The sequence below is a fragment of the Gasterosteus aculeatus genome, chromosome 7 (genome assembly GCF_964276395.1).
Source record: "Gasterosteus aculeatus chromosome 7, fGasAcu3.hap1.1, whole genome shotgun sequence".
NCBI classification, from domain to species: Eukaryota; Metazoa; Chordata; class Actinopteri; order Perciformes; family Gasterosteidae; genus Gasterosteus; species Gasterosteus aculeatus.
In genome coordinates this window covers 20594141-20819470 of record NC_135694.1, presented here as the reverse complement: position 1 = coordinate 20819470, position 225330 = coordinate 20594141, and the positions used below count along the sequence as shown (strand labels likewise).

At 43.7% G+C, this 225330-nt stretch overlaps 16 protein-coding genes and 4 long non-coding RNA genes across 34 annotated transcripts; 12 read left to right on the top strand and 8 right to left on the bottom strand.

The window, feature by feature from the left end:
• Positions 1–3085: 3085 nt before the first annotated feature.
• On the top strand, positions 3086–6796 carry LOC120821652 (cyclic nucleotide-gated cation channel). Its single transcript, XM_040180493.2, has 6 exons — positions 3086–3272; positions 3364–3474; positions 3862–4038; positions 4498–4605; positions 4696–4802; positions 5087–6796. The coding sequence occupies exons 1-6, from the start codon at positions 3175–3177 to the stop codon at positions 6559–6561; spliced, it is 2076 nt and encodes a 691-aa protein (XP_040036427.2). The 5' UTR covers positions 3086–3174; the 3' UTR covers positions 6562–6796.
• A 2216-nt stretch (positions 6797–9012) lies between these two features.
• rraga (Ras-related GTP binding A) lies at positions 9013–13120 on the bottom strand. The gene is made up of 10 exons (XM_040180494.2): positions 12923–13120; positions 12459–12581; positions 11075–11174; positions 10916–10982; positions 10596–10818; positions 10257–10352; positions 10064–10186; positions 9866–9957; positions 9657–9772; positions 9013–9566 (listed from the first exon to the last, which is right to left on the bottom strand). The coding sequence occupies exons 2-10, from the start codon at positions 12483–12485 to the stop codon at positions 9463–9465; spliced, it is 948 nt and encodes a 315-aa protein (XP_040036428.1). The 5' UTR covers positions 12486–12581; positions 12923–13120; the 3' UTR covers positions 9013–9462.
• A 1581-nt stretch (positions 13121–14701) lies between these two features.
• Positions 14702–18184, bottom strand: chmp1b (charged multivesicular body protein 1B). Its single transcript, XM_040180496.2, has 9 exons — positions 17780–18184; positions 17325–17588; positions 16722–16819; positions 16479–16625; positions 16300–16368; positions 16085–16192; positions 15959–16002; positions 15693–15765; positions 14702–15393 (listed from the first exon to the last, which is right to left on the bottom strand). The coding sequence occupies exons 2-9, from the start codon at positions 17338–17340 to the stop codon at positions 15349–15351; spliced, it is 600 nt and encodes a 199-aa protein (XP_040036430.1). The 5' UTR covers positions 17341–17588; positions 17780–18184; the 3' UTR covers positions 14702–15348.
• On the top strand, positions 17881–23498 carry LOC120821651 (terminal nucleotidyltransferase 5C-like). The gene is made up of 2 exons (XM_040180492.2): positions 17881–18002; positions 19852–23498. Exon 2 carries the CDS (start codon positions 19855–19857, stop codon positions 22054–22056), a length of 2202 nt encoding a protein of 733 aa, XP_040036426.2. The 5' UTR covers positions 17881–18002; positions 19852–19854; the 3' UTR covers positions 22057–23498.
• A 616-nt stretch (positions 23499–24114) lies between these two features.
• brwd3 (bromodomain and WD repeat domain containing 3) lies at positions 24115–39219 on the bottom strand. Of its 2 annotated transcripts, none has more exons than XM_040180276.2 (40): positions 38983–39219; positions 38750–38808; positions 38615–38644; positions 38373–38432; positions 36847–36997; positions 36511–36609; positions 36212–36372; positions 35612–35833; positions 35159–35259; positions 34987–35057; positions 34644–34744; positions 34500–34540; positions 34311–34415; positions 34082–34232; positions 33851–33985; positions 33640–33768; positions 33210–33435; positions 32946–33086; positions 32568–32748; positions 32354–32447; positions 32074–32244; positions 31904–31977; positions 31630–31822; positions 31421–31531; positions 31231–31338; positions 30688–30812; positions 30514–30596; positions 30044–30155; positions 29778–29839; positions 28928–29083; positions 28718–28838; positions 28482–28607; positions 28309–28384; positions 28173–28223; positions 27924–28067; positions 27672–27824; positions 27413–27582; positions 27179–27267; positions 26863–26997; positions 24115–26778 (listed from the first exon to the last, which is right to left on the bottom strand). In XM_040180276.2, the coding sequence occupies exons 1-40, from the start codon at positions 39014–39016 to the stop codon at positions 25898–25900; spliced, it is 5433 nt and encodes a 1810-aa protein (XP_040036210.2). In that variant the 5' UTR covers positions 39017–39219; the 3' UTR covers positions 24115–25897. The 2 variants fall into 2 exon arrangements, with proteins under 2 accessions (XP_040036210.2, XP_040036211.2); XM_040180277.2 differs by having other exon boundaries at positions 24115–26775.
• A 13154-nt stretch (positions 39220–52373) lies between these two features.
• Positions 52374–70605, top strand: npas2 (neuronal PAS domain protein 2). Of its 6 annotated transcripts, none has more exons than XM_078105099.1 (22): positions 52374–52685; positions 57023–57218; positions 58420–58476; positions 59210–59364; positions 59524–59615; positions 60462–60551; positions 60685–60805; positions 61666–61779; positions 62194–62312; positions 63200–63282; positions 63390–63496; positions 63584–63731; positions 63873–63957; positions 64071–64197; positions 65173–65255; positions 65366–65452; positions 65745–65933; positions 66414–66584; positions 66909–67081; positions 67274–67366; positions 67472–67682; positions 69023–70605. In XM_078105099.1, exons 2-22 carry the CDS (start codon positions 57166–57168, stop codon positions 69221–69223), a joined length of 2559 nt encoding a protein of 852 aa, XP_077961225.1. In that variant the 5' UTR covers positions 52374–52685; positions 57023–57165; the 3' UTR covers positions 69224–70605. The 6 variants fall into 6 exon arrangements, with proteins under 6 accessions (XP_077961225.1, XP_040036216.2, XP_040036215.2 ...); XM_040180282.2 differs by having other exon boundaries at positions 66906–67081; XM_040180281.2 differs by having other exon boundaries at positions 66375–66584.
• A 1488-nt stretch (positions 70606–72093) lies between these two features.
• Positions 72094–78398, bottom strand: radx (RPA1 related single stranded DNA binding protein). Its single transcript, XM_040180272.2, has 15 exons — positions 77387–78398; positions 76881–77023; positions 76578–76770; positions 76376–76484; positions 76125–76225; positions 75909–76028; positions 75718–75813; positions 74468–74635; positions 73898–74055; positions 73660–73814; positions 73500–73547; positions 73297–73424; positions 72988–73224; positions 72667–72849; positions 72094–72579 (listed from the first exon to the last, which is right to left on the bottom strand). Exons 1-15 carry the CDS (start codon positions 77982–77984, stop codon positions 72443–72445), a joined length of 2574 nt encoding a protein of 857 aa, XP_040036206.2. The 5' UTR covers positions 77985–78398; the 3' UTR covers positions 72094–72442.
• An 838-nt stretch (positions 78399–79236) lies between these two features.
• On the top strand, positions 79237–89346 carry gab3 (GRB2 associated binding protein 3). Of its 4 annotated transcripts, none has more exons than XM_078105100.1 (11): positions 81020–81217; positions 83368–83668; positions 85276–85432; positions 85535–85995; positions 86107–86156; positions 86686–86932; positions 87262–87352; positions 87587–87671; positions 87960–88061; positions 88527–88657; positions 88977–89346. In XM_078105100.1, exons 1-10 carry the CDS (start codon positions 81077–81079, stop codon positions 88641–88643), a joined length of 1752 nt encoding a protein of 583 aa, XP_077961226.1. In that variant the 5' UTR covers positions 81020–81076; the 3' UTR covers positions 88644–88657; positions 88977–89346. The 4 variants fall into 4 exon arrangements, with proteins under 4 accessions (XP_040036209.2, XP_077961226.1, XP_040036208.2 ...); XM_040180274.2 differs by having other exon boundaries at positions 88524–88657; XM_040180275.2 differs by having other exon boundaries at positions 79237–81217; positions 88527–89346.
• Positions 89079–91929, bottom strand: LOC144410188 (uncharacterized). The gene is made up of 2 exons (XR_013468070.1): positions 91393–91929; positions 89079–90371 (listed from the first exon to the last, which is right to left on the bottom strand). It is a non-coding gene; the product is annotated as an uncharacterized LOC144410188 (long non-coding RNA).
• Positions 91456–97417, top strand: LOC120822533 (APC membrane recruitment protein 1). 2 transcript variants are annotated; one of them, XM_040182305.2, is made up of 2 exons: positions 91456–91784; positions 92902–97417. In XM_040182305.2, exon 2 carries the CDS (start codon positions 93004–93006, stop codon positions 95983–95985), a length of 2982 nt encoding a protein of 993 aa, XP_040038239.2. In that variant the 5' UTR covers positions 91456–91784; positions 92902–93003; the 3' UTR covers positions 95986–97417. The 2 variants fall into 2 exon arrangements, with proteins under 2 accessions (XP_040038239.2, XP_040038238.2); XM_040182304.2 differs by having other exon boundaries at positions 91456–91872.
• A 320-nt stretch (positions 97418–97737) lies between these two features.
• Positions 97738–107727, top strand: zc3h12b (zinc finger CCCH-type containing 12B). 2 transcript variants are annotated; one of them, XM_040182144.2, is made up of 6 exons: positions 97738–97963; positions 101561–102350; positions 102470–102609; positions 103054–103288; positions 103484–103590; positions 103707–107727. In XM_040182144.2, exons 2-6 carry the CDS (start codon positions 101716–101718, stop codon positions 105140–105142), a joined length of 2553 nt encoding a protein of 850 aa, XP_040038078.2. In that variant the 5' UTR covers positions 97738–97963; positions 101561–101715; the 3' UTR covers positions 105143–107727. The 2 variants fall into 2 exon arrangements, with proteins under 2 accessions (XP_040038078.2, XP_040038079.2); XM_040182145.2 differs by lacking the exon at positions 97738–97963 and adding an exon at positions 97995–98357.
• A 5303-nt stretch (positions 107728–113030) lies between these two features.
• msna (moesin a) lies at positions 113031–125708 on the top strand. Of its 2 annotated transcripts, XM_040180896.2 has the most exons (13): positions 113031–113459; positions 119735–119818; positions 120271–120366; positions 120464–120738; positions 120829–120912; positions 121134–121280; positions 121391–121487; positions 121586–121749; positions 121894–122024; positions 122126–122286; positions 122368–122460; positions 122953–123174; positions 123570–125708. In XM_040180896.2, the coding sequence occupies exons 1-13, from the start codon at positions 113448–113450 to the stop codon at positions 123732–123734; spliced, it is 1731 nt and encodes a 576-aa protein (XP_040036830.1). In that variant the 5' UTR covers positions 113031–113447; the 3' UTR covers positions 123735–125708. The 2 variants fall into 2 exon arrangements, with proteins under 2 accessions (XP_040036830.1, XP_077961222.1); XM_078105096.1 differs by having other exon boundaries at positions 113106–113459; positions 122126–122460.
• A 3569-nt stretch (positions 125709–129277) lies between these two features.
• LOC120821551 (uncharacterized) lies at positions 129278–130330 on the top strand. Its single transcript, XR_005712559.2, has 2 exons — positions 129278–129362; positions 129477–130330. It is a non-coding gene; the product is annotated as an uncharacterized LOC120821551 (long non-coding RNA).
• A 3582-nt stretch (positions 130331–133912) lies between these two features.
• LOC120821552 (uncharacterized) lies at positions 133913–134842 on the top strand. Its single transcript, XR_013468069.1, has 3 exons — positions 133913–134031; positions 134561–134621; positions 134755–134842. It is a non-coding gene; the product is annotated as an uncharacterized LOC120821552 (long non-coding RNA).
• Positions 133985–142078, bottom strand: LOC120821550 (uncharacterized). The gene is made up of 4 exons (XR_013468068.1): positions 141852–142078; positions 135071–135148; positions 134551–134612; positions 133985–134126 (listed from the first exon to the last, which is right to left on the bottom strand). It is a non-coding gene; the product is annotated as an uncharacterized LOC120821550 (long non-coding RNA).
• Positions 142079–145871: 3793 nt separating this feature from the next.
• On the top strand, positions 145872–163629 carry ar (androgen receptor). The gene is given in 8 exon segments (NM_001267639.1): positions 145872–146923; positions 152481–152632; positions 152835–152951; positions 157003–157281; positions 159116–159260; positions 162716–162846; positions 162976–163127; positions 163471–163629. Coding segments are annotated over 8 exon segments (2187 nt in total).
• A 5863-nt stretch (positions 163630–169492) lies between these two features.
• Positions 169493–191394, bottom strand: ophn1 (oligophrenin 1). Its single transcript, XM_040180177.2, has 24 exons — positions 190640–191394; positions 189530–189625; positions 189084–189145; positions 188287–188358; positions 186948–187049; positions 186717–186827; positions 184409–184513; positions 184194–184323; positions 183973–184073; positions 183770–183861; positions 182524–182602; positions 180223–180256; positions 179987–180049; positions 179293–179367; positions 178292–178376; positions 177815–177873; positions 176776–176881; positions 176523–176682; positions 176268–176415; positions 175148–175465; positions 174060–174207; positions 172647–172697; positions 170563–170611; positions 169493–170435 (listed from the first exon to the last, which is right to left on the bottom strand). The coding sequence occupies exons 1-24, from the start codon at positions 190791–190793 to the stop codon at positions 170430–170432; spliced, it is 2406 nt and encodes an 801-aa protein (XP_040036111.2). The 5' UTR covers positions 190794–191394; the 3' UTR covers positions 169493–170429.
• Positions 191395–193185: 1791 nt separating this feature from the next.
• gjb1a (gap junction protein beta 1a) lies at positions 193186–196952 on the top strand. 2 transcript variants are annotated; one of them, XM_040180182.2, is made up of 2 exons: positions 193186–193364; positions 194953–196952. In XM_040180182.2, the coding sequence occupies exon 2, from the start codon at positions 194967–194969 to the stop codon at positions 195687–195689; it is 723 nt and encodes a 240-aa protein (XP_040036116.1). In that variant the 5' UTR covers positions 193186–193364; positions 194953–194966; the 3' UTR covers positions 195690–196952. The 2 variants fall into 2 exon arrangements, with proteins under 2 accessions (XP_040036116.1, XP_040036113.2); XM_040180179.2 differs by lacking the exon at positions 193186–193364 and adding an exon at positions 193757–193900.
• Positions 196953–197872: 920 nt separating this feature from the next.
• gja2 (gap junction protein, alpha 2) lies at positions 197873–200789 on the top strand. Its single transcript, XM_040180176.2, has 2 exons — positions 197873–198191; positions 199108–200789. The coding sequence occupies exon 2, from the start codon at positions 199159–199161 to the stop codon at positions 200227–200229; it is 1071 nt and encodes a 356-aa protein (XP_040036110.2). The 5' UTR covers positions 197873–198191; positions 199108–199158; the 3' UTR covers positions 200230–200789.
• A 9561-nt stretch (positions 200790–210350) lies between these two features.
• Positions 210351–223185, bottom strand: tbc1d8b (TBC1 domain family member 8B). 2 transcript variants are annotated; one of them, XM_040181882.2, is made up of 21 exons: positions 222911–223185; positions 220747–220857; positions 220507–220625; positions 219989–220214; positions 219243–219483; positions 218724–218931; positions 218458–218625; positions 218196–218357; positions 217820–217970; positions 217418–217632; positions 216736–216853; positions 216354–216639; positions 216127–216256; positions 215949–216047; positions 215796–215864; positions 215463–215703; positions 215309–215374; positions 213332–213415; positions 213112–213159; positions 212899–212996; positions 210351–212793 (listed from the first exon to the last, which is right to left on the bottom strand). In XM_040181882.2, exons 1-21 carry the CDS (start codon positions 223035–223037, stop codon positions 212362–212364), a joined length of 3399 nt encoding a protein of 1132 aa, XP_040037816.2. In that variant the 5' UTR covers positions 223038–223185; the 3' UTR covers positions 210351–212361. The 2 variants fall into 2 exon arrangements, with proteins under 2 accessions (XP_040037816.2, XP_040037817.2); XM_040181883.2 differs by lacking the exon at positions 213332–213415.
• Between the last annotated feature and the right edge of the window lie 2145 nt (positions 223186–225330).

Sequence of the window (225330 nt, the reverse complement as noted above, 5' to 3'; positions counted from 1 at the left end):
CCCAACTCCTTTAAGCGGGAATGTAAATGCCAATTATCCTCCTCATTCTCTCCTAGTGTGTACTAATGAAACACAAACTGGTACACACGAGTAGACCAACTTACTCGATGATGATCCATCGAAGGCAAAAAGCTTCCCTGCACATCAGCAATAATCGGATAAAACCTAAATAGTGTTCAGAAGTAAAGACACCCGTTACACCCGTAAACAACGTAAGTTAACTTTGAGATTGGAGAAGAAACATGGCCTCCACGTGAAGCCAATGTTAGCTGAACTGGAGAAACTGCTGTTTCATTACATTTAATGTCAACATGAATAAAAAGCGCTTTAGCTTCAGAGAAAATAACTTTCCATGGCAAACTCCATCAGTGACTTTTTGTGATCTAAGAAGAATACCGATCTGAAGCCGTCCAACATAACGTCACTTTTATGAGCTCAGCTTTGATCTAAATCTCCTTTTATTGCCGCCTGCTTCTCCTTTCTATTAATACCCTGACGCTTTTATACATTCTTCCCTCTTTTTTCCTCATAAAACGCAGCCGCCGTTTTAAATGGCACCTCATAAAAGACAATACACTGCCATTTTATTGTTGTTTGAGTTTCCTCTCCCTCCCGTGTCCCCAGACGAAACGCTATATTGCATTACAATAATCTGTTACACTTTGTTGTCTCTCTGTCTTCACGGCCCATCAACAGTCTTGCAACACAACAGAGGACAGCGTTGGCAGATTGTAGTTTATTGTTCACCGCACTGCATCTGAGTCAGAGGAGCCCTCTGGGCTGCGCTCCCTGATGGGTTGCTCCGAGAGTCTCTGGTTTTCTAAGGATCTGATTAAAGCTGAGACTGTCAGCCTCCGTCAGAGTGGTGAGGAGGCGGTTCCCCCGTGGCCTCCGTCATCTGGATCAGGCGGTGTGTCATGTGTGATGTTGGAAACAGTTTGTATTCATAAATAAAGCATGAATTTTATTTCATCATCATCATTAGTAAATAGAAGCGAGACGGAGATGCAACCAGTCTTGTACAAAGCTGAGACACAATGTGATGTAAACAGTTCAAATATCAAGCTCATCTGAACAGTGGTGGAAGGAGCATTGTCACATCTGGTTTAACCTTTAACACTGCAATGTGATTTATTTAAGGAGTGAATGCAACTGTCAAATGAAGTTCAGTAAAAAAGTATGCTGTTAGTGTAACATCAATTTATGTACAAGTACCTCACAATTGTACCTAAGTACACCATTTCTGTTTTGTACTTTCCACCACTGCATTTCAATATTAAAGACCAAATATATCACACGTAATTATTCTGTTATATTAAAACACTACTAAACGCTGTAGTGGAAACTCAGAATGCAAAGTTAATAGTTTAGTTTAAAAAAGTCAAATCAATATATTATGCAATGTTATCGATACATGTTGTATGAAGAGAGCGGATTACCTGAACACACAATATTAAACCGTTGCAGGTGCAGCTTCGGGACGCTTCTCGCTGGCAGGCAGGGGAAGAGGTTTTTCCCCGAAGACCCCTCGGCCTGAAGCTGACATCTGGGCAGTGAAAGACTTCCCCGCCCTGCGGCTCTCATCCTGCCGGCCCTTTTTGCAGGTGCTCCGTCCTGCTGAGGATCTGAGGATCAGATGAACCACGTGTCTGTGCTTCGGGGAAGGGACGGGAGGGGAGGACGGGAGGGGACGGGAGGGGAGGACGTGAGGGGACGGGAGGGGAGGGGAGGGGAGGGGAGGGGAGGACGGGAGGGGATGGGAGGGGAGGGGGGGGGGCGCATTTCAAGAGGAGAAGAGAGACAGGAGAGAAGCAGAAAGTGATGCAAGAACAGGACTTGAGATTGTTTTTTAAGATGTTTGATGAAGTTTTATTTCATTTCTGTTTAAGAATGGGCAAGCTGCTCTCTGTGTGCCTGTGTGGTGTCACCATAAGGACTTTATCGGAATAACTGGAGCAAACTAAAGGTATGAAGATGTGCGTGAACTGAATTTGTTCATGCACAACTTTTGTTTTCTTCTGGCAAACAATAATATACAGTTGCTAATCTGCTAAAATGTTAATTTAATAGTGTTTTAATGTTTAAAAGGTTTTGCTTTGGGTTGTAAGTAAAATAAATAGAAGCTATATTTCATAACGTATTGAATTAAAACACATATACATATATTATATATATATATAGTATATACTATGTACTATACTATGTATATGCAATGGTTAGTGAATATATTATTTCCACATTCAAGATAATAAGATAAAGCTTTATTTGACAGGTCTGTTAAGATTCTGTTAATTTCCTAAAAATATCTCTATGTAATTCAATATTCATGGTACATAGGAATACAAATAATAATCAGTAATAACCTAAAATTGTAGGACAAATCCTCTGAAAGAAAAGCTCCATTAAAACCCAAGTAAATACCACTTTATCATTTATTCTTGGTGACTATAAAACTATATTCTCCAAATACGTGGTCTGCTCGTTCTTTCATTAGTAATCGATCCTATTAGTAGGCACCAAAATTCCAATGACCTCAGAAAACTAAACAATTGGTAATTGGTAATAAGGTGTAGTTAGTCTCTAAGCATTGTTCAATGAACCCAGTTGACATTACGACGCCACAGTCAGCTGCACCCTGGTTTCCTAAGTGATGCTGCTCTCCCTCAGGAGCAGCTGATTGGCTCGCTGAGCCTCGGAGCTTCAGGCGCGACTGCCTGTATGTGTTTGTGTGCGCGTGTTTTTGTTAATGACCCATCAATTAGTCACACAATGGTAACTAGTCGCCTAATCACCTCGCCCCGTGTCTGCTCTGCACGGGTTGAAAGGCCATCCCGGCCCTGAGTGTTTCTTCGGGGGGGAGTGGGGGGGGGGGCCCTTCACAGGTCCATCACATCACGTCACATCAACCATGCAGCATCAGTATCACCCAGCCTCTCTTTGCTGCTGCTTCAATCACCACGGCAACTGGCTGCCGTGTGACAGCCCAGGCGAGGGAGCGTGGCGGACAGCGCTTATCCCCCCCCCCCTCGTCCCCTGAAGATAATCTGCCACACGTACCATTAACACTCCCACACAGCAACTCTCTTTCGCTGCACCCGCGCTCAGACACCGGCAGTCCCAGAGAGCCGATGACAAGAGTAACACAAGTGCTCCTCCTCACCTGCAGGTCTGGAGATGACGGGCCAGGTGGCTGAAAGAGATCGGTCGCCACACAGTCTGTCAGTGAAGACCTTGGAGGATGAGATGGATAAAGCCGAGAGCATTCGCAGCAGGTGAGGGCAGCTGTTAGTTTTGTGTGAGACAAGTAAAAAAAAAGAGAAGACAAAAGCTCACATGTGTGTTTGTATGCGTTTTCACTCCCAGGGTGCCGTCCGTGTGTGACGACACGTCATCAGAGCTACAAAGAGTTGCTGCTCTCGACCCTGATGGACGCAATTCCAGAAATTCACTTCAAAGGAACGGAGCCATTTCAAGGTAAAGTCACTGGAAAGAAAAGTGAACGATCAGAAAAGATGATTCATTCTTGTGCAGGTTGTCTGGCATTTTAAAAAGTATTTTTTAAGGTCACACGCTGGATAAAAGTAAACATATTGGACATACTGAATTCAAGCTCACAGGGACCTTGATGAACAAAATGTCATGTAAAAAGTTAAAACATTCTCCCAAACCATGTGTTCTACAGCTGACCTCCTACATTTTATGTAGAATTGCAAATCACCTTGGATAAAAGCATCACCTCAAAAAGATTTAATGTAATCCAAAACATAAATGCTGCTTTTATTTTCATGTAAAATTCTTTCAAATGTTAAGAGAGCGTGTGAACATGTGTGTTGTGTGCTTATACGTGTGTGTGTGTCTCAGACTGGTGTGCCTGGTGGTGAGACTGAGGGAATGGGCACACAGGAGCCTGCTGGAGGAGGAGGAGCGGCCAGACTCTTTCCTGGAGCGCTTCCGGGGCCCCGAGCTGCGAATGGCCCCCAGCCGCATCAGCAACACACAACCAGATGCCAATGGCAACGAGGCCAAAGGGATCTTTAGGTACGTCCGCCTGCCTGTCACCCTGAAACATTATTGTGCGCTTTTCACATGCACTTTAAGCGCTGACAGAACAAAAGAAAAGAAACATCGGATAAATCAGAGGGTAAAAATTAAGCCTCAATGTCCTTTCGCTCAAATGAATGAGATGTCGATTCAAATCTGTGATATTTTATGTTGCTTTGCATGTGATTGCAATAAACTGTAGTCTTTCAAATAGTTATACTAAGGACAATAAGATGGAAAGAATATTAGAAACACATTAGTAGCACAGTACTGAAACAACACCTGTTAAAAACAATATCCTGCAGAGGCGTTGTATTGCAGTGCTTTACATCTGCTTCCGTTTTTCAGTCTATCCTTGTTGTAATAAGTAAGTTACTAAGTAACTAAGTTGTAATGAAGCTGCCAATGACTCTATAAGAAGTCTGACTGTATTTGCAAATGTCTTCATGCTTTCAGGAAAAAGTGGGACTTGTTTGTGGTGTCCCCAGCCGACGACGCGTACTACCGCTGGTTATCTGTAATCGCCATAGCGGTGCTCTACAACTGGTTCCTTGTTGTAGCGAGGTGATGACACCACGACCGGTACCTGCTGCTGGTGGACGTGCTCGATGAATGTTCTGCGGTGAAACGATTTTTATGTTTTTCTATTGACAGGGCGTGCTTTGAAAAATTGCAGGTGAGCAATTACATCTGTTGGCTGGTGTTGGACTACCTCTCTGACTGTGTGTACATCATTGACACGTGCGTCCGGCTTCGCACAGGTAACCTGTTAGAAAGTGCAAAACAACAGCATTGGTTTGGAGTTGGCTACCTCTGTTTGCTTTCCTCCAACTCCCCCAGGACATATTCTGGCTCTTTAATTGCTAAATGCTCCACCCGGTAGTCCTTATTAACTGTGTCTGTCCTGTCCGCTCCAAATATTATGAGAACTTTCACAGAAATCAGCAGCCCCATAGCTGAAAACTTAAAAACAATGAGCTGCAAGGTGCTAAGTGGGGTGGGATTGCATCCCGGCTGAGTTTGAGTTATGTTCTTTTTGTCTCAGGGTTCTTGGAACAAGGTTTGCTGGTGAAGGACCATGCCAAGCTCAGAGACAGCTACGTCCGTACGCTCCAGTTCAAGCTGGACGTGGTGTCCATCCTGCCCACGGACCTGGCGTACATCTCCACCGGCATCCACACGCCGCAGCTCAGGTTCAACCGTCTGCTTCGATTCCCGCGCATGTTTGAGTTCTTCGACCGCACCGAGACGCGCACCAACTACCCCAACATCTTCCGCATCGGCAACTTGGTGCTTTACATCCTGGTCATCATTCACTGGAACGCCTGCATCTACTACGCCATTTCCGGTTCTTTGGGATTCGGCTCGGACACCTGGGTGTTCCCCAACACCTCCAACATCTCCTTGACTCGGAGTTACGTGTACTGCCTGTACTGGTCGACTCTCACGCTCACCACCATTGGAGAGATGCCTGCGCCTGTGCGGGACGAGGAGTACCTCTTCGTGGTCTTTGACTTTCTCGTTGGGGTGCTTATCTTTGCCACAATCGTGGGAAACGTTGGATCCATGATTGCCAACATGAATGCCACCCGCGCCGAGTTCCAAGCCCGGATTGACGCCATCAAGCACTACATGCACTTCCGCAAGGTCAACAAGGAGCTGGAGACACGCGTGATCAAATGGTTCGACTACCTCTGGACCAACAAGAAAGCAGTCGACGAGAAGGAGGTGCTGAAGAATTTGCCAAACAAACTGCGGGCTGAGATTGCAATCAATGTCCACCTGGAGACCCTGAAGAAAGTACGCATTTTTCAAGACTGTGAGGCAGGCCTGCTGGTGGAACTCGTGCTCAAGCTTCGCCCCCAGGTCTTCAGTCCGGGGGACTACATCTGCAGAAAGGGGGACATAGGGAAGGAGATGTACATCATCAAAGAGGGGAAGCTGGCCGTGGTGGCTGATGACGGGCTCACTCAGTACGCTCTCCTCACCGCCGGCAGCTGCTTCGGGGAAATCAGCATCCTGAACATAAAGGGCAGCAAAATGGGAAACCGTCGGACAGCCAACATCCGCAGCTTGGGTTACTCCGATCTCTTCTGCCTCTCTAAGGACGACTTGATGGAAGCAGTGACCGAGTATCCCAACGCCAAGACCGTGCTGGAGAAGAGGGGCCGCGAGATCCTGATGAAGGAGGGCCTGCTCGATGAGCACACGGAGACGGGCGGGCTGCAGAAGGAGGACACGGAGGAGAAGGTGGAGAGGCTGGAGTCCTCTCTGGACACCCTCCAGACCCGCTTCGCCCGCCTCCTCAGCGAGTACAAACACACACAGCAACGGCTGAAGCAGCGCATCACGCTGCTCGAGCGGCAACAAAACCCAACGGACTGCGGCGTGGACGCAAGCGACGGCGCGGCGTCAGACGCAGAGACCTCTAATGGTCCCCTTGCCTGCGCAGATGGATCACCACGACGGAGTAATGGGCAAATGGAAGACAAGGGGAGCCCGGCAAAAATGTCCCGCTGAGGAGAGTTGATTGTTTCCCTCATGGTGAAAGTGTTTAGCTGAGTGTAAAGAGATGTCTGCATAGCAGTAAGACAAAAATTGGGAAACACTGCTACGCCAAAGCAGTCTTTGAGTTCTTGTCTGTAACAGAATGAGTGAATTGAATCTGTTGAAATGGTGTCTTTAAAGGTGCATCCAAGATGCCCAGATCGAGGTAATTCTGGGAATTGAGAACACAGTACATTAAAAACCTGCAAATGGAGCTCAAATGTTACTTTTTCAAGATTCCTCCTCTAAAAATCTCTAGAAATTGTGGGCTAATCTAGTTTTTAGGTCACTTGTAAACATCTTGTGTTCGGTTGCATCAGCAGAGGGATTCAGTTCTCCCTGCATGTTGTATGTTATGCTCCGGCCCCGAACACCTCGGCGTCTGTTGCTGCTCCTCCTGGGGAGAGAGTCCAAGGAGAGATGGTGGAAGGTGATTTGCTGAGTTCACACACACAAACACAATTATTTTCCAGTGTCCTTATGTTCTGTATGTTCCAGGTTAGATCTGAATCCTTCTGCTCTGCTCATTGTCATAGCAACCTCTTGAAATTGTATTTCTCGCTTTGGCTGTTTGGCTGAAAAGCATTTGCAGAGTGAAGGGGTCTTTGTTTTGCACGCCTTATATTACAATGAGTGAGCTGCTTTGTCCGCGTTTGGATTTGGTTTCTTCCCATTTCTGTCGTGTAGACTCTGTCAGCAGCAAGCAACTGGGGACTTTCCAGTCATTCAGCCCTGTGCATTCCAGGATGCAACTCAACCAAACGAGTGGTGCCGATAAGCACAGCTGGAACAAAGCTTGTCCCACAGAGCGGGCTGTAACGAAGGGGCCGAAGGTAATGAGTGCATATCGCATGCAGCCCCTGAAGGAGCGGGTTGGATCGAGTGCTACGGACTAATTTAATCCAGTTACTTGCCGTTGGCTTGTTCAAACAGAGATGAATGTGGGCGGAGTCTCTACATCACACAATAAACTAATGACAGGTAAGTACAGCTCTCAGCAGGCTCAAATGTCAAACCTGTTTTGTGAGCAGTTGTTGAAGATCTTGGCCTAAATATGACCCTAATATGCGTTAATGTAGTTTTGGAGAATTAAAAATATGTTTATATATGAGCCACATTTTTGTTGATTTAAGATTATAAATATTAGCAGTATTTCAGTTAATATATTTCAATGAATTAGTTTCATGGTTGAAATGTTGTCATTTCATTTGTCTAAAGTAAATCAGTTTCATTTTGCCAACCGTTGTCCCATAACGCAATGGAAGGTGCCTTTGTGACATTTTGACCCTTTAAGCACAAAAGGACATTAAATATGGTTATGGATTATAAGTGTATGTTACCAAGAATCTGTCTGCCTAAAATAATATCCTCATATAAATGAAAAGCAAAAATGAGGTGAAATAGTTTTGCTATAAAAGCTGCATTGATTAGTTTACAAAATACCTCATCATTGTTTCATCATTGTTTAATATATATTACCAGCTGGCTGTACAAATAGCAAACGATGCGGATTTAAAAGTAAAGCAACGGGCCGAGTTAATCCACAAAAACATGTTATCAGAATTCTAAAAAAGATGGAATCCGATGCTTTATTTTATGAAGGTAGGTTTGTCAGCAGCTGATCAGTTCAAGGGGAGTCGGTCAGCAGTGCTAAATATGTCCAGTAATGACTTTTTTTCTTTTTAAACTGTTTATATTATTAGGTGGTAATGGAGTCAGTCAGTCATTTAAATTGAAAGCACCACTAAAAGTCAAAGTTGGAACAATGTTGGTTATATTCCGTTAAATATTTCTTAATTTGTCTTTCACTTAACATTGCTTAAAAGGAGGAGCCGCATAGTTAGAAATAAGTCATTTATATTCAAATCAGACTGACTGCCAGCTTTTATAGCCATTCGATCTCTCTCAAATGAATCTGAACAAACCCTGTCAACACAGACCTGATGAAGCAGATTAGCATAAATCTAAAGAGGTTTTCCACCTTGAGCACTTAAATTGTATGTAGGGTTTATGTCCTAATGAGCAAAATGAGAAAAGAAAATCAAAACAATTTCAGCACAAAAATATCAACTCAGCTGTTGGTCATGTTGAGGAATTCACTGAAATAATCTGATTGACATTGTGTTCCATCAGCACATTCACTGCGGTCGACTCCATGAAGGTTGTTTGACAGGTGCAATGAACCCGTTGCTCCTTCTGTCTCCTGACACGCACACACGCCATGTGTAAAGGACAACTGCTGCAGTGTCAAAAGGCCTGAGACACTCCAGTGACTTAAAGCAAGACTGGAACAATATCTAAGCCGGAACTCATTTTACAAGAAAAAGTGAAAACGTGATCTACAAATATATATTTTTTTGAAAATGTTGATCAAGTGGTGAGAATTGTCAAAATGTAAAAGCAGAAAAGAAGACACGCCACATGTTTTTCTGAATAGAACAATATTGTTTACTAAAGTTTAACAGCTTACAAACTGCATTTGAAAATCAAAACAATATGTGCTGCTTATCATTTGGCGAGAACTTCTCCCGATCACTGGGATTCACTGGGCACGGAGTGAATAACTCTACTTTATCAGACAAAGTGTGACAGCAGAAGTAGGCCCCCCCTCAGAGTAAACACATCGAAGCATTTTACTTTACCGTTTCGAGCTATGGGGCAATTATACAAACAGTGTGCGTCGAAGATATTTATAATCACTGTAGAAATTAGACCAAAGAAAACCGGATTTCTCCGGTAATCGCCGTGATTGAAAAAGAAGATAAAGAGGAGACAGTGCAGGGCTGCTCGTATGTGTCGTAGCTGGAAGACCGCAACATGCCGGCCTGTGGTCTGTGGACTGATTGGCTGATGGTTTCCACGGGGACAGCGGCGCTAGCGCATCCGCATGTGCAAGCTGTGCTTGGGTCCGTCCACTCGCTCCAACTTCTCAAAGTGTTTCCTAGCATTACGGATATTGATGAGAGTGGCTGCAGATGCTGAAAGACACGGACATGGATTTGTAGCATAGCTGTGCCCTTTCTTAACTGCGCACTCACAGGTGAGAAACGTGCAGCGCCACCACTTACGAATGGAGGGGTCCGACATGATGACCATCACATATGTGTTCGAGGTGAAGACGTCGATGAAGGCCGCAAAGTTGGAGTTCCTCACTTCCATGCTTTGGAATGAGGCTGCGAGTTTACTGGAATGCAATGAATAAATAAATAAATAAATCAGAAACATTGTGAAAAGTGAGTCGGTGACGTGTCGGCCTGTTTCTGCAGAGTGAACTTACCTACAGCTGAGTTTGAACTGTTTGATAATGTTACTGATCTTCTCAAACCGGTGAGCATCGCGCTGCTCTTTGCACTGATAGTGGGAGATCACCTGGATTTACAAAAAGAAAAAAAAAAAAAAAGAAAAAAAACCACTTAGCTTGCTGGACCCAGATTTGCTGTCGGACACCAGAGGAAAAGGAAGTGGTTGCTCTCACCAGGAAGGTGGCTCTCTCAAACAGGAGAACTTCATCTGCTTCTATGATCTGCGCAAAATTTCTCAGGTTCGTTTCCAGCTGCTGGACGTTGGGGATGAGCTGGTACACAATGCTGGACCAGGCCTGCAAAGACAGTTACTGTGTCAACTCTTTTACCCGACATCCAGACCTACAAGCAGTCAAGTGTCCCAACCTTATACAGGGTCTCGTCCCAGATGGAGGTCCTGAAGCAGGTGCAAGCCAGAGGTCTAGACAGTCTCTTCAGATCTTCTTCACGCTCCTTAAAGATCTGTTGAAACATTTATGACAGTCACATGATCAAATGAATAAAAAATAAGAAAAGAATAAATATGCCATCTGGGGTGGGGAAATTAGAGCACAATGTCAGGCAGTTGAGGAGTGTAATTAAAAATGTTCTGTTGTACTCAATTACCTCAACTATTCAAAAATGTATCCTCACACACACACACACACACACACAAGCCCCAAACGTGCAAAAGTTGAAGACAACTATCCTAATTGTTAAGCTTACCAAATCTCTCTGGTCTTCTTGCACCAGATCCATTTTGTGAACGAGGCAGAAGACTTTGGCGTCGGGGGAGTTCTGCAGAATGGCCTCCAGACACGACTGGTAGTAGTGCATGTCTTTCTCCAGCTCGCGGCTCTCCACATCGAATATATAAATAAGCACCTCCACATTTCTAAAAATGTTGTCCCTCTGGCTGGTAAAGTAGTTCTCCATGAACGTGTCCTGTCTGTTGTGTAATGGAAGCACAGAGCAACATTACACAGAGGATTTCAGATTGCGGAAGACGGTCCAAAACGGGCATATAACAAAAAGGTGTACTTTACCCTCCACAGTCCCACAGGTTTAGAACCAGATTGCCAAGAAAGCGAACATGGGAGTGCTCCACGTCAACTACATTCAACAAAGGATGTCAATATTGTTTTATCAATGCTTACAAGAAATGGGGAACGCTGCAGCAATCGTCATTTTAAAATTGCTCTTACTTGTAGCTCCGAGGCGGCGTGTGTCTCGAGCTATGTAATTAGCAAAGATGATCGATCTCATACTGGTCTTCCCAGACCCACTTTTTCCCATCAGTAACACCTGGAAGCACAAAGGAAACATATTCACTCATCACTGAAGATAAAGACTCAATCCTCCCCAATCCCTCCCCCCTTTACGGACTCACAGACTTTGAGACTCACTCCCGCTGACTCCATGAAGGTTTATTTCTGTCCCATCATCAAATCATTAAGTGTTTGAGGCTCTCTGGCAGACATTTTAAGCCCTTTCCGTAAGTCAGCTTTAGATGCTGAGTTAGCCCAAGGGAATTACCCACAAGTCATTGCAATGCGACGTTAGAAACGGAAAACAAGTGAAAGGTGGCGTAAAAAAAAAAAAAAAGGCACAGCTGTGTGCAGACTGTCATATAAAAGTGTATACATTTAAAATGTTGAGAATTAAAGATGGAGAAAAAATAAACACATTAAATCAGACAATGTTTATTAATTTAGTCATAAAATAATGTTTGATCATCGCAGCCATTCTGACAAAAACATTCAAATTAATTGAAATTACCTCTCATGAAAAATGAGCCTGAGAGACGTTCAAATCAGAGGGTAAAAAAATGATATATACACACACAATACCCTGAAATAAATACCCTCAATTGTAAATCATATTTTTTGGCGTGGTCATAGTGGTGTGACATGTTGCAGCAATGTGCTGTCTCATTCATATTTACAGAAGTCCTCATAGACTCTCACACAGGTTTCAGAGTTTAGGCCAAAGTCTTGTTTTCCTCCACTCCTACGGCCACTTGTGGAAGAATTAAGCGGAGTCTGCTCAAATAAAATAAGCAATGTTGGAACTTAATAGGATGTAACGATCATACATTTATCCTTTTACTTTAGTAGAAGATATCCGAGCATACCTCATATTTTAATAACTGAATTTGTTAATTTTGAGAGAGAAATACTGAATCTCATTACATTAATGGAATTAAACTTCAAGCAGAGATTAAAATTCAGCCTTGCTTAAGTGTGTGATCATTTTAAAAATAAAAAGATGATGAAGGATGAAAGGATATTTTTGTGCAGAATAAAAGCGGGGACTTTCCTGTAATGTTGAAACAAGTCCAAAAGTAGATTTAACTTCTTAATTAAGTGTATTTTGGCACAAATTAATAGCAAAAACTTCAAATGAAGATGTGATCATACCTGATCAGAGCTATGGACATATTAAGCATTGGAAAACAGATACAGCTCAATAATGAATACAGGTATCATGAAGGTACTCGAATAAAGTACAAACGCGTCGATGTTGTACCCAAGTATGGCACATAAGTAAATGTACTTTTGAGGAGTCGATAATTATCCCATATTTCACCTTTTTCTTCATGGCTGTGCTGGACATCCCCCTCGGCAGACACGAAGTGGAGTATTTCTCTGAGCTGCAAGTCGGATGACTTAATTCGGAGTCTTCGGCAGCTCTACTTCTGCTCTCCTTCGGCTGCAGAACAGAGACACAAATAGTTTCACCTCGCTGTCACTTAACGTTTAGCTCTAATGCAGCAGATCACACATTTACTATAGAGGACGTGTTTGAGCGATTAAAATCACGAACAAGTCAAACACGTGTATCCGGATATGCGCGTATTAGACGTGGACTAATAGATACAACAGTTAAATAACTTTATTTAAACTCCTTTCTCTGTTCCGAATGAACATCTATGCTAATGCTAAGTTAGCCAGCACGACAGAACAGTCCATATATATATATGCAGGTGACGTTAGCTTAGCCGTGCTAAACGGCTTAGCTAGGTAAGGAAAAACTCAGTGTCGTTTACTTACCCAAACGGGGAAGAGCGGTTACTCAAATGCAAGCAATTTCCTACTACCAGTTTTTATTTGTCTTTAAGAGATACAGTTGTCCACATGATTTAATGGAAGCAGGTAGTAGTGAAGTCAAGATCAGCTGCTTCCTGTTTACGCCAAAGTCACATGATGCCCCGTTGGGTTTTGCCCGGAGTTTTGTCTCACAGACAGATGTTGCCCCATTAAAAGAGATCATGACAACCACTGATGCCAAGCACAAATGAGATAGTGACTTTTGAAGTTAAAGGCGGTTTAAATTCGGGTTATGAAATTAGATACAGCTGCATTGTTTTGAAAGCATCAAAGGTCAGATGGCCTCACACGAATAACACAGGGCCAATAATCTAAAGGGGGATATTCAATATCCTTGTAAAGCTGACCTATTTTCATTTAACAATATTAATATGTGTACTACCATGTTCACAATCCAACAAAACAGATCAATAGTTTTGTAAAACCTCTATGTAGATTCATATTTTGTGTTTGACAATAATGATTTAAAAATGATTTTAATGTAACTCATCGACAAGTAAATAATAAACTACACATAGCACTCTAAATAGCAATTAAAATTGTTTCTCTAAACAAGACAACTACTATATGTTTGTATGTCTAATTGTTGAAAAGCCTTTGGTAAAAGCTCCTGTATGAATTGGCAGAACTCGGTTTATGATCTGCATGAAGTTGAAATATGAACCGGTGGGTCAACTTTTGCAGAGGAAAGGCACATAGACACCGTATTTAGATCATGTAAGGTGCTCCTTCTGCTGGCCCCTCAAGATTTATAATAATTATTATTATTATTTCATTTTCACCCTATGCTTAAGTTGTTGTCCTAATGGACAGTCACAGTGACAAACCGACAACAAAAAGTGAAGGAAGAAGAAAAGTTACTGCTGCAGCTCCTGACAATAGCCACTAGATGGCAGAAAACAGACACGGCGTCATGACGTCACATCCGGGCTGGCCTCTTAGCTCATGTGTAAATGAGTGCAATTTGCTCCTAGTCTGCATTTAGATCTATAGACTGAGCACTCTCAGTGTGGTGGTGCTATACTGCATAGCTTGGTTACATATAAGGAGCGCAGTGTTGTTTGACCAATGGTCTGACAAAGGAAATAGACTAAATATTGTTGTGACATTGTTCAAATGAAGAGAAGCAAAATTCTGTCACAGCAATGGCTGTTTTAAAGCCCAATTGATGGAATGTTTGACTGATTCATCTGCATAAAGTGGTGAAGAACATATTGGAAAAATGATTTGAAACAAGGACCTCCTCATGAAGCAAACTATGATTACCAAGAGGGACACAGCAGCAACAGACAAAGGGCAAAGACAGACAGACAGACAGCAGCTGATTTAGACCACTTGTCTTCTTTGAGTTGATGACATGGCTAAAAATAAAACATTTAAGCAAGAAGTGCCACTCGACACAAACCTGAATAACTTATTTATATATTTTATGATTATATCACACATTTCTATCAAGGTCCTTATATTTCTTTTTGTTGCACTGAATTTCCCCCACACGCTTAGCACTAGGTGTACTTTCAGTCCGAGCCATTATGTCTGGTTCTTTCTAATTTGATGGCATATATTTTCTTAAAATATTGATATCTACATCATGTTGATGAATTAGCCCCATTGTCTCCTGTAGCCTTTCTGCCATGTATATAAAATGTTTCATTTTATCTTCAGAATGGACATTCCATAAAAGATCAAAAAAAAGTATACAGAAGTAATAAAAATAAGAGATAAAAGTATTATAAAATTTTATTGTTTAATTACTGTATGTACTCTGCATACTGTAACCCCTTCCCAAATGATCTGTTAATATGCTTATGACCACCAGACAAATCCGGTATCGCCTTGAAATATTCCACAGAAATAAAATACAACAAATCTAAACAAGGAGTCAACGGTAAGCGGGAAAGTCTTTCACACTCTGAAATCAAGAAGAGAAAATGCATATACGTTTTCTGCAATCATGCATGTATGGAGATGAGATAAATTGTAATTCTATACTCCAAAACCGTCAACCTACTCCCCATAACGATATGAAATTGGCTTGTCAATACAGAATAATAACTGCCAATGCTCAACATTTTTTTGCGAAATGCATGAAATTCTCAAGTATACATATCAAACAAAGTTACATTACACCTTCCTTATATGTAAATTTAAGAAAGATATACATTTTCAATATCCGGCACCTCACTTAGTTTACAGAGTTGAAAAGGTTATTAACACAACCAACCAGGGCCAAAACAATAACAACAGTAGCTCCGCTATAAAGACACACGAGATGTAAAGAGGGGAAAAGATATGATGTGAATAAAAGTTGTTTGCGAGTAATATTCGAGTAGCTGGGAAGGTTCGTCCCAGTGCACTGTAGTCCTCCTTCACATTTGATCTCGGAGTTTGGCGAGCCTTTGAGAAAGTTCATCCTTTGGACAAGTGAGAGCAAAGAGCGGCATTAGTGAGTAAGATGAAGATGAGAGAAGAATCGCAGTTATTTGTCAAAGAGAGTTGTTTACGGAGAACCAATTCTTTTAAAAGTTGTTGGCAAATCCAGGATTTTTAATGTCATCGTTTGACTTTGTTTACTTCTACTGTAGTCACATTTCCTACGCCTGTTCAGTTTACACAGGTGCCAACCATCCAGTTTATATTTTTTTAATGTATATTTACAATTCATCTTTGTTGAATGTTGAAAAGTGTTAACACTAAATGCGTGCATGTGTACCTGCTCTGCAGAGGCCACGCTGGTACCCACGGATCCGGTCTGTCCCTGAGGGAGCTCCATGTTCAGGTCCAATCTAGACATTACGCACACATCACAACATGCAAACCTTATTTTTAGATTTCAAACACAATGTCTTGTATCTGAAATAACAACCACTATTTACACTTCAATGTAAGAGTGTATATCTTACATATGTGTATGTGATTGAACCTCATTTCATGAAAAATGGTGAGAGAATAAAAAAAGAAAAAAAATGAAAAGGTTACCCTGCTTCATCTGCCAGTTCATGCATCAATGAGTCCACTTGATTCTGAAAAGACCGATGAGATTTACAGTGAAGGCGTTTGTCTTGAGCAAACAACAAGAAAGAATGTGAGAGTAGAGAAATGTACCTGTGGCGTAGTGAGTGTTGTTGTGCTGCTCATGGTGTCCTCCATATGGGCTGTCTGAACATCCAGAGTTTCAAATTGGCGCTCAAATTTGTCCATGAGGCCTGAGATCTGAAAACGGGGATTGAGACACTTGTTTTAGTGCAGGTTTGTTTCCAACAAATAGCTAAAGGGAAATATGGAAGTAAATATTTTTTCATTTTTAAATTACTCCCTACCTTTTCCAGATTCATAGATTTCAAAGTGGCATCCATGCCTTTCACCACTCCAGCCATAGATTTTGTGACCTGAAAAATAAATCAGCATCACTAAAATGACGAGCCTGAAATGCAAATCTTTAACGCGTAGCTGATTTCAAACTCAACAGCAGTTCGGAGTGACCCAGATTAAAATGTACCTGGTTCATTGTGACTGCAGTTTGGACCCTTGCTGCCACTGCATCTATCCGGGCACTCATCCTCAAGAAGTTCACCGACTGGTTCTTCTGTCGGATGGCGTTCTCCGCGTGGATTCTTGCCACTTCCATATTCCCCTTCTGGATGGCCTGGGGACGGGCAAGAAAATAGGGCGGTAAAGTGAAAACACATAACCAAAGGCCGTGGAAGTTATCGTGGTGACCTGCTTCACGGCGCCCACTTACCTTCTTAATTTTAGCCTTCTCAGTTTTTTCCTCTTTGTCACATTTCTTGGAGTTTCTTTGGAGTTCTTTGGCAGCGAACTTTAAATTAAAGAGCTGTTCTGTGACACAAGGTTAAGGAAGCACCAAGTCCAAACAAACACAACAAGCGACCTCTAAAAAAACTTGGTTTGAATAATTGCAAAAGAAAGTAATGGAAGGTCGTGGCATTCATGTATTACGATTTTATATGTAATAAACGAGTATGTATTTTGTGTTTATTTTAGTTTCCTGTGACTTTATTAGATTAGATTGGTTAACTTTATCTTTAACTTTTATCAAATGTCGGCTGTTGGATGTCCAGCCATTTGTAGTGAAGCATTCGAGGCCTTCAAGTCCACTTTCGTCCTATTTTACGAAGTCTGGAAATAAATAACGTTATGAAATGTTCAGGTTAGGCAATAACTAAGTAAGTCGTGTGTTTTTAGTCGATATCTCACGTATTTGGCGATGTTTCGGAGGACTGTCAGACATTCGGCTCACCGTCATGTTGTTATGTTCGCTCTTGTATCCCCACAATACACCGCGCTCTAACGTCCCGTTCGAGTCGCCGTTTTAAAAGGATACTTTCCATTGCCGACATCTTGAGGCGATTTTGACCGATTCCAACAAGTACACGATGAAATAACAACCGTCAGTTGGGTAAGAAAAGCCAAACGTCAGTGAAACTTCAGGCTTTCGCGTTTCGGTCTTCGGTCTCGTCGCGTCGCGTCGCGTCGCTTCGCGTTCTTCCGCACTTCCTGGTGTCTCACCAAAATATGAACGACGTCATCGTCACGTGGTGTTGGTATTCCAGTTGACGTCACGGGAGGTGACTACCTACCCCTCCTCCTGGCAAAATGTGAATGAAAAATAATATGAACAACTTTAATGTTAAAAGGTGACACGTTTAACATTCACTCGCAGCTTACGCGTTGGGGGATATTTCGCGAGGGAAGACCGGGTGATTTGCGGGGCTTAGATTGGCGATTTGGTGATTAGATGAACGGCGAGGATCGCGGCGGGGAGAGACGATGACTCACCCCCGTTTGATGTGACGTTCACCCCCGCAACCGCTCGGCAGTGCGGCGACACGCCGGTAGCTCAGCTCAGACACGGCGGCGTGTGCTCCCTCGGTACAGGACAAACTTCATGTATTAGTTACGATCAGTTCGGTTCTCCCCCACACGGCCTGCGTAGCTCGTATAAAACTTGTGGCGGCCACCTGCTGGCGTCAGACGCAAAGACCCCGGGTCGTGATTTACCGTAAGTGTCGTGACGCCTGATTGCCATGGAAACAGTGCCCCTGCGCTGAGAGGAAGCTGTCACTGTTAACTTCGGCATCAGCCTTTCTAAAGGGTCGGGTAAAACCTGTTGGATATCTCAGTAGTTTCATTGTCTTGCGTGTCTGCTCTGCTTCTACTTTCCATTTCAATTTGATCACAATCAGGTGAGTTTTTAAACCCGTGCGTCTGTATTATTGTGCCTTGGTATTAAAAAACGCAGCAGATGTTACTGTTATCTTACTCCAGTGCATCACCCCAAATGTAAGCCGGTTTGACTTGTGCATCTATGTCTTTAAAACGAGTAAGAAGGCACCTCGAAATACAAATGCTGGGCTCATTTTAATATGTGATATGAGGATTTAGTTAGTTATCTAACTAGTGGGCAATATTTGAGTTTAAACATCAAATTAACAAAAGTAGGTGTTGCAAAATACCACCAGACCACAATAATTTATAGGTTGAATAATATAGCCTGTAAAGGGATATGATCCATTCACGGGCTTGCTAATAGAATACTTTATGACTTTCCCAACCCTTAACGCCTCCCTAAGTGGTGCATTTTGTGTCGTTTATTGTGCGCAGGGAGATAATCCAGCAGTGATGTTTCATTCAGGGGCTGCATGACTCATATAGTCTTATCTATAAAGAAGCCAAGTGGTAGAGGAGCAGTGCTGCTGCAGGACCGAGCTGATGTAACCCGTGAGATTCACTAGAGGATGCTGTGGGCCAGCGTTCCCTGTGTTCCCACAGGCCCCTGACTTTATTCACACTGCTGACCGCTTAATGCACTAAAAACATCACAAGACCACAGCGTGAGTGAAAACAGGAGAGGTTGGTTGTGTTTTCACTGGAAAACACATTGTATTAAATATCCATATTAAACTTTGGGTGCATTGACCTTAATTTATTAAATTCAACAGTTTTGCTGTCCTACATCTGGATTCAAAACAACAATACATTAGAAATGTACAATGTATGCAATAAATGGTCAATAATCTCTAATCACTACACAGTTATGGAACTAGTATGAATTTCTGATTAGGTAAAGATATTTAGAGATGAAAAATTATTATAAAATAGTCTTAAGTACCATTGGAAGTTTGTGCATCTTCACATCTTCTGTCTTGAACTCAAAGATAAAATGTTCTGTTCTATATCTTTTTTTGTGAATAGGAGTGGCAGAGTAGATCAGTAAAATGTCCAAACATCTCGTGAAAAATGTCCAAATCTCTTTTGAACATTTAAAAATGTAGTACTTAAAAGAAGTACTTTATAAAGAGTACGGTATTCATTTCATGAGTTAAAGGTGATGATGACATTGTCGATATTTCAAACCACTGTGAGAATCCTTATAACTGTAATGCTGTCATAAAGGCAGATGAAATTGAAATACCTTTAAAGCCGTCTAGCAATGGGATCAACATTAGCCTCAGTAGGGAGTGAGTCAGTGTACATTAATGATGACGTGCCCCATTGTCACATTCTGACAGCAGCAATAAGCACAACCCTGTTTAATGACATCATTAAGTGGCCTATTGTGCAACCACAGGGTCACATACCTTTAAGGTATGACACACTTAGATACAGCGCTCTTACTTCAGGAGGAGAGCTCCTACATACAGGCACAATATAAAAAGACTGTCCAGACTCTCCATTATACATTCATTTTTTTATAGAGATGATGAATTTGGATGGATGGATGTAAAGAAGATGCTGGGATGATATACAGACAACGTTATAAGGTTTTCCGCGTCATTTCCGTGCATTGTCTTTTTAAAAAGGCTTGTTGCACAATGTGTGATGTGATATGTCCGACCTCTGTTTCCTAGGTGATGGTGATGGAACTTCAAGCGGAGAAGAGGTTCCACAACTTGACCCTTGAGCAAATTCAAGCTCTGGACGAGGTCTTGACTGAGGTCATCCCCATCCACGGACGAGGAAACTTTCCCACCCTGCAGGTGAGAGCGAAAGATATCATTCGTGTGGTGAGGGATCGGCTGATTGAAAGGAGCATCCAGGTTAAAGATATACGGCTAAATGGCGCGACTGCCAGCCACGTTCTGGTGAGAGACAACTGCATGGGCTATAGAGACCTAGACATCATTTTTGGAGTGGAGCTGCCCAGGCAGGAAGACCTTCAGGTGATAAAGGAGGTGGTTCTGAGCAGCCTACGAGACCTCCTCCCTTGTGGGGTTAACCGGCGGAAGATCACCTCCATGACCATGAAGGAGGCCTACGTGCAAAAGATGGTGAAAGTCTTCAATGAGCATGACAGATGGAGCCTCATCTCGCTTTCTAACAACAGAGCTAAAACCGTGGGGCTCCGATTCATCAGCTCCCTTCGAAGGCAGTTTGAGTTCAGCGTGGACTCCTTCCAGATAATACTGGACCGTATGCTGGAGTCTTACTGGGAGACCGAACGGAGGCAGGGAGGAAAGCCGTCATTGAATGCTGGGGATTTGTCTAAAAGAGACAATGAGCAGGAAAAAAAAGCCAAGCCAAGCATTCCTCAGGGTGCTGAAGCCGCTGTGGAAAAAGACTCTGGCGGCGAAGGTCCACTGTCGATTGAAGGAGCTTCTGTGCTTGAGAAAAATCGTCCACGTGCCATGGTTGAGCACGTGGATGGAAAGCAAAAGGCACAAGCGCCGTTAGAACACGAGGGCATCGACGTGCAGCAGGAGGAAGTGGACGTCACAGAGGGCCTTCATGCAGAGAACGCCATTGTGTTTGAGCTATGTGAAGGCAACGGAGAAGAGAAAGGACTGTTCCACAGTGATTATCCTGCACTCTCATCTCCTGAAGCTTTACTAACAGATGTCACGGGTCCGCTGATGCCACATGCATGTTTGAAGCCACAGAGCAATGAACAGCTGTCTGGAAAAGGACCGGAAAAGGCCGCTCCACCGGAAAACCTGCATTGTGCAGAGACGGCTCAGTTCAAAGTCGACTCCGTGAACTGCAGCGCTGAAACTACGGCAAGCTCTCAAGATTTACTACATGAATATTCCTTTCCTCCGCCAGCTAAGAAAACTTGCAGCACATCACAGGGCGTCCTACCGGACTTTTGCCCTTCACCAAAACTACAAAGGAAAATGTCGAGGAAGCTGATCGTTAAGCCTGAGAAATGGTCTTTACTGACTGATTTGTCAGATCTCACAACACAGCTGTTTCCGCCCATAGATATACCCAAACCCCTTCAGCCTCCCTCAATGGACAACGCTCAAGTTCAGGCCTCACATGTCCCGGCCTCCAAGCCACAGACCTTTGACGCCCTTTCAGCCGGCACACTTTGTGGCTCCAAGGAAACCGCAGAACAAACCGTGAGGCCGAAACACTCGAAGAAGCCCCCCGACTCCCAAGCGCAAAGCTGCGCACGTGCAGTGGACGCTCCGATCAACGATCAACCGCCGCAGCAGGTCGCCGCGGCGAGCTCCTGGGCCGGGGCCGCGGGGGAGCCCGCCATCACCGTCGAAGCCGAGTGCATGCACGGGGACTTCGAACAGGCGATGGACCACCTCCGCCGCCGCCTCATCGCCACGCGCAGCCCGGAGGAGATCCGGGGCGGCGGCCTGCTGAAGTACAGCGACCTGCTGGTGAGGAACTTCAGACCGGCCAGCGAGACCGAGATCAAGTCCTTGGAGCGGTACATGTGCTCCCGCTTCTTCATCGACTTCCCCGACGTGAGCGAGCAGCAGCGCAAGGTCGAGGCCTACCTGAGGTGCCACTTCGTCGGCAACGAGGAGACCAGCAAGTACGACTACCTGATGACCCTGCGGCGCGTGATAGACGAGAGCACGGTGTGCTTGATGGGACACGAGAGGAGGCAGACGCTCAACATGATCACGGTCCTGGCTCTGAGGGTGCTGGGCGAGCAGAATGCCATCCCCAACACGGCCAACGTCACCTGCTTCTATCAGCCGGCGGCGTACGTGACGGAGCCCATCTACAGCAGCTACTTCGTCGCCCAGGCCCAGCCCCCGCTGGTCTACCACCCGTACCCGCTCCACGTCCACGTGCACACCGGCCTGGTGTAGCCGCGGTGACGTGGCCACGGATGGTAGGTTTTAAAAGAAACAACACGGCGCGTTGTTGTTGTTGTTGTTGTTGGTTGCTTGGCCCCCCACAACCCCCCCGCCTGCTTGCCTGACAGGAGAGATCATAAAAAAAGGCCTGAACTGGAAAGGGAAGGCAATTAACTCATGTAACCCTTTCAAAATGAACACTTTTCGGGGAGGAAAGAAGTGAGCCCTGCTTGTCCCGACAGCGTTTGAGTGGATGGCGGTTTCAGCTCGGCTTCGGCTCGACACTGCCAACATGCCATGTTGAGGAGGATGTTGTCATGGGACGATTCTCCAAAGGCTTCAAGATGCACGTCTCCAACGTGATAACGTCCCGTTGGCAGAGTAAGTGATTTAGGTGGGTTAAATACATGATGACTTGTCGATGTTTCTGAGGCTTTAGAAACCTCATATAGCTGTTTGGTGAACCATCAGTCTCTGTGGAGTAAATTCTAGCACTTGAGCATATCTTTGCATTCACTGTATAGATGGAAGCTTCAGAGAGGACATTTTCTGTGGTGTGTCCGTGTTGACGTGAGTTTTATATTTGTGAAAGTAAACCACCTAATTCAAAGGTAGAAGGAAGAGATCCGAGTAGGTTCCATTAGGGACTGTATCAAAAGGAGCGTGGTGGTGACGTGAGGCTTACCCTCTTTATTTATTGGAGACTGCCATCTTCACCTGGACGGTGGCCGGGCATCGTGTGCAAACAACACACCAACTGTCTACAGTTTGACAGAGTTTAATTTAAATGTTCAAGTGTTTAGTTGTGCTTTTGCATTGTAACATTTAGGAATAGTGTGAGAGGTTACAAATGTGCTGTGATCTCACCCCTTAATTCACTTGTCTTTGATTCTCATCTGAAATGCATCACAAGGATTTACTGATGGTATTATGAGGGGTGTCGTGGCTTTTTTTTTTCACCTGCAAACAAAGAGTTGAATTCAGTTTTACCCAAAGTGCAACAGGCCGAGTCGTCTTTCTGCGTGTAGCACATGTTAGTTTGTTTGTTGTAGTGGATCTAGAGAATGCAAAAATGTTGCTGCACATTTCAATTATTCACTGCATCCAGCAGGTTTTGCCCTCGGCCCCTGTGTGCTTGTTCACTGTCTGTGCACAGCTACAGTACATGTACTCATATATATATTCATGAGAAGAGACGTAAGCACCGGGCAGGATATGTGAGCTGTTCTGAATCACAATGTAAATGCAATTAACTGTTGTTAAGTAATGATGATGTTTCTGACATTGTGAATCTGTACACATCCAGTATGATAAAACTCATGTGTGCCGTTGCCCTCTGTAGCTTTGAGGAGATGCATCTATCTCGAGAGCAGTCAAGGAAATAAAATAGTCCTGTTGTATGTATTTGCTCAGATGGTTGTGTTGCAGTGCTAATAAATATAACACAAACTGCTCTTTGTCGTAGAAGCAGTTTTTTTCCCCTACAATTCCACATCTCCCACTAACGTGCTGATCCTCCTCAACACTAACATACTATAAAGATCTTCAAATGCACTTATTGTATGTCGCTTTGGATGAAAGCGTCAGCTAGATGACATGTAATGTCATTTAATATCCTGTTATATACAAGGAACATCAGCTTTCTCAAAAATAGAGAAAGCTTCAGCTTGTTGTTAGGCCGACAGAAAATTCCACTCACTTCATTTATACACACACACACACACACACACATTTCATGCATTGATTCATTTTAAGTCCCATGACCCTCCAGCACCTCTGCGGTTAGTAGGTGTGGCAGAGCAAGCTGTGTCACACCTCAACCCTGATAGTTCCTAGCGTGACTCACCCCAGCTCTCCAAAGCAGTAATGCAGAAGTCTACGACGGTCTGTCCGAGTGGCAGAATGCTGTATTGTTCTGAGAACTTCGGTGAATGCTTGTGACTATAAGAAGACTATAAAGAAGCTGCAGATGGCTCAGTTGAAGTGCTGGTGAACAGTTGTTGAAGCTTCAGGAATTAGGAAAGAGACCTCAATTAGCTACACGGAAGGAAAAAAAAAAACAAGAATTCATTTTAAGATCTTTTTTTGTTTTTTATTAAAAAAGAAAACATATACAACCAAATTATTGCGTATAAAAGACAGTCACGTAATCTCAATCCACCTAGAGTGGAATGTTATCGTATCAGTCATCAACTAATCTGACGCATCGAGGCGAGACTAAAAGCCATCTACTATATGAAAATAAGATTCCAAAATATGAATCGTAGTCTTCTCACACTCAACCAGAACCATTTCAAGACTTCAGTTAATGTTGATGCTCACAGCACCCCAGATGCTGATTTGATTATTTTATATCTCCGAGCACCAGATGCTTCAGCACCCACCCACACACACACACACACACTTTAAAAAAAGAAAAGAATAAGCAGAACCTCCTAGAGCTTTCTCTGATGTCGGCGACCTTGCAGAGTGATGACGAGGTGTGTTCGGATTAGAGCACCCAGTGTTGACTATTTGAGAGTCCACTTTCCCGGCTTCTCCCGACCGGACGCCGGCTCATTTGAAGCGACCACCTTCGAGCTTCGAAGTAAACCCCGTTGCTGCGACAACAAAGGATCCAATTTGATGCAATTCCACAAGAAACACTCAACAATGAGGAATGACTCCTTATTAAACGAAACAACGTGATTTTGATAGAAACAGCCATCAGTCCATGAGATAAAAAGAAACCATGCATAAGATTTCCAATCAGATCCCTTCAGTGTCATCATACAGACATTGGTATAGATTTAGATATATTTCTGTCTTACTTACTCAAAATAAAATAAAAAACTGAATGTCTGCTGGCACAGTTTAAACATTCCTAGACCCGAAAAAAAAAAAAAATTTTCTCGACTATCTTTATTACTCAGCTGCCACGTGGAGAAGATAAATGTGCAAATATTTCCTCTTTCTGAGAAAATCACTTCTACTCTTAAGAAAAAAAGGAGGAAAATCCCCCCACCAAAACAACTGAATTAAGGAGCCTAAAAACAGTCAACACCACAGAGAGGGAAGCGGGGGAGAGACATCCAATGTTCCCTAGGCCATGGACATCACGACGTGGGACACGGGCTGTAGGGCTATCAGGCTACTGACTGTTGTACTCACTGCAGTCACTTGGATCCCTACTATTGCAAGTTGCTTGTGCCCAAACTGCACCGGAGCCGCACATATTGACTAAATCTGAGGGATTTAGCTCTGCAACAAACTAATAAGGCTTGTGGTTGTGAGGAAAGTACCAAAGAAGTGGACATCAGTGACCTTAACCGGCACTGCACGTGTCTCGTGGATGTTGTGACTCAACTAGTGGCCGCGAGCATGAAGAGTTTCGTTAAATTAATTAAAAAAAAACAAAGAACTAAAACACGAGCACCGTTTTTTGGCATCTCCGTATCTTTCTTTGGTGACCGGGGAGGGGAGGGGGGGATATGAAAAGTCTCGGGAGAGACCAGAAGAGGAGGCGGAGGGGTTATAGTGTTTAGCACTAGACTTGACACTCACAGGAGGAGGGAGGAGGAGCGGCGCCGCTTCTCCAAGGCTCCTCCAGCGAGCAGTAAGGCCGAGGTGAGTTACTCCAGTGGGAGATTATCCGCGTTGAACAGCGGCTCCATCGACCGAGGAGGGGAAACCCCTCGGCAACACATTGTGAGCACCATCAGTTCTAGTCATAAGCAGTGTCAGATAAAAAAAAAAAAACATATATATATTTTATATACACTTGTACAAAAAGAAAGAAAAAAATCCCTGAAGTGTTACGCATGTTAAACGGTTTGTTTTTAAATTGAGGTTTTTAAAAAAGAGGGCCGTGGTGTCAGTGACCCCAGCCCATGAGGTGGCTGACACGGGCTTTCTCGGTCATGCGGCGTACCCGTCCTGAGCGGGACATGCCCAGGTTGAGGGGGTCCTCCTTCGACCCATGGCCATCGTCCTCCGACTCGTCCCTGTACAGAACTGTCCTGCGGCCCTGGTTGCGCGTGCTGACCCGCCGAGACTTGCACTGGCTTCCTCTCAGGCTGCCGGCGGCTGCTGATGCCGCTGCAGCTTCCGTCTGCATCCCGTCGACGTCGTCCTCTTCCTCGGGCTCCTCCTCTTCGGGTTCTTCCTCCTCTGGCTCCTCCTCCTCCTCCGGCTCTTCGTCTTCATCCCCGTCCTCCTTTTCCACCTCTCCCTCATCCTCGTCATGTCCTTCAACTACCGGTTGTTGTTGCTGCTGCTGATCCTCTTCATCCTCATCTTCATCTTCACCTTCCTCGACCTCTTCCTCCTCCTCCTCCTCTTCCTCCTCCTCCTCCTCCTCCTCCTGGTCCTCCTCTACCAGCGGCTGCATTCGTGCTCTTTTAGGTCTCTGAGTCTCATCGTCTTCTTCTTTGTGTCTCCTCTTCACCGAGGCTGCCACCTTACTTTTAGCCGAGTGATGTACCGACAGGCAGGGGGCTTTGCTGTAGTCGTGATCTCCCCCTTCCACGTACTTCTCCATCTCAGAATCAGAGCTGTTGTCGCTGTCCGACGAGGACGAGGAGGAGGAGGAGGACGATGAGGTGGAGGAAGAGGAGGAGGAGGAGCTGTTGGATCCGGATCCCGCCTCCTCGTCATCCTCCTCGTCGTCAGACTGCGGCGCCTCTGGTGGCACGAGTCGCTGTCTGGAGCCGTTGTTCACTGGAGCCGTTCGATGCATGTTTCGCTTGGTCCCTGCTGTGACAGGACAATGGTTCATTTCGGCAACTGAGCTGTAAAACGTGACGGCATTTAAATGTCAGAATGTATCATTGGTCGTACCGGACTTCTTCACTGGAGTTACTTGGCTGCGTGTCCCGTGATGCGGCCCTCGGCTTCCACTCTCGCCGCTTGTCCCTGAACTTGGGGAAGAAGGCTGGAGGTCTTCCTCCTCTGCTACACTGCTGCTTGGATGAGCTACGGAAACAAAAGACAGATAATTACCGATCCATTCCTCAAACAATGAGTTACGCCTGATCTTCGGTTTTAACAGAATTATACAAAGCTCGCTACAATATGCTAAATTGGAAGTATCATCAAGATTCTGCACAACATTGGCACCTAAAATAACCATGAAGCCACGAAAGCGCAGTCTCACCTTTCTGTGTTCTCTGGGAACGATTCTTCGTTGAGGTCTGGGATTTTTTTGGCTTCAACACCTTCCCCGGCTTGTGCTTCCCTTTTGGGCTGAACGTATGAAAACAGAGGGAAGCAATATACTTAACTTCATTAAATGACAGCAGGGTGTCACATCCATCAGCTTATATGTAATAAAGTGACGGTTTTCTAATAAGGAGTGTTGAGTGACCGGTTAGTGAATGAAGCGCAGCACCTGGGGGATGTACTGGCAGGCGGGGAGTTGCCACCGTTGTGCATTCGGTTTCGGTAACTGAGTCTCTGAAGAGCCCGCCGTTCGTTCTGAATGACTGACTTGTGGTCAGAGATGATGGAGATGATGTTTTTTTCAAAGAAGGCCGACAAGCTGAGGGTCATCGTGTAGATCTAGACGTTAAAACAAGGAGGTCAGAGGGAATCTACCGGATTGCCACACGGGTGTAGTTGCTTTTTCAATCGCAGTGATGCTGCTTCACCTGGGATTTCTTGTTCGGCGTGTATGCTTTGGAGTTGCTGAAAATGAGGCGCACGTCTTTGGCAAACTCCATGGGGCTTTCATAATTGCCTGCTCCCAGCGTCTCTGACACTGTAGCCAGATCCATGGGAGTGTCAATGATGTTTCTATAGTCCTGTACAAAACAAGGTGGCGGACGAACATTAATAAGGGCGATTTTAATTTGACTGACGCTGATGTCCACATTGTTGACGTTATTAAGAAGCCGCTTTACCGGGTACTCAAAGAGGTCAACTGCCTGTCTGAACGGCTCGGAATCTGGCGAGACGATCATTCGACGCAGCAGCTCTTTGCATTGACCTCCCCAGAGATTCACATCCAAAACCCCACCGCGCTTCTTGGAGTTTGGGTCAGCTCCCTGGCAGACAGAAGATGAAATGAGACTGGAGCTACTGCAGGGGACTGATGTCTGCGGTGTTCCATGATGGATTGTTGTGAGACACTGGACTCAGGTCCCTCTTACCCAATGTCCTGAAGATGTCCCCGGAGTGTCAGAGTCCACATCCAACTCAACCTACAGAGGAACACATACAAATTCAAACAACTATTTACAGCACGTACAGTAACCTAATGAAAAATAATAATAATGGAATCCTCACCTCAGCTTCTCCTCCACTGCTAATCTCAGACCTCAGTTTACGATGCAGATCCAAGATGTCTGTGCAGCTCTGGTCGCTAAAGGAGATAGAGAGCTAAGGCATCAGACACGTGCGGAGGAGTATTAAATATTGTTACCCCAGAATCCTGGAGGTGGATGAACGGTTCGTCTTACCTGATGTAGTGTAGGAGAACATCAGTCACCACCTTAGCCGATGCTACAATGGGGCTCTGGGGTTCGTTGAAAGTGCGGGCATTGTGTTCAATGTAGCGCACTTCCCACATTAATGCAGAGATACGCCTGCAGCAGAAGAGAGAATATGCACTTCAGCCTAAAATGCATGCACATTGGCATCCGGACTTTGGATTTATGGAAGGATGGAACGTGTGTGTTCATGTGGCCGACCTCACCTGTAAAAGCGGTTCTCCAGTCGCTTGCGGACAGTGCTGAGGTCGGTGGCGTAAGACACCGCAGTGCAGTACAGCGGGTAGTCCTGCAGATTCACTGGTGATGAGAATGCCTTGGCCACATCTGCGCACAAACGTGAACGAGATCAAACGTGGCCGACGCGTACGAGACCAGACAAGAAACTAACAGCCGTCGACCATTTGGTGGCCTACCCAGTGTAAGGAGCTGATCGATGCCGTGGATCACTCGCTCACAGTCTTCATCCCGTGTGTGAGCACCCCACTCTCCCTCCTGAGGCTTATAAAGCAGAGCCTGTAGCTCGTCCTCGGCCACCTCCACACCGTCACCAACCTGCTCCGGCAACGCAGCTGGTGGAGCCACAAAAACGCTCAGAAATACTATGCATTGCAAATATTTATCAGCCACACAATTCAATAAAACACTTACATTTCTTTAGAGTTCTTCTAAAGCTCTGGTTCACCAAAATAATTTTACTTCAAAAATGGATTACTTTTTTTTGTCGTTCTTGCCGAGCACTTAATGAGATTAAAGAGCGAGAGACGGTGCCCTATTCTTTACAGTAGCAGAACCATCTTAACGGGGAAAATAAGTTATTCTAAAAGGGGCTCTTGGCAGGCGGCGTGGCTGGAGAGCAGCCGAAGATTTAAGGCATGGATGGCGAGGGGGGCGGCGGGAGCAGACGCACCTTGCAGCATCGATCGGACCCTGAAAGCACCGTCTCCACCTCCCCACATCCACCCCATCCACCCGCCCCCACGTCAAACGCTTGACTGCAGGATCTTATGCGCCTTATAATCCGGTGCGCCCTATATATGAAAAATGTTCTAAAGTAGGTCATTCATTGAAGGCGTGCCTTATAGCCGGTGTGCTGTATAGTGCGGAAAATACGGTAATTAAAAGAACTCATCGAATAAGGTTTCTTTTGGGACTTATGACATATATATATATATATATTTATGTCTATTCATTTTCAGTTTTCATGGTGTAAAACCTGGGGAGCGTTGACACTGGAGAGCTTTTTGTATTATTAATACCACTGACCTTCCTCAGGAATTGGCTCCATGTCCCAGGGACTCAATTTCTCCTGCTCTCCATTATCCCACCTGATGAGAAAAATCAAATTAAAAAAACAGTTAAACATAAATCCCACTGTATGCAAGATTACCATTGTTTATTTGATTAAACTGTAATGAAACGTGACATTGTGTCAGCAAAGAGGAACATTAACTGAGCGCACGGCTGACACACTGCGTTGGAGTAGAATACCCTACCAGCACAAACAATATAACAGCACAATACACACTCACTTCACTGCGTAGCATTGAAACAGGCTGTCTGGATACTCTGGCTGCAGCGGCTCTTGGTCCTCCACGGAGCCGAACCACCAGGCGTCATCAATGATGCTGCGGAACCTCATACCTGAAGAGAGCAAAGTGAAGACGGGCTCAAACAAAAGACACGGACACCACACTGAATCGGCAAAAAAAATAGAAATGATGTATTATGTAGATCCATTTTTAAACCATGTGTACTGAAAGAGCGTTGTCTCTGGCTGGTATTTGTACATCAGACCCCAAATTGTGTTTGAAGAATCCAGCTTTTGCCACTATACAACTGTTTTGTTCCTCCACCCATTCAACTGATAAATGTGAGTTTGGGTCCTAAGGACGCCTCAGTGTACGCCTCTTTAGTTCAACACTAAAAAGGAAGAGCTACTGAATTGATTTCCCGCCATTAACTTTCTGTGACGTCTGATGTGTGAAATCAAAATACTCACCTGGCTGCCAGTTGTGCTCTTTAGCCTCGTTGTAAAACTGCTGCAGTACCAGAAAATCTATCACGTCAGGCATGTCATGGTACCTTTAAAATGTGGGAATGAAAAAAGAAATGAAATGCACCCACTTTAACAATTATCAGCATGATCTGTTTATGCGGCTTGTAAAAGGCTTACTTTAATGAGAAAGACTCGTTGGTCATCTTCCCCGAGACGGGGTCCAAGAAAGCCAGTTTTAGGCAGCACAAGGTGGGAGGTCCCACTTCGTATTTAATTCCAACCACCTTCACAGATTCCTGGTCCTGAAGGGAGCAGCAAAAAAATACATCAACGGTAACAACCCCAGCAAAATGTTCTTTTTCGAACATTCTATAAATATGACCCATGAATGCACCAACACAACTTGTGTCCGACGTAATTTAGATCAGAAGTTGGTCGAGCTGCTGGTATTGCCTCTGGTGGCAACACTAACAGCCTAACACGCTAACAAGCGGTTCCAAAATACCGTGATATGAATGTTTGGCCACACCGCTCAGCCTTACTGGACGTACTGAAACTACAGATTCCTCCTGAGGTACACATGAATGTCTGCACAACATTTCATGGCAATAAACCAAAAGGTTGATGCTGCAGTTAACAAACTGTCCTAAATGGCCTCCAATGGAGCCCTTGAGGGCCTCCACACATCACTACAGTGTAAAATAATAGCATGTGCCTCACCCTGAGGTCGAGTCTGTTCCACGGCTGTTTCTGAGGGTTGATGCTGTAAGCTTTGGCCCTGCGCACAGCTCGGACGTAGGCCTGATGGCCCTGTTTGAAGTAGATGAGCTGGAGGACAGGTGAATCATGATCAAAACGCAGGTAATTGCATGTATTTTTCTTTTTTGGATATGAGAGTTACACTTCTTACCTCATCTCCCATTTGTGGAACAAAGGGAGAGCGGTGTGGGACGGTCTCCATTATCCATGCAGGTGGAAGCCACTCTTCCGCGTCGAGTCCAGCCAGAGATGCTGGCGCTTTCTAGGTATGTGCAATTAGGAGAAAATGTTGAAGTCAACAATTTCTCCCCAGTCGTGTGGTGAAGACATTCACTGTGGGTAAAGGAGCCTCTGACATACCTGCTTGGTCTCCTTAGGCTTCTTCCTCTTCTCACTGTCCCTCTTCTTGGCCTCCTTTTCCTTGCCATCGGCTTCTTCCTCCTCGGAGCTGCTGTAACCTTTGGGCTGCACAGGCCTCCTCGTCAGTCTCTTTGGTGGCTGGAGGTTGATCCCAGCGTCGGCTGTCCAATCAGAATATTCACTGGAGGAGCCGCTGGGAACCAAAAGAGGGGTGATGTTAGTTGGGTGAATGTAACAACAAGTCGACAACGTTGCTACGGCAAAAGAGCTTTACCCGGAGCTGCTCTCACTCTGCCACAGAGCTTCCCCATCAGAGGAGGCCGCGCTTTGCTCCGCCTGGGCTGCTGCCTGTCAACAAAAAGAGAGAGAAACCACCGTCACTGTTATGGATGGTAGTTGAAAGGTGTCATGTATGGAAATGTAGAGTAGAAAGGCGGAGCGTACATGTCCATCACTGTCAGATTCCAACTGGCTGTCAGAGTTACGTCTGTTGCTGGAATTTCGCCTCCTCGTCCGTGCAGGCCGGACTTGAGCTGAGCGGGTCTGGTAGGCGTGACGCTGCTCCTTTTTCTTGGTCGGGCGCCGGGACCGCAGGCGCGAAAGAAGCAGATCGCTCTACGAAGTGTGCGTAGGGAGGTGGGAAAATGAGAGGAGCGGGAACCGATTGGCATATGTAGTATTTTTTTCCCTTGTGAAAACAACTATGAAAATAAGCTTTGCATACTGAGGGTGTGCAGGCGACTGGTTTCTTCCTCCTCTCCGCATTGTATAGAGAACATTCCATTTCGCCTTTAGCTCGTCTGCACTCCTCCACAACTCTAATAAATAAAAAATAATAATTTCCATTGCAAAATGAAGACAAGAACACTAATATATATATATATAAATAAAAATATGACTTTCTGCAATGTCCTTGTATGTAATTCTGTCTGCCTCACCTGGATATGCCGTGTGGGACTTCATTGACCATCACTCTGTGGCTCCAGGCCAGCAGGTCCCTCTCAGTGGCCACTTGACTACGCAGGGCATTATGCTGCATCTGCCACAGCCCGCCCACCTGCACACTTCTCTGTATTTCAGCAGCCGGAGATGAGGCCTCCCCCTCTGCTTCATCGCCCGCTAAATAACAACAAGAGATTGGTCCAGAAATATATGCAGTCAACTCACACTAAAAATATAGTATCCACACATTGCTCATGCTCAGTTTTAACACATTTCAGACTACTAAATGGCATCATTTACTAACAAAGAATACAACACGTTACCGAACATCCCTGTAAACAACTTCCCTTTGCACCATGTAAAGTTAAAAATACCCTCTGCATCTGGAGCCGGCTCCTCCCCGTTCTGACGCTCGTCCTGCTCATTCTGCAACTGTCTGATGAGGTCGTCCAACAGGCTCTCTCTGTTTTCTGCCGTTTGCTGGCCAAGTACCTGCTCAACCAACTCGCCATCACCTAAGCAGCAGCAAAAAAACAAAAGAAAACACTTATTGTGTGAAACGGTCAGTTTTACTTACATACTATACAATAACTATACTGTACAGGCATTCTGAGTGGTAACAAACAAGCAGGTTTTACTGTTAGCCATGTATCCTAGCTGGGGTACTAGCTGATCCTCCTTGCACTTCTCTCTTCCTGGCACCAGGCGCTGGTAGTGGGGAGGATGAGGGTTTCCATCGACATCCACCAGGAAGGGTGGAGGCATGAGGTGGGGGGCTTGCTGCGTCTGCTCGTCCAGCACGTAGTTATTAGAGTCACGAATGAGAGGCCGGTAGTCCGTGTGGAAGAACATCTGGTCGGGAATCTGGAGGGAATAAAGAGTACGTTGGTTTAATAACAAGGAGAAAAATATTATCTTTGGCTCTCCCTTCCTCGGAAGACCTGGACACACAGGACGTTAGGAAAGAGGTCGTCATTTCAAAACCTTCTTGACACCCGGCTTGAGGTTTAACTCTACTCCTGCTGTACCTTACCTGTACCTAGTTTGTTGACGGTTAGAAGTCATTACCTTCTCGTATGGTCTGCTGCAGCCAAAGCCAAAGATGAGCAGGTGGCCGTGCGAGTCGGTGCAGGAGAAATGTTGCCCATCAGCGGAGAACTTGCAGTCAAAAATTGCGCCGTGGCCTTGCCCTTCGATCTGGAAGCAAAAATGTTAGTAAGAACTCAATGAGAGAGCAGAGAGAGAAAACTACTAATGGCGATCATTGTAGATAAATCACCATGTTGAAGAAGTTGCGGATCTTGGCTCCTTTGGTCAGGTCCCACATGTAAATGTTGCCATCGTGGCCGGCAGATAGCATGATGCGGGAGTCAAATGGGTGAGCCTCCAGCACAAACACCTCATCATCGTGACCCTTCAACAGAGGGAGAATTGCGCAATTGGTTGGTAAGAAACAAAAAACAGTCTTGTCCATTTTTGCGCAGAAGAAATACCAGCTTCACTCGCTCACAGATAAAACATGCAGCAGCTGTCCGGTGGTTGTGCTCCACACTTTGAGGAGGTAGTTGGACACGGCTGTAATGATGGTCCTATCTGCACGGTCCCAGGCCACCATTGTCACCACCAGCTTGGTTTTATCATCCCCATTGGTGACAGCGGTTCTGGAGAAAAGCATCCCGTCAGGCACGAAACACTATGGACACCATCAATCGCCAGGATAGAATTGTTCACTCTCTTACCCGGGCAGCCTGGCAGCAATGTCTAAAGTGACGCTCTTCCACTCTTGTTGCTGGTAATGCCAGATCCTGGCCGTGCCGTCACGACTGCCACTCACGAACCTTAAGCTACGCACACACATCAACAGTGAGGGTCTTGAACACCGTACAGAACTACTGGTTGAAGTCGATGATCTCGGCAAGCACACTCACCTGTCACTGTTATTGCTAAATTGGACGACTATGACCTTATCCTGAGACACAAAGAGAGGTATGTATTTTTTTCAGAGCTTCTTTCAATGAAGGTAAACAGAAAAAGAAACGAGAATGATGCAGCTGCTGCATTTTGTTTCTTACCGTGTGCGCATCCATCTCAGAGACCTTCACAGGAGAGTCAGCACCAAGGTAGTAGACTCTGATCAAGTGATCAGTGCCACCGGTGGCCATGAACATACCACCTGATAACAGTGAGGAAAATCCCTGTGACAAGAATAGCCTACAGCAATCTCTTTATATCAATAAGTATTATTACTATGTTAAAACAATCAAAACATTTGTGATTTTGCTAACAGGGAATTATTCAACAACAACCCTCCCACCCCCGCACACACACACAATCCTTAAAATACACACTACTTCCTCACGGTCTGTGTTACATAAGAATTGCTGCAAAGGATTAATAGCAGACAGGGAAACTTACCACTGCTGAAGGAGGAAGTGGAGACCTGAACTCCCGGACGTGACCGCTCAACAAACTTGACGGGTTGATCGCTGAGAGCAGAGGAGAAGCACAACAGCTGTAGTTATTTCCATGGAAACAGACAAATGCTGGAGCTACGAAAAAATGCTTCCAATGATGCAGCAACACTTACTGGAATTTCATGCTGAGCGAGTGCCACTTCCAGAAACACACCATGCCGTCTGCACCGGTGGAGGCCAGGTACCGCGTCGTACCTTTAACAGCAGGACAAAACTAACAGGGACAGAGAGTTTGTGTTGGTTAGTTGAAGGCTTTACCAAGATTTTACTTGCTTTACAGTAGAGATTACAGTGTTCCCCAACTAGGCACGAAAGAATAAATAACATTTCCGATTTTTGTCTGAAAAATATACCGGATCCGCAACAACTACCCTCGGTCGGTTATTTTGTCATGTTTATCTGCCACACCTTCAAGACTAGTCTGCAAAATATTGTCTAACATGAATCTGGTAAAAAGAAAAGTTGGGGACCACTGATCTAGGCATTAAGATAAATAAGAGGATTTGGGGTCTAAAGTGTTTTCCGAGCTTTGTTTGCGTTATTGCTTTAAGATGCTCCAGCCTCACCTGTATGGATGTGATGGAGGCCCCGTGGGCCTGCAGAACGGTCATCGGTGCACAGGTACGCAGGCACCACACCCTGATGGTTTTGTCGCAGCTTGCTGAAGCAATGAGGGTGTTCTCGTGGTTGACAGCCATGTCACAGATCTCGGCCGAGTGGCCGCGGAGTGTTGCCAGGAGCCGCCCGTCGTCTGTTGCCCAGATTTTCACCAGGCAGTCATCAGAACCCTAAATCACATAGGTAACAAAAGAAAATACAGAATCAGACCATTTCAATGTATTCTTTATATTTATTTATTATCCGTCTTGCTTTAAATGGTAAATTGATGAGAAAAGAGAGCATCATGGGACGACAGACATCCAATAGTTGGCTAATCTTGTCACTTGTCTTACAAATCTGGAGAACCCCCTCAAATGGAATTTTAAAAAGAGATTTGTCCTAAAAATGTGCTTTCTGATTGATTTTCTCTTATGATCTGGAATTTTCTTTTTGTACACTTAAACCCCGGCAATAACTTGCTTACGCGTGACTCAGCAGATGGAAACACAACTAGTGAAAACTCACATATACAGCAATAATCATCTCAATCCAAAATCCTCACTCACAGTAAATATCCTGCGGCCGGTGCGGTCAAAGGCTACACAGTAGACAGAAGAGAGGTGGCCAAGGATACGTTTGTGTATCTTCATATGTTGGTAGGAGGAAGACGGCAGCACCTGGTTGAAACGAGCGGCACCTGTGGCCTGGCGAGCACCCAAGATGGACACTTGATAAGAAGACAGATAACAATGATTAGTAAGAACAACAGACTTATATTCACCTGTATTAGTCTGGGGGCCCTGGGACCTCTTAGCTGGTAGAAATATGTACAAAAGAAATAAAATAAATAAAGGGTATTACACACCAACACTTGGCAGATCTCCATGGCTGACCGGAGGTTCTGGTGGACGTCCACGGTGGAGTGCAGCAACAGCTGAGCCACTATATACTTTGTGGCTACAACCTAAGTAACCAGGTAATGCGTTAAAAAGAATATTAGGGAAAGTGAATAATTACTGATTTAGATAGTTAAATAATAAATAATGACATATCAAAGAAATAGAAAGCCTGTTAAGCTTATTTAAAGCCAAATCCCCCTCTTAAATTATATTACCATTTTATAAAGACATGCAATAGAGATTTATTGCAAACAAAACAAAACCGCAAACAGGACTATGGTGGATAGGAGGGAAATGCTCACTTTTGGTAGTACGAAGCAGGGACTGTCTTCCGAGCCCCAGAAGGGTTTGGACTCCCGGAACACTAGGTGGGATCTCCTTCTCTATCAGCGGGCCTATACGCTGACACACACGCAGCAGATAGTCGGCAGGAATGTGCTGGTTCAAAATCACCTGTGAGAGTCACAGACTATGGTTAATAATAATAACACCACTACTACAAAGTAATAAAACAATACCTACAATATGCAAGTAGCATTTATTACCAAAACACAAAATAACATCTTCGGTTACATAAAAAAAGGTTTAAAGACATCAAATGAACTCCAACAGGCCATGATTTTTACAGGCACCACAATTAGTTAAAACTGACCAATTTGAAGATTTCCCCCAGACATTTAGATCTAAACCAATATATCACCAATGAGCTTGTTCTATATGGCAGACTGAACAAATCATCTATTCAGCTAGTTTCAAAACTCCCATGAACATAACTACAAAGAAACACAAATCACATTTATAATTAGCGTTTAAACACAAAGTATCAGCTAGCATCTAAACTATATTCTTGTTGTTTTGTGGCGGGAGAGAGGAGGATGATGGCTAAACTATCATCTCTGATGGAACACACCTCCCACCCCATTCAGGACTCCCTGGCTGCTCTGTACTCCCTTCAGCCACTGGCTGCTTCACCCCTGGTGTGTGAAGGAGGGGGTCCTCCTTCCCCATTGCTGTCAGGCTGCACTGACATTATGCCGTAACAGTTAAAACAATTCTGTCTGTATATATAATATCTGTCTGTATTCATAGAATTTTCTTTCAGTTATTGTCGATTCTTTCTTTTTTTGTTACTGCTTATTTATAATAATTGATTTTGTACTGTCTGTTTTCACTTTGACCTTTGCTCCTGTTATCTTGTGAATTATTTCAGGATTTTCAAGGATGGAACACAGCATTCTCAAAGGGCCTGATTCAAACTACAATAAATAAAACAGTGTTAAGACTTAAGAGGTAAGTATAGTAGTAACACATACACATCCATCAAGTTAATCTATAAATACTAAAGTGACTTATTGTATCGTCCTATTTATACTTGCTCACAATTGTAATATGGTTTTATAATGCAGCTCGTTGAAAAACACGGAAGGTGGGGAGAGGGGGAGGGGGAAGAAAAGCGCTCAGCGAATCACAAGAGCCTCTGACGAATGTTCCGGTTCGCTCGCAAATAAAACCGTGATTTCATTGGCTCCAACGGAAGAGTGGCAGCTCACCGGATCTGGCTCAGCCTATCACGACCCACCCTGGTCTCTATTCTCCTCCTACTAGCCCACACAATACCAAAGCCTATATTTAGTTATTTACCGACGGGCCTGCACTAATATAAATGTCAAAATATGTTCAAATTAAACATAAACGGGTTACCGCCGCGTCTCTTCTCGTGGGTTGATTTAATTACAAATATTTAAATCACGAAGAGATAATCGTCAATTAACATAAACGTTGTACGCTTCATTTGATTAAAATGTTAATAATGACAATTCCCACTCACCAAATCTTGGAAGGTCCGTTTGTATTTCTTCCCGTCCCAACTCCATCGTTGAGGGACCAACTAAAGTTTAAAGAAAAGCGGTTAGAGACGCCACAAAACCAGCCCGTATGTTCGCGGCTCGACAACGCGCTTCTTTATCAGATACCAGACAAAATTAGGGAAAATTTGCCCAAAAAGCGGCGACATGTGCAACCACACGGAAACAGATGTAAATAAACACAGAAGGATCCAGCTGAACCTACCTCATACTCCTCCAGCTCTTCAACCAGAATCTAACAACAGACAGACACCGTTAGCGTTAGCTGCTAGCACAAGCTACTTATCCAACGTTTTGCGTATAACCGTTTGTCAATATCTTGCTTATTGTATGTTGTTACCTGTGATGCTTTCTTACAGGGTCCCGACTGTAGAAATCTGGCAATGAGGTAATACAATTCTGAAAAGAAACAAGTGTGTTAGCTTGGTACTAACTAGCGCTGCTATTGAGCCGAGCTAACCTTAGCTAGCTCCGGGCTGCACTCGGTTACTTAGCGCGTTAGCAGGCTCACAACTGCAAACTGTGACAATACAAAATGTCTCGTTGTGGGTGAAAGGGGCTCTCAGCACTCACCAGCTTCGGTCTGTAAACACCGTTCTCCTGCCATCACTTGATGAAGCGGGAGACATTAAGACCAACTGAGGTTTTAGCTTGCTCGTTAGCCGCCGGCTAGCTAACAGTAGCTAGTTGTGTGTAGCTAAAACAGGCTAGTGAATGGCCTCCTCCGTTCTCAAGTTGTTCCCTGACCACCTGGTGCTCTGTGTTAGCGCCCTCCAGTGGAACAATGTCATATTGTTTTTAATTTAAAATAAATAAACGCTAACATGCTCAAATCCCTTACAACTTCAGAAAGATATATGTCTCTGTGTCTCTTGGATTTGTTTACACATGTGGTAACACAAGTGGTTAATTACAATTTCCCAAACTTACCAACATGAACCAAATCATCTCTGCAACATTTCCTGTAGTTGAAATTCAAAGAGTGGGAACTTTTCTTATTCATGGGGAATCATCCATTGTCAATTTTGAGATTATTTTAAATTGCCATATGATTCTCATGAAGAGCTCCATTCATGATTGTTCATTGTCAAAGTAGGAGTTTCAGACTTTAGACAAAACTAATTTATAACACAAACAATGCTTATTGTGTTGTTGTTGTTGTATCTGTTGTTTCTATATGTGAAATGTATTGAACACACTAGACAAAGATCAAATACAAACTTAAGGAGTGACTGTTTTTTTCCGAGGCAATCAAATGCTGAAATAAAAAACCCAGAGAGCATGTCTGATTCACGACTAAAAAAAAGATGTCACCATAGTTATTTAGAAAACCGAACGTAAATGTCCTATGAATTTGAATGAAGCATAATCTTCTTTTCGACTTCTCACATATTGTTTACATTGTGACACACAAGAAGTGCAAGACAAACAGCGGATGGCAATACAACTGCAAAGAGTATTTAAGTCGCGTTTGTAGTTGTAGACACATTCACCATGTTCTGTTTGTCACTACATCATCTTTCTGTGTGTGTGCGTGTGTGGGCGTGTTTGGTTTAACGGTTATAGAGCTATGATATTCAGGCATGGGCGTTTTTTCCCCTCAGAAGTAAATACCAAGTGTCTGTTTGCACTGCAGTGAAAGCACAGTTACAAGTTACAGGAGAGTTTTAAAGGAAGGAGAAAGGTCAATAAAATATCCAAATTATGTACATCATTCAAAAGCTGTGAACTTGAAGACAAAGTAGAGCAATTCATTAATGTGGACAAGTGTTGTATCAAAAAGTTAGTCATATAAAATTGCAGCAAATCTTTGGCTTGATAACATTTCAAAACCCTCCAAAATACCACTTTACACTGTGATTTGGTATCAAAACTGCATGGGATAGTTAGAACGTGTGCATGTGGCCATATAACTCCTTTTCATTAAAGTCGAGTGACCTTTTGGAGAGGCCTGAGACTCTTCAGCCCTTGGTACCGATGAATGCCTGGCGTCGTTCAGCTTTGCCGCAGTTTATAAAAGCGAATCCGCAAAGGCCCGTTAAAGACAGAATTCCCTCGGGTGTCAGAGGTGCTTTGAACACTTCCAGCACTCATTTGCACTGATTGAACGTCAGGCTGTCGCCACAGTGTGTGAAATCCAGAGGGCCGATTCATCACATAACTGCTTTTTTCTTGGATTTTCAGTATTGGCCATGTAGACTTACATGCAAGGATTGACTATATAATAGCTTTCTGAAAGCCTGACTCAGAGAGCAGAAGGCATGACTCACACCAAGCACACAGACTGCACAGATACGGAATACCAGTATTCAGAGCTTTCAATAACCAGCGGATGATTTGCAGGCATTCAAATATATTTAACAGATCTTTTAGGGTGCAGTCACATTCATCTGATTCTGAATGAACATTAACTGTTCATTTAAATCGTTAAAAGCCACCAACCACTCTTCGCACAAACGGCTGCATCTCTATAATGTACATTTACAGTGTACAGTCAGGGGGGGGCGGGACTCCTGTGGGCGAACTCTGGCTGCAGAAAGACCTCTTCACGCAGCTTTAATCGGTGGACCCGCTTGGACTACAAAGTGTGAGGTGTGTGTGGCTTCAGGAGTCTCGAGGGCCCCGAACACACACACACACATACACACAACTTTTGGGGGAATGTAGGACATCGTTGTTTTATTTTGTTTTTTTTATGGTCGCTCTCCCGCGGGTTTCCATTTGGGGGTTTCCGTCTGACCCCCCCGCTCTCATCCCGCAGATTAAAGGTGAGTCTCCCGCTGCGTGTGGTTACGCGCGAGCGTAACGACACGTTACGTCACGGATCACGGATCCGCCGCTGACGTTACCGGTGGTTAGAAAGTCGTTGAACGTGTACGAGATGAAACACGCTCGTGGTTTTTCTGCGTCTGTATTAAGCATTTTTATACTTTAAACTTGTTTTTCCCTAAATGAAGGCATTGAGTGCTTTCCCACGTTTTAGCAGACTTTACGTGCCAGTTTCACTCGTGCAACATTACATGTACAGAACATTTTGGGTTTTATATTGACATTTGATCTCGTATTAATGTTGCGTGAAGCGGTGGGACAAACCCTAATATGAAGCTATGCATAAGATTATAATTTTAATTTAATCTAAAAAGGTGATGGAGTGGGTTTGTTCGTGAAGACTTGGATAAGTGAGGCTGCACGGTGTGATTGGAAAATAAATGAAAAATAGTTTGGGAAGGCAAAGTGCATGTCTCACTCATCTCGATGGCCACTTTGTTGAGAGGGCCAGACCCCCCCCCCTCCCCCCCAAAAAAACAAAAAAACAGCCAATGTTATAGTTGAAAGAAACCATTGTGCAAATCACGGCAGTATCCAAATAACTGTTCCTCATCTTCATCCAAGTATACTCCCAGTGTGGCTTGAACCATTTTGCCAGCTTGCTGCGTCAGTGCTGAGCTTGGCCCAGCAGACATGAATAGTGATGAGGATGTGTGCTGACAGCTGAGTGGGAAGGGAAAGGCTGTTCCATGACTGACTGAACCGGGGTGTTCACTGCATCATATGCTCCTTTTTTATAGCGTTCTGTAACATTTGGGCCCGACTCATGGCTCCTGATACCGTCCTCTCGCTTCAGTTGCTTTCTGGTCACTAAATCCAACAACCCTAATTTAGTGGGTGCCTTCGGGGAAACAGGCTGCCCGAACAGAAAACAGAGAACAGGAGTCAACTATTGTCCTTCGTGGCGGCTGATCTCGCAGCAATCACTGTATTTATCACATAATAATACATACATACATACATACATATACAGGTTGGGTAATACAGCAAAATCATGTACATCAATAGTGCCTTAGTTTTTAGAGTTGCTGAGCTGAGGGCAAATATTCCAACTGGGTCAGTGGCTCGCTGTCAGTGAGGTATGTTACTATTTGCCACTTTGGGTTTGAACATTTGGAACTATAGTTTGAGGGTGTCAGGTTGTAGTGTTAGTCTACAGTGATGTTCAGCTTATACGCGGACCCTAAAGTGATGGGATGTACACAGAGGAAGGGGGGAACCCCCCAGGGCATTGTACTGGTGCCACTCTGCATCATTATTAGAATGCAGGGAATATCAAAATCTATCTATCAAGGGACGGCTTGTCATCATTTTAAGAAACGTTTTTATAACTAGGACGTATTAACGTGTAATCATAACTAATAATCCCGTTACTGTGGCTTAGCGTGTCACAATTTTGCAATTAGCTTGCCCCATAGTATTAAAATCTTTTTTACAGTTCATCCATTCAGCCTCTATTTCTTCTAGTCACTGTTTCTGTGCCCACTGTATCTTTAAAAACAAACAAAAATAATGTCAGTTCACAACGTTGCGTGTCACCAGAGCAGTAAACGGAGCAAGAGACCGGTGGACAGAGAACTCATTGTGATCATTGTTGTTTTGGCATTTTGCGTCAGCAGCGCTATTTATTCTTTTTTTGTGTCTTCGCCTTAAAAAGTCCTGCGTTAAAGGTTTGTTAACTGATGACACACGACCTGGTCTCTGATGTTACAGAGCATTTTGCAGGGGAAGTAGGTTACTGGGCCATGTTCTGCAAGCTTAAACTGCAGGCTAGTCTGAATATTGCTAGATCTGCCTAGTGTGACTAGGCATGCACAAATGATGTTGGTCTGTGCAAGAGCGAGGAGATTATTTCCATCCTGTGTCTCTTTAAGAAAGCAGAGGCGCTCCACATGAATGTTGAATGTTCAACCCACGTTGATTCAACTCAAACACACATGAGATTCTGAGTGCAACAGGTTGACTAACGTCACAGGTTGCAAATGGCCAAGCCCTATTTAAACATCAGCGATCTTATACCTTTGTGTTTGAGCAGCCTATTTTTATTATTTACATTCTGTTTATATATACATTTTCCTTACTTACCTGGATATCAGTGTTTGGTTGTCTTTAAGAAATAAAGATCAAATGCTAGTGCTGAAGCTGAAGGGAATCGCTGTCTACAAGGAGGTATGTTAAATTAATTTCTGATTTTGTTCCTCTCAAGATACTTTAAACCTTTGGAGTCATTGTCCAAAAGTGCATTCAATACTTTATGGAAACCCTCATGTTACATGTCACTCACTGGCACCATGCTCGGTACATTGCTCTCTTCCGACCTAATGTTACTCTCTATCTTTTCCTTTGACATCTCCTGGATGTTTGTCAGAATGTTTTACAGTACATTTTGGAATTGGAGCATTTTATTGTAAGCCAATGCAAGGTTTTTTTTAAGTGGTGCTGATATGTTGAGTGCCTACACACTCCTCTCAATAAGCACTTATTTATTTTTGTGCTGGGCAAAGATGAAAAAAAGTAACTTCGCACGATTTTCTGTGATTAACAGTGACTAATCAAAAACTAGTGCATTGCACTAAAAACTTTCAACTTTCAATGATGCAAGTTGAGCAATTACCCAATTTTTTTTTATCCATTTCCATTTTCTTACTCCTCTGCACCAAGCCAGTTGCTAAGACACACAAGGTAATTTACGTTTTCAGATGATGAGCAAAAGAAAACCACCTTTCACAGGGTGCAGATGTTGCACTTCAGGCCGCCGTGTGAGTCGGCATGTCGTCAGTGAGATCAACAGTTGGTGCTCGTTTTAACGCCTTCACTCCCTTTCATACAGCTCGTGTGTTCTCCTCGCGGTGGTGCGTGATGGGGGAGGCTTGAACACGCCTCAGTCTAAGGACGCTTCATTCTTCTAGCGATGGTTTGTCGACGGTTCTCCTGCACACCACGTCCAAAGTAGTCTGCCGGAATCTCGCTGCGCTGGTTGTTTTTGGGGAGCCGGTGGGCTGCCTCAATGCTGTGTAAGGCTCAAAGTGGTACTTCAGGCTCATAGTACTTCAGGCTCCTGGTACTTCAAGCTTGTAGTATTTCGGTGATACATTTCCGGATTGCAGTGGTTACAAATAGCTTTGCTTTTATCAGCTACGCCGTCTGGTAGTGATTCTTTGCATAATAATTGATCCGGTATGGATCTTTCGTCAAAGTTTCTGATAATGTATTTCTAGTATCCGTATGGTTATAAAACCGGGAGTCACGGCATTTCATAACATAACATTTGTGTCACACTCGATGTAGTCCAGCCATCCATCCATCTTCACACCGCTGGTTCACAGGCTCGCGGGGGGGCTGGAGTCTATCCCAGCCAACTTCAGGCGAGAGCACTCGATGTAGCTCGAACTCTAAAATAAATAGATTGGATGAGATTCACACGAGTTGACATTTTTTGAATAAATCAACGGTGAGGAGCACTGAAGCCCTGAGAGAAGCCATGAGTCTAAAGAGGCAGACATGCTGATTAATAACATCAAACATGCACATTTCTTCTGACCCGTACTGCCCGATGTCAGACTCGGTGAACTCGGCCGGTGGAGCTGCGTTGCACATGACTTTTGGGACTAAGGTATTCATGTCTCCCTCTTTAACCTTGTAACTATGACAGACAAAATGTTCAGCTCCAGTTATATAACCGCCTCTACAGACGTCATCGTCCTTGCTGCTGCCGCTGATCTCTTGCTCCAAAGCACACAGTCATTGTCCTCAGTAGCTTCAGGCTCAGGTCCATCAGGGCATGATTAAGACATTTAGCTGCTTTTTTTTATGCGCCTTCACGAGGGCTCGATGCTAATCACATTATTTTGATTTTTTTCCTCTCTTCATATTAGTTGGGTGAAACGTGTGACTTTATCCAAGATAAGCATAATGGGTGAAAGCTTTGCAGAGTAGCCGCAGTGGTTCACTAAGATCTCTGTTCAGGCAAAGGTGACAGGAAATGTTTTATTTTGGCTTCTGAGGTAGTTATCCACATTTTAAGGATCATACACAATGCATCAGGTAAAATTATTTCGGCCACTATTTGAGTTCTCCGTTGACTACTGCACGGTCTGTTTTTACTTTTATTAAGCTGTTCACATGTGTTTGTATCCGTCTTTCCCAACAAAAGATCACTTTCAAGATTTGGGAGTGGCCACACTTTGTATTTAAGATGGAGAAAAAAAAAAGGGTTTCACAATATGTGTGTGTGTGACCTAGATTTGATTGAGATCTCTGGGTGTTGGCTGCATGGGCATTACAATGGCGTTTTATGTTTGTGGAGAGGACGCAGCAGAAGGCCGTGCAGAATGAGCATGTCAGGTCCGAAGCTGAAATGGAAGGAGCGCTCCTCGTTCCTCTGATGTTCATTATCGGCAGTCTGTGTGGCGATGAGCAAAACCTGATTGTTCGGGACACTGAAGCGGAAACTCAGAGATTCTTATCATGTGATTACATCTAGTCTTCTAGTCTTGTCAAATTTTTGTAATAACCGACATAGTTCTTCTCCTTAACTGTAACTCATTACAGTTGCATCGCTTTCTCTTATTTCGTCACAAAACTCTGTTACACGCTAGTTTCTGATGCCACAACGTGGATTCTATCGTCTCATTTTGTGATGATCTCTACAATTACTACAGCAATCCGCCTCCCAGGTAGCATGAGCTGAATAATGTGCGCACTCAACAAGATTGAGGTCTTCTCAATCATGCAAATTACCTGTATTTTGCTACTGTAATTAGCGATTAACTGAGTGTTTTAACAATCAGCGGATTTGAAAACTAGTCAATGTGATTATTTTTCTTTTTAGACAACTAATGAGCAAACCTTTTATCATTAAAAATGTAGACGTTATAAACCCGCTGTCTTAGTCAGGCATTGTGATTAAATATCAACTCCGAACAGAAAGAGGCCATCAGCAGATGATATTGTTCTATAGCTCAATTAAAATCTTAATTAACTCCCAAAACATCTGAAAAGTTAATGTGTGGCTGTTAGAATCTGAGAATTTACAGTTGTGCGCTTTTGCTTTCAGTGGATTAAAATTAGACAGAATGGATATTTGGTCCAGGTGCAATTTTATATTCAGCAATTTCTTTTTACCTTTTCAAGCCGTCTTCCTCTATAAAAAGAAACCTGCATTTCTTGAGATGTGTGTGCTTTCAAAAGGGAGCTTTGAAAATACGGACTGCACCCTTTCATAAGAGGGAAAATAAAATAGCAATAGATAGGAATGGAGGCATAAGATCATTTTTTCCATGGACTGCTCGCAGAAGGCTGGTTGAGATCATTTCAGAGTTTGTTTTGTGCACTGACTCTGAGTGGCTGCTTGTGGTTTGGGTTTCAACGAATACTTACCCACTGACGGATTCAATGAAAAATAATATTATTCTGGTTATCAGATCAAAATGTTTCTCTGAGGCGTCGTAAAAGGAATCAGCACTCTTCCAAAGCTAGGAATTTAATAAAAGAAGTAACCCCCGATCTGATTCGGAGACAGCTGTACAAAGACAGAGCGGCTTTGGCCTTTCCACCCGTGCCCTAGAATTGTGACCCACATATTTTCTCACACACTGCCTTAGGTAATTGCATCTTTTTCCTAAGCAGCAGCATACAATAACAGTCCAGGAATAATTTGGTGATTCATTTAGAAATTGCTGAAAGAATATAATTATGACAATATTTCAGAGCAGACCTACTTTCTTTATTATAAAGGTTTGCTCTCTGAATGAAAGCATGTGGACACCAACGACGAGTCCGTGCCGTGTGGTGAATGTGTAATCACGAGGCACTGCGGTTAAAGCTTCAGAAAAATCCCAGACAAACACTGTAGGGTAAAAGGATGTAAAGTAAACTCAGAATAAGTGAAAAAAAAACACATTAAAAAGTTCACAGCCCAGTAAAAAGATTGGATGCATAAATGTAACTCAAATCAAGCTTTTATTTCTTCTCCTTTCTCTTAAATGTATTCAATAATTCCCCTCATATTTTATGTTTTCAGAAGATGACTGACTATTTGGATCGCAGTTTAAGCAACAAAAAAAAAATACAAAAGCATGGTTCAAGTTGTGTACTTAAGTGCAGTTATGAAGAGCATCCGTTTCTTCCCCTCACTAGGTACACAGCAGGTCGTCCAGCGGGCAGAGCTCATTGAGTGAGTGATCGGTTCAGCTGTTGCCCCGGGGGGGGGGCATTAGTATGAGCTGCTTTGCGGTCGAGATGGACAGCGCTCGCTTGAAAAGCAGTGCAGAGGAGGAGTTTGATGACGTTTTGTTTTTCTTTACCGACCGGTACCATGCATTTTCCCATTGGCTACTCAAAGGAACCCTGTTGTAGTGGAGGATATATCAGCCCCACCCCTTTTCTCTCCGAAGTTGTTTGTTGGTGTTGCTCCGTGTGTGAATTACGGGGTGGAAAATGCCATTGACCTGAACACTGTGTTACGTCCCAGCTCCCACAGTGAGAACACACTGAAGAACGGGTGCGTCGGAAATGTGGGACACCATCCCATTACTGTCTTGAGTTGCTGCAGGAATAACGTCTACTGTTGGTGTGATACTTGTTGGGGAAAAATGTTTTTTTCTATGCATACTGTTAGTTGTCTTGGTTCTTCTGTGACCTCTTCAACGTACGATGCCTCAGTGTTATCATAACAGGAAACCCAGTTATCCCCATTTATGGGATTTGCATCTTTTTGTTTTTAACACTTACTCCACAAATTTCCACCTCAATACTCTTACCTCTCTGGGAGAAGACAGAGCTCAGGAGTGGGAAGCATTCGTCATCAGAAATACCAGTCTACCCAGTTCAATATTTTATTGTGTGCTGATTTTTTTCAGTTAGGGCTTTCATCCTCCTAATTGTACACTGTGAATTATTTTACGACACGTGTGTAGAAACCCGAGATACGACATTGCTGGCTGGTAGAAACGTAAGATGCCAACATCTCGCAACTGTGTCGCCGTAAATGGTGTAAACTGGCGTATGCAACGTGTTAAGAAGGTTTAGGTTGTTATAATGACGAATCAAAGCCAACAACGAGAAAGGACGCTTACTGCGTTATAAATATTATGCAGACAAAAAAGGTGTGCATGAAAAATCTCCTGGAGCTGAAGAAAATGGAAACCATTGGCTTGATGGACAAAGCTGCCTCGGTAGGGGGAAAGTAGACACCACACATTGTTACCATGGGAACACAGAGCGAACTGCAGTGCCACAGTCTAATTAATGACAGTCAGTGCTTCAGCAAAAGGGCCACAATGACATCATCAATACCAGTATCATAGATGTAGCTAGAGGCAATATGGCTTTGTGTACGAGTGAATGTCCCACAGTTTTTCACTGACGTGAAGGCAACAACACAGTGTGGACAAAGGCACAGGATGTAAAGCAACCAGCCTGCTTAAGTTATGAGCACTAAATGTCATCTCATCATCCAATAACATGACCTACATAAAGGAGCAGAACTAATCTCCATGTAGGCGGATGGTGAATAATGCAGTAAAATGTGGGAGATCTTTCTGAATCTTAGATGTCTCACACGTGTTGGTCGCTGGCATATTTTGCTCTGACTGATTTCACATCTTCACTGTTTCTTATCATCGGCTTGTATATGCAGTGTGTAAGCTACCATATGACTGAGGAGATGACACAGATTTGCAGCTGTTGCTGCATTGTTATTCAAAGGGATCATTTTAGAGCTCAGAGCACTTTAGATCATTTCTTCACTTACAAATAAGTTTGACATGTGTTAAAAAGATGTGCACCATCTAAACACAGGATACCCACAGGACAACGCAACTGATACCATCAATTAGCTGCAAGCAACACTGTGACTTCCAGGCCGAGTTCCACGTGCCCCGATTTGAGAATCACTGCTTCAGTGTATCACCTTAGATGTACTGTAATGCATATTTATTACTGAAATATCGATGTGACAAGTGCGTATGAGGACACATAGAAGTTCTTTGAGATAAATGCTAACAAGCTCAACAATGCTAACATGCCTATTTTTTTTTACCAGTTTACCAGAATTATTGACAAACATTAATGTCCTCTTTGAAAGGCCTTATGCATGTATTATCTAAGCTAATGCAAGACAATGCAAACATGAGGAATTATTATTACTATTACTATATAAGTGTAACATGTTACACCCCCATTTGGTCACAGACTACACTGGTTGGTGAATACAAGTGTTTATTGAGCAGTTTATTGACATCAGTTGCATGATTTCTGGCAGTTAAAGGTAAGAATAAACCCAATAGAGCCGCCATGTCTCTCTACCTGCTTCTAGAGTTTAAGACTGTTTCAGTCCTGCATATTGCTTTTATTAGATAAAACTATATAGAGTCAAAGTTCAAATCTGGTCTCCAGCAGATCTGATTTTATCTAAATATCGTTACAGGTAGAATAACCCATAAAATAACTCAGCTACACAAAAACCCTGGAAAGTAATGACACTTGGACTGACATATTAATATTGACTATTATTATTCACTTATGATAATCGTTTAACTCAGCAAGCATGTCTTTAGACCGAGGACTTTAACCAGGAGACAACTCTTGGTCGTTTATCCAGAACCCCCTTGGTAGAGCAAGTGTTGATAGTGACACATTTGACACTAGTTGCAGGCTTGCTGACACATGGGGAGTCAGCTCAAACTCTTTGTGCCTTCACAAAGACATTGCAGATGACTGGATGTAATACACATATATATTTCCCCCCGGTATTTTCTCTGGATGACAGAGTATTTTCTATCTTTGTCTGGTATGATCCACAACATATAATTAAGTTTGACTCCCCCATTTGGGAGAAAATTGCCATACACCAGACTATCGTGGCTTCCAGACAGGAGTGTTTTTTGTGACTATATCCGTGTGCTCACACAGTGGGAGCTCCAGTCACGCTGGGAATTGAATGTGTGGCCGTGTGTGTGTGTGTGTGGGGGGGGGGGTGATTGGGGGGGCTGTTAGCTCCTGCTAATCTGTAGCATGCTTGAAAGTTTCAACACGTACGCAGCAGTGGAATAAGGACTTTCTAACTATGTGGTTTACTAGTATTGAATCAATTCATTAACTTTGACGCTACTTTTCCTCGAACACAAGAAGCCTTGTTTCGGTTGCTTGGCGGGGAGCTGGAGAGCCTCCCCTCCTTGATCAGCCTCCAAGTGCAGGACTGCACTAGTTATCATCGCCGTTTGCAGGAAAGCCCTCAAGCTCCAGATATCTGCATGTGGAGCAGCTACGGGAAAGAGAGGCCAGAAAGTGGGAACTCTCTACTGTGAAGTTAGTTGGCACAGACAGTCAAGGCCTCTCACCTCAAGGAGAAGATGTCATGTCAATAATTGGCAGACTAGTGCGACTCCTTGGCTCACAAGCCGGTAGAAATGGCTTCAGAAGCCCGATCAGTTGTCGCAGCCTGGACTGCTACAACAGCCACGGCGAGAATCAACCGCGTGAAAGTGTGACTCATTTCAAAAGGATGGCCGCTGAGGCAAACGGCGTGAAAATGTGGCATTGCTATTGCTCATGTCTCCAGCAAAAGGACGTCTGGAGAGAGTGTCCAAATCCCAAAATGTCAAACAGTGAGGACTGGCGGAGACTATTTCTGGGTTTGAATAAATATGAAATATTGAGCACACACACAAGATATCCGTGCACACATTCATTTAATATGTATGTTTATTACATTGCATAGCTTGCTTTTGATATTGTATTTGATGCGCTCAAAGGGAATACATTCTTTTTTTATCCTTTAAAATGAAAATGTTCAAAAGTGCGGCTCACACTCAGAGGACTAAAACGCGCCGTCTCCATTATGAGAAGCTCCATTCTTCGCATTGAGAACATGCACTTAAGGGTTTCTGATTTTCATGTGTCCCATTATCTCTTCACTCTTCATTAGCTCAATCTATCAATAGTAAAACTTTTATATGCAACACAAACATCCAGAATAAAGAGTACGGGACACTGAGATGAATTTGTCCTGTAACACACAGTACCAAGACTGAATAATCAAAGGTCCTGATGGAACAACACATTTATTATCAAACATAAGTCAGACATAAGTCAATACAGTGTGATTATCATTATGTACCGACAGCTTAGTAGCTGGTGTTCTGGTCGATCAGTGTCACGTTTGGGTCTTTTTAGTGAAATGTTTGAATAACAACCTAATTATGGGCTAATTTGTGTTTAGCGCTAATTTTAGTTTACAGATCAGCTAGAAGACAAAAGTGAGCATGCTGGCATTAGGATTCATAAGAGAAGAAGGAAATTGTATTAGCTTCTGTTCAGGTTGTTTTTCTTTTATCAGTAAGAACACAGAATCACATTTAGGTCGGTCACATCAATAACAATAACAACATCATAACTAACATCTACCATCTCTCAACCAGTTGTTGGCTCCTGTTTTGCAAATTTTTACAATTGTTGACATGGAGGGAAATTGCACAGACTGTGGAATGATTAACATACTGATTTATTATGATAAATAAATACAGTAGTGTTATTTAGTTTCTAAATGTATACATCCTTCTTAGCATAAAACATGCTCCTATAAAGCATGTGGATGGTCTTGTGCTTGTTTTAAAAGTTGTCCATATATGCAGATGTAGCAATGGCCGGTATCACCTTAGAAAGGAACAAATATTGTGAGCCGGTTCATTATGAGCCCATAAGATGAGTCACGCCGACTGTTGACCCACATTGCAGACTTCAGCGGAGTGGAAAAGGCAAACATGAATTTCTTCTCTTTTTCTTTCAACATCTCGTTCTGCTGATGGACTTGCGTGTTTCCTCCCAGATGAAGATGCGCGGATCGTGCATGTACATGTTCAGGGTGACACAGGTCGGAGGGGACCGCGTGCAGCAGCTCCGCGAGGAGGAACCCGGAACGCACCCGGCTTCTCGCTTACGCGCTCCGGCCATGTGCCATAAGAGGCGACGCTTACGCGCTATTATGCATTTAGCCCGTGTTAAACATTACACCACCCCCCCACCCCTCCTCACCCTCTCACCCCCTCCCTCCTGCTCCTGGTCACTACAGGTTTCTTTCGCTTATGCTGCTGCCGAGTATTGAGCCACCAGCTGACCTACTTTCTCCCTCCCTCCCTCCCTCTCTCTCCCTCCCTCCCTCTCTCTCTCTTCTCGGTCCTGTTTACAAGTCGCTGCCAGCGAAGCCCGCAGCTACAGCGACTTATTCCGCACGGCAGACAGCTCACCGGGCGCGTTAATAACCCGGCGTTATTAACTTGGGCGCTGTTATACAAGTTAACGCGTTCGGGGCTCCCGGCTGCTGCGCCGCGCGCTGCCGGCGTTAATAGTTTGCGGCTCGTCGCTGCGCTGCGGTTTTTCAAATAAGATGAACGGATCGGTGAAAGTTTGCTGCGAATGTTCACGCCAGCTGGAGACTCCCTTTGAAGGTGCGTGCGATTTCATTATTTTATTATTATTATTTTTTCAGTTTCGGGTCCGGGGGTCGTCACGCGGCTGTCAGCCGTCTGTCTGTGACATCAAAGTTCGATTAAAGGAGATTATAAAAAAGATTGTTCTCAACGTGTTCCGCGAGAGCCAGACTGCGTAGGCTGAGGATGCTTTTAGTCCCACACGGGGGTCCGCGCCTCTTGAGCGCCGCTCGCACGGTTGTTGTTGTTGTTGTTTTTCTTTTTTTAGCCGTCAGTCATCACAGTGACCTGGTTACGAGGTGAAATGAGCCATTTTCTGCCCGCTGTGCCACCGCCGATGACATTTGTGGCAAACCCCGGAGGGGTGTTTCGTCAATGTGGGACGTCAGATTGAAAATGTTGAATGGCACAAGAGGAGAAATCCTTGAATAATGTCTCAGCAGGCTTAGGTCAGGCTAATGTTACCCAACCCTGCAGCTCTAAGTCTACTGGAGTTCCCATTTCTGGCTGTAAACCTCTCTTTTCACATGCACAAAGCGTTCTGGGCTTCTTGTTTGCGCCTGACATGGTTTATTTTTATTTTTTATAAAGACAGAGATCTCCTCTGACCTTCGTATGAAGTGTGGCATAATTACTTATTTGCTATGAGATAAGGAGTTATTGAGTGCACTCATTGGCCTCCCCACTGCTTTTCCTTTGAAGTGCAACCAATTTAAGTATTTCCTGTTTCCTTATCACTTAACACCATAAATTGCAACAGCAAAAAGGATTTAGAAACTGATCAATACGTTATCACAGGTTATTACAGCTTGAATATGTTCACACCGTTTTAAACGCAAATATGTACATATTGTACTCATGTGGACTGATATGTTGACAGAACATCTATGATCACATATATGTTGGAAGTCAAGCGGTTTTGGATAACCTTTTCTACATGCAATGTTAAATAAAACGGACCTAGATACAGTGTCAAACTGCACATTTCCAGTTGGACTACATAAGATTGTCCAGGCCCAGTTAATGTTTACCTCACAGCTTGAGCTGTCGGCTCTAAACCAGGTGCAGGTGGTCCGGCAATGTGAACTTTTCCCCAACCAGACGGTAGCAGTCTCTCGGCGTCACGGATTAACACGCAACCCAAAGGAATCTACCGGCACGAGAGCAGCAGAAACACCGTGAGCCGCCCGGCTGGAATCGCTGTCGGCTGTCAGAAAGCCAGCTGACGACGAGCTGATCCTCACTGACGTGATAAACCCTGAGCAGAAGTTTAAAACATGCTCGCGTTTGGTGTAGCATTCCGTTCGTGCTTTTCCAGAATGTGTATTAATTTGTAGTTTTTTCTTTCTTGATATTGATTCGCTAAATAATGGATAATCTGTTGATGCAGACATTATTTGTAACTTACAGTTTGGCTCTGCTGAAAGCACTACAGGTCATTCTTGTGGAGTTTACTCGATCTGAAGTGTGATTATTTGCATTGTTTATGGTTTTGATAATGTGGCATTTAAAGTTTCTGTTTTGAAACATCAGCCACTGTCTGAGCCGCTGAGATCGGCTGGGTTTCAACTTTTTTTCGTCTGATAAGCAGTCTACTGACCATTTCTTTTATGTAGGTGAGGGTGAGATTTATACGGTTTCCATATTAATATATTGTGACAGGGTTTCTGGAATGGGGAGACTGGACATTCCAGTTTTCTTTCTTCTAATCTTTAGCGTCATCTCGGTGTTTAAAAAAAAAATCTGTTTGGCTTGAACTAGTCCTGCTGCTTTCATTTGCAAGATTGGGCTTAAATTACATGTTTAAGACAAATGTCACTCATCAGAAGACAAACTGAAGCAATATGAGGATTTTAAATAGTCCTGCGAGAGTTTTGGCACCTGGCTGCTTCATCATTTTGAAACTGCAGGAATCGGATGTCAATGTGTTAAGATGTCAGCGAGGCGCTTCTACGTGTCAGTTGCTCCAATATTGCTCACATATTGCTTCATTTCTTTTGTGCTGAAGACGATCGGCTCGCCCGCCACTCCCCAATCACTGATGTCAAACAGGTATTTTGTCAGTGACTTAATGAAGTCATTCATTGTCAGGGTAATATTCCCCATCCATTATACGGCCTGAGTCATAATCTTAAACTTCAGCGTGCAGACTTGTGTGGTGAGTCGCGGTCGTTGCTGGTTAAAAGCTTTAAATACCCTCGGGCACGAGTGTAACTAGACTCTGGTGTTTCTGAGCTGTTAGCCGCACAAGGTGTGGTTTGCCCTGATATGTTAAAAGAATGCAGGCTGATGTGTGCGGATTCATTTGACAGCTCTGGAGTGTGAAGAGCTGTAAGTCGGATTCACCCAAAGGGGCACAATTCAACTCTATTTTTTAGATGGACGTTATCAAAATAGATTAGATTGAATTATCCTCATTAATTCATTTGGTTTACGAGGCATTTTTTTCAGTCAGTCAAATGTTTGACATTTTGTTCCCATTTGAATTCTACGGGAGCTTTATTGCTGTGAGGAGGTTTTAATTCTCAAGCTGTGACACTTTAATCTGTGCACACAGTAGTTTGGTCGTAAGTCAGTGAGAACAGCTCTGCAGGACGGTCGTCACTGTTAGAAAAGAAATAGCAAATGTTCTTCCTTGCTGATCCTGAATCCAAAGCCCAGTCAGATGATAGTTTGACTTGTTGGCAGCATATTAGATTTGGGTTCAATGGGTTTGTGTGCATGTGTGTGGAAGGAGGGAAGCAGTTAGTTAGGACTCTAATGGAAAGTTGTGTCTCAGTATAGTTGCTAAAGGGGGGGGTGTGCATCCTGGAATTTGTTTTAAGATCTAACAAATTGGCATAAATCTGCCACACAGAAACCAAACGTCACCAATTAAATTTTGATAAAACAATATGTTCAGGGAAATTGGGGACATGGAAGCTGTAGAATCATAACGCTGTGGTTCGGTTCAGTCAATGTTTTATAATTACGTAAAGGCTGCGTAGACGGTTTGAGATGGACTTGAAGTAGAAGATGGGATGTGAAACTGGGCCACACGCCACTTCCTGCCCTGGAACAAAATAATGTTGGTCAACAGTAAATCGATAATGCAAATGAAGTGAGTGTAGCATAATTCATTTAAGGAACTCGCAGTAAAATCCTGCCTTCTGTTTGGTCCTCTAGGATCCTTACCTGTATCCGACCCATCTGACTTTGATTTATAGGGATTTCTACATGAAAGTATCAATCAGCGGACGTGCTTGAACGCAGTGTAATGAAGCGACCGATAATAAATCAAAGCTAAATAATGCAACGCGTCTGCTGAACAGGAATCTGGACCCTGGAAGGGTTTTACTATGAAGCCGTTCCGTGAAGAAGGGGAACAGATCAGAGAAAAGTGATGCTACTATCCTAATGAAGAGGAACTCATGAGCACAACCAAACTGTAAACTGGTTTTAGATTTGAGGCGATCACGCGACAGATCATAACTGATATGCTTTTAGCCGGATGTCACTGGCACTGCTTGAGAATAGCTCTGCTACGTCACACGGAACATACATTAAAAAAAAGAGAATCTGGACATCTTTTCATCCACGAGTTGCTTTTCTTTCACAGAATTGGGCGATAGGCGAGTAGCGTGCATCGCTTTGAGAGGTGGAAAGACTAGAAAGGAGCTACATGAATGCAAGTAGATTAACTGTCTACTTCAAAATAAATGAAAGGCCTTGATGTCAGTCCCATAATATAACTCTTAACTTAAGACTCTGTTGAGGTGAGATTAGTTTATGGACTGCGACTTTTAATGGGTGATAATTTAAGGCAACGGGGCTCATCTTGATTTGAAAAGATAGCGGATGCAATAATGGAAGTTTACCTTGAGGTTCCTTGTCAGTAAGCGAATATAGCCGGATGTTATTTGGTTGCAGCTGACCAAGGCTTTATAATCGAGGTCTGTGCTCCATGTTGTTTGAGCTTGCGTCGCACAGAGGATGTGAACAAGCTGTTCTACACTCTCTTTCTTTATGCTGTCTTATCCAAAGAGGTTTCTTCCTCAGACAGTTTTCTAGGTCAGGGGAGTTCCTCCTGTGCAAAAGCGCTTCTTTAGCGATGAAGCCCTGCAGCCAGGTAGTGGCTGAAGACGCTGGTACACTTTATATTCTATTGTTAACACGGTTTGTACTGTAGAACGTATTGATTTAAGTCCTTATAGTAAAGGGACAGGGTTTCTTTCCCTGTTGATTTCTTTTACAGAGGAAGAGAGGATTTTTCTGTATATTCATCCCTGCAGGTTCCAAAGAAAATACCCGGCTTACATTAAGAATCGTTGAAACACAGTTCTCCTCTTCAACAGAATGGCTTCATGTTTTCACAGGATTTGCCGTTTCTTTGGTGGACTGCAGACGGTGGCGGGCAACTGGTCCGCGCTAGGTTTTTCCACAAGGTTGTTCCGACGAGGTCAGCGCCGATGGTACTTATGAGAATTCAGAAAGGGCCTGGTTGGGAAAAGGAGTGAGTATGGACAACCTTTCCGACTTCGGGGGCTGTCCATCCAGCCACAGGGAATGGGAGTAAGTATCAAAACTACTTGACTTGGTGACCTGTATTGTGTTTCTGCTCATTTATTTTGAACATATTCCATATTGTTCAGATAGTACAACCGCTCAATTGTTTAAAAATAACATGCTGCATGAGTAGGCAACACACACAGGTTTAAAGAAACCTACACAGTTATATTTATGGATTGTAGACTTTAATGAGCATATGCTTCATTATCGGTTAATAATAGAGTTTTAAAACACAAAATGCATTTACTTTGTTGGTTACTTTTTCCCTTATTTAAACAGCACCTTATATCTCAGATGAAATTAGACAATCACCAAAGCCAACCCAAGCCTGGAGCTTCACTGAACCACACACTCTGAACCCGACTTGAACCCGGCAAAGAGTCAGGCCTCGTTGCAGAAGACTGGCGGCACACCTTGAAATGGCTTATCTGTGGCAACCTACATACTGGCCGGTTAAAGTCTTTTTTCGGATGAGGCTGTTCACACATACCTCGACTTGTCCGTTGCCGCAGATGAACTCGTTACAGTATATTAAAGTCCGCTCGTGCCGTTCTGGCCTCAGATCGTAAATATTCACGGGCTGGAGCTCGTAACGAGGACAGCGCCGGCTGCTGGTTGAGCTCCGCCTCGGCTCTTTCACAGAACAGGTGTCCTCTGAAACATCACATGTGATCCCGCATGTTAAACCTGCTGCCATATTTCATGTCGTTATCGCCCCGTGTGAGAGTGTGCACGGATCAGATGCAGAGCTGGAGGCTTACGTGACACATTGACCTGTTAAACATGTGGGGAAAAGCAAGGCCCTCCAACTGTGTCACCTGGTTATTTGAACATGGTCACGGTGTCGCCAGTGGAAAGTCCTTCTAGATTTGCTGATCACAGTTTGTCTGCGTCAGTCTTTTTGCGAAAGACGTTTTGACCCTTTTTGTCACAAAAATGCGGTATTAAGTGACAATAATTCCACGTAGCTGCTTTGATTTCAGGGCTTCGTCGTGTGTGTGCTGGTTCATGGTTTACCGACACGCTTGAACAGAACAGAGTCATTGTAAATATTTTCAGTAGGATGTCAATTTCCTGCTGTGAAAAAGGCCCATTGCGAAAGGTTCAACAACATAACCATGAGCACCTTTGGATATGCCAAACTACTATCTGATGACAAATGACCAAACAAAACCACATTTACCTGTGCGCCTGTGTTTTCCAGCACCAACAGCTGCGTGGACGATTTGATGGACGAGGATGAGAAAGACAAGGCTAAAAGGTACTTTTAGTTTATGTTTGTTAGTTAGTTTATGTTGTTATGTTGTTTATGTCGAGCATGGACATTTTATCTCCTATATGCTGACTCAATTTGTAGTTTCTCTCCTTGCTACTTTCGTAACGGGGATGATGGTACTTAATCATTTTAAAAGAACCTTGAAGCTTTGAAGTTACATGACGGATGAGAGTGAAGTCAATGAAAGTTAAATAAACATAATTCAGGTAAAAATAAATTCCCAATCAATGATTACTTTTGTCACCTCTTTAAACCTTTTTTGTTTTTATGTTCAAATAAAAAAAAAATTGATTTATATTAAACGAGTCATCTCATTTCCCGAAATGAATCATTTCTCTTATTAAAGCGGCATAAATGTACTCATTAATTTACGCTTATGTTGGTCCATTACAGACAATGAAAAACATTTGAGATATATCCAAATCTCCACCAACTCCTGAGGAACGTATGCTCTAGCTTACTGACTCGTTTCATCTGTGTAGAAGTTAATGCACAGTGGGTTTGTTTGATGCGAGCTGAAACAAACAAGGGAGGTACTCCAGATGACGTTTCCATGTCCGTCTGCAACCAAGTGCGTCTCTGCGCCCTCGGCCTGCTTTAGTTTGGAAAAGCAATGCTCATTTCAAGCAGCATGAATAAAAAATGAATTACAGGTGTATTGAGCTTCAACCTTCGATTCCACAGATTTCTAATGCCTCTCTTGTGTCGTCTGCCGTAGGGCATCTCGCAACAAATCGGAAAAGAAAAGAAGAGACCAATTCAATGTGCTCATCAAGGAGCTTTGCACCATGCTGCAGGGTCAAGGCCATCCACGCAAGATGGACAAGTCCACCATACTGCAGAGAACTATTGACTTCCTGCAGAAACAGAAAGGTAGGGGAATACACAGCTAGTATTTGCAGTTTGAGAAAAATGTAGAAGGACTGCAGACACCCCTTTGTTGTTGTTCCCCCTTTACGTCCATTATTAGCCAAAGCTCCTCTTCAGTCAGTTAATTACATTATCCTCGGGTCTGTCTTTTTTTTTTTTCAGAGATCACTGCGCAGCACGAAACGTGTGATGTGAAACAGGACTGGAAGCCTTCGTTCCTCAGTAATGAGGAGTTCACTCAGCTAATGCTGGAGGTAAAGCTCCGCAGGACGTGCTTGTGGAAGTCGATTTAGCTCTGGAATTGATTGATATTGTTAGTTAAAGAAAATGAGAGATGGGTGAGATGACATGGTGAGAATTAAATCACTCCTTAACTTCCTGGCGTGTGGAAACCAAAAATATGCTCATTGGACAAGAAATTGTCATTGTGGGTGGTGGAACAAAGGGGAAAATGTACAAGAGCTATAATAATATAATAATAATGATAATAATAATAATAATAATAACAATAAAAGGATATCAAACAAGATAAAAATAAAGTGCACAGGCAAACAAATACCAATACAATACGCAATGTAAAAGTGCGCAAAAGTGTTTTTATAATAGAGTCAGTCAGACTGCCGACAGGAAGAAACTGTTCGTGTGGCGGGATGTCTTGGTCCTGATGGACCTCAGCCTCTGCCAGATGGAAGGGACACAAACAGATTTTGACCTGGGTGAGAGGGGTCGGCTACAATCTTTTTAGCTCGCTCCAGGGCCCTTGAAGCGTGCAGGTCCTCGCCGGACGGCAGATTGCAGCCGATCACCCTCCCTGCAGAGCGGATGACACGCTGCAGCCTGCCCTTGTCCTTGGCTGTGGCTGCAGCGTACCAGACGGTGATGGAGGAGGAAGGAGGAAGTACATCCTCTGCTGAGCCTTCTTGGTGATGGAGCTGATGTTCAGCTTCATCACTTCATTCTTCCTGAAATCCACCACCGTCTCCGCGTGAAGCTCCAAATTGTTTTGACCTCACCAGGTCGCTAGATGGTCAGACTTGCACCTGTAGGCGGACTCATCCAAGATTTCATTCAAAGCGCTCAATTTGTCCCTCTTCCTGCAGGCCCTAGATGGTTTCTTGATAGCATTAACTACAGATGGCAACATCATATACGTATCTGACAGTGTGTCTTCACTCATTGGCCATTTACCGGTAAGCAAAGAGGCTGAAATAAGTCACTTCTGTTCTCTTCCTAACAAAGCAGTGTTTTTGTTGTTGTTATGTTTATCATTGTAGGATTTTTAAATTACAATTTGTTTGTCTCTATCCCTGCACCTTGCACCAGTCAGATATGGTGGACCAAAATATCTTGAATTTCCTGCCGGAGCGGGAACACGGGGAGGTGTACGAGCTGCTATCATCCCACATGCTGATGACTGACCCCATTGCGGCTGACTTCCTTGACAGTGAGTGTCCCAAATCAGGAGGTGAAAAGTTCACTATGTGAGACAATTACATCGTCAGCCGGGTCATTTGTGTAAGGCAGCTTTTGTCTGTCACACCGACTATATCTGGCTGCTGTTCTTTTCCCAGGGTGAAACCCCACATATTTAGAGCAGGTTGCTGAATTGGGCTCCAAAGTTTATTGGATTGATGATTAGTGTGGATCTATGGTTAGCCCTTTTGCTAATAATAGGAGCTAGCTTAGTATCATAGCTAAGACTTTAAATCACTGTTATGTTAGCACAGTAATCCAAAGTAGTGTAGTATGAGGGACTCAAGACATTGACCTTAATCCTGTGATACTATTGGGTTTTTCTGAGAAAGAGAGTTGGTGAGGAGCGAGTGGGCCTACACTTAGAAGCCTAAATTGCCATAAAAGCCTAAAAGCATCTTCAAGTGTTGCCTAATGTCGGCCTTCCACTGAAAACTGTTTTGGTCTTTGAGCCTCTGTGGAATAATCGCCTGCATGTAGCTGCTCGTCGACGCTTTGACCTCTCGATAGAGAGTTCACATTGGAGAGCGACTGAAGCCAGACAAGTTACTTTTGTCATGTTTTCATAACCATAAATCGGCTTCTTTGATGGATGTAAGGAATGTATTCATGCATATTACATAAGCGTTATGCCACAACCCTTTTTAACACTTGATATAGGACATTTATCACACGGACATCCATTGAGGTATTGTGAATACAAGGTTTCACACGAGTGTCCCTCGTCGGATCGGGAACCTCTGTGTGCCGTTAGTGTTACACAAAAAATGTTAAGAGGCTGCATTATGAATAGGTTCGTTAACCTTGAAAATCAAATCTGCTGTTTTTCAGGCGAGGCGCATATTGAATTTTGCTGTCATCTCGCCAGAGGTAACATTGACCCGAAGGAGCCGCCCGTGTACGAGTACGTCAAGTTTGTCGGAGATTTCAAGTTTCATAGCAATGGTGAGGATTTCTATTTTCCACTTGAGATTCGGTAAAATGTGGAACTTGAGTGCAGTTGATGTCCTTGATTCATCTACTTTTGCTTAAAGGTATTGTGAGGAACTTTTAAATTGTTATATCTCAATTTAATACTGATGACTTTTTAAATCCTTCATAAGAAAATGAAACCATCAGCGAGAACATTGATTTCCACGAGTCATTATTAAGGCTTTTAATTGGTGCAAACCGAGTCAGATTCCACACAAAACCACGCAAGCTGTCAGACAAGGTTTTCTTTTTGTCCACGTCCATTTAAAGTTCCTCGTTGTTCACTTCAACAAACTAAATGTATAAAATACATCAGAGAAACTTGATTTTCAGGGGATGAAATTAAGATGTATGTTTTCCCCGCGCACCTTATCATCCGTTACGCAGTGCCTACATCTTCTTCTAACGGGCTCGATTTGACGTTGCCAAGAAGCCTTCAGTCCTCGCTGGAGGAGCAGGTCTGCCTCATTGCTACAGTACGATCCGTCACGCCACAGTTTCTAAAGGTAAGACAAGCCGGGATGATGGTGATGATGAAGCGTGTGTCTTTGGTTCTTAGTTTGTAGTGCACTGCTTTTAAAGAAATAACAACAACAGGCGGTGGGATTTTGTGTGAGGGATCAGTCATTTTAGTCCACGCGAACTCTCTCTATCTGGAGATGTGTTGCTGCACAATGTCAACCTTCCTAACTGATTACGTCATTTTGATGCATCTGATCCCAGAGGGGCTTTCTGAGGACAAATTATTGTAAAATAAACAAGAAGTCTTGCAACCTCTCTTAGTGCTCGGTAATGGTAGGATCATTAGCATCACAGTAACATTTGAATACTTAGCTCAACTCCTTCTAAACTTCCAAAACCCCAAAATGCCAAAACGCCTGGCAGGCATTTTCACTGTTATTTACTTTATTTATTTTTCCTCACGAGAAGAACGTGCCAGTAGAATCAGATCTATTGGACAGACTTCAACTCTCCCCCTCTACTTATTCCCAAAAGCAAAAAACATTGATTTCACTGATTTGCCAGATGGAGTGACTGTGACAGTGTGGTCTGCGCCATATGACACATGGATTATGTCTTCCGTCAAACAAATCTACTAACAAATCTACTACAAATGCTGGTTTTAGTATTCAACTCTATTTTTCCGCCCACGGACTACTTTCAAACAACTATGATTAAATATAAACTAAATACAAGTACTGAAACTAAACATTTTGTGCATTTTGTGGTATGTTTTATAGTACAAATAGTATACCAACATAGCAATAACAATTCAATTTCTCCTTCAGAGCTGGTTGAGTCCCCGGGCCAAAAGAATATCATAAGACTGCTAATTCGTTGCATTGCTGTGAAACCGCAATCGTGTTTTTCTCACTCTGTTATTTGTGTTTAGGATTCCTGTAACATGGAAGATCCCTGTGATGAATTCACATCCAGACACAGCCTTGAATGGAAGTTCCTGTTTTTAGATCACAGGTAAAATATTTGTTTGAGTCCATCTCCTTTTAATTGGTCTTTTTAGTATTTTGTTAGCAAGAATTTGTCTTTTATCCACGTTTTATCATCTCATTCTTATGTTTCAGGGCTTCACCAATCATAGGCTATTTACCCTTTGAGGTTCTAGGAACGTCAGGCTACGATTACTATCATGTGGATGACTTGGAGCTTATAGCTCAGTGTCATAATCAGCGTGAGTAAGGGTCACGTCTCAGAATTAAATCACATCCACGATCTCCACCGCAGAAGAAATGGGTACATGTGTTTCTCCTCTCCTCAGTGATGCAGTTTGGAAAGGGTAAATCCTGCTACTATCGCTTCCTGACCAAAGGTCAACAGTGGATTTGGTTGCAGACTCGCTACTACATCACTTACCACCAGTGGAACTCCAAACCCGAGTTCATTGTCTGCACTCACACTGTTGTCAGGTGAGCCTGGTCCTTGCCCCCTCTAACGCCTGCAGACAGAGAGACGTGTGCCAGCCTTTGGTTGCGTTAAAATAAAGACTGGATTCATATTCGCAATATTGGCTGCACACTCACACGCTCTCTGCACGCGATGCTTTTCAGCTACGCTGAAGTGCGAGCTGAAAGGAGGAGAGAGTTCGGCTTCGAGGAGCTGTCTCCACCTGAGGTCGCTCCCTCTTCAGTGAAGGTAAAAAAGAATTATGGTCCCTTTCCCCATTCAGCGCGTGGCGCTTACATGGTCACCGTTCCTTTTGGCTTTCGGACCCGAACCCGGGTGTCTAACGTCCCTCTGTGTCCCAGGCTCAGGAGCTGTATTTGGACATCTGCTCCACACTGCACCCGCCGCGGGACAGAAACAGCGGCGCGCGGTCGGTGTCCTCCCACAGCTCCCGGAAGTCCTCCCACACGGCGATGTCGGACTCTGCATGTGAGTCCTCCTCGGGCTAACTCACCCAATGGACGGTCAATCTGTAGGGAAGTCCTGCTCCTATAAATTACCGGGGGGGGGACTTCTGTGTTATTCAAATTAAGCGGGAAGAACCGGAGCCTCTCCTGCAGAGAAACGGCCGACCAATGCCAGTCCAACAGATTTAAACCTGACAAAGATTACAACTGATCTGTGGAGACTTTGTTGTCGGCCGTAAAAATCTTCTGTAACCAAGCAGACCAGGAGGTCTAATAAACACCGATCTGTATGTATGAGGGGGACGATGCATCTGTGATAAGTTGTTACCATGGCTTCCTTTAGCGTGCTGTTTGTTTGAGCCTCCGTTCTCTCCGACTTCAGCTGCTCTTCCACCCACCAGCTAAAACTTTTCACTTCCATCTGCATGTTTATGAACAATCCACAGTGGCAGTCTAATTGCAGTTGCAGTGCAAAAACATAGCTGATGCTGCTTTCCTCCCACACACAAAAATAAGGTGTTATGTTATGAGACATATTCATAGAACTATATTGGTCATAAATGCATTTGGGACGTTGTTCTGCCTTCAGCTCATGGCAGCTTTAGTTACTCTGCCGCAGCGTAAATACACTGAGGTCAGTTATGATCACAGCATTATTTCTCAATAGTGACCTAACGCTTTATGATACATTATATACATGTTCACATCAAAAAGCCCAATCTCTGCCTTATATTTGAATGTAGAAAATGACGAGTTACAAGCAAAGACTTAATGAAGCTGTTCTTTATCCTGATGAGCACCAACCGGGGAATCATTCAAATAGTTACAATAAACTATAACCCACTCCTGAAATGAGACTTTCATAGTGTAACATGCCTTTGTTGCACTTATTTGCTCAGCTGTTGTTAGATAAAGAAAAGCAGGCATAATGACCAAAACTGAACACACCGTCGGTTGTCTCAGCATATTCAGAGGTCACCTGTCTTTCTTTCACCAGCGAACTCCTACACGCCGTCATGGCAGTCGGCTTCCATTGGGACAGAGAAGACATCCGCCAGACACCGACCGAGCAGCTCAAAGGTCAGTTCAAAGCGTTGACGTGCCTCTGTCGGTGTTTGCTGATAAGTTGACCCAATGTAATGTCTCAGAGTATAAAGATGGATCTATATATATTTCTATTTTCCCCATAGAATTTGGCACAGAGACAGAATTCCTTTGACCTCAATCCCCAACTGAGCCTCCCCCTTTCTCCTGCCTGCAGTGAGCACTCCGCATTGGTCAGTGCTCCCGCCTGTTGCCTTCCTCTCCTCTGATTGTGCACAATTGAGGTTATGACTGTTGCTCCTATGGGTTCATTTCGTTTACTGCTTGAGTCCCCGTGACCTCAAGGTGTTATAAAATGAAGCGAGAAAGACGCGTGAAACCAATCTCAGGTGTCAAGTCCCTAGAATAATTCATTGTGACTTGTGCTAACTCTCACATCCTCTGATCACTTAAGGAAAGAAATGGAAATTGCTGAAGAAATGTGTTTTCTCACGTCTGTTGCTTTTTTGAATCATGTCTTTGCAGCAACAGCAAACGCAGCAGCAGCAGCAGCAGCCGTCGCCGGTGTTTCAGCAGCAGCAGCCTCAGCTCTGTGTAATGAACCAGCTGAAGGAGCAGCTGGAGGAGAGGACGCGCATTCTGCAGGCTGACATTAAGACGCAGCAGCAGGAGCTGCACGACATCAAGGAGAAGCTTCACCTCGCTAATCTCCAGGTAACTTACGTAAAGAAAAAGAAGAAGAAGAAAAAAAATACCCCATGGCGTGCAGAGCGAAAATATGCTAAATAAAAAGAGATTTAAATCCAGACATGAAAAATGTGCGGCGTTTAAGTAAGAGCGGTTAATGACATTCAACATCACATTGTGAGCTTACATTACCTAACCTTCAGAGTGATGGCAGAAGGGCCCCACCAAGAGGCCGGCACAAACCAGTTCAGCCTGATACCTCTTAACAGCCTCATGACCCCGATAACGAGCACAGAGAAGAGACTCGGCAGTGGCGCAGTGTTTGTCTCCTAAAGACCAGTTGTCCAATAACAGATTATTGGAGAAAATCCCTGTAGCAAACTTCCAAAGCAAAATTAAGTTAAAAACATTCTATTTTTTTTAGGTAAATGAAGGATAGATAAATATTTTTGTTCATGTGTGTGTAAGGTGTTGTTACAGCAGCCTATCCAAAATGACTCTGGCCAGGCCCAGCAGCAGCAGCAGCAGCAGCAGCAGCAGGGATCCGGCAGGGCGGCCCAGCGCAGCCACTCGGGCTTGACCAGGCGGCACTCGAGCCACTCCAAAGCGTCGTCCTGCGGGGGCCACAACTCATCCTCTCGATCACTCCTGAGAGAGAACAGCTCGCCCTCACTACAGGTACAAAGAGCCAAATCCGTGGCAAACTGTCCGAACGCAGTTGTTTGTAAATCTTTCCTCAAATGTTAAGTGGATGAATATTGAATGAAATCCCCATCAGTCATTAGCAGCTGACGACCGGTAGATTACGTCAGTTCTCACGACTCCACAGGAAACAGCTCATGGATTCAGCCGTTAATGTCAGTCTGTTATTTATGGATATAGACATCCCAACAGGTGGTATTTGGTGATATAAGTAAAATAAATATTCACGCACAGTATGTTTTCTCTGCCTACAAGGAAGTTTTTACATTATCTGTGCGTTTTCTCTCGTTTCCGCAGCAGATTGTACGGAGCGGGCAGCTGCAGTCGGTGAGCGTGCCCGTGCAGACGAACGCCAGCGTGACGATGCCCTTCTGCGGCAACCCCATGATGTTCTCTCAGACCAACACGAGGTCCCTGCAGGACGCCAACCAAAGACACATGGACGCCGAGTTCCACCAAGACGGACAACTACGGTAAGAGCGGTAAAAAAAACGTCATGGAAACCAGCCACTTACATCCACAGGGGACACAGGCGGTATGGCACACACTTTTGGAAATTCCTAATTCCATAAATAGTGGAAGCAGTTTGCCTGGAAAACATCTTCCTTTTTCTCTTCTCGCGGATACGGAGGAGTTCTTTCTGTGACCGATTGTGTCTCCCGCAGCATGCTGCTCAACCAGCCGATGCAGACGCTGGTTCCCACAAGCAGCGTCACCGCGCAGCCTTCCCAGTGCAACATGGGCATCTCCCAAACCATGTGAGAACTGTTTAATTACACTGTACACACACACACGTGCGCCCTTCAGGTTGTACGGTGCCATTTCCCATTGTGCCTAAGTTGGTCGTTGTGCCCTCCGAACAGATACACCTTGGAGCAGCAGATCATTGCCCCGTCGTTCTCCATGCAACAGGTCAACTGCAACGCCGTCCTCGTCCCCTCCCCGGTCTTCACGTCCCCGATAGTGATCCCGCAGAACAGTTTCATCGCAAACCAGTCCCAGTCAGCCTACCAAGCTCAGCCCCAGGCCCCTCAGCACTCCCTGCAGCTCCAGCAGCCCCAGCAGTTCTTTCAGGTACCAACGTCCCACGGCTGTGTGGTTGAAGACGCAGAGTTGGTCACTTTTTGCAAACTGTTGTCCTTCCGCTTCTAGACTTTAACTACAGGTCGTATGCGACGGCTTGTTGCATAACGCAGCTCAGCTTGATTACAAATGGCTCTATTTTATCTGATTTATGATCATTTTAGGCACTGCACTGCATCCAAAATCCTTGGTTACCACAGCAACAAGCTGCTGTTTACTTCTGAGATATGTTTTTTTTTTCACCCTTAAACCTTGGCTTTACACCAGAGCTCTGACGCGATCTTAAATTCATGAGGCCAGATACACTATTTTCGCCAAACGTGTTTACAGTGCCATTTCCATACCCAATATATTATTAATACATGTTCTTGCGATAATTAATACAAAATAAATTACTAAACTAAATTATAATCATTCCTTTTGCATGGTTCCGAGATGAACATTCTGCAATGGGCCAAGGACAACACAGTCATTCTCTCTCAAGAGTCTGCTGTCTTTCCACCAGCAGCTGCCTTCACTTTATTCTGCATTATTACAAAGCTACAGGAAGTTGAACCTCAGCCCAAACTGTTCTACTAATGTTTGAAAGGAAAATAATTATTTGGAGACAGAAGCACTGGTTGTTCATTCAGTATTTCCTGGAGGACACACTGTTGTAGTCATGGTCCTGGGTTTGTATTCAGTCAGTTTCTTGTTTTATTTTAAAGGTTCCCTCACGTGTCGTGTCTGTTTTCACTGTGCGGCCTTACTGTCACTGACTGCCTGACCCGGTGCATGATGGGAAAGGCCTGTCGATCGCTGTTCGAAGGCAGCTGAAAAGTATCCGACTTGACAGCAGGTTCAATGCCGCCTGATCTCGTCCACTTTCCAGGAGAGAAGCGACTCATCGGCGGCGGGCCTGATGTGCGATACAGTCGGACAAACCCTCCCTGATTTGTTCCGCCTGCGTCTAATCACCAAGCTGTCCTTGTGTTAGGAGCCTGCGTGAGCTCTTCCATTCAATGTCAGGTTGTCTGTGTTTGTTACCAGTGTCCCTCTTTCCACTTGTCCTTCATATTTCTCCTCCCCCGGTTGGCCTTGAGTCATCACTGACCTGCTCTGTCAGTTTTGTCACTTCACTTTTGATAAATTCAACGTGTCTTCCTGATTTTCCGACATTCGGGTGCTCTCCCTTTTGGGCTATTGCTCATCACACTCTCGTGGGGGAGACGAAGGGGTCTCACGTGTTTAAGCCCATAACTTGGCATTCATGCGTTAACACTACTTGTTGTCCATCTCAGTGAGAGACTAAATCGGCCGCAGTCCAATAAAGACTCCCTTTGTGTCTACAGATGGCTCAAGGACTCGTACACAGCGGATCTGCTCCAGCATTCTTACACACCACTAACGTCCCGCAGCAAAGCACTGTGGGATACATCCAGCAGCAGCTACCTCAGCAGCTGCCGCCGGCGCATCTGCAACAAAGGCAATACCAACATTCCCAAAACCAGACGGGCAGTGTTTCCGACTTCCGAAATATGCTGACTCGGTAGCGCCGCGGACCGGTGGGGTGGGTCGCCGAGACATCACCGCGGTGCTGTCGGCAGCACGTCGTGGCATTTGTCGGTGGAACGGGAGGGAATTTGCTTTTTAGTGACCTCACTACTGCCGGGAGGCCGCCTCGAGTACATCGCTAGGAGTGAAAACCACCAGCACAGGCGGCACACTGACCGAACGTCATCCGCAGGACCCGAGGAGAGCCTGAGGGGGCCGGGCCTCGGACCGCCGGCCCGCACCGCGCTCAGTCGCCGATAGCGGACTATCAAAGCTCTCAACAAGACACCACATGTTTTACGTGCGTCCTTCTCAGTATGTGTTTGCACTTTGGTCCCGCCCCCTAACAAAATGTAGAATATTTATTTACTTTAGTTCCCCGCTTGTCAACCTGCTCTGTTTGGATCTTCGGCTCCTCAATGGCTCGTCTCATGAGAAAGGGGGTTTGTGTTCACTGTGGACGCCCCGCTGGGATGCAGGGATGCTGGGATGCTGGGATGCTGGGAGGGGGGGTTCGAAAGGGCTATCTAGATTTTTAAAGCCTCAATCTGGGAATGCCACAAACGACACTTTTTTTCACAGAGAAATGACAGTGGAGCTCGCGATGAGCTGCCAGAGGGGGAAACAATTTGTGCCTTCCGCCGCGGTTCGTCCTCAGCGCGGTTTGATGGTGGCGTCTGATTACGGCTTTAAAAATCCAGCTCGGGTCCACTTGGAATACAAAGTTCTATTTTCATAGGTCATAATTTACTGTTTTTCCTCATCAAACTCAAACAAACGGCACCCTATATTTGTAATGGATGTATTACAAATATTTATATATTGGATGCTTTTTGCAACCTTCTGATCAGTGAGTCTGCACACTTATTGAACACATGTAATGATGGTAGCTAAAAATATTCATTCAACCATATACTGAAAAAACACAAATGACTTAGTGTTTATTTATCACATACAATATATATTTGAAACAATATATGGGAATAAGAAAGTAGTTTTGTATTGAACGGTTTTAATTGATTTGATGTGAAAGGTCACGTCTTGGTTAAGTACTACCTGGATATAAAACACTGCATTTCGACATGGTTTTAGAAGTAAGTCACGGCAGTTCTGTCAGTGTGTCAAGATGTTACAAACTGTCGGTAGGACTTTATCATTTGAACTTCAAACTCCATCTTTAAATTGGCGGATAACACACAAGCGCTGCTTGTGGTCGACGATGAGGACGTTTCATACACACTTTGCGCAACGTCAATAAAAAATAAATTAAAAAAAGAATGTTAATTTATACTGCTTAAATGTTTCACCATGGATGTACTGTATATATAGAGATATATTATAAGCCATTGTGTCATGTCAATTATATGGAAAAAATGTTCAATGTCCTCACATTCCTCCAACCGTTATTCCACAGTATTTTCTTTTATTTTTTAAAGGTATCAGATGTGTCCAGTGGACGCAGAGACATGATAGTTGAAAGGTCATATGTTGACCTGGATCACAGAAAAAAGAAGTATGACATGAAGCTGAAAGGTCATTTTATTTTTTATATTTTTAAGTCGAATGGGTTTCACTTATTGTTCATTATCCAGATCTGTTTTTGATGTGTAAGGGACCCCTTAGTCTGTGTGTATTTCTAGTTGTGCTCAGCCAGCAGCTCAAAGGTGCCATAAATACATTTTATTTTTTACTTTTACCCACATTTTTAATTTAAATCACTGAGAGAAATATATTAGTATAATTATATATAAAATATGTTATTTTTTACCATTTACAACCGTTCAGTAAAAATCCCCTCTGAGGTGGTTTTCCATTAAAAAGCATAAGTCATGTTTGTCCACAAAATAACGGTTATAATACGGTGATTTGCCTTGAAAAGTTGGTCCAGAAAAAAGGAGAATAATTTAAACCAGCTGTGCGTGAATCATGCTGAGATTCATGCTTTGCTCCAGATTAAGTGGATTAGGCGCTACATTATTTTGTGTAGTGACTGGTCATCCGGTGTGTCTATTGGTCCACAGACCTTATTGTAAATAATAATCCCTCCACTTATTTTGTAGTTCTTAATATATTTTTTTTCATCGAACTTTCAGAGTGCTTTTCTTCTTCAAGGGGTTTTCATTGAGTGTCATTGTTTCTACGTGACATGTGATTCACATTTAACTTTTACTTTTCTGCTTTTGTAAAATAGCAACCGATCAAAAGCTTTTGTGTGTGAGGTTTGCAGGATGTGAACTGAACAAACGGCCATTTCTGCAGAAACAGACATTGAATATATTGTAAAATAGAAAACGTTTGGACTATATATAGTTGTTTATTTTATGTCTAATAGATATCTATATATGTTTGTTAAAATTAAAGTAATTTTGTAACATAATGAAGTGTCTTATTAGAGAAGGGGAGGGTTTGCGTTTCACGGTGGTGTTGCAGTCACTTGTTTGGCTTGTTTAGTTTATGTATTCACCATCAACATAAGCTTTAAAAAATATCGTTAATATTGTTTTAAAAGAAATTAACAAATCAAGTTTACATTCTAAAATATCTTGACATTAACTATGGTATATATAGAACTATTTATAAATCAATTGGAATATTGTGAAATATTTTGAAAATAAATATTTTTAAACATATGTATGTTATTCTGAGCAACCTCTTTACATCATAGAATGATTTATGTCCAGGAATGTTTCTCTACTGTGTTCTTATTGCAAAAAGATGTATTATCTTCCTACTGGTAATCTGTGAAAGGATACAGATGAGAGCTGAGCTTTGGTTGCAGAACAGTACGAACAATATTGTGCAACAAGGTTTCAACGCTTTCCTCACAGAGCAGAGGGCCCATATGAGCCACTGTCACACCTCCCTGTGATTTCATCTTCAGAGATTTTATTCATCATTCAATGTCAACCATCCAGGAAAAAAACAAAACACCATTCGCTTTTCAAAATAACAATTTCATGGAGAAGATTTGGCAGTCGCATTTTACACAGTAAAATTAAAATGGTTAGAAAATCTGCAGTATTATGTCTTTCAGCATTTTAATTGACTGCAGATTAACATCCCACTCGAAGAACATTATTAAAGAATGCCGTCCTATTTACTGTACATATGGAATGGGTAATAATATAATTTACGGAAATTTAAGAAGAAAAGAAGAGATTTGGTCCAAAACCTTTTCTATTTCAATCAAAAGACAAGATGAATGTCCCATGCTGGTATTAATTGAGAGAAGCCTCGGCCACTTGGTACACCTTATTGATCACCACCTCCACCTCGTCACCACCCAAATGGCAAAGGTCCAAGACGCACACCAAATGCGTGTCCTCCAGCTCCGCGGCAGTCGCCAGGACCTCCTCTACAAGACATCGGTCACATCAATTTCTAAACCCACTGCTATTGTATTAGATATTCAGCATGCACTTTCTGCTAGTGTGTTTGCTACCTGGCTCGGGAAGCGCTGACTCGCTGCGGCTGTCGGTGTCGGCGAGCGGACAGAGGAAGCCCGACGAAAGGCAGGACAGCATGCTGTTTCCGTGGGGATCCTGAGGAAGGCCGACCGCCCTGGGCTCGTCGGAGCTCACCACGGGCAGAAACGCAGCATCCACGGCTATCTGCTTGTTTATGCCTGTCAGAAAAAGAAAAAAGAAAATTGGGAAAAAGGAGTTACACATCTCTCTGGCAATCTAACAACAAAAAAGAAACGTCTGTCTCTCTAAGAAGGTTTTGGTAAAAGATCAGAGTAATCCTCCCGATGAAACGTTACCTAGTACTGTTACTCGGTAGTACCCAGGATGCACTGCAGGAGCAATGGCCTCCGCGTCCTGATTTGCCGTCCACCGCGTCGCTTGAAGGTTGCTCTGCTGCAGGAGGACATCCTTTTCGTCGGCCGAGAACCTCCGAGACACGCTGTCCCGGTACAGGCCGCCTCCAAGCAGATGTTCAGACACTTCCAGTCGTCGCTCCGGCCAACTGCTGCTCTCCCAGGAGATCACTTCAGAGTCTGATGGAAACAGTAGTCAGTATCGGGACACGTCAGGGACACCGCGGTGCCGCCGGGGCTCCTGGAACACACCTGGATTTTGATGTTGCAGTTGTTGGCGTTCAACATCCTGAGTCTCCTCAGACCCAGAGTCACTCTCTTCTTCTTCTTCTTCTTCCTCCTCCTCCTCCTCCTCCTCCTCCTCTGTATCTCGATGTCTCCTGGAGCAGAAACAAGTGAGCTCAAAATGCTTCAACTGGATTACTGATGAATACTACCAGCTTGATCTCCAGTACCTCTTTGCCAACGCGCTGACACGATTCAATAGGGACTGTTTGGCTTTTCTGAAGAAAAAAAAAAAAACATTTCATTAATGGATTAAAACTCTCCTTTTAGCGACAAAATTAGATTTTAATGATACACTCTCAGATCTGTTGGTCGGAAGTCAAACCGTACCTCGTTCGAATTCTTCTTTTCCTTTCGCTTGTTGAGATTTTCTCAGCGGAGGCCGACGTTGAACCCGCCGCCAGAGTCTGTTCAGCTGTTGAGGGATGTCTGTGTGCGTCTGGTACCGGGGCGCGTTCACACGCTTCAGTAGAAACATCCTCCGCCTGCATAAAACCAGTTGATTTATGGTCAGTTTAAAAAAAGGCAACTGCTCTTGGAGAGATTGCCATGAAATAATGGGTGTTACCTCTTTCTCTTCTGTTCCTCCAGACTCTGTGATCTGCAGATTTTTCATGTAGCGCAACGCTGTGATCTGTCCTTGAATTGCAACCGTTTTATGTTCCCTATATTGCAGCGTCTCTAACACCTTCTTTAAGTCAGCTGCAGCAACCAGAGGAGGTTGACCTGAAGACGGAGCAGAGAAGATTTACAGTGACAAAAGGTGGGAGGATATGCTGAACGCAAACTTACAGGCCAAACCAGTCCATCTATAAATAGGTAATTTAATAATAGTCTTGTTATGGGAAGCTTGAAATAATATATTTTAGAATTTCAAATAAAGATGTAGAAAGAATTATTCATCTGTACAGATCGCTGGCAGAACTGCAGGAAAATGCTGACACAGATTCTATATTTTTCCTGCCTCCTACAAGACAACTGAATGAATCACATTATGGTTCAGTAACAAAGAGGAGTTTGTGTTTTTGTGCACTGAAATTATAAAAATGAAAGAAATCTGTGACTAATCAGTGTCAATTTTATAATAACGCACACATTGTGATTTAAAAAAAAAAAAATCTATTTTTATTTTCCTTACTTGAGGACTCTGCCACTGACTGTGTGAATTTCTGAGGGGGCCGAGGGAAGCAGTAGTGACCTCCAACAGCAGTCTTCTGGAGGACAACGCTGTCCTTCAGAGTTTTGGTCCACTGGATGAAGCTTTTCACTCTGGGGTCGCCCACATACGGCTGACCTTTGTGATAGCCTGGTGGGGAGACGGGTGATACAGTGACTAATACACTATCCACATAGGGTATGTGTACATTGTCGGTTTCATTGAACAACATAAACGTGGAATAAAATAGTGCATTCCCTATGACCCGCCCCCCAAACAAAAAAGATTTACTTCTCCCAACTGAATAATCAAAGCGAGGGTTTAGTGTGAAAAAACATACATCCTACTCTGACGCTGTGATACGTTAGCATAACGTATACAAATAAACTAGGTCTGAAATGAACGGCTTCAGTTTACCAAGTAACAGAACGCTAGGTAATGACAAAGACGTTGAAAACTGTTTCGTTTGTGTGACGCGCACAAAATATATGGTCAAATTTCTGTTCATTTTTATTAATATTGGATATTATTGATATTGCGTGTGTTACTATCTGTGCCCAGTAGGTGGCAGTGCAGCGCTGTGGTTTCGCCTCGCGGTCCTAAACTAGCCACACGTTTGCCGGTCAAATTTATTTACTAAATTTTAAATTTAATTATTTTTCTGAGGTTAATAACTAATAAAGTGGACAAAATGAAAATCGATAAACAATGTTTTAGAGATTACATTTAACATTTTTAGAGTTTACTTTGTGTTGTGTGGTAGCTGCGCTGTTTGAAAAGACTTGAGTTAGCGTTAGCTAGGCCGATGGTAGCCCTGTGTAACCTCCCTTGTTTTATCTGGCTCCTATATTCTTTATAATTATACTTGTTATGTTCTAGTAGGTCGATTTAGACTTAATATGTGAATTAAGGTGACAAATTTGTTCTCGCCCTTCTCGCTGTGGGCACATTACTAACGTTACTAAACGTGTGGAGATGATCGCTTTTATTTGAATTGTGAAATAAATTGTTGTTCCCAACGAGCTGCATCCAGGGTCCAGCTGAGCTAGGCTTGCAAACCTTGTCCTCAACTACATTTAAGTTCACTGTTATATTCTTTTGCAAAAAGAAATTAAAAAAATGGTCAAAATGTCCTAAATTCCCAAGCTTACTTTCCCATGGAAGGTTTCCTGAGATCTACAGGACAATTTCAGCCCCTTTGCAACCCTACTCACTGTCCCAGCTGTGCTAACCTGTGATGAACGTCTCTGTCTCGCAGCTGCTGGTGAGGTAGGGCGACGAGCCTTCCACGTGACAAACTCTCATCTGAGTGCACACCAGGTAGGTCACTGCGACAGAGAAGAAGTCGTATCGAACAGGTGTTTAAAAAGAAACGAGTGTGGCAGCAAAGCAGTTTGGATAGGAGCCGACGCTGTCTACCTACTCGGGGATATACGATTGAAGACTTCTGGTTGGGAAGAGGAAAAAACCTCCAGGATAAAAGGGCGGTCAGACGTTCCGTCCACCGCGTGGATCCAGCGGTAGGTCCAGTGCTTTTCCCGGCCTAAGAAGGGGAACATGGTCAATCACCAAAAACTGATATGAAAATCAGCAGCTTTACTTAAGTTTTCAAGTCACAGATAACGTGAACATATTTTACCTTTGGTCCCTTTACTCTTGACTCTTTCCACCCGGCCAACAAACGTCACTAGACCGATGACATCGCATGCAGAGTTGCCAGGCATGTGTTCCAACTCCAGCCTGCAAAATACGTACATACCATTAAGCACTTAAGTTTAAGTCGGTTTGCCTTTTGTGCCTGAATCAAAACACAAAGGAATAGCCATAGCATGTTTCGTGTTAGATGCTGACGGACAAATATTAAGCTTTAGGTTGAAGCCAGTTCATCACCTGGTCGTGAATTGGTAGGAAACCTCGGGCAACGCCCACTGAGGCAGTACACTCTTTGGTGAGACCACAGTGATGACGGAAGTAGGGTTGTGAGGGTTCAGGCAGATTTCTTAGAAAAACACATACAGAGAGATTACATTTACGCCCTGGCGTACGCTGCGGTTCAGCAGTTTTTAAAAAACAGAAACATATGCATACATACCTACAGAGTCAAAAGTCTTCATTCTGTGGTGGTCCATTTGGGGGTGGGATCGTTTGGTATAACTCTGCTTCAGGGAGTAATTCTGGATGTACAACACGGTGCCTACGGTGAGTCTCTGGTAAAACTCAAGGCAAAGTTCGTTCCAAAGCACAAGGGACATTGTCCCACTCTGGTCGGCAACTTCGAAGTACGCCTGGAATGTAACGAAGGACGAGGTGAAAAACAAATACGACAAAAACCCACAAAACATGCGGGCGTGAGATCTTCAACCTTGCTCCAAATTCTTGGGAAGTGCAAACTCACCAGATACGGATAATCAATCTTGAGCCCAAACTTCCCATAATACCGTAACCTAGATTTGTGTATTATCTTCACTAGGAGAGGGAGAGGATTCCATGTCTTTTTAAAGCAGGACTCGAGACTACACAGCAGAGTGATCTTGGACACTGTTGAGAGGACGACATTTGGAAAACACATCTCTCCAATTTGACATGCAAAGTCTATCTAAAAACATCTTGTAACGAGAAGCCATAGAGTGACTAATTATGCCGGTGTGATGCAAATATTCTAGACAAATAGATTTCTACAATGTAAGGCGATCATATTGTGCAGATCAAACTGATGACAAGTATTGATATTTATGCATAACATCCAACCTAAACCTAACCTAAAACTCCATCCTCAAAAGTGATGCTAAATGGGTGGAACATGTTCGGTTTCGTCCAGCTCTGCAGGCTGACATGAGAAGTAGCACAGTGCATCGTGTACGCCGTGTTAAATAAGAGAGAGGGCTCGTCGGAGGGTCTCACCGTCCAGCACGGTGTTAGATGGCGCGGCGGACCCGGAGGTCCAGCCATCCCCCTCCGGGTCCTCGTTGTTCCACAGAGACAGGTAATGCCTGCGGCTCACCTGAAGGGGAACGTCACTCTGCAGCACAGCACTCCTCTCCATGCCGCGCTTCACCAACATGGGAAGCGACGCGACGTCCTTTACGCGCGCCAGGAGCGCGGACCTCCGCGCGCCGCACCGCAGCTTCTCGATGCAAATGTAACCGTGTCCCAGCCTCCTCTCGCTGTACACGAACGAGCACTGCGTGATGCCGATCTCCCTCCCCGTCCGCAGCCTGTTCGCGTGTGCCAGGTGATTCAAACTAGGGTGAAGGAAGCATTTGACTCGCCAGACTCCGTCAGTGACCGTCACGTCGTAGCTGTAGCTGTCGGGCTGCGGCCCCTCGGTTTGCTCGGATAAGTACCGCTGAAGTGCGATGACGGCGACGGGAGACGCCGCTGCCGCCTCGGGGTTTGTTTTCAGGCACTGCCAGGAGCACAGCTGCTCCAACGTCCGCTGGAGGAACGACGCACAGGGAAGCTCAGCGAGCGACGAAGCACAAGGAGAGGGATCCTCCATTGTGGACAGCTAATGCTAAATGCTAAGCTGGCTGTCCCCCATGTTACCTTAAGTTAGATCATTGGCTGAGGTCGGCTAGCTTCTGTCCAACGTTGAATAATCGGTGGTAGTCGACGTGTCTGCTTGACGTTTCTTTACCACAAAACAAGCTAACGTTATAGCTGGATAGCAGTTAGCCACTAGGCTAACGAAGACAGGTTACCGTTAGCAAACGTTGCAAACACACAAGTGCTGTTTTAATGCGTCACTATTTGCCCTGAACAGCTTAAACAAGTTTCAAATGATTTTTTACTTGTTTAAAGTCACCGTGACAATGTTTCAGTCTGAGCTAGAAACTATCTGCCGGATGTAAACAGGAATTGGCTAACGGTATTTTTAAAATCCGCGCTGAGCCGGATCTGACGTCATCAGAGCGACTAGTGAGTTGTTGGCCAAATGGTTTGTTGATTTAATTAAAACGTTATACACTTTTAGATATATACGTTTTAACTATATACTTGCACGAGGGTACACAAATCAGACTATTCATTCTCACACTCACATTATTGAGATAATGTGGTATATCATGCAATGTATTTTTTATAGTATTAATATATTATTATTTATATAATATATATTATATATTAGTATTAACACTTTCCTCTTTTGTTGTTTTGACAAACAACTCATATACTATCAGTCTTCAGTGTAGCTGAGTGCTAAGTATGATGGCGTTATGTGTGAAATTAAGTGGAGGAATAAGTATTCAGATCATTTATTTAAGTTAAAGCAGGAAATACTTTATCAGTAAAAAACTAATGAATTCAAAAGTATTATCAGCTAAATTTACTTAAAGTATCTAAGTAAAAGTACTTGTTCGTTAATTTGTACTTAGTTACATTCCTCCACTGGTGGAATGGGATATGACAGATAGTAGCCTAATATTCAGATACGTTGTAATCTGAGACATCACGAAACCCTCTGTGACATCTACTCCTGCCTACTGCCCCCTATTGGCCTGGGACAGAACCCAACTCTGATCAAGTAAAAGCAGAATCCATATTTTGTAGTTGGCAACTATGTCTGAGGACTACGACTGTCTTTAATTTTGTATGTCATTTATACAGTTGCATTTAGGTTGTTGCATCTGGTTACATTTAATTGCAAAAGGTCAATACTTCATCTGCTGTAAATAGTTACTTCTACACTCTTCAAATGTTTCAAATGCAAATTCAATTGATTGAATATGAAATATGTAACAGATTTACACCTTTTGTAGATACTTATGTATTATATATATAGTATGGCTTCCTTTGTTCATATTTTACATGTTTTTATATGTTATTCTACTACATTACATCATCTTTACTTTGGTAACTGTATATCTGCACGGTGGCAGAGAAGCATACATGCGGGGTGATTCAGAGAAACACATGGATCTCCCGTCGGATATTAAGTAACCATCTCCGTTCAAACATCGCTTATACGGAAAATGCAGTCAGTTGCTGAGTTAGTTCATACTTCGGTTAACATTTTTTTTCAGTGAATTTAAAACCTCAAAAGAATTCATTCTTGGGCCACTGGGGGGCAGCAGAAATGAGACTAGCCAAACTGCATTTGATTATCAGCTGACACTGACCTAATTGTTAGTTATACTGATTGGTCATTTACAAAGATACAAAAGTTGAATCAATTGTTAATGTTACCTAAATCTTTTATATAATAAATCAGCAGCTGAAAGAGTGACCCAGGCCAGTGTAGAAAGGACTACATTGTATTACTTTTAACCAAACAGCCCTATTACAACTTTTTATTGACTTTGTGTAGTTTTAGTATCACTTTTCTTGAACTGTTGTCTACTGATTCATACAGTTTACAGCCTTCAGTATATTTAAATGCTGAGTAATATGAAACAACTACATGAACTATAATGATATGGAAGAGACCGCAAAATAAACACCCAAATAAGATTCTGTGTTTGCATTACATGCAAATTCGAACTTTTTTTCAATGTTTTACATTAGTGACGGATGAACAGATGGTGGAAAGTAAGCCACAGTGATTTTTCAAGTGTAAACTGACATTTTATGCTGAGTAAATTGATATACCGACTTTTTATTTTAAAGTTACCCTTCAGTGCAGCATTTTCCAGCAACGTACTGAGATACTAATTTAATTGCATAACTCACCTGGAAGTCGCAATTGCCCTTTTTTCATAATTAACTTAAAATTTCCCAGCAGTATTCTAACAGGATAATAATGCAATAGTAGCCAGTCATTTCCTGTAAACTTAAACTAAACTAAATTTACCAGCTTATACAATTACCATGGCATTTAATGATGAGTATCGTGAGCCTCCACTACATGAACAAAACCTTGTTCAAAACTGATCCAACATGAAGAGCTCTGATCCATAATGGATTCCAGCCAAAGATCAGAGGGAGAAGGGACATTTCCTCATATACAGGACTAGCCCACCGCCATGTCAGCACCACAGGGAAATATTATTTATATGCAAAATTAGAATTACATGATTGTTTATCATCTTAAGAGGCTTGATTGAAGATGCTTGTGACTACGGAGTTACTAAATTTTAAAAGTTCATCTAATGTATAAAACTATTTGCAGAATGTGGTAAAGAGTATATGTAGGTCACCTCTCTTACCATGTTTCTCCCAAAAATAAAGTGTAAATCCAACATGAAGTTACTTTCTTAATCTGTCCAATACGTATTCCATTCATCCTCGAATGTACCCTAATAACTGTCTGCACTGAGACCTCCTTGAAAGCTCGTATTGAAATGAACCCCCGTGAGTTCATAACAGTGCATCAAGAGGTGCAGCAGGTTGATGTTAAAACCTGCTGTTAAAACCAGCTTGTGGTTTGGGTCTAGAGCTTAGAAACCTCAACAGATAAACAAAAAAAACAACAACACAATAACAGCAATCGGTAACACATAAAAAAGGTATTTTTGGCGTAGTATTATAAGCCAACAGCTCCATCCACTTGCACATAATGCGCACGCTCTCTCTCTCTCTCTTTCTCTGTCAGTGCATACATTTTCTCTACTTCCTCCTTTTGGAGTGGCTGGGCTGAATACCAGAACACAGGATATGCTTGACAGTGCTCTCAGTTCCACAGCAGCAGCAGCGGCCGTGAGGACGACACGCTCTGCAGTCGAGATGAGTGCTGGCGATGTGGTCTGCACCGGCTGGCTCATCAAATCTCCTCCTGAGAAGAAATTAAAGAGATTTGTGAGTAGGAATAAACACCAGGCACTTGTTTATGTCCTCTGCTCGCAGTAGGAATGCCAGGTTGTGCTGCCGAGCCTTGTCTTGCATGTGTGTGTGTGTGTGTGTGTGTTTGTGTTTGTGTGTGTGAGATACGGGGTGGAATGATGATTTAGGAAAAGACTGTGGGTTGGTATGCGTTTCTTGAAATGATCTGTAATCCTCTCTCCTTTTATTTCGTCTTCCTCGTTTCCACAGTGACGCCTCGCTCTGCCGTTCTCTGTTGTGGAGGCACTTCATACTTATTACAACAATATCAATATGACAGACTGCAGATGCACTTCAGGCAACATGGAAATGACTCCTACAATAAGTACATGTATTTGCGGACACGGACAGCAGTGTTTTTGTGGTGGTTGGTGAGGGAAGGGGGGGGGGGGGGGGTCATGTGATAATGCTGGGCTGGCCACTCGGCCCCGTGTGTATGTGGTGTTTGTGTGATGAGCGTGCGTATTGTGAAACATGGGAAGTATTGTCAGTCAGACAGACTTAGATGGCGAGCAGAAATAGTCCGGCTTTGTGACGCCTCTATGCACTTCCCCTGTACCAGTGGAGGAGGAAGACGAGGAGGAGGACGAGGACGAGGAGGGGGAGGAGGGTAATTTGTCAACACCAGTGTAGGGCTGGGTGGGTGGAAAGTGTGCATTGATAGGGTGAGAAATACACTTATTTTAGCACAGTATGCAAATCCTGTAGATAGCAGAGAACAAAGTGGACGCATGTGTTTCAGACTCTGGGGCAAACACACCGTCTGACTCAGTATTCAAATGTCGAGCTCGTGCTGCCACATTATCACGGACAAATGAACGCTGCCGCTCGGTGGCATCCTCGAGGGAAATGCAAATCTTCATACAGCATCAACTTACAAGAAAACAGCGTTGAAGGTTTTGTCTATTCCTTAAGGACCCATAGGAAATAGAAAATATCCAAAGAAATATTGCAAATTGTTTAATAATACATTGTTTATAAGCATCTAATTTCTCTTGCTAAGTACTGATGTTACCAGTATCTCAAGACGGATATAGTTTTTATCCATTTCCAAATTCAAATTCAAAATCCAAATACATTACCTTCTCAAAAGCACAGTTTAAAATAATGAAATAAATCATTTGACTTTGGGGAAAAGTACATCTGGATATTAGAGTTTACACCATCCTCCTGTGGATTACACCTATCAAACTTTATCCTCCGACGAAGTAAACTGGTCCTTATCTTTTAATCCTTAGCTTGCTGTTTTGGATCTTCATTGCATTAAACATGCATGGTATCAACAGTGGGGAACTTAATGGGCTTTGGCCTTCCTTAGTGTTGCAGGCAACAGAAAGAAAAGATCACCATGTGACTTTAATGACAATAGTGAAACCTGCTTAAGAGCTCTGTCTTCCCCTGAGAAATGAAAACAAACCAAAAATGTGGGTCTGCTCCTACTTTTTCTTTTTCTTTACACATTTCAAAGCAAAAACTTTCCGTGTTCAAACCACCCATAGGATAAGATGGCCATCTGTCTAGTTACGGTTTCCTCCTAAACTCAGCAGTGCTCTTCGCGGTAAGTCTGGCGTGTCTAACCATTTCCTGGTGTAGACACGTTTTACCAACTGACTTGTGCAGAAGCGCATTACCCGCACGCAGAACAAAGAAAACGTTTGGTTTTAAGTTCACACCACAAAATGAGTAGCTGCACCTCGACAATGCACAGAGCGCCCCAAAACCGAGAGGTTAAAAATGCTGCATCCAACATGACTGCCCATGAATTGATGGGCCCTTGAACGCATTGCACAGAGGTCTCAGGAACAATGTATACCTGCTAAGTTTCAGTTTTCAGCAATTCCTCAGTACAAAGAACTGACAGATTATAAATACATCTCGTTCGGTGTGTTTCTGCTAAACACAACTTCCTCTTCTCTGCACTGCTGGGAAAATTGAGTAGAGTTTCCGCTTGCTGACCAAAAAAACAGGTTGAAGATCACTGTTGTGAGGAGGAGATGTGATTCCCATGACTAGCGGTGGCGGAGGGGGGCAGGGGCTAGTGTTGTACTGTGAATAATACTATGCAGAAAATATCAAGTAAAAACTCCATTATGAACCTTTTTCTTCCTTCCCTTTTTCTCCTGCAGGCGTGGAGAAAACGCTGGTTTGTGCTTCGAAGAGGTCGCATGAGCGGCAATCCCGATGTGCTGGAGTACTACCAAAGTAACAACTCCAAAAAGCCGATCCGCACCATCGACCTGAGGGAGTGTGAGGTGGAAATGCTGAACGGGCAGCTCCGGATAAAGCGAGACTTCCACGGGAAGCACCTCTTTGTGGTCAAGACCTCATTTCGGGTTTTTTACCTGGTGGCCAAAACTGAGGAGGAGATGAACAGCTGGATCAGCAGCATCAGTCAAATTTGCCAGTTTGCAAGCCTGGAGGATGCAGGTAAACACACGCTGCTGCTGCTGCTGCTGCTATACACAAAGTACTGGTGCAAAACAGAAGGTCATCGCATCCGCCGGTTGCTATTCAGCAGATTCGCCGCGCTGTTCCAGAAGAAATCGGTTTCTTTTGACCCCACGCAGGAAGAACTGAGCTGAAAATAACACTTTAGAAAGAGGTCAGAATAAGAGCCTTTATTTGGTGGCGTGTGGTTCACACAATAGTCCAGGTTCAAATATGAGGTTGCTTTCTTTTGTCTTGCGGCAAAAAGGTTCAAATTTGAGTTTTGGATGAGAATTTGTACGTCTGCTGTACTCGGTTTTTGTGCTTTGTTTCAACAAAATCCATAGATATGAATTTACAGGAACATTTATAGAATGATGCAAAAACAATCTGCAATATATCCATGGGTTCTTGTTCTTTTGTTAAAGTGTGTGTTGTCTTCATTTTTTTAGCTGAAGGGAGATTTCAGGGGAACTTTGAGATTTGAATAAGTCATTTTCCATCTATCTGCATGTGGTTGGAGTGGCGAACTTCTAACTATTTTTCTTAACTGAGGAGTAATTCTAAGCACTGCATGCTTGAAAAAGAGCTGTGGTCTTTTGTAGATACATTTCTGTGAAAGTGAGTGTGAGCGATTCCACATAATCACTTTGTGGTTAAAACCATTTGATGCAAATCATTCTCTCTCTTCTTTTGACAGCATCAGCAACACCAACAGCAAATAGATGCTGCATTGTCCTAAAATGTTAACAACTTCCCCATTCAAACTCATTGCTTTTAAAGTCTTTGATTGACAGCCGTGGGTCAATTAAAGACTATTCTGACAGTATTCCTGTGGTGTTGACAATTATTACTTTGTCTGCCAACGTGTATCAATGAATTGTCAGACTCATGCTGCTGTGACCTTTGCTCCACTGCAATGTTTTGTGAGGAAATGCAGAAACATGTCTGTTAGAACACGGTCCTCTGTGTGAGGGAGATAGAGCAATGTGGTTGATATGCTGTCCTGCACGTTACCGAAAATCCTGTGTGCTTTCGGAGAAAAACACACACCCAAGCAGTCGATTATGATGCAAAATGAGATTTTGCACACGAAACACTTTGATACAGATTGCCTAACATAACTTTCACAATAGTGTATAAAAGGGTTGTTCTGAGAACACAAACCTCTATTAAGAGTAGCAAGTGTTAAGAACATGCAAGACTTTGGTTTCCCCCCCACACACACCCCCAGCAGCCACAACCCCAACATGGCTTTGCAGGGAGAGCCTTGACTCGGTGACCTTGAGGGAAATGGAATGAAAGAAATTTCTAAATAAAAGCCAATCAGACTAAAACATTTGATGATATATAAACAAAACAGGGCACTACTTCCGAGGTGCATGGAAAAAAAAAGAATTACCATCATCTTCATCTTTTAACATTCACCTGCTTCGTTACTGCGGCACTGTAGGTTTCATGTGTTCAGGCTGGGGGAATCCTGCATGCGCGTTTGCTTTTAGTTTGCAACTTTTAGCAAGTCATTTGTGTCGACACCATGACAGTTTGCTTATAACTCTCAAGTAACATTTTCAGAAAATGTTCTCTGCTTTGCTTGGTCTCAACAGAGAGTTCAGAAGAAGGCTCTCCTCACACCCCCACATCAACTCATCCGTCTCCCGACAGCTCCGACCGAGTGTCCCTATCCAGCCACTCCGATTCCAGTCACCCGCTGGACTACCTCTTCCTCTCACAGTGCGAGACGGGGAGTGTAAGCACTTGTAGGTGTGTACGATCTGTAAAAAGCTTTGGCACAAGACAAAAGGACTGCAGCTTCACGTAGACCAAATGCAAAGTTTTCACCCCCACCCCCGTCTGTCTTTGTAGACATGACAGCTTTTCAAACTCGGAGATTTCTCTGGAGCAGAAGTCATCGGAAGACGCCTTCAAGGACGTCGTCCCCTCGCCTCTTTACAACGGGTCCTTGGGATCCTCCAGCTTTCATGCCAGCCCCAGCCCCTCTCTTCTCCTCCACGGAAGGTGCGCCAACCCTCCCTTCAGCGCCCCGTGCACGTCCGTGGCTCTGCCGTCCTCCTCGTCCTCCCCGGTGGGTCACTGTGCCCAAAGTGTGTTCCGGTTCGACAAACCTTATTCTCCGGCGTCTTGCGAGGCCACGAGTGACAGACAGACGCCTCCTGCGCTGCCTCCCAAGTCTAATCACCTGTCAGAGCAGCTAAGTGATGACGCAGCTCACAGGCCGAGGGCAACGGGCGCACAGCATTTCTCAAACCACGCTGCGGGATTTCTCCGGAGGACCTCTCTGACAAGCCTGGATCATTTCAGAATTGGTATGTCCGCAGTTGGTAGTATGCAAAAAACTGAATTAAGCATAATGCTGGTGCTTTCATGTTGATAATTGCTGATTGTAAGATTTCAGTCAAACATCTTTTTTTTTGTAGCAAATGCTGATAGCAGAGCAATGACGAACAGGAGGCAGAGTCTTAATCTGGTAAGAGAATCAGTAACTGCGGAAAAATTAAAAAAGTTGCAGAAAACCTCTTTTGGATTAGCTTAATCATTTTGGAGATATGCTTATCTGTTTTCTTGCCGAAAGTTAGATGGGAGCATTGAAACCCCTCTCACCACGGTCTGGTGTGCGGCCAGGAGACAGTTAGCTTAGCTTAGCACAAAAGCTACTAATAGTATCTCAGTTGTTTAATCTGTAAAACGGGTACAGTACATTCCTGGAGTTTTCTGCTGGTTTAATATTCACTACAGCCAGGATAGCTAGCTTAGCTTAGCATACCATACCCAGAGTCATAGGATGTGGCTTTCTTTACTGGGGGGGGTAAATAAAGTTTCTATTGGAGGGAATCAAGCTTGTTGTTTTCAATGTAGCTTCAAAGATACTGTACAGATAAAGCGAGGCAAAAATATGCTCATCTAGCTTAAAACTTTTCTTCTAAAATTCTTCTAAAAAGGAAACGTGTACCATAAATGACAAGATCGTGAACTCGTGATTCTTTGTCTTTCATCAGCCTCGTGTAAATATCGCCCAAGTTCAAAGCTTCCAGGACGAGTCGTATGTGCCCATGACTTCCCCGACTCCCTCCGTCAGCGGCATTGATGGTGATGGCTACATCCCCATGAGCCCCAGGACATTCGCTTTTTCTAGTACAAACTGCAACGGCGAGTCCCCCGCGACGCTGGGACCCCTGACGTGTCTACCTGGGGATCTTGCGCCGCCTCCGGTTCACAGGCATCTCAAGCCTCGCCTGAGGAGAAGTGAGAGTCACAAAAGCCCTGATTGGTTCATGATAAATTCCTTAACATTGTGTGCAAATCTCTGCCTGTATTTCTACTCATTTAATCCCCTCTGAGGCTGCCCTTCAAACAACGGATACAATTGTGTAAAATGATTGGAAATACTGACAATTGAATAGTGTTTTGCATACACATGCTAATGAAATGTCACTCAATGTTTCATGCACGTATCAGATACACAGCTTTTTCCACATAATGATTCTTACTACCCATTACCGTTCGAAAGCTCTCAGCGGCATGTTGGGGATTTACAACCAGTCCAGTAACTCTGCCCTTCTCGGGGTCCACAGCTCGACCTCCACCTCTTGACTTGAGAGGCCTCTCTACAATCACTGAGTGTCCAACTCATCTTCTTTTGAGCACAGCAATGAATGAATCCTGGTGAGAGAAAAGAAGTGTCTTTATCCTCAAAGTGTTCCAGCAGGTTCCATCGCCTTGTGTCGGTTCTGCCATTACATTTCTATAAAAATCAGATTTTACCTTCAGATTATCTTGTTCATAAATACGCTGACCCAGCACAACAGTAATGTCCTGCTTCTCCGTTGCTTATTCTCAAATTTCACAGCTAGTTGCTAATCTGACATTCTTCCTAATGTTTGTGTTATGTTGTTGCAGCTTTTCAATAAATTGTGTACCCCCTGAAAGAAGAATGGAGAATGAGGACAATCCAAAAGATGAAGGCACAAACTGCACTGCAATGGTAACTATTTACAGTCGTAGCAGCACATTTTAAACAATGCATATGTCACGGACTTGTGTCCAAACACGGTGATAGACAAGTTCTTTGATATCCACTTAAATTGTGAATAATTCTAAACGTCACTCTACCAGTTTTCATTGTGCTAAAAAAAGGACAAAATCTTACAGACTTTTAATTATAGGACCATTTATGAGTGGACAATGGGTATATCTTATAAATATATATGATCCATTTACGCAGGAACAATGACCATTCAGTAAGTTCTTTATTTAATCCCTTCTCTGACAGGAGTCCAGGCATGATGCAATGGCTCAGCCATCGACGAGAAGATCCAACCTGGACTATTTGTCACTGGATTTCAATTCTGCGTCCCCGTCTCCTGTACAGAAGGTATGTTCTGATCAGATAAATTACGGAAAAGAACTGGCTTGCTATCATTGAGACAACATCTTCCTTCTGCCTTTTCTGCATCGTTGTGCAACCGTAGCCTCCGTAGCGAGACTTCCTGACTCTTTTTAACTGGACGAAGACAATCTGAGACTGTGACATTGTTGATGTTACTTACCTACACCACCTAAATGCTTATATTAAAACCGTGTTCTTGTGAAATCTTTATACAGCTTACTGCTGCTATTATGATAATAAACAATTGCGTGTTGCAAAACATCCCTTGCAATGAGGAATCAAATATGTGATCCCAAAGGGCTGCACGTCAAGATTTCTACAGCACACTTCAGTGGTTTGAAATACATGTGGGGTAACATGGTTGTTTACTTGTACGAGTGGAGCAGAACCGTGTTCATTTTGGATAGCTGTCGCTCACCGTCTCCTCGTCTCTCCCCCTGTGTCCAGCAGAAGCCCTATCTGTCGGATGAGTACAGAGTCGATTACGTGCAGGTGGATGAGAAGAAGACTCAGGCGCTGCAAAGCACAAAAATGGAGTGGTCCGATGTCCGGCAGTCAAAAACATAAATGGAGCTAATATGGTGAGGAAAAAAATCAGGATCACTTGGTTTGAGGAAGACCGCAATAACACCAGCGAGGAGGACCAGAAAACAAAATTAAAAGCACTTTGAAAAACAGTCTTGAAATAAAAGTACAAGAGTACATTGTACACATGAAATACACATGATTGTATGTGGGGTGAGACACAATTTCACTGAACAAAATGTTTTCTCCCAGTTAATCAGTAAATCAGATTTTGCACTGTAACTATTTCTACTGTAGCATTATGTTTTACCAAAGAGTTTGTTTTTTTATGTGAATATGATTGTAAATAAGAAATACTTATGCCTATTTTTACAGCTTTCCCCTTCTGCTCATTCTGTGACCCATGCTGAAGATGTTTTTCACTGGTTTTGGTGCTGTCATTACTCCCAAGAGATGTCATAGACATACCAAAAAAGCTTGAAAATGTTAACTTTAATTATACTGATTTTGAGAGATAACTTTTTTTTGCGACAAAACAACATCAATAGCACCACAATTCAAAATGCAATGGAGGCAAACCATCATCATATGTTGTCATGAACACTGTCAACGTTTTTTAGAAATTTTTTATTTATTGTGTTTTGGTTATTTATTTAATTCTATAATGTCTTTTCTCTATGTCTCCCCCCACTGGCGTTTTCTATGTCTGTGCGCTGTTAACTAATAATACACTTTATATTTTTGATAACGTATTAAGAGTTTTTCTTTTTCTTTTTCAACTATGCCTAAGGAAACAGGAAAAATGTCCCATCTCATCGAGGTTCCCTCTTGCATACATATATGTGAAACATATAGATATAACCATGGACCAAACAATTGATCAAGATCGATGGAATGACACATGCAGACAGCAACATATTTTTTACAACTAGAAAATGCATTTCCTGCTGAAAATGCGTTGGAATACTAAAAGCTGAAAGCTGAAATGAACTTCATAAATTTCTCAAAATACAGAAAGTTGAGGGGAATTTTAATACATTTGCTGAAATTACACATATGCGAAAAGCTAGAATTAATTTGAAATTGCTGAAAATACAGAAATGGGAGGAGCTGAAAGGAATTTCAATAGATTTGCTGAAAAAGCAGAAATGAAAACAGCTGAAAGGAATTTGAAAAATGGCAAAAAAATACAGAAATGAATATTAAAACATTGCTGTTAATACATGCATAAGAAAAGCTGAAATTATTGCTGTGATTATCATCACATTCATGAGGAAAAAAACACTTAATTCTCTATGCTTTTGACCTCAGGTGATGATGAGACTATATGTAACTGACAATGATGAGTCTGATGTCAAGGATTCTCTCATTTCCTGCTCAACCATTGAATGAAAGATTTTTAGTGGACAATAGTAGACAGTATGTGATTGGCTGAGAAACCCAACCAACGCGACTGCGTAGGGGTCTGACACAGACATTGTTTGTAGTTATATTAGGTGAGGAAGTGAGGGGTGTTGAGGAATTGAGAGCGAGAGGGGGGGGGAAGAGAGAGACAGACAGACAGACTGAGTGAGTGATTAACAGTGAGAAAAGGTCAGGGGAGAGGGGAGCGAGTGTCTTCATCATATTGGTCTGTTGACAGAAAGCATAGCTGCGTCGTGTGACTCCACTAATCAGGTCATAGGAGCAGCTTTGAGTCACAGACAGATACTGCAGCGTGTGTGTGAGAGTATCCACGGCAACGGCGCACCTGTGTTCATTAACGAGCTGCTGAAAAGGGCAGAGACAGGACAGCGAGTTACACAGAATCCACAACTCAAACAAGTGTCCTCTAGCGCAAAACTATAACATATCTAAATTTTAATTAAATTAATTTTTTTTGAGAGACCCACGACTCTACCGAACGCAACGATGTGGTTTTCATATCTGTCTGGTAATAAATACGGCTCCTGTGGCAGTTTACAAAACGTGTACCTTCTGGATTTTTTGAGAAATATGTCGGCAGATTTTTATTGGAGTCTATGGGGCTTTTGGCAGAGGTTGCGTCACTCTCACTCTCCTGAGGCCAAAACTAAAGAACTGGGGGATTCCATAGCCACATAACAGACACCAGCAAAACCATGCCATCATTAAACCAAAAAAAAATGAAGCCTCAAACGTGTATACTTTGGCTGTGAGGACAGAAGTTCCATATTTTTTTAACCAGATTCTGACGCTGCTCTACACTCTAGTTCTCCAGCTCTCACTCTAGCAGACGCAATACACACTCATGTAAAACTCAGAAACGGACCGAAGAACTAGTGAAACATAATCAGTGATTATGAAAAAAGTAGAATAGATATCAACAAGCAGTTTTTTTCATAAAAAGTTTAAATGGTGTGTGTAGCTGAAAAGTTTAAGGAGGATTTGAAAACAAACTCCATTTGAAAATCATGTTAAAATATTAATTACTGAATTATATAAATTCAAGCATAAGAGGTAGAAAGCTGAAAAGTCATAGCTGGAAAGCCAGAAAGAAGCAGAACATTTTAATATTTAAACGGTTTTACGCATTCCAACAATTATTTCCGAATGGATAGACCGGCATATATAATATATATACACATACATATATATATATCTATATATATATATCTATATATATATATATATATATATATATATATTATATATATATATATATATATATATATATATATATATTATATATATATATAAAATATAATATATAAAAATTTATACAGTTTTCGAATTAAATATTGATCACAAGAAGTATAACAAATGGGCTTACGGTGTTATAAAAACACTCGCTACACACGGAGGTTACCCACGCGGTGCGTCACTAGCATGCGCCGACAGTTGAAGGGTGGCGAAAGGAGGTTTGGGTAAATTCCCCGAGAAGTCTGGAGAGGAAGTCCGCGTCCGGTTTTCCTACTGGAACCATTAGCGCAGTCCCGGTGTAGTTCGATAGTCCTCGCCACGGTGCGCTTTAACGTGTCGCACCCACGGCCACGCTCACGCCTGTGAGTGCGGAGTGGGGGGCGACGTTGTTAGCGGGCTCCTCGGCTAGCTAACAAATGAATCCGTACGTGGTGGAAGCTTTCCCCGGGGGCCCCGAGTCCACCCCCACGGCCGAGAACACCGAGTCAAAGTTAGCGTTAGCAGAAGCCATGCAGTGAAGAGGTAACTCCGTCTTCTGCTCGGGGAGGAGGTGGTGGTGGAGGTGGGGACAAAAAATACCCCCGCCAGCTCCGCGCTGCGACGCTGCGCGGTAAGTTTGTTTACCTCGCGACCCGCGTGGACGCGGTCAACGCGGCGGTCGGTTTGTCGTCTATGACGCTATCGAGCGACCGTCACCGCGTGTCGTCTCTGCGGAGACGACACGCCGTAGTCGAACCAGCATCCAGCGCTGATTTATACGTTTTTTCCTGCACATCTGTGGCTCACTTACACGCCTGTTGCTTTGTCCCTTTACATGGGTGCGATTTGATCTGTCGTTAATGTTCACCTGTATATGCAATTGTAATTGTGTTACTAAACTAGCATAACGGCAGTTATGCACGTAACGTTTATGTATACATTACAATTACATTACAAGGGGACTTATTGGTTTGATTTAGTTTTATTGTCCCACAAAACTGCATACAAGCCTCCATAAAATATACACGAAACACTCACATATCCGAGGCTAAGACGGTAGATCCCGCACAAGCAAATATCTAAAGTGAAATAGAAAAACAAATGTTACTAAAGCAGTCAATTTCTCAGGCGTTTGGGGTTTATATTGATGATTTAGTTTTTAAAACAATTGTTTTAAAATGTAAACACAGAGGATGGATATATTATATTTCTTTAATAGAAATGTATCAAGTCACTTAATAGAAAGTGAAGCTACTGAAATAAAAATCAGCAGCAAAGTGTACAAAAAAATAGTGTTCCAATGTTCCAAGTCACATGATATTTTCCTCTTTTTTTTTTACAAATTGTTATGTAATTACAGTGCCATTGGAGGCACATGAAGGGAAAACAAATTTAATTTCAAAGAAGTATATGTAGCGTTGCTCGATCTCGCAGGAGATTGTACTTCTGTGAAACACTATTCTATAGAGAAGGTCAATTAGGCAGATGGCCACGGAGATATACAAATGACTTCACAAATTCACACGTTTTAATGGGCATAATTAATCTCTATAAGCTAATATAAATAGCCTAAATAAAGACTGTGATATGAATCCTGCATATGAATGTGACAAATGCCAAATGAATCCTTGATTTTGGTCTCAACTTTCTCAACTTCCAGGTTTCGTACCCGATGGAGGACACCGTGGTAGGGCTTCCCGCCAATTTGGAGAATTCGGCTCTAATTCCTTCCGTTGGACTGCCCTTGTAGAACGCTTTCGCCATGGCTTCCTGGAAGGTGGAGGAGCAACCAAGTGACACCATGGATTTGGCCTCAGCGCAGCTTTCCCGATGCGGCCCCGATGACATCACGGAAGAGCCTCAGCCTCAGCTCAACACCGCGGTGAAATCCCAGAAATCTGGGAAATTTAGGAGGACCGCCCTGACATTTTTTGGAGTTCGTAAAAGCATGTGTATTCTACCTAGTTTCTTTGGAGGAAGGAGTAGAAATCCCAGCAAGTGGACGTCTAAGAAAGGAATCGGCAAAAGCAGTACACACGATGGGCTGAGTAAGGTCAGCCATGACGATAATCTGAGCCGTCGGTGCACCTCAACTAGAGATTGTGAGTACCTCGGTCAGAAGGACTCGGCTTCAGGGCTCCACGCTAGCTGTCCCAATGAATGTAGTCACTCCAATGCGGACCAGAAGTCACTGACTCTTCCCCGGCAGAGGAGGGGTTTGAGGAGCCTTTTTCAAAGTTTCAAGTCTCACAGACAATCCCACAGAAACGTGGGATTGGATAAAACTGAGATGATTGCAATGTCCTCTCCTCGCTGCGAGAAAGAGGTGCCTGTTGTCCAGGACAACGATAACCAGTATGTCACAGAGTGCCTGGATTCTGAACCGGATGTGCCTGATTCTGCAGATGTTGCGTGCAATGTTTCCATCGGCGGCGAATGTACCGACGCTGACGAGGCGCCGTCGGAGAAGAGTGCGGAGCGAGGCAGCACAAAGCCTGAGCTCGACGGGGAGACGTGTGACGAGGAAACGGAAGAGATGGATTCGGTGGTCGTGGATCCGAGCGACCTGAAGGAGAGTATGAGAGGACACAGCGAGCCCTGTCTGACGCTTCAGACGGCGTCCGAGCCCACGGCGGAAAAGTCGGAAACGCCCGCCGGCTCGTCAGAGCAGCTGAACCTGATTTATGGAGACGTTGCTTCGTTGAAGAGCTTCGACTCCCTCACCGGCTGCGGGGACATCATTGCGGATCAAGAAGACGACAGCGTCACGGAGAGCTCCGTGTCCGGAGAAAGGAGCAGAAGTGGAGGAAAGAGGGCCTCTTGTTATCTCACATACCAGGGTGGCGGCGAGGAAATGGCTTCACCCGAGGACTTGGACGAGGAGTGTCTCCACGACTTCTGGGCAACTAACGCGTCGGAGGACATTTGCTGCACTTACAGCCAAGAGCACACAGACATGACTGCCGACCTGACGAGTTCTCACAATATGGACCTGCTGAACAGCAACAGCGCGCAGCAAGGCAGCGGCATGGACGCGTCTTCCATCGCCGACGTGCTAACGCCTCAAAGTGAGCATCAAGAGTCCGTCCCGACTAGCGACGAGGGCTACTACGACTCAACGACGCCAGGTCCGGAGGACGGACAGGACAAAGCGGACGGGCTGAGGGCGGAGAAGCTCCCCAGGGACAGTTACAGCGGCGACGCCCTCTACGAACTTTTTGCACCCGACGAGAGTCTCATCAGCCCCCATTACGAGAGCAAATCCAAACTGGCCGGTTCCAAACCAGGCGAGTATTTGAGCCAACCCGTCGACGCGACCGACTCCGCCTTTGTCCCGGACATGAATCGGTTACAGATAAGCAGGGAACTGTACGAGGTGCGAGACTTTCTGGAGATCGGTCGGCAAGAAATGGGCACGATGAAGAACCGCAACGTGGCCGCTTCTTTCAACAGGAACGACGTGGACCGTGATGTGTTTGATGAAAAGGGAAATAAGCTCGCTGCTACTGAGAAAAGAAGAAAATCCATAACTGCCGATTGTGAGAAGAGACACAGCAGCGTGTCGTTTGGGAGCACATCCGATCCGGATTTTGAAACCTTTTGCGAACCCAAAGAGCAACACCTCGAGGAGAACAAGCCCGTGGCTCTGCCCTACAAGAACATCAACTCTCGGTCCCCCGCCGAGAGCCTCGCCGTGGACGACCGGCAAATGGTGTGTTTCTCTCAGGCGCTGGTGGACTACACAAAGCGCTCCCAGATGCTGCGCGACTCGGGCCGCGGGGCGGACGACACGGAGACTAACCCCGCCTTCACGCCGAACATGCAGGCCTTGCCCACCATCGTCACGTTCGACGTGGTGGACATGCACAACGAGGGCGAATACGGCGAGCAGATTCACATGGACCTGGAGGAGGACATTTCGTCGCCCTATCGGGGGTTCGAGGAGAGCTACACGCAGAAAGACGCATTCGCTGAATGCGACTATCAAATGTTCGACCTGTACGAGCAGAACCTGGTCGGCGGCACGTGGGCCATCGCGAGCCTCCCGCGGCACGCCGGCCTCAAAAGAGTCAGCCAGACCGCGTCCAATCCGCTGTCTCTAGACAGGAGGAGCAGGTCTCTGGACACGGACAGCCTCCAGCTGAAGATGCCCGACCGATACCGAGAGAACGCCGCTGCTTTTCCCCCGACCGAGAGGGACCCCGAAAGGGATTCCTCGCCGCATTGCAAAAAGAATGTACTCGCGTCAGAGGTCAGAGTCGGTAGCAACATTGTGGCCTTTTCGTGGCAAACCAGGTCAGAAATGGCTTTGAGCCTTCCCCTAACGGACAGAGAATTCAGCGGGAAAGTCCGGAGTCTCAGTCGGACCCCAGTTCAACGGCAAATGTTTTACGGCTCACCCGGCAGCAACCGCGCCAACATTAAATCGCAACTCTGCTGCGCGAAGCCGTCGGGCCGAGCGTCCTGTGGTCCAAGTTTGCAGAGCAGAGAGCCGTGCAACAGGCCGTGTCCACTTCCGGCGCGGTCAGAATCTGGTTTACCTCGTGCATATCCTGGAGCAACGGACGTCGAGTTGGAGGATGTCAATGACAAGGATGTTTTTTGTAACGCCGTGGGTAGTTTGCAGTCCTACAATCGGTGTGGTAAAAGGGGAGGGACGTCCCATGCGGCGGGTCCCCCGGACGCGGGCGCGTCTCTAGGTGAACCGGCCGCAGCCAGAGATGTGGCCGGAAGCAACCTTTGATCAACAGGGTCCTGGAGTTTTAAATCCAATTTATTTGTGCTTACGAGTTGTTTTGTTATGTCACTTCCGTGGCAGTAACTGTTCTTTTCTACTTGTATCACAGGCTCATTGAACACGTCAACGTACCTGGCTAGAGATGTGGGGGGCAGTCTCATTGGGAAGGTCAAAAGGATTGTCTGCATTTCCACAGTAGTTTATTTCACAAAGGCCGCACATGCAACACGCACACACACATCTATTGAACACAGAAAGTGTTTAAGCAAGTAATCATTGTATTTGCTCTGAAAGTGCTCTCAGATTCATCTCATTAAGCTGTTGAATATTACAAGAATGTTTCATGCCCACGCCTAGCCTCAGTGTCCAGGTCTCATTATTGAGGTCGCACTTTGTTTATTGGATAGTCATCAGTCCGGTTTCCATAGCAAAGCCAAACCAGGGCGAGATGAATCTTGCTTTCTTTGCCAGTTGCCTCAAAACGCGCACGCTTATGCTTTAAGTGATGGCTTATATTTACAACTTATTTCACAGCCTTTTGTTACTCAAATGTTCTATTCCTAGCTGGTTTCTTGATGTTTTCATGTCAGAACAGATTGGGTTTAGGGATCAACGGGAGGACATATCAATTCCCAGGGAGGAACAGTCTAGTCCGTAATGCAAAACGTGTGTTGAAATGCATTAAGCTGTTGCACTTGTCTGCAAAATGTCTGACGGCGAGTTCTCCCTCTGGAGGCAGAACAGCATCAGCATACGTTGGACCTGTACGGACCGAATGGTAGTTCCTGCATCTCGACTGCAGCTGCATAGTCCATTTACATACTGTAGCCGGCTTCAGGGCATCTCGTAAACCACAGCACATTTCACACAAAGTTATCCTGTGTGAGGGTGTAAGTGCTTTAGAAATGGTCAAAAAGTAAAATAAATGTAAAAGGGTAGAGTAAAAATGACAACTTTCAGAACATATTTCAAATGTGCTGTTTTAATCGCCGGTCAACCAACTGAATCAGTCTCACTATGCTTGTTCTTTCTCCCATTTCCCAACAGCTGTCAAGTTAAAATTCTTGCTGAAATGATGGTCTACATTACTGTACGCTTGTGGAAACGTAGTTGGACTTTGTTTAGATTTTGAAATTACACGTCAAAAGTTAAACTGGTGTTTTTTCCTTGTATCATTTTCTTGTGCATTTAATTTTTGATCGGTCAGAGGTTTCAGATGTAGTGTAATACTGAAGAAATGTCAAAGAATTTGTATTTATATCCTCAGCTATTTGTACACTGTTAACATTGTATCAGAATGATGATTGCAGATGGTCAATATTGTTTCTGTTTTTATTAAGTTGCATCCATGTTACTTTAAGGGGTTCCTTTTGAAAACCTGTTACTATTTGGTCACAGTAGAATACTGCCTTATACAAAAATAAAATGTTTTTTTCCATTTTCCCCTCACTTGTTCATATTTGGGGTCATGGGGCAGACAAAGCAGGGGCACCCTGACAGATCAGTGGGCAGCTTTTATTCACACTAATACCGAATAGCAGTTCAGACCTTAGTTTAACTGAACACGTTGACCCGCTTCTGCAGATTGATTGAGGAAATCACAAATGTGTGAGGATGCGTGGTGACGTGATCAAGCTTCTTTATTGGATTCGGGGTTCATTTTTGGAGAAAAACTACGGGGACAGCGAAATAAAAACAGCCAAGACCATATTTTATTAGAATTTACATTACGATAACATCCCATTCAATCATTCAATCACACCAGTTGGAATCTCTTTAACAAATCTGACCCTGCTCGTTTGCGCTTGTGACCCGGGGGGGGGGTCTTTTCCACCGATGACATTCTTGCTGCTGCTGCCCCCCCCTCCCCTCCCTCCTCCCCCGCCCCCCTTTGCTGTATCTGGCAATCCGGACCAAACTGCGACAGCGCCAATGGCAGCGAAACAGAAGACGGGTACCGGACGAGCAGGATGGCAGCAACAAGGTGAGATGAGCGCCGTCCGAAGTCTACCACAATCTGGGAGTATGTGCAGATGATGGAGAGGGTGTTGTTGCGGGGTGGTGGTTTTCCCACATCCGTCCGGGAAAAAAAAATCCCCAAAGGTCAACTTTATCTCAAGTTACAGTAGTATTCTGACCAAAAAAAATGTTAGCACACGCTCAAAGGCTATGAAGCTAACTGGTGTTAGCAGCCCGGCGTTGGAAGTTAGCCTGTGGAGCCGCGCAACGGGCTAACTTCACCGCAGCGTCAGGTTAGCCGGGTGCTTAGCATCGCTGCCGTTAACCGAACAGAGACCGGGTTTGCGTGACAGGCTCGGCCGTTGGCGGCAGCCTCCGATAACGGCTTTCTGATTGCTCTCCAGCCGTTCACCGACAAGGTAAACCGAAGTGGGCCGGTTAATTAACGATGGTAAAGTGTTGACTGTACAGCCGGTGAAGTAACGGTAAACTAGCATGCTAGCGGGAGCTAACTGGGACTCGGGGCCCTTAGAACGTCAAACCGGTCGTTCTCATCAATTTCTATCGCAAAGGTGACGTCGTGAGCAGCGGTGATAGAATGATGCTATTCTAAAACGTGCATTGTGAGTATGCGACCTCTTTAACTGTCATCTTGTTTAACCTTATTTTTTTTACCCGTCTCAAATCAGGATGCTCTTGCTAATGATTTCAAGCACTTGAGTTTTTTTTTCTCCTTCTATTGACGTGTCAACTAGCTGATGGATGCTGTAACTTGGTCCATCTAGGTTCGTTTCACGGTTCAGGAGCTTTCATGTGTGGTCACTGCCATCGGGATCAATGCAGGGTTTGGGTTTGGTTGCACATTTATGCAGCTTTTTGATGTTACAGTGAGTCAAGGGTGAAAAAACTGGCTGAACATGAGAATTCAGTTCAATCCTCTCTTTTTATTTTCCAACTTTTAATATCCCCTCGCTGAAGGGATCATTTCCTTGGTTTTCCTCTCAAAGCGATGAGAGGAGGAAAATCTTTTAAAAATAGCTTAAATCAACAAAGCATTGTTGTAAGTAATTGCATGATATACAATCCAAAGTCATTTTCAGGAAAGTTGTTTCCTCGTTGCTTTACAGTTTTCTAGTGAATGGCGGGTGTTTTTTGATATTCGACTCACGATAGGATTCAAATAAACCAAATACTTAGTAACCGCAATTTAATCATGATCATTCAGCATTCAGTCCTCTCATTGGAGGAGGAGAGGTATAATAGAGCATAATTAAAATTACAGCTTTTTTCATGAATGTACAATCTTTAGTACAGTTTAGGTTATTTCTAGGCACAAATAACCCCCACCGCTTGAGTGTTGCGGTAGCCGCTGTTTTGTGGTGAAAGGTCTTCTAAAGCCTGCTGAAGGTGCATGTCAGAACTATATCACACACCCTTGCATGTCATTTGTCTGTCTCATATGAAATAACTGCTGGATCTTTACTTTCTACCGCGGTGTCCACTGATGCCCACTGGCACATGTAACCAAAGCTCACCACGCTGCAGCATACCTGTGCTTTCACACTGGACAGGGGATCCGCTATCGGGTCTGCCCCAGCTATGTTGGTCACGGGGACCCGTTTCACTTGTTGCTATGAAACGGAACCACACGAGCATGTGCATGTGCAGAGAAAGTCTGGAGGCCTTGCTGAGTCCATGCCTGTGAATCTGGAGGTGGATGGAAAGGGACCAGAGAAGCTCTGCTGTTTTTAAACATCTTGTCAAATGTCTTTAGACAGGGGTTTTCTTAAAAGTGCCCCAGCAGCCCCCCTTTTGCTGCTGGTTTGTTTTAAATGTTGTAAACTAAGTTGGGCACACGGCCGATGTTGGGAGGTTACTAGTTTGTATTTGAAGCTGTAGATTAAATCCCAGAAAATGTATCAACCTTCAAGATCTCTCCATGAATTCCAGTTTCTTTGTATTACCTGATGACGTTGTCGATGTCACAGTATTTTCTAAATAATTTGATTTTTTTTTTTCCCCTTTCATTCTTTTTCTGAATATATGCTGCCTCAAAAGTCTTCTAGTCTTCGTATAGATTTGGAGTGCAGCTGTAAGCGTTGTGCATTTACCGACTGCTTGAAGAGCGATGAGCTGTGTTTGTGTTAGTCGTGACTGGTAAAAAGGAGTTAGCTGATGACAAGGCTGTGTTGCTAAGCAACCCACATCATGGGCTGTGCCTCTTGCAGCTCTGAGCTGGCTGCACTTTTCTTTTTTTCTCTCTCTGCAAGATAGGAGAAAAGCGTAGTCTCAGGCTTCCGTTCATGAACGCACTTGTTATCAAGATTCTTCTATTACCAGCATCCATTTGTGAAAATCGACACCTTTTATACAGCACAAAGTCGAACTCTGCTTCACCTTTTTTTTAAACCGCTGCGTTCCCTTCTGGAATTCTGTTTCCAATTCAGGGTGTCTGTCAGAGGGCTGGAGAAGCTGCCCACACTGTCTCCGGTTATGTTAACTCATGCACTCCATCCACGTGTGTCTGGCCCAAATGGGGCTTGCAAGATATACGCACATATAGAGGCAAGGGTTGTGCTGCAGCGCATTAATACCTTCTGTGCCGGAATAGCGGGGGGGGGGTTTGGTTCAACACGGCCAGAGAGACCGCAGGGAGGGGTGGGGGACCTTTGCTCTCTGTTATAGCTATATTTTTACATATTGCACACGCAAGCATATTGAACATCACAAGAAAAGAGCGTGGATATTTTCTTTTTTGTGTGTGTATTTGTTTATCGGGAAAAAAGACTCCAGCTCAATTCTCTACATGATGCTTCACTGTTCACTGGTTATAAATGTGTGAGAATCCGATTTTGTAGCTGTGACATTTCGCTCAGAGTGACTATTTAACCGTCCAGTTTCACCAACAAACAAAAGTCACCATTTGTCTAGCTACGAACAGTCAGACAGGGATAACCTGCATATGTGTATATACATTCTTATTTTTGTTTCTTTGTGCTTGTGACTAATATGTGTCCTTTAGCTGACTAAGTTCCTTACTTGCCCCAGATAGCGGTGTTTGCCGCTGGTGGAAAAAGAAATGGTCTGCCACATGTAGGGTGAGAAGCTGAAGACTTTGAACCGCCTCAGCGTTTTTGTATGAACATTTTCATACGTCAAATTATTTTATATATTTGTCTGTTTCTTTTTGTAGCGCGACTGTTTTGTTTAATCTTTGCCATCAAGCTGTTGCTCCGCGGTGATAAAATCCTGACGAAATGATCACAGATACAAATGAGTGAAGGCTCTGCTTTTAGAGGCAACTATAACTTGATTGGCAGTAAAGTAAAGTGGGTGTTTTATTCCGGAAAGAGCGCTGTAACAGTGAGCAATGGATATGTTCACAAATTGAATCAGGTTTTATGTGCACCTTTTTAAAAAGATGACAGCTTGTGAATTAACAAACTAAAAGGTTTCATCCCAGTGCACTTTAGCGTCTTGAAACTGCTCTTGATACAGAAATACATAAGTCTTTCCTGGTAGGTCTTCAGAAGAATCAAATGATTCCTTATGGTTCGTTTTGAATTCACCATATTTCTGATTGAAACTTATTATTGTGTTGTTGTTTTTTCCACTCTTTCAGGGATTCAGTAGTTTGATTCAGCCTGCCCACACGTGTTACTTTGGCTCCGAACAAAGAGCCTGTAGCGCTGACGTCCAGCATTCCAGTATGATTCCCTGGCTTTGGTGGAGGTGAGGAAGCATGGCGTGGAAATCTGAGGCGACGAGACGAACGTGATGACAGTATGGTTGATGGTGGAGAAGCTCAAAATGGAAAAACGCCCGTGCAGGGAGGAGAACATTGACTCAAGCGAGGCCCGGCATGCCAGTGACGACTCCGAGGACGCAAGCAGCTCCGAAAGCGAACCAGAGGAGCAGCAGCAGCAGCAGCACCAGAGGGTTCGGCTGAGCAGCAGGTGTAAGAAGAGGGAGCCTCTGGCCGTCGCCAAGCCCCACCGACAGCTCTGTCGCTCGCCGTGCCTCGACCGGCCCAGCTTTTCGCAGGGCAGCACCGCTCAAGACCTCCGCGATGACGACGGCAGCGCGGCCGCCACCAGGCTGGCCAGCGACCGCGAGTACCAGACCAAGATGGACTTTGCGTTGAAGCTGGGCTACTCGGGGGAGCAGGTGGAGACGGTGCTCCACAAGCTGGGGGCCGCTGCGCTCATCAACGACATCCTCGCCGAGCTGGTGAGGCTCGGGAACAAAGTGGAGCCGGAGGTCCAGCCCTGCAGCGGCGCCGCGGCGTCCATGTCGCGGCCCCCCTGTGTGAAAGAGACCGTCAGCCCCGAGGTGTCGGTGGAGGATGACTCCCCGGATACGTTTGACAACCTGCGGCCCATCGTCATCGACGGCTCGAACGTGGCAATGAGGTAAGACGCGTAAGACACACGCATCTAATCAGTCATTAGTTCATGCAGATTTCCTCTAATGTCCATTTTGTGAGGTAAAAGACGGCCTTCTGCCTCCACTGTGTTTTGTTTTTTTCTAGCCATGGAAACAAAGAGGTGTTCTCGTGTCGTGGGATCCAGCTGGCTGTGGAATGGTTCTTGGAGAAAGGACACAAGGACATCACCGTGTTTGTCCCCGCATGGAGAAAGGAGCAGTCGAGGCCCGACGCCCTCATCACAGGTAGTCGGCGGTTTGCGAGGCAGCCGCTGTTTGAAGTTGCCCTCTGTAGTAGAGGTTGGCGGGGCAGAAGTCACACTAGGTTATATCAGTTTGTTGTGGACGTGTTACATGCTTGACCTTTTGTTGGGGAAGTAAGTGCTTGAGATTTATTCGAGTGGGCGGCGCGGTGTTGCGGTTGGTAGCACTGTCGCCTCAGCAAGAAGGTCCTGGGTTCAAAACCCTGGACGCCTCCTCCCACAGTCCATAGACATGCAGGTGACTTGGTCAATTGGTGACTGGTGTATGAAATAGAGGAGTTAGTGGTTGACTGTCTGTCGTTCCAATGCCCGCCTCCAGCGACCCTCCAAGGATGAGTTGCATAGAAGATGCCTGACTGACTGACCCTAATACGACGTTGATGCATACGATCACCATCCAAAATACTCTGTTCTCCTTCTCCTTCAGATCAGGAAATATTACGCAAGCTAGAAAAAGAGAAGATCCTGGTTTTTACCCCATCTCGGAGAGTTCAAGGCCGGAGGGTGGTGTGCTACGACGATCGCTTCATAGTGAAGCTGTCTTATGATTCTGATGGAATTATTGTGTCAAATGACAACTACAGGGACTTGCAAAATGAGAAACCGGAGTGGAAGAAGTTCATAGAAGAGCGCCTCCTAATGTACTCGTTTGTCAACGACAAGTAAGAAACAACGATTCCTTATTATGGCTTCCAAAGTATTTAGAATTGTACCATCAAAGCAGGTTTCTAGTAAACATTGTTATTTATTCAGAAACTATTTGTGTGTATTTGGTGGTTACATTTTGGCCTTTGCAAATCAAAGAACATGCTGGCAACAATAGAGCTGACATTCTCTGAATGACTCTTGTGAAATAGGTTCATGCCGCCCGATGATCCCTTGGGACGACACGGTCCGAGCTTAGAAAACTTCCTCCGCAAGCGTCCTGTGGTTCCAGAGCACAAAAAACAACCCTGCCCCTATGGTAAGTTCTCCAATGTTCTTTTCCCCGCTCACGGTCTGAGCGACGTTGCCGTTCTGGTTTTGCGTAATTTGAGGGCGTCCTCGTGTTGACGACACCTACTCTTTCTTTCAAACAAGGGAAAAAATGCACGTACGGACACAAGTGCAAGTACTACCACCCAGAGCGCGTCAACCAGCCGCTGCGGTCGGTGGCCGACGAGCTGCGGGCGTTCGCCAAACTGTCGGCGGTGAAGACGATGAGCGAGGGGGCTCTGGTGAAATGCGGCGCCGGCCTGGCGGTGGCGGCCGCCGTCAAGGGCGACGGCCCCTCCGAGGTGAGGCGCGTGGCGCCCAAGCGCCAATCCGACCCCAGCATCCGCCCGGTGGCCTGCGAGCCTCCCGCGGCGCTGTCTGTCGCCAGGAAGTCCGAGGCCAATTCAGTGCCTTCCCTCGTGTCTGCTCTCAGCGTGCCCACCATGCAGCCCGCCAAGAGTCACGCAGCCGGGGCCTTGAACACGCGATCGGCCAGCAGCCCGGTGCCCGGCTCTATGCAGTTCGGCCACAGCTCCCTCGAGCACATGTCCAGTGTACAGTACCCCCCAATTTTAGTGACCAACAGTCACGGCGCCTCCATCACATACGGGGAGCAGTTCCCAAAGTACGACTCGGTGAGCGACCACGGGTACTACTCGCTGCACAGTGATTTCTCCAACATGAGCATGAGCAGCATGCACAATGTGGACAGTTTCTGTAGCATGGAGCACGAGCACGGCGTGTATCAGAGGAATCCCAGCCACTGCCTGGAGTCCTGCCTCAGCCACTCAAACAGCGACTCCTTCTCCTCCTACGGGGACATGTACCCGAGCTCCGTGGACAGCAGCTTGGAGGAGAGCATGAAGGGCCAGCAGCAGCCCACCGCGCAGGGCAGGATGCAGGCTTTCACCCACGGCTTCCGACACGAAGCGCTGACTAGGGTGCAGAGCTACGGGCCCGAGGAGCCCAAGCAGGGCCACCGCAAGCAGCCCGGCTCTCGTCTGGCCCCACACATCCAGCACGTGGCGGTGGGGGCCCGGTCCAGCTGTCCCGGGGACTATCCCCTCACTCAGAACGTCCTCCCGCCTTTGTCCTCGCAGCCCACGCGCTCCCTCGGCATGACTCGCATGGACAGCATATCGGATTCACGGCTGTACGACAGCAACCCGATGAGACAGAGGCGACCTCCGCTGTGCCGCGAGCAGCATGCAAGCTGGGACCCTCTTCCCTGCGGGAACGAGTCCTATGGATATCACTCGTACCCGCTGAGCAACAACCTGATGCCGTGCTGCGAGCGAGTGATGGTCCGTAGCATGCCGGACAAAATGGAACAAATCTGGAACTCGCCGTGGGAGATGCCGTCCGCGGCCGAGCACCAAGAGCGGTACGTCATCCCAGACCACCAGTATCAAACATATCGGAACCTTTGTAACATCTTCCCCGCTTACGTAGTCCACTCGGTAATGGAGAAGAACCCTCATTTGACAGATCCGCAACAACTCGCCGCCATCATTGTTACAAAACTGAGGTCATGCCATTGAGCAGTTATTATTAAACATTCTATAATAATGTGATACGGGGAAATTCAGATTTTGATAGGCCCTTGCTGCATGTGCAACATCCGCCCTCAGGAGTTTTTTTTCCTTTTTTTTTTTTTTTTATATGTGGGGAAATTTTACATCTCTAAGATGAAAGAAGAAATCCGCATAGAGGAGGTTTGTCCAAACAGTTTATCTGAAATTGTAAAATGTTTCATAGCTACGTTTTTATATAAAGTGTGTTAGAGTAAAGCTTATTAGAAGTTTGCTTCATAACACATTTATACCACCTGAGCAGGAGCTGCATACCCGCTCTGTACCATATGCAGAATTAGTTTTTGTTCGAATTCTGCAAAATATATACTGTATAAAGAACACCAACATTTAGCATGGCGGTTAAATGTCCACCGGATCACAGAGCGGTTGGACAGCGGGTGTCTTTTGATTTGATTTATTACAGTATGAAAAGGATGTGTGGATATCCAGACTCTTCAGTATTATTGCAATTCCTAGGTTATTTATGAAATAAGTAACCACAGGAATATATCTTGTAAAGTGCAGCAATGAAACAATCTATGAATTTATTCAAGAAACAATTGGTTTTGATTTTTTTTCTATTTCTAAATTCCCTTCAAGAATAGGTTTTACGGTTTTCATTTTTTATCACAATAGTGCATAATTTCCTGTAACATTCACAATTCTTAATGTCAATTCTAATGACGATGGTGATGTCACTGGCCTGTTACTCAATCAGGAGCCTCCTGACCTGCCTCTAGCTATGAACTTTAACAACCGTGCCATTCTGACCAGCCGGCGTTATAGCAACAACCATGATAAAGTTATTATGAACTAACTCATTTGGGCCTGCCCTGAAATATACACAGAAACTATGTTCTCCTTTTTATTTATTTAACTTAGTGTGGCGGGCCTGCTATACAGGGATTCTTTATTACTCCTCATCAAAGTGTGTTTACGGCAGCAAGTCGGCTGTGTTTTGAGTCACGTCGATGCCGAGTAGTAATCCAGCATGTGTGTAGATGGGTAGTATCATCCTTAATCACTAAAAAGACCTTTAGTTACTGTCATCACTTCGTTAGTCGACTTGGCATTTTGTTGATTTAGGTGCAACAACAACGACAACTTTGTGTTGACTGGTCAAATCTAGAAGCATAAATAAGAATAAACCTATTTATGATACAACTCAATATTCCTAAAAGTATTTGTACAATAGAAATAATGTGTTAATACTTAATTAACCAACAATTTGTTTGTTAATTTAATAAATGTTTAACAGCGTTTAACCCATTTAAACCCCATTTACATTTAATTAACTAATACTGACTGTAACAGTAGTGACTGGCTGGTTCACCAATACAATTTAATAACTTTCATCATAGTCTTAATAATATAGTAATCTAGTTTAAATCTGAGCACAATCTCTCTTTTATGAAGCTCTTGTTCAGGCTGTGAACGTGTTATGAAAGGAATCTAGTGTGTTTCTGGTGCAGTTGAACTATAAATAACCTCGCTTAGGTCTGCCTCTGCTGTAAATAATTTGTGACTTTTATTTTAAAGATAAGAGAGCGAGGTAGTGACATACCTCACAGCATGAACTATGACATTTAATGGCCTTATATCTGAATGACCTCACGCTTTAGTCATTGTCTGTTTCAATGAAAGTCTTTGTCGTTGAAGCCTCCTATTTTCAAATGTAAAGCACTATCTCCGTATCTAAAGAGATATATTTTCTCAGCTTCACTTAACAAAGCTACTATTTTGGTAGAATTTAACAGTGCACAAAGCAAGCCAAAAAAGAGATTTGACTTATATACACGTGCACATACTGATGTACATATAATCACACGGAAGCCATTGTTTCAAAGTCATTTATAAGCTGCTAAATAATGCCAAAAAAAGATAGAGACTTTATATAGTGTCAGTATTCTACATACCTTGGAAGCGATTGGATTACAGCATTAACTAACTGGGTTAATTTCCTACAGTGTTCTGTATAGTTATCTTTCTGATTTTATTGGATGCTACTACCAAGATTTTCATATATATATATATATATATATATATATATATATATATATATATCTTATTTGTCATCTGTTGTGCTGATTCTTTTTCAATGTGAAAATATTCAAAGTATCTTTGTTTCAAACAGTAGCTCTAATGGACTTCTCCGCGTTGTCAGACGAGCAGTGTGTTTTCGGGAGTGGGTTCATGTCGTTTACGTGCAGATCAGCAGTCTGATAATTCCTCATACATAGCGGGAGAAATTAGACTCTTTTATCAGTGTAAAGCACGAAGAGAAACTGGGTTAAACATCCCAGATTTCATTTATACACTTTGTAAAGGATCGGGTTTGTTTCTTTACGTGTGCTAACGTGCACAACAAAGACCTGGGAATTGGAAGGTGGCGGTGGCAGTAATCTAGCAGGATTAAAGAATATTAAGTAAAGTAAATGCTTTAGTCGATTAAATGATCTTTGCCCGTTTCCACAGATGAATGGTGCACTTTAAACACGCACGCAGGAAAAGACGTCTGCCATCAGTACAGATGCTATAACAAAAAAAGAAAACACAATACAGATGTGACAGTGTCCTATGGTTTATTGCATAATATATCAGATACACGTAGCTTTAAATCTAATTCCAATTTAGAATTTGACCGTGATGTGATAGAAATGTGCTGTCGGAGATGGAAACCATGTTTTCCATCGCTGTTAAAATGCAGAGAACTGAACACTCACCCGCCGTTCTCTTTGGCGGATACAATGATGAGAGTCAGATAGTGTATCTTGGCGAGAGTGTACATTGGACTCATTTTTATGGGGGGGGCTGCTGGCCCGTCTGCAGATGTTGAGCAGGCAAATGTGTGTAAGGGTTTGGCTGAGCCTCGCAGCACATCGCTCTCAGGGCGCTTTCCTTTTTCTAGTTTTCAGTCTCCCGGCTAAAATCCAGTGGTTCACTGGCAAGAGTGTATTCTGATCTAGTGGTGATATATTTTGTGAAAATCCTACATGCAACATGTGATACTTAAAAGTAACGTATGTACAGTTGAAAAGTGGCGATGGCGTTGCAGAACTTTGTACTTTTTGTCTATATCCTTGTTACGCACCATGAGATCTAGAAATTTGAGTTAATCGGATGGCTTCATGTGATGCAGCTGCCGTCACAGGGCATCATGTTGGGGTCCATGAGGGTGCCCACGCAGCTAAAATACAACAAAATGGGTGTTTGATTTACCCATATTTGTCATAATTTGCTAATTGTCTGGCAGTTATAGAGCCTGTGTTCTCGTTTAGACATTTACATTTTATCCAAGACTTTGGTCCTTAGGATGATAATATTAGACGGTACGGGTGATGTTTGGTACGGCCCCCAGGTCATCAGGCAACTGCTTCTTTTCAAGAACTATGACCTAATGCAAAGCACATTCATGCACCCCGGAGGATAAACCCCTGTGATCTTAATGCTCCATTGCCTTTATTCCCACTCTCAGGACAAAGTGCCACACACAACTTTCAGGCTATAAATTGTAAAGAGGTTGTAACATGTGAATCATTTTAATCTCGAGATTCAGGTGTGGTTCTCTTACGCCTACTATTGGATGGCCTGAGCGTTACACATTTACTATATAGTCTGTGAGGCGTGTGAAATAGAGAACACGCCCACTAATGTCACATCCAACTCCATTGTGATCAAATGACAAAAGTCCATCGGTGACCATGTATTTAGTCGAGTGTTTTATTATCTTTAATAAAGCAAATGGAAGTGATGTTGAGCTCAAAGCGTCTAGAAAGATGCATCCCATCTGTAGAATATGGAGCCCACTCGTATATTTGTCCTTTTTGAATTGGAAAAATGTTCATGTTTTCTAACTGAGTGGTTTTACTCTTTAACAGGGTTGATTGTGTGAGACTGACCTTTTCTCATTGGTGGTGTTTGAAAATAAGAAGAAAAATCTATATTTCTTTATAATGTCTACGTACAGCCGGGGTATATAAACAGACATAAAGGAAAAAAAAAAAAATTGAATGTGTTTTTGCCCAAATGATTATTGGGCTTTGCCGACTTTGTTTTTTTCATGAAACAAAGACAAGGCCACCTAAGGCCGTCTGTCTGCTCATGAGAAGGTGAAACAAACTGCCTAAATGTTTCTTCATGTGAAACAATCCGATTGCAAGGCGCTGTCAAGGTTGTTTCTGGCATTTGGCTTGAAGTTTGCGTGCCGTCCCTTTCCCTTTATAGATAGTTGAAGTGTTATTGATTAAAAACAAGTTCTCCGTGCGGATCGGCTGAAATGTCTCTAAAACATCAACACGGATTTAGAGGCCAATGATTATTGAATTGACACTAATTTGGTTCAAATGTAATCGGACTCCATCTCTTGGTGATAGTGAGATCCTCTAACCTGAACTCTAGGATGGTCGATTGCCCCGATGAACGCAGAGTGCTTTTACCGAGATGTGCTGGGGAACCACTACGCGTAGTTTAAACCCCAACACCACCCATTTCACAAAGACAATTTTGTGGATTTATAATAATCATAATAATCATTCTCGAAGTAAATCATCGAGTGATCTCAACGGACATCTATGGTGGCGGAAGCGGTTGATCACAAGGTCCACTTCGTAAGCTGCAGCACATACAGGACGCACCTGTGACATTGATGTCACATCGATTTACAGCTGTGTTTAACTCGTGTTGCTATTCCTGGCACGGGGACACAATGCCTGCACTTCTGTCTCGTGGACAGCGTGGCCTCGACAAGTGTTAAAGATTCAAAGCCCATGTTGAAATAGTCCAATCCCAAAGACGGCACTGTCTGCGCGTCAGTTCTTTTAATTAAAAATAAAAAATCTCTTTAGGGTTTACTCCGTTCTGTCCATGTTCCTGACGCTACTTCCAGAAAGAGTCTGCTGGACAATCGACTGCCATCGGGCTAAAAATAATACTCACTATCACGTCAAAAGGTCCGTCAGTGTTTAGCTGCTTTTGTTAACCGGTTACAATAATGGCCGTAACAGTGTGCCCCCCCCCCCCTTCACCCACTTTCAAAAGCGCCGCAAAAAACTAAGCCACAAATGTCTAGAATTGACTTTTGCTTGTTGATACAAATTGTATCTGTACCTTGAATGTAACAAAATATTAAATGTATGATATGAAAATAGTTTTATTTAAATAAAAGGGAAAAAAACTAAATGAATGCCATAATGTTGGTGACACTGTGTGTCACTGGGAGTAGCCCATTGGTATGTACTGATTCTTACTGGGTACAGTCGTTACTCTACAGGGACATTTAAGTGCTGCACAACAGTGCACATATAACCTGTGTACAGTAGTGAGCATCATGTCCTCTCTGTACATAGTCACACACGTGTGTGTGTGTGTGTGTATATATCTATATCTATATATGTATATAGATATAGAATGTGATCTGTAACAGTAACTTCAGTTGTTCGAATACTTAAATGATTTCTGTGTTGTAACCTGTGCACCCTGGTTAAGTGCATCTAATTCCTCTGAGGTCTCAGCGTTGCGCTATTTTAATGGGAATATTTTGAATATATTTTGCCTAATAAAACATGCCAAAGTTTGAGGTGGCTTTCTCGTACATCCACTCTCGTACTCGTTCTTTGTGACTCCACACACACACACACACACACACACACACACACACACACACACACACACACACACACACACACACACACACACACACACAGGTCGTCATGTGGTGCATGAAGAGAAGACCGGTGTCAATGTCGCATCAGATAAAGTACAAACGAGAACGGGTGGATACATAACACAAACATGGTGTAATACTCAGGTCACACAAACATTTAAAATCACAAACTCTGGTGTTTTCTAATGTTGAAAGGTGGTGGTCTGTAGTATTTTTAAAAAAGCACTTTTCTGCCGTTTTCACATCCCGTCTGACTGGATATCATTGCTTTTATAAACCTAAATATACAAGAATAGACTATTTGGGTCCGTGGGCTCAAACCAAATGTAAGTCTTATTGACAAAATGTGTTTTTCTTCATGAATAAAGCAAAATTATGTTCAAACTGTTTTAATTGTGTTTAATGAGACAGGAGTGTACGTTATTCAAGTGAATTTGATGTTACATTTTGATGTGTGAAGTAAAGGAATATAAGGAGATTGTATTGTAATAAGTATGTCACTTTTTACTCTGCTTTTGAGCCTTTTTTGAATAACTTTTTACACCTCATGAACAAGTTAGCCGAGATTAAGCTGGAAGGATCCGGTTCAGACCCTCTGAAAAAATAACATCATGCTTCATCTATGACAGCTGAATAGATGGACAGAAACGGTTGTTCAATTGGAAACAGTTTCCATTGTGTTTCAGAGGAAGGTACGCACGTATCACAGGAAAAATGAGCCCAAAATATGTGTGGATGATGTGCAGCGGGTTACACAGCACATGCACACTATCTGGTGGTTGAAGGTTGCAACGGCTTCAGATTAGATGGCAATGATTTTACTTTAATTCATTTTACAAACGGACACTAAACTCAACCTGTTGAAGCAATGAAATAAAATGACTTTTTTTGCCCCTAGTTGACTTGTATAATAGAGGGCAGGCTGCATAGACTAAGACTACTGAAGAGGATTTCTGAGGCCTTATGAGACACACACAGGTCTGGTCAGCATCAGGGTTTGGGGGGATTTGAATGGGCAGCAGTTAGCAGCTCACTGAGTTCAGGCTGTGGGAGGTCATGCTGCCCCCGGAGTGTAAGATGAGTCAACATGTCGACGCAGTGACGTCTCCAGGGGATTTATCGAAGCACCGGCCGCTCCCCCAGGTTTTGCGATTTTGATTTGATATAGTCCTTCTGAATAACACACGGAGGCTACTTGTACCAAAAGAGAGCAGATGTTGAGACAGCATCGGCGAGGACACGGCGCGATTAGGGGAGCATTTGAGCCGCCAAGAAGAAGCGCAGCCGAGTCAACCACACGGTCTCAGTTTCACCGAGGCGAGAGGGAGTTTCACATGCACACGTGCATACTTGGGTTTACTGTAGGCCAATGGTGTGTTACCATGAGTCATTGTGCTTCATTCGGTGGGTTCTGATAAAACCGTCAGGCGAGAGAACATTTAGTGAGAAAGTTGAACCCCCCCCGACAATGCAGATAAACAATTTGAAGCGACCCGGCTCTGCGGCGGGGCTCCTAAAATGATATTCATCCCTCAGCGGGACATCGGTGGCCATGGAAACAGTTTCATAACCATGAAAAAAACCACTGTAACAACACACCGTACACTGTCTATTATGTCAGGAACAGATATAGGCCACATGTCTTTTATGTCCGTGCAATTGTGAAGTAACCTCAAAGTGTCCACTGGATTGTAACATTAAATGAAATGCTGCAGTGCGTGTTGTTATTGATTCACAGTGCCTTTAGGTCTGCATGCTCACTAGAGAAGCTCCACCTGGACCAGAAGCGCTCTTTACATGCTACAAACACGTGGCCTGCCAGATGTGAGCGGCCTAATAAAAAATAAGAAGAAATAATACGCTGCCATTTTGAAGAAAATAAAATGGTTAATTAAATTAAAACCACTACAAAGTAGGCTGCTCTTCGTTTTTCATCTGTCCCCTAAACCACAGAGTGAAACTATATTTATTATCCATCACATTGTTTGTGTTGGTTGCAACAACTAAAGAAACCCGTAATCACGTATCAGGAGCTCCATTGTGGTTTAATGTTTAAAATGTAAAGGCGCCTCCTTAAACATTCACAGGGTCACAGAGACAGAGAGACAGACAGACGGACAGACAGACAGACCGAGAGAGAGACACAAGGAGAGAGACAGAGAGAGAGAGACAGGCACCGAGAGAGAGAGAGACAGAGGAAGAAAGAGAGAGAGAGAGCGAGAGAGACAGAGACAGAGGAAGAGAAAGAGAGAGCGAGAGCGAGAGCGAGAGAGAGAGAGAGAGAGAGAGAGAGAAGCCATGACGATGCAGCCGTGTAGGCGGAGTCTGCCGCCCAGAAGCCCCCCTCCCCCCTCCCCTCCCCGGCCCGGCCGCCGCCGCCTGTCATCGGCTGGGTGTGGTCTTCAGGAGTCCCGTTAGCAGGAAACCGAGCTGGAGCCATTTCACTTTTAAGGCGAAACAAAGAAAGTCAAGCGAAAAAGTAACGTTTTGTGTCCTCGCGACGGGCAGAGCGGTTTGTTTTGATGGGAGAAAGTTTTCTGCTGGTCTCGTTAGCTGCTCGTCTGATTTAATAACTTTTTTTTTGTTGAATAAATCCTGAACCGAGGAAAGATGCCGAAGACGGTAAGAGTGAAAAACCCTTTAACGGTCTCGAGTTTAAAAGACTAACGTCGCCGTGGCGTTATTTCAGTTTGTCGCTCTCTCGCTAATTTAATCTCATTTACAGTGTCAAAATGAAGTGGACAATTCACACCGGTACCTAAATAACGAACATTAAAACAACCCTAATTACACACCCGCTACGAATCGAGTGGTTTTTACCCTTTTTACATCCCACGGGCTCATCCTGCGATTTTCTGGGGGCACTTTCCGTTAGGCGTGTGCCCGTGCGCGCTCCCGCCGGTTCGTTCATTAAAATTAGCGCCTTAAATCAAGTCCTTCACGGAGGCGTCGGGGCTTATTTTGCGCGCCACGTTACCGGGGGAGGAGGCGGCGGCTTTCTCTCCGTCCCGGGGAGACCTCAAGTCACATTTCTGCTCAAAAGCCGACTAGTGTGGCCTGCGGGAGCTAACGAGCTAGGCCTCCCTCTCACTCTCGGGGTCCAACCGTGCGGATTTGAACTGTCATTGAGGCCAGCTGTGCTTCCCTGAAATCTGGAGCAAATGGAGGCTTTACCCTAAAACGGGGAGGTGGCGGCGGCGGCGGGGGGGGGGGGCAGGCCGTAACAACCAGTGTGCGCTATTGCCACTGTGACCGAAAAGCGGCCCAAATGTCGCGCTGCGGTATCACCGCTGCAGTGGCTCTGAACAAAGGGAGCGACGGTGGACTCGGACCTGGCTCTTTGTTTTATTCAGTCAGCATTTGGCAAAGCTCTATGTGTTTTCCAGCTCGTGCCCCCCCTCCCCCAAATCAGAGTCACGCTGAAGGGGAAATAATAGGGGCTCCAACCCATCGCTCATGTTTGCCCTCCGGTGAAGAAGAGTCAGGCTTATGACTCCGCATAATGCTTTTGCATTTACAAGTTCATGTAGAAAGTGAAATCTGTGGGCAATCGTTGTTATTCACGGTCGGTCCAGAGCTGTAATACCCACGTGCTCACCCTGACAATAAATGCAACACTATGCTACGAAAAGAGACACACAGGATGTCACAGCGTAGGCACTTGAATCCATTATATCCATTCATTTGTGTATTTTTTTTTTTGAATCGAGCGTCATTAGATCATCTTATGCATTACTCACTAATTTACCAGTTAACTATATTGTTTTCTGCTCTTAAGTCATTAATTGTGTGTGTGCTATATGAAGGAAGGACTTCAAATCAATGGATATATATATATATATATATATATATATATATATATATATATATATATATATATATTATATATATATATTATATATTTCTTCCAGCTAATAACTTGAAAAACATGCCATAGCATCCTGTCATTTAAAGTGCCCTCATCATCAGTACCCTCGTCTTCCTGAAAGGAATTCCCCACGTCATATCAGCTTTTTTAAAATAAACTTTGTAGGGCTGCTCAATAGTAAAATTGTGCTACTGGGGCAAATAACATTGCCATATATTCACAAAAATGTTGCTTTAAATTGTAAGTGGAATTATTTGCACGAGACGACAAAAATATAATGTGTGCAGCATAGATAGTGAAGAGGAAGCAGACAGATTCTCTCAAAATAAACAACAATGGAAAGTGACCACGGACTACAGGCTATCTAGACTATCTTATATTTCAACATTAAACGCAGACCACCATGATCAGTGATTTGGTCTCCTGTATGGCTCCAGAAAGGTACTGTACAAGTGATTTAAATGAGTTAATGGGGATGCCGTGGGCACAATGTATGAAAGAATGCAGTTTTACGCTGATTCAGCAAACGATCCGAAGCTAACCGCACCCAGAGAAAGTCGTCTCCCCGATCTGTAATCACATACACAACAAACCCCATCAGCGAGTAGAATTCCTTCTGTTTGTTCAAAATAGCTTTTCCATGAACTGTTTTGGCAATTTATTACATTTTTATTTTTTAGTTAACAATGGCAAACTTTGACGTTTGACCAGAGAAATCTCTATTGAGAAACTCAAATTTGCCCGACTGCTGTTGGCAGTGCTGAAGTTTCCCAAGGAAGCCATGTTGTGACTCAAGGTTTCTGCTCTTACATCAGTTCCTCTCCGGTAATTTTCTTGCCTGCAGCCTTATAAGGACTTTCACATCACAGTCTTGCCATTCTCCCCCCCGCTTCTCGCCGACTGCGGCCCTCTGATGCAGACCTCCACTTTAGATTGCATTACAGCATGCAACAAGTACAGGGCCTTCTGTAGCGCTGTGGTTAGCGGTGTTATTTTACACTTAAGTGCCTTTTAGTCCCTTTTATGCAGGATTACATTTAGGCTTTTCCATTTTTCTTAAGTGAGAATTAATTATTATTTTTGGTTATAGTGCTGCAACCTGATCTTGTGTTTTTAAAAGTAGTTTTCTTTTCCACCTCACTGACTTTACTGCTGAATGAACCTTAACCATAGTATCCGTTTACTTGCCTTCTGCTATTTGAACAATATAACCATTTCATGTAAAAGTTCAGCAAACGGCCGGAGGGTTTTTGAACCAGTTTCTCGCTAAGTCTGGTGTACCGTTAATTACATGAACACAGCACCTGTTTTGTCAACAGATAAACATACAGCCTACGGTTATTGCACAAAACGTGAGCCTAACTCACCATTATAGCCCGTTATGTAGAAATCCTGACGAATGCTGTTTACCTGCTATAAGCAGGACCAAACTTTAAACGAGTGTGACCGTAGAGAAATGTTGAATGGAAACTGCCAGCGGTATGCAAGCCGGGGATTAAATAAGTCTGTATAGTGCACATAGCAGAGCAGATTATCAGTGTGTGTGTGTGTGTGTGTAGAGGTAGAGCCTTTTGGACAACCTACAATCAAACCTTTTTACACATGTTTTCTGTTTGGAGGTGGTTAACAAATCGTACGTCTAAAAGTAAGTTATTTTATTTTTGGCTTTAATGTATATTAGCATCCTTATGCTATAAGCTGCTAAAACCTCTTGTCCATTTTCTGTTTTTATTTCTCTCTAATGTACTTTTTATAGACATTCAAAGATTATTACCATAACACAATACAATGTTCTAGTTATTTGTCTAGTGCAAGCCAGCAAGCTTCAGACTGTGTACATGACGAAAGAATAGCATGAGCACTAGTCCACATAATGGTGGAGGACTGCCAACAGAAGAGCCCGGGGGTTTCTATCCGTCTTGTTTCTGTAGGGAAGACGTTGTCAATTTGTGGGGATTGGACCCTGCTGGAAACATGGAATAAGGTCTAACAAGTCATATTGGGTCTCAAATGTATACTGGAAAACGATCCAGTCCGGCAAGTTTTGCCGTTTCGGTCTTTTAGTTGGGTCTACATATTTCTGTGTGCATGCCTATAACAATATAGCAGTGGATTCTGATCCAAAAGCAGACCCTCTGGGCATAAACCAGCCCTTACTTGGTCAGTAGGAGGCTTACAGCTGGCAAACAAGTGCAGGGACCAGAAGGAAGGCAATATGTCATCAGAATAAATGAGACCAGAACAAAGCTAAGGCCACATAGGAGTGGTATCACCTAAAATACGAGGATTAGTAAGGTAGAGAAGGTGATGAGTGGGGTTAACGCATGCAGTAAACCCGAGACGATGTGACCCAGCAGGATGTGGATGGCTAGAGAGGAGGAAGCAGCGCTTTATCCCCACGCTTGATGTTTTTATTAAAAACAACCAACAAGCTTGTTTGTAATTCTTGCAGTGATGTGATTTATTTTTTCCACAAGTGGTTGTGGGAACCGCCTCAAATGGACCCTATCTGCCCTCTTTGTGTTTACGGCCCCCTGCGTTGAGATCCTCCTCCTTCCTGTCCACTGGTCTCTTCGGCCGCGGGGTTTCTGATCTGATTCGGTAACAGCAGGCAGCGCGAGAACACAGTACTGTAGTGGAGGTTAATGTGTGTATACGGGCTTTAAAGGATATAAACATGCTTGTTGTTTTTCTTAAGTCTTTTCACGTGATTTTCCCTTTCAGCAATTGCTTTCCAGCCATGACGTTAACACGGGGACTGGTCTGTTATACCGTGTCTCAAAACACCCCCGTCACGTCCTCTCACATTTTTCACACTTCGCATTTCAGGTTGACGTTGCGCCGAATAACCGTTAACTATGTTGGGGGGGTGACGCAGCTAGAATGACAATTTAAAACACTACTTGAGCAGTTCAACCTGACTCGATCGCAGTCTGACCCAATTTTCGGTCAACTGACATCTGGGTTCGTGTTTCAGATAAGCCGTGAATCCGGTGGCGGTGGATGTCTGTTGAAGGCCCGTTGTTATTGAGCGTTTCAGCGTAGTCGCTGATGTTGTGCGACTGCCGTGGGCGCCGTGGCTCTGGAGCACGACTCTGCGGGAAGCGGCCCGTGGTGGGCAGAGCGGCGCCATTCCTTGCATTTGCACCTCCTTAAGACGGCACATTACACGAGCTGCCACGCTCCACTAAAGCGGGTTCTCCTATTGGTTGGAGTGAAATGAACCAGCGTGTTGTGGTCCGCATACGTAATGGGGCTGTTGGTCAACATGTGTGTTCCCGCTTGCTTTAAAACGCCTAGCAGTGTCTTTGTTGTCTTGGCTGTAGTTAGAGCGGCACACTGATAACGCTGGAGTAGGAATGTTAAGGGTGGCGGTCACTGGCTGATTAATCTCCTTTCTGTGATGAGAATGGGGATATATTTAGGAGATTTTCCTGCATCTCACTGGAGTCAGAAGTCTGGTCTAGACTGTGCTTTTAGTCCGCCCTGTTCTGTGAATTCGACTAGTTTGTTCTCTCACTTTTTCTCTCAGTTGTAATTTTAAAATGAAATGAAATGATTTCTGAGAGGTGGGTAGTCGTATGAATAAAAATAAAGTAAAAAGGAGTCTCAGGCAGTTTTGTCTTTTATACCTCTAAATGTAAATCTTTTTAAAAGCTGTCTGGTTTAAAAAGTCCTTTTGAGAATGGGTCATGGAAACTCCACGGGCTGGCCTGTGAGGGGTGTTTTCCAGCATGTCCTAATAATAGGGTGTTAAGTGTTTTCGACTTGTGGCCATGAGAGACACACCCTAACCAGGCAGAATACGTTTGAGTTCAGTTCCCTTTTCTTTCAGAATTAGCCTTTCTGTAGCAGGAAACGAAAGCGCTGAAACCCCACGAACACCCTTCATGAACTCTAATCCACACACTAATGAAACCGAGGACTGCGGGGGCTGTTGAACGTCGGTTTTATGTGGTATGTCTGTAGGTCAGTGTCGGCCTGCACAGTGGCTTTCACTGTGTCGCGTTCTGCCGCTGGTGATGACAGGAAGTGAGACGAGGGAAAAGTATCCTGGGCAGTAAATGGGTCCGGCTGACGTGAATGGGAAAGAATGAATCCTAATCAGCCCCGCCACTGGGAAATAATGCATACCATTGTTGTCCGGGGCAGGCGTGGGCCTCAGCCCGCACAGTTATGTCCCAACAGACATGCTTGCTGCAGTTTTGGTCATCTCTAGGAGGACAGACCAAATGAGAGAAGGCTTCCGTCGTTGGTTTACTCAGTACAGAACGGATTTATTGTCTGGGGGACCTCAATGCGGGGGGGGGGGGGGGGGGCTTAAGGTTAAATATATTAATTTGACTTTTCCTGCATTACTTTGCAATGTGCGCAAAACTTTCCAGCCTCATTGGCTGAATAAGCAGCTGCGACAAAGCGTGTTAACTGAAGAGGACAAACCTACTCATTGTAGTCGCTCTTTTGAAATTACTGGTAGCTTAGCACATAGCTTAGCATTACAGCTCAGCAGCAAACTGACAGGCTGCTTGATACATGACAGGATGTTGGTGACTCTCATGAGAGCTCCGGGCTCGGCGTCGGTGCCTCAGCAGAGGATGTGGTTACTTCCTGTAGAAAAGTTTTCTATACTGAGAGAGCGCCATAGAACACTGACATTCTTCTTTACATCATTATTCTTGTTTTAATAAAAGCACTAGGGGCCAAAAGTAAGACATTTCTCAATTTTATATATACCAACTTATTTTAAGCACTATGAAAAGTACAAAATATTAAAAAGCGCTATCCAAATATTATATCATTATTTTAAGTGAGGCATCAAGGGATTTTCTTAATGTTCTTTGAGACCGATTCTTCCGCTTGGCGGCTAGTCATAAAAGAAAATGCCATAGACATAAAAGTTTAGTGAATTGACAGTTTAAAGAGTAAAACATGAAACTATTACTTTGACACAAAAAGCCAATAATCCCTTCATAATGCCAAGAATAACAGAAATATATTTCTGTTTCGTTTTTTGCACCCTCGTCCTCAGATAAGTGTAAGAGTCACCACGATGGATGCTGAACTGGAATTTGCCATTCAGCCAAATACAACAGGAAAGCAGCTCTTTGACCAGGTATGAAAAACTGCTTTGAGCGGATGTCATTTGGAAACACAAATTATGGAATTGTTTTCTTTTTTGGTATATTTTTTGGAGTAATTTAGATAAATACAACATTTCATTCCGTTACATAGTAATTTCCATTGTAAATTAAACATTATTGGCAAATACATTTTATTTGCCATTGTAAAACATCTGTAAACTCTAAAACTACAGGAAAATAGTTATCTGTACGGTGTATATGCTTTATTCTAGAAACCATCTAGGGTTTGTTTTTATTTTAATTCACATACAGAATTCCAACCTAAACATTTTCTTTTTTTTTTTTTTTTTACAAATTAATTGTTTCATTTTCCGTGACTGAAACAAGCATCAATCATACAGCGGCATGGCGATGGCCCCTGCGGTTTTCACTGTGTGCTGGTGTTTGGCTGAGTCACATGACACTTCGGATTTCCTGTTTCTAGGTGGTTAAGACCATCGGGCTGAGAGAGGTTTGGTACTTTGGACTCCAATACCAGGATACAAAGGGTTTCTCCACATGGCTCAAGCTCAACAAGAAGGTGAGATCCTCAGTCGTTTTTTCGCTTCACTAACACAAGATCTGTATTTACAGAACCGTAACCTTTAACCCCTCATCCGTGTCACACTTTATTCTAGGTGACAGCCCAGGATGTGAGGAAGGAAAGCCCGCTGCTGTTTAAGTTCCGCGCCAAGTTCTTCCCGGAGGATGTGACCGAGGAGTTAATCCAGGACGCCACGCAGCGGCTGTTCTTCCTGCAGGTGAAGGAGGGAATCTTAAACGACGACATCTACTGCCCTCCGGAGACGGCGGTCCTCCTGGCCTCCTACGCCGTGCAGGCCAAGTATGCCGACTACAACAAGGACGTCAACGCGCCAGGCTATCTGTCCGGTGAACAGCTGCTCCCTCAGAGGTAACACAGGCACATGTCAGCGTGCAGTCGGCGTCACAGGGGCGTGCGTTAGGGCGTGGCTTGTGACACTTTGATGTTGCATCTCCGCAGAGTTCTGGACCAGCACAAACTCAACAAGGACCAGTGGGAGGAGAGGATCCAAGTGTGGCACGAAGAACACAAGAGCATGATGAGGTAACTGCTGACAAAATGGCATTTATAGAGGATGTTTTGAGATAGTACCCCAGAAGCTGAATTTCACAGACTACTCTACCTCTGTAGCATGAAACTGAATATTTAATCATTGTCTTGGTCTTCTCACCTGCATTCCCTCTTAGTCTCCTGATTATAATGTACCATGTGCTTCCAACTCTCTCTGTAGCACTCGTTTAAAGACCCCTCTTATTTGTCCACAGAGAGGAGTCCATGATGGAGTATTTGAAGATCGCTCAAGATCTGGAAATGTACGGAGTCAATTACTTCAACATCAAGAACAAGAAAGGAACAGAGCTGTTTTTGGGAGTGGACGCTCTGGGGCTCAACATCTATGAGCAAAATGACAAGTAAGCGAATCCGCAACAGCCATGAATGTCTGTTCAGCAGTTTATTGTTGTTTGCAGTCCCTGTCCAACGTCATGCAGATGACAGGGTTTTTTTGCATTGTCTTCTACAGAATGACTCCCAAAATTGGATTCCCTTGGAGTGAAATCCGGAACATTTCCTTTAATGACAAGAAGTTTGTCATAAAGCCAATTGACAAGAAAGCCCCCGTACGTTTAACCCCTAACAGAGGACTTCTTAACCGTTGATAAATCCTCTGTCTCTGCATCGCTCTTAACCTCCCGCATCTCTATTCTCGCTGTGTTAGGACTTTGTGTTCTACGCTCCGAGACTGCGCATCAACAAGCGTATTCTGGCTCTTTGCATGGGTAACCACGAGCTGTACATCCGCCGCCGCAAACCCGACACCATCGAAGTGCAGCAGATGAAGGCTCAGGCTCGGGAGGAGAAGAATCACAAGAAGATGGAGAGGTAAGAGACTACAAAATGCACCCAACGTGGTTAATGGAGGTGTAGGCTACTTCTATTTTTAAATAGAAAAGCGTTATATGATGATCTGCTCAAAAGATCACGAGGGCTGCTTACTCCCGTCCGTCCCGTCTCTGTTTCCATCAGAGCTCTGTTGGAGAACGAAAAGAGGAAAAGGGAAGTTGCAGAAAAAGAGAAGGAGAAGATTGAATGCGAAAAGGAAGAATTAATGGCGAGGTTAAAGCAGATCGAGGAGCAGACGAAAAAAGCCCAACAAGGTGGGTGACCCGGTAGAGAAGCGTCGTACTGCAGGGAATGTCTGTGGTGTTTTCCCCTCAAACAGTGCTGACCGTTGGTGTGCGTGTGTGTGCGTGCACAGAGCTGGAGGAGCAGACGCAGAGGGCTCTGGAGTTGGAGCTGGAGAGGAAGAGAGCTCAGGAGGAGGCTGAGCGTCTGGAGGCTGACCTGAAGGGAGCTGAGGACGCCAAGCAGGCGCTGCTGCAGCAGTCAGAGAGCCAGATGAAGAACCAAGAACACCTGGTCAGTCAACCCAACTCAATGATTGCTCCAATGCTTCAAATATCATTATCAAGAAAAACTAATGGGAAAACTTCCTTTCAGGCGACCGAGTTGGCTGATTTGACTTCCAAGATTTCCCTTCTGGAGGATGCGAAGAAGAAGAAGGAGGAGGAAGCAGTGCAGTGGCAGGAGAAGGTACGATCGTACCTCTCACTCGGTAAAAAACGTGTTAACCCGAGGGGAACATTCATCCTGCACTCGTTCTTTGTGCTTGGGAAGTCCTCCCTGTGTTAAGGGATCTATTCACAATCAGTGCAATGTGGAGACTGCAGGAGTGAGTTAATTAATCAATCTTGATATTCTGCGGATTGTGTCGGCCCAGGCACGCGAGGACATTCCTCAGGTCTGGTGTTGTGGGGGAGGGGTGAAAGCTCACAGCTGGACTCAATAAACAATAAACAAACCATCGCATGTTCCATCTGCTTCTTCTTCATGGGAAGCGTGGCCCACGGCGAAATGTCCCATCGTATCTTTTGTGTACCGTTGTGATGTGCCTCACCGTTGGGTCACTTTGTGCGGGACGAATCGGTGGCGTGTAGAAACCGTACACCGCTCTTGTCGGGGGGGGGGGCCCTCTCCCAACACATCGTGCCTTGCTCCCCTCACTGGCGCTCTCTGCTCCCTCAGGCCACCACGGTGCAGGAGGACCTGGAGAAGACCAAAGAGGAGCTCCGAAACAAGGTGATGGTGGCTCACGTCCAGGAGCCGCTCAACGAGCACGATGAGAACGACGAGAGCAGCGCCGAGGCCAGCGCCGAGTTTGCGTCGGACGTCACGTTCAAGGACCGCAGCGAGGAGGAGCGCATGACCGAGGCGGAGAAGAACGAGCGCCTGCAGAAACATCTACTCGTAAGTCTTAACCTATAGCTCGCGTACGCCTCGATAGATCTAAAGGCTCCTTGTAAAGTCTTTATCTAATACGGCAGACTCCGGCACTTTAAAGCCTGTTTTCTCATGTTTTTTTAAATATGTAAAACATACTCCAGGGAGAGAAAATGGGCAAGAGGGTCTCGTTATTGCTGTCCTTTATTGGCAGATATGCACTGACAGGACACAGTGAAGTCAAGTCATAAGCCAATGAGGGGAACTTATCCTCACATCTTCACTCCTCTTCAATAAAGAGGGAAAGATAAAGCTCAACAGATTAATTATAGATGGGTTGTTACGTTTTAAACAGATGTGATGTGCAAATTTAGAACGAGTGTTGTGTGTGTTGTAACAAACCGCTCCGACTCTGCTTCCAGGCGTTGAGCTCCGAGTTGGCCAACGCTCGTGACGAGAGCAAGAAAACGGTGAACGACATGATCCATGCGGAGAACATGAAGGCGGGACGAGATAAGTACAAGACCCTGAGACAGATCCGGTCAGGAAACACCAAACAGCGCATTGACGAGTTTGAGTGCATGTGATGTCTGCACACCCTGATGCAAAAAAAGAGAGGAAAAACAAAAGCCCACACAGCTGGGCCTCTCTGCCTGGACTGCAGTCCTGCCTCACGCAAGCCGTCTCCTCTGCACCCAAACAAATCAGATCCACAACATGGTTGCACAAGCACAGCACGATGTACAGATATGGATCTGGAAAAACACCATTTGTTATCATTCCTAACTTTGAATTTAGGCAAGTTACTGTTTGAAAAGGGACAGACTGTATTTTATTAGTTTCATTCCTCATGGGGGCTTTGTGTAGCATATTAGTATTGGGCTCACGCCTCGTTTCATGAAACATTGAGCAAGCTTTTTTTTAATTTCTTTATATATTTCTGTCATGTTTTTGTATCATGATTTCAAAATAAAAGACTCCGACCAAATGTCCCATTGAAGACTGTGCCTGCAGACATATTTCTGCTGGTCACATGCAACGGTTCTTCTCAGCGATCTGGACGTTAACATTTGTCCCATCGTTGTTGAACCAAATGTTCCGTCATCTGTCCATGAAGAGCATTTACAAAGCAGTATTACTTTTTTTTTTGCAAAGTCGATTTTAGTTGACTTATTGATTTATTATTATTGAGTATTCCGAATCTACCTACTGTTACAAATCATTCAGTATTTACACCCTACTCTGCGATATTAAAGATGCATTTTTGTCTGATTTTTAAATTTCTGAAAGTGTTCAACTCAGTTGAAGGCTTTAGTGTAAGTGTTGTGTTATTCAGTGCCATCATCTAGTCAATTCAGCATTCAATAAAAAGAGAAACCTGATATTTGAAGTTTATTTTACTGTACCGTAAGAGTTTGACCCCAGTGTTATTCCTATGCTTTCGTTTTTGGATTCTGCTTTTTTACGAGGAGCCTGTTGGATAATCAGTACATACAGTTTTTTGCATTGCTATGGAATCACACTAGTTGTCACACCACAGGTTAAAAGTTGCAGTTTAAACTTACATTCTCGCTCATTTGTTTCATTCACAGATGAGAACTTTCCTTCTACAAAAACATCATAGGATTTAATGCGTGGAATAGAATAATTTCCTTAAACATGCACTGGAAAACCATAGTTTACCTTTTCAAAATGAGTCAAGACCGACTCACTGTCTCCAATGCATGTGTTTTGGATAACTATGTATTTAATTTTGTGATTTGGATTTTTTTGCAGTGTTAGAACTCTGTAAGGTGGGAAAACTAACACCACTGAGGATATTTTTGTACTATAAAATCTAGACGTACGTTTTTTTTTTTTCAGAACAAACATTTAAAAAGAATACCAAAGTATTTTGGTGTTAACTGATAGTTTGGCTCAGTGCTGTGATAGTTGAATGAAAAAATCCGGACGCGACGGGAAGTTCTGTTCATTGCAGGCAAAATACCACGAATAGACATTTGAACCAAGCCAAAACATTTAGCCTGAAAGTGAACAAAACTTCCTTGTGTCGTCTGTTCCGTTTGACATTTTGTCATCCAGGCATGTGGAGGCTTTTGCTTGTTTTCAGATTGTTCGACTTGGTTTGAAAACTTTATTGATGCTATTCAGCAAATTTAGACTTTTTAAATAGTATTTAGTTTTTTCTCTTATTGAATGAACATTAGTCATTTGTACCTAGATGCATTTTGATATCCCGTATTCTCCCCCATTGCTGCGTTGAGTTCTTTATCCATGAAATGTCAAAATGCAGTTGTAGCTATTTTGGATACTTTTTCATGCCTTTGACGATAACTTTTATAATGCTGTACTGTTTGTTCTACCTGAGGCGCCGTGAGTTGACAGCCTTTTTTAAAGAATCGAGTGCCATTTGACGTTGCCGCTCAATATTTAGTTTTGATTCAAAAAGGGTTGAAGTGTGATATTGTAAATTGACAGACAGTGCCTTGCCCAGGTTTCCCATCAGATGTCGCTGCTTCGAGTCCTCCTTTCACCAATGAATAAAAGTCAAATTAAACTGATTTGTTTTCCTGACTACATCCTTGCTATTTACAGCTAACATTGTAGTCGAAGTAGAAACCCAGTTAACTCAGTCGTGTCCCATAAGCAGCCTTGTACTCCACATTGCTTTAAATGCATCACGCCACTCATTTGACCTTCTCTTGTGTTTGTGTCGGCAGCGACCTGTTTTAAGTTTTAAATGCATAAATGAGCCATATAAATTAGTTTATGGCATCGAGGCTCATTTTTTCACAAAATTCTAAAATGCTCTTGTTGAAAGAATGACCTTTGTGTTGTTAGGGTTGGTTTTGACCCAGTTGTAATAATTAGATCAAAACTAGTACTGTCAGCTAACACACTGACAGCCAGCTCCTCTCCCAATCGTGTGAGCTTTTACTCATTTAGCCTTGTTATCCAACATACCTGCACAAAAACAAAACAAATAAAGACGACCATGTGAGGTGAATTCAGTATAGAGGTGATAAAGAAAAGGCCCAGAGGCCCACAGCAAAGGTATTGAAATCAATATCTTCATTGATAAGAAAGCCTAACAAGGTAACCAAGAAATATGAAACAAATTGGATGATAGATAATTGTTTTTAGCGTATTTTACAGCTGATTTAAGAGATGTTAACATAAAAGATGGTAACAGCAAGCTTCCACAAGAGGAAGGTTTATCTGATCAGATGTTTACATTTGGTCCAACACACAGTGGTCACACACCGGTTGGCGGCCTTGTTGACGGCCTTGAGTTCCCATCGCTCCTGCTGTGGAGCACGTGGTTGCGATCCCACAGTCGGCCACGAGGTGGCAGTCGACCCTCAGCCTTCTGTCCGGCGCCACGCGGGAACCATTCAGAGGTTCAGTCAGGTCCATGAACATTTGGCGCGATGATGTCAAGATCGTTACCAATATAAACGCCCCGACTGCACGTAGTGTGTGTGTGTGTGTGTGTGTGTGTGTGTGTATTAAAAGAAACAGGGCCTTGCCTCCGGTTTACAGAAGCAAGTCCTCAGAATAGGATATCTTAAAACTCATACAGTCGACACATTTCAACAATGAAACCTACATAAAAACACACGTAGCGAAATATTGCTCTGCAAATTTCTTTTTACAAAAATCCACAGATTTAGTTTTCAATGGTTTGATGTCACAGCACTTCTCTCATTGTGGTACCTCAATATTTTACACTATTACGAAATAAACACACCTTCACTAAAACATTAAGGTATACAGAGACTGCTCAGCTATTTTATTTGCAATAGGAAATTCAGTTAAAAATCAACCACCTCTTTCTTAACACCAAAGAGAGAGGGAGTTTTTTTCATCTCCCACTTCCTCTATATTTGTGGTAATAGTGGCCTGAAAAGGGTGTTGAAATGGTTCACACTCCGAGCTGCTGCCGCGTAGAGATAAGGTGCAATGAGTCTTACTGCCTGAACGACACTCGCAGTAGAGACCTCAGCGTTTCACAGGATCTCTCTGAATAGCTTCTCTCGCTTCATTCTTCTTCAAGTTGTCGGAAGTCTTAAGTCTCCATGTCCTTCGCCGTAATACCATATTCTCACTTTGTTTAATGTCTTCTTCTAAATATTATATAAGGTGCGGTTTTGTCTAATGATTGGAATTACTCATCCTTTCAAAGCACTGATGACTCACGGTACGGGACCCAAAGGGCCCACTTTGTTTAGTTGAGGAGGAAACTAAAGGTACTTTATAAAGGCCGAGGCTTAATATATATATATACAAATATATATCTGTATGTAATGTGGCATTCAAAAATGCGCCCTGCTCTGTGGCAGAATACATCAAGGATCAGAGGACTTATGTCAGAAAAGGAGAGCATCATCACATCACTTCCGCCTGCAACAAAGAATTGACTTTAAAATCCTGCTGTTGGTTTACAAAGCCATGAATGGTTTAGAAACAAAATACACGTGTGACCCTCAGGTCGTCTGGGACGGGTCTCCTCTCTGTTCCTAAAGTCAGAACCAAATATGGAGAAGCAGCGTTCAGCTTTTCTACTCCACATAAAGTATCTGGAACAAACTCGCAGAAAGCTGCTTCCAAACACTGAAGACTTTTCAGTTCTGCTGCTGCTTTTATTTGACCCTGATTCACGGATGCTGCTTCTCTGAACCCTTTAGTTCAGGGAACTGAAGAAAGGTAACCGTCCTGTTTAAGGGGTAACGGTTAGTTCCGGGAATCAAAAAGAGCTTCGTAACCTTGGTTCTAAGTAACACTTCCTCTACATTTCCGCAATTTAATGCTGTTTATTTCTTGAACTGCAATGCAACTTCCATGTAGACGTTTTGATGCTTTGTGGGAAGCACATTGAATATACCTTGTTCCTGAAAAAGGCTAAACAAATAAACTGGCCTTGCCTATGCTACGCCACATTACAATACATTGAACGTTTTCCATCATTGCCATGTCTGTGGGAGGAGCCACAGGCACACCTGTGCTGCCTGGCGTCCTCTACAGGTGACCTCAAGCTGCCCAGAATCCGCGCTGGAAGGAGAATCGTTGCTCTGTTCGTTTTCCTGCATGAATCACATGACACCGCGTGCTGTGAACGTCCGTCTTTAAGTGTGTCGGGTGACCCCTCGATGTAGACGTGTGCACAACAACTGTTCAATGTGGTAATGCAGCATAGTTGCTTCCTATTTTCTGCGTAGTGTCATGTATCAAGTTCTGTTTGGGCCTCCCGGGCCTCCCCCACCCCCCTGTTAGCTTCTCATATCTCTGAGTTAATCGGTTGGGTTCGTTTCTTTACTTTATGCATGTAGACTTCTGCCTGCTGCCGCAAATAGACCGGAAGAGCGTCTGCGAGAACAACCGTCCACTCCCTCCCCCACTTTGAATAGTTGCTCTTCCAAAAACCCAATGTTGAGTCACGTTGAGTGGTAAGGGTGCACAAATTACAGTGCAGATGTAGCTGCAGGGGGGAGGGAGGGGGGGGAAGAGGGAGGCCAGTGAGTCATCATGGGGCCATCAATCCAGAGTAAAATGAGGAAGTTATGTAGCCTTGTGCAGGCAAAAGACATGTCATTCTCCGTGTACAGGTGAAAGGTGACAGCGATAACTTTGATAGTTTTGTGTACTCTGAAGTTCAGGACCACGACGTAATGAAATGATTGCACGGACCGGACGAACTGAACCACCAATCTGCAGAACCAGCGAAGGATGATTTGGATGGAAATGAAAGCAAAATAGGACATTAATGGAGATAATAGTGTGATTATTTAATAACAAAACCACATCTGTGTTGCACTGTCACGCAAATGCAAATTGCCACTATTTAAAGCGCGGTTGCTACTTTCTTTTTACTTTTTTTGTCTTCCACACAACTACATTCACGCAGTTCCACAATCACGTTCATCACAACAGTTTGGACGCATGCAACTCGATTATCTCTAAAGGCGCGACGCACGAAAGCCTTCAGCAGCGTTTCACAACCGTGACATGTTGACACTTTATTTCCCCACATTTCCTGAGAGCTATAGCTTTGCAGCTATCTTCCTCGTTTTGACTTCCTCTTTGCAGCGTGAGGCTCGATGGTCAAAGGAATTGTCTTGCGCACGGAGTCGTCACTGCGAACTCCTGCGAGGGGAAGAGGAGCGTCGCAGTCTCACCCCGGCGCTGCTGCAGCGTCGAGAGATCCCACCACGCAGGTAACGGATTGCCGTCTCCTTTTCCAACGTGAAAAGTAAAAGACTTGTTTTGTGTGTTTTTCTGAGTGTCTGCTGATGTTGGCTTGGAGCGTCCTGTTCGTCTTATTTCCACAGAGCCATCTTTGATGTGGCGGGATCAGGCCCCCCACTTAGTGTATTTGACAAGCTGAGTTGGACACTCTGTATCTCTGAGTGTCAGTTTGTCAAATACCCCAAGTGAGGTGTCACTTGTCTACAAACAGTGACCCGTCCTCGGCCGACTGCACGGACTGACCAGCCGGCTCCCCGCCGCGCTCCGCCCCGCTGACCGGCTCCGCGTTTGTGTGTCGTCATGGTGCAATCTGTCATTTGTTTATTGGATCCCATGAAAGAACAGAAACATTCATTTATCCTGTGACAATCCAAATGAGTGCAATGAATGATGCAATAAAGGTTACACAGAGATTTTTAACCAAATTGAAGTGTGCCAATTTTGGAATGTTCTTTTTCAGTGTTTTTATTCGTAGGTCTGTAGTCTCTTCACTGCCCAACTCAGCCAAAACATTTAGGAGAGGTAAGGCTGCTCTGAAATTCGACCCTCTGTCGTGGTGTGATTTTCTTTTTGCAGTTTGAAGAGGTTAACGCGATACTTTGCTCCAAACCGTTGAAATCCACCTTCAGTGTGACGTCTGAGTTTACTCATTTGTTCCAAGCGACTAAAACATGCACACCAATGAGCATTTTAAATGGGCCGTGTATCCAATTGCATTTTCTTGTTATGTAGCAAATTAATGCTCTAGACAAAATGATCGGTGTCTAAAAGACCAAATGCAGGACGAGCCTTTTGTAAGACGGAGCAAAAGCTGTCATGTATTCAGTGTCCTCTCCCATTCAACATGTGCGAGCCAGTCTTTGCAGCTTCAACATCAAGAACTGAAGCCTTGTTTTGGAAACTTGAGGTAAATAATAAACACACAAATGCCCCAAAATGTTCTCTGAATCTTTTACAGACTCATTGTGTGATAATAACATCTGTAAAAATGTGTATGACAGTGTATGATGTTTGTAGGCAGATGGGTGATCTATTTATTGTTCTACTTATCCTCCATTTGACGGCGCTTATCGGTCCGTCCCCTGTTTCCTGTTCCTGTGGCTGCCCAAGAACGTTGCCAGCGTGTGCGTGTGTGTGTGTGAACAAATACGTGTACTTGTGTCCATCCATCCATCCATTGTCAAACCACTTATCCTGCACACAGGGTCGCGGGGCTGGAGTCCATCCCAGCTAACTTCGGGCGATAGACAGGGTACACCCTGGATTGGTCGCCAGCCAATCGCAGGGCAACACAGAGACACACAACCATTCACACTCACATTCACACAACTACGGGCAATTTAAAGTCCCCAATTAACCTGATCCCCAGAGCATGTCTTTGGACTGTGGGAGGAAGCCGGAGAACCCGGAGAGAACCCACGCAGACACGGGGAGAACATGCAGACTCCACACAGAAAGGCCACTGGGCGGAATCGAACCCAGGGCCTTCTTGCTGTGAGGCGACAGTGCTAACCACCACGCCACCGTGCCGCCCACGTGTACTTGTGTGATCTTTTAAATGTCTTAACCTGCTAACCGTTCACCTAATCATTGTGGTTGAGAATCGCCAGAAAAGCAGACTTGCACACTGCCGAAAAGGCGGCGCACATCCTGCTATTTTGACACATTGCATTTGAAACACTACGCATTGGGAAATGGGTGATGGGGTGCACAGTAAGTGCATGCCTACTGCTGTGCATCATCACACGTGGTGCCATGGTTGGCATAAACAACAAGAGGAGTTGTGTTTCATCTGCACGGCATTATGTGCTGCGTGTGAGGATTTTGTTTTTAATGAGCATCCATTTCCACTTTCACGGTTAAACTGCTTTCTTACAATCAAAACACTTTCAAAAATGAAATAAAACGCTCACGTTGACGAGATCTGTCGGACGCTGTCGCGTTGCGTCGATTGGTGGCTCGACTGTTGCCATCTCACATGGTCCAAATGTCAAGTTGTCGTCTACATCGCAACCGGGTTTTGTCCGACCTCTTGAGTGCGGCAGGAAATGTTCTTAAATTAACAAGCTAATAACTAGTCTGTAAGATTATCCTTTATATTTGTGTAGGCCAATTCAACATCAGCAATAGTGTCACCCTCATCAAACTGTTTACAACCCCCCCACAAAAACACATTTCAAACATTGACGGCATCAAGCTTTTTCTATAATTCTTAAATTCCTGTCTTCCATCTGTTGCTGCACTTCCACCAGTAAGTGGTGGTAGAGCTCCATTCTTCGGTTCAAACGTTAGACCAGCCTCACTTTGAAGAAGCTGATGTTGAGCCTCACAGCACACAAAGAATCAGTTCTTTGACGTATTAATTCTTTGCTGGATCGAGAAGCTCGCACCAACAACACAAGTTACAACAATGTTAATTCACTATTAGAATGAAGTGCGTTGGCAATATCTTAAAGATATCTACAGGTATATTTCATTCTGAACCATTTATGGTTTAATTTGTATTTGTAATTTTGATGTTATGCAGTAAATTACTATTGTGCAATTTCAATATTAAGGTATCACACTTTACTTGATCTGCATTTCATAAGAGCAATACTGTGAACTCAATCATTCAGTCAGATCTTAGTTTTTGTTAGTTTTACAGTTTACTTATTTATCATCCCTTTACTATTTTCACATCCTATTCACGGTCATTGTTTTATACTGATGCTATGGCTGCTTTCCCCTTTGCTTTAGTAATACTGATTTAACTAATATGGCCTGCTAGGCTCCAATTATCGTTCAGCCCTTTGGAATTTCTGAGAAAGTGCTTTTGATTTAATAAACTTTTTTGTGACTCACTCTCACTAAAAAACACGTCTACATAAGAGCTCCTAATAAGTGGTGAAAAGCATTTGACATTCAGTGTTATAATTAAAACAATAAAGCAACAGCAACACTTTAGGTTATTGATGTTACCTGATATTCCTTTAAAGACGTTATGCAGAGGGGAACATCCCTAAGTTCCCTGAATGCCGTGCTCAATACAATTCATACTAACCGGATGTTGTTTGTTTGCAGAGAAAGCAAATACCATCCACAGCCCACATATGGGGTCAATTAGGGGAAACATTTCACTAAAGGTTTGTAAAACTTGCTGTTAAACAAAAGGTTGTTTAGTACGATAAGTTCAGTCCTTTAACGCACATATTACACGTGTCCACGTGTTTGCATTTGGAAGTGAAAGCCATGAGGGGAAGGCTGAAACAAACTTATTGTACCCTGTGAATGACACGGCCAGTAAGCGGTTTGGCCTCATGGTTTATTTTGGTCAACTCAAAAAGAAAACTCACACATTACATTTATTCCAGTGCAGGCTAATTATCTCGATACAGAGACATGAAATAAAACCAAAAAAACGCATTCTATAATAAAGAGTATCATTCCAACCACAGGAAACAGATCAAAATGAAATAAAATGACACATCGTGCGTGTAGATAGTTGTGAGTGTGCATAATTGTGATCTGGCCTCTGGTTGAAGCACCACGTTGGCCCTTTAAAAGCGACTGAATTGGTTGGATATCATCGTTCAACTGAACAATTAAAAAGCACAATGCAGGGATGCATGGATGCATCTTCCTTCTTTCTCAAAATCCAGTCCGACCTGCGAGTTACCTAAAAATAATTAAAAACAGAAAACCTTAAATACAAAATCAATTTTGCCCCACAGTAAAGTATTGACTACACTCTCAAGCCCACCAATATCACTTTTGACCTGCATATGACTTACTTTTAGCTATATGTTAAGTCAGATTTAACATAGGATAAAAAATACACATACATTTATTCATTGTCAGGGTTTCAGGAGTGTAAATTGCCCCTCGTAGAGCAGCAGCCTGAAACCACTGAAGAAGAGCAGCGTGTGTGCGTCCGGAATCACACAAATATATGAATTTTCATTAACTGATTCACTTTTTTAAATGACTGGAAAATTCTAAAATATTTGTTCTCAATATTAATGCCATTTAAACATATGAACACTTTTTGACCAAAGAAGGAAAGCTTTTTTTTCGTTACCGTATTTAGTGGCCACTGAGGAAATATTAGTGTCACCACCTGTAGATTAGAATCGGTGTCTGACTTCCAGATTTGGGTCATTCACTTGGTGCCAGGTGTAATACAGCTGAGATGGAAAGGATCCTGTGAACAAGCAGAACTTCTCTATAAAAGCAGGGTCCATATTCAACTGTAATTCTGAAAGGAACGTTCAGTCCTGCTGTCTTCACCCCAATATTCCTCCACCTGAAATGGAATATAGCACCTATTACAAGGCTCTCTCTAATAGGTCCAACACTCTGAATCAGGTGGCCAGTAAGGAGGTGCTTGTTTCCAGTATTGTCCTCGAGGCTTTAGGAGATTGACAACCACGTTGTTTGTCACTATCGACGTTAAGCAGGAAGCGAACTTGTGGACGGTTTCTTTGCAACCATTCCAGGAAGCTGCTTCAAGTGCCTGAAGTCCCATCGAAAGGATGTCGCTGTATTCGCGTCGCTCCAGAGGACTTTGTCCAGTCTCACTTTCTCGAAGTCAACCTCCTTCAATCCTGTGGTGAAGATCCCTTCGGATACACACACTCTTGTGTAGCCTCTCTTCAGGTGAGAAGGTGGCCAAGAGTCTTTTGTGGTTTTGTTTTGTGGCATCCTTCTTCACAGCGAGCTGGGAGCGGATGGCAGTGTGGCCGTCTTCAAGTCTTCGAAGAGATAAATGGCAATGAGGAAATCTTGCAACACAATGGTGCTTCTCACTCACACACGTCTTTTTTAAAACACTGCAAAAATAAATAAAAATGCATATAATGCATTGAATGCATATAATGGATCATCTGAAATGAAGGAATGGCTCATCAGCATTGCTTTTAAAGTAAATCATGTACCACTGGTTATCGTTTGACTGGATTATTTATTATTAGGCAGCATTTTCAGCATTCAAAAGGAGCCATTTCTTATGTGTGAATGTGGGAGTGTGTGTGTGGGCGCATGAGTGTGCGCTTGTCTCAAGCGTTCATCTGGCTCTCTTTACTACTCATTACCTATTTAAGACTAAAACACAGTTTCAACTTATAAATAGTCATCAGACAAACCAGTGCTGGGATCTAAGATGCTCTGTAAACTCACCCGTACTCAGGAAGGCTGCAGATTGCTCATCACCAGGGGAGGTTAGCAGACAGTGGATGCTACTGTAAAAAGTAAGAGCTGTGTTGTTCTCCTCTATGATCTGACACAAGGTGATGCCGACTGCATTGTTCTAACAGTTTGTGTTGCAGATGCTGGTTTGTGCGAGGAACCCAATTAACCGAGTCTTGTCTGTGTGATCCACAGTCACAAAGGGTCTGAAGACGAGGCCGTGGATCCTGGATGGAGTCGAATCCATTTCAATCAATGTCACCAATTAATAATAAGACAATTAGCAAGTGATATAATACCAAATTCCTCTCTCCCGCTGAATAACTTTAACCTCGAACCCGGCCCCACTCCTGCAGCAGAAGCTGCCGGAGGAGCTGTTGAAAGAGTTTTTTTTTTATGCGAGCCGGCGTTCAGTCTACCAGTCTGGTTTAGATCAGCCTGTCCAACATGGAGAGGAACAGAATGCGCACACAGACGGACCTGCAGAAGATCACAGCAGAAACACGCTTACCCGCTTACTCCTTATTTGACCGAGCACAGTGTCATTGTGTTTCAACCACTTCCCTTTCTGCTTGACTGCCCTTCGTTTCTGGATGTGGGATTATAAAAAAAAAAGGATTAGTGTCAGGTAGTTTTAGCGTCCAGGACAACAGTATTTGTTTGGAATGTTATGAAAAAAACGTAAAAGTAACAATAGTGAAACAGATTGTCCTGTATAAGTACATTGGGAGCAAATCCTTCAACATATTCTGATATTTAACTGCCACAACGACATATTTTTGGGGTGTCTTCAAGGTTTTTAATTATTGCTGCAGAGAATAAGCTGTCTGCGGCCGCAGGGGGGCTGAGGGGAGCGCTCAATTTCCCTCGTGGGACATCCCGGAAAAGATCACAGATGCAATATTAAGTGAGTCAAGGCCTGAGACAAAAGTTCAGAGCAATGAAATACAAACGTTTCCATGCGCTTATGTCAGGGGTTATCTTTTGAATCTGGCATTATTTATCACAGGTATTTAGTTTCCTTAAAATCAAAATGTCCCTGCATTGTTACGTGAACAGACGGATGCGTGTTTATGGCGCAGATGCTGAATGCTCAACTGGGTAGCGCATTCCTAATTTAAGAGAGACATCTGGGGACTTTTCGGCAGTGACAAAAATCCTCACGTCAACTAGAGACATGTTTGTACTGCAGAGGAGTTGTGTTTAATCTGTGTGTTTGTGTGTGTGTCTAGTTTGATCATCCCTGTACATTTTTACACCAGTCCTTTAAGCTTTCTTTTGATCAACATATATTTATATTTACAGTATTTTTACTTGAGTAAAATAAACTTCACACACAAATATGATAAGGGACCAGATAAACAATGTCTAGAATCGTGTTGCCCCAGTGCATGCTGGGATATTTTACACTGTACACTCCTGAGAAGGGTTGAAAGTTGTCCTAGTTTTACCTTCATCTCACGTCTCGACTTCATGCATCCCTGAACGCACACTACAAATGTCTAACAAATGATTAATGAACTAGAACCAGACCAACTGAGGTCCCCACTTTTCCTTCCTTTTAAATAGATGACAATAAAATTGACAGAAAATGTGTCTACCATGGGTACTACACTACTCAGGGCCGTAGGGGCATTTCAAAGGCGCCAATAATGCGTTGCACTGCACTTTTCAGTTTCATTATCCTGAATTTTCAAAGTTGGTGACTCATTTTTGTGATTATTCCAGAAGTACATAAATCTCACAATGTTAATAACTGGGAAACGTCATGCTGTGGCCGTAAAAACAAGCAACTGCGCAGGCCAGATGTGTAGGATCTTGTTGTTTTTGGTAGTTTCTGTGGATTTCTTTGCAAAGGAGGAACTCATGCACCTGTAAAATGTGTTGAATGTGCAGTGAGGTGCATCCACCCGTGTCTTCATTTCAGGAATGGCTCAATGAAACCCAACAAAGTTGCCATGAAAGTTTATGTTGCGGATAGGAAAACTACCCAAGCACTGCCTTTCCTACTCCATGGTTCAGTGTGACCCCATTAATTGTGAATGTTGCACTCTCAATGTCACTCTGACTTGTGCTCGGAGGAGCCAAGCATCTTTTTGGTGGAGATTGTTAATTGAGGTAGAAACATAGTTGGAGGAGGATTACTTGTTCCCTGCCTGCTACCGAAAAAGTAATTCAAATAAAAACATCATTGAGCTCACATAATTAGTTTTTCAGTGACTGGCTGAACATCATTATCTCAAGCCACGGTACTTAATTGAGGTGGATCTTTTTATTTTTGACTAGATAATTTGGGGTATGGTTTGTCTTTGGAAGTTAGAGAACTTAAACAAATGTTCTCTGGTAGACAGGACTGCACTTTTTGGACTTTATTTTGGACCTTAACAAAGTACCAATAGATAGCATGCTAGCAGTGTTAACCAACATGGTGAACACTGGCTCAAAGGGATACTTTGGATTTCTGACCTGCTCACATGGCTAACAAAGGCAACGGCCGCCTGAAATGGTGAGGTCATAAAAACTAAAGCTTACGTGCAAAGGAAATGCACAGCTAAAAAGAAAAAAACACAAGGCTTGTTAAGGTCCTAAAGCTGCTTTGTTTATTTCACAAAGCAAACATGAAGAGTGCGGCCTTAACAAAGGGAGAGCTCATTTGGTGCTCTGAAACAACGCTGTATCTACTATAATCACCAGGGACACATTGCTGTCTTTCAGCTATTTACGGTTTAAGAGGCGGTCTGCTAAATAAAAGCTAGAGTATAATTTTATCACTCTCTTAAACTTAACCCAAGTTGTTTAAATAGCCGACTGAAGGCAACTAAGGAGTGCACCGTGTCGAGAGCAGGATGAATCGCCTCCGGACACGTCCGCAGAGAAGAGATGATACATTTAGTGCTGACCTAATTCTCATGTATCCATATGATCCCAGTGAAATATAAACCGACTTCGATTACCACAATAAATGTTGATTTCTTTTACCTTACGGTTGTATTGATTGTCCAAAAAGGAATTCTTTCCTCTAGTCTGAGCCAGACTCTTACACTAAAGATTCACACTAAATTAACAAAGAGCACAAAATCAGCTCTAATGTAAGCTGATGTAATGTACTTTGTGCTGATGTCTAATGTAAAAGTGATATTGACCCTTACATTTGGTGTTGTTGGTAAATGTGAATGCATCACATTTGTAAACAGGCCCTCGGTTTGACCCAGTTGACCCCACGTGGGAGGATTAAACATCAAGTGGAAGATTTGATTTGCTAATTACATTCCTGACATAATTGCAAAGCCAGTGCACTCATTGCACAGTAATCAACTTCTGCGTCATTAATAAACCTCACATGATGTAACATTCACAACAGATTGTTTGTTCAGATCCAAGATGGATTCAGCACTCTGGTTTAGTGATTCACAGATTCACCTTTTTCAGCCCTGATACTGACTTTAGGTCGATATATTGCTGATCAGATCGCTAAGACAATATGCAAACAAATGTATGTAAAGTATTGAATTGCTCTCTCTCAGATTCAGATGTAAGTCCTGGTACTGATGTATCTGCTTGCATCTGCTTTCTTAACCTGATAAAAGTGACCTTCTCACTTAAGACTCCCCTACGATTCAGGTTGATTTAAAAAAAAAAAAAAAAAACTATAAGTGTGAATTACCAAACAGTAGACCTCCTCATACTTCATTTTCTAGGACAGATTAATGTCATATTTGACTTTGGTACAACATAGACCTTTTTCGACATGTTTAGGTGTTAAGACTTCATAAGTTCATATCCCTCACCACATGTCTAGCCCTAAGTTCTTATTAAAAAAAAGTAATTAAAAACTTTGTGAAATCTAAAAAGATACGACATTGCATTAGTTAAAGACTATATTAGCAATTTTGACTGTACTTATACCATCTCAATTCTTGACAGGTATTTAATGGAAAAACACTGGAAAAAAGAAAAGCCTCTGATGTGGGACTCATTTCAACCTCGTTTCAAATTCAGTGTAGATTTTGAATGCTTGCTTTATTCAGAGTGAACACATGTAGATGCAGGTATTACTGTTGGTGTGAGGTGATGTAGAGACATTCAAAGTGTGATTCATTTTCCTGCAGAACTTGCCTTGTCTTGCACAGCAGCTTTATGCAACACCTCTGAGCTGTTGTTAAGATACAACAACACATGTCAGAATACTTTCGGCTGGAAAGAACCGTCTCAACATTGCAGATTTTTGTTTGTGTGTAGTTTATTTTGTTTGTTTTTAAGACTACAAATGATATGTACATTAACTTCTACTGAATCAGGCTTTTGGACTCTTTCAGCAAGTGATCTTTTCTATGCAGATACTTTAGGTTTTGCAGAGACAAGTTTCTCTTTAATAAAATAAAATAAATATTTGTATATATATATATATATATATAGGTGAGCGTATAAGGACCTTTAATACATATGAGGTTCAACACAGCCCTACTTGTTGTCATTTCTCTTTTATTGTCTACTCTCTTGAAGGACTTAATTTTGTCCCAGCAGAAGAAAGAACTATGAAGGCTGTGAATGACAGACAGAAATATCCCGGATAAGAAACGCCGACTGCAACATTCAACACCTGCATTTACTACTTTTTCCTTATCTAATAGAATAATGCGTCCCTGAAGGCCAACCCAGAAGTACGTACATCACACGGGTTCCCTCGGCAAAAATCCATTGGGTTTTCCAATGAGACTTTGATTATTTCAGCACCTAAGAGTTTTAAAGCATGAATATTATGCCCAAAATAAGAAGCTAACGTTAAACCTTAAACAAACTTAACTCTGTTTGCTTGAGCGTGAGTTTCCATAACAACGCTTTGAAGGCAGACTTGTCGGCATAATAAAGTCGAAGCGCCCGATCACCCGTATAGCCCTTTTTACCACCCGAGTATTCAATGGTATATTTTATCATATCCTAAATGGAAGTCTACTGAACCAAACCCTTAGTTCAGCAGAGCTTGTGAGAGTTTTACATGGTTTAATCAGTGAAAATAATAATGTGAAAACAATTTTTATTGTAGAAATGAAAGCCCAAATGATGTGTTCCAGTGCAGTGACATTAAAATGTTCTATTTGTGTTTGCTCTAGCTTAAAACTTGCAGGCTCCAAAGTGAGAAAACCAACATGCAGATTAAACTTTCCCTGCTTAAGTATTTGCCAAGAATTCAGATTAATAACTTACTGTCACTATTAGTTTTTCTGATAATATATGATGCCTAATATATACTTCGCTCTCAAGCTGAAAGAGGGAATTAGAATCATTATTCGCTATGAGTGGAATTTGACTGGTTACATGTGCTCTTAATTACAAAAGCACAGTATACACAAAAAAAGAACTCAAAAAAAAGAAAGTGAAATATTTTACAACTATACAATATAAGTATGAATTCATTTTTCATAAGCACACATGTGTATATGGCGTACAGTGCTCTGTAGCAGCAGAGGGGAGGAGGGAACAGGTTGTGTCCAGGGTGTACGCGGCCTGCAGTAATCTCGCCTGCCCTGTGGAGATGGTGCAGGAGAAAAGGCAGGTTGGAGCCAATGCTTCTCTCTGCTCCCTTGTTGACTGCATCTTGCACTGACCTGTTTGCCCGGCAGGCAAACTGCTGGATGTTTTTCAAGTGGTTCCACACCAGCTTCTCAAAGGGTTTTAATGACCACCGACGATCAGCGTGATGATGGGGGCCAGCTGGTCAGCACAGACTCTGCCGGGGGATTAGGGGAGGGGGGGGGTCACCTGTAGTAAGTGAGTACTTGCCGGCCTCCCCACGCTGACGAAGGGTTGTTGGCTGAAAACCTCTTTCAGTCTTTCGGTCTTTTGGTAAATAGATAACGGCAGGAATGTGTGGGAGAACACAGGGAGAAAAAAAAGCAAGGTTTCCGAGAGGCAAAATGCCAAGGCTGAGACGTTAGACTGTCTTTTCCTGGAAAACAGATATCTGTGAAAGTGGAAGTTCAAGGTTACAGAAAGCACAGGGGAACCCTGTTTAGGCTCTTTGCCCTCACCGCGGACACCGCTGGTATCTTTAGCAGCGCTCATCCAAGCTGATAATGCACATGTGTGTCATTTCAGAATATATATACTGTATAAACACTTTATTTAGCAGCGCAAAACAGAGATTTTCCAGTTTAAATGGTACAGCTGTTTAAAAATACGTCTGCCCCTCTGCACTCAGATTCATCCCACCTGACTGGCTTCTGAAGGACCTCCTTTCTTGTCCTCCTGGCTTAATGGGCTGATCTGGGTGACCGACGTGTTTATCTCAGTGGCAGCACTGAAGAGGAGGTTGTTCTGGACAACATCAAAGTAAACGGGGATCAAAAGCAGGGATCCTTGGCCTGCATACTGCTCTGTAACTAGCCAATGCTCGGTCACACGGGTGAGGGTTTTTGATACTATAACATTCAGACACTTATGGCCTCTGGTCTTACTAACAATTTAGTCCATCTCATACAGTAAATGTGACATGTTATACTGTATGTTACAAATCACGCTTCCTAATCAAGTCAACCAACACACTCGGAAGTATCTGCTTTCAGTTAGTTGAGACAAAAGAGTCCTATTCTTTATTTTTTGTGAATTGGTGAGTCTCCAAGTTCAGTGTAGGTAGTAACAGGCCTTTTGCTTTTATCTGATAATTGCTAACAGAGAGCAACAAGAAACAGAGGAAGGCAAAGAGGGAGAGTTGCCTTTTTCTTCTTCTTTCTACTTAAGATACTAGATAACTTAATGGATCACAGTAACGCCTCATGAAAAGCCTCATGTCCATGAATCAGATGTGACATGTGATGCGATGGTGCTAGATGTTCCTGACCTTTACAGTTTCAGAATATAATGACTTCTTGAGTAGCTTGAGTTGTGGTGCCAGTGAAAATAATTTTAAAATATGCCTGTGCAGCATTGTCACATTTCACTGAAACATCATACTACACCTTTATCCCCTCCAGGGAAATTACAATTACAGCTTAATACTGTTTGTTTCTCTGTTATCTGTTTATATAATTTAAGCATATTTTCTTTTCCTTTTTCCTCATTTTAAGCCAGACGCTGTGTGTTTTTGGTTAATCTAGTTATGCTTGGAGTCTGTGGTATTTTTGTTTGGTATAATTGCTAAACACAGACAAGAAAAGCAAAGCTAAATTCAGCGTAGCACCTTCACCGTGGTTTGTGTTGGGATTTGAAGTCTTGGGGCGACTTTGACCAATCTGACCAGCAGCATGTAAACAGTTTGACAGCGAAAAGCAAAAAGAACATACGGTCCAACTCACGTAAGCTCCTCCGTGGTGAGAACCGCCTGCATTAGTTACCCCACACGCCACCTCGGTGTTGCCGTTTGGAAGGTTTCACCAGTGTTAAGAATCCTTGACATTTTTAGGGAGAGCAAGAAGACAAATGTCAGCATATAAAAGAAGAAGCAAACAGCACCGGCACTTGTAGATACGGCTCATCTGGAACAGCCACATTGTCAAACCGACGGAAGGCTGCCTCCCACCCCGAGTCGTGTTCTCCCAGCTGCCAATGGGTAAAATGGTCAGATAAGGGAGACATTTTTTTTTAATTCAGTGAAGGCCCTCTTTAAAGAAAAGTTAATCTAATGAGAACCCTGAGGTCCAATGTAATGATGAATCAAACAAACTACACAGCAGCCACAGCAGAGCACTTACAGATTGCTGTGGGCAGGACAGATGTTCATGGACTCTGTCACACATGCTGTCAGGGGTCGGTCTGCAGAGTAAATACGTACAAAACGCAAAGCCTGTAAAATGAAGACCGTGAGTCGTCTCAGCCTTAAGCGGGCGCGTGAGGGAGGAGCCCGGGGTGCGGCGGGGGTAGGTCAGCGCCAGCGTGGGCGTTCGCCGTGTCGCCATGTTCCATCAACATCGAGAGCGCCAACAGGCCGAGCCGCCTCTACTTCACCTGATGCTGCCACCTGTTATTCACCTGCCAAAATGTGTACGGCCTAAAGTGACTTATAGAAAACCCATGTGAATAAAAATGAACATCTGTGCTCAAAGATCGATGAGTATTTATAACGATGAGGTACTGGAGCAGGTTAGTTCCGTACTGACGCGAACGAATCTGTGAAGCTGAAATGTCCTGACTTTAATAAACAGTCAAACTCATGAATCATTCACTTTTGGTAATGCAACCCAAGAGCATGAACTGTCCGAACCTGCCGTTATGTCCCCATGTCCACCAAACTCCTGAACCTCCGTGCTCCTTTCACGGCCAGGGTTTCTCCAGCTTTACCTCATGAAAATGAGATCAGATTTGTGTAATCAGTGCCCCTTTAACGTCGGTTGACTGCTGCTGTTGAGCGGAAAGTGAAAGCGATCGCCACGCACAAGTTAGTAAGCAGGTTTCTATAGCAGCCAGGTCAGCTCTCCATCCGACCAGCGCGTTGGTACTCCACAAAGTCCAATCCTACATTGTAAGATGTTTGCAGTATTTTGTCCTCCAGCAGTTGGCTTCACTTTTTTTATGTTGTTTTTATGAATCTGTTGACAATAAGCGGAGCTGTGATCTTAAACCTTCACTCAAACCTCTTCCTGTTTGTACTGCCAAATCATGAGAAGCTTTGAGGTATTGGATCCAGTAAAGAGGGTTACAAAAAAACCCTTTTGAATGCCTTTGGCCTTTTTACAAGCCGCTAGAGTGACTCCGTGTGTGAAACTCATCATGACTCAGAAATGCTGCCGGAGACACAGAAGCACAGAAAGAGAACTTTGGCCATTTGCATTTTTCTCCGTCTTCGAATGGATTTTTGTCACTGTGACTGCATCACAGTTCCGTAAGACGCAGGTATGAAACTTTGCAGGTGTGCAGTTGAGATCAAAATGAAGGCAGAGTTTGAAAGTGGAAGTGGTCCGAGCCAGTGTGGCCTCCTCCCTTTCTCTTCCTTTGATCCGTAGAAATTATAGCATCTGTTCATAGTTAGACTAGGGGCAAAGCAACGGTGCAATTTCTCACTGATCTCATAGTTTCGCTTCTATCTCCCACACTATATGAATTATTTCAGAAGATTACATCATGAAGATTTATTTTTTATTTATTTATACATCATCATGCAAGCACAGACGTTCGGCCTTCAGGTCGAAATGATATTGACTGCTGGGGGGTTTTTGGCTTCCCGGGGATCCCTCGTGGGCCTCGGTGTCGTTGACGTGACGCTGGTGGTCATTTCAAACAAGCGTTTGACACAACGGGGAACTTAACTTAAGGAGGTGCAGGGGCCTCCTTGGTGCTGCCACGTGGCTCCGTGTGGTTCTGGACACTTTGTTCACGGTCGGGTTGTACCGGCCTGTCACACAAGCACAAACATTTATACGTAACAGGGAACATACTTTTTACATTATTTAGTAACAAAAAAGAAAAAAGAACAACAAACTCTAGGGTGCTATTGGTCCCCTATGTGGTGTAAAGGGTTCTGCTTTCGGCCAACTAGGGTTCATATCACACAGGACACTGTTATGAAACAATATCCCACCGAAACAACGTGTGTTGAGTCACCATCAATCGGCAGATGAACCGACACAATGGGGACCGGTGGCCCGCTGATGAAAGCCTCGGCAACCGGGAGTCTTTGAAGACTTTTCCTTGGAAGATTTACAAATGCGATACAAGAGAGAAAAACAACAGCGTATCTCGGAGATATTTGTCGAAGGCAAAACAACAACAGAAATTAGTCAAAACTTCAAATTCTGGTCAACATCCAAACGATGCGACGATTAAAAGCAGATGTGTTTAATATGCACATGTGTTTTTAGTCGTCACATGCGCGAGTGATGGAGGAAAGCGCTGCTCGTGATTTTGTCAGCGCAGGAATGCGATCCTATCCGGTCTTTTCTTAAATGCACATGGAAGCTATTCGGAGTTCTGTGCCCGGCGTTAATGAGTCTATCTTTGGACAAGCTTTGTCCCCGACCGTCAAAGATACGGAAGCCAAACTTTACGGGGGTGTAGTTGATATTAAAATGAAAGCATGCGCTCGAAGATGCGTGTCGGCTGCCAGGAGCAGGGGGGCAGATAGCGGGCAATGAGCCACCGACGATCTGGTCCCGTGGATCTCCAGTTCACGACTTACAACACAGCAACATGGCGCTCCTCAAACGTCTTGTTTAACAATGTCTTGTGTCAAAATGTGCAACAACAAAAAAGGGAATAGGAAGAAACCCGGGGCATTTTACCCGGGGCATGAGGGGCAAAGCACGGCTGCTTCTGGCCTCATGGTGTCGCTGTTGTCTCACTGTTACTGCAGAGATGAAAAGGGGGGTTTGTGTACGTTGGCCTGTTGTCACGTGGCTGGGAGGTTCAGTTTGGACCGGTGTCACTTTGGGGTTGCAGTGTCCACCCGAGGCCAACCACGACAATGAATTCATCCTCGTGTCTCTTATGAATGAAACTAACCGGTATGAACGTGGGGAGGAAGGGTAATGTCCACGCGGTAGTCCCGGGAGATATTAGGACTGATGAGGACACTTTATCTGATTTCTCAAACGGCTCCATAAACACACAAAAAGGTTTTTTTCTGGCCAAACGTCCAACTCGGGAAGCCACAGGATCGAGCTGGAAGAAGCAGGAACGAGGTGCCGCAATGTTCCCATATAGCTGATGGCACCTTTAGAGATCGTTTAAAAATATATATTTTCCCAGAAGTGGAACCCCCCCCCCCCCCCCCCACAATTAAACACATCTGTCCACCCTAAACAGCAAATTGTTGAGCTTCGTTTTTCTGGCCCAAATGCGGCACATGTGTGGTGAAAAGTCTTTTCTGCTCATGCTCATGGGTTTCCTCCAAACGTTTGGTTTATGTCTTCCGATATTTTGGCCTCATCTAAATAATCAAACTACGCTCCAGCGTCTAAAAATGTTAAATTGTGCCATTGAATCAATGCTCGCCATGCTTCCAGAGGGGGGGGGGGGGGGTTCCAGCGGTTTGCCAGATAGGTTACAAAAGTCCTCCGATGAATTCACTTCACATCGAACCCAATTCGAACGTCTCTGACTGCGTGAATCTCAGTTCAGGAGGAGTTTGTCTCTCTTGTCGCTTCCTGAAGGACCGTCACCAAAAAAAAAAAAAAAAGCCGCTCTGCGTGACAGTCGCCGCAGAGACCTTTGGCCCGCAAACTTCGCTCTCTTGGCCGAGTAAACACTTTTTTTCGGGTGGGGTGAAAGGGGGGGGGGGGGGGTAAATTAGCCAAACTAACCGACAGATATCTCGCAGCAGTAATCGGACAGGAGGGAGGGGGTGGTAAAAAAAAGGGGGCGACGCTACGAGCGCTCGCAGCATGGCGCTAAAAACCGAAGAAAGTCGGGAGTGCATCGCGCAAACATCAACGGGGAACGGCGCGGACACGCTAAAAGAGCGCAACAATGCGGACGCGAACATTTTTGGCTCCGGACACGTTGGTCCGCTAGCCCGTGACATGGAAAACCCCTGCTGCCAGACAGCTGCTGCTCCTCAGGAGGAGCTGTTAAACGCTGACTGCCGTGTGGGCGACAGTCGCTCTTTTTCCGCCTGCGCCACAATCTCAGAAACAGCCAGGGAGCTCTGCAAAGCCGTGTCCGTGTCGCTGGGACTGACCATGGAGCCCAACGACGCGAGCGACTTGGACGTCGCTTTCCCCCCCTGCGCCGCCAGCGAGCAAACGCGCGGGGAGTATCTGTTCATGAATGTGAACTGTCCCGGTGGCGCGTACAAGTACCCGGACCGGGACGACCGGCCCCTGCACGGCCAGAAGCAACTGGTTGAGATGTTCAAAAGTTCCGAGACGGCCGCGCGTCTCCAACACGTCGGCACCCCGACTCGGGCGTCTGCGCACGAGCGCAACTTCGCGCCGTGCGAGGCCGACGAGGTGACTTCGGAGGAGATCGAGCATCTGGACGCGGCGCACGCTTCGTCCTGCGAATACGCGCCGGCCGCGCCGGGCAACTTTGCGCACTTCGGCCGGAGCGCCGCGCCGCGCGCGTGCCGGATCTACGAGCACCCGGACAGTGCGGCGGACTTCGGAGGAGCCACGGAGAACAAGTTCGGCGGTTACCAGCCGGCGCAGTACGGCGTCAAAGTGAAGTGCGAGGACGGCGAGTCTGCCGGGGCGCCGTGGGCCGGGGTTTACACCCCGAATGAGAAGTACGACGCCCAGTGTTGGGGCTCCAGGCAGTGCATGAACGCGCACGGCACGGACACCAACCCCGCGTTCGCATGCAATCCACACGAGAGGAGCGTCGTGCGTCCCGAGCAGTGGTACCCCGGCGGGATGCTGAGGCCGCCGTACCCAAACTCCAACTACGTGAAGACCGAAGTCGGCGAGTGGCTGGACGTCACCTACAATGACACCAGGTACACGGTGATGTTACGAATATTCACAATAATACCGGTAACGTGAGTCGGTTGTCACGTTAGGGAGGAAGTGGGTGAGTTTGCTTTGACCTTTGCAACAGACACGAGTTGCTTTTGCTTTGGGTTAGGGCAAAACAAAATGAGTCATCATATAACGCCTTCGTCTTTGTAGATGTTGATGGATTTGTTTTCATGATGCTTTTTTTAAAATGCATTTACGGCAGAAAAGGAAAACGTTTATTCTTATACATTTATTCTTATTTTTAATTTAGAAACCAAATGGCAAACTGAGCCCATTTTCTTCTGCTTTGGGTTTTCTTCATGAAGTTATCAGCCTACTTTCACAGTTCAAAATTAAACCGAGGTGGCACTGCAATTTGAGGAAGGAAAATGTTTGTCTGGTTCACAAGCTGCTGATGTGCAACACTGAGCTGATTTGAAGTTATTATATATCAAACATCACTGACAAAGTTCCTAATGATAATATAGTATTTTATATATAATATTTAATTTAACCATTTCCTTTTTATTAATGTAAAAAAAAAGACAAAACAATAAGCTAAATATACAGATAAAGTACTGACATCTATAATATTTCTGACATCTATATAAGTTCTGTTCTACGACAAATCTGTGCTTGTTCTCGACTGTGTCATCAAACATGAAAGAAATGGAGTTGTCATTGTTGTGTTGGAGGTACCTGCTCATAACATCTACGAAGAAAGTATTTATAAATACACCCAGTGAATAAATATACCAGCGTAAATCTAGTCCTCCTGTGAGGGAATATCTCCACTGAATAGTTAGATTCACATCATAAACCTGAGTGCACACAGTTTCCGAGAGGAGAGGGGAAACGTTTGTAGTTCCTAACGACGTCCGACACTTGTCAATAACCGGACTAATGATTCCAAAGCTTTCGTGTCAGCGGTCATGTTGGCACATTCTCCCGGATGTGAGTGTTCACGTTAACTTAAAGGCAAAGGCTGACATGTGCACGGCTCCAGCTGACGTCATCATTACTTTCACCGTGGTGATGGATGCTTGACAACACTGGACACCAGCATTTACTGCATGACTAGTGTGAGTGTTACTAAATTACATATGTATGAACAAGGAATATGGATGAAGCCGTGTAGGTGTTATTTTTTGGGCTTATTGAATTTTAGATTTTTCAAAACCGGATCGTAGAAAACCAAACAACACAATACCTGAATAAAAGCTGACAGAATAAAGGCAAGGATGCTAATATCAAAAAATAATATTAGTGAGAATTGAGTGATACCTAAAAAACTAAATAAACAATAAATTAAGGCCACGATGACATCTTTAAAATGAGGCACCACAGGGAAATAAACGGTAACAAAATGGATATCACCAAGTCAAATTCCTTGTATGTCTAACATATTTTTAGGAATAAATGTTCCTAATTCCTGATGAAACATCCTCAGTTGATTGAATATTCAAAGGAGTATTCATTTGCATAAATACATTTCCAGAACAAAAATCTGAACATTGAATCAAGTATTGTTCGAAATTCTTTTCATTTTGTTTAGGATGCCTTTTTTATTACTTCACAATGAGAGGGAGACATTAAAAAATACATTGTGGCCATGTATTTAGAAATAAAATGTTCTATAAATCTGCCTGTGAATACAAACAAAGCCTCTGTACAGATCTTGTAAATATAGATCGGAAAACTGCCTTTAAGGTGTGTGCTGCAAAATGACCTAAAATTCGGAAGAATAATTAACTAACGTGTTTAAATATCTGATTGAGGCATTATGTAATGCAACCCTTTGGTAAACGCACGAGAAACAGACGCAAATACTCCAAGTGGTAAAATAAACACACGTGTTGATTTCCACTTGTCTGAAAGAAGACATGTTACTGCAGCAAAACGGCTCATCCAGTGGTTTAAATAAACGGTATCTACCTACAGCGTCTATACCTTCACCATGAGGTGTTCAGTCAACGTGTCGGAGGAACACGGTAACTGTTCATTGTCTAGTTGTAGTCCAAAAAAGGAAAATGTTAACAATGGTTCCTTCAGCGGTGCCGTTGCCAAATCCCCCCTCCTGCTGTCACGGCGGTCTCAATGAGAGCTGTCTAGGTTACTGAGAAAATGTCTCTGAGTGTCTACATGTACACATGCCAACGTGATGCATCAGTCAAATATCAATATGGGCACACCCAGTGTTTTATGAGCCCTGCAACAAACTAAATCATTGAACCCAATGACAGAAAGGTGTGTTTATTGGTTCCCCGTCATGAGAGAAACCTCCTGTTTATTTATTGTATTTTTCAACCTGATTTATTAGGCTTATTTTTTATAACCAATCAAAATACCTGTGATCAGTGGTGTTCTCACATGTGAAACCACTTCCGATGTCCCAAGTAAGGAGCTGAAATTTGGAGGTACGGAGGTCTGCCGAGCTGTGCTCCGACCTCATCTGCTTTCAATTAAGGAGACATGGAGCCCTAAACATACTTTGCCCGATGGCAAAAGATACATGCTGGTTTTATTTCTAAGGCAATTTTCCTTTATTTAAATCGTTGGACTGTCGGCTGAGTCAGAAATCACTGGAAAAGTTGAGAGGCATGTGATCTGTGACTGGAGTCCAAAGCCAGACCTCAGTTTGGGTTTCTATGGTATTCACTGTTAAATTCTAGGTCAGCAGTACAGGGCCGTGTTCGGGTCCTGCTCCAGATCTGAGCTATCCAGAAGAATCCCCCTATAACCTTTAGCTGTTTGCATTTTGTTCACAATTTCTTTCCCATTAACATAAACTGATTAAAACACAACCACCGGGATGCGTGATTATGAAACAATAACACTTTTGCTGAATATTGTTGTAAGAAGACGACAACCCCCTGCATTTAGGCCGCTCCAATCAGGATATGTGTACGTGGTTTGTCTAGAAAAAAACAACAACCGCAACAGTGACCTTCATCTATTGTTGTGGTGACAAGGAAGCAGGCCGCGTGAACCCCCAGCCGCCATAATATGGCCATTGCTCTGATGATTAATCGCTGTCACCAAATTGCAAAGATGTCCTCTCGCATGAATAATCACCTGTTGATTTGGGACTTGTTTCTGGTTGCCGCGGATGACCCTGAGCGGGCGGTGATGGTCGTGGTATAAATACCGTGGGGAGTAATGGGGGATCTAGGAAGGTGAGTCGGGTGACAGTCGAGAGTTGCTAAGTAACGCGTGGCCTTGTGGGGAGGGACGACGTGGCTGCAGACGGCAGCGGGCGGAGCCGAACGAAAACATTTGGTGAAGCGAACACATTTACAGGCTGAGTCTATTGGCAAAATAATGACTCCAAGCGGGAGATAAATGTGTTTCGCTTTGAACCAGTCTCAACATGTGGAGGATCCTCAGTACGTAGTTCACTACAGAGGAGGGGCCATCTGAGAAAAACATCAATGGGTATTACAAATATTGGCGAAATCACCCTGGTCACACTGGTCCATCTGTAGACCACATGAGGGATTCCAGTTTTGGGCAAAGATCTCATTTCCTGTAATTATTCCAACAGACTTTTTAACAGGATTGCTTTGCTGGTATTTGCCGCAAAAACAGACGGAGGTGATGAATTTATCCTCAGTCAACCAGACTTCTTTAGTCTTTAGTAAAGAGCAGTCCGAGAAGCAGACTCTGGAGTCATCTGTGCGCAAAGGGAAGTGAGTTAAGTCCAGAGTGGAGCGCGAGTAAATCACGCCACTTACCACCGAAGACAAATGTACAGTGTAGGATTTCAGTGAAGAGAGCCAGTCCGTGATGATATCTTGTCACCACGGAGGAGCTGCATGTTTCTACCTCACAAATGAGTGAAAACAGATGTTTTTGCTCATTAAGCAACACTGCAACATTTCTAGACTCACACTCACTGCAGCTTTGATGTTTCCATTGATGCATTTTAGTCTAGCAGTAAAATCAAGCAAGCTGAAGCAAATCTTTGTAATAATATCAGGTATTTTGGTCACGCAAGTGGATTAAGTAGCATCATCTGGTCCTCAGGTGGGGCTCAGCTTGCAGTTTCTAAGTCGTGATTCAGGACTTAAAGTGGCCTGACCTTTGCAGCCAGAGTCTAAAGGCTTCAGGCTGCAGAAAAAGGGTTTTGAATAAATAAAAAAACATTTTACTAATGCAAACACATCTTTTATCTGAGATTATTGCTGGATATTTTATCCCAACTTTTTTGCTGTTTAAATTGTCTGATTTGATTTAATTGCAGTACTGAAGTGCTTAAGTGACAGAATAATGTAATAGAACACATTTAGCTGAAATGTGTTATCTTGTCTCGTGCATCTTATGTGTTGATATTTCTTGCTTTAATTAATACGTTTTATTACATTTATTTTTGCCTTTTGTCGTCCTCTGGCCTGGAAAAATAGATCTTGTTCATGATGAGATCATTTATCATTCATTCATCTGGGTTCGGGTCTCCAGCAGGGGAGCCCGAGCGTCTCTTTCCCTCTCCACATAGTGGTGTGTCTTCCCCGGGACCCCGTCTTAGCTGGCCGTTGCTCAGTTATGATGGCATCACTTAATGATATAATTATGTATGTATTCCTCACGTGGCAGCGTGCCGCCCCGTCAACAATAGTTTAGGCCATCCCAAACCACGATTTTTATTTTTTAAATGTAAAGGACAACCCTTTAACCTTTTAATAGTATATGAGAAATGTTACCATTTTTTTATCCCAGTAAAATCTGGTAAATGTGGTTTGGCACTTGTCTCTCACCAATTGAAAGCCTCACAGGGGTTAATCTTAAACCACATTTTTATTGCCATTTCAACAAGTCACTTTCAAGCCACTGTTGGTTACAGCCCTGCTCCCTTGACATCTAAAAAAAATGTTCCAGAGCCGTGATCCCTTCAGAGCTCGTATTGTTTGGATAAAAACGTATACTAGATATAAAGCCCTCCTCACTTTCCTTTTTCAACGTTAGTTCCCCCATTTTTCTGAATCATTTTGGTTCCCCCGGCACCTAAAATCAATAAGGTCACAGTTGTGCTTAATCCTTGTGTTTTTTGCTGCAAATCTTGATATCCGCAGTTGCGCGTCACTGAGGCAACGTTATGACTGAACCCTTTCCAATCTCTCCGTGTTCAAGGCTGAACCCCCCCTCACGCCCCCTCCAAACCCCTTGGCCGCAGTGTTGGCTCTATGATCTTTCCCACACGTTCTGTCATCACACTCTGTGTCCTCCTTGAATCGCTCACCGAGAGGCCTCCGCAGGGCTCTGGGGAGGGAAGAGTACATGCGCTCTGTGGTTGCCTTTTGGGGACCATTAAACCAGTGAAACACTATGGATACGCTGTGGTCTCGCTCTCGGAGTACGGCTTTAAAATTAGCATTTAGTTTCACAAGATAATAAAAAGAAAAAAAAACAATGGACAAACAAATGCCATGCTCTGATACGTCCAAGCTGTGACCAGGGATTTTGAATGAGAATGAATTCAATTAGTCCATTTAATACCGTGTTTTTACGAGTGTCCTGTTGATCTTTTATAGCAGTCCTGTTTCGTATGTTTTACTGCAGGTTTGAGGCTGGCAGGGAGCACATGTTCCCAATGGAGTTCTTCTTTCCGCCACAGAGGATGTGCCTGATTTGTTCGGACGAGGCATCTGGCTGTCATTACGGCGCGCTCACCTGTGGCAGCTGCAAGGTTTTCTTCAAAAGGGCTGCGGAAGGTAAAACACAAGAAGGGGGAGTGGAGGCGGGGGTGGGAGGGGGGGGGGGGTCACTCGGGCCCAGTTTTTCCACTTTAATGCCAGTGCTCAACAGCTAATCCCTTTTATCTTAGCTGGAACCCAGATTCTGTAAATGCCCAATGTTTCTTATGTTTTCAATAACGTAACAGATTGTGTACCTCTGGTTTCTCTGTCCGCTTAGGCAAACAGAAATACTTGTGCGCGAGCAAAAACGACTGCACTATTGATAAGCTAAGAAGGAAGAACTGTCCATCCTGTCGGCTGAAGAAGTGTTTCGAAGCCGGAATGACTCTCGGAGGTAAATATGTAATTAAAATACTTAAATCTGCTTTTAGGAGAAACGATGATTGCGAACGCGGAATATTTTGTTGGGATGACAATCAGTTGCGTTTCACTTAAGACAAAGAATTTGTGCCGCAGAAATAGGCCCTCAAAATGCATACGTCTGTGCAGCAGGGAATACAATAACCACTGTGCACTAGACAGTGTATGAACAAAGCACACTACAGAGAAAGTGAAGTCCTAAAAGTGGCTGCCGAGGACCAAGTACTTTATTCTCTCCACACTGCACATCCGAGCTGCCTCTCTTCAATTGCAGCATCATCACAATAGGGGATGTTACTGATAATCAAGCCCCTGACTGCGCTGCCATGCAATTTAGACCTATTCCATTCACTTCTCCTTACTGTCACTCGCACCTGTTCGTCATATTAGGCTGTAAAGATTGACATGTAGTGGACTAATTTTAGTCTTGTGTTCAATTTTCACTCTCTTCCATTTTCCCATTCTGTTAACGGTGAAAATTGTACTCGAAGCACAAAGCTGACATGAGACATGTGAATTAAAGCAGCAGACATGCTGGTAATTTTGCCACCAGTCACTGACAAACCCATGGAGGGAAAATGTGATCTAATGCTGCGATTGTGAGTAAAAAGGAACACCTTTTCTAGTTGTGGCTTAAAAGAGCTTCCTTTCACAGACACTCTCGTCCTGGACATGTAATTCCCTCAATGCATTTCACAGGAAAATTTATGACAATCATTTTTAAAAGTGCAGGCAGAAAAATTATACTTATTATCCCAGAGGGTTTTTAACTCAAAATTGAGGTTTGACTCTGCATTTTGTATGTATCAATTAAATGATAAACTTCAATCATTAGATCTCATCATATTCCGTTTTGTAGTTTCTCTCCTCGTGCTTTGGGAGGCCGGAGGAGCAGCAAATACATACAATTTTTGAAGCTTTGTTAAATTTGGCATCTGTTCAAGATTGAAAAGCACGGTTATTATGAACTGCTCAAAAGGTTTCATTTCTCTAATTTGAATTCCACATTATTCCTGGAATGATAATTGCACCCACAAATACAAGCAGCGCAGGGAGGCGACTGGCCGATTCCTCCCGCAGCCGGCTGAAGGGAGGCTGCACCGCGCGGCTGCTTGTGTAGAAATGCAAAAAGAAGGCGCGCAGATTTGATTACTCTTAAAACCATTTACAGTTCATGAACTGAACCTCCCGAACAAATTGTGTCTCTAGCCCAAAGTGTGCTTGACATTAGTCCAAAAAGCCACTTCGGTTTCCATTTCACCTGCAGCGAGTGGGAGTTAGTTCATGACTCACACGACCGGCCGCTCTCAATAGCAAATGCAGCGCGCTAATTTCATTTCCCAGAGGACAGATGCGCGTCGACGTGGTTTTTAAACTTTTTTGTGATGAGCAGATTTGATTTTTCATAGAAGGGCGGGGCTTTCAGACCACTTGGCCGTTCGTTTAAAGCTTTTACCATCAGGAAGAAGAAAGCGAGGAAAGTCTTTTTGGAACGTCGCATTTCTTCCAGTCAGACTTTCCGACACATTAGTCCCTCAAAGTCTTCCAGAAACACAACTAACATCGGTGAGCTAATGATGTAATGACATCTACAACCTGGACACCAAAGTGAGAGTAAAGTGGGATCTGCGAAGGCACACATTACAAAAAGGCATTTCGAGAGGAGGAGAACGTGCTAAACTGACCTTCAAGTTTTTTTTTGCAATCAAGACGCGCCTGCCAACCTAAAATGGCAGTCGGGATAAAGATGGTGATTATAATGGTGATGAGACGGGTAATGACACAGAGGGAAGTGGTCCACAAAATGTGAGTATATTGAGGGGAAAATGTCCAATAAGTTTTACATGTCCAATTTGATTTGAGTGAAAATGGGCCCGTAATGGATACGTCTGCAGCTTATTCAGCCGAGGTCGGTTTGAGCTGGAAACAATCGATTGCATCAGCCGACACAGCTCAGTGTGCTGGTCAGTCAGCGAAGTTAACAACGACGCGACAACTTAATCGTTCTGTCTGTGAAGCAAAAGGGCTTGAAGCCATCGTTTTTTGGATGTCGACCACCTATTTGTATTGGCTTCAAGTCAAGTTTGGGGATCTTAAGGTTAGCTCAACCCGCCTTATTTACACTGTACTCTGTAAAGATCAGATGCCTGCCTGTGTACAACTGAATCCTGGGAAGGAATTTTTAATTAACCATTATTATTTGAGATGTTTGATATCAGATTAGACAGAAAATGTGAGATGTGTCAATTATACTTCTTATATAATCCACAATTGTCTTTCAATCCAGGTGCTTTTGAGCCTCTTAAATTGTGTCCATAGCCGGATTTTCAGTGAACTAGAAAGTTAGGCTGCGGGTTTAATGAGATTCTCTGCACAGACGCTGCAAGACCCAATTGCATTACAATGGATGCCATTTTACCTGCCTGTCAACATTGATATAATGGATTTAAGAAATGATTTTGCCTCATAGGTTGATTCCATGAAGTGTTGTTTTTACCTCTTATAGCTAAAACGGATTAAATGTCAAATGAATACACTTGTTTTAAAGAGGATTTCCAGCTAATTGAGACTATGAATGAAACATAAGTGAACATCAGAATTCTCTGTCCTTCAATTCCCCAATTTCTCAGCCCCAAGTCGCTCTTTATATTTGTCTGTCACTCAGTGCAGCTCGGACCGAAGTAACGAGCTGCGCTTCTAACTTGTGGGAAGAAAGCAGTCGGTTATCGAGTGCAGTAACGGTAGTGATGTTAAACCATGACTGTAAAAGAACCCAATGCATTTGGCAGCTGTTCAGCAGAATACAACCATCCCAGTTTAGTTGTATCACTACTTACTGTACATGGACGTCTACTCCACTCGCTGCAATTTAGTTTCTAAGTGCAGGTTGTCGTATGGAGCAGCTGCCTCGGCTCTTTGTGGGAGAGAAATTGCAGCTTTTCATTGCTCAAGATGAGCCAGTCTTCTGTTTTTAAGCATTCAGTACTTTATTTCCCACTTTTTGTTGTCTGTTAATACCTACATGATTTGCTGTGTTTTAGGAAACATACGTGTAATTCAAACACGCATGCTTTATTGAGGGGCAGAGCTTTATTATAATATATTTTCAATGCTCTTCCAAACCTTTTGCTTGAAAAAAATGTATTGACCAGCAAGCTCTGATATAAGATGACTAGAAAGGCTTTCCACCAGATAAGGTTCCACTCAGAGAGTTTTCTTTTAATTGGAATATGACTCAATACCTTCAACGCTATTAATCGGTCAGTGTAGAGTGTTTTGTGGTAAAATAGATATTTCCCATTAAAACCTAAAGTTTCACTATGATGAAACATTTCTTATGAATTACCGTCAATCTCGGTACAGTTTTGATTACCATATGTAGCGTTAACGAACTAAGAGGATGTATTCTTATAGATGTTCAATTCACTGCTGATAAATACATCCGATAGTGTCTGTGATTGATTGTAGTCTGAAAGGGAAATCTTGTTCTGACGAGCGTCGTCAAGTCAGTCTGCACATCAAGCTGCAATCGTATTGGTCCCCTTCCTGGTTTCTGATTTTCTGCACATTTGTCACACGTAAATGTTTCAGATCACAACAAACTCATTTTTATAGCAGTATTGGCAAACAACGACTGCACTGTGATTAACCACAAAATGAAAGCTGGGTTCAGTTACGCTTGCCACACCCGGGTCTGATTACTGCCAGACCTGTTGAAGCAAGAAATAACCGAACCAGCTGAGGAAAAGTCTTTGGGGTTGAGGAGAAAGTTTTTTTCATGAACAATAGATCAACTTTTATCAGGACAATCCCAAAACCAAAGACTTTCCGTGCAGCTCTGAACCATATGATGACCTTCTACTGACTTTGAGATCCCCTATTTCAGAGGACAACTGAATTTGGTGAATGAATACGGTTGTCTCGGCTTAGATATTAATGACTCGCTTCTTAACTGCTTGTCTGTTAAAATAGCATGAAGATAATAATATATGAACGGATTCTTATTTCCGTGCTTTTGTTTGCAGCCCGTAAGCTGAAGAAGATCGGACAACAGAAAATCCCGGAGGAGGAACCTCCCCTGAAGGACCCCTTAGAAGTCATCCAGAATTTCTCTCCTAAATCGGGTCTGAACTTCAACACACAAATGGTCTTCCTCAACATCCTGGAGTCCATTGAACCCGAGGTGGTGAACGCAGGGCACGACTACGGCCAACCGGACTCTGCCGCCTCGCTGCTCACCAGCCTCAACGAGCTGGGAGAGAGACAACTGGTCAAAGTGGTCAAATGGGCGAAAGGATTGCCAGGTAAGACATTACTTGAGGTTTTTTTTTTTAGATGCTGAATGCCTCACCGTGTTCACCGGCTTGGCGCAAAATGTGTCCGCCTGACAGGTTTATGATTCTGTGGGAACGAATCACGACAGCAACAAGCTTAGTGAAATTTTTAAAAATGAGGTAAACAAAAAGGCTCCATAGTCAGCAATGCGATGGAACCATATCACATACTAATGATCATGTGATCTGTTGTTAATGTAACTATCCTGAATATAACAGCTGTAGGTATCGATTATTTTTATTATGACAGAAATATATGGTTTCGTTTCATGATCCAACCAGTGACGCAAAGCAGGGAACCAGCTCTTTTGTCACATTTCTCCGCTTTTGCTATTTAATGTTAACTTTACAAAACACATAGAAAGGATCGAAACAAAAGTTAAATTAATAGAATAGTTCAAACAGAGCAATACAAGTAGATTAAAAAATTGGAACAAACATCGTTTTAGAGTTTGAAAAAAAACATGAATGCAATAGAATAAATAATTAAACTCAATTTCCAATCAAAAGCCAGACTAACGCTGTAACTTCTAAGTTGATCAACACCGCTGTCAGACACTTGGCTGGATATTTACCATCGCATGAAAACTGTAAGCGACCTCTACTAAAGTTTAAGTGCTGCACTTTGGAAAAGCTAAAAGTTGAATATTACACATGAATTGCAAAGCGCCCACGCTGGAGCTTCAGATGATAAAAGTCTGATATGGGGAATAAGCCTTAACGTTTAAATCAGAGTGACACCAACGTTCTTTTGCTTGCTACCAAAGCTGACTTCTACAAAATTCCATTTTGTTTCTCTCTTTGAGAACTAGACCCTGTAAATAATATTCTGTTTAATCCTGATCCAATTTTAGTTATAGAGCAAACCCTGAAAACAACAATAAAGTAATTTAGACAAGTCAACATGAGAAGATATAAGCTATGTGAACAAGACAGAACGAGACAGCGTGTGATTAGAACCGACTGCAGAGAACAATGTGAGCGCTGATTATAATTTTCATGGGCTAAGACGACTATCCTGCGTGGTTACAAGGACGTGGTCAGCGGGAGCATTTATGTTCCGTGCCTTGAAAGAACATAAAATCTGTTCAAGCTTTTGGTTATAAATTATATTATTTCCATTCAGTATTATGTTTTTCCAAATCCATTTTTTAAATGAGAGAGGCAAGAAATGATTTCTCCACGAGAACAATTTTCATCCAATGGACCCTTTTAAAGAACATTCAAAACTTGCATCGGAATTCATTGCCTACATGTTGGTACTTGTTCCAACCCCTTTGCTGCAATAGCAACTTTAAGTATACTTATGCACACTGTTTTATGTGTGATTTGTCCTCTTACTTCTCTGCAGATAATCTGCACTGGGATACGTCTTAATTCATCATTTGTAATTCGGGCAACACTCATGATTGAGGGCGTTGACATAAAAGCGCGTCAGCGGTCCTGTGTCATTTCAAACATGATACGCATTGATAGGGAAAGGAATGCTGGGCATGGCGTCAACACCACCGAGGGATGTCATATATTGATTAAAAACTAGCGGCTCTATAATTGATCCTTGGGGAATCTCAAGTTACTTTACAGTTTCTTGCGAAGTTATCATCCCTAAAGAAATATTTCATACTGTCTGCCAGAGAGAAAAAGTAGGAGACCAATTAAAAATGGTTTCAATAATGGTCATTGTGTTGCCCCAGTGTATTAAAAGCTATTTTGGTTATCACTTTACCGCACGAGGATTCGTGCTTCTATTAGTACAAAATATGCCGTAATGTTGCACTTCATTCGGCTGAATCTTTGTCCTCAGGGTTCAGAAATCTCCACGTGGACGACCAAATGACTGTCATCCAACATTCGTGGATGGGGGTGATGGTGTTTGCTCTGGGATGGAGGTCGTATAAGAACGTCAACGGCAGGATGCTTTACTTCGCCCCGGATCTTGTGTTCAATGAGTATGTACACCTCTGAATTCAATGGTGTTCTCTAAAACGATTTCATCAGTGGGTGAACAACATCATTTTATATATGTATATATATATATATATATATACTCCGCGAGTGAGTTGGCGACGTCGTACATAATACAGACGTATCAGTTTCTCTCTGTCTTCGTCTAAAAACACAAAGACATCTCTAACATTTTTGGCAGGCCTTTTTTGAATCGTGTTCATCCAATTCCCTCCTTAGGTGTTCTTTTGTCAATGTGAGATTAAAGGGAGGAACATTAGTTTGCAGCATTCAAACTCTCCCACCCCTGCTGAAGTTGATTCACTCTGAATATTACTCATGACAGACAACAGTCGTTGGGTGTGCGTGAGTGCTAGTCGGGAATATTAATGGTTTTAGTTTGTCCCCTCGAATGTTTGTCCATTCTACTTCATGTGCAGCGCTGATGTTCCTCTACTTTAAACAAACAGGCACTTTAAAAGCTCGTGGCTGACGGATACTGTCTGTCATATTTAAAGAAAGTATTTCTATAATATTTATTTTAATGTAAATCGACAGCATATACAAAGCGTCCCTTGCTACGTTTTGTTTTTAAGGCAAACTACACTATTGTTATGTTTTGATAGATTATACCCCGATCGGACTCTATATTTATAAATAAAACTAAAAGAGTGGAGTAACTGGAAAGTATCAGGATCCATCTGAAACTGGCAGGATGAATCTGGGCAGGAAAGTAAATGAACAAAAGCCAGACTGCTCATTTGGTGCTGCTCAGTGGCTCACAGACCGCAGCAGCTGGGCAGCTCCCAGTTATGATTGTGTGACTTTGTGAGCGAGTGTGAGGCCGGGTCTTACTTAGCGGATGTGATCGGAATAATTACAGCTTTAAATAAAGTAGTTGTTCAAATGTACCAAGTGAAAATGAGAATTAAATAGCTTGAATATTTAATAATGTGGTCTCAATGTGATGAAACTTTCCATGTGGATTACAAAAGCCCCACAACATACAGTTGCTTATAATAACTGTATATTTAGAATTTACAGCTCTAAAGCTGCTGTTTTGTACTCTAAACTCAAACCGCCTCACTAAATAAATGAGGGACGTCCATTAATGAATTCCTTCCTGTTCCCCTTTGGTCTCCAAATGGAGATGACCTTGACAACGTCAATACGACAACAACACTATGACATCCTAATGGTTTCTTTGCCATTTGAAAAAGCTTCCTCCACGGACAGACTGAATAAAAAGCTTTGTGATGAGCAAAGTGAACTTGATGCAATTTGGATCTTTTTTATTTCCATTTTGGTCTCCATAAAAACAATAATGGCAAAATTAAGTCAATAGACAAAACAGCTTTGCCCCTTGACGGTATAACACGGGGCAATGTAGAGGGGCACTGGGAGAGCGCAGACCGCCGCCAAGACCGCCTGCGTGGGGAAAATGGGTTCTTTATCGGCCTCCCACCAATGCTCACGGTAGTCGGGAGCTCTAGCTTTTCAGTAGTCTTTCCCAGAAAAACAGACGAACAAACTGATCTGAAAACGTAGCTTCTTGATGGAGATAATAAAGCCATAATGTCAACAGCACTTAATGATGCAGCTTGCAGTTGTTGTTTGCTAAATGTAACACCTCAACGAGCATCTGAACAGATTATGTTAATAATTATATAAATTGAAGAAAAAAAATGCAAACTGACTGACAGCGGAGAATTCCTCTGAACCAAGATCTCCTTGTTTCACATTTTTTGCATTCCCCAATTGAGTCATTTGCATGCAGGTGTTTTTCGTCTGCAGACAGAATATACCTGTGCATGAGCACTGGGTTTAGATGAGAGGGAAAATACAGGAGACTCCCCTCGTTGAGAGTTTCATGTTGGAATTAAAGAGAGGATGTTTTTGATGGAATCCACATCGCTTTACCAGCCTCCGCACCTTTGACACTAAAGGAGACCGACTTCCATATCATGGTCTGCGTTTTTATAAAGAGTGCGGGATCAGTGGTTTAGATTTTGAGGGTTGAATTAGGGCTGGTGGAGGCCTTTTAAATCAGTAAGGTGGATAATTCAAGCTATTTGAAAGAAATTTAGCATAAAATGTTAAGTGCTCCTTGTCATCTTTTAAATGAGCTGCTTACCGTCTCCCGCTGTGCCAAGTCTTTCCTCCTTAAGAGGGGGAAAAACCCCGGCACAGTCACCGTAATTGGGGACTGAATTAAGTACTGAGATTGAGGAGCTTGTTGGGGTTTTTCATTGAACTAAAAGTGCAGGTGTACTACTTATATATACCTCAGCAACGATCCCCCTATCACATCAGGCAGAAAGGTCTCCGGTTTTCTCACATTTTATGGAAATATATTAACACGCACAAACCGATATCTGCTGTGATGTATTATCTCATAAGACGGTTGATACAGAAATTGATTCTACGATGGTTGCAGGTTATCATACACACATTTTCAGCTTTTCAGCTTGAAGAAGTTATTATGTTAGTGGTAAATATGCTTTTTTTTCTTTCCAAGAATCATATCTTACTGCTTAGCTCGGCAGTAAGCTAAGCTGCTCTTTACCCCAAATAGTCTGTTGAAAAAAAACAAATAACCACACAGATTATAAAAAAAGAAGAAAGAAATAACATTTCCTAGGTTACAGCCGGTGTGCTATTTGGCAGATGTTGTTAACTTTGGCCGGAGCCCGGCTAGCTGATCCTTCGGTCCAACTCACCTGTTAACTAAGGTTACATTTTGCATTAAGTTTGGTTGTTTTATGCGTGTCAGTCATTTACAGGTGAAGTAGATGTTCTGCTTTATGAGCCGTTAGCCATCAGACTGTTGAAGAAGTCGGCCGCGGCGCATTCGGAGAGGGCAGTTTTCTGATAATTGTTTAGAAATGGGTGTCAGTGCAGCAACTCTGTTGTACGTGATCGGTGTGTACGATGGCATATCTTCACAGCACTGGAATATGTTACAAACTGTTTCTTTCTTCAGTGGTAATAAAGGCACAATTGTTTTAATCACACTGAATAGAACTTTGATCACGATGCCTGTTCTCCCACTCTTCTTCTCCCAAGCTCCTTCAAATAACTGAAGATTATTCATGCGGGATGAACATGACATATCCAATCACTGCTTTTAATATTACACTATAAATTACACGGACATTCCACTTAATTTAAATTGCCATTTATGAAGGAAGAGATTCTAATGTAATGAAGTTGTGTGTTTTAAACATCTTGCTCCACGGCCCCGCTGCAGAGATCTTCATTTTTCAAGGATCATTCAGTACCAATGACCCTATTACAGCATTAATAGATATGGATCCAACCCCTGACATTCTTTGCCATTCAGTAGTTATTTATTACAGAATAAATGTCCAAGCTGTAAAGCAAGTTGTTCTTTGACTCTCGGATTTGCAAATTTTCCTTTCGTTTCACATTTATGATCCTGACCTCTTTAAATCTGCAGACATCGGATGCAAATGTCCACAATGTACGAGCACTGCATACGGATGAGACATCTTTCACAGGAGTTCCTGCTGCTGCAGATTTCTCAGGAGGAGTTCCTCTGCATGAAGGCCTTGCTTCTTTTCAGCATTCGTGAGTATTCTGCGGTGTACTGAGCTTCACAACGTAGAAACAAACTGCTTTACTTCACCCCGTAAGTGGGCATGCAGGAGAGAGAGACAACTGCTGTCCAAACTGTTGTTTTTTTTGGGTTGTCACCAGTTCCAGTTGAGGGTCTGAAGAGTCAGAAGTACTTTGACGAACTGCGTCTCACCTACATCAACGAACTCGATCGCCTCATTAGCTATCGGATGGCGGCCAATTGTCCTCAGCGGTTCTACCAGCTCACCCGACTCCTGGACTCCCTCCAGATGGTGAGATGCACGGCTTCATGCACGTGGTTGGCATGTATGCCTCCCTCCCCCAGCGGAGGGGAGAGGCACAGTTTGTGGGATCTGAACATGTGGGTGCAACTAGTCAGCAGGAGAGTCTTAAGAAACAGCAGGTCCACGAGTTTGCTTAAAAGTTGTTGCAACTCTTATCACACGGGCCCACGGGAAAAAAATGCAGCATTCAGGTCAGTGGAAGCGGAATCTGTGAGGCAGGAGTTTGATATAATGTGTAATATATTTTCATGCAACATGTCTCCTGAAAACTTTGAATTCATCCAAATGATTTAACTTGTGTTCCTTATTTTTATTTTTTCTTCTGTTTCAGACGGTAAAGAAGCTCCACCAGTTTACATTTGACCTTTTCGTCCAGGCTCAGTCGCTCCCGACAAAGGTCAGCTTCCCAGAGATGATTGGAGAGATTATCTCTGTACATGTACCAAAGATGCTGGCAGGTTTGGCTAAACCCATCTTGTTTCACGAGTAGGGACTTCTAATTGATCCAGAAATGTCTCCTCTTTGCTGCCTCCACAAACTTTAACGAAGGTACTTTTTACCTACATCTTCAAGTCTAATGGCTCTTAGCCCTGTCCTGTAATCATTATTTTGTTGCTCAAGCATTTTTTTTGTGTTCCTTTTAGTCATAATTGAGGTTGTTCAAAAACTGTTAAAGCTTTTATCTGAGGCACTGCAAGGCATCACCTGTTGACAGCTCTGCTATTTGTGAGTGGAAAGTTTTTGTTTTCAGCGATTCTACTTTACATACACAGTAACTCTGTAAATCATTAATGCAGCAACCAAAAAGCAGCAAGGTTAGAAACATTTTTGGAAGTTTTGCATGTGACCTTCATAACACACACACACATGACAAGGTATTCGGAAATACTGAAAAACAAGAGGCAGCCAAAGAGCAGATGAGAATTGGATCACAGAAATAAACAAATACTTGTTTCCCCATTAACTTCCCAAAATCTGTTTTTCTGAGTGCTGCCTTCAGATGCACCCAAGTTCCTGCTTGTGATATTTAGAGTGGTTAATACAACTCGTGAGGCATTTAAGTGCTTAAGTGCCTTAAAATGTAAAAAATGTACTGTAAAAGACAGAGTTGATGTGCAACATCATCATTGTTTACAGTGAACCTGCAACATCAGATTGTGCTGACGTGTGAGTATCCAGTACTTTTGGTGCTGCAGGTCAGTCATTAAAGGTAAAGTCTGCTGTCTGGACAAATGCTGTCTTTATTTGAAACTAAATCAAGCCAAGTAGAGTATTGTTTAGTGATAAGGAAATCCAACTATGAAATGAAAACAACATTGTTGTTACTACCTCTTGGGCTCACAAGTCTCTCAACAACTACGTTGTTTGACTGAATATTTAGCTGAAGTAGTTCTGACCGGAATCGGAAGAAGCTGCAGTATTTTTGTTTTTATCTGACTGTAAAAAAAAAAGAAAAATGTTTTGAAGACTTTGTTTATCAAGCATTCACTTACATATTGAAGATTCAATTCTCAATAATGTCAAAGACTTATTTACTTTGTCCTTTGGGAAGCACTGTGAACAAGATGGAAGGCTGTGACTCAGCTGTTGCGTCTGGCAGAACCCATCCAACCAATTCGGCACGTCGTGTTGTTTAGAGGGAAGATTTTCCACCTTATATCAGGGTGGATGGTGGATGTAACTGCTTGAAGCAATAAATTCCTCTTTGGGTACCATTCTATTGACCAAGAAAGCTGAGTTCACAGCTGCAGAATCGGTTGTTGCTCCTGTATCCAGAGCTGTCATTTGACGTGTCAGTGAAACAGTTTGGAAGCTTGGGAGGACGACTCACCACGTCAGCGTGGATTTGTAGCCTCGGCCTTTGGGCGGCCCCCGCCACGGGCCGTTCTCTAGATACTGCTAAAATAAACGTCCTAAATCTGTCGCAAAGTTCCATTGTGGTGATAAAGTCAACAAAATATCACACAAAACTTACTTGTTTTGCGTCGCTTGTATTGCACCGGGGAAAACTAACTCCAAAAATAAGAGTGCAGCGGATGTTATGGGTGAGGATGAATTCATATCAGCCTTACTTAAGTACATGTCCAAAGATATGCAGCGGAGTGAGGTGGACGCTGCATTAGCTGTGCAGGAGAATCTGGGCGAGCGGGGGAACTGGGCTTTCTTGGTAAAAGGTCAATTAACTACGTTTACCATCGACCCTGACTGGAAACCCATTTAAAGGGACGGTAAATTTTCCCTGCAAGCATAAAGAGTATTTCGACAGGTCATCACTATTTGCTCTTGTCTATTTATGAAATCAAAGATGATCGTGCATGAAAGAAACCGCCTGAGTTATATACTGTTAAAGTGTAAACACTCTGTTATTTGATCCAATGCAGCACATAACAGACATCTGCAGAACGCACTGCATGCTTACTATCGTTCTGCACTTAAAACCTTTTTACATTACATTGGCGGCGAATGTGTAAAGCTGTTTTTTCATTACACATTTTTAAGCATTGACACAAGATAATCTTGTCAAAGCAGGTACTTGGCACAAGTGAAATTGTGGAGAATTTTAATTTAAGCAGTTTCTGTACTCTTTTCTTAAATACACATCTACATAACTATTGGTAACCCAAACTTTGTAGTCCATCTTTGAAGAAGTTGCCAAAGATCATCTTTCTGTACAGACATGCCAAACTATGTCAGTACAGATATTTAGAAAGAATCACCCCCCCCCCCCCCCTCCTGCCACCCCCTTTGGATTAGCTTTGCATTTACTTCAAATCACATGATGGCAAAGCAAATACTTGGATTAAATAACAAGCTTGAAGCAAAAGATTCAGCAAATAAAAGTAAGTGGCCTGCTCTCAGCGCGGCATCCTACAGCAGCGTAAAACATCCCAGCAACATGCTGTTGACAGCGTCGTGCTGCAATCGCAGTGTGCAGAGACGGGGAGACTTGTAGGGACACAAGACGAGAGCATGGCACCAAATACAGGCAAACACTGGATGGGAACGTGATTCAAACCGCCAGCGATCTCAGATTCGTTGCGGCCGTGTTCCAACATGATGACGAATAGAAACTTACAGCTAACTTATAACTGGAAGGGCTTTAGATGTGAAACGTGAAAGTCCTTGACTTGTCCTGCCAAAGCTCATAGATGAAAAACCAAGAAAAAGAATCCGAAGAATGCCTTGAAGAAAACTGATCAAAGACCCCCGAGTCAAAACTGTTGAAGGGTATCCAATCATGGACTCAAAATCAGTTATTGTACTTTATTTAAGAATCGTAAACCAAGGCGTTGAAACACGAGGCACTTTTTACACACATCTCGGTCCACTAAATTACACTGAAATAATGTCTTTCAGTCAGTGACCTAAACGTGTAGCACGCTCACAATCCATCGTGAACTAAAACGAAAGGTTGATTCTGTGGTACATTTTGCAACAATGTTTCATAACTCTGTAAATGAAAACACTTTTTAACAATTCACCATTTATTTCACAAGCTTGTAGACGCATGCATCGTGTGATTGTTTATATATAGGCACTGTATTTCGCTTTACACCAAGCAAATGCATGGACATCCATGTATCACTCCACGTATCTGTGTTTTTGTAGACTGGCTGACGGCGTCAGCGTTGTTCATTGCATGGGACATCTGTTGTATAGTGCAAAGTGATGAGTTAACTATAGTCATTTGTAGTGTTTTGTAACGGATTCATACATAAACTTTAGAGTCCCTTATCTGCAGAAATGAATGTATTCATATTTGTCTTTTGATACACTCTTTGCTATGTGAACAGGGATGGGGAGAAAGTGGAGTCCAGTAGCTCTAGACAAGTTTGGACGATCCGTGACACTTGACCCCACCACAACAGCTAATTATAGCGCTGGCACTTGAATAAATGGGATTGCTGTCGTTTGACAAAGCAGCAGTTCAGTGGGAAGTTGAAACCACACAGAAGCCTAATTAAAACATAATAAAAACACAGCGTATATACAGAACGGTACAATTGTTTGGAGAACCTGTATTTTAGGTCCCCTGTATTTTTTTTCTTTCAATGGCTGTTTATCAAACCTCACAAAATCCCTGAATGCACTATATTGTAAGACCGGCGTTGCAGCAACTCTTTATCTTTTAAATTAACGCTGGTTCTAAAGAATGTTGGGATTTTTTTAGGCTATTTTAACTTTTATTATACATTACAATTTCAAGGCATTTCTAGTGCCGGTGAGTCATGCACCTTAATGAGCCACCTCGTTGCTCTGTAATTTAAAAAAATAATAATATGATTTAATCACAGTAGACTAGTGTTTGTATGATGTGAATTGACAAAAGCTGGTGTGTGCCCAGTGTACTGCATATTAACCTGATCCTTTGTAAATGCCACAGTAACTGTATATATTGATTTGTTTGTCTGTTTCGGTGTCCCAACACTTGACTTTTAAAGTAATCTCTTGTATGATTTTTACCTTTTGTGACTTGTTTTTAAAATGTGTAAAGCTGCATCATCTTTTAAAGGCAATTAAAACCATTCTGACTCTGTTTGAAGTAATTGTACAAAATACTGTTAAGTAGTGGCATGCAATCATTTTATTTCCAAGTCCAAATGGCCTTGAACAAACATATAGAGGCTTACCTCACAACATTTTAGGGACGGGGCAATGCGTGAATGCCAGGACAAGAACATAAAATAAATGACAGGGATAAAAGATATAATAAAAATCATTATAACAGAAATGTGCTGAATCATCTGGTAAGCATGATGCTCTGCTAAAAAGTAGAACAAATATTCATCCAGTACAGATGCCTTACCAAAGAAGCCATGCAGGCACTAAATACATGTTTAGTTCTTCTTGGAAATCAACTGAACCGTGCACTTGCTTCAGTTGAGAACACGCATCCTTTTGTTCGTGTGTGTTCTTCCCTGTTAGAAGGTTTCGGATTTGGCTTCCTGTTGATTTTCCGCAAGTCAAGCTCAGATGAATTGGCACAGAAGCTCTGAGCAGGGAAATTCCGATGTTCCCTTTGGCCGACCAGATACCGAGTGTCATGCTGCAGGGGCAGTGAGATACAAAATAAGGCAATTTTAATGTGGCTCCGACAGGTGGTGGAGGTTGGAATGTGGCTGGAGGAGTGGATGGTAACTTAAATACAATGTCCGCCTACAATCGTGCGTGCATAACCTTAAGAAACAGCTGTGTTCCTCTTTTCTTTTCTTTTTTTCATTTGCAGTGCCGCAAGTTCGGTCCGGACTGTTTGAACTTAACTTGCATTCCACGAATATCTTGCACCCTAAATAGATTTTCTTTTTAAGAAAGGATATTTGAAGTGAATATAGATAAAAACCTCATGGAATTCTGACACAATTATTAATTTTGCTTTGTCAAAAGGCAGCACGGTTGTTGATGCTTTTTGGTTTTTTTGTTATAGCAAAGACTAAAGGTGATACTCAGTTGGCTGTATGAGGTCTGTTCAAGTACTCAAGGCCACGGGGGGGGGGGGGCCGGATGGAGACGGCGGAGACTTGGATTGCTTGCAGCATGCGCTCTCAGGATGCCGATGTCTGTGCGCCAGACTCAACAACAACTTTTTAATGGGCTGTCTGAAACGTTGCGCCGTAACTCATGGCCACCACATGAAGCTGTGCTGCTGAAGTGATCCCCTGACTTTTCGGTCAATGCCTCTAGCAGGTTGACATTTGTGGCGACAAGTTTGGGTTGGGTTGTCATGGAGGACTTGGTACAGTAAATTTCCCCGCTGCGGGACTAATAAATGATCTCATCTTATTTTACATAGCCTATTTATGCTACGCCAAACTGCAAAGACTTTGGGGATTTTTGTCACGGGCACAGAGGCGTTACGCGTCCATCGGTGTATTGGTCCACCATCCTGAAATCAGGATCTCCTGGAGGGAATTTGGGGATTACAGGATTAGGGGGTGATTACATTTTGGAGGTCAAAGATCAAGGTTACTATCACCTAACACCAGTGTCCTTCTTGAGATGTTTTGGGAATATCTTCTTCAAATTTGGCGCTAAATAATTCCATAACCCAAGAGTTCACATGCTAGTGATGTAAACTGCAACATACAACAGCGGGTAAACATTTTTATTCTTACGTCATTGCTGCTTTTGCTCCCCTCAATGTTCAGTTCAATGCTACCCCTTTTTGCGTCGTTTGATTTTCTTGTAGCATAAATTAAGATACCGTTGATTTATTATTTCTCTCACTATTAATTGCCTGTTTTGATTTACATTTTCTTTGTACTAAAAGGAAAATACAACGATGACTCACTTAAAACATCCGCTGCCTGACCGAGGAGAGATAGGTCTGTAACATGATGCAATTACACAAAAGCTTTTTCATTATGTTAACAATTTGTATTTATTTTTTTGAAAAAATAAATAAATAAACAAGCCGACCAGAATTATCAAGTTGTGTTATCAAAAACAAGTGAGATCATTAACATAGCTTTTTTTAAAACAAAGAAAGAAAAACATTGGAGTGTTATCGTCACATGAACAGCTTTAACAATCAGCTTACTTGAACTGTTTTGGTAATCCCAACAATTCTTTGTGGAGCAACAACATCAAGTAAACTTCTAAGACTCTCTTGCGTGAGTTGATGAGTGAGGGAATGTACACCATTGAATCTAGTTTTAATCATTCCCTATCAAACTAATGTTAGCATTGTATTCATCATGTACATTGTAACTATCCTCACTGGAATACAGACTGACACTGGGCAGTAAAATACTTTTTTGTAATGCTTCTTAAAAAGCCATCCATTGCTGAATGACACGTTGTTTAAAATTAGTTTTGATTTAAAAAAACAAACACAAAAAGATCTATTCCGTCATGCAGCTCGCTGACAGCGACTTACAAGGTTCATTGTTAAATATAGTTAACATTTTCAAATGCATAATGATTAACCAGATTTAATCAATTAGTCTTCTTTGGGAGCAAAAACGTGTGTTAGACAAGTCGTCTAATTAAGCTCATTTAACCAGTTTGTTGCCTCCAATACTGGATATTCAGACCTAACATTGTAAAATGACTGAATATTGTACTATTAAAAATTGTGACATAAAAAAGGGGGAAAATAGTACTGTTACTCCACGCTAACTTTGGAATAATCATCAAACACAGCCTACTTAGAAAGGGTAATTCTAACCATTAAAATGAAATGGAATCAAATAAATCCATTATGATCGCCACTTCTTTAGTCTATCCGACTCCCTGTAGCTTCATCAGCGCACATAGAGGTCACGTGATGTTGTCCGAGTCTCCTTAACTTTAATTCTGAGAATACGGTCAAAACAGACAAATTAAAATAGAGAAATCATCTCACTTCATTATACAGGTTGACTCTCAATTTATTCAGTATTTTAATGCTGTTAAATCTCTCACAGTTAAAAGTAAATCTCACCTCTTTTTTTACATTCGTCACTGTTGATGATGGCGGAGAGGCAGGTGGACTAAATTAACAGAGAAAACATTAAAAAATTACAGATCCATTAGCAATTCTGGAGAAGCATGTTTGCTGTCTCAACTCCAAAACAAAGAAAGTAAAAAAAAGGTCAGAAAAAACAGTAAAGTTCAGTGAAATTTTGTCCCTTTCCAATTCGGTAAATTTTGTTCCGCCCATTGACTCATATTATTGGCTCATTTAATTGGAGGAATATTTCATTGACCTGATTTGTGATGTACTGTCATCATTGACCTGCGAATGAGCGTATTTGCTTTCCCAACTGCACTCTTTGTGGGTTCAACATTTAACATCTGGTTAACGGACGCAAATATGGAGCTCTGTGTGCGTGAGATGTAAACTCATTGTGTGGTTATTGGTTTCACACTGGTTTCTTAATTTCTTTTCAATTGGATGGGTTTGAAGTCAGACAGAAACTGACTGCTTCGAGGTCGCGGAGGGGCTCGCGCGGATAGCTCAGGAAAGGCGTGCGGTCAGTAGATTCCTGACTTCAAACAATTTTTTCAACTTGGCCTCATGAAGAAAGAAAAGCAACGGTCGCTGGTGACAAAACAACACATGACCTGCAAGGTCTTTACTGAGAGGCGGAACATTTGAGCGCGCCTACTCTTTTTCTCTCTAGCAGCAAACGTGTCGATGAAAAATGGTGTAAAAAAGAGCCTGTCTCTCTGATATGCATTATTCAATCGGATTTATATGAAATTTCATTTTATTTTGAATGGGCTGGGATTATGCTGCTCCCTAAAAGTCCAGCTGCTAAATAAGTCTTTAGACAGGCGATGGTTGAATAGCCAAAACAACTGTAACAAAACGGAACAGAAGCGGCTTTCCTGCTTGGCTCATATTGCCTTTGAAAAGGAAAGATTTATGGAACGGAGGAATAAACTGAACAAAGAGGAAATTCACATCCCAGACAATATCATCTTTGTCCAGTGGCATACGTGCATGGCCACCTCTTCAAAGGAAGTGCCTCCTTTTTAAAAACAAAATAAAATGTGTAGGTTTAAGGCTGGACCAAAATGTTCTTAGATTTGTTGCTTCAAATTAAAACATAAAGGTGATTTATCCGCTTTAACATTAAATCCCACTTTACCCAATTGTTTAAAACATTTGTTTAGGGTGATGACATCAGATGTTTTTTTCTTCAAATGAAGTGTCAATTGTTACATCCCCAATAAAGCACTATTTCTTTTGCTTTTGTAGTCTTGTTTTAGCCGGCTTTTGCACATTAAGTGAAGAGGCTGTGTTTCTACCTACTGTTGAATTTGCACCAAAGTACTGTAGCGTGTTTAAAAGGCACGTCCAACGCTGCTGATTGGCTGGAACAGCGCTGTTATTTGTTTCACATTAACAGAGCCAGCGCTATGAACACTGGGCTTTTTTTTTCTTCTCCAGAATAGACCAGTTAAGAGAGCAAGAGTTGAAATTAGCTGATTTTGACAAATAGTATTCTCAACTACAATTGCTCACTGCACTTTTGGAAGCCCAAATGTGTGATAACAGCATCCTTGCACGTTCATTGCATTTCACGCTTTGTCATGAGTCTAATGAAGTACAACTGAAGAAGGTAAATTATTTTGTTATGTTTGTCTGTTTTTTCTATGAACCCCCAGTAATAATAATCTTCAGTGGCCAACAACTAATTGTGTATATATGTATATATATATATATATATATCTATCCACAATATTCATATGGTGACATAACAACCACAGTCACACTCTGTGCTTCTTCTTTCCAAAGGCCAAACGAGACCTCTGTACGTCTGTATGTAACAGCGACAGATTACAATGTAGAAAAAGATAAACTCTCTTTGATAAAACTCCAACAAACTCTTCCCACACATTTTTCATTTGAAGCCTTCATCACCGCTTGTGCAGGGAGGCCAGCAAGGATCTCAACTTGGACCATCCAAGCAAATCATAAAAGAGGAGACTGTTGCCAATTCCACATTAACGATCAACAGAAGGAAGTCGGTGTTCTGAACTAAAGACAATGACAGAAAAAAGTAGGCTTCTACATACCTGCCGGTGGGCCTGGAGGCATTCTCAAAAAACTTTGTTTTAGAGGCAACACTGCAGAAAAAGAAGAGGAAACAGAAACACGTCAGTATTGTGGATGAACACATGACGCGTCTCGTCGGTGAAATTCCTCTTTAGGTTACTTTGTGCTCCAACAGTCAGTGGCGATTCATTTCGGTAGGCCGCGCTTTTTATACTCCGCTACCTGCCCACACAGTCCCCACCGAACTTTGGGCGTTACATTTGCGTGGTACTTATCTAGGAAAGCGAAGCCTCGGCTGTAATCCGTGTAGGTCATAGACTGAAAACTCCTCCGTGGCCCATGAATACACGATCGCCTCTTCCTCGTACGGTCTCCTGGTTCTGTGCATCAGTTGGATGCAGAACGGCACATTTGATGACATTGATGCCTGGTTCCTGCTCTTCTTGGGTTACCCGTATGGATGAATGCACCGATTGTCAGTCGGTCTGGATAAAAGCGTCAACTAAATAATTCTAATGTCATGACTGGTGTTCCAGTTCTAATATTTTGTGCATGCTGGCCCCCACGAAGTTAATGGAACACAGCCATTGTTAATATAAAGTCAGAGCGTCCCCAAGATCGCGTTAACTGGCTCGTTATCTCGTTGGAAATGCCTTCCAATATCACACCTCATGAAGAAATTACCATGAGAAAATAAATGAAATCTCAAGATAACAAAACGAAGAACTAACTTTTAACCTTTTTTAAAAAAAAAAATTGTTGAGACATTGTCACTTTTTACATTTTTATGGTGCACTTGTTGACAAACATGAGCAAGATTAGCATTTATTTTGAGTTTGGCACCTTGGTCTTGGTTTAAGGCCAATATTTTGGTCTCTACCATTCCGTGAGGGAAATGGCATAATTTAAGTTAATAAATGACTTCAGCAGATTAGCAATTTAACATACACTCAACAGCAGGCTGCTCACTCTGCCAGGTTGAGTACTGTGTTTTTTTTTAGAGCTTCTACCACAGAAAATTTTGATGAGAGCCATGAAAATGAACCAAAACCCTCAAGTTGCAGAAGGTAAATCCAAAACAATGAGCTGAAAGACAGCATTGTTCTTTGTAGAGCTAAGCCAAAGAATCCAGTGATAATTTCATCGTGCGCAGCAACCCTGTATAGAAAGTCCATTTCTACTGTAATAATAATGATTATTGTCTTTTAACTAATCATTGGGATTAAAGAATTTAGCATGACTAGTTTGGGCAATTTTGATTCTTTAAAGCTAGTAATGGTTTAAGGGTTGCTGGTTCTGCACATCTGGAATCCATTTCAACTTTTTTTACATTTTTTATACAAACATCATAGTGAAGTGTCTTCATTGGACCTCTTGACCGGCAACGCAAAAAAAGAAGACGACAGACTTTTGTAATCGAGAGGAGCACTTACTAAGACGTGGCTGAGCCCTCGCTGCTGGCTGCACTCGGGGTCTTTTGTGGAGCGGGGCTTCTGGAGGGGGGTTCAGGAGGCCTGATGGGGGGTCTACAGATAGCATGTTTCTCTGTGGACTTTGTTCTGGTCGGACCATCGCCATCTCCTGAAAGACGTGCAAAAATACAGACATTTAGCATCACAATTGTGATTCAAGTTTCTAGAATAACAAAAGAGGTCTGCAATGGCATGCAGCGAGTTACAGTGTAACAGACCTACTTTCTGGGCAAATAACTTGACAAGAAACAAACAGGTCAGCGACTTTTTAAGACTACGTCTGCAACAAATCTCCGGACAGCGTCTGCTTCATCACCCATTTCACCATAAATGCTTGCAGAACTCTCATTGGCTGTTCTATGGATTAGCAATGTCTTGATAGCTTTGGTAAATTGAAACAAACATTCATTTGGGAGTAAACCAGTAAACCAGTAACAGAGGACTGAAATCTTCCGAGGCAGCAGCGTGGATACAACAGGTGGACGCGTTCCAGCCCGCTTCGTAAGGCAACACAACTGGCAGATCTGTTACGACAATAAACTAGAATTACCGCCTCCAATGGGATTATATTTTAAATTGTCATGATTGGCATTGCATTTCTCAAGTTATACACACAGAAGACAAAATACCATAAAACTTATCATTTCACCTTTGAGTGCGAGTGGATGATTCTGCCAAAGAAATTCCCTCAGGGTGATATTTCATTCACAAGAATGCTACAGAGACGCAGTACTTGGAAGCCCAAAGCCTCTGGCCACATGTACTGCCGGGGCAGACGCAGAACAACAAATCAACCGGAGAGTAGAATGATTGTTTTAAAGGACCGAATCTGCCACATGACGAAGGGAAAACCTGAACACTAAATTATTATTAGGAGCCAACGCGGCCGTGACCACTGCCGTGTCGCCAAAACGTCTGATGAACTACTCTCGACTCTACATCATCATCAGCGCCGGGTGTGTGTTCCCGTGAAATCTGGTTTTTAACTGCAAGAAAACAGAGTTTCCTTAAAAGATGTTCACCCACACTAAACACAGAGTCCATTATACCTTCTCTGTTGGCTTGCGTGCCTTTAGGAGGTTGTCTCCTGCTCTGGAACGACGGCACTCTGCTCACATAGACTACAGACTCCCCGTTCGCCGCTGAAGAAGGAGAAGAAGAATCTGGCCGTTGCCTCGCGTCCTCTATCCTGCCAGCGTTGGAGTCCAAGTGTCTTTCCTGACGGTTAGCTGGTTTGGGCAGCAACGCTTGTCTCGGAGGAGGTTCTCTTGGAAGGAGTGGAGCAAAGCTCGCCGGTCTTTTCCGCTGCAGGGGAACCGGGTTGGTCGGGACTTCCACGTCCAGCACAGAGTTGTCGATCTGCCCGTCTGTTGCAAAGAAAGAACATGACCGATGAATGCAAGGTGCTCCGCCACTCGGAGTGGACTCGACGAGAAAGAGAGGGGTATTTTTATGTGTATCTGGAGGCACTAACTACCAGCGCCAGGTGTATGTAAATTACTTTCTCTTTGGAACATTATAAATTGGCTTCAATGTGCAATAATAAAACCAAAACAAAGCACAGCAAAAGATGAAGTGAAGGTCACGTAACCCCACAATGTAACGCAGTCAGAGTGCTTCAGTGATCTACGGCTTGGATGATCATACAGGGTTGGTTGTTGGACGACACAAGAAGTGGAGAATATTTCAGTAATAAAGCAAAGCGGGGAGGACGAGCTGCAGGTGCTCCAAATCTCTCTGCCCCAGTGAACGCATACACAGTTAATGAGAGGTTCAAACTGAAAGGAAATCACACGGTTTAGCTGGAGGCCTTGAAAAGAAAAGACTAAAAAGTGGAAAGGTTTAGTGTATTTGTGTATTTAAAAATATCAGCAATTATAACAATAAAGGATGAGACCAAAGGAATAAATAAAAGAAATGGAAAGAGTTTAATTTGTCATTGTTTGACAAAGGAAAGAATGATTCACTGTTTTTTTGGGGAATGGTATGTGATGCAAACACCCAGTAAATCACATTTTTCTGTAGCGTACTTCAGAAAATGGTAAGAACTGACTGCAGGGAAGTTGTGGTTCAGAACCATCTGCAATATTTTAATCTGCTGAAAATAATCTTGCACAGGTTTGGGCAACGAAGAGGACGATGACCAAGCACAATGAGGCTGTTAATTACTCTTCGTCTGCTGGAAGTGGTCGTGACTGACAGGCTGATAAACCCGGGGGGGTCGCTTGGAGATGGTGATTGGTTGTCGCTTCCTCGGGGTGATCCGCGGAGGCGGGACTGGCGGAGAAGTGCTGTCCTCTGGCATGTAACTGAAGATCTGTAATCACGAGAAAAGTTCCAACACTTTGGTTTAGTGGCCACCGTCACAGCCGGCAACGGAATAAATAAACATCACTGCTCTTAATAATTCTTTTGAAAACGTACCTTTTTGAAGTCTTCAATCAGAATTTCAACAACAATGTTTTGGAACTTAATATCCAACATGGCCGCCACGGTCTCCTCCTTGGCTCTCATGAGTGTCGGCCCGAAGATAACGGCCATGTTCGAGGGGGTCATCCGATTTTCTTCACTGTGGCTGCACACGCTGTTAACAAAAAATTAGGGTGGAATTATTAAGAATGAGTCATTTAACTATAAACACAGAAAATAAAATCAAACATCGTATGATGGAACTGACTTGACCAGGTGCTTGATGAGCATCTCCACCATCTCCCGGTTTTTCTCCGGTAGTTTGTGGGAAAGAGAATGAATCTCGCTCAGTCGAAAGTCCAGATTATCTGACTCTGCGAGACAAAGAGAACACAAACGTATCTGTGGCGCTCAATCGCGAGAAACACAACATAGAACAGGGCCCAGCTAAACGCTGCAACGGCATGAGACTTGCAAAGAAGTCCTGGGAAACAAAACCGTATAATTAGCAGCCCTTATTTGATTACTGAACGGCATTTCCAGGAAACTGAAGCCACCATTTCCAACCGCAACATCCTGACAGAATGAGGCTGATGCTATTAAACTCGTTGTCTTCTCTTTTTTACAATGACGTTGTGTGACAGATTAAAATAAGCAGTGGACTTTTATTGCTTACAGACTGATCAAGCGGTGCCTGCTAAACTGCTGAACCTGAAGCCTGCAAGGCATTCATTTACCAACGCCTCGTTGGCGCCTGCCATGCAGGCAATGATTATCCATGGTGTACAGATAAGCAACATACATGGTACGTCGACAATAAACAGCTCAAAATAACTGGAAATATCACGTCAAATCTAACCCGAGCATCCATTGTGTATTCAATGAATGAGACGGCAACAGTCGGTTAAATTCAGTCACATAATTGTAACAACCAAGAAGGGAAACGTTTAGGCATAAGTACATACAAAGAGCGTGTTCGTGCTGTGGTTTGTCTCATCTTTGCAAATAGAACACATGAGGCTTTTGGCACTTTAAGTACAACACGAAAAAAAAAGCCTGCATGAAATGTGAATGAAAAAAAAGTCTCCCTGTTGTATGTAAACAGGCGAGGACAAGTTTGCGTCGTTAGCACATAATCAAGTTGGAACATTCCTAATCCCTGTGACATCATCCAGAGGATCGGTTTTTGAGTGACACGTGTTCAGCGTGAGCTCTGGATCCGAGAGGAGAGTTTAAGAAAACAACATAAAACTTGCAAACAAAACGGCTCTCTGTAGACGCTGAATAACATCTAAATCATGTCTTACTTGCAGCACACATGAGGTCTCTGTGTAGACTGTAGGTCATCAGTGGTTCAGACAAGCTCCTGCAGATAAAGACACACGCTCGTAAACAAGTGCAAGGCCGCAGTGTTATATAACGGAACACGTCAAAAAAACAGGAAACTCTACGCTGCGCTTTTCATTTTAATGGAAACTTTTATGTGCATTTTCACCCAGATCCCAAAATACACACAACAGTCAAGATTCTTTGAATTTGTTACATACGAGACTCTTGATCAATTGAACTGCATTCAATGATTTGTTTGTTATTGTAATATTATAGCTTTTTGTTTTTAATGAAGGCCTATCTAATTGACCAAATCCGGAACAGCTGTACTGATGATGATTAAGAAAATATCACTCAAAAGCAGCCGCAGATCAGGAGCTCTACAGTGTTCATTCCTTTCCACCAATTAACGTTGTGTCTCGTGCTCACATGCTTTTGCGCACAGATAAACAAACCTTAGATAAAACTTTAGTGCACTTGTGATGGTTTTGACGTCACAGTCGCTGCTCTGCAGATCCACATTTCCTGGGTTCGTTGGGTCTATAAAAAGGAGCAAATCAATACAAACAAGCCCGAACAACGTTCAATTCCATGTGAGCAACAGTGACGATCTTCTGTGATTGGTACTCAAGTTGATGAAAGTAAATGGCCAGTTGCTGCATGAGCTAGCCATAATGAATTAATAAGCAATATGGGGCCAGGCATTCACTACGCAATAGGCAACGACAGAAATGTGATGTGTTGCGGTTGTTGTAAGCCACATCACAGTAGGAAAATCTGTAAATAAATGGGTCTTGGCGTTGATGTTATTAATGTGCTCCTACTACGGAGCAAAATATCTTCCGTAAAAATAAACGTAATTCAAACCTGCAACACTTTATTCTTGGCCACTTAAAGGGCAGCAGAAACTAGGTGCAACATCACTGACGTATTCTAATAACCTTTCAAGTTGGCTGAATGTGTTAGCAAACGGATGCCTGTATGTGCACCCAGTTGATAAAGAGCAACATTTATTTCCCTTTTTAACTACCCACCCACTAGTAAGGGAAATACTCCGCTCTTTAGCGTCTAAACGGCACATTTAAAGTATTGTTTCAAGTTGAAAATCAAAGAAATGATTTGAAAGACTGTTTGAAGCAAAGTTGAGCTGAAAGGAAAAGCAGAGCTGGGAAATAACTATTTGCGGTTTTGCCATTAAGAACAACACCTTTTTATTGGACTGCATAAAAAAAAATATATATATATATGGCAGCTTTAAAGCCGAGCCGTCCAGAGTCGGAGCCCTGCGTGTCAAGGAGACATCTGCTGACATCTGATGATGGCTCCTTGACATTCACACAGGCAACCGTCACCGGAGTGGCAGGACCGGCTTTGTTTTATTGGGGAAGACGAACCCAAGTGGAGAGACACAATGAATGGGCAGTTGTAAAACGTGTTCGTGGGCTTATTTCCTTACCAAAGAAGGTATTTAATAGCTTCTGCACTTGGATGTTGCTGCCAACTGTTCGGTACACTCCTTCTTGTGTGACTCCTGGAAAGACGAGAGGGGGAGGTAAAAAAGAAATTTGAAAAAAGGGGAGGGTAATCTGGACAAATACAGAGGAGTGGAAATTTACCACATGCTTCTCTTCAGGAGGTTGCAGCAGCCAAAATGAAGCTACAGATGTTCTTTCGTGATTGTGCATGCTTCATTTAACCATTTACTTTGCACCAGGAAAACGGGCCATGCTTAGATCAGGAATCGTATTACGTGGTTTGGGCCGGAGTGATTTTTTTCCTTTTTTTGTAGGATGGATCGACCTTTTGTGACTGTGGAAATATAGACATACGTCGTCCTTTGGGCCAGTTCTGACTTTTTGGGCATCTATGTTTTAGCATGCATTTGAAATGGCTTTTAATAAAAGAAATTCTAATAACTAATGTGCCCTTAAAAAAAAAAAAGGAATTAAGATTATTAAGAAATTAAGAAATAAAGATGATTAATCTTATGTAAAATCTGAAATAGGCCAATGTTTCAGATTACTACCTTTATTCCCTGAGAACAGCCTACAGGCGTGGCGTCAATGTTTAACATACGACTCCACTGCGCCCCCTTCAGGGAAAGCCAGTAAACCAACAGAACCAGAGACCGCTGGAATAAACCGCTTTACCTTTTGTTTCAATGTAGTTGATGCACTTTCGCACAAACTTAAATCCAACTTCATTCAGTTCCACTGTGGAAGTAAACAAGATGAAAGTATTTAATAGGAAAGAATAACTTTTAAGAAAAATCCTCTAATTGTTAAAATATGAACAAATAAATATGCACTCAATGATGCGGGATGTAAAGTGAGACACCTCACCTCAACCTCACATCATGAGACCTTGAAGGAAATGAATGACTTACTTTCTGCTTGGTTGTGAATTGGGGAATGATAAATCTGAAAGAAAAAAATAATTTGAGGAAACATATGGAAAACCCAAGACTGGCCCCACAACATCATAAATAACCACATCGAGTAAATAGGAGAGAAACATGATGACGGCAGGAGGACACAAAAGCTGCTTCACTAAAATTAAACTTGGCTCGTCATAGTAATTGTTCCCCGGGTAGTTTATGAGACTATTAGCCCAGTTTTTCCAGTTGAAGTTTACTTTACAAGGAGATTCAAACTGCACTAAAATAATAGCAATGGAAACGGAGAGAGAAAAAAAGGGTGAGAGGACTAAATGTTTGGCTGTTTAACTGATGGAAAACAGGAAAAATTCCAGGTTCAAAAACAATAAAGCTTTAAAAGTCATCCAACTCAAAGAAGTGTACATGTCAAAGCATTGTCTTAATCCACTACTGGCTCCCAGAGTTCAGGGATCGCTACAGAGCAGCTGGAGACAGGAAAGTAGAGGCTTCTTTAAGGTCTCCTCTGCAAGGACGAGTTCTTGTTGTCACAGGCGGCTGACAGTGAGATATCGCCATCACGCATTCACGTGGTATTGATTTAGGATGGAGGATATAACTACTACATCCCTCTTCTTGGCTTTGGCAAGAAATTACTCTAAATCTCTCCAAATCTAGTAGAGTTTCTTGAGAAAAAAAAGAAAGGTTCAAATGGAAGCTATGCTTCAAAACTACCAAATCTGACATGCAAGAAGAGCGGAGCTACTATCAGAGAAAGGAATTACTGGCAGTAAGTCAGCTTCTTTCCAATGTTTGAATGATTATGTTAAGAAAAGAAAATTGCCAGAATGTCCTCTCGCTTAGAGGAAACACTTTGATGCCAAATGTTTTTTTTTTAACTTATAAGAAGTTTCAGTGGAAAGTGCAGAAAAATGAACGGCTAAGCGATCTGCAGGGGTAGTATTACATTAGACGTATTGGCACAACCGGTTCATGCATGTCAACCACTTCTGGTGACAAGTTGTCCAAAAGGACGCTTCTGGCCTTCTGGCTGCCGAAAGCCCAAAGTCAACCTGCTCTTTGCACAAATCAAATGATTTCTTTCTTTCAACAGTTTAAAAGTCAAAAATATTCACATATAATAAGGAACTGCACGATAACTGCATCTTACAGCCGCCGTTCAAAAAGGTCAAAGTGCATTCAGTGTTGACTGGGGCAGAAGGGATTATTCTAATTGAAGACCACAGTTGTTTCTGGTCCAGAGTAGACCTGCCAGCAGTGCACTGGGTCTCTGCCTGACAATATTTGGCCATTTGTGGGTGGGAAGCTCGTTGTGAAATGTGCATCATGTACAGAAGTCAGAGGGGAAGTTGCACAGGAAGAAAGGGCGCTTTAATGCGTGCCGTCTGTTGTTTTCACATCCCCCGACAGCAGTGCACGACTCACACGGCGTACACCTTTTAGACCATCTAGTATGGAGAGGGACTGCAGACGTAGCAGAAAGGGCAGAGTTTACAAACAAAAGCGGAACAGACTCTATTCTGCATTTTTGCGACTAAGGCGATTTGGTATAATTGTGAGAGACAGACTGTGGGAAGAGGAACGGTTTCAGCTCCAACAATGTGCTACTTTTATAGTTTATAACGAACACCTAAACGAGATTATAGGAGCGAGCAAGAAGAAAAATCATTGATTGTGTGAACCAGGTGCCATCATCTCCTGCACACTGATGGTACAACGGGCCTAACAGGCTTCATACCATCTCACACGTTGGTAACAGAGAAGCCGTGATGACATCACCCTCTCAGCCGCCCCGCGGTGTTTAAGAAATGTAATATGTGAGCCGTTATGTCCCTTACATGATGAATTTGAAAGCAAAAAAACATAACGTGGTCTTTTTTTTCCTGAACAAATGTATTATCTAAAACAGCAGAGTACTTTAATCAAGGTGATATTAGAAAACGTTTAATTAGGTGCAATCCAATTAAGAAGCTGCGGATCACATTCATCTTATTATTATTATTATTATTACTGTAGCTTCCTCCATCAAATGTTTAAGATGGAAATAAAACTACCTGCCAACGTTTAAGGAGGTTGAATTTAAATCAGGTTGGATACATTTTGCAATCCAGATTGCAAAGGGGAAAGGGGCGTTTGGGTGTTATGTGCCACCGCAACAACCAGCGGCCATGTCTCCCGTTAGTAGCACACTCCATATCGCATTGTACATGTTTTTTTTGGCAGTAAATCAGTTTTGACAAAAATGATGTCTAGGAGAAGAAGAACCCAAAATGAGACGAGAAATGAACTCACAGGCTCTTTTCCATCCATGGCCTCCATCCACAGCTTCCTGTCGGTCTCCAAAATAGCTTGGAAAGTGACGGGTGTGTTTCTATGGAAACAGTAACAAATGCCATTTAAGAAGCAAAGGTTGCAAATAAATGTTTGCACATCACGGGCCGCATACATTTCACGAATAAACACAATACAATAACAAGAGCGACGCAAAAAGCACTTGGAGCATCCTCGTTGAAGTTGCTGATGAAATCCAATGTATTAATGACGGACGTAGCACATGGAGACAAATAAAACCAGCTTCAAGAGATGAGTATCAACCGTTGCAATCTGTCTTCTGCAGAAGCAATGAAATCCGGAGCCAAATTGGACAGCTTATAGGCGACTGGATGAATTGTTAACTATGACAACTGTGCTACGAGTTTAAAGCTGCCAACTGCGCTAATCAGCTAACTATGAGAACCCTAAAAACTCTTAAAAAATAACTTTTTTTAATGACATATAGATGCATGTTTTTCTGATATTGTTTTTGAAGCTCTTACTTGTCAGCGCGCCCGAATGGGACGCCCAATAGAGCCAATTAAACACTTGTACGCTGGCATTGTGCAAACCAGGACGACGCCAAGTTCAGCTAATAAATCACCTGAGAGATTAAAAGCAGGCGGATATAAACAACCCCGTGCAAACACACCTTTTAGTAAGGTTGAAAGGTCAGGGTCGGGAAGCAGCACCAGGAGCATTTCAGGGACATTCAGGCCCGCCATAAAAGCATCTTGGGCCAAGAAAATAATCTTCTACCCTAGACAGCACTGCCACCTTCAGTTTCTCGGCTTACTCCTCGTTGCGTTGGGCTTCAGCCGGCACAAAGTAGCGGCTCAACATTCACAGAATCTTTCAAGCACGTCACGAATAATTCAAGCAGCTTTTAAAACTTTAAAAGCACCCCCCGACGACAGTGGAGTATTTCCCCATATTTCCCAAACATCAGAGCAGCCTGTAGCTCAAGTCTCTATTAAAATGCATGCCGTGCCGGATGGCCAGTTTATATAAATATGAACTTGTTGTGTTCCTTCCCCTGAAAATCACACAGTTTTTCCATCTGCTTCCAAGCCTGTGCCCGTTGCTTAGGGATTGTTTGGGCTACACTCCATTTAGCCCTCACACTGTGTCCTCGCGAGCCACCTGTTCACCCCGCCGCCTAAACCCGTGCATCCCACGCGGCTGCCGCCTCGCCTCATCTTGCCGGTGCGGCGGATCCGCTCACCTCTCGTTCGTTTCCACGTCGAAGCAGAAGCGCCTGTCGGTGGACTCCGTCTTCCGGCGGATGCAAGATTTCAGTGTCAGAAGTGTGGGGAACTGCAGAGTGAGAGAGAGAGAGAAAGAGAGAGAGAAAGTTGGTACCCGCGGTTTTCCAGATGTTGGCGGTGGATTTGTTGTCACAAATAGATTTTTTTTTCACTGAAGCACCTGTTTAGTCGTCGGCTTCTGTTCGCAGGGCACCATTTCCAGCTGCCTCCCATCCTTGTGATACTTGCAATAATATTTGACCCACGAGACGCCCAAAGCCCCTGATGGTGGCGAGAAAAAAAACAGAAGGAACAAATAAATCAAGTTTAAAAAGGAGCTGGTCTGGTCCGGTTTCATACCAGAAAGTATTCTGCGTCTGCGTGAACATCTGGCACACGTACACTTCTCCTGACAGTACAGGTAGCCCTCGATGGGCAGACAGCTGTGCATTTTACAGATCTGCGATGGGTGTTTCATTCTTCTCATCAGCTCCTCCATCTCCTCGCGAGTGCTCTCGTAGTTGTTTCTGGTCTGCGGGCGAAGCCGCACAACACTTTAGAGTCTTTCCGGACGTCATTAAGTCAGAATAACGGCATTCGTTTTTTACACCGCTTACGTTCTGCAAGCTGAGCTGCAGCTCTTGCTTGTAAGGCATGAAGTCCTGAGTCATCTCCACAGTCAGGTTGTTGAGCGTCAGGACGCTGTGCAGGAACGCCAGCACCTGTCCAAACAAAGCAGAACATTGTTGTGCGCCGCCTACAAGACCCAACAAAGTACACACACACGTACTTTTATTTTCTAAAAAAGGTTGAATTCGGTCTACCAAAACACAAATCACAATGAGGATTGTAATGAATAATGTTTGACAGGAGACACACACTAACCTTTAACTGAGCTAAAGTTAAACTAAGATACAGTCCAGTTGTGATGAACGCAGCCTTTCCTCGTGCCCTTTGAGATGGTAAAATCATCACTACGACGTATCGACGAGAGTCTGGCTTAATAAACCGATCGGTATCGTTTGTTTCTGGTACAAGCAAACAAGGTGACGAACAGCTTGCCGATTCGATGTTAAGCAATGTAATGATATTCAATTTCAGAATCCACAAATGTTAATGTAAAATCACTGTTCATTAATCGGCTTTCAACCCCCGATGTGCCGGCATCTCGTTGAATCGCGCGCGTACGAGAGGGAACATCCCCACACGTTGAATACGCACAGATGGGCTTGGACGGGTTTATGCGTTGCGAGACGTGGACAAGCGATGCAACACGCGCAGGATCACGGGACTTTAAAAAAAAAGGGCACAATGAAACTCCGATGAAACCGTTGCCGCGTGACACCCATGTCCTGACTAACACCTGCCTGTCGCTGCATCAGCGTGACGCTATTTTTCGGTCGATGAACCGGCTCAACCGGTTTGTCCCGCTACTAAATAAATGAGCGTAGAAACGGACCCGGCTGAAGCAGAATGCCTCCCGAGCCTCCGCACCGCAAAGCGCAGTCTCCTCTCCAGTCAAGACACATTTCGTCAGACTGGGAGAACATCGCGGTCAGCTCTGTCTGTGTTCTGGAAGAGAAACTTACCACCATAACGGCAAGAGAAATGCCCAGCTGGCACATTTTGTGTACCACATGCAAAGCTGCACGTCCAGATGTGACTGATCCCTAAGCTGGAAGAAACAACTCACGAGCTTTCAGTATCCAATTTTTGCAACGCAAAAGCTTTCTGCAGCTCTGCTTGCCGTCTGATTCTCCATCCATCCATCCATCCATTGTCAAACCGCTTATCCTGCACACAGGGTCGCGGGGGGGCTGGAGTCCATCCCAGCCAACTTCGGGCGATAGACAGGGTACACCCTGGATTGGTCGCCAGCCAATCGCAGGGCAACACAGAGACACACAACCATTCACACTCGCATTCACACAACTACGGGCAATTTAGAGTCACCAATTAACTTGATCCCCAGAGCATGTCTTTGGACTGTGGGAGGAAGCCGGAGAACCCGGAGAGAACCCACGCAGACACGGGGAGAACATGCAGACTCCACACAGAAAGGCCACTGGGTGGAATCGAACCCAGGACCTTCTTGCTGTGAGGCAACAGTGCTAACCACCACGCCACCGTGCCGCCCCCGTCTGATTCTGATTCCAAATATTTTTTCCAACTGCATTCTTGAGTTCTATTCAAAGCTTGAAGCCTAAAACAAAACAGGGGGCGACTGCGGAATGACTCTTAAAATCTTTTCTCGCCTCTGCTTATTTCATAGTGATCGGCGGTCTTAATCAACCGATCACTCGTTCATTGATCTGAACCCGCCTTTTGAGGAGGTCAAGTCAACCGACCCCGGGCGAGACGCACCGGAATGGAAACGCGGTCCAGAGTTAAGTCCGCTCCACGTCTCAACTTAACTTCCCCCTGTCCTTGACTGTTTGAGAGAAAAGACTTAACTCCTCAACCCTCACGTGAGCTTCCACAAGGAGCGCAAAAAGAACCCCCCCCCCGACCCGACCCGACCCGACGTCACCACACATGGAACTCATGCCGTCACGTCACTCCCCCCCCACACTACAAGACAGAAAATCACAAAGGATGTTCTTCCTAAAAGCAAAACAACCCGTCAATCAGCTCACCACTTGAATTCTCAAATCTCAAATTGAACGAGGCCGCAATTTTGTTATGTTCCGGCTGGAAGACCGTAACAAAACGGTTTAAAAAACACACGCGGGAGGTTCTGAATTACTTTTATTTACAATGTTTGAAGTCGGGGTAACCAACATGAAAACCCAAATGAGGGATCGTGAGAAATAAAGCCCCTAAAATACAGACACAGCAACACAAGAGTGCTGACATTGTCTGGAGCTCTTGTTACATGCGTGTGGCAGCAGGGGGGAAGAGGAGCAGAACACGGGAAGCACTCACCGGCTCCACCACGTCGAACTTCTTCCTGTCCTGCACCTGGTGAATCTGGTACACGTACTCCACTGACGATTCATAGAAGCTCACGCGCTCTTTTTCAAGGAGTTCGTCGGCCTTTAGTTAAAAAGAAAGAAGAAAATATTAATTTCACAAAAGGAAAGTCAAGTTGAAACAGGGGCGTTTTGTCACTTCTGCATTTGACTGCACTGCTGATGGACGACCGTCGTACTGCACCTCTTGGAGTTGAGAGTCTTTCTTCTTTGCAGACAGATTGAGGTGTTTGTCCACCTGGGAGTGATATTTTTCGCTCTCCTTCTCGAACTTCTTCTTCTTTTCCTGCAGGACAGATGCGCGATTGTGAAAATGAAGGCAAACAATGTTGAGAAACGTTCATCTCTTATTCAAATAAAGTCCTATTGATTTCCACCAATTGCAGGTTTTGCATGGAGGTCTGAAATGCTGTGTGCTGGTGGGCAGACGCCTGTGATGCGTTTTCCTCTGAGGAGCGAGCAACGAGCTAATATAGGTCAGTTTTTTCCGACCAAGGGTACGTCTGTAGCTGCCGGGGGGGATATTTGGGGAAAGATATTAAACGGAAATTACAATTTAATCTGACAAAAATAATAGGAAAGACTGGTTGAATTGTTAGCTAAAGAGAACCGTTTAAATATATGGCTAAACGTGTTGATAAAAGGTTGGAACATTCAAGTCGACCAAACCGACCCAAAGAAAGTTCATTCAGTTGCAGTTTAAAACCGATTCAAATGGTTACATTTCAATTGGTCGTGTGAATAATTGGCGCTGGAGGTCAGACAAAGTCGGTTAGTATTGATGTTGTACACTTTACTTTTTTTTCTCATCGTTAAAAAGGATGTGATACGCTTTTTCTCTCTTGATTCATTAACGAGTACGTTGTTAGGATTGTTATAGTTGTATTCTGAATAAGCTGCAGTAGTTAATCATGTGCTGCCTGTACATTTCAATTCTGCTTGCGTATTTAATCAGCACAGCAAACAGAATAACAGCAAGCCGCTGGTTAATAAATACCATGCGGGGGGGAAGAAAGTAGCAATATTCTGATCACCACAGCACCAGAAAATAAAAGAACCTCAAATGTCATTCTGAATAATCAAGGTGGAATCCCACAGAGATTCCTGATGACTTTAAAAGCAGAATAAAACATTGGTGAATTAGCACCCCGGGGGGGGGCGTCACCTTAGAATAGCGTGAGCTGTTACATCGACTACACAACTACCTTCAACAAAAGTGAGGAAGAAAAGACGTAAATCTTGGTATCCTTAACAGATCGTTTCACACACAGACTCATAAATAGATTTGGGGAAGTAGATCATAACAGCCGGTCTTGTCTGCAAGCACCTCAGGAAATGATTACATAGATCTATATAGGTAGATCTAGAGAGAGATCTAGAGAGAGAGGGGGGGAGATTGCATAATGCTGTATAAGGATTTGACTTTACATGCATAAGAACAGCGCTCTGCAGGGCCGACTTGGGAACACGTTACTTTTGCCGCATTCCTTTTGCGGGGCAGATGAGTCAGTGAAAACACCTACTTTGGTCTCTCCGATTTGCTCCTTTCGGAACTTCTCCAACGGCTTGATGAGCAGATCGGAGGCGTTCTGAACCTGGACGGGCAAACACGGGACGGCTGTTACTGCTTCGCAGTTACTCGCGTACAAACACGGTGGTTAGTGGTTAGCGGCACGGGCACAAACACGTCGAAAAGAGTGCGAATGTGAAGCTTTCATAATGATGCTGCGCCTCCGCAACAGTGGCCACACAATTTACCAGCTGACTTCTGGTTTATGAAACGTCACCTGTATCCTGAAAACCCCGTCTAACTGGAAGTGCTACACCCGTCGCTGTGACTGTGTGGTGCACGAGGACGACTCAAAGTTTGCCTCTGAGTTTATCTGGCTCGCTAAGTAGTGGGAAAACTTGTAAATCAGGAAATATAAAGCGAATACCTTACAAAAGGACTATAAAATACTCAGTAGTATCAGTGTCCTAGATTTGTGAAGTAACGGCATAAGAAAAATGTACAAAAAGAAGAACAAGCAACCAGAAGGGGGAAGTGATAATTACCAGCATCCCTCCCCACACGCAATAACAAGGCCACAGCCTCCAGGTGTGTGTGTGTGTTATAGAACATTTCAAATGATAAAGAATGATGGAAAAGCAACAATGCCACACCAGCGTTACATAATAGGCAACAGGAAGCTAGTTATCTGTAAACCAAATGTGTCAAGTTTCCTTTTGAGTGGTCTAGACCGCGCTGTGCGAGGGGTCTAATGTCTAACAAGGCGCTTTATGGGATGAAGAATGAATGTGGAGGAAGTTGATAACGCACCAGCATCATCCTGTCGTGCTCCACTTCCTGCAGGAGTCCAGCGAACTCCTGGAATGATTGAGCTGTGGAGGAAAAGACAAAGATGGCGACCGGAATAAAGACCTGGCCTTCTGTTGTTAAGTGCAAACACAGTTATGGGAAAGATTAAAAGAAGCTGCAGCGTTGACAAACTGGAAGCAATGGAATGAACTTCATACACAATTGTCAGGAAGCTGTAATGCAAATTTTTTTGCATCTGCTTTTGACTTCCTCACATTGAAGTTAAAACAATGCTCCTCTCCACTGAGGTCAAATATTAAATGTCTTTCTGCTATTGCTGATGTAAAACGCTGAATCATCCATGTGTTAAACCTGTTGGATTATTATGGGCATGACATCTCTGGCAATTATTATTAATTATTATCGTGATCTTGTGTGTGCGTAAACACAAAGTAGCATCATCTTACTGATATTCATTTCATCGTCCGTCAGTGAGTCTCCGATGACGTCGAACTGGAACGCGCTGAGAGTTTTGGAAAACTTCTGTATCGCCAAAGAATAACCTGTTAAAAAAGGAAGAACGTTTACTCTTTCAGAAACATTTCATTTGAGTTACAAATGACGTAAAACAACAACAGAGCCCAATTGTCTTTATCCTCGAAGCGCATTACTGCATTTATAAAAGTGAAGTGTGGATTATTGCAACACTGCTTTTCTATTTATTGGTTTCTATGGTTTCATCACATCGGCGCGCACGCCGTCTGTACGATGTTTTGTTCCTGGTTTGTCTGGGATTTATTATCAAAACCAAAACATCAATCAGATCAATACTGTCTGGCTTTTTGCCTGAGAAACGTGTGTACCATACCTGGTATCTTACCCCACATTCCTTCTTAGTGATGCAAGAATCTTTATCTAAAACAACTTTTTGTTATTTAGTTTGTTTTGGCCTTTCTTTACTAAAGGCTTTTATTGTTGACAAAGTGCAGCGCAGAACACACATTCTACGTTCTGCGGAACATGAGCAGAGTCCAGATCTTTTCTGCGGACTGACTACACAGCCGGAGCCTCGACGCACTTTCTGCTTGCGAGGCGAAAAGATGCTCGCTGGGGATCCGGACGGCACAAAATGGTTACGTGGCAACAACAATAACAACAAATGGGTGCCTCAATGACCTAAATAAACCCATCAGCTGTCCCTGGCTGTGGCCCATACTACTAGTGGGACTGGTCCCACTCTACAAACCAGCAGCGGGCGGTTGGAGACGACAGGCTGCATCTGAAAAGGGAGGAGGAGACGAGGAACAGCAACGCTGGGAGGCAGCTGTTGTTTTGGGAACCAACTGAAGCGCTCGTCCTGCACATCTGCATCACATTCGTGGCGTTTCGAAGCGCTGGCACCTCCCAGAATGAGCCTCTCCCACCCACATTGATCCCGTGGGGCCCTCGCGAAGGCCCCACTGATGCTGATCCCGAGCCGTGCCACTGCATTCACATGCAATCCATGAAATACACATGTATATATGCACTTTTATATTGGTTATGACACGAGAGAGGTCACATGGAAGGAGTCTCACCTCTGATTGCAGTGATCACACTGTTGCCATCTTTGATCAACTCTTTCAGCAATTTGCTCGTCCTGTCCAGCTCCAGTTCATAACACTTGAGAGTCTCCCTGAAGTCCGGACTGTCCAGGTAGCAGTCGCTGAACTCCAGAGGAGGATGCCCCATCTTCTGACAGCTGCTACCAATTAAAAACAAACAAAAAAAACCACTGACTTTGTTATCGTGAGCCACGCAGCCTGGTCTCTGTGGTCATCGGCGGCGGGGAGAAGCGCCTCCTCTGGGCTCCGCGGCGCAAACCATGGTGTCCGTGGGAGCCTGCGGCCGGTGCCGGGTCGGGTGTGAAGCGCACCCAAAGGTGCGATGTGGCACCGTGTTGTATTTACGTGACTTCCCTGTTCGCCTGCTCTGACGCGCCGGTAAAACTGCAGCGTAGTTTATGTGCCTGCTGGTCCCTTTAGCACTTTTCCGCCGCTGCGGCGTCGCGGTTAGAAGAGCGGCTAGAATCCATTGGGACGCGTCCGTTTCCGAAATAGCTCCCGCTTTGTCTTAAACCTCATCCGTCCTTTTTGCCGCGGTTTGAAGTCAAATTAGGTTTTGTTTTGCACGCTTAAGTTAGAAGCGTGCTAAATAAAAAGTCTTAATACGCATTACTCAAGACACGTTCTCCAACTGAGATGTTATACGCGCATCTATACAAAGAGGGATAACACAAAGCTAAATGGGATGTGACCAAGTGCCTACGGACTGGCGGAAAACTTCCCCTTTTCCACACCCAGCAGGTTCTTAAAGGGGCTGCTGCACAGTTGCTGGACTCGTGTTTTATGATGCTGCTTTCAAGTGCTGTCGGGAATAAATGGCCAAACCCAAGTTGTGGTAGATCCTAGGAAGGTTAAGTGGAAAAAGTGGTCCAGTTATTATGCATATTATAAATACGCGTCTGTCTTAATACCGTAATGTATATTTCTATATATCTATTTGTAAACCCATCCATCTACATAACAAAAGGGTTGAAAAATAAATTTGAGGGGTCCCAGAGTGGGACAAAAAAAAGACAAGACGACTTTTTTCTGTAAATCTGAAACATAAAAAAAAGTTCTGACATTCTAGTAATCTTAGTTCTTTCCATGTGAACCACTGGGTAATGTTATCCTACGTTGATTTTCCAAGCAGTTACACCTGCACAGACGCTTGATCATTCATGTGTGAATACGCGCTATACTATCACTGGTGTTGTCATAGTCAGTTTACAAACATACAGACAACAACTTAAGTAATACTGCAAGATGTTAAACTCATGAAAACTATGTCATCACACAAAAAAATTATATTAAGGCTACGTGACTCATATCTTTGCCACTTTAGTAATATCATAGACATATCACAATGTCTTCAGAGAAAAGGTGTTGCTCACTGCCTGTTGACCTTTCAAATGATTTGAAATACCTGCAGACCTGTTTCTCTCCTCAGAGGCCTGTGCTGAAGAATGTAGAGTCAGATCACTTAACAACTGGCTGTCTGTGCACTGGCCGTCTCCCAAGAATGTGTTCACCTCTGCAGGATAAGGGAGGTGTTGTTAATGTGTTGCAATAACTTCTAATGACCTCCAGAGGTCCTCATGGAGTCTGAACGCAAGCGGGGGGACCTCACCTTTTGGTCAGTTTCACATCCTGCATCCATTCATCAGTGGTATTTTTAACCAGGGACTGATAGTTTAACAGTGTACCTGAAAAAGATTCATCCATGTACAGATCCGAATAATTTGGGCCTTCTAATACAAATACAACGTGAGGAGTTTTTGTTCAAAAAGACAGGATTATAAATTAGCAAGTATGTCCAATGAGAAATGCGTCTCTGAGTTGGAGTCAAACCTACGGCGATGCCTTGTTGTATGGAGTCCTTTAACCTCTGGTGGAGGAAGAACTTTGATCTTTCGCTGAAGAAATAACACAATTAAAGTATAAAATACCTCATTGTTGAAATACTTTGTTCCGGGGTAAAAGTCCTGCTTAAAAAATGTACTCAAGAAAAAGAAACCAAATATATCAAAATATTCTAAAAAAGTATCAACAACCAGAATTGTCTTTTTCACATCATACAACAACAGAATCTAACCTTTTGTCGTGGCAAAGCTTCAACACATGGGTATATCTTTTTTAAAGTTTATCTACACGTCTTCTAACACCAATGAGCTAAAGAGGCCTCTCAGTCTAAAGGCATTAACTCCTCAGGAATACGCCAACTTGGTGTTGAGTCAGACTCAACCAGCAACAGCGTGGATCAAGGGAGGGAGCGATGAATAGACGATTATTGTGATGCTAAACTTTTGTCCTGTTATCTCAAGATTTCATGGCTCATTCTTTGTTTTAGACCTCTGTGTTGTCCTCTATATTGCGTCAAAACATCCTCCACTTCCACTGCAGAACACAGCACAATGAGGACGGGAGGACAGGCCGCTGTCCCCCACACAGATTCCTCCGCTGGGCAGAAATTAAAACGTTTTATCTGAATTCTGAAGCCGTTTGTTTGCTGTCCGTAAAAGGGGCTATTGTATGCAAATACAGCGAGCAGAGGCATATGACCGGTCCAGTGCAGGGCAGTGGCTAGTGTGAGGGAAATGATTAGCAATGCAAAGTCATGGTGCTGTGATGCTCTGGTTCAAAGTCACAGAGTGACAAAAAAAATCTGTTGTCAACCTCAATATTTCTGGATGTCCTTTGTTCCAAACTGCAGCTGACGGTAAGTCTGCCTCATCTCAGACAAGATGTGTGTTGTGTTCTGATGGAGGAGTCTGTTTTCTGGGTAGTTTGCGCTCTATGTGTTGATTCTGAGGGGTTATGGCAAATAACCAGCAAGTACAGTTTTTTCTAGATGATTTTTGACAAAAATTGCCTTTTATATGGTGATAATCGACCAAACCAGTATTTTGCAGTCACTGATTGATGTTTATGCTGAAGAAGTGGACTTATTAACCGAGGATTCTTTCTTTAATCAACATCAAAGCACTTTTGGACTACAAATGATTTGCCTCGCGAGTATTAGCCACCGTTACGTGGGCTGCGGATGCCCTATGGGCTTCACCGTGGAGACTGGTGAAAGCGTGTCACATGACACATGGTGCCAGACTTCAGGGTTGCACTATTAGGTGGCCTGCCAACTGCAGAGGGGGGCAGAGAGCCTCCCTTCTCCTCTGGATTCACGTCCATGCGAAACCAGCGGGTCAACGTTGTCCTCTGCGCTTCCTCCTATGCCTCTTACGCCTCCTGCTGAGCCGGGTAACAACTCTGACATTTACACTAGACTGGATATTCAAGGTGTTTGAAGCTAATACTGATCAGCAAAGAGGGGATCAGACATTTTGGCTTGTGGTCTCAGAATTGTTTCTGATTCTGTTAATTTGATTAGAATATTTTTTTAATCAAGCAGTTCAAAGTTAACTTTGAGTGAATCCGGAGGCAGTGGTGTCTAAAAAATTGATTTGTCTCAAGTTGTGTTTGTTTGTCTGTTTGCTTGCTTAAATAGGTGTAATTTTTACACGTTGTGAGTCTTTGGTTGTTGCTCGCCAGATTTAGAAGATCGAAAACCTCTTCAAGAGTTCTGTTAGTTGCTCGTTTGGTTTGACCAGTCTGGACATATTTAGATTATTATGTAAGACAAGGAAATATTTACATTTTTTATTTCTGTGCTGTTGTCTCCTCCTGGCATTTTTCACAACATTCTCTTAGTTCTCCATGTTTTCCTTCCATCCATGTCTGTGTTTTTAGGAAAAGGCAAAAACCTTCCTGATGGAACCCCAAAAAGGGCGATGCCTGTTTGTGTGATATCTCTTCAGCAGAGCGGCAACCTTTGTGAACGTATCAATCAAAAATAAGATAAACTATAGCAATATTTCACTACATGTAAAGATGTGAGATCTATTTCCAAGTGATTTAAGTGGGAATATACCTGTAAACTGCATATTTAAATGTTTTTTTTAAATATATTGTTCTATTAATCATTTTTCAATAGCAAAAGTTAACACATTTAATTGAAATTAATTAATATCTGTTAGTGATATGTATAAAGCTAGTTAGTAAGTATTATATAAATGGCTTTACTGGTATTCCAGTTACTATTGAAAATCTTTATTTCTGTTTATTTGTTTGAGTCTGTTTTTGTTTGTTTCCTTTATCTAGTTCCTTGTGCCACAGATTTGCTCATCCATGGTTTACTTTTATTCATCTATTTATTTTCTTTTTGCAGTGGAAAAACCTGCATTAGAAATAAACAATCCAGTATACGCACAATATTCTCTCAGCTGTTGACCATTTGATGTGTCCTCCGTCAGACCAGGAACCGAAGATGAACTGGGCGTCGTTTTACGCTGTCATCAGCGGTGTGAACAGACACTCGACAGGCATCGGTCGCATCTGGCTCTCTGTCCTGTTCATTTTCCGTATCCTGGTCCTGGTGGTTGCAGCGGAGAGTGTGTGGGGCGACGAGAAGTCCGGCTTCACCTGCAACACCCAGCAGCCGGGCTGCAACAGCGTCTGCTACGACCACTTCTTCCCCATCTCCCACATCCGCCTGTGGGCGCTTCAACTCATCCTGGTGTCCACCCCCGCCCTGCTGGTCGCCATGCACGTGGCCCACCGGCGCCACGTCGACAAGAGGCTCTACAGACTTTCGGGGAGGACCAACCCCAAAGACCTGGAGCAGATAAAGACCCAGAAGATGAAAATCTCTGGGGCTCTGTGGTGGACGTACGTCATCAGCCTGTTGTTCCGCATCGTCTTTGAGGTGACCTTCATGTATCTGTTTTATATGATCTACCCTGGTTACAAGATGATCCGGCTGGTGAAGTGCGACTCGTACCCGTGTCCCAACACGGTGGACTGCTTCGTGTCGAGGCCCACGGAGAAGACTGTCTTCACCGTGTTCATGCTGGCTGTATCGGGGGTTTGTATTCTGCTCAACATTGCGGAGGTGATCTTCTTGGTGGGGAAGGCCTGCAGTAAGCATCTACACGCTGCTGGAGACTCGACTGTCGGGGCTTGGATCCAACAAAAGCTCTGCTCATACTAATAGAACACACAGATTTCACACTTGAACAAGGGGACGTGTATGTGACCGTAAGATGGTACTTTGAAGAATTCCCACAGGAATTACAGTTAACACATCCTCTTATGAACCCGAAGACGGCACTTTGTACTGACATAAAATAATAGCTTGATGTTAGGCCAAAAAAGATGAATTAAGTAACATTTTATGATGAAATATGCCAACTTACCGCATTGTAGGATTTCATTGTCATGGAAGTTTATATCCACAACTGTAAACATTTGTTTGATCTTGAAATGAATATAATAAATCATGAAATGTGATACATGCTATTTTAAAATAATCAGAAAAGTGTGGGGTAAATAGGATGTAGTAGTATTTTTGGGCATTTTCATTTATAATATTTTATTATTTACATTAAATATGTTTGCAAACAGACAGAGAATTTTTTTTCTGCAGTCGATAAGAGATAGATTGACTCATACATGAACGACTTGTTAAATTAAGTTTTTGTTGAATACTGATTCCTTACTTCCATTGGATATATAAAAATGCAAACAAGTCACATCAAAATATAAACGGCTTCTTTTTTATTTACTACTGAAAATGAGATCTTCGTGCCTAAATAACCAACATGTTGATCGCGGAAATTTCAGCATAAAACTTTGCAAACTATTATATGAGCATTCAATCTAGAGCCTTGGTCGTTAAATTGTATTATTTTTTTCACCACATTCAACCTTTTCTCATGAACTTGCCAAGCGCTTCGGTCTTCAATTCAAAATCAACGTTCTGTATTCCAGACTGTGAAAAAAATACCATTATTTATTATGAAGCGAATAATTACTTAAACCCAACAGTGGCGTTATGTAAAACTGTAATTTTACAAATTCAAGTGTTTTTTAAGGTATAAAATGGATAACTTCCTAAAAAAGGTGCGTCTGAAAATGTTTCATATCTCCGACTTCCTACTTTGGTCTTTATTACGCTGCTCCTTCTCTTCACTCATCATCTAGCTTACTCGACCACTGCTTCGATCTCAACTAGTATTCAGTAAATAATTAAATTACTGTAATTGTTTTTGATAACAGAGGCATTATGTAAAGAAACTGGCATTTAGAGGGTTAAATCAGAGCAGCATTTCTTTCTTTAACCTCTTAAGGCCCAAATCTGGGAGAGAAGCACCGGGGTTGAATTAACTTATTTTCAAGCAAGTTTTACATGTCAGTACACAGTAGAAACAATTGTGTAATTCTTTCCAAAAATAAATGATTTCTTGTGCCTTAATTACTCAAGTTAATTGTCTATGGCTAAAAAACAGGTGAAAGATTGTTCTGGTGTACAGGATTTTGATGGGATTTTGTGACTGAGTGGATATAATTCTTTATTTGCAGGAAGAAATTAATCAAAATGAAGTTTTGCCCCTTTAAGAAGCGGGAATGAAACTTTACATCACACTTTTACAGTAGCGGCGACTTTACCATCATTAGACCAGAGATCTTGGGAGCCACTTGCCACCTTTAAAGAAACGTCCTCAGGCCGATTGAGTTCTTCTTAAGCTCCCTTTGAAGGCCAGAGTGCAGACTTTTAGGTTATCAATAGCATGGCCATGTAAGGGGTCAGTGTGCGGGTCACAATGTTTGACCCCCGCAGACAGCTGGACCTGAAGTGACCGAGCATGAAGGCTTTTTATGGGAAGGCATCTACGCACACGCCATCTCCAGTGTTCAGGTTGACGTGAAGCATATTGGCAGCACGGCACCAAAAACTGTAATTGCTCCGACCTGGTGCTTCTGTCTGGGACTTGTGTTAGTGGTGACTGTGTGAGCAAACTCGTCACACACATGTGGGGCATCTCAGTACCACCTGCAGGACTTGGATAAAGAGATTGACAATGCTGGTTCAGAGAAGGATTGTTATGATTATGACCGTATATTAATACAAGATGACCTCTATAAAGTGGAACAAAACCACTGTGACAAGCAGAAGAAGGTTACGTTTGCATACATCCTTTCTGTGTGCGTGTTATCAGCGCGCAGGAAGCTTATCAGTCGCCCAACGAGCAACGACGCTCCCTGCAGCGCTGACTGAAGGCTCGACACTGTTTGGAGCTCCTCCACGCATGTCAAGGGTCGCCTCGAGAGCGACACCGAAGCCACTCCCATCCCCGTGAATTATATTTAGATCCCACCGGCATGTAAGACCAACGTGCATCCTCACTGGACTCCCCAGCTGCCACTCCGTTGAATGGCTTTACCTCCTGAGCAAAAGGGTCTTATACGTTCCTGCGAGTGGGAATGTTTTCGTCTGTGCCGGCACGGAGGCCGCAGTGGTTCAGTTGTGGCGGCCTGTGTTGAACACGGGGGGCGTTTGATCAGCTCGGAGTCGGAGTGAGGCAGGCGGGATCGCAGAAGCTCCGGTGAAAAGTTTATCTCGGTCAAGCAGTTTCTTCAGGAGAACATGGCCTCTCTGTGAACCGAAGAGGCGGAGTGGATCTGCGCTGCTGTAGGAGATGAACGTTATAAGGTACGTTTTTCTAAATGCAGACAAATAAAATACCTGTTTTTAATGTCTAACTCAAGACGTTACAGTTCCAAAGTTAATTTAGCCATCAAGAGTGTTTTTTAAATAATATACCCGATAAGAAATGTGAAAATGAAATCCTGGCTCAGTCAATAACAACAGTCACTACTTTGTGACGTTTTAATCCTTTAAATGATACTTTGAATTCTGTTTGACGAACTTTACCTATTTAACGGATTTTCCGAGACACAATATATGTAATTCTGATCCTTGCAGACAAGTACAACTATTTTCAAAGTACATTTTTCTCCTCTTGCCCAATAGGCGCCTGATATCTAAACTAGAAACTTAACACTGGAGTCAGGGAGCACTTTTGGCTTCTGTGTCACAAGATCTAGGAGTCTCCCTTGCCTGCTCCAGGGCTTTCTCTCACACACAGTCAGCTGTGTCCTTGCCTTCTTTACCAGCCTACTCCCGACAGGACGCCACCTCTCAGAGTACAAACAGGGAATTTATAATAAATCAATGTCTCTATTACAGTAGCCCTTGCCTGTGGGGTAACAGTTAAGCAGAAACAAATACCATATTTGTAGTGGAATGAGTCACTCTCACAATGACCAAACTGTTTTGAATGAAGCTCCTTATTGGATATAATGAATGGTGTTACGTGTAAAGTGCCATCTTAAATTCTTATTAAGATTCAGATATTTCATTAACTCACTTTTTACATTTCCCACATTGTGTGTGTGGCACTAATATTGTGCATACATAAAAATACCATCATTCTGCCGGGAGCACTTACCCCCACCTTCTCAACCATGTCAAAGCAAGTTTTTAAGATAAACGACTGGGCCGGAGTCAACCGCATTACAGTGTTCATTTAATCCAAGTCAAACATTTTCACCTCCTCTCGTTACAGGCGTCACTCCTGGTTTTTTCGACATCACCTGAGTCTTACTTGCGAGCCATAATGGGGGACTGGAATTCGCTGGGGAAGCTGCTGGAGAGCGCCCAGGAGCACTCAACCGTTGTGGGCAAAGTTTGGCTGACAGTCTTGTTCATCTTCCGCATCCTGGTGCTGGGATCCGCCGCTGAGAAGGTTTGGGGCGACGAGCAGTCGGGCTTCACCTGCGACACCAAGCAGCCCGGTTGTCAGAACGTCTGCTACGACAAGACCTTCCCCATTTCCCATATCCGCTTCTGGGTGTTGCAGATCATCTTTGTCTCCACGCCAACGCTCATTTATCTGGGCCACATCCTTCACCTGGTCCGCATGGAGGAAAAGGAGGTGCAGAAAGAAAAGGACCTCGCCACCGACGAGGAAATGCACGAGCAGTTACACGCGACCAAAGCCAAGAAGGCCTCGGTCAAAGACAAACAGGGCCACGTGCGCTTGAAAGGCGCACTTTTGCGAACCTACGTCTTCAACGTCATTTTTAAGACCCTGTTTGAGGTGGCTTTTATCGTCGCCCAGTACTTCCTGTACGGTTTTGAGCTAAAGCCCATGTACACCTGCGACCGCTGGCCTTGCCCTAACATGGTGAACTGCTACATCTCTCGACCCACCGAGAAGACCATATTCATCCTGTTCATGCTGGCCGTGGCCTGCGTCTCCTTGCTGCTCAACCTGGTGGAAATGTACCATCTAGGCTTCACAAAGTGCCACCAGGGCCTCAGTTACAGACGGGCGCGGGCTGCGCGCGAGGCTCCGAAGGCCTTAAACGAGGCTGTCGTGCCATACGTCCCCGACTACAGCTTCTTTTCGGGTCACGCCGCGGTGCCCAGTCCTTTCCCCGTGGACTCAAAGTACAGCGCGGCGGCGCCCAACGCCGCCTACAGCCCCTACAACAGCAAAGCGGTTCACAAGCAGAACAGAGACAACATGGCCGTGGAGAGAAAAGGCAAACCAGAGGGAGACGAAGCGAAGGAGAGCAAAATCTCAGGCCCCGTTTCTGAGTTGCCCGGCGAACATCAGCGCAGAAACAGTCAGTCAAGCAAACACAGCAACAACAAGAGCAGGCTGGATGACCTGAAGATCTAGTGACAATGTTTTTTCATTTGCGTAGGAGTATTGAAGACTTTTACTGCCAATACTATTAAGTGGATACAAGATTCGACAGCTTTGAAAATGCACAACATGCGAGGTGCCATTAGAAACAGGACGAAGGCTTTGTGATCCGATTTTTTCAGAAGGAAACCTGAGGGATTGAGTAAAACTGTGAGATGCACGGTCAAAGTTTGCAGTAAAAAGCTGCTGTTGGAATGTATGAAATGTTTGGGAGACACGAACGTCCCTTTCATCATGTTGATGTACCGTCTCTGTTTTTCCATTGAACTTTACTTCTCAACCAAATTATGAGCTAAAATGTGTTTAATAATATTTAATTGTCATTACTTAATATATGAGACTTTGGAATTCTTGATTCATGACTGTGAGGCCGGCAACCAGTTGTTGGCTTTTGACTTCACAAAATGGAGATAATAAATCGTTGCCATTGTTAATTCACGTTATATTTTTAGTAATCATGATTCTATGCAGTTATCAGCTTCGTAATGGAAAATGTACCTTAAAAGAATAAAAGATTTATTACAGTAACCAAACAAGTTCATTCAGTAGTTTGTGTACTTTCCAGAATTTGAATGAAGTGTTTTTAGTTAGTGTGAGTTAGTCTCAATCCCTGATAGATACCAATAGTGCAGCCGATCCCTCAAAATAAATCCAGCGAGTCACTGGTTCTTTTTGGCTGTTTTTCAAATTGATGTTACCACCACCGCAGATTAATTGGCCCTTCAGCATTGAACTGTTGTGGTCGATATTCCATATTTTCAGGGAGACCTCCAGTCTGTTGATTCTGCTTAGTCAGCAGATACCCCTCTGACATCCAGCCGATGAGACTGAGACGGCTAACGGCTCATCATGCAGCATCAGAATGTGGGCAAGAGATATTACTGTGTAATTAATGATAAATCTATTTTGGGGTTAACGTTGCTATTTGTCTTATTTTAACAAATGGTTGCCAATGATGCCGAACAAAGGCCGAGATTTGGTTGCCAATGGCAACCTGGACTTTGTTACATGCAGGACTTAAGTGCAGCAAAAGTGTTCAGCGAACATGTTGTATGTCAAATATCAGATATATTGTATCAGCAAGAGGCAAAAGATAACGTTGATTCCACAAACACGGTACCTGTCATAAAGTGTTAGTCTGAGATCTACTGGCAGTATTTCTTCTACTGACATGCACCATTTCCACAACATGACCACAGCTGGAGGCAAGTTGTTGATAGAGTACAGCTGCAGTCATTGTGTGATTCATGCTACAGCTCCTCAAATGCCAGTTTCAGAGCCAGACATAAAAGCATTTACAGAAACATCTCATACACATCTTATCTTATATCTGATGTTTCTGTGTTCATCACAGCAATCAATTAGCAAACGTGAAAATGTGAATTTTGGACTTGTTTTAGTCAGCACACTTTGGGGTTAGCGCTTTCACCTTAGTGTGAATTTTTGAATCATTTGAGTGGATTCAGATGTGAAAGTCAACATCGTCACACGTGAAGATAATGACTTGTAAACTCTGTAAACTGCTGAGCTGTCGCCGCTCCTCTCCGTTTGCCCGCAGCAAAGCGGCGGTTGCATGCTTCACATTGTTAGCTCAGCGCCGACTGACACTTTAACGACTTAGAGGTTAAATATCTTGCTTAAGGGCACTTCGGTGGTGCCCAGGAGGTGATCTGACGCCTCTCTAGGCCACAGTCAAATCAGTGCTGACCCCAAGTCCCTAAACGACGTGGAGTCTGCATGTTCTCTGCGGGTACTCCCAGTCCACAGACGTGCGTTGGAGCTCAGGTTAATTGGTAGGGTTAAATTGCCCGTAGGTGTGGGGATGTGAGTGTGAATGGTTGTTTGTCTGCGATTGGCTGCCGGACCAATCCGAGGTGTTCCCAGTCTCTCGCCCGAAGTTAGCTGGGATTGACTCCAGTGGACCCTGTATGACGGATAAGCGGTTTGAAGATGGACGGATGGACTCTCACCTTATTGGGTCGAGTTGGTGAACATTATTTGAAGTAGCCAATAAATAACAGTCTGGTACTGAAAAAAAAACCATCAAAAACTGGGAGAAAACACATTTGCAAGATTTGTGTAACCGTGAAGTGCAGTCGCTGCTATGATTCGATCTGCTGTCTATGCGGCCGTGTTAGACCGAAGCCGCTATTTTAACTGCTTGGTTTTCAGCAGCTGCAGCAAAGTGGAGTGTGGATGGACCCGTTTCTAAAACACATGCCATCCCGCTGGTGAGAGATCTGCTTCAAAGACTTCCACACTGCTGCTGCTATAAATAGCTCTCATGCACACTTGCGGATGCGTTGGGGGTACAGGGCCAAAGGTTTCTTCCCCTGCATCAGCAACAATAAGTTGTTGGCAACAATTTGGCTGAAAATAAAGACCGTTAAGTTTGGAGTGCATAGTGCAGTGTGTCTTCTGTTCCACGCAGCTGATTTACAACCACAATTGTTTCATTCATTCAGTCGTATATTGTAAATCCTCCAGTATGATGCCAGAGGCACTTTGAATGTCTGTCTTCAGTGACATGCACAGATGTTTAGATATCAATCCTGCTGTCTGCTCAGGTAAGACACTTGGTCTGCGAGAGGAGAAATGCTTAAGAGGATCGTTTGCAGTGGGGTTGTGCGAGGTCCTCATCCAGTAGTTGACCCTTGTGCAAATTAGAGCAGGCCCGTCCCATCGCATGTTGCTGTTTTACTGCTGCTTTGTTGTATGGTTTGTTTGTGTTGTTGTGTGACTTATTTCAATGTTAAACCCTCTCAAAGCAGCAGCAAGTGATTGAGGCAGTTATAGACCAACAACTCAGTAACTGCTTCACTTTCTCCACCGGAAAGCGCTGTTTGACTGCAAGTTAAAGAGGGAAAATATTACAATTACAGCATGCGATGAAATATTTTTAGATTAGCCTGGGCTCACAAAAAAAAAGTGTATCTATAGGTTCTCCTCTGACTTTTATCAATGTTACAATCCAGGATAAGGACCATCACACTGCCAAAGCAGCCTCTTGACAGGACAAGGATGGAAACAGAACAGGTGACCAGGGTTCAGCGCTGTGAACTCCGGGTTCTAACCTTACGCAACCAAATCTCTGAGCCAGAATAGTAGAAGTGATACGCAGACACCATCAGTCACTCCCCGTAAATCAGAACTGTAGGACAAGTCAACGAAGGGGACATTTTGGTGTTAATGGAAATTTGTTGTGAGCCTGTATGGACAGAACGCTGCTTCACAAATTATTTACATGTTGAAAGTTGAATATCTGGTTTTAGAAAAAAAAAGAAGAAAAAGCGTATTTCCTGTTGCATTTTCAAAAGTCTTCAAAAATGCACTGTAACATGACCATGTAGGTTTTTGGATCTGGGTTGAAAACATGCCACAGACTGTAGTTGGTTGGCTATTGGGTTGTCGGCTGTTATGAAACTTCCAGACTTACGGGTTAAGTTTGGAGTCTCTCTCCCTAAAAATATGACACACACAATGAGCATATATTTGGTCAACTGATAATGTAGAAAATTATGTCTCTTGGCTTTAACACGGGTTTCAGCTCATAATTTAGCCGTCTGTCCCACCTGCTAATTTGACTCACTGTCACGCTTCCATAATGTTGTTTTTGGCCGTAACAGTCGAGCAAGTGAACATAGTCGTGCATTTAGCAGCTAAACAGCGAGAGGTCTTTACTCTCTAATTCCGTATGACTGCCATCAACCGTCTGCAGGTAATCCAGGAAGTCGCTGCAAGATCTCACATGCCAACCACACTCAGGTCTCTTCAGCATGTAGGATACACTTTTAAATTCTCACTCTCACTTACAGAGCACCGCCGGGTCAGACTTCTTCCATAAGTGGCTGAACTATTTTGCCCCATATTTACAAGCCATCTCGTCAGGTCAAGCATGTTAAATTCTCTGTCCGTCCCACAAACTGGACTGGTGACCCGGGGTGACTGAGCGTCTGAGGCCGTAGCACCGACGCTTTAGGTCGCTCTGCTCGACCGTTAAAGGTCTGTGATTTGGTTTCACATTCAGGTCTAGAGATTTCCTTGTTGAGACTAGCGTTAAACTTGATGCTCAAAGACTGTTTTTGTGGCTTTAGAAATATTATTAAGATTAAAATGATTCTTCTGCATGAGCACATTGTGTTATTTATATATTTTCTCATTGCACCATGTGACAAAAGTCACATGGTGCAATGTTTTTTTCACATTGTCATCTATGGCTGTATTTATTATACAATAAAATACTACATGATCTTTTCCTATAGTATATACATATAGACAAATATAAAACATTTTGATGGATAACCCTAACAGGTAACCAAAAACTTCACTACAAACTTTTCATAAATCCAATTTGAATCACTGTAGGTGTGTGCAGATCCAAGGTGCTCCAGGTAAAATGTCCAAAATCATATTCATAGAACCATCATTCTTTATTTTGATACCTTTTTGAAAAAAAGAAAACCAAAACATAACCAACAAGGTAGACGTAAAAACCTGTGATTCATATAGTTTGCAAAATGTCGTGGTGTGATTTTTGATACTTGTTGTTTTGTGTTCTTCCATTTCCCTGGCAGTAAGGAGACGGCGGAGGGCGAGGTTGGTGCTGAACGAGACACACCTGGTTCCCATCCCACCTAATCACTTGTGCCATAAAGACAGGCTCTGCTCGTCACTCCGGTGCCAGAGTATTCCCGCTCGTACCCGCTGCAACTCGTGGCTCCCGGCTCTCTTCTCCCGTGCTCTACGCCAGCCCAGCCAGCTCAACCTCCGTCGTCTCCTCCTTTTCCAGCGCCTTGTGTTTTTGTGTATCCTGCTGTGAGGATTAAACCTTTTGAAGACCATCTTGTCTCCTGTCTCTGCATTTTGGGGTCCACCGAGAACCGCACCGTGACAGAATACTCTGGCCAGTCATGGACCCCGCAGAGACCGACAAACTACGGCAGGCATTATCCATGCAAGGCACCCGAGTTGGACAACACGAGCAAGTAATCCACGAAATCATGGAAACGCTCCAGAAACTCTCCTCCGGGGTCACCCAGCTCGGTAGTCGTCTGGATCAAGTAGTCACCCGCATCCCCTCGTTGGCCCCCACCGGAGATCCACTGGTTTCGGCCGCGGCAGCAGCAGCGCCCTCAGCCCCGCTTCCCAGCCCTGTCCGTGAACCTCACATCCCCACCCCAGACAGGTATTCGGGTGAGTTAGGGGCATGCAGTCAGTTTTTACACCAGTGTTCTCTAGTCTTCGATCAACAATCTGTGACCTATGCTGCTGATAAATCTAAGATAGCTTTTATTATGAGTTTATTGTCTGGCCGGGCCTCTTCTTGGGCGCTAGCCATCTCAACCAGGGATTCTGCGGTTACAAACTCCTACCTAGCTTTCGTGTCTGAGATGCGCAAAGTATTCGATCACCCGGTGCAGGGTAAAGAAGCCGGTAACCGGCTCCTTTCCCTCCGCCAGGGTTCGGCGTCAGTCTCTCACTACGCTATTGATTTCCGCATCTTAGCAGCGGAGAGTAATTGGGACGAGGCTGCACTACAAAGTGTTTTTCTAAAGGGGTTAGCTGACAGTGTTAAGGACGAATTGGCCGCACGTGATGAGACCCAGTCTCTGGACGATTTGATCTCCTTAGCTATACGGCTGGATAACCGGCTACGAGAGAGACGTAGGGAGAGGCTAGGCAGACAGGGAAACCCCCTCCCCTCCTTGCTGAACTCACCGTCTCCGGCCGAATTCCTACAGCCATCTCCGGCCACCGTTCCTGCAGCAGCTCCAGGACCCCGTTTTTCTTCCACCCCCAGTCGTGAAGAACCCATGCAGTTGGGAAGGATGAAACTGTCCCTGGCCGAGCGGGAGCGCAGAGTCCGGAACAGGCTGTGCATCTACTGTGGGCAGCCCGGACACTTCCTCCCCACCTGCCCTCAGCTGCCAAAAGGGCAGGCCCATCAGCCACCGGAGGGACGCTGGTGAGCCGAACCACATCCCCCTCCACACCCTCCAACCGCATTCTTCTCCCCGGCATTCTCCGGTACGCCCAGAACTCCTTGCCATTACAGGTTTTTGTTGATTGTGGGGCAGATGATAATTTTATTGACTCCGAACTATGTAATCAAGCTAACCTGCCAACGGAGACTCTCTCTGTGCCCAAAGACGTTTTTGCATTGAATGGTCAGTTACTCGCTCATGTTACTCACCGTACTGCTCCTATTTCCCTCCAGCTCTCTGGTAACCATCAGGAGATCATATCTTTTTTTGTCATTCCCTCGCCCACCTGCCCTCTGGTCCTAGGTCTCCCCTGGTTAAGATTGCACAACCCCCATATTGACTGGTCTAACTCGACCATCACCAATTGGAGCATTTTCTGTCATTCCCATTGTCTACATTCGGCTATCCCTTTCAGTACCCCCTCACTGCCAAGCCCGTCTGAGACCATTGATTTGTCCAACGTCCCTTCCGCCTATCACGACCTCCAGGAGGTTTTCAGCAAGGACCGTGCACTGTCTCTCCCTCCTCACCGTCCTTATGACTGCTCCATTGAGTTACTCCCCGGCTCCCCCCTTCCCTCCAGGAAACTGTACAATTTATCTAAACCCGAAAGAGAATCCATGGAGCAGTACATTACAGACTCATTAGCGTCGGGCCTCATTCGCCCCTCCGCCTCGCCGGTGGGGGCGGGTTTCTTTTTTGTGGAAAAGAAAGATAAGACCTTGCGGCCGTGTATTGACTTCAGGGGCCTTAATGACATTACTGTTAAAAACAAATACCCGCTCCCCCTGATCGATTCCGCTTTTGGCCCCCTGCATCATGCTACAGTGTTCTCAAAGCTGGATCTTCGTAACGCATACCACCTCGTCAGAATCAAGGAGGGGGACGAATGGAAAACTGCCTTTAACACACCACTCGGCCATTTTGAATATCTGGTCATGCCTTTTGGACTGACCAATGCCCCCGCAGTTTTTCAAGCCCTCATCAACGATGTGCTTAGGGATATGCTCAATCGTCTCGTGTTTGTATACTTGGATGACATTTTGATTTTTTCCAGAGACCTGGAGGAACACGTGCAGCACGTAAGGCTGGTGTTGAGAAGACTGCTGGAAAACAGATTATTTGTAAAGGCCGAAAAGTGTGAGTTTCATGTCACCTCTGTCAGCTTCCTCGGTTTTGTGGTGGAAAAGGGACAGCTGAAGGCGGACCCTGCCAAGGTCCAAGCGGTGGCAGAGTGGCCATCCCCTTCCACCAGGAAGCAACTCCAGAGATTCCTGGGATTTGCTAATTTCTATAGGAGATTCATCCGTAACTACAGTCAGGTATCAGGACCACTTACCCAGCTGACGTCCTCCAAAACCCCCTTTTTGTGGTCACAGGCAGCCGAGACTGCATTTAGACGTCTTAAGAACTTGTTTACCTCAGCCCCTGTGCTCTCTCACCCAGATCCCTCTCTTCAGTTCATCGTGGAGGTGGACGCGTCGGACACCGGTGTTGGAGCGGTGCTCTCCCAGCGATCCCCTGTCGATCAACGAACTCACCCCTGTGCCTTTTTCTCCCGTCGTCTGACCCCAGCCGAGAAGAACTATGACGTGGGTAACCGGGAGCTTCTGGCTGTGGTCCTCGCTCTCCAGGAGTGGAGGCATTGGCTGGAGGGTTCCACACACCCGTTCCTAGTATGGACCGATCACAGGAACCTCTCCTACCTACGCTCGGCCCGTCGTCTGAACTCGCGCCAGGCTCGGTGGGCCCTGTTCCTAGGCCGCTTCCAGTTCACCCTCTCCTACCGTCCTGGGTCGCGGAACATAAAACCAGACGCCTTATCCCGCCAGTTCTCCTCCCCTGTGGAAGACCTTCCCGTGGAGACCATCCTCCCTGCCTCCTGTGTGGTAGGAGCAGCTAGGTGGGAGGTCGAACAGTTGGTCCAGGAGGCACTACGTGACCAACCCGCCCCGGAGGACTGCCCCCAAGATCGGCTGTTTGTTCCGCCCACGGCCAGGTCCTCCGTGCTCCAGTGGGGACATGCTTCAAAGATCGCCTGTCATCCCGGTTCTCACCGGACCCTCACACTCCTCCGGCAGCGTTTCTGGTGGCCTACCATCGCAGCCGACACCAGGGAATTCGTCTCAGCCTGCTCCGTTTGTGCTCGCAGCAAATCCTCCCACCAAGCGCCCGCAGGCCTCCTTCGCCCACTGCCGATTCCCCACCGCCCCTGGTCCCATATTGCAGTAGACTTTGTTACTGGACTCCCACCTTCGGAGGGTAACACTGTTATCCTTACTATAGTTGATCGTTTCTCCAAGGCTGTGCACTTCGTCCCTCTGCCCAAACTCCCTTCGGCTCTAGAGACTGCCAACCTCCTCGTCCTACATGTGTTCAGACTCCATGGCATTCCTCTGGATATTGTGTCGGACCGGGGTCCTCAGTTCGCCTCTCGGGTCTGGAAAGCCTTTTGCCAAGCGTTAGGGGCGTCGGTCAGCCTTTCGTCTGGGTACCACCCTCAGACCAACGGCCAGACGGAGCGGGTCAATCAGGACCTCGGGTCAGCTCTCCGTTGTGTCTCTGCTAAACACCCTGCCTCTTGGTCCACCCATTTAAGCTGGGTGGAATACTCTCACAACTCCCTGGTCAGCTCCGCCACAGGCATGTCTCCTTTCATGGCTTCCCTGGGTTTCCAACCTCCCCTTTTCCCCATTCAGGAGACCGAAGTGGCAGTCCCCTCTGTCCAGGAACATCTCCGGCGAGCCCGCCGGGTATGGCGCGAGGCTGGTGCGGCCCTCAGACGTACTGCTGCTCGCAATCAGCGATTGGCGGACCGACATCGCTCCCCAGCGCCCCCATATCAGCCTGGTCAGAAGGTGTGGCTCTCCTCTCGGGACATCCCGCTCCAGACCGTGAGTAAGAAACTGGATCCCAGATACATCGGTCCTTTTGAGATTGAGAGAGTGATCAATCCTAGTGTGATGAGACTCAAATTGCCTCCGGAATTACATATCCACCCTGCTTTTCATGTGTCCCTATTGAAACCTGTCTCCACCAGCGATCTGTGCCCTCCGGCCGAACCCCCGCCACCCCCCCGGCTTGTTGACAACCATCCTGCTTACTCAGTCCGGCGGCTGCTGGATGTCCGCAGGCGCGGCCGGGGGTATCAGTACCTCGTGGACTGGGAGGGTTACGGTCCTGAGGCGCGGTCGTGGGTGTCCCGCTCGCTCATTTTGGGGCCGGACTTGTTGAGGGACTTTTATCGGGAGTTCCCCGACAAGCCTGGTAGGCCGCCAGGAGGCGTCCGTTGAGGGGGGGGTACTGTCGTGGTGTGATTTTTGATACTTGTTGTTTTGTGTTCTTCCATTTCCCTGGCAGTAGGAGACGGCGGAGGGCGAGGTTGGTGCTGAACGAGACACACCTGGTTCCCATCCCACCTAATCACTTGTGCCATAAAGACAGGCTCTGCTCGTCACTCCGGTGCCAGAGTATTCCCGCTCGTACCCGCTGCAACTCGTGGCTCCCGGCTCTCTTCTCCCGTGCTCTACGCCAGCCCAGCCAGCTCAACCTCCGTCGTCTCCTCCTTTTCCAGCGCCTTGTGTTTTTGTGTATCCTGCTGTGAGGATTAAACCTTTTGAAGACCATCTTGTCTCCTGTCTCTGCATTTTGGGGTCCACCGAGAACCGCACCGTGACACAAAACAAGCTCTCAATCCACAGCTACAGGCCGGGAAGCCATATAGACCACGCTTGGAAATGTACACTTGTTGAATCATGTATGAATGCAGGAGCTGGAGCATTGTGCCTGCTGTACACACTCCTGCAGACTTACACCCAGAACATTTTCCTTCCCCTGTTATAGAAACGTCATCGTGTTTACTTTATTTCCTCACCAAGCAAAAACCACAACCTATTTTGAGCCAAAAAAGGGATGTTTTCCCAAAGAACCATAGCTAGGACATTACTGAGCATGTTAAGATATGTTATGTCTGAACCACTGTTCAATATTTCTTCACTTAACCTTTGTATGATTCCTCATTTTTAAGATATTATTACATAAATCAGACAGCAATAAGCACTTAACTGAGATGAAAAGCTAAGAACCCCTTGGACAAAGACACACATAGTCTTTGATTAAATGTTTTAATCTGCATTTTAGAATAAGTAATAAATCAGAAGTTACAAATGCAGCATGAAACTGCCTGGCAAGTTGTACTGAAATAATTGGACAAATATTGTTTAATTAGTGATACTTTTTTGAAAGTATGCCGCAGTCTCATTATGGCTTCATGTACTGGACTGACATCACGGACGGCGCTTTGGACTGAAGCAGCAATGACACATATAATATATATATATAATTTTTTTTACATTAGCTATGTAAACAGTGGCAGCTGTGTGTTTTCGGTTCCAATGAATTTTCAAAAAGTATGTACAACTAACTCTATTGATCCAACAATGAAATACATTTCAGATTGGTCCTTAAAGCCAAATTGAAAAACAAAACCACCAAAAAGCAGATGGCAAAACTCTAAAAACGAACGACACAGAGAATTGCACTTCTAAAAACACTGTTTCTGACAGACGAGCAGAGACGGAGCTCTGAATCTCGCCCGTCGAGACGACGAGCTGATTTGGCCGAGGTGCAGGCTTATCTATAACGTGAGAATCTCAAAGCATTGTGCAGAAGATTCCCTGAGAAAGAAGCCCAAAAAAACTAAAGCAGCAGCAAATGTACAGACAAAAAGGAACCGACTGAAATACTTCCGGTCAGATCTGGCTTTCTGTGGTGGGCAGTTATAGTGGCTGTTCATCAAAAGTTAGCATAATGTGGCGAGCAAAGCAACTATCCTACTCATACACTACATATGAATCTTACAGCCATTTGTAACTCTCTTATATACTTTATATATCCCAGATCCCCCCAAAAATATCCCTTTCTCCCTTTTATTTTACACAAATTGCACCCTGAGATTTGATCAAATAAAATGTCCTTCAAAGGGTTTAAGTTGCGTCCACAGTCTACAAGCTCATATCTCACATTGTCTCGTAAATACAATAATCAAACCTCTGTTGAACTGACCTCCATGCACGAAATCCTGCACCTGACACTAGAGCATAACATTCTACGCGCACACGCACATCTACACGGACACGAGCAACCAGCACAGCGACCTGAAGCGAACACGCGGCGCGTTTTCAGAAGCCGGTGCAGGAGATTTCCCTCCAGCAGCACTGTGGCATTCTAAAGGCCGCACCTTACTGGCCGTAGTCTCCAGTGTGACATGCTTGAAGTTATGCTGTGATACTATTTGAGCGTGTGCGGTGGTTAAAAGGAAGCGGACAGTTGACTGTGGCGGTGCGGCATCCTCCCTTGTGCATTATTGCAACAATATAATAGAAGTAATTGAACCCTTCATGCACTGAAATCACACATCCTCAATGAGATGGTCTCGGGGGGGGGGGGGGCGCACAGGGACAACGCAGCTCGTCCCTCCTCACTGTGCTGGCGTTTCTCACAATAGATTGACGTTTACAGAATAACACGAACGACAGCAGACACTTAAGTCACAGGGCACACTAGTTTGTTTTAGCAGACACCGGTTATCTTTAAGAGAATATCTATTATACTATATCGAGCTGTCCAGAGGATGAGTTGTTAGCCGTGGATTTGAACTTCAGCATCATGACATCAGCGAGAGGGCGGGACCACATGCTGTCGCTGCTGTCATGTTTCTAAATACAAGGAACAGTACTGAATGTCCCGTAACAAAATACACAACAATACTGTGGATGCTCCATGCTGCATAGGGGGGGGGGGAAATTAAAACCCAAAGAGTCTGAGGCTACATGAGAGGATGAACTTCATCACAGAGCTTGAAAATGCATAATCAGATTTGAGGAGCGAGCCTACAATATGTGACGGGGTCTAACGTGGGCGGTAACAGCAGCGTTTATAGTGGCTATATACGGTTTTGTGCCAAACACACCAGATTTCTTCCTCTTTTCTTCCTTTATGACACCACCGTCTTCCTAACAAAAACAAAAACAACAGCAGCCCGCTGGTCTTCCCAGGTGGAGAAAGGAAATTCATAGCGACTTGAATGAGAAGCAAAGCATCAGTTCCCTCATGTATCCTTTCACTTATTGGCCTTTAGCTTCAGCTGGGAGACCCTCGCTTGTCCCAGTTTAGTGTGAACATCAACGGGCCTTTCGAAGAAGCGGACTATGGTCGGCTCGTTGAGCAGAGACGCCAGGACCTGCTCGAACGAAAACGACCACTGCGTCTCTGTGAGGTCGGCCCCGGCATCCGGACTGTTGCGGGAGCCGGAGCTCCCTGGGGAGGTAGAAGCTTCTCCCGCCGAGAGCTCCTCCTCCGCGGTGGCGGCGGCGGCAGTGTCGGCGGATTTTGTGGACCCTGACGGGCTGCTGGGCTCCTGCAGCCTGCGTCCCACTTCCTCCATCCTCAGGAGAAGACTGGTCACGTGAGCCACGGCTCGGTATAGAGACTCCTCCTCTGGATCGCCGTGAAAGATGTTGTACAGTGTCTTGGAGAACTGGATGAACTGAGACTGGGACACAAAAAAGAAGTATATACACTGTGCTTCACAGGTAATTGGCCGTTTCTCGGGAAGAAAATGGTCCCCTCGCTTAATGGAACCACATGGAAAGGTTACCTGATTGATTCGGGGGAGGTCTTTAATTGTTTCCTCTTTCCGGAGTATTTCGTTCTGCCACTGCTTCAGGTAGGCCTGCAGGTCCACTTTTCCTCTACCTGTCAATTTCACATACAAACCGTAAACAATCGTACACAACCAAAAAAACATGCTCAGCTTTTTTTGTTAGAGCTTCGGAGTGTTTGTGAGGGATCGGATTTGTTGAAATATTACCTCTTTCGGGGCTTTTCCTTATCACACCCTCTTCGGGTAGATCAAACGCTGAAAAATAGAAGCAGCATATGGACGAATGGCATAGCAGAATGCTGCTACAACAATCAATATATTCATGGAAATTAGGCAAGCATTAAGGCAGAATTGTGACAGGAGTAAGGAGAAAGGGGTAAGGGTGAAATTTTAGTTTTATTAGAAAAAGAAGAGAAAAGAGGCTGACCAGAGAGTCTACTCAAGTAAGAAGAGTCTTCAGCCACTGGAATAATTCTTTGTTCCTTTAAGTGCAAAGGACTACCTGTGAAAGCTAAAAGATACCGAATGTGAGAGCACGGAGAGGAAAGATGAAGCACAGCAGCAATGGGGATCCAATTTGATAAAAAAACAAAAACAAAGATATTAATACACGCTGAGTTACCGGTGGATTAAACACAGTGTAATGCAAGCACATGTGACACTCCTGAAGTAGGTTGCGTCTTTGCGAATCTGCCTACAAAGTCCGAGGTCAGGCTGAATGAGATGTGCTGTACTTTTTCGGCTACAACCCCCACCGATGTCTGTTTGTGCATGCATGCATGTCAGTTTGCATTGCTGGATTAAACAATTACCCACACAAGCCGGCAGTGTCATTATATTTGGCAGATAGCTTGGCACTGCGTCAGCGGCACAGCCAGATGATCCTCTTGTTGGTCCCTCTGTGTGTCTGACGAGACATTTGTTTCTGATACTCTGATAATCTAAACTGAGTCAGACTTAATCATTGAGGTGACCGTCTCAAATTTCCACCTAAAATCCCAAATATCATTGAAAATCTAATTTGGCCGATTATCATTAAATTGACTGATTATCTCCAAATCTTTGGAATCTTCAAACCAGCAGGTCAACAGAGTATAATATTCTCACTGTTGTACACAGATAACTTATGGTACACTATCACCATCTTTACATTCACACACAACATACAGCTTAATATTTGTTCACGCTCCACAATTGTACATCTCTTAACAGCAAGTGCACCCCTGACATTTTGTTGTCCTCACTAACAATCAGGACACAGATGGTGGCGCTGTCTTCCCCCCCGCTCTGTGATCAAAGCTGTTGAGTGAGCTCAGCTGCTGTACTTTGTGTTTTGGACTAAAAAAAAAACACAGCAGAAAGCACATCATTTAATTTCCTCGATCAATGATGTGTTCGGCCCCGGGGCCAAGGCTGTCCCACTGTGAAACTCAACGCACAGCTGCCAGCCTTCAAAAGCGTTGACGATTGCGCTTTTTTGCATCATGAAAAAAAAAACCCCACTGAACCTGGGTAATTATTGTCTTGGTACCTTGATTTGTTCTGACATTGCTCGATTGCTTCTATACACGGCCCAAACAACAGATGGTCGGCTTTCTTAAACATCATGCTGAAATACAAGCCTCGCACCGCTGTACATAGAAACGCAACGTGCATGTAGAATGACATCTCAGAAATGCCGTTCCACTTATCAGGCAGAGTCTGGAGCACTCGAGCTGATTAAAATCTGCAAGAGTTCAGTACTGGGGACCTGTCCTTGGTGCTGAAGGAAGGAACGCTCCACATGACATAAGACGTCACAGACAGTGAGTCAGTGCTCGTCTGCTGTTAAGCTGTCAGTTGTTATTTGAGCACTTCCTCCTTATCATAAACCCTGGACCACTGCAAAATGCCCTTACAGCTCCTTCGCACCCATCGTTGCCATGGCAAAGTTCTTTCACCCAATATAGGCTATTTTTACTCGTGCCTTCAGGCCCGCACAAACACGTTACGCAGTCAAGAGTCACACGTTCAAGGACATTTTGTAGCCTCGGGCCATGTGCTCGCTCATCAAGTGCTGAGTTATGGACAAAACCCACATTTTTAATCCCCGGAGCACAAAGACTATCTGACCTTGTGTTGTTCTCCGGCCTTCTCCTGTCGACAGTAGTTATCTTACTGCTGCCACGTTATGCAGAGTCCAGGGAATGATAAGGATGCACTTTTTAAAAAAAGTGCGTGTTTGAACTTTGAACCCTGAATGTATGTGTAATCACTGTATACATTTTGTGCGAGAAATGGGTCAGAGGTTGAAGCTGATGGTACATGAATAGGTATCTATCTTGTAGTTTACAATAGACCACAGTTTTCAAACTATTTATTTTTTTTGTCATTGAGATTTAATGCACAAATGCTCATCACTCACCTGGTGGCAGGTGCAGCTTGAAGAGGAATTTCAGCTTATTGGTGAAGGAGCCACTGTACAAGGTATCTGCGGGGGGAGCATTGTGAAATTATAGCAGCGGGGATACGAAGGGTAATGGCTGCGTTAGCGGAGAGCAGAGAGCGGGCGAGCTCACCGAGGGCAAAGCAGAACTCTTTAAAGTTGACGAGGCCGTCTTGGTTCTCGTCGATCAGGCGGAAGACCCAGAGGGAGAGGGTGCTCTTGGAGGTGCAGAAAGCCCAGGGCTCCAGCAGAGAGAAGAGGGTGCTGAACTGCTGGAAACCCAACTGGTACTGCTCCAAATAGGCCAGGCTGGGGTCATGATGGAGCAGTGCTGGACTCTTCATTGTCCAATAGCAGCACAGGAAATGCTGCCTCTGAAAATAGAAAACAAAGAAAAACGTCAATTAATAACCAGTGACATTTTCTATGCTCACACTCAAGATCCCGGGTGGTGTAATTGACTCACTTTGAACAAGTTATAAATGCTGTCGAGATGTGAGGCACTGAATTGGACTTCTTGGGTCACCACACGAATCTGAAAAGAAATAATGAAATTCATCCTTAATGCCTCAGAAACAATGCAGGTACGCCAGCTACTGTAAAGTCGACAGCCACTCACCACATTCTGTTTGGTTGTGTCCTCCAGTGTCTGGATCACATGCAGTTTGTTTCTTTTGCGTGAACTCTCGACTTCCTCCGTACGGATATTTCCATATTTCTAAAAACCAAGCACGATTGGTTTACTTCATCCCAAAACTGACATCGCTGAATCAAACCGACACAGAGGAACACGGTACCTCGTAGGCCTCTCGGATCAGTTCGCTGATATCCACCTTCGGGTGCGAGGCTCGATCGTTATTGCCCACTGAAGCTTGCTGCACTGTTGACGGAAGGGGACTGTCTTTGTTTGTCACGCTGTCGAAGAATCTGAAACAACAGCGTTGGGAGAAAGCAGGACAGTGGTTTACACAGTGATCACGCTTAATAAAAACATCTGGCCAGCTTGCTTTGCGTTCCCACAAACTTGTTGAGGATGGTGACGGCCTCGGCATCGTCCTGGCAGCTGATCAGAGCCCCCAAGTTGTAGTCCAGCACTGTCAGGCCGAGCTGCAAGATGGCTTTTATACCGTCGTAGAAAAAACAGTCCACCACGTTCACAGCACTCTCTATCGGGAGGACACTGATGAAAAGCGTGAGGAACCAAGACAAGGACACGGACGAGAAGAAACTCAGGTCTGTCATGTGCTCCACCAGCTGGGGGAGGTTTTCTCTGATCAGATCCTCGAACACGGCTTGGTCGACCAGAGCACCTGAAGAAAGGGATATCGGCGCAGTTCAGATTGCGACTTTCTCTTGAGTCTGGACATTAGCAGCTGAAGCACGATGGGAATTAATTGTACTCTCACCAATTATTCGGCGGTTGAAGTAATCTGGCAACATCCTCTCGCAGACGGCTACCAAGAGCCAGAAAGCCTCCTCCTCTTTGGCGTAGAGCAGAAGAACGGATGTGAGAATGTTCATGGCCTGAACAGGCAGAAAAAAAGGTTTTTTTTTTTAAAAACAGACTGCCTGATTTGCAAGTAGGTCAGGTAAGAAGGTCACAGTAACGGAGGCGAGAGACCATTTTACAAAAGGTGTCTCCAGAAATGAATGTTTTTCAAAGCTCTGGTGCCTTTAAAAGAAATGTATTCAACGGTTTTGGACCCAATGTGGCATTCTGAGCTCTACAGGCTTTTCCTAAGGCACTCGGCCTTTAAAGAAAAAATCCCTCTGCTTTTCAGAGCAGCTGCACGTAAAAGACTCAGGTTTAAAACCAAAAGGGTCCGACGGTCTTTGTTGTCTCTACGATAACCATACGTCACAAAATCTCACCCTGTTAAAGAGAACCCGAAATGATAACAGAGATGTAAAGGTAAATAATGATCATGTGAGTAAATTGCCGGGACAGTTTATGTGTCCATGTCTGTCCTCTACATATGTTTATATGTAAATAAACACACACACACTTACATATAGATGTATGTGTGTGTTGTTGTGACAGTTACAATCTGGGCTTTTCCGCCTGTCAAAGAAAACAAATCAAAGCACCTGGCAGTAGCCAATTTTGGGGTTCCTGTATGCGTAGGCGGTAAGGACTCTGCGCAGAGCGGAGATTCCGGTGTCGCTCTGAAAAGCCGGGTGCTCTGGCAGAGAGCGGTGCAAGTCTCTCTCGATCTCATCTGTAGCCAAAGTGCTCGTGCCCAAAGACTGTTCAACCAGATCGGAGTAATAGCCGGGATGAGTGGCCATGTCGTTGACAGCCCCTGCAGAGGAAGAACCAGTGAATCCAAAAAACAGATGCTGTTCAGATCCCACACCAGCCATGTTTTATTTAATGATTCATGCTGAAGAAGCATAACACTCTCAATCCCGCACGCCTTCGCCAACTAATCACTGAGCCGTCCCTTAGTATAAATGACGCGGCCAGAGTGAAGTCTGTCGAATAAATACCTGAAAAAAGCATCCACAGCTCTCCTCGCAAGGCCTCGGGCACACCACGAACAATCAGGTCCCGCGTCTTCCTGGTGAAGAACATACTTGTGCCTCGTCCGTATTCAGAGAAATGGATGTTCCACGACTGTTCCTTCATCTTTTCTTTAAGCTGCCGAATGCACACACAGGGTTATTTAACAAGCCCTGCCACACTTTTAAAGCTATTTGTATTTCTAAACGGAGGGATTTTTTAAATTTATGTCCAGCCCTGAATCCATCAGACACCCACTAAAACAGCCCCGTCCTGCGGATCATGAGAAGGACCTGCAGGGTAACACAGTCGCATTTTGGTAGCGGAGGTTATATCTCATTTAAAACAAAACTCTATATTTACCATTTTGGGTTCAAGGTTTTCGACATCCTGCGGGTGGAAAACGGTCATGAGCGCCTCAGTGCTCACAGCCTTGCTGCTGTCTTTCTGTCCCACCATCAGCGTTACGTCCTCTGGGTTGTCCTCAAAGTGGTTGATGAGCGACTGGCACTCGCCCCGTATGGCCTTACGTCAGAAATACATATTATTAGATTAGTCATGTCGGACAGCACTACTAGCTGTGAGTAGAGCTACAATGGCACAAATAAAGCGATAACCACGTTACCTCTGATGATGCTGAGTGCTGAGGGCTCGCACTAATCCCACACCTGCTCCGGATCGTGTTGGCGAGCAGCTGGTAGCCTCGCACCTCGGAGAAACGCAGCGCCCTCTTTCCACGCATGCACACCGTTAGAGACCTGCTGCTGGCGTCTGACTTCTCAACATTTATAACCTGGAGGAGGTCAATGTTCACTTTTAGGTTTTCTGCCCTTCATCCAGGATTTTGTTTGTTGTGTCGTTATTGTTTACGTCGCTCCGGTTTCACTCTACCTCTCGCATTGGGATGATGACATGACATTGGCTTCCATCTTGGCTGGCGAAACACAGGTAGTTCTCAGACAGACAGATCTTGCCAAGTGTGTTAAAATGGCTGAAGGGCACCCACAGGAAGCTCTCGTGCACCTCCAGCAGGTTTTCCTCTTTGGGGAGCCTGAAAAATGTCCGGAACTGCTCACTCTTTGCATGGGCTTCTAGGCCTCTGGTGGGGTTGGGTGGATAAAGCAGAAAACAATCAGCAGAACATCACATTTATATGACATTATTTCAGAGTTCAAAAAGCGTGGTTCTAGCTGATCGTCACCCAAATAAATGCTTGAATAGGTTCTCAAAGTATTCAACTACAGTATGTTGATTTTAGAATTGTCATGTGTGGTCTACGTGCCACTCCAGCCACAGATAACAACGCGCGTTTAGACTTAAGTCAGACTTTGTTTCCTCTGCATCTTTAAGCGGGCACCCGGCACTGACAGGATCCCGTGCCGCTGTGCACTGCAGCGGGCAGACAGTTACCTCTTGGTAATTTGCAAGGGGTCGGACAGCGCTGGCTCTCTCTGGAAGGACTCTTTATCAAAAAGGCGCTTGACGGAGTAGTCAGCCAGCTGTTCCATGATAACAAAGGTTTCGTTTAGGTGCATCAGCATGGAGAAGTAGTGATCCTCCCCATGGGCCAAGACATGGATGCTCTCCGTCAGGATAACGTTGGAAGTTTTCTCCAGCCTCCAGATCTCATCCCAGGAGATGATGAGTTTCACTGCAGTCATGACAATGAGTGAAAATGAGACCAGTGACTAACGCACACAGCTGCGAAGATAAAGATTTTCAAGTGCTGGGTAAATTATAATCAAGCAATTAAGTACAGAAATGGTCAAAAGCTCATTAATTAGAAAGAAGAAATCCATCCAGTAACATCATACCTACTAGTGCCTTTGTAAAGGATTACTGATACCAAACAATGAACATTTTCAAAGCATTATTGTGATAATTCTTAAAATGTCACTTGGCTTCATTAATATTCAGTGTTATCCATCATCCTGACTGCTTTTCTAGTCTACCTGCACTATGAGGTCTGCCACCGTACAATGGCCTTTTCAGAATAATGTAAACTAGAATTATGTGGAGAAAGAAAAAATTGTTCTTTTCAGACCACGAAAGCCAACAACGGTTAGCATTAGTAGCAGCCACGCTGTTTGTTTCCACCCATCAAAATTGGCAGGAGAAATGGCAGCTGTTAGTCAAATAAAGAGAAATGGTCTCACCCTCCGCTCCCAGCAGGTACGAGTAGAAGCAAAGGAAGTTCGTGCTGAGGTAGAGCCAGCCCTGGCAGGGCACTTTGCCCCTCCAATAGCTGCACGAGTAATATGTGACCAGCTTTTCCATCGGTGGCAGCTCAAACCACTTCTCAAACCTCAAAAGGGCTTCCCGAAACTTCTCCGGGTCTTCCTCCAGCACCAGGGATGTCTTCCCTTCCTCAGCAATGAGACCCTAACACATCAAACATCAAAGGTTACTGCGGATTGAGGTGGACAATAAAAGAATGCACCATCTTGCTTTATGCTGCTCAAATTAATATATTTACATCGACAAAGGAAGAAAAGAGTGTGGCTGTTTGTGTATAACCCACACCTTCAGAAGAAATGCTCCATATAATCAGGGATAACAACAGTATTACGAGAATCAAGAGGCCTTCATACAGTAATGTGTAGTGTTATGATTTCAGCACTGCGGAGAGATTAATATGTAGACATATTAGCCATGTGGGATAAGAGGTTCTTACTCTAATCTTGCCCTGTACAAAGCTGGTGATGTCCTCGCTGGAGTCAAACACGGAGAGCGTCCTCATGATGTTCTGTTGCAGCCACTCCCAGTGCTGAACAATTTCCTCCTTTGTGACACCTGACCCCATGTCAAGAGAGAAAAAAACATTAGAAAAACACAACTGTCTTAAATGTAACTTTACTAGTACTGCTCTAGTAATTCTAGTAATCCAGAATGAGATTGAAATATAGGAACATACCACATGCTATGGACCAATACACCTGAGAGTCAGGTGTGTGGTGCAGAATGCGGTATGGAGCGACTTTGGATGTGGAGTCCAACACGGTATCCAGAGTTCCCACGAGGAGGCCTGTAATATACAGCGCATTGATATTTTTAACCACCTGCGTCGTATGTGACCTTCAAACATGCAATGCCTTTGAAACATATTGGACATGTATGCATAAAACATAATAATTGATGAATCACTGTCTGTTAATCGATCACGTCAGTGTTAAAAATGGTATTTGGTGATAAATGGCTGTTTGACAGCAACCTGTGCATTGATGAGCATAGAAATGATCCCTCACGCCCTCCGACGGCGCCCCACAAGTGAAATGGGCTAAATCTGTTACCTTTAATAACGTCTCTCTCACATGCCCTCCATGAATTATTAACAAGGTAGCAGTGAAACCACAGTCATGCACTACATCAGCATTATACCGGCCTGCCTGCCGAGCATCGACCAGCCCTCCACATGCTCTGCTTTAAAGGACTTAAAGGATCAAACGTGGTTCACATCATCTATGTTCGCATCAGTGTGGAACAACTTCACACAGTGGAGACTTAAACACATGAAAGATAGATAGAGAGATGCTTTGGACATAAAAGGTCTTGTGCTGCAGAGAGAATTCAAGCGCATCAGGCCTGGTACCATCAGGTAGTATTTAACCTCCACGGCTGTTAAAAATCCCCAAAAGGACACTGCTCCTTTTGTCTCCAGTCAGAACAACATTCATTATCACTTACTATGTTTTAATTACCGTGCGTCGGTCACACAGATGCATGTGGTTAGAAGTTGTAGGTTAAAACCGCTGGCGGTATTTTAGGCACCACGTGACAATGTTTTTTAGACATCAGTCAGTGAACAATGTCATGCAGTCAGCTGGTTGCAAGGTTGTTTCTGCATGACAAACACACTTGGGGTTTGGTTGGAACCGAGGGTCTGAGGGTGCGCGCTCCAAAGAGAAGGCGTCATGAGCGAACACGTTATTCTTCTTATTGGCAACTGGTTACTTAGGAAAATGCACCACTCTTCCCTAAAACTGCTAGGTGTGTTAAAGTTTACTGTACTCCCAAGAGGAAGTACTACCAACAGCTTCAATATACATTTTGAGGTGTAAAATTCAATCCAATTTAGAATAATCCGTTACCGAGGCTAAAAGAATCAGATCAGTGTGTCTGATAACTACACTGATGGCCAAGTTAGTGTGTGGTTTTGTCAGATATTTATATGCCACAAGTCCATCGCAAGAAAAACATGGAAAGCTCGACAAAAGATCTGTAGGAGGGATGCAATTATTGGTAATGAGGAAATTCATCAACAATCTATTGAATTAACATGTATTTTAATGACATTCACTTATTTTGTCAGAATTCCTGCCTGTGTTTATGTCACTGTACATATAATAGGTTTAGCATTTTAACTTTTAGTAGTTATTGACTGTAATCAATATGCCTAATGAAAACACCAGTAGTTGTCAAAGCACTGACATAAACCACATTCAACAACTCAACTAAGCAGCAATGTCTCACATTCATTGTTCAGGAAGTAGCCGGCTCCTGACATCCTAAATAATGTCTAACCTCATGGAGAAAGTTGTGCACATCTTCACAAACTGACTAAACTTGGGCGAAACAACAAAGTGTAAATGTCCCCTTCAGAGCGACTGGTCAAACATCTGCATATTGTCATGACGTAGCTACTCCGAAATCCACGATTGTGTTTTCGTCACCCAGTAATGCGCCTTGACTCCCGATCTCACAACAACGGCACAAAGTTCACCCACGACCTCACCTCTTTTTTACGAGGTTACCACCTTGTCATCGATAGTAACGAGCGCAAAGGGGCCAAGGCACCGGCACGTACACTCACAAGCACCGCGAAAAAGAATGGAGTCACGCAGGCTGCCATGACAACACGGGAAAGCAGCTGTCTCGTTCGGCTCGTACCTGTTGCCATGAGGACGTTATTCCGCCCCGCGCGGCGCGGACGCCGCTACGTCAGCTCATGCCGACGTATGGCGAGTTTAACCCGTTCGCAACTTGTTTAGTTGAGACGTGTGTGTCGGCGACGCCGAAAGCGGCTGTAACCGACACACACGCGCGCGCGAGGAGGTCGAGGACGCAGCCGCTGACGTTACCTGTCAAACCGCCTCCGCCGTCTCCGTAACCGCGTCTCCTTTGCAGTACGAAGTACTCGTTGTCGTCTTCCGTGACCCACAGTTTGAACGCGTTCTTCAGCAGAATCTCATCGGGTTTGAGCCACATGTTTCAACTGTCATGGAGTTACGGATCCGCCTGGCATGTCCCGGTTGTCTGTAACGTTGCCCCGCATCAAACCCGGGGGCATTTGTTTGTGTCCGAATCCCTCCCTTCCCACGTCGACAAGAAATGCTGCCAGAGCCGCAATGCATTCTGGGATTGTAGTTTCTGAGGAGAAGGCGGTTCTCCGGGTAGCAAAAAACTACTGAATAACTGATTAATTTATTAATTATTTGTCATTATTATGATATCATGTATTATTATGACACGATATCATTATTTATATTATTATTATAACGTTATTATATTATTATAATCATATAATAATTATATATTATAATTATAAATATATATATATAGCTACAAAAAATAATAAATGTGCATGCTTAAGTTTCCCCTATTTACTGATATTTCTAGCGTTGATGTTTGTATTTGAATTATATTTCTCTTTGTAAATTGTTATTTCAATGAACTGGTAACAGTGTTTGCTTTGCAACCATTCTTGGGTGGTTATGTGGATGTACTAATATCGTACATTAAAATATGTATCTCTGTGTCTCACGCACAGAGGCCCAACAGGCCATAGCACAGCGTTCCCTAATCCGAAGCATCCTATCCTATGTCGATCAACGCCCATATCTAAATTATCATGTTTATCGGTTTGGTTGTCTTTGTGATATCTGAGCTATGAGCTTATTATTTATGACACATCTAAAGGTGGAGATCGAGTGCTTTCAAAAATGTAAAAACAAAGTATGTGGTTTGGAACTCTATTCGGGCTGTAAAATGTAATCATTGCTTCATTCAAAGAAACAAATGCAACATGATGGCTGATTCATATGCAGGAAGTGAGTGCGATGATTTTTCCAATGGATCAGCAGTATAAATAGATTGAAATCCTTTACCATTGATGGCATAAGTGTCTTGCAGCACCATGTTGACATGGTGAATTAAATGCACAGATAAAAGGTTACAGTTGATTTTTTTGTTACATGATACTAAAGTTTCTCAAGCTACACAATCTCGTCTTCCAAAACAAATGTGACTATTGATCTTACAACAAGTAAGATCTCTGTGGGGGAAATCTCTCCCCAAAACACGGGAACTAAAGTGTAGAAATATGCTCTCACTCACTGATGGACGAGGTTGAGGTTGGGGTCCTGTGCAGTGGAATGTTACAATACTATTGTGTGCTGTTTGAATCCCTTAATTGGGAAAAATGGGCCTGGGCAGCTTGAAAAAAAGCAGCCCAACTATGTGTACATGTTTTGGACCATGTACTGTGTAAGAAAGCAAGAACAAAAAGCAGCTCTTGGAAATGGCAATCCCCGCTCAACAGTCAAGTTTATGTGGAACTGATTGTGTGAGACACAATTTTAAACAATCATGATGAGCTTCTGCATTTTGTTTTCATTTCTTTGCTTTTTTTCCTGTCTTTTTAAACACATTCCACCGACGACGCGCCCTTTAAAATTGAACATTGAACATATTTAAGGGAGACTCTAGTGGCCTACTGGATTTAGGAAAACTGACGACTGAATGCTGTTTGCAATATGAATCAGTAGTAAACACAGTTCAACAAAAGAAATATCAGAACGGTTGACCGTCACTCAATTTACACCCAATTATTGTTAAAATATGCAAGTGTTGTTGCTGCCACCAGGTGGCCCAGGAGTGAATTCTTACAGGTTTCAAATCTACTGAGTCTACATATCTTTGGAATACTAAAGGGCATTAGCAGCTTGAACACAAAACAATTTTCATCATATTTACGCAGACCACTTCTGTTGCAGAAGACAACATAATGCAATATATCCTATAATCTCTTCTTTTGTGGGCATCGATCGGAGAGTGAGACAATGTTTATTATAGTATCATTTGTAAAATGCCATATTTGTAAATTGGGACTTCAGAACATCAACATTTTTAAACCAATGTAAACCCATTCACATTAACATATATACACAAACCATTACCATGCATTTGCCCTACACCTACCAAATTCATTTTGTAGTACTATGTAAAACCATTTTATTCTATTACCTCAGGCGTTTTGAATGAATACATTTAAGGTAAAGCCTTATTGCGTTGCCATGTGTTTTACACGAATTTGGTATTTACAGAACCTCGTATTCTTTCTCTCTTCTTCAAAACACACGAGTTTTTAATTCTCCGTCTATTCTCGTTAAAACGCGCTGTGTGTTAAACGCACCGTAGAGGGCAGTAGTAGCACATTGTGGCCGCTTTTAATCCGTAGAAATGTCAAGAAGAAGAATCGGACTCGCGACACCAACCAAAG

Bases quoted from the DNA above. Each gene is read 5' to 3' on its own strand.
- LOC120821652 (XM_040180493.2), top strand. From the start codon at position 3,175: ATGACGGGCCAGGTGGCTGAAAGAGATCGGTCGCCACACAGTCTGTCA. The intron at 4,039-4,497 runs GTACGTCCGCCT...TCATGCTTTCAG, and splicing joins GAGGCCAAAGGGATCTTTAG to GAAAAAGTGGGACTTGTTTG. The intron at 4,606-4,695 runs GTGATGACACCA...TTCTATTGACAG, and splicing joins TGGTTCCTTGTTGTAGCGAG to GGCGTGCTTTGAAAAATTGC.
- rraga (XM_040180494.2), bottom strand. From the start codon at position 12,485: ATGTCCAGCACAGCCATGAAGAAAAAG. The intron at 9,958-10,063 runs GTGAGAGCAACC...TTGTAAATCCAG, and splicing joins TTGAGAGAGCCACCTTCCTG to GTGATCTCCCACTATCAGTG. The intron at 9,773-9,865 runs GTAAGTTCACTC...ATTGCATTCCAG, and splicing joins CAGTTCAAACTCAGCTGTAG to TAAACTCGCAGCCTCATTCC.
- chmp1b (XM_040180496.2), bottom strand. The intron at 16,369-16,478 runs GTACATTTTAAT...TTTATTTTTCAG, and splicing joins CTGCAGTCACAATGAACCAG to GTCACAAAATCTATGGCTGG. The intron at 15,766-15,958 runs GTAACCTTTTCA...CGTAATGTCTAG, and splicing joins GAACTGGCAGATGAAGCAGG to ATTGGACCTGAACATGGAGC.
- LOC120821651 (XM_040180492.2), top strand. From the start codon at position 19,855: ATGGTGATGGAACTTCAAGCGGAGAAGAGGTTCCACAACTTGACCCTT.
- brwd3 (XM_040180276.2), bottom strand. From the start codon at position 39,016: ATGGCAGGAGAACGGTGTTTACAGACCGAAGCTG. The intron at 38,433-38,614 runs GTAGGTTCAGCT...TTTAAACTTTAG, and splicing joins AAGAGCTGGAGGAGTATGAG to TTGGTCCCTCAACGATGGAG. The intron at 35,260-35,611 runs GTGAGGCTGGAG...TGTCCCTGTTAG, and splicing joins CCTCCATCACATCCATACAG to TTTTGTCCTGCTGTTAAAGG.
- npas2 (XM_040180278.2), top strand. From the start codon at position 57,166: ATGGACAACCTTTCCGACTTCGGGGGCTGTCCATCCAGCCACAGGGAA. The intron at 65,453-65,744 runs GTCAGTGCTCCC...ATGTCTTTGCAG, and splicing joins GCAGTGAGCACTCCGCATTG to CAACAGCAAACGCAGCAGCA. The intron at 65,934-66,374 runs GTAACTTACGTA...TGTGTGTGTAAG, and splicing joins TTCACCTCGCTAATCTCCAG to GTGTTGTTACAGCAGCCTAT.
- radx (XM_040180272.2), bottom strand. From the start codon at position 77,984: ATGGAGGATCCCTCTCCTTGTGCTTCGTCGCTCGCTGAGCTTCCCTGT. The intron at 73,548-73,659 runs GTACGGTTTGAC...TTTTTTCTTCAG, and splicing joins AAAAGAAGAATTCGAACGAG to AAAAGCCAAACAGTCCCTAT. The intron at 73,225-73,296 runs GTGTGTTCCAGG...TGTTTCCATCAG, and splicing joins ACTGCAACATCAAAATCCAG to ACTCTGAAGTGATCTCCTGG.
- gab3 (XM_040180274.2), top strand. From the start codon at position 81,077: ATGCTTGACAGTGCTCTCAGTTCCACAGCAGCAGCAGCGGCCGTGAGG. The intron at 85,996-86,106 runs GTATGTCCGCAG...TTTTTTTTGTAG, and splicing joins CCTGGATCATTTCAGAATTG to CAAATGCTGATAGCAGAGCA. The intron at 88,062-88,523 runs GTATGTTCTGAT...CCCTGTGTCCAG, and splicing joins CCCCGTCTCCTGTACAGAAG to CAGAAGCCCTATCTGTCGGA.
- LOC120822533 (XM_040182305.2), top strand. From the start codon at position 93,004: ATGGCTTCCTGGAAGGTGGAGGAGCAACCAAGTGACACCATGGATTTG.
- zc3h12b (XM_040182144.2), top strand. From the start codon at position 101,716: ATGACAGTATGGTTGATGGTGGAGAAGCTCAAAATGGAAAAACGCCCG. The intron at 102,351-102,469 runs GTAAGACGCGTA...GTTTTTTTCTAG, and splicing joins GGCTCGAACGTGGCAATGAG to CCATGGAAACAAAGAGGTGT. The intron at 102,610-103,053 runs GTAGTCGGCGGT...CTTCTCCTTCAG, and splicing joins GCCCGACGCCCTCATCACAG to ATCAGGAAATATTACGCAAG.
- msna (XM_078105096.1), top strand. The intron at 120,367-120,463 runs GTGAGATCCTCA...ACTTTATTCTAG, and splicing joins GGCTCAAGCTCAACAAGAAG to GTGACAGCCCAGGATGTGAG. The intron at 121,750-121,893 runs GTAAGAGACTAC...TGTTTCCATCAG, and splicing joins AATCACAAGAAGATGGAGAG to AGCTCTGTTGGAGAACGAAA.
- ophn1 (XM_040180177.2), bottom strand. From the start codon at position 190,793: ATGGGGCATCCTCCTCTGGAGTTCAGCGACTGCTACCTGGACAGTCCG. The intron at 184,074-184,193 runs GTACGTGTGCCA...CGCCACCATCAG, and splicing joins CCTGTACTGTCAGGAGAAGT to GGGCTTTGGGCGTCTCGTGG. The intron at 170,612-172,646 runs GTATGTAGAAGC...CTGTTAATTTAG, and splicing joins GCCTCCAGGCCCACCGGCAG to TCCACCTGCCTCTCCGCCAT.
- gjb1a (XM_040180179.2), top strand. From the start codon at position 193,873: ATGCCTCTTACGCCTCCTGCTGAGCCGG. The intron at 193,901-194,952 runs GTAACAACTCTG...GTCCTCCGTCAG, and splicing joins TACGCCTCCTGCTGAGCCGG to ACCAGGAACCGAAGATGAAC.
- gja2 (XM_040180176.2), top strand. From the start codon at position 199,159: ATGGGGGACTGGAATTCGCTGGGGAAGCTGCTGGAGAGCGCCCAGGAG.
- tbc1d8b (XM_040181882.2), bottom strand. From the start codon at position 223,037: ATGTGGCTCAAACCCGATGAGATTCTGCTGAAGAACGCGTTCAAACTG. The intron at 216,640-216,735 runs GTGAGAGTACAA...CCCTTTCTTCAG, and splicing joins CTTCAACCGCCGAATAATTG to GTGCTCTGGTCGACCAAGCC. The intron at 215,375-215,462 runs GTGAGCTCGCCC...CTCCCCCCGCAG, and splicing joins AGAGTTCTGCTTTGCCCTCG to ATACCTTGTACAGTGGCTCC.